A 288,358-nucleotide genomic window follows, 5' to 3' on the forward strand; every position below is an offset into this window, starting at 1 on the left:
TATCTTTTTTTCTTGCTTCTGACTCTTGAGTTGCTGTAACATGTAAATTTCCCTGATGTGGGATTATTAACCTCTTATTGTTGAATGTCCCCTGAAAGACTCCAGAAACAGATCACATGACCCACCAGAGGCAGGGCGAATAAACCCAACACACCTGTCTGGAAAGGCTCCACCTCCCTCAGGTGCAATCATTTGGTTAATTAGAGACTATTCCTCCCTTTGTTTAACCTTTGTACTGCGGCCATCATGTGTGCGTCATGTAAGTTAATTTCCTTATTATTGCACAATTTATTAATTATTTGCATTATTGTTGATACATTTGTTTTATCATTACATGGTTAAAGCCACACACACACACTCACACACACACACGACTATAAAGTCAATATCCAGTGCTTCTCACAATGCTTGGTTTACTATAATGATTATGTTCATTATCTGCTAAATATTTTATGAAGCCGTCTTGAACCTAAACTTCTCAAGGTTGATCTTACTTAAATATAAAAAGAATCTTGGAAACCAATTGCCATAAAAAAGTAAAGTAACTATCACTAAATCTTAATGTATGTTTACTTTATATTAAGTTTACTTGAAATTTAGTTGTATTCACTTATTTTTGTGAAGTTTTGCAACTTAAAAACAACAAATGAAAATAGCCTTGTTCTTTCTAATTGTTTAGCAACTTCAGTAAACCAAATTAGTCCAGCTTAACTTGATCATGACAAAGAGGATTTTGCCAGTTAGTAGAAGTTAGTAGAGCTGCAAGTTCTGTTTTCCTAACGTCTTTAAGAAAAGCATACAGATGAATAGTACAGTAAACTTGATTTACTTAAGTTGCTAAAACTTAAAAAGATTGATTTAATTAAGCTTGTCATTCTTAAACTGCAACACCTTCACAAAGTCATGTAAATATAACTACATTTGCCATGTCTAACAATTAGATAGTAAACATAAATTAAGACTAGTAGATATATTTACTAACATTTTTCAAGACAATCAGTATTACAGTTTTATTTCAGTAAATTCGACCCGCCAGATTTTACAATGTGTGAAGCTGAAATTAGAGAACTTTTCGTCTTATTCCTTGAAAATAGCAAATGATTATTTCTGACAGATACCGATTAACCTTCGGTAGTCTAGAAATATTTAAGGGGCACTTCACTTTTTTTTTTTTTTTTTAATCAAACGAAGAGCAGTTTACTTGTCAATGAAAGTGCCACTGTAAGCTTTTGCGAAAACGACCCCAGTGATGTCATCAGGGATTAGCACAGCTTGTGACTTTTAACAGACGTCCTGTCACAAACTGTAAGTCCTCCATGTTAAATGACAAAATGTGTACTTTCTCCTTGCCCTCTAAGACGACGCATAACATTTTTCCTCTCATTCGACGCCACAATAGATGGACGACATATTCCTTTATATCAAAAGTGTTACAAATCACTGTTGAAAATTATTTAAGTTTTATGAATTGACAATGTTGTGGTTCACATACACTGATGCTAAACATATGAGGTGTTTTCTGCTACTCAGTCTATTTTAAAGCAGTTTGGGTCTCAGTATCTCTCCATGCTTCTTGGAATGTTATCAGGAAGAAGTCACATAACATCACTCATTAGAGACGCAGTCATCTCGCAATTGTGTTTTATCGACATTTTGAAAATATTGGGGAGTTTTTTGTGCACATCTGTGATGGAAACCTAAACGCACTGATTAGCAGTTTGGCTCAGAGAAATGGAAGTGAGGATATCTTCCAAAAAAATCAAGAGAGAGCTTTTGAAACAAACTTGGCGGGTACGATTGTGTTGGGTGTTTTTTTTTATATTAAACAGAAATGGTTTGTAGTTGTTTGCTACTGTTCGCTAGATGTCTTTCAACATCAGGTCGTGTTATTAATGTGCTAATGGACTAACTTGCGTCTTGAATCTGTCTGCCTTCCAGTTTCCCTCTTTAAATGACGAATTATAGACTACTGCTGCCGTGGAAAGTTACTTCCTCTCGGGTAGGTGCAGGATGTAGTAAGTATTTTTTTGCTGTTAGTTGTGGACTTTGCAGTGTGTTAAGTGCAAGTTTTTGGCGAGACGCAGGCGAACTGAGGTGACAGTTGGCCTTTGATGCCGGTTCGATGAATCTGGGCCTTAAAATGCACTAATCGATACTTTATATCTCGTTTGGTTAATCAATACCAAAATCGAGGGAAGACACTGTGCGGATTAAACAAACACACTTTGATGACAAAAAAATACAAATTGCCAAAACTGTCCGATACCATGTGATGCCTTTTGTCAAAGCACTCTGAAGCCAGAGAGAACATGTTTGTGGATGTGTGAGTGGTGTTTTTGTTCTTTTTTTTTTTTTTGAGGTTGGGGGGTGATTGATGTGTGTGTGTTACACCTGGAGAGGCTGTTGTTCAGTCAATGTTCAAGGTTGTTCTGATGCCACCTGAGAGTCTGAACGACCACTTTTACAGGGTACAAGCCCACTGCACGTTATGCCATGTCACAAGTCATGGCATGACAGGGAGACGGATATCCAAGAGGTGGTTTTAATGACGGTAAACCCATCAACTAATTTCTGAGCTGATATCAGCAGCCAATGTTGGTTGACCAACTTGGCAAGAAATGTTCCACAAATTTAAGAAAAATTTAGAAAAAAGTGACAAGAAAATTACTTCAAAATTAGTTGGGGAAAAAAGGGAAAAGGGTTAGAAAAATATCAAAACCTAGGGAAAATGTCAACAAAACTATATTTATATTTACTATAATTTTATTTTTAAAATTATGTTACAGAAAAAAATATACATTTAAACAATAATGATTTTTGGCACTTTTCTGGCATCGTTTTCTTGTTTGTTTGGGGTTTTTTTACTTTTTCTTTTTTGCTTATTTTCAGGTTATTTTCTTGTAACTTTTTCAACAAGCTTTTTGTTATTTTTTGAGTCATGTCTTGTCAAGATGCTTGCTGCCTTCTCCCCATATTTTTGAAACCAATCAAACCAATTTGCTTAGGTTTTAACGGGTTAAATTAAGGGTTATGTATCAAATGAAGCTTTAGAAAAATATTATATTCTTTTTCTGCTTGCTTTGTGTTACGTGCACTTATGGGGGGGGGGGGGGGGGGCACAGTATGCAAAATCCAAACTGGACTTTAACATTAAAGATCTTATGGAAAGATCTGGAAATCTTTGAATTGAATGAGATGATGTAAACCAAAACGAACTTATCAGATAATAACTGTCGAAAAAATTATATATGTACAATTATAATAAAGACTTAAAAAAGACAATTGCACCCAAAATGCCCAGTTAACCCCCCACCCTTCCACAAAGAACACACACTGCAAAACACAAACAAAGCAAACACACACGCGCGCACAACCTGCAATCTGTTAAATATTTGCCCACGGTGCAGAAGTGTGGCAGTAGTATTTGCTCTGCCAAAGTTTCGGTTCTTTCAATCGCTCTGAAACACGGTTCAAGCGAACCGCGTCACCTCCGATGTGGCCTGTGTGTTTATTTATAAAGTGAGGGGGGTGAGGGCATTTCCTCGGTCTATCTGGGGTCATACGACCCTCCCAACGTGGATAAATGAATGGTGGGCTCGACGGCCACACCATGCAGGACCGGCCCCTGATTGGCTCAGTGCACAGCAGGAATAAACACTCTCAGGGTATATATATTGCAGCAAGGTGTGACACTTCTAAGAAATCAGAAACCCCTAAGATAACAAAGAACAGCTGCTGTTTAGATTTTTTTTAACCAGCAAATCTAAAAGTTTGAGGATGAGGGCGCAGATCCAAAAGGTCCCTCAGATTGTTGAGTTGCTGAAGAAGAAGTCTGTCGGGCTGCAGCACTTCAAACCAACATCCTCAGTGTGCGTCTTGGAGGAGAAGGATGCTGTGGAGGCTGCGCGCTGCCCTCACGCTGCCTCCAGTGCGCACGGCCTGGACGCGATTCCCGGACCCACCAACTGGCCGCTCATCGGCAGTCTGGCTCAGCTGATCTGGAAAGGAGGTCTGATGAGACAACACGAGGCACTGGTAAAGTAAAAAATTAATGTCTTATTCTGCAGTTTTCTTCTTTTACATGAAAACGTAACTTGTTTTGTTTTTTTCAAGCACTGCTGCTGCTGCAAAAAAACATTTTTAAACGAAAAATATTGAATTTAAATTACGTGTTTTTCTGACAGAGTAATGACACCTTGAATTTCTTTTAGGTTGATTATCACAAGAAATTCGGCAAGATTTTCCGGATGAAGCTGGGCTCTTTTGAGTCGGTGCACATCGGCGCACCTTGCCTGGTGGAGTCGCTCTACAGGACGGAGGGAACTTACCCTCAGAGGCTGGAGATCAAACCCTGGACTGCATACAGAGACATGAGAGACGAAGCGTACGGACTCCTCATTCTGTAAGTCTCGTTCATTCTCATAGAAACTGTCTAAAACTGTTAAACTTGAAGTGCAATGGCAGGTTAAAGCGTGTTTATGTCTGCAGGGAGGGGGAAGACTGGCAGAGAGTGAGGAGCGCTTTCCAGCAGAAGCTCATGAAGCCGACAGAGGTGGTGAAGCTTGATCGCAAAATAAACGAGGTAAGACACTTAAAAATAAGAGTCTTTGTCTCGTGTGGTGTTTGGTGATCGATGACTGACAGCTCGTGTCTGTGAATGCAGGTGTTGATGGACTTCGTTGGCAGAATTGGAAAGACGAACGTCAATGGAGAGATTTCAGATTTGTACTTCGAGCTCAATAAATGGTCGTTTGAGAGTAAGTTTAATTTTATTTGTTCATGTCGGTTGCAAGGAATGATTATTTTCATTATTAGTTCATCTGCTAATTAGGTTCTCCATCTCCAAACGGCGTAGGTATTCTTTCAGCATTAAGGGGGCACATAAAGAAGGGGGGTGGGGATTTTAAGCACTTCATTGTGTTTTTATAAGTATTCATTTATGGGGAGAATGTTTTCGTTAATGTAAAGAAAACACAAAATTCGGGCGCTTGGTGGGAATTCAAAAATATAGAAATATAATGCTGGGAGGCTCTTGGTCTCTTGGTAAATTGCTTTCAAATATTTATACTACTGTGAATAAAATTTTCTCATTTAAATTTAGCTCTGCTGAGTCAACACACTTAAGTTTATAAAAAAAAACAACCTATAAATGTGTTTAAAATGGATGAAAAAGTCATCTTTAAACATCTAAAGATCTTTAGTTTGCTGTCACATGTTGTACTTTAAATGTCTCTTATGACTTTTTTTAATTGATCCTCTTTCTTTATTTTGCTCTTGCTTTCAATTGTGCAAGTCTTTTTAGTCCTCCCTGCTCTCTATTACTGTTTCATTGTGTTATTTCATGTATTACTTCATTTTATGCACCTTTTACTTCTTTAATCATATAAACCTGTGTTCAGACTGATCCTAACCCATCTGCCTCGACTAGAAAGCACTTTGGTTCAACTTCTTTGGTTTTGAAATGTGCCCCTTAAATAAAAGTGACTTAAAATAAGACAAATAGCCTAAAAGCTGTGGGGCCTCTTAACAAAAACAAAATAGTGTAAAAAATGTAATTTCTAAACCAATTTGCACCTTTCTGCATTAAATTTTAGTGTAAATGTCTTCAATTTTGTCAAAATAAAAGTCTGCTTCTGTTATGTTTTTATTTAAGGGGAAAATAATTTCACATGTATACATGCGCATTATTTCTTTCAGTCAGTCAGTTAATCTGCTTTGCAGTTAATTATTTTGTTTTTATTTTTGTGACCTCTTTCTTAGATTTTTTTTTACCATCAGTAGTAGATATCCACATGGAGAATCAAAAAGTCTGATTGTGCAGCTCAGGCTCTGAATGTCAATCATATATTTTCTGCATCATTCAGCCATCTGCCTCGTCCTCTACGACAAGAGATTTGGTCTCCTGCAGGAGAAAGTCAACGAGGAAGCCATGAACTTCATCACCGCAGTGAAAACAGTGAGTACGCCTGTTGTTTGTTCCACTGGTAGCAGCGGTGTGTACCGAAGCAGAGAGGACACCTGGGATGATCTGTGATTCTGAAAAAGTTCATCAGGTTCATCCTGAGATCAGCTGGTGATGCAGCAGCTCAGTGTCTCACTGACACTCTCACTGTATTTACTGGGATCTTACTGGGATTTACTGGGGCAAACCAATACCATTTAGTCAGGAGGTGATAAGGGAAGGCTCACAAAGGTCTCACAGGTCAGAGGGTGTAAGAAACAACAGAAGATAAAGATTGCATCAAAGTTTTTCAGTGTGAGTGGATGGCAATTAGATTTAACCCTTTGAAACCTGATCAACTTGGCTTGATTTCTTTTAAAAACATGGACAGAAGGCAATGAGCAAAGAAAGAAGAAATTACCCCCAAATTAGCACGAAATTAGTAAAATAAATAAAATAATTAATCAAAAAGGACAAAAAATAAAGTAAAAAAAGGACAATTCTTCTAAAAATCTGAAACCTAATTTCAGATATGTAACTATGAAAGTAATGAGCATAGCTTTTTTTTTCTTTTTTTTCCTCAACATTTTCTCCCAGCTTTTCTTAAAAATAATTTTCTAAATCTACCAGTGTCTTGCAATTTGTGATTATCTCTTACCAAATTGCTCAGTGCACCCTTTCCCCCCATATATTGAAAAAAAATTACACCAGCTTGCTTTTTTCCCTAATTTTTGAAAAAAATCAAACCAATTTGCTGAACTCTCAAAGGTTTAAATACTTGTGAAAAGTGTTTGAGAGCAGCACAAGAAAAGTGATGGCTCTCCAAGTTACAAAGGGTTAACAGTTTTTGTCTTTCTCTGTAGATGATGAGCACATTTGGCATGATGATGGTCACACCGGTGGAGCTCCACAAGAAACTCAACACCAATCCATGGCGGAAACACACAGAAGCATGGGACCGCATCTTCAGCACAGGTACAAGCGCACACAAATACTACACTTCACAAAGCTGTGATGCAGTTTTTCTTCACTCCTCAGTGATGTACAAACCAGTTTGAGCTCAGTTCTAGTCAGGGGACAGATAGAGAGGAACAGAGGGAGGAGGAGGGGTTGAACTGAGTGCCTCTGTGTTTTTTGTGTACTTGGCACTCTGGGTAAACGACAGCCAGAGTCGTAGTAAACTGCATGACCTAAGAGGGAGAAATCTGCCAAATATTTGTAGTAGCAGATGGTGGGAGGGAGGGCAGAGAGGCAGGAAGATGATGATGCTGGTTGTGCTGTAGCTCGTTACCTCGTACTCACAAACACACACATAAACACACAATTTTCCGTCATTTGGTGGCAAGAAAACAGCACTTGTAGGCTGCTTGAGAGCAACTGACGTCATCATTTTAGGAGCAGGGAGTGTCAGTCAGACATAGTTTGTTTTTGTGTTGTGTGATTTTTTTTTTTAACGCTGCTCAGCCTTTATAAGCTTGTGACTCACAACAACAGTCAGGGCTCAAATAAGGACAGAAAGTAGAGACACATCGGTGGTCCTCCTTATGATTCAGATCATATGGATGCGATGTTATGTGAGGACAAAACCAGACCTGCACATATAAAAGTGGGAATTTGATCACACACTTCACACATGTTGCAACTTGATCTCACAGTCTAATGCAAAAGTCATACAGTGATACAGGGATCATACAGGCAGCCCAAAGAAAATGACCTTAATTCTGATATAACTTAATCCAGATTACAAACACTGTAACACAGGTGGGACATGTTACTGCTATCATATTTGTCGATTGATAAAATAGTTAAAAAATGTCCTCAAACCCAAGATGAAGGCTTAAAATGTTATTTTCCTGTTTGACCAACAGGCAAACATAGTCTTTAAAATTATGTAAAGCAAAGAAAAGATGCGAATTGTCATGTTGAAGAAACTGAAGTTTTTGGATTTTTTTCTTGATAGCTCAACAGGAACACGAGACAGATACACAGCAAATACACTAAAATTATTATGAGACAACCATGAGATTTAATGTAGTGTATAATGGTGTGATTGCATATTTGCTGCTTTGTGTTTCCTCAGCTAAAGTCTACATTGACAAGAAGCTGAAAAGAAACGCCAACAGAGCTCCTGATGACTTAATCGGTGACATCTTACACCAGAGCTGTCTCTCCAAGAAGGAGCTGTATGCAGCCATCACAGAGCTGCAAATAGGAGGTGTTGAGACGGTGAGCAACTTTTTACACTTCGAAAAAACATGTTTCATTTAAAGGAGTGGTTTGATATTTTTGGGAAATACTCATTGCTTTCTTGCTGAGATGAGTGGATATGATACCCCTTCATATCAGATCAGTCTTATCTCATTTCTCTTGGGATGAAATCTCATTTGACTCTCAGGATGAAAGCTATTAAAGGGATAGCTTGGATGTTTTAAAGTGGGGTTGTGCGAAATATTTATTCATAGTCAGTAAACGTCATTCAGCTGGCTACAACTTTGGAGAAGCAGGTTAGAGTCCCATATGGATCAGTTGACAGCAATAAAATGTATTTTAGCCACCCAAAAAAACATCTATATCAATTTAAGTGTATGCTCTATTTAGAATATTTTCATTGCTTTACCTTAATATTAGTCAGCAGTTTCCAATGGGAAAAGGAAGCTGTTGTATCACTCTCTTTAAAGCCAAACACCATTGAGAAAAACGGTGTTTCAACATCACTGAACACAGGAGCTGCTGGTCTACCGTTGCCTTGAGCAGTTATATTGTTGTATTGCATTGTGTTATTGTGTGACTTTGGCATTTAAAGGGGTTAGTTTGGACTCGCCAAAGTCACACAATAATGCAAACTAACTGATGGAGACAGCAGCAGACTAGCAGCTCCTGTGTTCAGGGAAGCAAATATGACTGTTTTGTCAAACAAGTCTGGTGGTTTTCAGGTGAGCAGATGGGGAACTGAGTCTGTTCACGGCTTTCTTGTTGGGACGCGCTGTCTGAAGGAAAGTTAAAGCGGTGAAAATGATCTCAACATAGAGTACACTTTCACTGATTTTGATTTTTTTTTTGTGGCTAAAATTCATTCTTGCTGCTGCCTACGTCTACAGCAGCACACTGCTTTGCTCCATGTTGGTATTCTTGCCGCTTCTCCAAATTGGGGACGTGCCGACTGACATCTACTGTATGTAATACACTGAGTTTGATAACCTCATATAACCCCACTTCAAAAAGTCTGAACTATCCCTTTTAAAATGTTTCCCCAAATGTTAAAGGTATTGCTTTAAAGCTATTTCCATCTATTCCTGCTTTTTTTTTTTTGTTTGTTTATTTACTGTTCATGCTCTCAGGTTTGATCATCACATTGCTTCGGCACAGCATGTTATAGTTATGACTGCAGGTTAGCCCTTTAAATGTTTCACCTTTCGCCTTTTTTCCTTTGAGTTGGGAAGAAAAAAACTGCTGCAGTTACAGTGCTTCAAAAGTGGGAAATGAATGTGGTGGATGTAACTGAGGAGCCTTTGAGGGACCCCAAACATTCCTCAGCTCCCTTCAGGACCCCACAAAGGAATGCACTTAGAGTAGCTGCCTCACTACACTAAGTGACACCTCGTCTCTCTGTCTCTCTCTCTCGCTGTTTTTACGTTTCTCAGACTGCCAACAGTATGCTGTGGGCTATTTTCAACCTGTCACGTAACCCCGATGCCCAGAGGAAGTTGCTTGAGGAGATTAGAGCAGTGGTGGCTCCTGACGAGGACCCGTGTGGAGAGCACCTTAAGAGCATGCCCTACCTCAAGGCCTGCCTCAAGGAGTCTATGAGGTACAGTACAACAGGGCGCAGAAAATAGAACAGCTACACGAAGCGTCCAGCAACTACCACAGTTACAGTGTGAGAAATGATAAGCCAGCAATAAACTGCAGTTAGTTTCCAAATGAAGTGTACCTCCAACTGTTAAAGCTCGCAGTCAAGCTAAAAATGCGTGTAGCCACACATGCTACCAGTACTGCAATTTACTCTGTTTAGTCCATTTACTCAAGTACTGTACTTAAACCCTGAAACCTGCAGCAACATCACTGCCCTCAAACACCAGTAAACTGGTTTGATTTCTTTTAAAAACTTGAGGAAAAAGAAGCCAACAAGCAGCTTGGCAAGGAAAGCTCTACAAATTAGTAGATTTGAAAAGCTATTTTTAAAGAAACTACAGAAAAATGTCCCAAACACTATATTTATAATGATCATAATTATACATTTACAGTTGTTTTGCAGAATTATTATTATGTTTAAGTACTATTTTCAAGTCATTTACTTGTTTTTTTTTCCCATTAACTTTATTTTTCTTTGGTTTTATTTTCTAATTTTCATAATTTTCTTGTACTTTTTACAAATTCTTCACTAATTTTTGGGTCATTTAATCTTAAGTTACTCATTCCCTTCTTCCCATGTTTTTGAAAGACATCAAATCAATTTGCTCATGTCTCAAAGGTTTAAGTTCAATTTTGATGTACTGGAGAATTTCCTTTTCAAGCTACTTTATACTTTAACGCCACTATATTTCAGAGAGATATATTTGACTTTTTACTCCACAACACTTTTTACATGTAAAACACATATGCTTTTATGATATATCTTCCACACTTACAACATGAAAATATTCTTACATGTATTTGTTAGCCATGAAACAGATTCATATAATATTCTATAATGATATGATACTTTGAAAGGATCCGCTCTGCGTAATTTGATACCTTAAGTGCATTTTTCTGATAATAATTAACCTTTACTTAAGTAAAATTTTATTTCAGGATTTTTACTTGTAAAGATGTATTTTATTATGGTATTTCTATTTTTACTTAAATAGTACATAATATACCCCTCTTCAAGTTCATACTTATATTTTGGGTTTCTATTAAAACATGATTACATGACGCATTGTTGCAAAAACACCTGTATTCACCCTCTGTCTAAAACTCTGTTTTATTAGCGCCTGTCTCCTTAAGCCTTAAGTCCTTGGTCAGCATTAGCAGGTCTTCTGTATGTCGGCATCCCAGGGATCCAGCCAGGGAGTGAAAAAACATAGGGAAATGAAAATTCAGAACAGTCTGAGGCCAGTGGTTTTGCATACGTTTACCTAATTATTTGAAGGTTTGGCCACATTTATATATATGTCATATATATGATAGAAAATAAAGAAAGGGTCCACTTTAAGTAAAGGATCTGAGTACTTTCTCCACCACTGACGAGACACAACATAACATTCACCAGTAAATGAGATCCTCAGTTTTCCAATCAGTCTCACTGTCTGCATTATGCACTCACTCGGTACCACGGAGATTAAAGAGGCAAAACTCACACACATGACTGCCTCAAAAACATGAGATATGGTTACATGGCCAGCAACCACTGATCCCAGCTTAAAACCGTGTTGGTCACGTTCAAATCACTTCCTAATGCGGCCCACTTTCTCCCCTTCTTCTTGTGCGGTCACAAGTTGGCAAACATGTTATTTAAGGCTAATGCCATAAATGCATCACACAGGGAATGTGTATGATCCCTGACTGGAGATTATATCTCACATCATCTAGCACCGTGAAAAACATCGGGAGTATGTTTAGCTCCCGTTAAACAGCTTAGATATGTATGTCATGCAACACTATAACTTCAATGAGGCTGTATTCCCATGCGCTTATTTTTCCTTCAAATTCTTCCAGGTTATCGCCATCAGTCCCGTTCACCAGCAGGACCCTGGACAAAGACACTGTGTTGGGAGATTATGCCATTCCAAAAGGAGTAAGTGGCTTAGTTGTCGTTAACACACACCTGACATGAGCAGATTACATTCTTGTATTAATTTACATTTGACTGTCTGAATGTTACAAAAACGTGCTCAAATACTGTACAAAGTCTAAATGGAGCAACTTCAATGGCATGTTCAATTCGGCAAATGGCATGGCAGGATCAGATTTTTTTTGTGCAAGTTCTTTATTTACTATTTGCTCGTAATCTACAGTTTTCTGTCTCCACTGTAATCTATTATCGATTGCATTGCTTTTGAGCTAGGTCTTACAATTTTTAAATCTATAAAACTTATTGGTATTTTCATTCTTTTACAGACAGTTTTAATGATCAACAGCCACGCACTGAGCTCCAACGAGGAGTACTATGACAATGGGAAGCAGTTCAAACCTGAGCGCTGGCTGCGGGAAAACAGCACCATCAACCCCTTCGCTCACGTTCCCTTCGGCATCGGAAAGAGGATGTGCATCGGCCGACGGCTGGCAGAGCTGCAGCTACGGCTAGCCATGTGCTGGGTAAGATTAGTTTATAGACACATTATTAGTCGCATTAACCCTTTGAAACCTGAGAAAAATGGGAAAGTTGGGAAGAAGGCAATGAAAGAAGAAATGACCTCAAAATTAGCAAGAAATTAGCAAAAAAGTACAAGAACATGTAAAGTAAGTAAAGGACATGAAAACCACAACGGAATACAAACAAGCAAACAAAAAAAAAGAAAAAAAAGAAAAAAACCCAAGGCAAACAAGACTTGGAAAAGTGCTTAACAATTTATACAATTCTGTAACATAATTTTAAATATGTAATTCTAATAATTAAAAATCTAGTTTTCTACAGTTTTTTTAATTTTTTTTTTTATCTAAACATTTCCCTTTTTTAATAATCTACTTAATCAGCTAATTTCTTGTAACATTTCTTACCACGTTGATAATTGCTTTTTTCTCATGTTTTTTGGGACCAATTTGCTCTGGATTTAAAGGTTTAAATACTTGCAAAGGGCTCTGAAAGCACCACAAGAAAAGAGGTTCAAGGTTTCAAAGGGTTAAAGCCATGTACAAGAATTGTTCAATAAGACACTCGACTTTGCATAACAACAAACTAACTTATCTCTGCTTGTTTTTCCCACAGTTGGTCAGAGACTATGAGATCGTAGCAACAGATAACGAGGAGCTTGACGTGGTCCATTCAGGACTTTTGGTTCCCAACAGAGAACTTCCTGTTGCCTTCATCAAAAGAGAAAGATGAGGTGAGTAGATCTACTTGGATCTCCGGTTTTCCTTTTAATAAAGAATAGTTTGATATTTTGGGAAATATGACACAGAATGACATGAAACATAACACTCTTTGTTTTCAAGAGTTAGGTGAGAGAATTGATACCATTTTAATCTCTGTATGTTAAATATGAAACCACAGCCGGTTAGCTTAGCTTAGCACAAAGACTGAAAACTGAAAAATTTAACCTCTGTGTGTTGTATGCGGCATCTCAAAAGCTTAATAATTAGGGACGGTACTTTATTTATCAGAGAGGGGAAGTTTTTTTTGTTAAATTTTCACATCAAATGTAGGTAGTATTGGAGTTGATACAACAAGCAAACAGAGGTGAGTCAAGAGTTGTCTCCAAAACAAACAGTTAATTTCTTAAGCAAAATGCAAATCCTCCTTAAAAATGATAACTTGAAGAACCATCAGAAATTAGAAAATTCTACAATAATTGGAGATCGGATGGTATTTGAAATAAGTAAAGAATTTAACTATTTAAATACGTCCTCACCCTTAAATAAAATGAAAAACACAAATCCTTCCCCAGCACTTTAAAAGTTATTTGACTTGCCCCTTATATGTAATAAACAGTCCCCTAGTGCATTATATCTTGTTTGTTTAATCAATACAAAAATTAAAATTTGCCGTGTTTGGCTTTCTTGGCTCTCTGAGCTGTTAACAGACTACCATCAGAGACTGCAGGAAGTTGAAGGTCGTAGCTACTTTAGTGTGGTATATAAAGCCCTTAAAACTGTAAATTGTTGTTTTCACACTTGCATCAGGCGATGGATGACGTGAATTCGTGAGCTTCCGTTGGAAGCGTTTAACAGAGCCAGGCTAGCTGTTTTGCCCTGTTTCCAGTCTTTGTGCTAAGCTAAGCCAACTTGTTGAAGCTCAGTTTTTCTGTGCAGGTATGAGAGTGGTCGACTACCTCATTTTACGCTCCACCAGAAAGCGAATGAGCGAATCACCCAAAATGTCCAACTCTCCCTTTAAACTAGCTTTCTCATTCACTGTAACTACAAAAGCACATAAACACTGTGGCATTGGCACTAATGAATTATTCCCTCTTTCCCTCCTCTCTCAGGCTCCATATTCATCTCTTGTGGACGTCATGACAGAAAGATGATACCTCTGTTGCCACTGCGCTGACGGTCCAGTGACTCCCTGTATTGCTGCTCTGTAAATAGAAAAAGCAGACAGAAATTTTTTCACATGTAATCATGCCATAAATACCTCAAACTTATTTAAAACTATTGCTTTTGACTGATAATGACTGACCAAAATACCAGTTGTTATGTACAAATTGAATGTTGTACCGAGGCAGCTGTGTATGTAAATATCTATTACTTTCCTTGTTTAATAACTTATATATATATAAATATAAATGTCATGTTTATTTTTCATTCTGTATATAAATTGTCATTTTAACACTGTAATATTGTACATTGTTTTGTGTAGAGACATATTTTATTCACAAAAACAAATGTGTACAAATTAAAGCTAAGCCTGTGTTTATTATAAGACTCAAATATTAAATACTTTCAAACAAAGTGGAATGGTCACAGGTGATTGGGGGGAATATTCTGATCCTGTACTTAAGTGAAAGTGCAGTATCAAACTGTAAAAATACTGTGTTACTAGTAAAAGCACTGCATTGAAAATGTTAAAAGTATGTAGGTACAATCAGGAAGATGTATTTGAGTATTAAAAGTAAAAGTACTCAATGCAGATTTTTTAAAAATTATTTAATAATAATATAATTTTCATATCAAAAGGCCAAGCAGCAATTCCTCATTGAGGAGCTGGAACCATAAAATGGTTTTAAAGGGAAAAAACTGGTTTAAAAATGTTCAAAAATAGTTGCCAATTAATTTTTTAAACACATGACTAATTTTTGCAGAAGTATTTATATACAGTATATGTATATACTCTGTGCACAAAAATATTTATTTGTAATTAACAAGTAAGTAATGGCAGCAAATCATTGTTGTGGAGTAAAAAGTTCATTTTTCCCCATGAGATTAAAATATACTCAAGTAAAGTAAAATTACCTCAAATTCAAATTTGACACAAACGTCCATTTAGACTCAACAATGAATTTATTAGAATTTGGAGGTCAAAGGTCGATGTGACCTCACAAAACATGTTTTTGGCCATAACTCAATAATTTATTTGCTAATTATGACAAAAATTTCACACAAATGTCTAATATGATAAGATGATTAAGCAATTACATTTTATATCCAAAAGGTCAAAGGTCAGCCTCACTGTGACATCAAAATGTTCTGCAAAAAACACTTTTCCCCACCGTTATCAAACATGATATCTCAGGAGCAGAAGGGGAGACATTTGGTCAGATACTGACACTAATCTTGGATGTCCACCTTGATATTTTGTTGATTGAATAAATCTTCTGTGCTGCATCCGTGTTTTTACAGAGATGTTTTTAGATGTAAACTGTGAGTGACTTTCTGTTCTGTTTCCTTCAGTAACATTCAGAGAAATCAACAATACAAATGAGAATGCAAATGTGAGAACTTAAAGGTCATACACAGGAGCTAATGAGGGTTGATCTTGTGACTGCAGGTATAAAAGACCGGTGCTCTAACCACTGAGAAAGTCAGAAATTAGTTAGTAAATATCAGGAGCATCACAACCCTATGATAAGATACGACTCTATTTGTCCTGAGTGAAATTGTTGGAATCTGTGCGGAGTACTAAGGATGTTTGCTCAGTATTTTCTGATATCAACAGTTTGGTAATAACAGCATGGAAGATTACAATTAAGAGGATATTTTATGTTTTATAATACTTGTTAATCTATTTGATCTCCTTTAGGGTGAGATTTGTAGCTATATATCAATCTCAGTTTCTTTTGAACGTTATCTAAGGTTCATAATCAGTGAGGGTCAATACGGTTTGCGTCTTTTGCCTTTCATAGTTCCAGGCGTTACTTTAACATACTGACCTAACGGTACAATCTGAAAATCATGTTACACAATATCATTGTCTATTGTTGAGAGCTATTTATGTTACGAAAGTGAGTTATGAGGTTAGGAGCTTATATGTCATGTTACTTTATTTAGAATGAGACTAAACTAAATACACTAAATAATAAATAAATAAATAAATAAATGAGGGAATTGTGAAAGCTTTCAAATATTTTTTAAATGCTCTTGGATAGTCCATATAATAAGCATTATGATAAATGAAGTACTGCATGGATGTAAGTGTTTGGAAAATTGTTTCTACAGTTTATATATAAAAAAAGAAAATATAAAAATGTTGCCCCAATTCTGAAGTCAAGACTCAGCAGCAATGGTGAAAAGTAACTAACTACATTTACTCAAGTGCTGTACTTAAGTACAATTTTAAATATTTACCTCTGTAGTTTAAATTATTTATGCTGCTTTCTATTCTTTCTACTACTATAATTCAGTGTAAAATGTATTTTTTCGTCATTTTTTCCATTTAAGGTGTTTGGTATGGTCACAAAATACTTTTTAGATTGATTTCTTTACATAAAGCAACACATATTTTGAAAAAGCATTTTAAACAACCTGTATTCCCCACTGTTTTGGTGTGCGACTGCTTACGATATTCTCCCCTAAACCTAACACATACTAATTTTTGAAACTTTAAATATGTTTTCCTGATACAATAACACTTGCTTACATGTAATTATACCTGCAGGACTTTTTTCTTGTATTTGACTAAATTTACATGGTGGTCCTGGTACTTTTACTCAAGCAGCCTTTACATTTTCCACAACTGCTTAGTTCACCTCAAGCTTAAGGACAAGTGATGCTAATTTGAGGACAGCCTGTCCTCAAAGGAGTGAGCAACACCACCCATCCATTTCTCACGTTTGTTGTCCTCAGATCCTCTCCCTGGTAATTTCACACAGCTTCACACCTTAATTCTTGTGACTCACATGACTGCCGTGAGGCTTACAGGCTCACATGCGACCTCAGGTTACATCAAAACATGAATCAGTCAGGAGAGGTTAAAAGAGGCTTCACCAATCAGGAAAAATGTTGTCACCCCTGACACAATGAGTAACATAAATGTCTTTATTTTCATCAACAAAGTGTTGAGTTATTATACATATTTTCAGTTACATAAGGAAGGAAAACTGTACTGTTGTCTGTAGTGAGTCAATCAAGAGTGCAGATATCACTCAGAATAACTCTTCTATTGATGCAAATTCAAAAGGTTGGTATTTATTTAAAGGGTTAGTTATTTAGTTAGTTTAGTTAGATAGTTACAAAACATTTTTTTTTTTAAAAGGACAACACACAATAATCTCTGTAAAATAATTTCTGTAAAAATGTATAAATCCATCAGACTAATTTTTTAACCATAGTCCTTAAATGTTTTGAAGCCTGTAAAATGATAAAATTCACATAACAATGGCAGCAGGACACTATAAACACAGCAACAGCTACAACAAACCAGAAATCCCAACATGAGCAGAACACAAACATGCAAAGCAACAGGAAACAGCAGAATAACAGTTCAACACATTAGCACAGCAGCAACATTTTAGTTTTTACACTTTTAGCACAAAACACCTAACACAAAGCAACAACCTAAAGCTTTTTAGCACAAATAGTCATGCACACAGTATGAAGCAATGACATACAGCTAAGCATAACATGCAGACATATAGACAATAGACAGAAGCAGAGATAAAATAATGCAGATCCTCAATAAAATTTTCTTAACAATGCAGTTTGCAAACGTTTTGGTTTAAAGCAACTTACAATAAGTGCATTCAACTCACAAAGAAAAGTTTTACAGTTTGAGCTTAGTTTATGGTAATGCTTTAAGTTTATTTTTTTTATTTTAATGGTTGTTTTTTTTTCACTAAAACCACTTTCTAGCAGAGAAATACTACAGATGTTTTAATTGATCGGACTGTGGATCAGATGGAGTGTCATCTTATAGCTAATGCGATCATTTTCATTTTCCTTCCGGTAATTCATAAGTGACATAGAAAAAAAACTCCACCTAATTCGCAGGCCCTAGTGAGGATCGAACTCACGACCCCTGGTTTACAAGACCAGTGCTCTAACCACTGAGCTATAGAGCCGTTGACGAGCTCCTTGGTGTACATATCACAGGTAATCAGTGTGTGAACACAGACAGGCTAGTGAGAAATTTGTTTGTGTCTTTATAACATGATGTCAGACTTTTTTTCTTCTTTCAAAATTGCACACCGATACTCAAAAACATCAACTACAGTCTGTGCATGGCTAAAAACCAGACAAAACAATCAAGTGTATGAGGTATGTGTTGTTTTGTTGAGCAACAGGACGCAGAACTCGTGTGTAGACTTCACTACTAAAAGTGTATAATACTGCCACTCAGTGGCAAAAAGCTGCTTGCGCTGACTTTATGTTACTTTACTCTTTTATGAAATTTGTTTTATTTTATCAGTTATGTCACAGAAAACAAGTTTCTTTATATTTTTATAGGCTGAAATTTATTTTTAAAAAGATTTTGTTGAGTCTGAAAATCAAGTCTCGATCCAGCACTATATCATACTGTACATGTCACACCTCCACTATTATTACAAACATATGACTGACATATATATATGTAATGTTATTGTGCAACCCCCCCATCACCACCTCTGTGTCTTTCCTATGTATCTTTTTTTTTTTGAGTTTTCTGAGGAATTTTTCCTCAGTTGCTGTGAGGGTCTGAGGATAGAGGGATGTCATATGCTGTGAAGCCCTCTGAGGCAAATTGCGATTTGTGATAATGGGCTTCATTAATAAAATTTGATAGAATTTGCAATAAATGCAAGTCAGAACCTTCAAATAACCACAGGATACAGGGATAGTACAAAATACAGGCCAAACTTTATTATTTAATAATTTGTAAAAAATAGGACAATCTTACTTAAACTATTTTTATTTGTTTATTTTTCTTAAGTATTTATCTGTAGGGTACTTAGGCTATTTATTATTATTATTATTGCTTTTTTATTTCATTATATTAAGGCTTAGTGAAAACGGCCGCAGGCTGGTGTACTCTCATCCAATCACAGCTATTTTCCTAAATTTTCAATCTTTTCGCAACCAATCTGCTTCGATCTTGTTCATGTTTGACAGATCAGCCAATGACAGAACAGTATGACTTTCATGTCCCGCCCCACCACTTCCTGGAGTCGCCTGCTTTACCGAGCTGACTTCACCGGGGATTTCAAACTTACTCCGCCGAGATAATGAGGTAATATGGCTTTAATTTCATTAGCAGGCAAGCAAAAAGTATTTTTGACGGGTCAGAAACGACTATAACACCAGGGGTATCACTCTTATAGTTTGTATTGTTCGTAGTACGTCGTAGGTGTTTCTTACCAGCACATGAGATGCCATGTTTAATTATTGTAAAAAAAAAAAAATCCCAATAAAAACACATCTACTAAGAAAATTTTCTTCATTCATTTTATTCTTGTGTGCAGGTATTTATCTTTTGTTGACATAAATGTAAGACCTACAGTAAGCACCCAGACAAGACAATCATTCATTCATTCAGACTTTAATTTTGGTCAAGCTTTTGTGCTGCCAAACTCACAAGCACTCTATCACATTTACTGCTATGTCATTTTTTTGGCTGGACTGCAACAGCCATATACGGGTTGACCAATAGGCTATTTTTTTTTTAGGGCCCATACTGATTATTAGGAGTTAATGAGAGCAATAACTGGTATTTTGGAGCAGATATACATTTACAATAAAAATGAAAATCTGTTGGAATATAGCAAACTCCAACACTAAACTTTGTGCAAGTGCCTTCAGCAAATGTTTTATAAAAACTGAAACTTTCAACATCATATACAGTAAGTCAAGTGAAAATTTAAATAAAAAAATATCTCCCTGAGGTTTTAAGAAGTAAAAGCTTCTCCCATGCTGACACTTTATTTGCACTTTTTAATTAATTTTATGGGCGGTAATGAAAATAAAATACCGAGATAATCGACAAAATGTAAATAAGTATTTTATATATTTATATCAGGCCGGAAATATGTTTATTTCTGCTGATATTGCAGCTGAATTAAATGACCAGCTAGTCATCAATCAGCTTCAAGAGTTAATAATGAGTTGATCATTTACGTCAGCTGTATCGGTGCAGAGAGAGATCTGAAACGTGCAGGACAAATAGTACACAAGGAGTGGTTTGGGAAACACTGACATACACTATGACCTCAAAGGTTAAGATTCAGCTCCATCTCAACGAAACTTAGATAAATGGCGCCATCTGCTGTTTATTTTTAGAATCAACAACCCAAAACTTTCTCACTAACAGTTTAAAAGGATGCATCAAGTGACTATTGGAAAGATAATGACGCGTTGAATAAAAAACATACAGCAACGTTAAACCTTTAGAATGGTTTTATTTCTTGCTTGTTTTTGTGAGAAGACAGTTAAATGTCATAAATCATTTATGAAATAAAATCACAGTATTTGAGGCAAGTGTTATTAAAAAAAAATCTGGAAAATCTGGAAAATTTCCAATCTGGAAAATATATTTTTTTTATATAAGCTGTAAAAAAAAAAAGGCCAGAGAACCATATTTATAATCATATTTATTTTTACAGAATTATTAGAATTTTTAAGCATTTTATCAGGTCATTTTTTTTCTACTCTCCCATTTAAAAATTATATATATATAGTTGGTTTTTTTTTTAAAAATTTCCCTTTTCCTTTTTTTCCAATTTCTTTCCATTTTTCCTTTTTCCAATGTTGGGGGTTTTTTTTTTAAAGAAATCAAGCCAATTTGTCCATCTCACAAACATACAGATAAGTTGGTCTGACATGTTTGTGAGACAAAGTTGTGTTAAATATACGGAGTAAAATAACAGGAACATCACAGAAGCAGATCAGGACTATTTCAGGACTACAGGTGCTTTTCCATTATTACAACCTTCACCCTGGTCAGCATTACCTTCCAAACACAGAGCTGCGTTTCGGTGTATGAGAGGACGTGGCTGAACCCCAGTTTCTCGTACAGCGCCACAGCAGCAGTGGCTGGAGAACTGGTCTCCAGCATCATCTTGGAGAAGCCTCGTTCCTTACAAAAGTCGACCGCAGTCTGAGCCAACCTGAAGCCCAGGCCCATCCGTCTGTATGATGGTGAGACAATCATTCTGCACAGATCCGCGTGTCTTTCTTCCCCTCTTAGTTTGGCCACTACAGCCACTGTACCCATGATCTGGGCCCTCCCATCAACCTCAGCCTCCGCCACCCAGAAACAGTCATCTGGTCGGCTCAGAAAGATCCCAGGGATGTCCTGCATGTCCTTTTGCACTATCTCCCTGACTAAGCTGGCATATAGGTCATGGCAGCAGTAGTATAGGAGGCCCACCCAGGCTCCTGGTAACACCACAGCCCCTAACACGGAGCCGAGCAGGTAGCCAGCGACACACAGAGCCAGGGAGATGGCGAGGTAGAGAGGGCTGGTCATGGCGTTGTAAAAACATGGAAGGATGTGCTCCTGCATACCATTGCTGAACAGGGTGAGCACTGCGTCCTTGTCTGAGGGACAATATCGGCGGATCACCAGCTGCATGATCAAGAGGAGCTAGAGGAAAACAAAGAATTCACATATCTCACAAAATCTCACAATAACTTAACTGAGTGTGTTAATTCAGTTTTGGGGGGAATGGGGGCAGATGATGCTGCAAAATTAGCATCTGTGTCACTGAAGCTTGTGTCTATAGCATTTGTTTGTATGCAGAAGTCCCCTGTGTCCTCAAAACCTAAAAACGCACCTGTTTGAATGCTAGACAATTTCAATCATTTACCACCTATTTTAGTCAACTATCAAGCAAAAATACCAAATATTGACTCGTTCTAGCTTCTTGTATGTGAGGATTTGCTGCAAGATTCACAAATATCTAGGCTCTAGAAAACTGGAATGGACATATTTATTTATTTTTCACTATTTCCTGTCATTTTTTCTGAATAAATATTTTAATCCATTAATCAAAAAAGTCTCACTCAAAATTTTCAAATTCATCAACAACGATTTTATATCACAATCATCTTTTAACTCTTTTACACCCATGTGCTGTAAGTTACTAGCTCGCTTATTTACTTGCAGCTTTTAACAGCATGTCGACTTACTGTCAGATTGTTTATTAATGGAGAAATCTACACAAAACAGTTTCTATTAGATACTTAACAGTGTTAGTCAGACTGCAGCGCTTTCCTGAACTGAAAACAGCCAGCAGTAAACTCACGATATGAATATTATTAGATAATTATCAGATAATTTATATAGATAATTTACTTGCTAACGTTATTTATTCCAGATAATCCGGTGAAAAACACAACAAAAAACTGTTGTTTCTACAGTCAACTAACGTTAAAGACGTGAGCTAACTTAACTTTAGAGGGCTGCAGTCCTGGTATTACGTTAGCTTTTTGTGCCAGAGACCTCCGGAGTTTTCGCAGCGGTGAAACACACTTTAATAACACTTAGCGTTACTTGATTGTTTGCCAGCTACACTGTAACATCATAAAAGCACATTATTATTAAAATGACAGTGCTGTTACATACTGTGGGCCTACCGACGCTTAGGAGTCTGTGTCAGGAAATACAGGAAGTTTATTACATCTGGAAATCATTCCTCCCCAAGCAAACTTTTTTCATTTTTTTCTTTTTTTCCCCTATTTCTTTTCTTTCTTTCTTTTTTTTTTTTTTTTGCTTTGTTTTATTTTATTAAAAACAATATCAAAACACTTTAAATAGAACACACACACACACACACACACACACACACACACAAGCAACTTGACTGCTTGAAAGAAAAAAAAAGTTAGTAAAGTTCCCGCTGGCTGGTTTATTCATTGAAATTTGTGTAAAATTGAAAGCAATGTCCTTGACAGTGGAGAAATAAAAGTGTCACGAGGGGAAAGTATGAAGAGCAAAAGGCATAAATCAGCAGGGAAAGCCAAGGTAGCTACAGGTAGAAGAGAAGGAAACTAATGAAGTTTAACAAGACTTCAATAAACTAAATCATAGCACCAACTTCAGTCAAAGATGCTCTGACAGAAGTCCTTGGAGATCACAAAAGTTGCATATAATAACACAGTCCTCAGCTTTAGAGTACTTTGAATATTTAATGGTATCAATATATTCATCAGTTAATACATTTTTGAGAACAGGAAAGCAGTGGTGTATGGTCATAAAGTAATAATACTTTGATATAAAGTAGAATTATTATATTTTTAAGGTACTTCAGTTTTTTATTAAACTATCTATGCTTTAATTGAGTTTTTATATTTCTGTCAACTTTCACATTTACTCCACTATATTTCACCAAAGCATTTTAGTTACTTTGCCTACTGCAAAAAAGTGAAGCAGGAGAGATGGACAGACCTTTAGGAACGGTTTTATTTCTTTCATGTTCTTGTGTGAAAACAGTTAAATGTGATTATTTGTGAAATTAAATCACAGTAGTTGAAGCTACTCCTGCAGTGCTATAATCAACAATCAGCGTAGTTTCAGTAAGCTTATAAGAGTTGTGTTGTGTTTGAAATATTCAGATAAGTTGGTCTGACATGTTTGTGAGATGACGCTATCAGATAATGATAAAGTAAAATAAAGGGAACATCACAGTAGCTGATCAGGATTATTTCAGGTGTTTTTCCATAAATACAACCTTCACCCTGGCCAACGTTAACTTTGGAACACAGAGCTGCGTTTTGGTGTATGAGAGGGTGTGGCTGAATCCCACTTTCTTGTACAGGCCCACGGCAGCAACCTGAGTAGAGCTGGTTTTCAACACCACCTTGGAGAAGCCTCGTTCCTTACAAAAGTCGACCACAGTCTGAACCAACCTGAAGCCCAGACCCATCCGTCTGTACGATGGTGAGATGATCATTCTGAACAGTTCAGCGTGTCTTTCTTCCCCACTTAGTCTGGCCACTACAGCCACCATACCCATGATCTGGACCCTCCCATCAACCTCAGTCTCCGCCACCCAGAAACAGTCATCTGGTCCGCTCATATAGTTCCCGGGGATGTCCTGCATGTCTGTACGCAGTCTCTCCTTGACAAAACTAGTATATAGGTCATGACAGCAGTAGTATAGGAGGCCCACCCAGGCTCCTGGTAACACCACAGCCCCTAACACGGAGCTGAGCAGATAGCCAGCGACACACAGAGCCAGGGAGATGGCGAGGTAGAGAGGGCTGGTCATGGCGTTGTAAAAACATGGACGGTTGTGCTCCTGCATACCATTGCTGAACAGGGTGAGCACTGCGTCCTTGTCTGTGGGACGATACCGGCGGATCACAAGCTGCATGACCAAGAGGAGCTAGAAGCAAACAAAATACAGAACTGTGAAATTTTTGGATCTTAAGATAAATCCTTAGACAATCATAATGTACATTGTCTACAGAAAACTAAGGCTCAAGACACTGATAAAGTGAAAAATCAGTATTTTAAATTAGGTGAACTCATAGGAATTAAGCATTAATGCATAAGATCAGCAGATGAAAACAGCTGCACAAAAGTGCATTAAAGGCTCTGTCTGTAACTATCAGTATAGTTTTTTTGACACCTCTCTCTTACCCCTTTTCCACCAACATCAAATTGTTTCTCTTTAAGTTCCTGCACCTAATTTTGCACCATTCAGAGCATTTTGACCCAAAATAAATATGTTCAGAACCCCAAAACTTGGTTCCAAAAAATGCAGGTTTTGAACTGAGGTGCGAATTGTGACAACATCAGTGGGCGTGTCAGTTTCTACAGGTTGGAAAGTGAGGATGGAGAATGCAACAATGGAGAAGTTGAATGAGAATTTTTAAGAAAAAAGATTGTGCAGTCGTTTCATTAATAGTTATTTCATTCTTGTTTTGGGGGTAAAAACTAGGGCTGTCAGTATTAACGTGTTAATTGTGACGTAATTAATATTCCTACATAACACAGTGATTTTTTAAAATTGTGTTAACTGCCGGCTGACATTCCTGTGTTTAAGAGGCTGTGCCAGGCTCAGTTTTAAAGCCAAAGTGATGACACTGGTATCATTTGACAATAGAAGACTTAAGAAATCCAGCAGTGTTAGGCTTGTCAGCAAATGAGCTGAATAATGCTCAATAGTTAGGCTAAATTTTGGCAATGGAAAACAACATGGCCATTTTACAGGGTCCCTTGACCTCTGACCTCAAGATATCTGAGTGAAATGGGCTCTATGGTACCCATGAGTCTCCCCTTTATAGACATGCCCACTTTGTGTTTTTGCTGTTACTTGGTTCCCAATCAAGACAATCTGGTCAGAATTGCTTTAACTTGTTAACACGGACTTCAAAACTGTTTTGAAATGCAACATAATGGAATTGAAAACGTGATTAAATTATTTGTGATTAACTACAGAAATTCTGTGATTAATCATGATTTAAAAGATGAATCTTTCAACAGTAAAAGTAGTAGTTATTACAGTAGAAAAAACAAATATCTGTAGTAACTAGTGCTGTTAGAGTTAACACATTAGTCAAGTGCTATTTAAGTTAACATATTAACTATTTTTAATCACAGGCAATCCTGGACAACATTCCTGTCGAGGCTGTAGTGGGCGAGAGGGATGATATTGGTAAAACTAAAAGACCTGAGGAATCCAGTGGTACCAACTATTTCATGCTAAGTTGTCAGGAATGTCAGCACACTGGGGTCCCTAAACAGTTTTGAAATTGTCACCACCTATAAGCTGAGCACACAGGTGCAGCTAATCAGACTGATGTCAGCCAGGGCAACTGAATTGCCAAAGATGGCAAAGAACTATTTTGAGTGTGCGAATCACCACAGACCTGGGGATGAAACTAAATCTAAGAAGTTAACTACAGCACTGTTAAATGAGTGTAAATTGACAGCAGACCAGCCAACGTTTGATTCCCAAATTAAGGCAATCTGGTAAGAATTGCTTTACCTTGTTAATATGCACTTACAAACTGTTTTGAAATACAAAATTATTGAATTGTAAACATACAATTTGATCAACTATTGAAATTCAGTGACTAATCGCAATTTTTAAAAAAAATCCTTTTATAGCCCTATTATTAACAAAACAAAAGTTTGCAGGTAATGCAATACACAGGTTTACCTCCACTGTTTACTTCTGTTGTGTAATGTGCAACACCCTTGTTGTTGGCACATCTTTGATTACAACAGTTGTGCTAAAAACTGGTGGAAAGCAGGCTGGTTCACTAGATAGCACCAAGGTTTTAAGAATCCTGAACAGAATCGGTTGAGGAACCAGAGCTAATTTGGTGGAAAGGACATATCTGAGGCTGTTAAGTGAACTGCAGTCAGTATCCTCTGTAGCCTCAAGCAAGCACCTGAATCGGCCACAACAGTGACTGACTGTGATTAACATGCATCCTGCTGATTGAACACTGCAAAATAAATTGCACACAGACTAACACTACTATTTGCAATATGTTCCTGTATTTTATTTGGTCCATTGGTTCCATGATACTAACTAGCTTTCCATTTGCAAATTACTTTTTCAGCTGATGTGACAAAGCAATCAACAGTAGATCCATGCAATGCAGCTTTACAACTGGCTGACTAACCTGGACTTAGGTTACAGTTCTTCTTTTATACAATCTATGCAAGAAACTAAACACTGGCTGTGTCTTGAGTACAGGCTTGTTAACTGTCTTATGTGTGCCAGAAACCTATGTACGAAGTAGTCTGAAATAGCATAATTGTCCTCTAATTACGATATCAGACTTAAATGAAAATTAAAGCTCTCTTTACTTACGTTATTTAGACAAAACATGAAACTGGTCCTTGTCGAGGAGCAGCACGGTCCAACTAATGGTTCAAACTTTGAACATGAGAAGAAGTACTATAAACCGATTTAAAAGTTAACTTTAACATAGTAACATTAACATTATCATAACACTGACATGGCGTAGAGTCATCTTGACATAACATCAAAACATTGTTGGGTCAAAATACCGTACAGTGGAAAATTAAAGATTACACCACTCACAGAATCTTTGCAAAATCATTTATAATTGTGGGAACAAAGTTCAAACCACCAAGTGATTGACCCATAAATTCATCTGTTTCACCGTTGACTTAAGTACCACTTGCTAATGTTTCCATACTGTTCTCCAGATATCCCGCCCTGCAAAGTCTATGATGTTGTCACAAATGGCTGTAATCATTCATCCACTCACATCCACTGACATACCAAACGTCCACTAGCTCACTGGTAATAATTTTCATGGGATAAGGTTAGACTTCCAGTACTGATTTATTACAGAAGCAGTCAGCAGTACATACACACACACACACACACACACACACACACACACACACACACACACGAACCACAGATTTTAATGCAAAAAGTAACAATTTCATTATAATTTTGCACAGTGGTGTCAACAGGTGGTGGGCACGAGGGGCCTTTTTTGGCTCTGTGTGCAAATGACATACACTGAATGGTAATTTAATGCAGATTTTCTTGTTTTCAATTTGTTTCAAGAAGGAATAAAATCAATATATCAATTAGCAATATTAGTATATGCTCAGTGATGGCTATTTCAGTCAGATGGAAAAATTGTCAAGCAGTCAAGCAATAAGAGCTTTGTGAACAGTGGTGGAAGAAATATGAGAGAAATTTCAGACAGGAAGTACATTCTTACAAAATGTATGTACAAACATTTTTTTTTAAGGCCACACAGCTAACCACAAAATCTATAAAAAATACAGTTTATCTAATAACACAACTGATGGAAACAAAAAAGCACAAATTGTTGCATAAAAATCCACTAGAATTCAATAAATTGTTTTTATGCTCCAAATTTTCTAGCAAAATATGCCCAAACTTTAACTTGCTTTTTTAAAACTTTGTATTAAAAAATACGTTTTTAGCTTCAAATAGTCATTAAAAACACATAAGGAAATCTTCCTTCACTCAATTTTGGCCAGACTGTTCTTGTTACTACTGAGACTGTTGTCTGTCATCTGGCTCATCTGAGATCCTTGATTGTCTTCTCCATATATACTGGTTCCAGAGCTTCAGGTACGCTGTCTTGATCTTTTGTATTTTGAACCCATACACAACTGGGTTTACAGCTGAGTTAGCATGAGAAAGCAGGATGCTGACATAGACTGCTGTTACTGGAACATCACTCGGCGCACCAAAGTAAGCCATGCAATGTGTAATGTGGATAGGTATCCAGAGCAGGGCAAACAGAGCCAAGACCAGAGACAGAGATCCTGCTAGCTGTTTCTCTTTCTTCAGGTAGTTCTGAGACTGTTTCTGGGAACTGTTGCCTGGTTTATCTCTGAGGTTTGCTCTGATGTTGCAGAAAATGTAGCCGTAGAGTGCAGTCATCACCAACAGAGGTGTGAGTTTGCAGAGGAAGAAACTGCAGTAAACCAGGTATGACATGGGGATCACATCTATGAAACTACAGACAATGGTAGAGTTGACTGACTTAGATAAGGTTTCATGCTTGTACCATCCAAGCATTGGAGCAAAACTCAGTGGAACTGCGACGAGCCAACATGCTGCTGCAACAAGCCAAGAATGTCTCTGTGTTACAGTCCTTTTGTACCTAAACAGAGAAGCAGTATTGATTGGTATCATCGACAACTGCATGTGTGTTCTGACCATAGTGACACAAAATGAACAATACACTGGCTTTTTGACATTTCTTGATTTGTTTTCTATGATCTTACCTTAGAGGGATACACACCCGCAGAAATCGGTCCACTGCAATCGCCATAAGAAAGAAAACTGAGACAAGTGTCAACAAGATGATAACACAGCTGATGAAGAGACAGCCGTAGAATGAAGTCCACACTCGTCCGTCCACCACCACAGCCAGTGGTATGGCCACGCAGCCAACCATAAAATCAGCCACAGCCAGGGAGACAATAAGGCAGAAGGTAGGCTGCTGGATGCTCTTACTGGTCCATAGTGCCAAAATAACAAACATATTACCCAAACAGCAACTAACAGCAATGAGCACCTCCAACAACATATAGCTCACCTCTCCAACATCCATTGTGCTCTCTATCTGGATAATGTTTGGTTGATGATGTCGCAGGTCTTAATGTGAGTCTCAGCCTGAATGTGCTGCGCCCTTATGAAGTATTCAAGGGAAGTCCTCAACCTTGTATAGTCTTTAATAATATGTAACCCATATTTCTACAGGTCTGAGAAAAAAATTGCAGAAGTTTATATGAAGTGCCAAAAAGCAAGCTCTCTGGCCAAAACCGAGGAAGCCACCGAGTCACCTACTTAATAAAAATATAGCCTGCCGTACATGTTTACCTCTAAACAGACCCGCTTTCCTCTGTAAGCAGCCACACGAACACCTGATGCCATAGTTGGTTTGCAAAACTGATAAACTTCTGCGCAAACTTTCAGAGGTTGCCTCAAGGAAGTTAATCTGCATACTCATTTAGCTCACCAGGCCTCGAAATGACAGCTGTTAGTCATTGTAACGAAGACACTGGTGATGGCTTAAGGTACTTAAATGAACATTAAATTCACAGGCAACAGCTCTGGTGACATTCCTGTAGTCAGCACGCCAATGGCGCAGTCCCTAAAAATTTGTAACATCTGTAGCATTGTGTTGATCAAACTGCACATTTGAGAGTGACCTTGTCTTGTGACCATCTAAAGGCAAATCTATGTGGTAATGATGCTGTTTAATCAGCATCTTGATATGTCACACCTGTGAGGTTGACAGAATATCTTGGCAAAGAAGAAACACTCACTAACATGGATTTTAACAAATTTTTGACCAAAATTTGAGAGAAACATATCTATTAAGTGCCTGCAAAAAATCTTAGAATTTCAACTTAAACCTGTGAAAAATGTGAGCAAAAACAGAAGTGTTGCGTTTCAGTTTTTTTTTTCACTATGCTATTGCTTTGCCTTGCTTTGGTGATCTGCTGACTTTTCTTCTAGTGCCACCAGCAAGTTATTGAAGAAAGAAAATTCTTTCAGATCCCATTCTGTGGCTAGTTCAGATGTGTTTTTATTCACTGCATAGTGGAGACAGAAGTTCACAACAAGGGTGTGAAACCTTATCTGAAGATCAACATTCAGAACAAGATTTTATATTATTACACTGAGGCTAGAGTCAGGTGAAATTAAGTCTTTTGCATCCAGTACAGAGAAAGCACAGTATATACAGAGAGCTTAACTTAATGACTGACAGCAGTGGAAACAGTACATATAACAGTTTCTGGCAGACTAGAGGTACATTCTTACAAAAAACAAGTACAGAACAAAATGCAAAATCAGATGAAAATATACCGATATTCAAGAGTGAAAAAAAGAATGGGCACATAGCAAACCACAAACCTCTGTTAAAAAAATTACAGGTGAGAGGCTGATGCAGGGCCTGGTCACTGTATGACACCAATAAGAAATATTTGCCACTGAGATCCAAAATTACGTTAAGTGAATTTATTAATGAAAAGGAATCAAGTTTTCGGTCTTTGCATAGTATAGATTTCAGATCTGTTTAGAACATGTGCATTTGTCCCTCTCACCCTATAAAAACAACATGAAAGCAGGTGAGAAATATTATTTTGCAAAAGATAAAGACACTTACACCATAAAGTGGTGCAGAAAATGCACAAATTGGAGAATAGAGATTAATCGGACTGCAGTAACTTAAATATTTGGTGCTCAAAAGTTTTCTGGCAGAGAATGCCCAAACATCCTGTTTCATATGTGCCTCCCTCACTCACACACACAACGTTGAAACGAAACCTTTGCCCCAGAATATTTGTATTATTCACTCAAATTTGGACACACTGTTCATGTTACTACTGAGATTGTTGTCAGTTGTCTGGCTTGTCTGAGACCCTTGATTGTCTTCTCCACATGTAAAATGCCGTCTCCAGAGATTCAAGTACGCTGTCTTGATCTTTTGTATTCTGAATGCATACACAACTGGGTTTACAGCCGAGTTAGCATGAGAAAGCAGGATGCCAACATAGAAAGCTTTTACTGGTACAACACTGGGCCCGCCAAAGTAAGCAATGCAGTTCATAATGTGGAGAGGGATCCAGGAAAGGGCAAACAGAGCCAAGACCAGAGACAAAGATCCTGCCAGCTGCTTCTCCTTCTTCAGGTAGTTCTGAGACTGTTTTTGGGCACAGTTGCCTGGTTTCTCTCTGAGGTTTCCTCTGATGTTGCAGAAAATGTAGCCGTAAAGTGCAGTCATCACCAACAGAGGTGTCAAGGTGCAGAGAAAAAAGTTAAAGTAAACCAGGTATGACATGGGGATCACATCTATGAACCTGCAGACAATGGTAGAGTTGACTGACGTAGCTAAGGTTTCATGCTTGTACCATCCAAGCATTGGAGAAAAACTCAGTGGAACTGCGAGGAGCCAACATGCTGCTGCAACAAGCCAAGAATGTCTCTGTGTTACAGTCCTTTTGTACCTAAACAAACAAAAACAGTAATTTTTGATAATAGAAATTGTGTTTGAAAGAATACACAGTACAGTTACAAATGATAAAAAAAATGTCATTAAGTTATTTTATTGATGTGCAGTGAATCAGTGCCTTTTTTAGTAAAAGCTATGCAATAGGGTCAAAAAGATGAGGTTTAGGCATACAGATGTAAAGCTGCCATGCTTAGCAGCACAAATTTACTTTTCTCTGCACAATACAAATAAAAATCTTACCTCAGAGGAATATATACCCGCAGAAATCGATCCACTGCAATAGCCGTGAGAGACAAAACTGAGACAAGTGTCAACAAGATGACAACGCAGCTGATGAAGAGACAGCCGTAGAATGAAGTCCACACTCGTCCGTCCACCAACACAGCCAGTGGTATGGCCAAGCAGCCAACCATAAAATCAGCCACAGCCAAGCAGACAATAAGGCAGAAGGTAGGCTGCTGGATGCTCTTACTGGTCCACAGCGCCAAAATAACCAACATATTACCCAAACAGCAACTAACAGCAATGAGCACCTCCAACAATGTATAAATCACCTTTTCAATATCCATTGTGCTCTCCAACTGGATGATGTTTTGTGGTTAATGGTGTCTTTTAAGTCTCAGCCTGAATGTGCTGTGCCCTTGTAAAGACTTTGAGGAAGTTCTCAGCCTTTGAACATCTCTAGTAATATATAACCCATATATCTACACCTCTGAGGAAAAAAAAAAATACCACAGTTTCAGAAGTTCATAGGTAGCAGAGAGAAGGTAGAAGGTAGAAGAGAACACTATCTGGCCCAAACAAAGGAAGCCACAGAGCCACATCCTTCCTTACTGAAAATATAGCTTAACATACATGTTTATCTCCAAACAGAAACACTATCTACTGAAAGCAGCCAGACTGGTGCCGCTTATGATGTGTTTATGTGTCTCAGGTGGTGCAGTGCAAATTCTGGTACACACTTCAGCAAGAAATTGTATTTCCGATTACTAAAGTGAGTTGTTTCCAATGTAAACTCTGTCAAGGGACGAGCACACACAGGCACCACCAAATTAACAACACATAGTTAATGATCAGTACTTTCTTATGTGGCAATCTTTTTAGAAACACTTTGTGATAATTTATAAATAAAAGTAATTATATTAGAACAATATTAGGCTTTCAGGTTGTGAAACATATCTGAGGATACACTCTGATAACTTTGGAGCTGTATGCACTTCAATGGAAAGCATGTTGACTTCACCTGTAATGAAATATATATAAATGGGATTGTTTTGTCTTACCTTTCCTCTAGCACCACCTGTGGGTCAAACTTTTCACTAGCTCTGTCTCAGCATATACCCTGCTGCATCACAGCCGAATTAAATAATCAGCTTGTTATTAAGCAGATTCAGGAGTTCGTTGCAAGTTGATCATTTAAATCAGCTGTGTTGGTGGAGGTAGAAATCTAATACATGCAGAACAGGTGGCACCAAATTTTCTTCTCTTTCAGCACCATGAGGTTCAGTGGTTTTGAATTAAATTGACATCTGTTGGACAAATTGTTATAAATTTTGGTTCAGACACTAATCTCCCCCTTAAAATGAATTGTAACTGAGGTATCTTTTCATCTAGTGCCATCATCAGGTCAGCATTTAAATTTGTCCAATTCTTTACTGTGACCAAATACTTGCAAAATTAATGATGTTCCCATTAGCCCCACCTGTACACGCTGTTCATTATATTGGCATGCTAAAATCCTCTTAGATCTGATTCAGATTTATTCATGTGTTATCAGACCGATACATCAGTTTGTTTGCAGTCTCCAGTTGTTTTAATTATGAGAGTAGAGTAGCCTATTAAAATGTTTTGACCCTTTGACCCTCAGTAATTTTGCATGAAATGTCCCACGAAAAAAAGAAAAAGATAAAAAGAAGAAGATAAAAAGAAAAAGAAAATGTGAAATGTCACCTTAAAATTATCCAAAAAAACAAGAAAAATTATAAGTATAATTTTATATTTAAAATTAGGGTACAGACAAAAGTATTTATTATCATTTATATAAGTGCTATGGATTTCAAACAATAGTTGATGAAATCAAATAAATAAATATATAAACAACCTTTGTTAACATCGTATGTCTGTACAACACATACAACAAATCTGTAGCTTTATTACTGTTCAGCAGCTACTTGGCAGGATGGAAGAATCTTACTAAAAATTGTATGAATTCACAACCAGAATTCACTTTCAGAAAAAGTTTAACTTTGGGGTAACATCAACCCAATTTTAAGTCCAAAAGTAAACTTCTGTTTCCAATACAAACACTGGATTTATTGATGTGGATTTATGGATTTTGGAAAAAAAAAAAACAAAACAAAAAAAAAAACGCTCTCTTGAAAACAAATGTAACTCAAGTAACAAGAGCCTTTGTAACGATGTAGTAGAGATAAAAGTAGGATATTGTCTTTCATATGTAGTGGAGCCAAAGTAATACATTTTCAAAATATATGATACTCAGGTTAAGTACAGATATTAAAAAAAACAGTACAGTACTTAAGTAAGTGTACTTTGCTACTGTCCACCACTGCGTATGCCACAAACTTCCTAGACAGACATCTATGTTTTCCTAAAAATAATTATTTTCTTTTCTTACATCAGTCTACAGCTGCTTCACCATCGTCCAGCTGTAAGCAGCTTCTTCATTTCCTTTGTGCATTGCATCGTCAGAGAATAGATTGCACAATCAGAAATCAACCATATTTAGTCAAGATACTGCTGGTGTGAGTACAGTTCATTTTGTCACCTAAACACGCTACACACTCAAAATGTCCTTTGAATCTTTGTGTCATAAAGATTTTGGAGATGCTGTCAGTCGTATTTGACTAAATTAGGAAGGAACTGACCCTAAAAATGTTTGTGCACATACCATACTGATATAAAATTGCAAAATATGAAGAAAAAACAACTTCGGAAGACCCACAGTACCTTATCTCCAGTTCGTTAACTGCAGTATTTACGTCAGCTTGTTTGGTGAGTAAACACAAAGTCTAACTGGAAATGCTGTCATATGGGGTTATCATTCAGTTCAGTTGCAGATGTACAAACTAAGTCAGGGGTGGGAGATTTGGCTCAAAAACAATTGGCCAGAGATATTGATATAAGAACAACCCAAGAGAGAGAGGAGAAACCAGAGGCATGATGAAGACTTTGTGTGTTGTTGTTATTGTGCTGAGTCTCGGCTCAGTGTGCCAGGCTGCGTCACTGGCCTGTGAGAAGCTGCTGAAGCCACTGGACAAAGCTCAAGATGTAAGTGTCTCTCCAAATTTACAACTAACTGTAATTTTCAAACTGCTTCGTGAAACAAAACTCAACCCTCTGAAACCTTTTATGTGAATTGTTTGTCCCACAACACACTGCAAGAAAAATAATTAACAAATGGATTCAAACTACTTTTGCCAAAAATGTACATTATCAAAATAAAGAAAGAAAACAAGATTCCCTTCTTTTGTGATTTCAGTTTTCCGGGAGTTGGTACGTCATTGCCTTTTCCACAGAAAAATGTCTGGTTGGAACGTTAATGAATGCTATTTTATGGCCGAGTGTTGCAGTGGACATTACCCCTAAGACCACGCCAAATGTTTACAGTGCCAAGGTCAAGGCTAAAGTGTAAGTAATCCAATTTTGCAACAGTTGTTCATTTGTTGGCTTGAAGCTTTAAAAGTGAAATGCATCATAATATCAGTGTATTTGTGCATCACGTCACCATTTTGTGCTTTTTTTCTCTCAGCTGTTAAATCTTGAATTCTTTCCAGATACGGATATTGTGAAACTGATTCAGAGGACTTTTTCTACAAACCCACCGACAACAAGATACTCGAAGTCGACATCAATGGTTAGAGTTCGTGCACTGGTGTTTATATGTCTCTGGTTATTCTAATTACTATTTTTAACTTTTGCATTACAAACTACTGACTCATTGTAGGATTTTAGATAATGTGTAAGACATTGAAATAGAGCTGCTGCCCTTTATGTTTTTATATTTTTTCAATCTTGTTACATTCTCTAATTTCATTTATTTTATTGTTTTAATAATGATATTTGTGTTTTTAACATTTTGATACAGATACAGTGTTGATGCGACTGTGATATTATAGTTTACATGTGTTTTTAACATACAACAGATGCTCCATTTGGTGAACCAGATGGGCTGCTGCAGAGTAGCTGTCCAGACTGCATCGTTATAAAGTCCTATGGCGATGACTTCATCAACACTTTCATGCTCTTAAGTAAGGGGAACAGAGTGACAAAATAAGAAAATATTTCTAATTATAGTGATATAGAGTGAAATATATGGCTGATGCCAGCATGCTGATGTTCAGCTGGTCTAATGTTTACTATCTCAGGTTAGCATGTTTGTATGCATATACAAGTGGTAACCTCTGACGCTGAAAAATGAAGCCGCTTATAAAAAACTGCTGTTCCACAAATGATCACTTGAGGCTGGCTCCAAAACTGAGTAAATCCCCATAGATCCCCATGTTAAAATGCTCAGCTTTACAGCAGAAATAAAAAGGTTTTGGTCTACAGAGCTAATTTTAACATTTATGACAAGTGTACGGCAGGTAAAATTTTATATAACTCATTAAGGCCCAAAGTTATGCATATTTCAGGGTGAGGCAGCTTGAATGAAAGGCTGTCTGCGAGGCGTCGCTACCATCTGTGAGTCAAATACATCTCATGCTCCTCCATAGCTTCATTTGCAACGGCCAAAATGACGGCAGCCCATCAATGGGTGATGTTGCAGTAGCTATGTCCATTATTTATACAGTCTATGGTCATAAACTGGAGAATTTGATAAAGTTCAATTGAAGATGAGGAATTACCGATGGAGCTAGAACAGCGACAATAAGATTTAGCATTGAAAATAAAATTAAGCGTTGAAAAGGAAAATATTTGCAATAAAACATTTCCACAAAAAAAAGTCATGATGGCCGTATAAACCTCCACCAACATCACAAATTTAAAAAACTACGATGTGTTTTTCAGTAACAACCTTCAGATTTTTTCTTCATGTCACTATTAAAGGGCTGTAGGTCACGAAGAATTCTTCTCTCCTTAGTATGTGGATTATTTGTAAATCTCACTCTCACTAAAAAAATGCAGAAAAAGTATCAGTGTAAAAAAATGACAAAGATAAAGGAGAGACATGCAGAAAAAAATCAGTAGGCTGTCACTGAAAAACACTTCACAATAAAAAAAATGATTTTTTTTAATGCCTGTATCTTATTTTTTTCAGTGGATTTTTTAAATGCCAAATTTTATGTTTGATTCCAAACGTTACTGTCACTGTTCTAGCTCCATAATCACCTGAGTAATTACAGTTTCATGGCTATCTACCGAATTATTGTTGCGATTATTCAGTCTGAACTAAAATGATGGTCCCACCCACCAACTGACCAACAATGACTTCCCATTATCATGGCTTACCAACCCTGAGTTATTACTGTATTTTGTTATCTACTTATCTCTATATAACAGACCTTTAATAGCATGCACTGTTCAAATATAGTGACTGATTACACTGATGTTTGCTGTCAATAGTCTAAGATACACTTTAATCACAGGTTTTCATCTAAAATATGTCTCCTCTTTCACAGGTAGGAGAGAGAATGTCAGTGATGCTGAGCAGAAGGAGTTTGAGGCCCAGGTTGAGTGCTCTGGCTGGTCCAAACCGCAGGTCTTAAACACAGATCACGGTGAGTAAGATGTCTTTGTGTATGTGTGTATGTACACTGCATGGTAACATTTATTGTGGGGAATTTCAATATATCATTTCCATGGCCTCAGAAAGTTTAATCAATACTTGTGAACATGAGTTCTCTCAAAGCCAAAAACCAGACAAGTCAGTCTCAAACTTGTGATGACATACAGTGTAAAGTCTGGAGCTGCTGCCTGCTTCCCAGCTCATCAAATAGTGCCTCTTGGTCAGTGATTTTGGTGTTAGACAGACCCAGAAAGGCACGTTCTTTGATCCCAGGTGGCGTCAATTTCAATGTAACATAAGCAGCTGGAAAGTCCCTATAGGGTGGGCAAGAGGGGAGGCGGGTGGGTTGGTAGTCTTTGCCTCCAGTTGTGCCCTCCATCTGGACACCGCATCAGTGTACACTGTAAAATCTCACATGTATATCTTATTTGAAATAATCTTGGAACATCACTGTATTGAAAAGGGAAAGTAAAAATAACTATAAATCTTAATTTTGTGAAGATGTTGCAACTTAATTCACAAGTGTTAGCAACTTTCAATAAACCAAGTTAGTCCGACTTAAGTGATCATGACAAAGAGGATTTTACCAGTGATGAAGCTGTAATCTGTTGTAAAGTGATTGTTGTAAAATGAAATCTGTGAGCTTTGAATCTGTTTTGAAGAAAATACAAACTTAACTGACTGGTGCAACCAGCAGAATACAGATATATAACACAGTATACTTGGTTTGCTGAACCTGCTAAAACTTAGAAAGATTTGGTTAAGCTTGACATTGTTAAGTTGCAACAACTTCACAAAATCAAGAACATATAACTAAATGCAGTTCCAGGCTTTAAACTCAACATCACAAATTTGAGTTTTAGCGCTCTAGTTTTTGGATTTATTAAAGAGTTGTTTTAATAGTTTTGGACTGTCTTTGACGATAGGAATAACATGTATGAATTTCAAATATGAGAGCAGTTCCCCTTGCTTAATTGCCATGTACATCAGAGTTCAATGTAAAATTGTTATTTATATTGTTAGTAGACTGATATTTTTCTAATTTTCTTTTTTGCTCCCTACACAGATTACAAAAACTGCCCTGGCACTGACAGTCTCGAAAATGATAGCGATGCTGCAAAAGTATTCGCCTTGATGCGTCAAAGACTGCAAACCAACTATCAAGAGCCCCTCACATGTCTTGTAGAGACTTTTCGTCAGTTACCCAGCGCTGCTTATACCTGGGCAAAGGAAACTTGGAATGGTTTGTGGTGAATGTGTTACAATAAACATTCACTCTCACAATCGTGTTTTTGTGAAATGTTGCTGCACTACTCAAGATGTTAAATTGTTGATTTATGTTTGATTAACTGCTTTAAAGATATCCAACAAACCCCCCTCTTCCTTTATTCAGGTTTTTTGGAGTGATCTACAGTGTTTTTTACAGGCACATATTCCATCTTTATTAAAATTCAATAGCACCACTAATAACTACCTTTTATTATCAATGTAAAAAAATGTTTATTGAAATGTAACAAACTTTTGCAATGGAAACTGGCTTGTGTACTAAGACATATATTGATTTTAAGGAGCAAAGTTAAAAGTGGAGCAACAGACTGAGCCATGATCTTAAAACAGTTTACTGCTGCAGCCCTGCAGCAACTCAGTCATTTAGACTTTTCAGTTTGGGTGAAAAAACTAAAGACTAAATGTTTCTCTGATTCACATTAAACGTGATGTTCAAGCGATAATGTGGTCATTTTAATTTGTGCTAAAGGGTTATGGATAAGAATTCAGGTTTATTATGGGTTTAACGATTAAACAAAATTTAAGTTAAAGAAGAGGTTCTGTGAAGCAACCAGAGAAAAATGTTAGATGGTGTTGTGTGGTGGTTTCGTTTTACTATTAGGTTGTTAGCAAATCTAAACCTTTTTCACGACTTTTTCACTTATTAACCAGTGTAATTAACTAATTAATGTCTGCATACTATTCAGCTTTAAGTTCCAGGGGTGCACTACTCTGCAAGATGACTCACCAACACAATTTACTGTTACTATAGTTAATGTTACACTTAAGGTTTTGCTGCTATGACAAGCCAATATGATCACACTTCAGTTAGAAAATTGAACCCCTCTCATGAAATAAATAATTGACGTACTGATGATGTCAAAATCTTAGGAACACCATTCAGTATAATGTAATAAGACAAAAAAAATTATGTTACCACTTGGATTAACCACTAGTTCTGTGAAAACACTTCTGTGGAAAACAAATCTGTACTACTGACAAATACAGTGAAATGTCTTTTCAGTATCTGAGTCTACTAAGTGACACAAAAATGTACAGAAAACTGCAAAATACAAAATGTGTGTGCGTGTGTGTGTCTATATATATATTACTGTTAATATTGATAATATTTTAAAATCTCACAGTAGGAAGGAGGAAGGAAATGGAAATCACTGAGTTGAGTTTGTATATATGTCGAATATAAATACTTAAAAAATGCAAAATAGAGAATATGATAAAATAAAAAGTTCCTGAAAAGTTGTTCTAAACTGTTATTGTCATGCACTGACTATTTTATCGAATTTCCATAAAATTTTCTCTTAGTAAGGAGTCGTCGGTTCATAATATGGGCTACAATAATGTATTTGTTGATATAGCCTATTTGCCTTGTTGTGGAGAAGAAGCAGAAAGTAGTATGGAAATACTCAAGTGAAGTATTTACATTATTGTTTATCAGGGTTTAAATTTAAACTATTTGTTAAAACCACTTCAATTGCTGCTGTTTGAGTGTCAGTTGGTCCTTAGCTTATTCTGTGGTTACCTAGCAACGCCAACTCAGAAATGTCGGTTGGCTGCTAAATACTGTTATTTAGAAAATATAAAATAGCGTTAAATAAAATTAGTCTAAACTTTTTAAATGTTATTTTTTTCATGTTCAGTATTATGAATATTGATTTTTTTTAAAAAGTGTTTCCTTAGTGGAAGTGATTTCCTTAAAACAGCGCCACAAACCGGAGCCTTCGGCTCTAGGACCCAGGTGCACAGCTGCCACCAGACACCGGTTGATGAGATGTTCCTGTCGGCATTACACATCTAATTACCGACAAAGAGCGGCTGCATGTTCGAGCCGGTTAGAGTAGTCGGAGATAAACTTACTAGACGGTGAAGGTGGACTACAACAACCAGAGAAGCGAGAGCATTTTCCACCGCCGTCTGCCTTTGTCCGTCACCCCGCACCGCGGAGAGAAGACCCCGCCGCTTGTCTCACCGGCGTCAACCATGAGCCAGAGGTTCACCGTGTCCAAGAGCGACGGCGACCGGCGCCCCTCAGACATCCAGGGGGAGGTGAACCAGCTGTTTGAGGGAGACGAGCCCCCGACCAGCAGCGGCGGCGCGGAGGGGGAGGATGCAGCCGGTACCGAGGTGGTGGTGGTGCTGAAAGGTAGGGAGACACTTCAGCCGGCTTCATTCACCCTGTTTGTTAGCTAACGTTATCGGCTGTATGCTAGCAATCTTGATGCTTGGTGACACCACATTGTCTGTGGACAGATGTGTGTGACTTGAATTTGTAATGGCCCCACAGGGCACAGTCTGGCCGACAATAGGAGCACTGCAAAGGGCACAAAATTCCCCATTTCCCCCCTGTAACATTCAAAATAGGGTTATGTTTGGCTTTGTTTTCAAATGGTCTGTGAATTCTGCATGTTTTCTCCCAGTGTTGCATACATTCAAATGTGTGTTAATTGTTTATTGCACAGGTCATCAGTGGTCACTCTGAAGGGCATCAGTTCATTTCCGTTGAAACCTCTCGGTTATTAGACAGTAGCCTATGCTTTTTCTCCATCTTTCCATCATCACTCCTTTAAGACTTAACTTTATAGGTCAGTGTACTTTTTGGTATTTGGATTTTCCTTTCAGAAACAGACATGAAACGGAAACAAAAAAATTTCACTTCAATATTCAAAAAAAGAAAAACAAGCCACTTTTAGTTTTCAGGGGCAGAAATTGAATGTACAGAATAGAAATGGACCTGCATTTGTATAGCACTTTTCTAGTCATTTCACCTGCTCAAAGCACTTTAACTCTACAAGTCACATTTAACCTTTCTTACAAACACTCATACATTGGTGGCTGAGGCTACCATACAAGGTGCCACTTGCTATGCTTGTCCATTTTTGTTTTTCCATTTTTTAAAATCGGTTGTCCTGGGTAAAAAAAAAATCCTACAACATAAATACCCATTTTCAGGGCATAGGTTCCAAAATCAAATTAGTAATTATTAAACTTTTTGTTATAACTAGCACTGTGATGGCTTTTGATCCATATTCTGACATCATTAGACTTGTCAAAACAAGGTCTGTCATCTACAGAAATCTCTGTGTTTGTTGCAATGTGTTGTTTTTTTACCCAGGACAACTTCCGGTGTCAGAAAATGAAAAAACAACTGGTGTTTCGTCTTTGTTTTCCTTTCTTTCTTTCTTTCTTTCTTTCTTTCTTTCTTTCTTTCTTTTAATCGATAGGAGAAAAAAAAAATTAAGTGGCAATTCTATGCTGCATATTCCATTTCTGCCCCCCGAAATCGAAAAATGGCTTGTTATCCACTTTTATTTTGGGATTTTTAAATGATCAATTAAATACATATTTAAGACCAAAAAGCACACTGACCTTTATATGGCCTGATTCATACTTTCTTATAGTCTTACCCCTAAGATATTGCTTTGAGATGCCACTGTATGTAAGCAGGGACTTGCCTGATGAAAAGATGTCAACATCTTGTAAAATTCAACCTTGTGGCTTGGCTGGGATATACTGTATTAGCAAACTTTTTTATAGGGTTATAGGTTATAGCTTGCATGGTGGCTGTCTCTTTTGTCGCATTTGAAGTATCCCATGTTAGTGCATACAGGACAATTTCTGTGCCCACCATCTGAGTAATTTGATCAAGGGTGAATATAAATATAGGTCAAGCTTTCATCACTACAGTAAAAGAAGTACCAATATAAAGAGGGTCTTCACATATAACTAAGCTGTCTATGCAGAAGATAGATACAAATTCTTTTGAAATTTGTGCTGCATGAGAAAAGGGACTGCAACATTTTTTTTTTTTATCAAGGGGTAGAAAACCTATAACTACCAGAATGCACTGCTCCATACCAGACCAATAAACACTCTTCTTGGTGGGTGATGTAATGTGAACTTAACCATTTGAGACTGGTAACAAATGATACTGAATTCCAGTTAAACTGTAAGATAAAACATTTTTCTGAAAACATTTGAGGCAAGAAATATGCAACTCAGTGACAGAATCTTCATTCATATTTTATCAGCGCTGTTTAGTTTTACTGTTTGTTTGATCTTAATTTTAACAAACTTGTGTCTGCAGTGGCGGAAGTACAGCCTATAGCGCAATGATGTCAAATTTGTCATCTGGAAGAGTTTCGCTAGAGGTGGGAGAAGAAGAGATATCTCGGCACTAGAAGGAGGGAAGTTTACTCATCTACACATTCTAACTATAATGTTTTGATACAAAGCTGGTTGAAAAGCAAAGTGTCCCTTCAAGTTATGGCAGTTTCTCTTAGTAGTCCCAACTCCGTCTCCTGGGACACAGAGCTATTGTGGTGCCAATGCCGTCACCAGCTCACCTGAGTGAAATAATCAAGGTCCCGTCAGTCGTTGTCTGAATTGAATGCAGCAGTGCAGAACAAATGGTGGCAGGAATTCCCATTGGGCCAGGATTGAAAGCTGTTACCATTACCAATGATTAACATTAGAAAAAGTGCAATCATTCAGGTCCAGTCAAGTGCAAATAAAGATTTTTCTGCAAATGAATCAATACATTTCATACTGTGCGTAGCCTACGATGGCTGCCACATTAGTGGCACTTCAGATTAATTGGCAAAGCTCCCTAGATTCCCATAAATGCCTTTACTGAAGCAATAGATTTACTGGTCCTTAGTTTCTGTGCTTTGCTCTGACGTGTACTACATTAAAGCCTTGGTTAACATTCTGTTGAATCCTTTATTCATCATGCAAAAGCTGTGACGAGCATCTTTATGAACAAGAGTAAACATTATAAAACATGTGAACAGTACATATTTTGTTAGAACATACATTTTCTGGAGTTTTACGACTACCTACCATCCTTTATGCTTCTATCTGGATAAATTACATGCCATCCCCTTGTCTTTCCTACTGCACAGAGGCTCAGTTGTGCTGACAGGTTTCCACCATTAAACCAGCCGGCCATCGAGATGAAGAATGAAAGCTTTTAATTACCAGTCCAGAAGCACTCCCTTTCATTGCTACAGAAAGCTTTAGAGGTTCAAAATATGCCACCATCTCCTCTTGTGCAGGTGAATTCACATAGAAATGCCTCCTCAGCATTTCTCCACTTGAATACCCCAGTGTGTATCAGTCATTTCTCTGGACATGAAGGATGGCTGTGTGCCGGGAGGAACGAACCTCACCTTTCCTTCTGTTCCTCTTAAAAGACGAGGAACACTTTATCGAAGGGCTTCCCTCATATACAGTACGCTATGCTTTTTGCTGAGCGGCAGCCCTGTGGAGACTGGCGTCTCTGCATCTGCTTTGCTGGTTACCATAGTGACGCAGTTCATTTTCACCAGAGTTGTCTCACAAAGTGGTCTTGCTACAAGGTGAAAACACTTCAGATCGAGCGAGTACCATTATGAAATCAGTCTCTTGCTGGGATGGTGTGATTATTTCTCTTTCCTGTTTTTTGTTCGTTGGCTTGAAAATTGTTGGAACAGAACAAAACGATAACCTCAAAAGACCATAGTTGTGAACTTTGAATAGAAGTGCAGACCGCATGAGTCATGGGGACTGCAACTAAGACTTATTTCCATTATTAAATCAGCTGTTTTTTTCTTTCCATATTGTTTTGTTGGTAAAATGTTTAAGACAATAGTAAAATACACATCTCAGAAGTTAAGGTGACTTATTAAAATTACTTGTTTTATGTTACCATCAGTCCAAAAAAATGCAAGATATTCAGTTTACTATCCCACAAGACTGACAAAAACTTTTGCCAAAAATTCCCTAAATTGCCTAATTTGTTGCTGAGCATAATAGTGTCATTTATAACGATAGGTGGTAGCTTGGGTGGTATCGATAATTTCATACCTTTAAACCTTCCTGAAATTTTATTGAGGTATACAGTATATGCAGTATTAGACTGACTGGTGGTGCGTTATGTGTACAGCCTCTCTCAGTTAATAGAACAATAAGTGTCAGTATTTTTTTACTGTATTAAAACTGTGGGGAATTCTGAATCCTCTGGTATGCTGTAATACTGTGAGCCTGACCAAACCTAGTATATGGCATCGAACATCCTTCCATATCACATTTGTGTGTGTGAGTTGGATCAGCTGAAATACAGGGCTTGTGCAACTATAATTTATACTTGCAGGAGCATGTGGAATAGGACTGTGACTGTGTTCAAGGCTGAATCTGTCAATGTAATTACACCATTGTTAGCATTTTCCTGCCTCGTAATAATTCTAGTGTCTACCAAAGCCTGACTCAGTCTTGTTCTTATTTTAGCTGGTGATACCAGAGCAATATTTAAATTCTGTCCCCTTCGCTTGGACCCGTGATCCTGTTTCTATTGATCCAGAGGGAGGTGTGAGCTCAGTCGGCTCAGCCAGCAAGTGCGGTTGATGATGACTGGCCGCAGCAGGAAGGAAGATCTCCGACTGGCTGCCAAGTGCCCTCTCTGCCCTTGACCTTGCAGCAGTGGAAAGGGATATATCTTCAGTAGATCAGTTGGGCTCAGTGGAATGGGCTGCAGATGGGTTCACAATGGGCTGTGTGTCTCTCATATTGCAGCTGGGAAAGAAGGGAACCTTTAAAACTTAATGTCATTCAGAGACCCTAATATTTTCAACATTATTGTTATTTAAACAAACATTCTTTTTTGTGCTAGGATTCAGCACAGCAAGCTGTAAACACAACTTTGTCATATCATTAATTTGATTTGTTTGTTTGACAGGGACAATGTGCATTGAGATGTTACATATTATCAGTTGCTTATTTATAAACCAAGTACGTAAGCAGCAACACAGAAATAGAATGAATAAAGATGGGAATTGAACTGTCTAAAAAGTTAAAAAAACTGAAACATTTTGTAAAGGTTCATCTGTTCATACTTGTATACCTTTTTATTTATTTCATTTAACCTTTACTTAACCAGGCTGGTCCCATTAAGATTAAGAATCTCTATTTCAAGAGAGACCTGGCCAAGACAGTCAGCAGTGAAAAACACAAAGTTGCAGACAGAGACATAAAAGGAGACAAAAAACAATTCACAAGCACTAAAATAAGCAATAAAATCTGATGATGGAAGTAGCTACTGAGTGAGCCTTCTTGCTTCCTTTTCGTCTCTGTTGACAGTTTTATATGTGCTGTGTTACAGATCAGCACAGATCGGGCGCTGATCTATCCTTATGATCCTGCTATGTTGATCTGAAAAGACATGTCCGTTCTACTCATACTCTATTTCTATAGAGTTGTGTGTCTGTCTGCCTGATTTGTGTAAATCCCAATTTCGCTCTACCTCTGTTTGGTCTCCATCAACTCCTGAGGGAAATATCTGGCTCTTTAGCTGCTTTAATGCCCCCCTATGTTCACCAGCTAGTGGCTAACTTTTTCTGTCTGATGTTTAGTGGTGGGCAGAAGGAATACAGTGTGATTATCAGTTTATTTGCTTAAAAGCAACAAACCAAGCTGATGAAAGTCAACATAGTTGTGAGCTGTAAAACCAACACATGACCGATGCTAAAAGGTTTGAACACACATACACTTGATAATAACCTGTGGGTTTATGAGCAGTGCAGATTATAGACAGTCATTTGATGTTTGTAGAAGAATATTGATGTAAAGCAACTTTAATTTAATAGCGTAAGCTGCTCCAATCTTACGGCTCTCTCACTTTAACTGCCTAAATGAGAAGCAGTTTTTACATCAGTGAGACCTCCATATGTCTGAACTATTTTCGGTGAATTTGGGTGGTCTCTTTATAGAACTCGGTCTATTACTGATCTACAACTCCTTGCATGCTCAGCTCTTGCAGTTGTAAGACAAGCTGTGATCATTCGAACTGTTTCTGAATTTGTGTAGAAGTGTATGTGTATGTGCATGTGGTTTAGTTTGATTAATGTATCAGTTGTAGCAGAGGGACTTGGATCTAAAAAGACAGACATTTGTCGTTGATGGCTGTAACCCAATTTGTCCCCAGTTTTTGAGCAGAGAGGCCAACTTGGCTGAGGTTTAATCTGTGTCAGGATGTTCTGCTTCCTTGTAAGCAAATACAGTCCAAGAGACAATGACACAGCATGGGAGCACAGCGACAACAACACCCATAATCACAACAACAGTACAACCTCATAACCTCATGACAGCAGCAAAAAAACGAAATAAAAAAACCCAACAGTTTTTGCCGCTTTATCTAAACGAATGTATGGCAATTTCTAAAAATGTAAAAAAGTAATTTCTAAAATGTGTTGTAAATCTATGTCTAGAATTATTGTTAGGTTTATGTATTCGTGTGTCAGACAGAGGAGTGTGCAATTCTCCATGCTCTTTCTCTCACTTTCATTTAAACAGCATATTACTCTGTTTGTTGTGGCATTGTCTGGCCTTTCTCCACGAAACCCAGAGCAGAGCTGTGCAGACCTGGTCAGGTTATTAAAGGTCGACTCCATCTACGTTCTTTTCAAGGCTTTTGTAAATGGAAAGGCCCACTCAGCCCTTTGCAAAAGCCAGTGACGTAGGTTAGAGTGCTGATAATAATAAAAACTGAAAGGACCACCTAAAAACATCTGTGTGAGTTTAAGTATATGCTATATTTAGAATATTTTTTTGCCTTCGGACAGCATGATCCAAGATGAAGCTCATGCCGTTATGTGTCGATCTTGAAACCACCAGACTCCTTTTATGAAAACAGTATTTTAAGTGGCAGAACACGAGAGTTTCTAGTTGACAGCTGCCTCGATAGGTTAGTTAGTTTGTGTTATTATGTGATTTTCAGATCCCAACTCGCATGGCGTGCACAGCTGTACGCTTAGCTTCTGTGCTGGCTAGAAGCTTAGAGGCTAATTTGTAAAATCAATAACACACAATTCTCAAAGGCTTGGCTCAGTCACAAAGAGGCACATTAGGTGGGCTAATGGGGGTCTATTTGAAGGAACCAGAGATGCACTGATTTATTGGCTGCGCGCTGGTATTGGCTGATATTCTCCTTGTTGACTGCCATCAGCCTTTTGATAATTAAGATGACATTCAGCGATGGCTATGGCTGATTTTTTCCCGTTGTGTTACACCAATTTAGCACAAACTATTTTATCATATTTTATTTCATAATGGCATATGATGTTCTCCGTCAGATGACCCTTATTTTCTCAGAATTCCAAATATATTTCCAGCTGATTGATTTCAGAGTGAATAACAGTCTCCCCATCGTCTTTTTCTCGGCTGCCTGCCGCTGTTTGATGGCGACACACAATTTCAAAAGAAAGCATATCCTAAAGCTGATGATATGGATTAATATTTTCACTTTGCATTGATCAAATTGCATCACTGATAATTAAATCGAAATATCGTTCATTGATCGATTGATGGATCGTTATGCCCCTATTTATTTGAAACATCATTGTGTCAGATCACATGGAAGCATTTTTTAGGTCTTGGGATAACAGCATTGTGACACTAAAATATACGTACATACTTACACCTTCATATTGATAGAAAAACCTTAACAACAATTAAAAAAAAGCAAAAATAATGGACTTGCCCTGTAAACAATCAGGCCAGTAATATTCTGCATTTTTATTATTTTCTGTTGTCAACAAAACCAAACATCACAATGTTGTAGTCCATGTCTGTATTTTCTGACTTACCCAGCCTATCTGTAGCTTTCAGCCCCAAGCCCACGTGTTCCTAATGAATATGTAAATCTCAAAATATAAAATAAAATTATAAAAAAATATATTGATCTATCTACACACACACACACACACTTTCATATACTTAAGAAAGGTGAAATTATTTCCTACATTAGGCACTGTAAATTTTTAGACGTTAGTCAGGAGCAAATAATATATTTGTTGGGGATTTTTTCCAGCATGTTATTATTATTATTATTATTCGAAGCCCGTATCCAGCCGTGGCTGCCAGCGATTGTGCTCCCATGATAATGGGATGTTGGCTGACTAGACGGAGGATTGTTTGTGTGTTTATTCAGGCATTTCTGCCCTGTGCTGTAATGAATGCCATGTAAATAATAGAGAACCTCTTTGATATAGAGGTGCAGTCTGATGGTGAACACAGATATTGAGTCACAAAGGGCCATTGTGGATGACTCCTATTGTAGGATTAATATAGTGGATATAGTAGTGTGGCTGTTTTTAGTCACTCCTGGGAAGAGTGTGGACACCTGATTAGGATTTTTATGGATTATTTATCAACCCACGGAAAGCCTTGTGTAATCACAGCTTTTTTTGTCGTGAAGGGATAAATGTGACACTAAAGATTGCATTTGTTGTTGTTGGCCATCTGTTCCTACGAAAAGAGATTAGGGTTGTGATGTTATTGAAATTTGTAGGGGGCTGCAAAAATAATGTTAACATTAAATGAAAAGGGACTCTAAAGTGCTACGAGATTCTTTTTTTAGTGTTAACTCCACACCAGTTTACCTGTTTTTTAGTGCAGTTTGTTTGCTGTGTTGTTGTAACAGTGATCCAGACCCCCCCCACACACACACACAGAAGAACCGAAAATATCCGCCCATGTCATTTGGACTCTTTTAGCTGACTGTGTTTCTTTGAAAATACACATATCAGCGTGCTAGTTGACAGAGCTTTTCTTTACTAACTACCAAATACTGCTTATTGGCCTTGACATTCAGTCTAATGTGAGCCACCCTTTTAACAGTGTTAGTAGTTATTGTTATGACAAAATCAAAGTCCTTTTCTATGAAGTGTTATTATATTTAGTCTGACTTCTGTTAATTTGCACATAGAGAAACAAACATACCATTCATCATTTTTGGTTGCAGGTAATCAGTCAAAATCTAAGGGCAGTTTAGGGGGATTTAAGTGATATGATGTTTTACCTGAGGTCAACAAGGGATGACCAGATGAGAATGGGTGAAATGTGGTACAAGGGAGTTGGGCATGGTCCAGTTTCCATAGTGGGCGTGGCCCTCAGTACATTTACACAAGTCGCTGTGTGTTCAAAATTGCATACTAATTATTTTTACTTTAGTAGCAACTATGGATACCCTTGTATAGTATGTACTGTTGCATGCAGTAGGCTAGGCTTACAATCGGGACATACTAGCTCTTCACAACACTGCACCCTGAACTTTGAACCTCTTGTTCAAATATCTGTTGGCATGGATATAAATCAAAATACCATTCACCGAGCTTCCCACAGATAGGTGTTAACCCTGTGAGCTCTGCTGTTGTTACTTTGCAGTGTTTAATGTTCAGGTTATAACTGCATACATAGTGGCTTCTAACATTTTATATTACAAAAATGATCCTAGATATGCATTCCTCTATCATTGTTTTGTTATTTTTTTTTCTTTGTTGGTAATCTCTGTGATTATTTTGTTAACTTCAACAATTAATATATAGTTCAATTATATTACTATTCGACTGGTCATCAGTCACTTGACTAATGCTGTCATCAGTCACTGCGGCTTCTGTCAGTTGTCAATCAGTTGTCAACGAGCTGTCATCTATTTCAGTCGATGTGACATATCTCCCGCTGCGCAGAGGATTGTGGGCCGGAAGAGCCAGACAAGCATGCTGGCTTGTATACTGCCAAATCTGACCAGATGTAGTAGATTTGTAGTAGTATTTTTGTAGTATTTTTGGCATACTGCATCTGACATACTATATATTGTGATCATCCTGACCAGGAGAGTTTAAGGTGCTCTTGGTGCTCAGCATTGCCCTGCTTGACATTCATAGTGGCACACTCTTGTCTTCAGTCTTTCCCAACCACATTTTAAAAGCCAGGATGGGAATTTGAACATGGGAGAACCTTTAACGCATGTACCATCTCTGCATATTTTATTTAACTGATGCACCTGTGTGTGTGTGTGTGTCTGTGTCTGTGTCTGTGTGTGTGTGTGTGTGTGTGTGTGTGTAATCAGTGGTGGGTGGGTGAGGGAGGTTTGGAGGTGATTGGTTTGTTTTCATAGCACCTGGTCCCACATTTTATCCAGTGTTCCAGTTGTACCATAGCTGACAAACATCTTTTGTCACAGCTTCACACTGTACATGAATTCATCTAACTTTGTGTCTATGTCATGTTTTCACATTGGAAAAGCATAATACTCCCAGTTGTCAGTTTGAGGATATTTTTACAAAATTATGATGGACACTACAATCCAATGCACAATAAAAAATGAGGGGAAAGAAAATAAAAAACATTTTTTTTTTGTTTTTGAGGGGGGGGGGGGTAAAGCATTAAATCATTTATGTTTATTTATTTACCAAATATGGCTGTGTCTGCGATTTTCTTAGCTTTCTCTTGGATGTGTGCTGCTTATAGGCGTCTAAGTCTTGAACTCACCTGTGTACTGTTATTGGCTGGAGGAATGTCCCAAACACAGCAAAATAAGGAGAAATAAGAAAATCCAGACAGATCGCAAGGTCTCTGCAGAGAAATACACTGCCAGACACTTCTAGTGGCTCATTGTGTTAAATTGGAATAAATAAATACTTGTATGAATCTATTAATTTTTTTAGGAAAATCCTGCATAGTAGACCTTTAACCTCCTGAGAAATAAACCATGAAGATAAGTCTATATTTTTTACATTATATACCTTTCTGTGGACCCAGGAAATCTCTTTAACCTTCCACTTACCTTTATTTGTCTTCTTGCCCATCTGTCCTCCTCCTGCTGTAATGCCATTAAACGGCTTAAAATTTTCCCCCTCAGAAGAGCCATTGATTTGCAATCTAGCGAGCCATTAAATGCCATGGCTTCTCCAGCATCATTCATCCTGTTTTTCCTTTTTTCTGTCAAAGAGGTGGACCATCAATATAGTGTCGATCAATACAACCCATACCCCATTACCTATGTATGTCCAGTCCCTATCTAATTTTCTGCTTAAGTCGAATCAAATGATTAGAGTCTTCTTCAGGGATGGGACAGTGTACAGTTTAACAGAGAGGTGTGGTGACATTGAACAGACAGCAGAGGGCAGACAATTTATTGTTTTAATGGTGGAGAGAGACACAAGACTGATATGTGTGGGTAAGTGCTTGAGAAATCCTTTTTCATTTTTTTTGCGTTGAGGTTTAGATTGTGACACAATACACTAATATACAACAGACATATGCAGTTTTAACAGCTGCTTCTTGCATATACAAAACGTGTTAAAGTAAATGTGAACTGGAAGGCTGAATGTGAGAAATTAATTGCTCTGCAGTGACCCAGACAAGTGTGTTTCTCTGCTGCGACAACAGGGGGCAGTGGTGTCCTAATCAACACTGCCAGCATCTACGCATATTCCCTTCAGTCAGAATCATGTGGTAGAAAAACCTGACATAAGAGAAGGGATCAGGAACCCAGCGAATTACACAACAGTCTGTGTTGTGTGTGTGACCAAAGGTGCGTGTTAAGCATATGGCAAGTGAGAAGAAAGTGTGTGTGCTCTTGTGTATGTGTGATTGAAGATGGGAGAAGATGGAAGAGAGAGCAGAGAGAAACAAGGTAACAGCGCAAGAGGGGGAGTAAACCTCCCTTAGCCCAGAAATCCTTGTGGTGTTATGTAACCATGTCTGCAAACGGGGGGAGGTATATGCATGTGTGTGAATGTGTGTGAATGTGTATGTGTGTGTGTGTGTGTGTGTGTGTGTGTGTGTGTGTGTGTGGTGGGGCGTTGGGACCAATTGATAGAAAGTGACAAAATCCTCCTCACATGCAGGCAGGCTGCGGGGCAGACCTCAGTGACACTAACATGGGACGAAGGAGGGGGGAGAGGAGGAGAGGAAACCTCAGCGGGGAGAGGTAGAACATTTCTCCTCTACCACGCAACACAACCGATGACACATCCATCACAGGTCCACGGATCCAGTAACTTAGACAACCACAGCTCACTCTGCGGCACATGGCCTAAACTGCAACCTTTACACTCGAGATTTCTTCCGTGTCTGTGTTCTCACATAGTCACTACCATTAGTATCCCACATCGATTCCGCATGTCAGGCTAGTTTACAACATCCTGTAAGAAATGGCCATGAATGTCTTTAGAAAGGTCTTTTAACGAAATGTTCTAAGGAATAAAACATGGCTAGCCCAGGTGCATTTCTGAAAAGGGGCATAGATGTTTCCAGGCATTCTTTAACAGAATAACTATGGTCTATGTACTGCATATTTATTATAGTATTTACAAGAGCTGAAAACAGTTAATCAATTTGTTGATTACGACAATTTGTAACAGTTTTCTAAAGCAAAAATGCCAAAAAATCACTGTCTCCAGCCGCTAAGATGTAAATATTTGCTGCGTTTTAGTTTGGTCTTCTGTGATGGTAAATTGATTAACTTTTTCTCTGGGACCACTGGTTACACAAAGCAATTTTAATTTGGCAGCTTGGATTTTGGGAAATTATTTTGGGCATTTTTCAAAAAATGTTTTGATTGATAAATGACAAAAATAATTTGCAGACTAATTCATAATGAAAACAACTGTTGCTAACAATGTCTAACAATAGGATTTTACCATATAAAAGCCTAAAAAATGTTGTAAAATATGTTTTGTGATACTGTATCGACCAAAGAAATGACATGAGTAGAAAGGATATTGAACTGTTTGTCAGCATCATTAAACTAGTCCAAAAGAAAATGGCGATTGGTGTTAGCTGTTATGGTGACAACTTGGGCGGTGATATGGCTTGAAAATAATATTGCAACATTTTTAGGCCATATCAAAAAACACAGTATATCTTGATATTTTGAAATCTCTTCTTAACTAATGCAGACTACCAAAATTATTATTGAACTTTAGATTCAGTAAAGTAAAATGATGTAGCTGCTGTCATAAAAAAAAGTTAAATAAAGTGCTGTTTTAAAAAAGTAAAAATTAAAGCGTTGTTAAAATTGACTCGTCAAAATATATTATATCCAAGCAGAACCGCTAGTTCTTTTATTTTGAAGCACTGTTCTTGGGCCGGAAGTGTTGATGTGTTTGCTGTAAAAGTCACCATTTAGCGGAAAGTTAAACTGTTATCATGACGTCCTAAATTGTGAAAATATATTCACTGTGAGCTGAAATTACAAATAGAATTGAATAGAAATGGAATGGGATGAAGTGATGCAGTATGTGACTCCTAAAAAGGCAGTCTATCTCAGCCCCTGTCTTTCCACCTCCTCCATCGCCTCTCAGTGACTTGTCTGTATCGTGCGTTTGATTTTTGCATTGCATGTGTCACAGTCGGTGTATCAGGGCGTTGCAGTTAGTTTCATCATTCTGAATTTATTTGTTAGCCCTGTGGGATCCGCCTTCTCTCCGCTCAACACCATCAGGATCTGCGGGCAGCTGAGTCTCTCAGGGCTCCTCTCCTCACATTTAACAGCTGAACCCGGGGGTGCAATTCACTAAACACTGTTGTATAGCAAAGTTTGCTGTTATATTTTCCACCAGAAAATCTGCTTATATCAACCTACATTTTTGGAGATGCTAAATGGAGCAATGACTGGGGACAAGATTATTTTTAATAGGTCAGTATAATAATTTACTAGACATAGTTTGCCAGAATAAATCACTGCCACCACCAGAATATATGAGCTGTAGAGCTGTGGTGTGTGTGTGTGTGTGTTTTTTTTTTTTTTTTGGTCTGATTTGGAGAGCAGAACACGCTCCATCTACTGAGGCGATGGAGGCAGAGAGCAGCGGGCCAGAGATGCAGGTCATGGATCCCCATGGGGCTGGGCTGGTATTCAGGAATTATACCAGGCCTTCCTGTCCCTCAGGACCGCTGCACTGTGTTCTTCTATTTCTCTCTCTCTCTCTGGCTCGGAAACGATTTGGAGCTGGCGTGTGGGCATATTTGGGTTTTAAAAAGGTGAACTGTAAAGGAAGATATATGATGTAAGAGTTGTGCCACAAGCTAAATGAATTTTTAATTATGTGCTTTCAGTTTAAATTTTCTGTTGTGAATTTTAGTCATGTTTTTGGGCTGGCAGGCTACAAGGCAAGGTGCCACAGTGCTGCAGCACAGAGGAGAAAGAAGGATGGTACTTGGCCCCATGTGTTCGCCTCACTGGAGTTGTTCCACAGCCCAGTTGTCTCCACAGTCCACAGGTTCTGTCAGCTCGTTGCGCTCGGTTGGGGGTACACGCTCTCCATCAACATTACCATGCATGCCACTGCTGTGGCGCAATGTCAAGAGGGTGACTGCAGAGCAGGCCAAAAAGGGCAAAGAAAAATTCCAAATACTTCTCATTTAGTGCGTTTACAAGCACAAAATAGTCCAATTTTTGCCCTTATGACAATATTTCCATTAAGGTTTTTACATGGCCAATGAAAATGAATATTTCACTAATACTCCTGTTTCCATGCAGTGATAAACGTGCCCTGACATGTTGTTTATCATGTCAAAATATGGTAAAGTAGAACAGCTGGAGCTGCTTGTCTTTTTTCTTTGTCTTTGCATCAAAATAGGATGTTTTTACAGTTTCCTACCAGTGGCAGACTTGTTGGGCTCCCTCTTTCATTCCTACACCTTCTTAAAAAGGTCAGCATTGCAGTATGTGTGCATATCCAAAAACCTGTTGATATCCAAGTGTTTCATAAAGGTTAAAAGCATTTGTGTTTCTTATTCCAATCAAAAATGGGATTTTATTTTGCATGCATCTCTACCTCACAACCTTGCAAACTGTTGATGAGTTGGTTTGTAAAACATGTGCATAACAATGCACAGAGCCCATTGCAAACAGGCGAGAGGCTGCAGACTGTTTAAAAACCCCAGTTTAGATGCATATTTCGAATTAACTGTATACATGCCCAAATAATGCTGCTAAAACCTGAATAATAAAGGCATATCTCATACGTCTTAATCGGAAAAATGCTAAATTTGGACAACGGCCTGATTAGGCGTTAGGGATAGCTCCACCCACTCGTCTAAATATGATCACTTAGAGATCACTTATGATAAATTAGAGATAGCGGATTGCCAAACTCAAGGTATCAAAATGGGAGTCCACAAACAGGTGGGTGACATATTTTAAGTACATCCATTATTTTTATAGTCTATTTTCTGGTCATGTCTAACACTTATAGGCATGGACAACTGCAGCAGCACTGTTGGACAAAAGAAGACTCTTACTTTGTGATTATTTACTTTACAATTTAGTCATATATGTAAATATGACACAAACATGGAGTTACTCTGTGGTTATTCAAACCGTGAATGCAACGTGCAATATTGAAGTTAAGTTATTAAAATTGGTTTGAATCTGCAATTTTGAAAGTTTATAGTCTTATGGATCAGTAGAGTACTTTTTTTTTCTCGCAGTATTTAAGTTAAATATACTCCACTCAACAACAGAATCTGATGGTGTTTGCTGGCATACACAGGATTTTTTTAGGGTGTAAATGAAAACATATTCACAGTTGTTTTTATATAATTAGTGATCAGTTTAATATTGAAAATGGAGGTGTATTGTGTGCTGCCTATTTGTGAATGCAGTTGCATAACACTAATGAGGTTCATACTGAATCTGCTACCTCTCCCATTACCTTAATCACTTCAAATTCTGAGTTTGATTTTAGTTATCTACTTAAGACATTATTACATGGTATTTGTTATAGTGAGTTATTATTTATTCATATATTCATTTTATTCAGATTAGGCTTCATGGTAGAGCAACAACATACAAAAAAAATGCAACACTCAATTTGTATGCAGACATGCATGTGGCAACAGATGTATGCACAAGCACACAAGCATATTTATATTTAGTGCACTAAAAACTGTTAAAAACTTGGACACATAGATTACATTGCATAAATTGTTTAGTTTAAGTCCAGTAGAATACACTTGTATAGACTGGATAAACAGTGGCTGGTACATGTCTTACTAATGCCAAAGTACTTAATCCAAAATAAAGTTTAGTTACATCCATTGTATGTTTGTACACCCACTCATCTTTAGCCATCCAAACATATGTCAGCTCTTAATAATTTCATGACCCACATTACAGTACATCCCAACTGATAAAATACCACAACATAGTGTAAGACGTTGAGGGTTTTTTTCAGTCAAACATGTTTTTTGACCTGTAAGTTTTAGTAGCTAAACAAAATTAATAGACAAATACTAATAGATAAAAAAAGATCTTTAACTGCAGGTTTTTAAAGGAACCTTAGTTGCTTTTAACACATTACGGCATCTATGACAAGCTTTTTTTTCTCACATGAAGCACTTTTCTTAAATTACTTGGCTCACAATGTCTGCTGCTTCCTTCAACTGCTCTGTAAACTTCAACATCTGAGCAAAAAAGATGTTAATGTGACTTGACATGCATTGTGCTTTTGGATAAAAATAATGTTGTTTTTCTTTTAGATTCCAGCAGCACCAAGCTACTTTATTTTGTTTCAGCAGAGTAAAGAGGACAGAGTATAACATTATGTGCTGTAATCGCTGTTTGAAATAACTTATTACAGCATATATCTGTGTCAGCTCGTGGCAATAGAAACACATAAAAACATCAAACTGTGTAGGATGCCAAGTAATGACTGGATAGGATATATGAATCATAAATAAAGCAACCATGATGATAGATCATATTCATCATCAGTTTCTGATATGGCTTCCAGCATCAAATGTCATATCTGAGCAACTAAGGATCTCAGTCTTTCCTGGTGTATTTACCTCTTTGATAGGTTGTTCATGTGTGCTCATCTTGTACTGTAATTACAATATTTCCAAGTGTATTCAAAGACAGGCCAGGTTGTCTTTTATGATGAATTTATGTGAGAGGGTGAAACGTATGGTTTCTAGTTTTAAATGTGAGCGAAGTTAGCGTACAAAGTGACTTGTTGGATCAAAGCTGTGAATGTGAAACTGTTTAAAGCTGGAAACAGATTTTAAGATGATTAAACCCTTCAAAGAATAGAAGCTGCACGCCTAGCAATTACAGCATGGATGTATTGTTAGATCCACCTATTCAGTGCATCTTATATAAATTTAGGGAAAATATGTTTAGTGTAATATTGCATGTGGCCACTGGGAAAAAGTTGGAAGCCTGGTGGTCTGGATTAGTGTCATGTTGCTAGCCAACCCCCCAAATATGTTGTGCTCCTGTTAGAGCTGAACAATCCAACGACTGATCAAAATCTGCAACAGTTTTGATAATCAATGTATTCTTTCAGTTGTTTCTTAAGCAAAACCACCCTAAAAAAATCACCAGTGACAGCTTCTCAAATGTGATTATTTACTGTTTTTCCCAGTCCTATAATAGTAAATTAAATAGGCTACCTTTAAGGTTTAAGGACTGTTGGTGTCTTTGGATGAGACATTACTCCTGCAGCTTGAATTCTACGGTCCCAATTCCAATTAGATAACAAAGCACATCCTTAAGAACCTGATGCTGATGCATCTGCTGATTATTTCTTTGATTAACCAATATGTTGTTTCGACTACAAAATATCAGTAAAAAATTGAAAAATGGCGATTACAATTTCTCAGAGATCATGGTGACAGAGTGATATAAGTTTTTTTAAAGAGAAAAGCAGCACATTACGTTTAAGAAGCTGACGTCTTTTGGCATATTTGGGCTTTTCTGCTTGAAAAGTGACAGAAATATCTATTTTAAAAAAAATTATAAAAACTGCTGATTATCTGCTGATTATTTGTTTAATTAATCAACAGGTTATTTTAGATATAAAATATCAGAAAAGAAGTGGAAAATGGAGATTGCAATTTCTCAAAGGCCAATGCAACAGAGTGATGTAAGTCAGATTAATATATAAGAAAAAAGCAGCAAATTACATTTCAGAAGCTGATGTCTTTTGGCATCTTTTGGCATTTTTGCTTGAAAAGTGACAGAAATATAAAAAATCGTTATCAAAACCAATGCTGATTAGTTTTCTCACTCATACTCGGCCCATTTATTGTACTGCATGTCCCTGCCACAATGATGTATAATCCTAATTTTTGTAATTTTTTTTGTCACAAATTGCTGAATTTGAGTAAGACCCTAATTCTGCCCTCCCTTCTATTCATCTCTTTTCTACAAGTGCAGTGAGTTTCCTTTGACACATGGCCTCTATCCACTTTGGGCATCAGCCCCACAGTTGCTCAAAGAGTGGATTGAGTCCTGACAACCCATTAATCCTCTCCCTTTCTTTCCCGCTCTGTCGTTTACTCTCTTTCTCACCTTCCCTTTTCATGTCACTGTGACCTTCCCTTTATCTGCCTGCCAAAAAACAGAGCGCTTCTGGAGTAGTTGTAACGAGGAGTATTTGAAGAATGCACATTATGATCCTCTGTCTCTCCGCAGTCATTTTTTTCCCCACCATGTGCTTGTTGTCGGCCAGGTAAACTGCAGTCATTACAGCTCTGCAGCGTGCATGATCTATCTTTATCATATGTCCACCTGATGTGTATTTACCGCCGGCACTCTATCATGATTTTCACATCTTGCACTTTTCCACCGGCATCCAAATCCTCTCTCTTTTCTACCCAAGCTCTCTCTCCCCCTCCATTCCTCTCTCTCCCCGCGCTATGTTCATTCAGCTTGGGGCCACTTTGCCTGTCTGGCCCGCTGAATGGATGGCAAAAATCACCAGTGTGTGAATGGGTGGTTGGTTGGCTTGCTTTGTTAATGGTGTGTGGAGGGGATGATAGGTAGGACTGCTCTGCCTTGCATTTTGTGAGTACGGTCAAAGAAGCATACAGATGTGTGTTGTTCGTTGCGGCAGGGATCAGGATTGTCTCTCTGAATAAGAAAAAAAAAGGTGAAAGGAAAAGTGAAATACTGGATGACTTTGATGCCCCCCCCCCATCACTTCCCACCTCCCAGCCCACTTGTCAGCAGCGTGAGCCAAAGCTAGATGGATTTCAAATAGGTTTTGTTGTGCCTCTCTCACACACACTCCGTCACACTCCAGGTTTCCTCTCCGTTCTCTGCATCCATCTCCCTGCGATCCTTCTTGTTCTCTTTCTCCCTCCTGATAAAGTCTCTTTCTGCCTCTGCCGTTACCCCCTCTCTGAATTTTTGACTCCCTCTCTTTCCTTTCCTCTCTCTGCCTTTCTTTCTCTCTCTCTCTCTCTACCCACCCCCTCACTCTTACACCCTCTCTCCCCTTGGTTTTGGTGCATTGCAGTGGCTCCACCACCACATTGGAGACACAACAGCCTTGGCAAACGAGGTCTCTCTTTCTCTCTTTTACTCTCTCTCTCCGTCTCTCTCTCTCTGTCTCTCTCTCTCTCTCTCTCTCTCTCTTACACACGTTAACACACACATGGACAAACACACACACACACTTTCTACTTCTATTCTCTTGTTTTAGCCCCAATTTCCCATCTCTTTCACTTCCGCACTCTCTCAAGGCTTATCGAGAGCGAGAGACAAAGCCTCGCGAATGAGCCGAACAGTAACCTCAACCATTTCCATATCAAAAAGCCGCACAACATTTGAAATAAAAGGCACAAACCCAATCCTTTGCCCTCATTCTAGCTAGGAAGACTTGCAGATTTCCATATGCACACACACACACACACACACACACACACACACACACACACACACAGCCTTCAGAAGCACTGTGCTTCTCAAATGGTTGCAAGGCAACCACCTCTTCAGTTTTCACATGATGGATTGCTCTCTGATTTCTGGGGAATAAAGACACTTCATAGATCTTGGAAGGACAGAGACTTTGTAAGATTTGCTGTTTGTGTCATCTATCACACCTGAATAGACAACCAGGCGAGGGGCACTGTAGGAGGTGACTGTATCTGTGTCATAGCATCAATCCAGCTCAGCTCGCTGTCGTTCCTGATCCGCCAGCACTGATTAAACATATATTTGATGAGGGATTCTTCTTCAGCATCATGTATTCTCAGCTGGATAAACCAACAAACTAACAGGCGGATTTCAGGATCACGCTCGCAGCACAATGCTCTCACATCTTTCAACACCTCTGTGTTATTTCATATGTTTTTGCTAAGGTGTCACTGACTTTATGTGCAAAAAACAGAAAATCACTGAAACACCTACAGATGATGCTACAGCAGGTTTTTACATGTCTTTCTTTAATGGTTACCTTTATCTGTAAGAAAACTTTAAGACTACAATATATTCCACATGGACAACAAACAAACAAAAAACAAGAAAAAAAACCCCCATGAAAATCAAACACTTACTTTTTCTCTCCATTAATTTAAATACTGACTCAACAGGTATAGGTAATTGTCTGTAATTTTACATCACACCTTCTTGGGCAACTTTAAGAGACTGTCCAGAAGCAACAATATGTTTTCTCTAATACCTGCAAAAAGATGGCTAACATGTGCTTGTGTTATTATTTGTAAGTCTTCTCTGTTGTTCTTGAAACAGATTGTGCATAACAGTGATGTTTTGAGTGAATTCTCCACCCACTAATTCATTTTGTCTTTCAAAAAATATTTTAGTTGATAAAACTATTAAGAAGGGCTGGAATAAATAATTTATCTGGCCACATCTTGGAAGACTCTGGTGCGTTGATGGCAAAGCAGGAGAGATCTTTTGACTAAACTCGGGCTGGACTGGACTGACATTCAAACTGAGTTTGGAACAACTTTATCATATTATTCCAGGCTGTTTAGATTAACATCAGACGGAAACTGTTTCCATTAAAATATGTCTGAGTCCTCTTCTACAAATAACATGTATTATATATATTAACAGTTTTAATCCATCATTATGTACATGTTTCCTTGCTAGCAGTCTTGGTGTTCACTGCCTTTGTTACTGCACTGCTAAATATTTTGGTGCATTACTGCCACCTGTAGATCAGTGAAATCGTGTGCATAAGAAAAAAGATATCCAGTGTACGGTTGCCCATGATTACTGTTGCAGTTGTGGCAGCAGAAAGAAATGATCTACGGTAATTCAGACTCCATACTTGAAGTGGACATAGACAGGCTTTTACCGAAATTATCTTTACAAAGTACATGTTGACTGCAAATTATACTGCAGTGTTTTCCCTACAATGCTACAATATATTTACATAATATATTGTTTTATAATATGAAAAATTTACAGCTCAATAAATAGTTACAGCTGTGCCTCTATTAACTGGACTAGATATTTTCCTGCTACAATAACCACTGGGACCACCCCTCCATTTCCATTTTCAGATCATATTCAGTCCCATCTTTTACATAGTAATGATGACTATGAATTTAATTTGATAGTTTTATCTGGTTCCATTACAAAACAAATGTACAATTTATGAAGGATATAACCAGGATCTAACAGTGAGGTATACAAATCTACTTAGACTACTACAAGATACGCAGTGAATGTATAATATGGACACGCAGTGCTGTAATGATTCAATACACTACATAGTATCATTAAATACACTAGTGCACTGGATTTTTGTATATGCGTTTCCTGTTTTGATTAGTCCTGTGAAGTCTTTACAAACGACACAGGAAGGAATGTAAATTCATGAGACCATCAGAGTCAGGCAGGAGTGCATACTGTATTTGTTGGGGATTATTTTCAGCTGTGGATTAATACACATTTGGTGCTCCAGTGAGTATTTACAGCAGCAGGACGGTGTACCGTGGGATCAGCCCAGAATAAACTACAGGGGCTGTGTTCATCATGAAGGAATATGTCAGACAGCGTAACAGTGTGGCTCACTGTTATAATGGGCATATGACTAAAAATGTTATCACAGTATACGATTTTCATATTTGATAATATCATTAATTATCTACCAAAAAAGTCAAATCATTATTACTTTTAAGTTTTAATGCTGATTTTTGTGAAAGTTGAGGAAATCATATAGTGAATTGTGGTTTAAGCTGTTATTTATTGTAAGAACATGACAAACATTTGCCACATAGCAGACATTCACAAATCTGAGGTAGATTTAAAACAATCATAATCAAAGTAATGTTAATAAATAAAACATTAACAAACAAATCAAGAAATGTTTATTCTGGTCAGCAGCATGTCAAAATGTACAGATAGTTTAAAATAGTTTCTAAGTGTTTTAGTGACAATGGAAACAAAATAATTTAATGTGATCGTGAAGTAGCATTGAAAGTCTGTCGTGACAGAGACAGGAATCATGCTCACAGACATGTGAATGTATGAATGTATAGTTACGTTAAGTCATATCATTATATTGAATAGCCGGTTCGTCAGTCACTTTAACTTTCTAATGTACTGTTCGCATTAGTTGAGTGAACTTTCCAGCTACTGTAGCAAATGTTATGAGGCAAATTTGATTATGGTGTGATGGTATCTGTGGTCAAAACAATCATACTGAAAATGACTTTGAATGTAGATTTAACAGTGGAAAGGTGGCTGGCTGGTCGGTCTCGCTGTCTTTTTCGCTACTGCTTCTTACCAGTCTTCTTCTTCTGGTTTATGGCGGGTGGTACCTGGCATTTAAGGTGCATTACTGCCCCCCTGTTTGCATGTGCGGGGTTTCAATTATATGGAAGATTTATCGAACATTATCGAGGAAAATCAAGGTTATTATTGTTGTCATTTTATCACCCACTCATACATGTTAGAGAGATCAATACATTACTGGTTTTGATCTAGGATATATCACTAGTTTTATCCTTTCAGAACGGACATTAAACGCCTACATTATATTAAGTCTTTAGGTCTGATCCAGAGTCAGTTTATATGTCACATTCTTAAGGCAGTTAGCAGCACATTAACCCACCGCTGCCACACAGGCATGCAGGACTGGACGCGGCAAACCCTGTGCAGCATCCCTCGTTATAATCCGAGCTATTTAAGGCTAACACTCCCACTTGTGAAAACCCAAAGCCGAGCCTGTGATTTAGAATTCCATGCATGTGTTATGTAATGCTTTTGTCTTTCATGCTTGAACTCCTCTCTAGGCACAGGCATAGTTTATTAATGAAACCATTGCATGATTGGGGGGTTGGTTATCTATGTGTGTGTGTATTTGCATCAGTGAACAATAGTTTGCCGTAGCTGTGTGTGCATGCCTGTGTGGGCAGCGAGTGTACTGTTACGTGCGTGCCTGTATCTGCTCACGTGTGTGCGAGTGAGTGGGAGGAGATTGTGGGGATTCCTGTGCACTTGACATGAGGAGCATGACAACATGGCCACCCACGACCATGAAATGTCAGGGTTTGTCTTCCCTGAAGACCGTATAATGGCCTGTCACAGTGTGTACGGATTACCCACTTATGCCAGCTGACATATGTGACATGTTATGTGTGCGCTGACTGGAAGGCCCACAAATTGTAACCAAGTGGAGACTAATAACCGAGAGTTGTTTTTCACTATTCTAGATGACAAAGTAAGAATTGTGCTGTTGCACACTAAGTGTTGTTGTCCTGTTTCTTCTTGTGAATTATTCAGACATCCTGTCTTGTTTTGAAGTTCAGAATTGAGTAAGTAAAATCTAAAAGTGAAATATGACATCACTTTCTGTCTTTCTGTTCTCACAGTAATCCAAGGTTGCAGAGTGAAGATGGTTGCCTTTTTATCTTCACAAGAGTTTTTTTGGAGGGTTAAATAATGTATATTGTCTCTGTGTTTGCATGCAGCTTCATGTGTGCAAGGATTAGACATGGACATAAATCTCTCCCTCTAAAATAATTTTGTACACATGTGGTTGACAAATCAACACAGACACAATATAGATACTTTTTCTATGATGCAATACACTGTAATTATAAGCCCATGAGATTTGTAGTTTTGATTAACTAAATGGGGCTAAGATACAATACAATACGATATACTTTATTGCCCTCAAAGGGAAATTTGTCTTACACTCAGAGGCTGTGTCCATAAATGCCTTTACTGTCACAATAAAACAAACCACATATGAACAGAACAGCACTAGCTGCACCAAATCACCCAATAAATTACACATAATCCGAATAGCACTTACAAAATATTGCACATACATTGCTCATAACATATTTCACACGCCCCATTGTCAAAACATCATGGAACTATTGCACAATCCCTGCAGCCTTAAGCAGAATTGTTTAAAAGTTTGATAGAGGTAGGAACAAATAAGTTTTTAAAACAGTTGAGTCCATACGTCATAGCTCGCCATAGTTGATTTAGTAAAGTGTTGCAGCACCGTTGTGTCTGTGGCTTCCTGCGTGACTTGCTTTGCAGATCTAAGCAGCGAGCCTCTCCCTTGCTGCGGCTTCAGTCTAAATAATATACTGTATATATTTGGATAAATTGTTTTGAGCGTCACACAACCATCGCCAAATGAGTCAAATCATTATTGGAGTTTAATCCATGCACTTTGGAGAGAAGCCTTACAATTATATTATTTTATCTACAGTTAAGTTAGCAGAGTGCTAACCGGTAGGCAATCTCAGGATAGTAAAGGAACGACCTGCCCTCCTCTGTGTCTGATTGGCTTTCCTAATATTCTTATCCTGAATCTGACCAATTGTTAACCATTCATGCTTCAGGTCCCCGACCTTAGTCAGTGAGCTCAGGGCAGATTTGTTTAGCTCCTGGGCTGAAGCAACCACAGGGGAGCTCCACTTGGTCTTGATAAGCAGCAGCATTTATTAACTGAAAATTGTGAATTATACTGCACATTTACTGCAAAACTGACCACTGTTACTGCTAGGTGAAGACCCATTTTTCTGCTCTGCTCCGTACACTTGGATGCATTCACTGATACTCGCATCACCCGACCCCACGCTTTCGCTCGACCACTCAAAGCTATACGCTCACACATACACACACTGCCCTGTCTGTTAAAGGAGCCACGCCAATCTCAAAATACAATCTAACCAACAAAGGCACAGAGTACGAGTCAATCAGAGGCAGAGGAAGGCGGGTCATGACTTTTACCTCCTAAAGTGGAAAAATACAGTGAACTTCGCCATCCTACGCAAACCTCGCAAACGTTTTGGCCTGCTGGGGGTCTCGTTGGCCTAGCGGTGCACCAGGCCTCGTAACATTTTAGGGGAAACACTGCAGTACAATTTGCTGTCAACATGTACTTTGTAAAGATAATTTAAGGTAAAAGCCTGTCTATATCCACTTTAAGTATGGAGTCTGAAATACCATAGATCATTTCCTCCTGCTGCCACAACAGCAACAGTAAACATGGGCAGCGATACACTGGCTATCTTTTTAGTTATGCCTAATTAGGTAATATTGTAGGTAGCTTATGTTTTTGTATTCGTTGGTGTATCTCCTTCCTAAGTGAGTAATAGTGTGTGTGTTGGCATATTTAAGAATGTATGTTTTGCAGACTATAAATGTGATAAAAACACATTTTGGGCGCCAGTCGAGAGTCTGACATTTCTTTCAGTGCCGTTTTTTTATTTCAACGAGTAGATTGCTTAAGTAGGTATGTGATTGGAGAACATAGCTAGCAAACTGAGGTGGGTCTCACACAATGCCAACTACACACTCAATAAAGCAGAGGGTTACTTGATGAGGTCATTTTTAGACTGCAGTATTGATTTTTGATGAAGAAATTGGATGTTTGGCCTTGTCTCAGACAGTTAATCAGTGTCCTGATCCATATTAGTTTGTGAAACAAAGAGTGAATTAAATAATGAGAAGGTGAGAAAGCCCATGATCACATCACAGGTCAAACACACGTTGAGTAGACGCGCGTCATATTGTTGTCTTAAAGAGGGTTAACTCGTCCTGTCTCCTGTGAGCAAATATCTACTAAAAATCCAATCAATACAAGAAAAAAAAAGCCACCCTCTCCTCTCTAGCTTGTCTTGTTACTCGAATGGATTTTTGTGTGCATTTTTACTGACTCGAGTCAGATGAAAAATTATGTGATTTTAAAAAATTAATTCAAGACAGATCTCAAAAGGTCACCCATGAGGAAATGGATTATGTAAGCTTTGATCAATGGATCGTCAAAGCTTTTACTCCACCGAGCAGGTCCAAGTGCTCGTCTGCTTCTAACTTCTGGGTCAAATTAATACATGCCCCTGCGTGCTTGTCAGCAGCTTATGTTGAAACTGTCATTCGCTATCTCCGCCCGTCTCTCAGCCCAGAAGTGGGGGCCTGTCTTGGCTGGGCTTGGGTTTTAATTGAAATTGATTTTGTCTCCAGCGAAGGAAGCTGCTGTAATAGATAGGCAATGTTGCATAGCTGCCTGCAAATCTCCCATTGCGTCCTAATGGTTTTTGAAGGCTCATAAGTCTAGAATTGTACAAAACAAAGCTTTTCTTGTTAGCCTGCTCTCAAAAAGTCTGGGCAGAAAAATACAGGCAGTTGCATGTCGGAGCACCAACATCTGTCATGACACTATTGCATTTTGTGTTCATTGCCACTCATTTCTATCATTTGTTTGCCTCACTTGCTTCGTAAACATCTAACGAAGCCATTATTTCAGCTCTAACTGTTCCTTCACTGCCCCTGTTTTATTACCTTTCTCTCCATCTCCATCTCTCCATATCCCTCCGTCTGTCTTTATAGTGTGACTGTTCACCGTCTGTGTAGGTGTGTATCAGTGGAAAATTGCCTTTTTTTCCCTCTCTCATCAAGTGGGAAATAGTGACGAGGCGTTGAAGTGCGTGGAGGCTTGTCCTTCGGCATTAGGCTTAGATCGCCTAAGTGCAATTGTCCAGGCTGTTTGTGTACACCTCTAATTGAATTGAATCGGACCAATTGAACCCCCAAAACTGCTTTCTATTGAGTCAGATGAGGAGGCCAGTGTATTTATCACTTTCTGCTGCACTGAAAGAAAAACCACATGCTCTCCCTCGTACCAGGTGTTCTGCTCCCCGAGGCAGGTCGACACAACAAATATCAGTACCATGGGTGCACGGTGTCGCCATTGATGGTTTCCAGCCTGACACCTCCGGGAGCGCAACACAAAACCGCTCTTTCTCCACAGCTAAAGGTCTTGTCAGCCCTAATCTCCTACACAACCCCTGTGCTTCGGATTGGACAGTCGAATCCCAATAGTGGTCAAACATTTTGTTTTCCTGTGAGAGACATTGGCAGAGGGGAAAAAAAATCCCTGTAACGAGAGGTTCACATTTTCTTCCTTTCTGCTTTTCTCGCCCATTATTTAGGGAAGGAAACCAGCATCAACGTCACAGTGTGCTATTAATGGATGTGCCTAGGATGCCGTGTAGTCAAGGAAACCATTTAAAATGAATGTTTATTTTTCTTTTTTCTTTTTTTTTTTTTTTTACGGAGGCAGGTTTCTCTGCTCTAAGTGGGACTGAGCTGAGTGATGCATGTAAAAGATGAAGCTGATAAACTGCGTTGTCTCTTGTATTTAAAACGCCTCAAAGAAAAAAACAGCTTGACGAGAGCTCCCTGCGATTTCATTAGCGCCCGATGGCTTAACAGGGTTCACTGGAGTTCCTCTTTCCTCTGACTTTTGTCGGCCCGATTTGGCTTCTCCTTGGCAGCGAACGAGATGTGGGAGAATTACAGAGTGATTCATCTCATTACTGTGGTATTTGGCTCAGTCATAGAGCAGCAGTACACAAACTAGCCTACTCTCATCCTGTGTGTAGGATCCCAGCTCCAGCGTCACATTCTGAGAGCTGCACCTTCAGAACAAATGAGAGATGTTTAATTCTCTCTGTGTAAAGCCAGTGGAGTTATGCCAAGCTATTGCTATGGACAAATAAAGTAGCTCAATTCCAAATTTTATGTTTTTCATTTAATTATTTTTTTATGTTTTTTTCTTTCAGTTAGATGTTTATTATTTTTTCTTTATATCTAAAATATTATCAGCCCGCTAGGGTCTGCTGTCAATTCCAATGGACAAAACTTTTTTAGGATGTGTAGATCTATGATTACCGTCATCCGACACCACCCAAATGCAAAGACTCATTTGATTTGATGTCTGTAAGCCAATCTCAGTGTTCGACATAATCTAAAGTGGACTACTTTTTAAACCGGCATGGCTGAACTTGAGGAAAGGATGAAGCGCAAGGCACATTTTGGTCTATAAATCATATTGTTGAAGTACATTATTTTTGTTTAAAATTTTTTTTTTAAGTAAATTAAGATGTAATATTAATAATGAGGCATCAACTGGTAATCGGCCTGGCTGATAATTGGAGAAAATATTGGTCATTTTGCAGATTATTTGTATCTGCATTTTATTTTAATCATCACTGATATAATAAATTAATTAAAAAGTGCCAAGAAAGTGTCAGCATGGGAGGAACTTTTACTATGTAAAACCTGAAAAGCTATTTTCCTGTATTAATTTTTTAAATTACATTTTTGATCGACTTAATTAAAAAAAAATTGCTGGGAACCTGCGCTATATGATGTTGAGCATTTAAGTTTTGATTTAACTTTTGCTAAAGGCATTTAAACAAAGTTTTGTGTTGGAGTTTGTTATGTTCCAAATTCTAAGTATTGACAGAAAGATTTTTATTTTCAGTATAGATGCATATTGGTTTCAAACGTTGGTTATCAGTCTCATAACTACTAATAAGTGGTATTGGTATCGGCCCTAAAAATCCAATATCGGTCCACCTCTATTACTAATAACTTATACATGTCAAAATATCCTATGAAAGACTTACAGCTTTTACTCAGGATTTTTTCAAAAATACTTTTCCACAGGAAAGGAAGAGAAATACTGTTTAAATAGAAATACTGATGTCATTTTCTAATGATACCATCAGCATCAGCTTGTAATGCATAATATGGGTTTTATTCACAGAATATTAATCTCACAAGGTTTTCAATGTAGTGTTTTGTGGAGATACTTCAGAAACAAAGGATATTTTCAGTCGTGATGACAAATAAAATACAAAATATAAATGCAGTTTGTTTTAAAGCATCACTTAATTGATATATATGAGCCATTCATGAATGAAAAATAAGTTATTTCAATTTCTTTGCTGGTAAAAGGCCTGTTAAGGCCATCTATTGTCATTTTTTACTATTAGGTGATTTCATGGTGAAGAGTCTTAGGAATAGACAGGAAAATAATAACACATCATGAGAATCCCGATCTTTTCCTTTTTTTTCTTTTTTTTGCTAATGATTGAGCACATTTGAATTAGAAATCCAATCACAATATTTTTTTTCTTGTTTGGGTTCTGAAGGGGTTAGAAGAAAACCAGAAAAGTGTGATTCTTTAGGTCCGTCATCATTTCCTCACTGCTTACTGTCTACATTTAGCACCCTCAGCAGTAAAAATACATTGCATGTAAAACGTAATATTCCCATACAGTCATTTGAGCCATATAGTTATAGTACAGTAAATTTCATGCCTCGGACCCTTCACCATCTCCTCCTTTGGCTGTGTTTATCACCCCTGAACAAACCCAAGTTAATTAATGAAAGGATAATTAGCCAGGCTAATTAGAGAGCTGTTAAAATCTCTGAAAGAGCTTTCGTCCAACTCGGACACTAGTCCTCACACCTCAAAATAATTTAGTTTGTCTTTCCCCCCTTGTGAATCTATAAGAGGCTTATGCATTTGCCAGACATTGATTTGATATTCTCCGCTGACACGTGCATGCTGTGATGGTCACGCTTGTAATCCTGTTGGCTAAATATGCTTAGCTGTGAAAGCAGATTAAGACATGGTTGTGTTTTCTTGGCCAGATATTCCCAGTGGCCGGGGTGATCTAAGCAAGAGCTCTGCAACATCTGTCCGGTGTTGTTGTGTATAAGCATGACCTAAGGCTGATCCTCAGTCAAGGCAGAGTGCAAGTAGCATGAGAAATATAAGCATGCTACTGTTGTTATTTTAATGGAAAAGGCACTTCTTAAATTCAGATCTTGCCTTCTAATCGTTAGATTCAGATGTTTTTCTTCAGTATCAAAATAATCCAACTAATATATTGTGTACATGGCTGCAGTGCAAAGGGAAACAGTTTGAAGATAATTCAGCATGACTTTTCACTGGGTAGATTTGCCAAAATGTAATTCTGGCTAAAAAAAACAAGACTGGATGTGTATATAAGCAAGGTCACCCCTTGATAACCTTTGAATAAATCGGTTTTCGACACTTTTTTTGTCTGCAATGCAGGATAAAGCTTGACTGATGATGCACATTCTGTTATTTTTCACTTGATGATCCACATGCATGTGATTGGTGTGCTGAGTGTGGACAGAGGGCATTACAATCAGGTGACATGTAAAATCATACATTTCAGGAGTCGTAGGTTACGTAGTATTGGTAGAGTAGTTGTTATAATAATAATAATAATAATAATAATAATAATAATAATGATGTTTTTTATTTATACAGTGCATTTCAAGGTAGGTTTCAAGGCAGCTTTACAGAGTAAGAAAACAAAAATAAACAAATAAGTAAATAAACAAATAAAATGAGAGGAAAAAAGAACAGAATTAATACTAGCAGAAATAATAAAAGCATTTTTGAGAATTCTCACTCTTCTCATTATTCTTGCCAACTGAAGATCTCTGATAACTTTTTTTTGTTTTTACAAGTATTTCTTTTTCATTTTATTTTGCATCCTCAATAGTTGTTAAGCTATGACTCAGATTCAAGATTTTAGAAAAAGAACACCACGCACTCTGATGGAAGTCTTTTAATAATTTTACCTTTAAACATAAGACATTGACATTCCTCTGAAAAGGTGACTCAGCCTCTCTGAAGTCAGCGTGCACCTGTAAACATGAAGCTCCTGGCAGCTAATTACAAATCCTTGGCAGTCATACTGTTTAATCAGGGAGAACTGCAATAGGCCTGGACAAAAAATCAGCTAAAAGTCAGACTAAAACCATAAACAAGAGCAAGTTGTTGGAACTTCTGTAGCAGACTGATATATATGTTAAGAACTTGCAAACAACAGCTGCCTCTATTGTCTTCATTTTGCCCGTTTTCTGTGTTTCCTGTGACCAGTTTTATTGGAGAGTAGACTGCCAGGGGCCTGGCAGGCAAGGTGAGAGCAGCATGCCCGGCAAAAGCTGCATACGGGGGGAGGAGGGGCGATGGACTGGAGAGGGCAAAGCTCTGGCAGTGGGCACCACAGCCTGGCACATGAGCAGCCAAGTGGAAAAGGGCAGTCTGGCGAATGTGGGACTGAACAGTGATGTATAGCAGATTGATTTGAGAAGGCACCAGCATATATATCTTAGCAACATTTGGTAAATTACATAAAGAAGGATCTTCTAGAATAAAAACAAATACAGTGGTGCTAAGCTTTATCGTTAGTGCAAATACACGAGCATCCCATTTCATTCTGTGTGTGAATACAAAATGCAGCCGGATCTTATTTGATCAATGATCCATATACATTTACCAAAAGTGCAAGTGCAGCTGAACCCACGCTGCTTCCCAGACGAAAAGCTGATCATGCTTGGTGCAAAGGACTGTCAATAGATATCCGATTACTCGCAAATCTAGCCTCGCAAATTGGGATTGAAAGTCAAATGCTAATGTCTCATCATGTCGGATCACATCAAACATGATCAGAGCCAGCAGGACTCAGTGGCATCTGACAAAAAAAAATCCCTCAACCCCCACTAACAGTAGACTAAAGACACAGTCCATAAATATGGGCTATCAGCATGAGGCCAGTCACACAACAGCCACACACAGAAAAAAGCAAACATTGCAGTAAATCCATGTTGTGGTATTTACACATGCGACACAAAGGATAAAACGGCGAGGAAGACGAGAGAAGGGAAAAAGAGAAGGAAAGAGAGATATACAGAGACTGGCAGACCCACTGCTTACTATATTGGACAGGAGTGCCGTTGCCATGGCAACCAGCAGCCCTCGATTGGTATTTGGAGCAGCGAGTGGAATTACTGCAGAGGATTTGATGTTCAGTACACATCTGGGGTCAGCTAATATGGCGCTACAAACAGCTACTCCTTTTTTGCTCGCTCCACACCGTGCTCGACAATCCCTTGTTTGGGACACAGTGGCTGGCACCCGGAGCCACCGGCGTTAAAAATCTCTCACTGAGTGCCAGATTAACCGATGGCTCTCTTCATTCTGACAGATGTTCGTGCTGCCAAGTACAGTGTCGGATTGGCAGATGTAAACGGAGCATGTGTTGTGCTAGTTTCAGAGGAGTATCCATTATTGGCCTTTTATTTAAATCTGCAGTTAGCTGTTACATACAGTACTGCGCAAAAGTCTTAAACCACCATAGATTTGTTGTTTATGCAGATTTGTAATGAGGATATTTATATGTTTATTTCTTAGTATCTTTATTAACACACAAATCTAGAATACAGAGAACCTGTACAATGCATTTAAAGACCAAAAAAAGTCAGAACAAAATGGCTTCTCCAGACTGAAGTCCATATTTCGTGTGAAATATGGCATCGTTCAGCCATAACAAAAGCTAGCTCAAATAATCAAATATAAGCTCTGGACATGTCTTGAATGCAGCCTGGTGTAAATACAGCAGATTAGTATTGTAAATCTCATATTGTCTGCCAAAGAGAGTTTAATACTTGCAACTTTTGCCTGCTGAAGTCGTTTTATTCTGAAATATTTGCGTTTTGATACTGTATACATATTTCCTCTTTTCGTAAAGAGACTACTGAGAAATAAATATGTACAATTGTTATAACTTTGCTAAAATAACAAAGTTTAAGGTGGTGAAATAATTTTGCACAATATTGTATTTGTAAATGTACTGTTTTCACTGTCATAAGACCTTGGCACTATAAATGAAAGAGGATTCATGTTTTATCGTCAGTGTGCAGGCAGCTTTCAGATGCCTCCTGTTTAGTGTCTATAATGTGATAAAATATGACAGCCACAGAGACATGACCATTAGTTTTACATATAAGAAAAGAGAGAGAACTTCTTTGTAAAAGTTGCAGTGTTGGCAATGTTTTTCTCTCCCACCATCTTTAGTGGGAAAAGAAAATTAGCTTTTTTTTCCTGTTTGAAACTGTGTGATGTGTTGTGAATTTCTGTCTTAAGTGTGTGTACCTGGGCTGGTGTTTGAGCAAGAGAAGAGATGTTTTCTTCGACAATGAACAGATGGTTGAGAGCGCCATCGCTACATGTTGTTATTTGATGTATTCGCCAGAGTGATTCCAGATGCAGAGCTGAAATCAGCCGAATCCTCAGAGCTGCAGAATCTTTGTTTGTAAGAGTCTGTTTTGCAGTATTGCCTTTTCCACTGTTTTTGTTTCTCTGAAACTGGAGCTGGGGGATTTTCATGAAATTTCAGTCAAAATGATATGATTCAAAGTTAGGGGTACTGATCACTGTAATGTCATTTAGAGTTGACTTGTCCAGTATTGATTGGTGATTGATTTCTGCTCCTTAACGTTATCCATCCATTGACTGTTGTCCTCAGAGGGTTGCAGAAGGGACTGGAGCCTATCTCAGCTGTCATTGGGTGAGATGCAGAGTGCACCCTAGACAGATCGCCTCCCAATCACAGGGCTGACAAATAGAGACAGACAACCATTAGCGCTCACATTTACACCCATGGGGAAATTTAAAGTCATCAATTAACAAAGCAGTGTTAACTGCTGCACCATGTGCCACTCTTATACATTAAACCCTGCAAAATCTTTGCTTCATCTATGTACGATATTTAAAATCTGTATACTGGGAAATCTAAAAACAGCGAAGAATCTCTTTTTTTGTCAATTAACACAATGAGAATAAATCCAACAACTGTCCTCTGTGCCTCCGAGACACACAGTTTCAGGTTCCTTCATTACCATGAACACGGGCACTGTAGTTTCTTGTAAAATCCATCTCCAGACAGTATGTAATAGTTACAGTAATAATGTTTTTTTTAATTTTGACATGGTTTTCCCACACAGTGAAAAAACTCTGTGGAGGGTCTGGAGGCAGATTTCTCCAAATTTCTTCATCACTATTCATTTGGCATGCAGTTTTGCTGTCTGCTTTTGCTTTCTTTCTTTTTTTGCTCTCCACTTTCTTCACCACTACTACCATTAGGTTGGCTGGTGACAAAGCACAAAGCAGTGCACATCAAGATGTCTATTGTTAGCGTTAGAGGAAACATCGGAGCAGGGTCCGAAAAAAACACCCGCCATGCACCAGATGAGGGTAGATTTTTCGGTTTGGCGAGTAAATCTTGGAGGACTATCCGCCACACTGGTGGGGGAATGTTTGTACCAAATAAGTCATGTGAGAGTCTCTACGCTGAGAGTCACTGCTGTGTTTTAGTGTGATTCAGAGGTGCCAAGCTCTGCAGCTCCTCCGCTGTCTATGTCCCCAACACATTTTCACTCCGAACTCGTCACATTGTGACGCTCGGTCAGTGACCTTCAGCATCAATCTATAACATTTTAGGTATCCTTGTGTGCAGCTGTTTACGCTCCGGGATGCAGCTGCGGTGATGTCAACAAATGCACGTATTGTGGGATGAAGAAGCACGGTCCCTATGTTTACACAACTGTGCAGACTGTCACGGGAAGCAAACTCCGGACTCTAACAAGAAAGTCAGTTGTTTGGGGAACCCATCCACCTCCCCACCTGCCCATCCTTTAAGTGCGCTCGCACTCCTTATATTACGTGGTTACCGGCAGCGTTATTACCTGATGCTGTCTTCAGTGTTTCAGGTGCACGTAACTGGTTTAGTCCTGCCGCATTATCATCTGCCGCGTCTGGAAAGGAAGGGGCTTCCTTCATCCTTCACCAAACATCTGTTCCTCTAGCTCCTTGCATGACTCTCTGAGCACTAAGCAGACTGAAAGATCAGATTGAAAACAGACATTTCATGGTTATGGTACTTAATGTATGTGTTAGTTAGGTCACAAATATTCTCACTTACTGACAAACATCCATTTCAGGGGAAAAAACAGTATTTTGAAACCACACACTTCCTGCTGTGCCCACAAAAGCAACTGCAGAGCTATGTAGCAGCATCTCGTAGCCTTTGCGATTTGATAAACAACCTTCATATATTTGTGTAATGATGTTTTTCTGTGCAGGGCATACTCCACTAAACAGAACTTCAAATAAATAGCTTTTTAAATTTCAAAGCAACCCCCCACCCCACCCCCACCCCCCTTTATTCAGCGGTTTAAACTTTTCACTTTGGCTCCCTTCATTCTTTCTAGTTGAGTTGATAAATCTGCTAAAAGGGTTCAATGTCACACTAGCATTGTCATTTAAATATTTGAATGTCGGTTTCACTTCCAGCAAGAAAAGAGGATGGAAAGCACTCTGAGTCCATTTTTAGCCTCTGGTTGTAGATCCGCACCACTCTTAACATCCTTCGCAGCACACTTTCCCCTCCCCCTTACTCACAAGTGTATACTATACACTAGGGCACATGCACTCACACACTTATATATATTGTAGAACTGCAGAAGAGATTTTATCCAAGCCTTTGAAGTCTATAAGCCACAAAATGTTCCAGAACGTAATTAGGAATAAAGAGGAAGAATATGATGATTTATCAACGACTGGGCACAGATTAAAGCAGCCAACCTTACCATACAAACAGGTGGTATTTATGGGAACATCCACAAAACGTTACCTACCTTTAGGCCAAGAGGGAAAACACAACATTTACTGCCATGTTGAAGAGTTGCTGTGTGGCTTTCTGTATGTCAAATCAACTAAAAAATCCAGATTCAGATTGTTATTCTAAGTGTCTGACAATATTATGGAAAGGATTCCTAGATCGATAGATTTTGTCAATGAATAAGATCCTTTTCGTTTATCCAGATTTATCCCAAAATCATTTAAATTAATAGCAATTTTGTAGTCTTAAAACACATTTCATTTCAAGTCAACAACAAAAAAAAAAATCACAGAATCCGTCTTGGTTGGTCTTTACACTGTATTAACAATCACCAACTTTGGTGTTGTTGAAATAAACCCTTAATTCATGTGAAAAAATTCTGGCTCTATACAAGCTAAAATTACTGTTTATTTAAATGGAGTCTGGTGGGTTTTGGTGATAGCGATTATGGCGCTGTTTCAGGTTAAAAAAAACACTAAGGCTATTTAAAAACATTGTTGGATTGTTTTGCAAATTGTAGAAAATAGTTGTGAGCCTACAAGGACTGGTAGTTCTGCAGCAGGGTTTTTCACAGATTAATTAATTTATTTGTTGCGTCCCGCAATGATAAAACCATCTGCTGCCATCACTGATTTTATATTTTTTAAGGTGGACTGTTCATACGGAGCACCATTGCAATATACTGTACATACTGTTTGGTCATTCATTCACCACACTCTTGGAGCAAAGAGCATACTCTGGGCACAGACGGAGTCGCGGAATCAAAGTGAAACTTACCCGTTCATTGTGCTGGGTCTAAAAGTTTGCTTTCACTCACATTTGTAGCAGATCCTGCGCTCATCCACTGATTAATTATCCACCCTGCAACTTAAACTCTTCAAACTTTTGCTGAGGAAAAAAAAAACTCATGATGAGTTCCGCTTGCACTGCGTCCACAGACCTGCAAAGGAATCTAAATTTAGTGAGGGGACACACTATGATTTTTAAAAAAAAAAGGCAGGGGTGGGGTGGGGGGTTATCTATTACATCATCATGTTAGGACTGATATGGTAAGTTTTGTTTATCATATCTATAGTAAATATGTCTTTTATGTGAAAGAATGGATTCTGTACATCTTTAGGTGCTTCATAATCTCAGTCAAGACAGTGCAAAGAGCCATTCACTCAAGAGCACCATAAGAGACCCACATACATTTATAGTAGTTTTATTAAAGACGTTACGATTACTGTGTGCCACTTTAGATACGTACATACACATAATGGTTGTAAAAGCTCTCCACCCCACAGTGTTGAATTGGCAGTTAGCAAGACATTACGGTCAAGCTGTGAGACTGTCAGTCAAACAACGGGCAGTGTATTTCGTCTACCTTTTTCACTGAGACAAACTCATCATTGTTTTGTTGTCTTATCCAGAGACAGGGTGATTAGTTTAGAACTGAGTGGCTGCAACATCTCCCCCATCATTTTTTGTAAACTGAGCAGGGTAAACAAACTCATTCAGCAACATAATGCTCGTGGCAATCAATTTTCCACAAGTAAAGCTCAAACAATGCGCCGCTCCTGCTGCTGCTGCTGCTGCTAGCATTCAATAAGGAACTATGGCTGAAAGACATTGTTGAATTTTGACATGGATTAGGTTTCCCTTTTTTTTCTGGAGTGATATTTTTTTCTGTTGTGCAATGTAGTGAGTAGAGTATGACACATTTATTTATTGAAGAAAGGTTGTCAGAAGTTTAATAATGGGCGTGAGTTTTATGGAGGAAGCGAATAAAAGGGGGCTTTACATCAAACACAGTGTTATATTTGCTCTTTTATATCATGTAATTCTGGTCAAGTAATGGTGTTTTCATTTAGGGCTGTTTAGATGGTCTGCACAATACTGAAAAAAATTGACATTACAACATTTTATGTATTTTTATTGTATTTTTTCTATAGCTGTGATATATTTTGAAATGAAAAATACAGGAATTTTAACCTGATGACTTAGAAAGCTTTGTTTGGAAAAAAAGATAAATGTAGTTATTTGTGTGATTTAGTGAATCTGCACAGAAAATAGAAATAATCATAGAAATAAAAACTGAAAAATGGGGGATATAAGGTAGTTTGATTCACTTGTTGACTCACCATGACACCACTGTATTCATATAAAACTCCTCCATCAATCCAGGCTGAAATCAGTCGATAACATGTTATATTAATAATGCATGTTGTTTACCCTAAAATAAGGGGGCTCCCTTATGTTTCTCTTCTCCCTTTCCTTGCTCATTTTCAGGGTTGGGCATGACTACCAGAAAGGCGTGCTTTGGTTGTTCATCAGAGAGACTTTTGTAGAATAATGTTAGTGTAAATCTTACCTTATCAGTAGGGATGTTGCGATCCATTGATCTGCATCGATATATTGATTAAATGAGCAACGATCCTGTGTCATAGATGCAAAGGGAAAACATCGATCCATATCATCTTCTTTCAGATGCACCTTTATTTTGAAATTTTGTGTCACTGTCACACAGCATCAGGCACATGATCAGAACTACCTTCAGTGACAGAAACCATATTTAAAAAATGTATTTGGTGTGTATTTTGACTTTTTTGTTTGGCCTGTGTCCCATTCACTAACATGGAGGGGTGGGCTTTATGACCTATACAGCAGACAGACACCAGGGGGCGCTCATGGTTTTAAAAAATTACACTTTGGGGGAACTGTCATGTTGTCCATCTTCATATACAGTATATGGTCAGTCCAAGTTTTGATTCCCACTCTTTCTCTCTCTCTTTCTCACAAACACACTGATTTCGGGGAATCATTTCTGGGCTCTGCTTCCACTGTATGAGAGGCTGACGATGGCCTACCAAAATTTCTGACATCAGAAATTCATCCAAACGTCTAACCGCTGGTCGTGAACAGTTGATCGGGTTAGGATTCGTCCTCAGTACCCCGTGTACACCACATGGCCTGTCGAAGCTAAAATTCGTTCCGACTATAAAATGAGTTGTGAAGCACAAAATCTTATCAGAGACAAATTTCCGAGTGAATGCCCAGCTTTTCTTGACATCCCATGTCCTGCAGTGACTGCTGCACATGTGTACAAACGTTATACCATGCAGCCCTGCTGTGTAGCTCGTAGACCGATGCTTTCTTCATTTATATTTCCCTGTGTGGAACATCAGTGTCTGTATTTTGACCGCCTGGTAACATTATGTAAAGCACAAAGAGGCACTGAGAGTTTTTCATTGACGGAAAATGAAATTAATGCGGGTGCCGCCTGTTGAATTTATAGAACAAATTGTACCTGTATTGAGGCACAGTACAAAGTGTCTCAGACAGATCTGCAGGGATCCATGTTATACAATGCATTTCTCCCCTGTGTGAATATTTGATAGAGAGAAAGAGCTTACTCTATATCCCCTTGTCTCTGTAGATATAGTGGGGATAAAAGCCCCACATCTCTGCGCTCACTCCTCTAAGACCGGAAAGGTTTTTTAACACTCGCTGTTCTGTGGTCTCACGAGTTATAGCATGTTATTGACTTATCAATCTTTAAAAATGGACTTTTTAAAAAAATATAAACAAGTGTAAAAAAAAAAAGACTTAATGTCATTTGTCGTTGTCACTTTAGAGACTGGATTGGTAATGAGAAAGCAGAATTCCTTTAATTAATTAAATTATTATCTAAGCGAACCAGTGCCCCTTCCTCTCCACACCCCACTCCTCCTCCCTCCTCCTCTGTGTATTATTCATCATAGAGGACTCCTGCCCTGCTTCCCGGGGCTATTTTTACCCAGCATGCCCGTCACATTAACTGAGAGCCCCAATCCCCTGCTGCTCCCAACAGCAAGCCTCCCTCCATCTGGATCATGGATTACATCCCTCGTTTTCTACCCTTTCTCCCACTCTTGGTACCTCTGAGCCCCCCTCCCTCCTCTCTTTGCATCCCTCCATCTCTCGTTTTATCCCCACTTCTGTTTCCTCACCACTCCACTAACCATCCCACTCTCCACTCCTGTCCTTTTTCTTATGTCTTTCAATCATTCATATTAGTGTTCCCAGTCCCTGGGGAATACTCACTACACATCTCTTCAGAGCACAGTCATCGCCCGCTGAGCTGGTGTTAACAGCGCGGCTGACATACCCAGCTGCACGTATCAGTCACTAACTCAGCCACACAGTTTCATTGTACGCAGCAAAATTCTGCCATGTTGACAGAAAGTTTCAAATTACCTCCAGCCAATGCAAACGGTCTCTGATGTATTCGACTATTTAGATATTTGTTTGTTGGGTGGGCATTCGGTTTTTTAAATTTTGGGACGTTTTTTGAGAGATAACAATGAAGAAATTGTATACCAACACATCTATTTGCTTACTTACTTATTTGACATTGTATTCATTTTTCAAATCTTTTTTTAAACTATTTAAAAAATGTGCAATATTACTTTATCATGAAACTGTGCACAATTTTCAACAGCCCCTTGCCTCCCCCCTTTTTATCATGAAGGCTTTGTGCCAGGGACAGTTGGTGGCAGTCTGCCCGCACATGCATTAAGTGATAGGGTTTACTGTTAGCATCACACACGTAACGTTACCTTATGTTAATGTTATTAACGAGTTTAACAATAGAGTTGAGTTGCTGAACAGCTCAATGTCAGATTTTAACCGCAGCTGCTGTGTTAGATCATGGTAAGTGTTGAACTGACCGTTTGCTGAAAGGAGCGGCTCTGCTCATTAAACGCTGCATCTAAACTGTCTAACAGAAACACTGAATCTCATTGACACATATCTCAAATGTTATGTTTTTAGGGACCTACTGCTGTTTCTACACCTTTGTTTGACAACTCACAGTCCAGTGTAGCTGATTCAGAGCTGATTCTGAGCTGAAGCTGACTTTATCCTGATAGTGCAAAAATAAAACTGTGAAAACCCTTAATGTTTTTAGACTTATGAATTTTTGGTTTTATGAAATGCTGCATTTCATTTTTAGTTTTACCATAATTTGGAGATAATGATTAATTCCTGATTGTCCAACATATAGATAAAACCCTAAATGCTCAAACTCCTTCCTCTGAATTCATTGTATCTGTTAATTTGCCATTAAAGACGAGAGTAGAAGGTGCAGTGTGTAGGCTTGAATATGATAGAAAAAATACTGTAGCTATATTTAGTACGCACGATAATAAATACACACATTGACCACGAATAAGAAAGAGATGTGGGTTAAAATGTGGGTTTTCCATTTCATAGTGTCAGTAAAGCCTCTGTTGTATCCTCTCTCCATAAACACGCTGTGCTCCCAAGCACAACTTGAAGTGAAGCTTTTGGCTTTACAGACTCTTTTTTCTCTATTCTTTTAAGGAACAATACCCAGGTTTCCAACAGGGATTTGCAGGGTACAAACTGCAGACAAACAAAAACAAACAGTCCTTGTTTTGCTCTCAGCCTGAGAGTCGTGCACAGGCTACAGAACCGAAGTAGAAAAACTGCTGCATTATGGGGAATATTTACTATATTCATTGTCAGATGAGAAGATCAATATCAGTTTTATTGGTCGATTATGTGTTTACACTAACTTTTGAAGCTTGAGAAACAAATGGGTGTCAAAACGTATAATACACATGGCTCTGCAAGATTTATGCAGATTAAATATTTATCACTAATCATTTTCAAAAGCTGTTTTGTCAAGTTTTGCAGATATCTCCCATTTGAGGTGTTTCCTTCAAACGAGGGCATGCATGTCCGTTCATCTTTCCCTCTTCTTCCTCTTGTTTACTCAGAGTTTATCGAAAAAGCTCCAATGCTCATATGCAAATGTGCACAAATATGCATGTGCGTACAACCCAATTCATAAATATTATTGCAATATATTTATTCAAAATAACACTAAAATACAATGCAAGGCTTTTTATAGTTTGCCCCTCTGGTTATTTCAGTCAGTCATTTTATTTTATTTTAATTTTTTCAATGAAACAGAGGGCACAATTCCTGAAATACTGAATTTATGCAGCCCTAGTGACAGTCCTTAAGGACATTTTTACATAAAAGCAATCCTAGGGCACGATGTCATTTAATTTCCAATGAGTTCCCTATCCCTCATCAAATAAACAGGGCCTCCTCTGAGAAGCAGGGCCTGCTCATTACTGCTGGTTATGTCTCAGTCTCAAAAAACACTTAAAGAGGCAATGAGGTGTTCCCTATGCATAATCCCAAGCTATTGCAACACTTTTCTTTATTTCCCATTCAAGCCCATTTCCCCCTCAAGGAAGCAACATCAATATTTTATAACAGCCACAAAGTGACATCATAGTGAGGTAGTGCACATCTGTAAAGGCTCAAAACAATCTCTGGAAGCTGTATTTGTGCCATTTCTGAGCCTCTCGAAAACCTGTTGTCAACTTGTTTTTCTCTACTTTGTAATTGTGTTCATTTGGATGTTCGTGCACTCCAGCACTTAAGATTAATGGAGGTATATGATGTTGTGCACACAGCTGATAAATAGCTGTGATTATTAAACAACATACTGAGGAAAGTAGTGTTTGGTTTTTAATCAGAAAAAGGCGGCATCTTGCAGAATAAAAGGCTTTTTGATTAAACATGCAGAACTGTCACCTTAGTCTGTATTGATCTTAAATTACAATTTATATTCTCTAGAAGTGAACTACCACCTTTACAAGCAGCTGACACAACCCTAATCTATTGTGTTGCCAACCAAATCTTATTGATTGATAAAAATGTTGATTGATTAAAACTCCCCAACCATTGACTATTCATCTATTTATAATTTCCAACATTTCCTGATGTGTTAAACCATATCCAAAGTACATTATTACAGTTTCTGAAAAAGTAATTGTTTTGGGGAGACTTTCTCTCCTGAAATTATTCACATAAGGCAATTTTTCCTCCAAGGATGTGTGAGAACCCCCCCAAAAAACTCTCAATATCTGACTCAAATTAAATTGCATTTTTTTTTGTTAACTACAGCACAAATGTCTGCTCTGTAAATCACATTCTGTGTTCACCTTTGCGGAACAATGAGAAACCAAAAGGAAGAAACTTATTCTTCACTTTTTTATGTTTGTTTTTATGATGGCGCCCCCTAGTTTTGCATTAGTTTAGTATGTAACTATTATTTCTCCATCTTCATGAATGGCAGAACTTCTTTCAAAACATACATATCTATCAAATCAAAGTATTTTACACTGTACAGTTGGCTCTTTAATGCATAATCCTTTGTAAATATTATAATCAGTGTAGCTGAACCGGGATTACCAGTACCATGATGCAACCGTTGAGTGTTTAAATAAATAGAATACAAATAAATACAAATAAATACAAAGCCAATCAAATTACTTCTTTTGAAAAGGAGCATTTTAGACCTTTTTCCATCCTTTTTGATAAGTAAAAAAATGATGATGCATTCTATTTTTGACTGCAAAAATAAAATAAGTCAATAAAAGGTGATTAAAGAGCAACTAAACATCCTGTTTTAGCCTGAGCACATCCCATTTGCATATTCCTCATATCTCCATTAGATGATTGCTCCAGCATCAATCCATCTTTTATGGTTGCTCAGTCAACAATGTTTAAGGCATGTTAGATAATCTGGTGGTCATCCATAATTCTTCAGACTGTTGCTTTTTATTATTTGTTCGTTTGTTTTAATGCATGTGCAGGTCACATAATGACCCAAGTTTTATTTGCATGACCCGAAGTGTCTCCCTGAGATTCCCACCTTCAGTAAAGGCTGAAATAGTGGTTGAGAACTGGACTTGTTGGATCAGCTGACAGGACGGCTTCAGCAGACTTTACTTTGCCCCAAACCCTGTGAACCTGTTAAACACTGTAAACCACAAGCTTACTAGTACTAGTATTAGTTATACTAATACTGTGGCATAATTTTATACTTTGTGGGTATGACTACAAGGAATTTTTTTGCAGATTTTTTATTTTGCTTACAGGACAATATTACATTTTTCTTTTCTTTTTTTGTAACAAAAGGCAACAGTTGCAAGTGAATTCACTATTAGAGGGACATTTCACCAATCTAGATTGATAAATATCACTTCAGAGAGGAGAAAAATATATGTTGTTGATTTTGGGGTGAACTATCCCTATACATTGCTTGTGAAGGTCAGAGGAGTTGAAGGAGGCAGGATTTGTACACAGGAGCAAAGATACCCCTGAGCTTAATTTGGGCTTCCGTTTTTTAATTACATCACACCCTTGCATGGTTCTTTGTACAAAAACACTCCTATATGTGACGGGCACTAACACAACAAGGTAACGCATCTTGGGGCTGATGGGGCTCTTAACGCTTGCATCATCTTCTGGTGCTCTTTTCTTTTTTCTGCCTCTGCTCTCTGTCACCCTTTCCTGTCCACTTGACATTAACTTTTCAGCATCCATCATTGAACAGCTACCCCTCACTTCTCTGTCTTCCCCCTCTCAATCTCCCTCCCTCTCCAGTGTCCTTTCTACCTAACACACTTCACATTTACTTACCCTCTCTTCATTCGGCTCCATCACTCGTTCTGTCACCTCGGCCCGCTCCCTCAAACCCCCCCCCCCCCCTCCCTCCGGCCCCGCCAGCTGGTTTGCGAGGTTGTACCAGTTTGCGTGTGTCAGGTGGGAACAGGTGACGCCGCAGGGTGCAGGCTGACCTCACTGTGTCACTTTCACTCCAACTCACATCAAGTTTGTCTGAGAGGCTGCCCTCTCTCCTTGAGGCTCCTTTCAAGCTTGTGTGAGCAGCATGGGAAAAGCTAGCCAGAGGCAGGAAATACGGCAACTCATAAGACTGGCTGTGCGTCTATAGCCTTTGATTATTGTGTAATGTGTAATGGTAGTATGATCTACAAATGACAGTTACCGTACAGTATTTAGGATTTCAAAAACATATTTATCTGATTAGATTAAAACCACGCCTATTTTATTGCTGTTTTCAAACCTGTTAGCAAGAGAAACACACACTGACCAGGGTTCCAGCCAATCCTTGAAAAGTCTTTAAAGGCATTAAATTCATTAAAATGTCTCCAATCAATCTTTCTAATGTCTTCAAAATCGCCAAACATGGGAAGTAGGATTTATTATGATTTTTCTTGACATTGCATTGCAAAAGCTCAAAATAATGGGCAACCTTTATGAATAGTAATAATAATAATAAAATTCTCCCTTACTTTTAGTAATGGATAGTAGTTCAAGATTACTTTTCTTCAAACCTGGCATCTGTCAAATTGGTCTTAAATTTTATTCCAAGCTGCATTAAAAAAAAGTCTTGAATCCCACTTGCGCTACGTAGTAGGAACCTTGATAGACAAACTTAGAGCAGCAATATAGACAAAAACTTCACAACTCTTCAACTGAGAGAATTTAGGAATTTTAAATTGATGGAAGGCAAAATGTCTTTGCTTTTTCTGTCTGTCTTGTCTTGACTTCTCTTGACTCTTGTACCTACTGAAGGCTCTGAGATATAGCAGCTAATAGTGCTATTCATGATGATATTTTGACATGCAACACACACACACACACACACACGCACACACACACACGTAGATAATGCAGTGTGACAGAGTAAGTGCTAACAAGCACAGCCAGGCCGAGTACTCAATCTTTCCCCTGGGTATCGGAGTCAAATGTGAAACAGAATGCCATAGCGTTCACATTAGTGTTACATTATCTTCACCTCCTCTCATGAAACATTCATCCCTCTCTAAATATTGCATATGTTGCGAAATTTTGTTGATACATCAACCTACTATGAATAATTGATCCCTGCTCAGTTATCCAGTTGTTATTTTTAGACGGATATTGGCCAATAGAGTTGAAATTAGTGGCACAACAGCTTGTAGACATGTTTAGAAATTATTTATTTTTATTTTTGCTCAGTGATCAACAGTAACCTGAAGCTATCTACAACCACCTGATATGCTGAAGCCCTGCTGGTATAGTAGGGAGCCCATTAGTGCACACAGCACACAGGAGATTTGAAGCACCAACGTGGGAGCTCTGATGAATTCCCCTAAAACAAATTCATCTTAACATTTCTTCAGCAGACACTGTATTTCCACTGTGTATCTCATTTCACTGCCCCAAAAGGATTTTTAGCACAATGGCAGTCTCATCAAACTGTTTTGACACCCCATCTAATGTAAAATGTAGTTTGACTACAGTTATTGGTAATAATGTTGAGGCTGAAGCTTTTCTGTGTCTGTGGCTTCTTTTATACATATTCTCAGTAAGATCTGATAAAAGAGGGTTCCAGTTTTTTGCAACACGTTCTCCAAATTAAACAGCAAAGTGCATTTTTTCTAGAATAGCCCTCCAGAATGACATATTAGTGTTTTCTGATCTGATGCCTCCATTGTCAATGTCAGTCTGTTGTCAATCTAAAATGGTTACAAACCACTGTTGCAGGATTAATGCTGTGTCTTGATCTCATTGCTAATGTATTTCTGTTCCTATTAGTTTAATGATATTGGTGCTGCTATGAATGTTAAGCTGAATGTCTCAAAAGAGTACCTCATCTTTTTAACACCGCACTCCTTGTTGTTGGATGCTTGATCAATAGTTTAAAAAACTATCATAATTGATAAACCTTAACCAGACACATCTCTTCTTCTTCATCGTCAAAAACCTGCCACTCACATTACCCACAATGCAAATTAATCATTGATAACTGAGTGGGAGATTTGGTGTGTTATGCTAATAGCGGCTATTGTAGCCTCAAGCCGCTAACCCTCAAGCAGAGATGAAAAGCGGGCTGCAGTTGTCTGATAGCTCACCTCTTTCTAACTCCAAATTTCTTTTTTGAAACTTGTAGTCTACGGACCAATACTGACACTGACCCAATTGACATCACTTGAGGACATGCAGCTCCTTCTGGAGTTTTGTTCACATTTATACTTCACAAAAAATGTAAGACAGGTCAGTTGCTTCAACTCGAGCCTCAGATTTGTTGCTCTTGTGTGACATTTTCACTTGTGTTTTCAGATCCAGTTGACAAATAGAAATGTGGTTGGAATCTGTACTTACATGTTCATAAATCTTCTTTTGAATATTCACATGAACTGACTTCAGCAGTACCGACACATGTAGCAATGTAGGCTAAATTACAGTTGCACTATACATACAGGGGTTGTGTTCAAGTGTGTTCTCCTGCCGAATATGCCCAACCCTCCACCCCTCCACCCCTCCACCTCACCACCTCACCCCCATTGTTAGGTCAAGACAAAAAGGCAAATTTCCAGCAGTATTCCAATACTTTACTATTCTGGAAAGTGAAGAAAGTGATGATCTTGAGTGTGAGGGACAATTCTAAAATATATGTAATAGGTGTATGTGTCAGCCTTGTAGTAACCCGACCAGTTCAGTTAGTTGGCCAGCAAAACAACATTTTCAGGCAGATGATAGCTCCCCAACACACACTGTTTTCATTTTCTTTTCTTTTTTTCCCTCATCGTTAATCCAGTAATCTTCACTCTAAATTACAAAGTCAGAGTAGTAGAACCAGGGAAACTCTTCAGTTTTGGATGTCCAATAAGTGTGTGTGTGTGTGTGCGCGCGCCAGTGAGGCTCTTCCAAAGATGCCAGAGCCAATCACCACAAGGGAATTTACTGCCTCTCTGCTTCCTGCTCCAGTGGGCAGATAAGATTATAGCATTTAGATTCAGAGGACAGACGCGCTCTCACTTCAAGCTGACTAGATATTCACTGCACCTGTGAAAACTTGAGCAGTACTACATCAGCAACATGCTGCTGTCTTTTTTCTTTTATTTGTGGATGTGATAAAGAAAGACTGCTGTGATTTCTTCAGTGTCTGACTGTAGTTCCAGTTCAGTTTGTCTTATGTGCGTGACTGGCTGCTGCTCACTTAGCAACTGTTCTCGACAGAGTTTAGTTTATTGGCTCCAGAAAATTTCACGAACCCCCAATGTGCATGTACAGCCTCGGGCTACAGAGGTGCAGAGGTACAATAGTGATGAGGGAGCAGATTTTTTCGCAGGAGTCCTAAGTTTTAATGCGAGCTATTGGGGAATTCAATCTTTGTTCGGTATTTAGTTTAACAAAGCAAAAGTACAAATTATACACAAGTTTGAAATAAAGACAGTTTCACCTGAACATCTTTGTATCACAAAGAAGAAGATGTGCTTTCCTTACCGAAGGTTTAACACAAGCAGTTTTTCAGCAGGTTTGCTGTTGTGCTACATGTCATGCCTGTCACATCTGTTCTCCTTCCAGGATGCTGGCATGCTGTCTAAAATCACACACTTGGGGGGCATTATGCCTGCATTGTTTGGTTCTGTGTGAAAAAGCAACACCGGGGGTGATGAAGGATCTTCTTTTTGGCCCTGTTGTGGGATCCCTGTGTAAAAATGGATACTGTTATATAGCATTATATGATTTTCTGTTTACTCTCTGATGTCAGGTCAACCTTAAATTTAATGAGTAAGTAATTTTTCATGCACTAGTATCAGTGTACTATTATTAGCACTGCAATTTTTATATTAAATCTAATTACAAAGTATTGATCAATACCCTACATATGCTTTATAAACTTGTAGGAAATGCAGAGTAGACACTGGTGAGCATCTCAGTGATCTTTCCATTGTTGTTTTTATATTGATTAGTCTTTATTTTTTTGGCAATAACATTGAGATAATGATTATTGATTTTCAATTTTTCAAACAATACTCCAAAATGTATATACAATAAATACATAATGAAAATGTTGATTCATATTGGCACAATGTCACTTTTCAGGGTACATGTCCAGTACTGCAAGTTGAGATGACAAGCTGTCAATGTGTGACTCTTTTTATAGTTGAATCCAGTGGCATGCTATAACCTGAAATGATCCACCTCCCTGATATAGTCTTAATTCTATCAGCCACGGGCCGAGCTGTAATCTTATTATCTGTTGTTAACAGAGTTGGGGTTGGGTGGGGGCTCTGCAGCGATGGGGATCTCCACAGGGCAGATTACCTCTACATTATCCACTCAGAAAAAGACATTATCACCTATCACAAGCCAGAGGTGTCAATTGATCCAATCAGATTGTCCCTCTAGTGATGCGGGCCACTCCCATCGCCAGTTAATTATAGAGAGGAGGAGACAGTTTACCTCAGCGGGTCGAGCTGGTGCAGCCTGCTGGTCTCTCAGTGAACTGCATGTTACTCCGCAGCTGAACGACATGCTTCATGTGAGATGTGTGACCTCCGAAAAGGTTGAGAGTCATTTCACTTTGTGCTGCTCAGTCACTTCCAGATGTAAGCAGCAGCTGCTACTCAGTTAGTGTGACTACAGAGAAATCATGAGGTTTTTATCAACAGATCATAAAGTGCTGCCTTGTTCAAAGGTCTTTGAGTATTTTTTTATCTGCATTGAACAACAAATCTTTGAGATGCCAATCAGATATTTATCTGCTTTTTCTTTAATATTTGGGCAGATTATGTTTATTGAAAATACTGTTCTGGGCCACAAGGTTTTGAACCTTGGTTATCTTATACAAGATGCACTTTAGCAAAAGCCTTTAAGGGCCATTAATGCATTTTTATCTTAACCGAGCATACGCCTGGAGGGGATCATGCTTTTGGTTGTGTGTGTGTGTGTGTGAGTGTTTGTATCTGTCTGTCTGCAACATAACTCTTTAACTGCTGGATCAAGAAACCTAATATTTTGTGTGCACATTTATGGCTGTATGCTCAAGGACCTCTTGTTGTTTGCTGTGATTTGCAATCGTTAAAATATCTGCTTTATTGACTGTTTGTACCATCACTGACTGCTGACTCCTCACTACTGTTCGGCTAAAATTCTCAGATTAAAAACAACAAGGCTTACTGTCTGTGCAGGCTAGATTCTGGCCGTTGTTGTGTCTCAAAAACTGACATCCATGAAGAAATTAAGTCTTATTTTGAACCATCTGCAGATTAATTGATCCATGAAAGGTGGGCACTATGCAGGATAAATGAGTCAATTGTCATTGTCATCTTAGTCACTATCCTGACCATAAGGGAGCCTGGAGTGACAATTTCACTGGGTACAGCTACGCCAAGATAACATTTAAATGGATTTATGTAGAATTAAAATTTAATCTGCAGTTTTGTCAAAATATCCATTTATCAATACCAAATATTGATACAGCCATACCAGCTGTGCTTTCTTGCTGTCTCTTATTCTTAATGTTCACATCAGTCATTCTACTGTTCTTTGCTCAGAAGAGTTTTGGTTGTCATGTTTAAGCCTTGCTACATTTAGCTTTTCACACAACTTTGGATTGCATGCCCTCAGTGTCAATTTTCCCTGTGGCATTGAAAACAATATTGAATACTGATATTTTTTAAGGTATTGTATCAGAGTTAAAAATTGTACTATCGTGACAGCACTGATAGAAAGGCTTGTGCTGACTGCCGCAATAAATGTTGTTTTGTCAGAGTCCATTTGCAGAATCTCTGCAACAGAGGTGGTGAGCAAAATTTACATGAATCAAAATGGAATGGCCACAATTAAAATAAAAACCATGTTGAAAATTTTTGAAAGATTTTTTCAGCCACTTGGGGCAGCAGAAACTAGTAGTGAACACAACACTGACACACAGTACCTTCAGCTTTTCAGATGATATATTGAGCTTGTTAGCAAACAGTATTTATACATACAGCAGTTACAGACCAGCATTATCCTTCATTTGGAGTCATGTTTCTAGCTTCTTGATGAATTTGAGTCCAATATTGTCTCTCTTTTAGCTCTGTTTTTGTCTCCACCAACTCCTGAGGGAAATACCTGCCTCTTTAGCTGCTAAATGCTTCACTATGTTCATCAGTTTGTTGCTAACTTTGTCTGTCTGCTACTTGGTACTAAGCAGGAAGTGTACAGTTGGTTTTTAGATCTTTTTCACTGACGCGCTGCCCGCTGTGGTTGAAAATGACACTATGAGAGTTGTGAGAGTGAACCAAAACAGTGAAAATGTCTGCCGGACAACTAAACAATGAGCTGAAACTCATTATAAAGCTCAAAAAAGCTGAAAAATAGCTACAGACTCAGACCTTAATTCCTTGTAGGTTCATTGCCACAATCCACCCCTTTTGTATCGTCATGTTGTTATAAACACTAAGGAATGGGTGTGACATAAGAGCCACCACAGGAAGTATTTCCACAAGATGTTGTGGTGAGCTTCAAATAGTGAGCAGGATCCTTTTCTTATTGATTACTCATGTCTTGCCTTCCTTCATGGCTTCCTTTTCAGCTGTGTGACCACAAAAACAAAGCACAAAATCCATTATTGATATTCATTTTGCCAACAGAAGGGATACATGTCAAAACATCCACGTGCAAAAAAACTTCCAGTTTGGTATATCAGTCAAAAAAAGGGGTGTTTAATGTCACGCTGAGATATTGTCCGAGTGGAATACACAGAAGCTAAAAACAAAACATCTATGTGCAGATATTCTCTCTATCTCTGCAACTGTTTCTCAGAGGTTTGAATGTTTCCTTTAGCACCAAATCGTAGCTGAAAACTGGAGCCCTAAACAGCTAAAAATAGCCACTCAAAAAGCAGACACACCCTTATGTTGGATGTTTTTTTTTTGTTATGCCTTATTATATAATCATTTCCTTTGCACGGGGTTGTAGACATAAGGAAAAAGTAAAGCAAAACTGCCCAAAATAATAGCAATAGGCGATATAAATGCAATTAAAGGGCACCTGACTCACCAAATGATACCTGCTCCCAGTGGCCTTCACCAACTTGATCTTTTTTGCATCTTTGCTTGAATCCAAATTGAGACAGATATGAATGCTGGATTAAAGCAACACAATTCAAAGGGATTTCTTAGTCTTATTTATTAGTTTCAGCACGTTGATGTGTTTGTTTTGGGGTGACGCATTAACACAAACACAAGACAGTGTTTTTCGTCAGCCTCATCTCATCCCATGACTAAGGGTTGTTGGGTGCTTAAGTATTTGCTCTCTGACAGTGCTGCACCCAGTGTTGAGCCATTTGCCACCCATTTATGGGAGACAATTTTCTGGAAGCAGCCTGAACAGTTGCTGAGTACCAGTCAAATAATCAACATCATGTGGTGACGTGGCCTCACTGGTCGTAAAGGTTCTGCAGAATGGGTGACAAAAAAGCTTTGTGTGACGAAAACTGCCTTAAATGCAGAACATGGTGTACTCTATTTACCTATTCACTACCTGAGTGCAGTTGAGTATTTTTGGTGGAAATGTCAGCGTAGTCGGGAGTAGCTGATAGGTGCGCTGTTGCAGAAGAGACAGAAATAGAAACAAAGGTCAATGTGGTGTAAAATTGACATCAGATTGCTTAATATAAGAACAGTAATGAGGTGACCTTTCATGAGGAATGCATATCTTTTGAGTTTGTAACACATAAAGCACATGAATGAAGGAGAAGTTTCTCAGATAAGTCAGATATCAAGTAGGACCTTTTAAAACAGGACAGTTAACACATTTTTAAGAAAGCATACTCATTTTAAATTTGCTTACAGTAAATGAGGTTAACTCATGTTTTACTCCGTCGCATGTTGTATCTGCCTTTTTCTCCATAGTTCTGGTCACAAAACATTTCCTTTTGTAATCGCTGACCTGTTTGTGCATGCCCCATAAGTTTGTACAGCTGCACAGGAGCAGAGCAGATAAATGACAGCCTGTTTTAAAAGCTCACTAGATCTGGACCTCATATCCTGTGGCTCTTTATGAGAAATAGTGCGTTACAAACCAGGCAGAGATCACACCTGGCTGCTAGATATGTACGGTTGGATACCCTCACATTTTCATTTACAGTTTTAGCACTTTTTGATCTTGTGTAACGTACTATAAATGTTCTGATGCAAAAACAACTCCACTCACAAAAACAGTGTCTTTTGTTTATGAAAGATCTTCCCCCCAGTCATTTTGTTTGGATTTAGGTCACTTATTACCTTTAAACTATACATACAACTCACTCAAATGAGCTGACTGTGTGAAGCATTTTGGTTTTTTTCATGTAAAATCTTTTGGACTTGAAAAAAAATGCTTTGCTGCATTTGCAACTAAGTGCTTAACCCACCTTCACATTTTGATGTGGCTTGATGGCCTGATATGGTAGTAGTTTTGGGGTTCTATTGAAATTGTTACTAAGTGACAGACTTTATTTAACACAAGAAAACATTACTTTGATATCACACATGGATGAAAGCAGAAAATTAACTTTCATATAACATTTTATGCTTTAATTGAATATTGGTCCCTAGGGGCCAAACAAACATCTAAAGAAGTTGCCAGATACACAGAGAACACTGCATACTTGTTTTTTGTTTTTGTCTTCTTTTTTTTTAATTTTTAAAATTTTTAGGGACAGCTTGTCAGCAAACACTATACTTACAAACGTTTATTTGGAGTTGTGTAAAGCAGGTTACCTTTTTCCCACTGCACAATGTTCATTGTCTTTGTAGCTCTAGTTTGGTCTCCACCAACACCTGAGGGAGATATCAGTTTCTTTAGCTGATAAATGCTTAACTTAACTTGGCAGCCACTTGGTACTTTTGTCTGTCTGCTTATGGTGTTTGGCAGCTAGTGTACAGATGTTTTATCAGAGATTTATAAGAGCAGCTCAGTCTCAACCAGTAAAACAGGGAACACACACAACATAGAATGAAAACAAATAAGCCAAAAGAATAAATACATTTAGAAGACTGCAGAGTAGGGCTTGGCAATATATCAATATTATATTGATGTTGTAATATAAGACTAGATATTGTCTTGTATTATATTGTAAGTGTTGCCTTTTCTTGGTTTTGAAGGCTGTATTACAGTACAGTGATGCCATTTTTTCTTGATTTACCAGGCTGTTCTAGCTGTTCTATTATTTGCCTTTACCCACTTGTTTATTCACACTATTGATGACTATTTATCGAAAATCTCATTGTGCAAATATTTTGTGAACGCACCAATAGTCAATCCTGCAATATCGTCATGATATTAAGGTATTTAGACATAAATATTGTAATATTTGCTTTTCTCCATGTCGCCCAGCCCTACTGCAGAGTTCTTGTTGATTTTGGCATCACAAGAAATTCTTCACATTAGATTTATCTTAGTTAGAATCTGGATTCTAGGATTTAACCTCACCAACAGTGTTTTTAACTTGTAGAAAATTCAGTCTGTTCATGATTAATGAGACGGTAGGTGAGATGTTAAAGCGAGCCAGACTGTGGGACTTTTACCTGCAAATGAAGTTTGGCAGTGCAGGTTTATGTATATAGCTCAGAAAATTAAGGTTGCTCTTAAACTTTCCTTAGAAACTCCCTTAATTGACTGTTTTCAGGGCAGACATTTTGTCTTGTCTTAGACTGAAAAACACCAGTGAAACCAAACAACATTTATGGCTTCATTCCAGTAAACTATGCCAGTGAGCCAGCATGCACATTAGCAGGGACCTGGCCCTGGCTTATCTAAATGGAACACAGTTATTATTAAGTTACACCTGTTTGACTTTCTCTGCCAACGTCTGCTGGCAGTCATTAATCTTTTTTAATGTACATTTTTCATATTTTAACAGCAGACAGTCCTGATTCAAAAGGTGATGGTTACTACTTATGAGCATTACATTTGGATTAAGGAGTAATGATGTTAGAGACTTGTTTTATCGAGACTATGACTGTCCTGTCTCGGTCTGGACGAACATAGCAGAAAACAAAGCAGCAACTCGGGCATCCCGCAGTCGTCAACTTAAAGGCACTCGCATTTCAAAATAGTAAAAATCAAGATGATAATTAGAACATTAAAAAGGTGTTTAGTCTTTTGCTACAGCAAAAACAGTCAAAGCTTTCTGCTCAGAGAGGTTTTGTGTTTGTAGGTGTGTGTGCACCAAATTAGCGGCAGCAGCAGCAGCAGCAGCAGAAAGTCTATAAAAATCTTAAAGCCCACACATTTTACAATAACCCTGTAAAACCTTCCAGCTTTAGTACTGCAGGCAGAATATTGTTAAATGTTACACAACAGATCTAAATTCATATATTATAAAACAAAAAATAGATTTCAGCCAACAACCTTGAGATCATTTCTCCTTTCAAACTTATTTGAGAAGCTAAAAATCATCAGGTATATAAGAGGTACTGTTCCAATGGTGAAAGTTTCTTTGTTATTTTTAACACAACATCCACTACATTTCATTTCCACAAATTCACCAAATAGGGTTGCCAGCTCCTCACTAAGATAATCCCTCTGATCATGTTTCTGTGAAGCCTGAACCAAACATTGATTTGTGTTATACTGGATAAATCGCCCCCTTCCTATCTCACTCAAGTGTCTCCTTTCTGACGTAAACAGATGTTCTGTGCTCTAAAGCAGCTTACATGAGCAGCCTACAAAATCCTTCAGTATGTTGCTCCAAGGAAGGAACTGCCCACAGTACCTTGGTGTTCTTGACATCATGTACCAGCTTATCAATGCACTGCTCTGCATGCTGACGTGCTTCCTATCATAAAACTGTCATTAGGCCATTTAATTGGGTCCCTGTATAGACATATACTCTTGTATTATTAGGTGTACTTGTGTGGATGGTTACAAACTCAGGACAAGTGTGTTCCAATTAACCCTTATATACCTGAGCAAACTGGCTTCATTTCTTTCAAAAACATAGAAAGGGCAACTTAACAAGAAATGAACCGGACTTTTTCACCGTTGGCAGCCGTTTATTTCTCATCTGGCATGGAAATTCAACACACAGTCAGTCCAGCTCGCCCCATACATACACATACACGGCTGCAAGAGCAAGATGAAAAGAAAGTGCAAGTTAGCTAACATGTGTAACTTTAGCCATTTGCAAACAGAAATAAAAGACAAATATCGTCAACCTTTCAAAAAAAGGCTCGACCGTACGGGAGCTTCATGATTCAAAAACAACTTAAACCACTCCTCAACATCAAAATGAAAGCAATTAATATAAAACAAAGACAGAGGTCATACTCATGCACCTACCCCGGAGGCAGCGAGGTCCGACTGTTGTTACCCCCCGGGGTGCAAAACCCCAAACCACAGGGGTGCTGCCTCCACTTACAATAGGAAACCCCAGCTCCCGTGCTCCGCAGTGTGTTCCATATGGCAAGTGGGATCACATTATCGCTTAACTCCGTTACATTGGTGCTATATAAGAGGCAAGATATGTCAGTGCATGTTACAGCCTATGAGGACAACTAACACATATTAGCCAGAGTTTATGTCCTAACTGCTCACACTCTGCCTTTTTATTTACTCTATACTTTACTCCATGGGTTTGGGTTGTTTTTTTTGTTTGTTTGTGTATTTATTTGTGGGGTTTTTCTTACACCTGATTCTGTGAATTTGTCTTAATATATCGCTGTTAATCATTTCTCTAATGACCTCAAATAATATTTATTACTTACTAGGATTTTAGGATATTTGAATAATTTTAGCAAATTCTAGAATATTAAGATGTGTCAAGGATTTGAGCATGTTTTAAGGATTTTAGGACATTTCTAGGACTTAGCTTAGTTTGGACCTCTGTCGGGGGTGCAGGGGATCCCCACTGACAATTTTTGTGATAAACAGGCCCTTTTTAAATGTTATTTTATGTACTGTGACACCTTATGTATACTACATGTGCAAAACAAATCTCAGTGCAAATCACTTTATTTTTATTGAGAATTAAAAAAACAGTTTTGGGGCCACCGGCCATTGTTAGTTAAGTATCACTACTGTAGTGAATGTAGTGAATACACAAATCACATCATCTGTCTACTATTCAGACATATTTTGTTTTCATTAAGTAGCCGATTCCTTCATTTTTGTATCTAGTAATACAATGCATATTTGATCAGAATGCGCTACATCTTCATTTAAAAAAAAGGTGCAGAAGTTTTAATAAATCTGGCCCTATGAGCTGTGCATGCAAACAGTTTTCAGAGGAGAGATTGGCTCAGTATTACTCTGGTTTTACCAAACTGGGGTGGTAATCATTGCGGGTATAAGCCAGAAGATGTAGAGCCATGTATGGAAATGAGCCCTCATTACATTCTGTTCTGATTCAGGGCGCTGCTCCCCGCTCCTCTTTTTCTTCTTCTCTCACTTCATTTTTCTCTCTCTGTTGCTCAGTCTGTTTTCTTTAGAGGAAATAAAACTGGGTCATATCTTCCTTCCTTCCTCCTCCTTCTCCTCCGCAGTGGCTTAAATGGAATAAATAGAAAAAAGGGTACATTAATGTGATGCTGGTGGATATATTGGATGTATGGAAGGCAGTATAGCTGTGGTCATGTACACACACACACACACACACCTTCCATACACACATAGATTCACACATTGTAACGCTCAATCCAGAGGCACTTGAAACATATCTCTCCTCTCTCAGTGCATCTTATCCACCAGTGTGTGCACCTCTTTCTTCCTTTCTTTCTTTCTTGTAAAGGGTGCAACTCACTGCTGCTTTTCTTCCCACTACGTCTTTATCTAACATTTCAGGGGTTTGAGCGTGGACTGCCTGCCGCCACAGCTCAATAGTTCTGTCAGGTTCACCTTTTTAATGTGGGAAGATGTCAGAGTCTCCCTCCCCTCACACACAAACACACACACACACAGATAAGCTACACACATCTTCAACAGTAGTGGAATCACAAGATAACAAATAATACAATACTATCACGATTCTCTGTGTTGCACATGATAAACAGTGATAATAGTGATAATATTATACATTAGGGCTGCACCTGACAATTACTTTTTTATTGATCTAACTTTTTTTTTATTACTCGATTAATATAACAAAAAATTTACCGAAAATAACATTTTAAAACGCTGCAGGGTATTATTCCCCAACAAAAGATAGCCCAGTCTTAACTGGTAATCTGTGTTTTACAGTCTGATATAAAGTCTCTCCAAATAAAATTAATGCAAGAGCTTGTTCCACTCAAGTAAAATGAATATAGTGCAACCTACATTTAGCAATCCAAAAGCAAAATAAATACAACAATCTAAAATTCAAGTCACTTAACAAAACAGTTACTCTTTTTTACAGAAACAAACCTCAAATCTAGCAGTCAAAACATATTAAAATACATAGTAAAATTGGTGCAGTTTGAATAACACTATAACTTTTCTCTAACATAAATAATTATAAGTAATACATTCTTTCTGCATCAGAATACTCCAGACTTAACTGTGCCTTAAGGCATATCGCTGCCTGCTGATATGAGTGCAGTATTTTCATATTTATAAGCACATATTCCACTCATTTATGAGGTTGTGCAAGCTCCTGCACAGCTGACAACCCCATCCTGTAAATGTTTCAAAATAAAATGCATTGTATCAGCAACTGATGGCATTCTGTCCACATAGACACAGTCAGATAGCTTTTGTTTTGAAAAGGAAGCAAGGAAGTTGAGGTATAACAAAAGTCTTTGTATGTCCTAATCTCTGTGACAGAGAGAGACTTTAGACCGAGGTATAAAGTGGTATAGAGTCAACAAACGCGAGCGTCACGTGTAAAAAAAAAAAAAAAAAACTCGAGCCATCGTTTCTCTAGATGTGTTGCAGCTGACACACAGCTCAGATGCGCATGACAAGCACTGCTCAGGCGAGCAGCAGTGTGACTTGATACACGAGTGCCGAAACAAAAAACAACATGCCCGGCGCTGCTGTGAAATGGTGCGATGCATCGACGCACGATACGTGAATCAATGTATTTATGTAGTCGGTTACAGCGATTACGTCACCCCAGCCCCATTATACATTAAAGCCTGACTGTTGGTGGATTTTTTAGGCTGATACAGATATTAATAAAGACAGTTTATAAAATCCAATAGTGATAAATCCATTTTGTTTACATAAAGACATACATGTAAACATTTTAACAAGGAATCCTTTTTTTTTTTTTTTTTTTTTTAATGATCGTGACCAAATATGTACTATATGGGGCATTTTAAAGTTAGAAAATAAACCTGTCTCTGTGGTAAACATTGTAATGGCAACACAGTTTCATATTGCAAGTTCCACATTTTGCATTTCTGTACTACTATTTGTTGTTGCTTAATGCAATAACTGAATATTGGCTATAATAATAAGACTAAACAGCAATTCTACAATACATGCAGTTTTGTGAAATGCATCATATTGTGCAACACATATGATTTCTCTTACATTAATGTTACTGGAGAGGAAACAAATTTCAAATACAGCATCCATAAGGGCTTGTATCTACCTAACTTACAATGGTATGGTAATAAAAGATCACTGGCCTTGGCAATGGTCTGCGCCCTGCTTTCGCTCTTTGTAATTAATCCATAGTTTTGATACAGTGTAGAGACATTTAGTTCCAGTAAAACAAGAGGACACATTGCAATGTCTTTTTCCTACATTTGAATAGACCTCTACACAAATGTGTTTATATGTGGCAACACATAAAAATACTGCATCATATTTAAAGTTGAGATGAAAGTGCCTTGAAGGAGTTAAGACCAGATTTTATGGAAGGGTATTGAGATTTCAGACTCACTTGAAGACTCTGACACCATTTAGATGATTATGTGTGCAGGATAGAGCTTTAGGGAAAAGTCTCTCTCTGCTATTTAGAATTGAGTGACAATCTGGTTTTACTTCTGTTTTGTTCACAGTTCAGGAAAGAGTCCAGTATAACTGCTAACTGTGTATGAAACTGTGTGGGCAACATAACAATCACGCACATAAAATTACATTTATTGCATTAAAGTGTTTCATTAAGGTTCAGTTTCTCACAATAAGTGTAATCACCAGCCTGGTCGCTGAAATTTAATGTCTGTGTAATGTTAATGTTAATGTTAAAATATAACCAGTTATTCATGTGCTACTTCAGTGTAATAATTATAAAGACTTTCCCTTTTTAATTAGCATCTCTTATGCATAAGGAAACGAGATTCATTAAGTAAACCACTCTGGAAATGAAAAACTCTAAATGAGCCAAATTCAAGTTAAAGGAGAAACATGAACACTTTTTTCACATGCTGCAATTAAGGTTGATTTATTTGTCTGAGGCTGCTAAATTTTATGTTTGTCTTTTAATCTAGAAGGTCAGTTGGCCAAAGTGCTTTAGGATTGTATTGTGTGACATTCAAACAATAGGACAAGGATGGAAATTCAATAGAAATACTGTTAAAAACATTACATTGAGTTTTCACTGACTGGCACGTCAAGTGATTCTTCTATACCAATTCTGTATAGAAGCAATACTACAGTAACATGTTAGTAACATCAAAATCAAAAATATTTCTGGTTAAACACACACAACACATTTTATTCCCCCTTCAATGTGAAGTAGTATGCTACACTAATTAACACTAATATCATTGAGTTTGAAACTCAAGAGACATTAAAGAGACATTAAAGAGATAGTTTGAATCTTTTGAAATGGGTTTATATGAGGTACTTATTCATTGTTACATACAGTGAATGGCAGTTGGCAAGCCTCCAGTTTGCAGAAGCAGGCTGAAGTACCACTTTGGACAGGGGCGGCAACAAAACGTATTTTAGCCATCTAAAAAATATTAATACCAGTTTAAGTGCACGCTATATTGAGACTGTTTTCACTGTTATATCTTTCTGACAGTGAACTTAAGCAGTTATATATCTTGTAAGCCATACCCCATTGAGAAAAACACTAATTTGCCCTTACAAAACATAGATCGTGGCAGCGGTAAACCAGCAGCTCCTATTAACTTGTTTGTTTTATTTTTTGACTTTTTTGTATTAAAGGGTTAGTTTGGATTGATCAAAGTCACACAATAACACCGACAAACTGACAGATGGAGGCATCAGTAGACCAGCAGCTCCGATGGTCAGCGCACTAAAATTACTGTTTTTTCAGTGAAGTCTGGTGGCTTTGACAAGGAGTTGATGGTTTCCTGTCAGAAAGGGCTGTCTGCGACAAGCGAAGAGGTGAATATATTCTCAATATAAGCTTAAAGTGATACTGTTTGTAGGTGGCTCCGTTTTGCCGTTGCCCCCTGTAGCAGTGCATTGCGAAACTTCCATGGCCGTACTCCTTACTGCTTCTCCAGACTGGGGGCGTGCCTACCGACATCTGACATCCAACACCCAACACCCATTAACTTCTTGCTTTTTATGCAATGAGAATGCGTGACATGGGCCATAACACCTGGGTCAAATGACTCTGCACTCATGGGTATTTATTGCCTGCAGCTTCGTTCAGCATTGATGGGAACACAACAGGTGAACGTGCTAATTTCAGCTCCTTTAACTGGTGAGATGCAGTGATGCACTGCACCTAATTACCCTCCATCTCTTCCTAAGTAGTGCTAAAACACTGATCCAAAAAACGTAGCACTGAGTTTGAAAAAGAGACTGCGCAAGTGAGAAATATATAAAGAGAACCAACCACAGTAAAGATTACACAGACCTCTGTCCATACTGCTTTCTACCTGTTTTTGGTTTGTCCATGATGTTGCACGGACACACCAACCACCCCACCCCACCCCCTTATGGACACACACACACACACACACACACACACACACACACACACACACACACACACACACACACACACACACACACACACACACAAAAGGCACACTTTTCAGCTACGAAGCTGTGTACAAGTTCTGTGGTACTGGTGATGGGAAAGCAGTCTATAACCTATTTCTAACAGGTTACCAGTGTTTAAAAAAAGTGCGTGCACATGCAGATTTTGATGGGAAAGGGGTAAGGCGGGGTTCCCACGGTCATGAAAAACCTGTTGGCAAAAAACATATTGACATTTTGTCCATGAAAATGCATGGGAACCCCGTGTATGCAATATACTTTATATGAATAAGAACATCATGTAACCCCACTGAGAAAGATCTGAACTATTTCTTTTAAGGCGCATTTGTTTAATTGCATCGTACCCTCTGTTGTTTTTCATATAACTGTCTTATTTCAGTGCAGCCTACTCTGTCCTTTGCATTTTAAGTCAAATTTTAATAACCATCAGCTTTGTCAATGTGCCACTTTTGCTTTCACCTTATTCTTTGGCAATAATAGCAACTGTCCTCGACATGTACTCCTCTGTCTACACCTACACAGTACACTACCTTTAACACACTCAGCACGTAGAGAGAGTAGATGACCTCAGTGTTTGTCAGTTTTTTTTCTAAGAGGCAGGGGCTGCTGTGGAAGGATTAGGCGATTAGAAAGACAACGCTCTGAGATTGGCCAGCAGGCCTCATCAGATAAAACATGTTTAGAGCAAAACAAAAGCTCGACTCTGCCGTGTCGGAACATTGCCGGACCACTTTGATCTCCTCGCTCTTTCCTGCCGAGGCGACGAGAATCTCCCCCTCACATCTCTTTAGATGCCTGTCTCCCAATCAAAGCCCTGTCAGATGTCGGGGCTCAATTCTCAGGACTGCCCTGGCTATTCTCAGATTAATTACTTGACAACCCCTCTGAGGGCCAAGAGGTTCTGCCAGCCCTGCAGGTTTTAACACTTAACAAATCTCCGAAAACCATACACATGTAGTCGACTCTCTGCTCTGATGAAGAATATGTTGTTGGCCTGATAACAAGAATGGGGGACACATTTAGAGCTCTCGGAAAAGTTTTACACAATTGTGCTGATTTAATTTCTGTTCCCTTTGTCCCTCAATCATGTTTCTCACGCGTGTTTGTTAATGGCGGTCAGAGAACATTCTTTCATATTGCCAAATCAGTCTATCACAAGGGAGAAAGCTTAGATTTGTTTGTGAAGGACAAATTTTTTTAAAAAAGCGGGCCGATTCAATAAAGAGAATTCACAGAGAGGGTGTAAACTTGTTATTCAATCTGGCCGCAGCATGTAAACTGATGGACAGCAGTAGATGGAATCCACCCAGCCTCTCCTGAATAACATCCATTATCTTCTCCCAGCCCACTGTAAATTACCTATCAGGAGACCAGGGCTAAATTCAAACAGTTACCATGTAATCTTCTCGAACCATACTAACACAATTTCATACAAATAAACCGATAACTGTGTCCTTTAGTGTTTGCGCGTGCGTGTTTGTGTGTGTGTTTGTCCTCAGGCTCACTATAGGCGGGTTATGAGGCAGTTCTTTGAGCAGAGCCTGATCAGATTTACAGTCGAGAGAGAGAATAAGACACATGGGAAATACAATCGAGCTGAACTCATCAACAGAAGTGCTCGGGTATTGTGCTAACAAACTGCATTCTCAAATTGTTTCACTATGGCTCTGCAGAAACACCCTCTGCACATCAGCTCCTCTTTATGTTTATGGAAGTCATTTTAATGTTTGCATATTTCACTCCCAAAATGGCTCAGACAGAAAACCAAAATACATTATTTATCACAATCGCAGCTTCAATTAGATTCATTGCAGCCATCATCAAGAAAAGATTAGACTTACGAGGGCTATTTTGGGCTGATAAACACATTTAGTGTGATTGTTAAAATGTCCAAATCAACCTAATGTTGTGTTTGTGTGAAGCAAACACAAACCTGTCATCATTTTTTTGGATCAAATTATCAGCTTAGATGTGTCTAATGCTGACTGAGCCTTTTCTGCCCGAGATGTTTTTGACAGATCAAGAAAGACTGTATTGCATTATTTAAGTGTAAGTGCCTCCTCTCACTCAAAATATTTTTTGATTTCACACACAGAGGGAATTCAGTGAGAATATTATGGATGCTGTTTCATTTCAAAACTTTTGACGCCCCTCACGTCCCACACTCGGAGATGAGTCGCAAACAGCCGTCTTTTAAAGCTTCCTGAGATGTCTCTTGTTTAGTTTTGTCTTTTGTGTCCAGTTGCAGTTTAACTCTGTGTCCAGGACTTTATAGTTTTTTGTGGCTGCTGGATGCTGTAAAATGCTGCATGCCCTTCTCAACATTTGGAGGTGCTCAGACAGACCATAATGATCTGGCAGGAGTCCAAGACACTACAAAACATAAGGAGACGAGGCTCTGCAACTGATACTGTAGGTTGGAAGTGGTTGTCCTCTCACTATCTCATCGTATAACAACCAAAGCTCCTTGAGCTGCTCACCATTGAGCAGTGAGAAATGTGTAGCAGTTTAACCTCTGGATGTACTAGAATGTGGTACTGAAAAAAAAAACCTGGAACTGGTCCCACATGTATAAAACATGGGGATTTATTAAGAAATTATTTATTTATTTTTTAAATTACAGTAATGGGTACCTGAAAACTGCCACTTATGTCTTGTTAGCATGTGCACATCAATCACTTGTTCTAGTACTCAAATTGTGACAAAACATATTATCAGAATAAAAATTAAAAACAGTAAATGCATCATGTTGAATAAATAAAAAAACACTTTAAAAACTCCTACAAAAGAAAAATGACCAAGTTTAAAATGAAAAGAAGTCTCTGGGTCAATAAGAGAGCAAAGATTGGACTTGTTGTCACCGGCAACCAGTGGAAACTTCAGGAAATAATATTTGGAAGAAATATGAGCCTGTCATTTTTACAGTTTGATTTTGTACAGCTTAAAAAACAAGACGTGGTTATGCCAGACAGGGCGTCCATTTTCAGGAATTAGTGGACAATGGCGGTGGACAGTTGCCTCCAGAGAGGCAGAGAATTCCCAATTATAGAAACCTTAAAAGGCATTATCCTGCTTATACCATGGTCACTTGCCAAAAAAAAGACCTTTCATGTATATTTCTTTGCATTTTAAAATCAAAAGCCATAGCTCTTTCCCTGGTTACACCTGAGGGCTTGACTAATACAATTATCATTACCACCCCATAAAGCAAGGCAAATATATTTATATAGCATATTTCATACCCAAAGGCAACCCAGAGTGCTTTACAGATTAATCAAGTCAAAGTCTATTGTAGCCCAATCACAAACATATTCCAAAGAGCTGTACAAATACTAATTTCAATTTAAATTCAATTTCAATTTTTATCTTTAAAGTCCAATGTCAAAAATCATAATTAGCCTTGGAGGGCTTCACAACATACAACATCCCATTTTCCTTGGACCCTCACAGCAAGGAATAAAGTATAATACAGTTCTTATGCAATGGAAATCTTGTCCACTACTCCAGTAAAAAGGACAACCTTTGGATACAAAAAGCAAAATAAGTGTTTCCCAAAATTGTGAACTACTCCTTTTGGTACAAATAATCTTTTGTATTTACCATACAGTGCTTTGGCAAGTTAGATTTAGTGGAGGATGCAGTCTAGTTTAGCATCATCTTAGATGAATTGTCTTATGCACCATTGCACTCAAAATGCTTCTCACTGCTTGATTGAGTCAGTTAAAGAACTCACAGTTTTTGCTAAAAATCCTACGTGACCTCTCTCCTCCTCTCTTTGTTTTATGACTCAGCTCACATCATTTATTCCTTGTATGTCTTGAAGTCCATCACCCTCTCTGCCATCCCTGCTCCTTTTAATGACACAAGGTCACAGGAGATCAGCAAGCCCTGCTCAAAAACATAATTGAGTTTCTTTTGACCATGGCCTGTCATCATTAAAAGTATTTGGAGTGTGTGAACTTCATTAGTAGGCTCTTGAGTAGAGCTGACCAGGTCAATATGACCTTAGCATGGCCCTGTTTAGTAAAACATTACTCAACAAAGATTGCCCCGTTCCGTTTGCTGTTTAGAAGCCCGGTTCTGTGTTCATGACATTTAAATGAGCTAGCAATCAAACCCCTTGAAAATGTAAATTTAGCCTTTCTGTTTCAAAAACCCTTTTGAAAACTGGTCTCACAAAGGTGATTAATTGGTAGGAGTACTCCTCTGAGGGAAACGTGACGTACAAACGAAATTGCACACAAGTATGTTCACACATGAATGCCAGCTCGCACACATGTAATCAGGCACAGATAACAAGTACAACTTCAGGAAAATGTGTGACTCATGCATCTGTATTCAGACATAAAATCCTGTTATTTGTGAATACACCCCTCTCGACTTCTGTCTCTCTGTCGGCCTCTCTCTCTGTCTGTCTTTCTCACACACTACCAAACCCACAACCTTGTAGTAGTTACACCCCTTAGCTGTAGTGCATGCATTTTTTGGCTGTCTCTCACACATACAGACACTTATAAAATGTCTTAGTATAAGTGTGTGGTATTTCATGCATCTACTATTATAGTAGTTCTCACTGCCTCTACCTCCCATACAGTAGCCAAAGAGTTGCTTTTGGCAGTGCCTGAGTGTTGTAAGGGTTTGGGCTAATCCAATAACAGGGCCCTGTTTGTAGACAAGACACTGTTAAGTTGTCAGCAAGCCATGCTGCTTAAGAAATAAGAAAGCCTTCAGATGCATGGGTGAGTCAGCAGTACACGCACAGAATAGTGCCCACAGAAAATTTGAATTGCATTCATTAGACTCTCTGATAGCTTCAATTGCATAAGGAAAAATAATAAGAATAAGGAAAAAATGAATTGTAGTATTTGAATTTGCCTCCAGAAACCCTTTTGTTCACAAGGATGAGTGAAATTGACCATTCTTGCAACACCGTTCAGCACAAGATGATCATCTTGTTCCACTGATAAATGAAGTTCTTTATTTGGATAATAAAGTTAAATTCTGATTTTATTTGAAGCACCTTTGCTAAGCTAGCCACATTCACCTCAAATCTGCTTGACTGAATTGGTTCCTGTTTGTAAATCCCAAGACATAAAACAAAATTTGAAATGGCGTTGTGTTGCAGTATTAACTCAAACTACTGTAGCTTGAAATAACTTTGTAAAAGCTTTTTCTAACAGAAATGCATTCCATTTACTTTTGTTAGTTCTCTTTAAGTCTTATCAATACATTTTCTTTGATTTTAAAAAGTATAACTGAGCCTCCTTTTTGTTGGAAAACAGCTGCTGCCAGCAGGTTCCTCTGCTCCAGTGCATTCAGTGTTCATCCGCCGTCCACCTCACACATTCTTCCTTGTCATTGCAGTAGTGCACATTATATCCTTTTCCTCCTACGTATGAACATATGATCAGCGGCTCTGATGTCTAATTAACACAGTATTTGTAATGTTTTTACTAGAGTTGGGTCAATTTCTGGTTTTGACGATCTGCTCCAGTGTAAGAGCTTAAACCTGTTTAATTCATGCAGACCGGCCGAACTGGCATTTGTCCTTTTGTCACATTCTGGCAATTTTCAAAAGTCACAGCACCAAATGCAACTCAAAATGCCTTAGTAATGAGCAATATTGCAGTGTCATTATTATATTATCATGTTTGTAAACTTACTAATGGAGCAACTAGTGCCTCACAGGTTCAAGCGGTATGTTGCCGTATTTACTTCAGAACCAAGGGATCTGAGGCAGCTGGTATCAAATTTCAGCACAGACTAAAACTGCACCAATACAGCATTTTTTTTCTATTTAAAGCCAATGAAAGAGCTCTCTCTACCGGAAGCAGGTGCTTATGAGAGCTGAACTTTTGTAGGACTCTGTTTTTATTTATATCTGATGCTCGTTTTGAAAGCGCTGCATTGGATGAGAAACGGCTGATTCAGGAAGTTGAAATGAGGAATTATTTACCACAAAAACCCAAACACAGTGTCAGCTGGCTGGAGGGAGATCGAGGGAAGCTGAAAGTTTCTGATCTCGAGTTCACAGCTGATAGCTCCGTGATTTGTGTATGAAGTAACAGTGATGCATATTTAATGGATTCAGCATGGATGGAGAGCTCCAGTGTCTAGTGATGCTATGTGATAGTTAGACACTCGCTTTCTTTTGGGACATTACGACATTATGTTCCTCTGGATTGACAGCTGAATTATGTAGGACACTTGGTATAATTTGGCAAACCACTCTGGTCAGGTGTTTGGCTTAATATCAAACCGGTTTGAAAATATTCACACTGGCCCAACCCTAGTGTTAATTGTTCTGGGTGTTTCTTACCTTGTGAGGATATATAGGATGAATCAGGTCCCTTTTTTAACATTGGGCAGACTGGTGTAAAAGTGGTGGTGACTGGCAGATGCATGCAATAGACCACTTCTTTAAAATGGTCAGCAGACATCCTCCTGATGTAAACGCAAATGTCTTTGCCATCATCGACGTGACAGGGACATGTTCTCACCTGTCCCTTGTTCTATTTGGGCGATGTATCGACCACCTTCTCCCTGTCCTTTTACTTCTTCTTCTCCACAAAGCTCAGCACAGGGACCATTTTAATAGCTGATCATACAATAGATGTTTTATTCAGTGCTCCAACCTTATGTGATGGCTTTTTGAGTAAGGTATTGAGTAACGGGGGTGGCATGCAGCAGCCATTGAAGTGTGTTTGATTTAGAAAATGCTAATTCATGCATTGTGCTATAAAGCAGCCCTATTTCAAGGTCGGTGTTGTCAAACAAGACGTTACATTGCTCAACAATGTAATACAGGAAATTACTCAAATTTACTGTCGGCTCTTTGCCCGCCATGTTTCCCCCTTAATCAAAATATTGCACAGATTTGGCAGTGTGTTAGCTAACGTCTGCTGGTTTGGTTGTAAGCAAAAATAAGTTTTCAATTCATTCAGCTGGCTCACATAGAAAGGTTATAATAATTTGTGATTTCAGAGTTTGCACATGGTGTGGTGTCCAGACTGTGACATTTAAACTCAGAAATAAAATTCAGAGAGGTATAGGCAATGATGATAACCTCTCTCTCTCTCACCTCTCTTTGGGGGGAATTTGAGTCTACAGGTGCTGGAGAGGATTTGGGCTGATTAGATGCGCTATGTAAGCAGATGCAGTGATGATGCAGTGTTGTGGTGAAGTAGCAGCACCAGTGGAGTAACCTGTTCACTGAGAGCTTAAAGTGATCATCTTATTTGTGTTGCATATGTTACTAGAGAGCAAAGTTCGTCACATGTGAATGTATTTTTAGCACTACTTGTGTTGCCTATCATAACTAGAATTTGCTCACTTTCTTCAGATCAAGTGGCTTTTTCATCATTTGTTCAAAAGATGTCAGTGACACTGGAATTATTGTCTGATATGGAGGGCATTAACTTGCTGTTTAAAAAGCCCCCCTTTTTCTAAAATTGATAAAGCTAAATTTAGGGCTGTAAACTAATGGTCAAATGGTCGATTGGTTGTTCATATGCTTTTGTCCGACCAAATTGTCATAGGTGGGACAAATGCTGGTGTTACTTTAATTAGGTTGTGTGTCCACCGATTTCTTTCTTGCCCCAGCTGGAAACGACAGCGCTGCATTCAGCGCTGGACTTATCACTATAGATTTATTGTACTAAGTGTGCAAACAGACGGTGGAATGGCTAACATTAGCTTCTGTGCTCTCTCTCGTATGCAGTATTACAGAGATATTTAACATAAGTAATATTTTTTTGATAATATTGCAGAGGAGATCACATTTATTTTTCACTCTAGGCATTTCGCTTGCTTGAGCAGACTTTACTTGCCCGAGACAAGTATTCCTTTTGAGCCCTGTGACAGGAAAAAAAAAGCTTTGGTGAACACACAAGGCACTCTAGGGTTGCCTCTTGAAAGTCATAGATCATCAGTCAGAGACCCTTCAGTTGAATGAGATTGCTTTGCAAATGTGATTCGACCAGCATGCTTCTGAATTGGGCACAGCCCTAAGGCACTCAGTCGTGATTTAGTTAATCTAGAGATAACATGCAGATATTATTCTCCTATCAACCAATCAATTGGTTGCAGAGTGGGTAGAATTTCAGTTGACCAAGATTTTCTTTGGTTCAGAACAGCCCTAGCTAAATTCAAGGTACACTAATATTAATTTAGGAGGCATGGTTTAAGTTTTAAATACTGTAATTAATGAGCATAAACCTGTTTACAGACCTATGTTACCAATTAACATTTTAGCAGGACCGCGTGGTCCAAAATTGAGACAAATTTCAATTTAAGGGAAACATAATGGTGCACATCCATTTCACCCCAGCATTTATTTTATATTTAATTTTTATATAGCATGGACCAGTGTCATATCCTACAGCATTTATGGCGTTAGCTAGTTTCCAAGGCTCATCCTGAGATGGACATTTATATGAATACCTTGATACTCTGAGTACACATTAAACTGGGTTATTGTCCTTTAGGCAACTGAACAGAAGCCTGGTAATGACAGCACAAAATTAAGTTAACCATTTACTAGCCTTCCATCCATCCGAATGACAGCAGTAATGACCACAATCGTTGTGGAGTCAGTGACTAGCTGAGTGACTGTTGCAGGGCAGGACTCTCATTTACAGTAAATGTCTAGTATGGATCCACATGCATCAGTCAGTGTTTTAAAGCAGAGCAGCCTGAAATGGAGCGTTTTACCATTATTGTGGGTACAGCACCATCAGGGTTCAGTGTTTTAGGCACTTGCTTGTACCCACATTAGCAAAGTACCCATTGTTACAGTGAATAATGCACTTGTGTTGTTTAAAATGCACAGGTCCCTTTTTTCTTGTTGTTGTTGTTTCCCCACTCATTTAAAAAACAAGACAAATCCTCCACTATAAGCAGTTAACCAGTAGACTTTTTTTAACCTGAAAATAATAGCTGCACTATTATTGAAATGGTACCCTGACTGTCCATGCTGAATCCTGGAGAGCACGTAGAATCATTCAGGAAAGGTGTGTTTGTGGTGTACTGCATAAGGTAGCTGGGCTGTTAAGCTCTGTGTTACATTTTGTTTCCTCAATGCTGTGTGTGCGTGATTCTGATGTTTTCCTTTGATAATATGTATGATGAGAGTTTTCAATACAGAAACTATCTCTGTTCTTAGTCCAGACATGGCAGAAGCAAATAAATAATAAAATAAGATAAAAGAGGACGTTGAATTAGGAAGCAAATAAGAGAAAAACAGAGTATGACCAAGACTGCAAACAGTACATAATGTTACTCAGGATTCCCACAGTCATGAAATTCTTGGAAAAGTTATGAAATTAGAAAACATATTTTCCAGGCCTGGAAGTGTTGTGCAATTAACACAATGTTTTGGGAAAAAATGTTTTAGCCATTGTTTAAATTATGCTAAAAAAATCCCAAAACATATCTAACATTATGAAAAATATAGTGTTATTATAATCTAGTGCATCATTGCTTAAATGGTGATCGGATATTTGGTTTTCTATCCTTCAAAAAGAAGTGCAGCATTTTTTTTGCAATATTTGCCAGTCTGGCCTGTTGGGCTATGCAGCTAGTTGCTGGCAGGAATTTCTAACTTGTGAGCAAAGATAGCATATTCCTTTATGGCTGGTAAGTGCACGTTTAAAGGCTTACCAATTTTAAACAACTTAAATTAACTCATGGAAATGGGGTAGAATGTTATGGAGAAGTTTTTTAAAAGTTTTTAAAATTAATTGGTTAAAAATGTGTGGGAAACCTGGTTGCGGTCCTGATGTAAGCTCATGGCTTACAGGGGAATCTGACAGCAGGTTGTACATACCTGCCAATTTTTTTGTGCGATTGTGACGTAAGTCTGGTATCGGTGTCATCCCTTCTGATGGATTTTTGTAGATTTTCCAGAAAACAAATGTCACATTCTCAGACTAAGCAAACTATGTCCATGAACTGAAAATGCCAGTAGTATTTAAACAAAACTTAAACTTTATATAATAATATTTTTGTGATTCTTTTTGTTACGATGGTATTCATCTCCAAAACAGTGCCGACTCATATTTGTGTAAAATCCTGTAATATTACTCTACCTTGTCAGTCAACGTAGATTTTGGCCTCTAAGGTCATATCCCCCCGTATACAACTGTCCATGACACTCTGGATTGGACCAGAACTCATAACAGCGGCCTACATTGCAATTAGGGGTGTAACATCAAAATATTGATTCATGATCAATGCACCTGTCCATCCAAGAAATGAGGGTCAACAGGCAGAGCACGCCATATGTAAACAATAACGTTATGGGATTAACAACAACGTACCTGCCTGGACAGATGTCTCACTTGGTGAACTTCTTGCAATGACAATGCAACATTAGCTGCTCTATTTCAACAATGTTTGGCCAAAAACGAGTATGCAGACTGAAATTCAATCATGCTTTTCTGTCAGAGATACCATGAATTTAACCAGCAGTAAGTAAATGAAAGCACTAATAATACATGTGAATTGTTACGCTAAACTTCACCTAGCCACTAGGCTAATTTATGCAATGTGAAAGTGCCTAAGCTAATACTGTGTGACTAGCAAAATAACAGCTATTTTGACCTTGACAATTAATGATGAGCCAAATTTTATACTTTTATTAAATGACGTCATTTTTAATCCATATTTTATGTCTGGGAAGTTTGCCTTCAGGGCTTTAAGCCAGATAGACCTGAAGTTTTAGGGAAAAGATCATTTAGTTCAATTAAAAGTATTTCTTCTAGAAAGTGCTCTGTGTGTGTAAGTGGAGTTAATTTAAAGAAAACTGTCTTAATCGGTTACAGTACTTAACATGATGTAATGTTTTTTGTGTTTTATAGCCAAAAGCAAAAAAGAAAGGGGTGGCAGCATCTTCTGTAACAGTTTGTGTTTAATGATCAGATGATATCATCTCATATCGATCGCAGGCCCCTGAGTTGAATCAAAATCGTATCATGGCAGACTGTGTGATATTTGCAAATGTCGTATGGTTGTCCAAAGAATCGATATAATATCGAACAGTTACAAAACTGATGATTAACAACCCTTGCAATCTAACATTAGCAGTAATGTACACTCTGCTGTTGAATTTTCACTGTATTCCTGTTAGCCATAACAGATCGCTGCAGCTTACGTCAGGACAGAATATACAGTTGCAACCCTGCAGACACAGTTTGTATTTACAACAGTGGTGTAGCTCTCTGAAATTGCAGGGATGCCACATCACAAAAATGTCAATTCTTGCATAATGTTGCTTTAGCTATTTAGATTACTTACTTATTTACTTCTACGGACAAAAGGGACATAAGGCTTCAATGAGCTCTTTCCATTGCATTCGGTCCTTAGCAGCATTTTGCACATCTCCCCATGACAGGTTTATCTTTTACAGCTCCTGTAGCCAATGAAATTACGTGCCTGAAATTATACGTACAATATAATCCACACTAAGTAATGACGAGGATGTTTTTCAGCACAATTGAACTGAATGTTTTATCTTACTTTAAATGCAAAGGCTCCCCCCTCGTGGATATTTTGATCAAATTTGTTAGTGTCTTCTGTAGTTACAAACTGCTGGCTGTGGTGCGAGTGATAATGAACAAAGAGAGAGAAATGTATCTCTACACACAGCTCAGTAGAGAAATTTATCGCCAAGCTTCAAGGTATTGGTTCTTTGTCAAGGTAATTGTAGCTTGACAAAACCAGTTTTGTTTGAGACATCGGTAATAAATTCATTCACTGATGCCAAGCGTGCAGTTATATTTTTCCTCCTTCTCTTTTTGTTGAAATCTATTCTGTGCATCAGCGCTACCATGACTAAAACCAAGATTAATTGCTTTCATATCTCTGGTGTGGGATCACAACCACTGGGACACACATAGAAACACACACATACGCCGAGTGTCTTCATATTACACACTTTTTTTCTTTTTTGCACATGGTACACAGTGTACCAGATCAAAATGAATCTGCATGCATCAAAATGAGACCGGCTAATTGACAGCAAGGTTTCATTGCTGTATGCTGACGCCATACAACATTTTAGTTGGAGCCAAGCATCTCTCCGCTCTGAGGGGTGGATGAGAAGAGAAAATGTAAAAGATAAAGAACCATGTCCTTTCAGTTAGCAGCATATGCACAGAGAGCAGAGAGGCAGGTGTGTGTATGCATCAATACTAAACCAAATTGTATTGCTGATACGGTGTGTCTTTCCGTGTGTGTGGGTCTGAGTACACGGCTCTCCATGTTTATCATAACTGCATACAGATGATGCTGATAGGACTTGTTCACCCCTTGAAGGAAACAGAGGCTCTATTTGCATCTGACATTAAAGTAGGGAGTGAGCGTGGCGGCTTATTACAAAGCTGACAGGAGAAAAAGCTGATGCATAATGCACCTCTGTGGACAGAAAACATCAGAGCGGCGAGGCTACCGCCGGCTCTCTCTTTAACAGCATCAATTCCACTTCCCCAATCACCTCTCTGTCTGACAGCTTCGATGAGCAGAGGAAGGCGGGGAGGGAGTGGAGAAATAGAAATAGAAAAAATCACACTACTGCTTAAATATGTAATCAGTTTGGCAACATTGACTGAGCAACATCATCTGAGCAGGGGAGAGTGTTGTGTTGAGTGTGTTTTTTTTGTATCTGTGAGTGGGAGAGATCAGGAGTGAGAAAGGGAAAAAAAATAGAGAGAAGGAAGGAGGGAGAGAGCAAGTGTGCAGCTTTGAGGCGTTCCATCATCCACCAAACTCCTGCAGCTTCCCTCTTCCCTCCTCCTCCTCCTGTAGAGAGAGAGAGCAACAGAGAGAGAGAGGGAGCAACAGAGAGAGAGCGAGAGAGTCACGCTTACAAGCCAGCGGAGAAGAGACGTCAAGAGGAGGATCTACAGAGGGAGGAAGAAAAAAAATCCTTCTCTCTCTTCTGCTGCCTCTCTTCGTGCATCCTACGGGCAGTGAGGAGCGAAGAGGAGCGAGGAGGATCCGGCTTGCATATTTTTCTACGCTGCTTCCCCGCGATTTCTGTGGCTGTATCACAGTGGGTGGAGCGCAGGGAGAGCCGCCGAGAGCTCGATCGGTGACACCGCTCCGCAGCAGAAGAAGAGTACCGTAGAGGAGCCGGGATGCTTAACAACCTGACCGACACAGAGGAGGGGGACGGGGGAGCGCAGAGCCAGGGTGAGTGATGGGATGTGTCATGCAGTTGCGCACACACATACACACGAGCAGATATGCATCAACAGGGACGTTCATATTGCAATGAAAGACATAGATACTGTACATCTGCCCACATAAACACACAGAGAATAGAACAATGCCTGGTAAAGCACACAATATGCACAATTTAGGGTTACACTGAGCAGTCATGGGAAGAGGAGGTGTGTGTGTGTGCGTGTGTATGTGAGTACAGCACTGTACGGTGGTCGGCCTGCTTGCCTCCTCTGCTGCTGCTCTTACTGCAAGGCTGTTGTGACAGGAATAGTAATGGGCTCACTCCATACGATGGATGGTGAGTGTAAGGGCATTACAGCTTCGTCCAGCACACACTTGCATACAATACATACACAATACACACAAAAACACACACACACACAAACATACAATCAAACATGCAAAAGTGCACAGGAGAAAACGTTTTTCTGCTGTAGCCGTCCAACGGGTCATTCATTCTTCATGGCAAACGTAAATGCTCCCATCACATATGGCACTCTGTAGACAGGCAGTATGGGTATTTGAACACACACACACACACACACACACACACAGAAACACACATGCACACATACAACCACTCACAATTACAGATACCAAGCCACCATCTCTGCTAATCCCATCGCCCCCAGCTGTCAAAATCAGCCCTCCATCCAATCCCCACCGCTCAGCCCAGTCCTCACTCTCTGCAGGCTTTCTGGAGAGAACCTGTAGGTTGCTGGTTTGTGCAGAGCTGTGTTGTGAGTGCTCTCGTACCGGCTGTTCACCAGAGAGCGCACACCAGCTCAGGCCTAGACAGACATTGAACCTATTCTTCGAAGTGCGACTAACTTCGGCTACCGTTTTCAAACCCATCAGCTCATTCGAACTGAGGATAATCCTGCAGAAGCTGCACATCGGCTGTATTTCTTGTTCCTCTCTGCTATATGTTGAGGATTGAAGCTATGCACACATCCCTCTCTCTCAGGGCCCAGCTCTCTCCTTCAATGCCCTCTTTTTTTGCCTTTGCTCTCTACATTCGTCTCAGCTTTTTTTCTCACTGTTTCATGTTGGCGTTACGGTACAAATCCCCCAGTTGTTGTCAGGACTCTCAGGGATGCACTGGAGAGACAGGTTGCGGATGAGAGAACAGTCACTATGCTGCTTCTCCTACCTGTGAGGGCTTAATGATAAAAATAGACCAGCGCTGGGAACATGAATATTTAACTTAATGCGGGCATCTTTTTTTTTTTTTTTTTTTTTTAGTGATGGGGGGAGATTACAATGGTGTGCTAAGAGCACGGACAGCAGTTGTAGAAGGTTGGTGACAGGGTTGAAGCATGACCCCATTTATATGTGCGGCGAATTGGAACCATCAAGGGCAGGTTAGCAAGCATGACATAAAGCCACATAACAGTGCAAGCAGAAGTGTTAAGCTAACATGATTACCTGCGCGTCGCTGACTGTGTATGTGCTGCTATCTTCGAGCACTGTCGAATTTACCGTCTGATTGACATGCAGGCATAATGCATCAGTGTGTGCAGAATGGAGTTTTAAAGTTCATGTTCATACTGAGTGTGTGAGACGTGTGGTTGTAGCCCATCACCTCTCCTGCTCTATGTAGATGTCAGACTCATTTGTCAGGCTGTCTGGTTTTATCTGCTCCAGGTAATGCATCGATGTTAGGCCTGCAACCAATTATTACTTTCATTGTTGATATTTTTTGATTAACCCTTTGAAACCTGGATTGACATCACTTTTCTTGTGCTGCATTCAGAGGCCTTTTTTAAAATTTCTCCCAAAAACTTGGAGCAAAAAAAGGCAATCAGCAACTTGGCAAAGAATGTCCTGCAAATTGCAAATTGCAAATTGCAAAAAAAAAAAAAGTTGTAGATTTCTTTTCAAAAAGCTAGGGGAAAAATTCTATATCAGAGAGCTATACCAATAATTATCATAATTATAGATTTAAAACTATTTTTTACAGAATTTTTCAAAAGTAATTTTTAAGCAATTTTTTTTTCTTTACCCCTGTTTTTTTTTCTCGTTTGCCTGTTTGTTTTTAAGAAATTAAGCAAATTTGCCCTTGTGTCAAGGGGATCAGTTGTTTGGTGTCTAAAATGTCAGACAACTGAGAAAAATGTCAATCAGTGTCTTCCAAAGTCTAAGATGATGTCCTCAAATTTCTTGTTTTGTCCACAACCCAAACATATTTCAGTTTCCTCTCATGGAGGAGTAAATCACAAAACATTCATATTTCAGAAGCTAGAATCAGATAATTTTACCTTTTTTTTACTACTAAAATGGATTCATCGATTATCAAATTAGTTAGTGATTAATGTAAATAGTTAAATAGTTGACAACAAATTAATTAATAATCAATAACAGCTCTAATGCATGTAATGTGCACAGAGCTGTGTTGGGACCCTCATTAAGGTGGATAAGTGCCTGCCAACACCTCCTCCCTCCAACACGTCTCTGTTTCTCGGCCTGTGTCACTCTCTCCCTCTCTTTTTGTCACTCTGCAGTAGCAGCATCTCTCAGGATAGGACCTCATTCACACAAGCACGCACACACACACACACACACACACACACACACACACACACACACACACACACACCCCCCCCTCCCCCCTCTCATCTGAATCACATCCCTGCTAAGCTAGCTGTGCAACAACCTGAATAACTCTGTTTAGTCATCAGTACTATGCAGGGCAGCTCCAGATAGGGAGGGCTTTTCGCCTCTTTACAGTAGGAATGTCAAAGGCTGTCGCTGTCCGCTCTCCCCCGGTGCTGAAAGCAGCTCACCCCCCTCTTCTCCCTTCCTGACTCCAGTAGTATGTACATCCAGGAGCTCAGGGCTGCCTAGCACTGTCCAAGGTGCTGATTTATAGCCTTCATTACACGGCTGGGTCACAGCCCGGGAGAGGACAGCACAGAGAGTTACACACAGCATCAGGGTGGTGGTGTTTGTGTTTGTGTTTCTGTGTGTGTGTGTGTTTGTGTTTCTGTGTGTGTGTGTGTGTGTGTGTGTGTGTGTATTCGCACTGCGCACCTTTTTTTATTATAACTACAGAAAGATGAAAGGCATAATTCTCAGGGAAATTTAAAAAAAGGTTGTAAGAAGTGGATGCAGGTTGAGTCAAGGCCAGATTTACATATTCATAAGTTGTCATGTTACTCTCCCGCCGTATTTTTAATTATCTGCAGATTTTTTTTCCCTTTGGAGCAAGTCGAGCATCAGTGGTGTAAGGAAGTGGGGTGCAATCACAATTTGAAGGGAAGGTGAAGTGTTAGTGATCTATTTGAAGCACAGAAGGGGTTTAATGACAGAGCATTCCCTGTTTTTTAAACACAAGAGAGGAAGCAGTTACTGTCTGAAAGACAGTGATACATGATGATGGACACCTGAAGTGAAGTGTTGTTTCTTCAACAGGTGTGGAATGATGAAGGTTTCAGGTTTTTTTACATCTCACATTGACTTGAGAGTCATTTCTTGCTTCCTCAATGTGTCAGGGACTATTTAATATATTTCCATTTTGTAAAAAATCACGACATTCACTGAATCATATTAAGTTTTGATATTGTCATGATTACAGTGATAAGATACAGTGCAAAGGGTGTTCACAGGGACAGTCCGATAACTCGTTGTTTATGGTGCAGCATTAAAAGGAACTGCTCTGGCCTCTTGTTAGCAAGCAAAAGTGATTTCATGCTACTTCTCCAAATGTTTGTTGCTATCTGCAATTTTTCATTTATGTATTCAGTCGCTCATTAATGTGTCAGTTCAATTCTTCGCTTCGGTTTAATGAGCGAGTAGTTTTTGTAACGTGTGTATAATTGAATATTACTCATGAGTTTCTGGCCAGGCAGCCTTTGGCTCAGCAGGTCAGCTGACTGCTGATAGCCGGCTCACTCCACACAGATCACACTCTAGAGGGTTTTGTTTTTTAATTTTTTAAAATATGCATTATGAGCATATTCTCTACACATATGAAGCATGGAACAACTGAAAGAAATAGTACTAAATACTGTGTATATACAGTAGCATAAATTGAGTATTGAGACAAATAAATTCACATTTACTGTAAGTGCGGAGACATGGAAGTTGCAACAAAATGTCCTGGTTTATATGGTGACACCTGTTACTGCTGTACCCTCAAGTTCTGGTTATTATTACAGCAAACACTCATTGCATGACAGCTTAGTAGGAAATACAACAGAAGAGTAACCGCAGTGTGTGTTTACAGTGCAGCCAAACAAACTGGGGTAGTTTTAATAAAGAAGTCAGTCAAAAAAAATGCAACAATATTTAGATTTTGTGCTGCACATAAAGCAAGTACGTACTCCAACAACAGAGCACAGCCAAGTTGGCTACCTGTCTCGTGTTGTTAAAAAACTGGCATTTTTAACTTTAATATAGTACCTTGAAAAATACTGATATTCGATGCCATTTTTTGATACCATGAAGAAAAATTGACATTAAGGGCAAAAAATTATTGAAAGATAAATTTAACAAGGCAATAGCATGACAACAATGATAACAGAATGACTGTAGTCAACATTTACAAGAGATAGAGAAAGCACAGTTGGTTCAAATGTCTCAGTACTGCAGAAAATGTGTATTGAAACAAGTACTAATATCAGTATGTTTTGGTAAGACAATATTTTTGACAACACAGTAGCTCAGAAGCTCTTTATATAGCAGTTTACATTAGCTGCTACCTACAATAAAGCATATTTGCTGATAAAACACTTAAAAAAATGTCCCAAATCTGGTTATGTGTACTCATTTTTTATAATTGATACGACTGATATCAGTCAGATAAAATTACAAATAGTAAATCTGGATTATATATCCTCACATCCATTAAAGGCAATTTGAATACCACACCGGGATGGTGGACTAAGTCACTAACAATGAAAAATAATAAAGAGCAACACTGCACTGGATTTCATGAGAATCTTGAGGATTATAACTTTAAGTGCAAAAAAATGCACTTGAAAGCTTGACTGTGATTTGATGTTTATGCCTTGCTGTTTCCCTTCACCTGTCGTCAGATTTATGTTAAATCAGTATCCACCCATTTGGAGCTTTACTTTGCTTGTTTATTGTATTTATGACAGTATTTCATACAGGAGGAAGTATCCTGAAGGTGAGGGCTTTAGTGTTGCTGTACTGCAGGTGTATGCAGTGAAGGGTGACGTCTGTAACATGCATGATGCAGAATCAAATTGAATTTAGAGATATTGGTATTCAATACATTAAACTATTTGAATGCTATTATAATGGTATTCTATCTATGGCATCACCCATCCACCTATCTGGAGCTGCAGTGACTGAAAAATAATCTGTAACTACTTTGATCATTGATTTCCTGTTTTAGATACATTATAATTAACTGATGCGTTTCTTTGTTGTATATGGTAAACCGAATCGCTTTGGGTTTTGAACTGTTGGTGAAAGAAGCAAGGAACGACTTGAACAACAGCAAGCACTATTAACTGTTTACAGTGTAGGAGTTAATGGGTTAATGGAGAAAACAGCCAGCAGAATTATTTAACAATAAAAATAATCATTAGCTGCAGTCTTCCATCCATCTATCCGTCCATCCATCCATCCTTCCATCCAGTCTCTCTCTCCAGCCAGTCCATACTTTTGGTCAGGCCTGTGAATAGGGTTGTAATGATGTTTTAGTTATGGCTGACTGCATAATACTGCAAAATGCTCCCCGGGGCCCTCTCCTAGGGAGGCAGTTGTTGTGCATGCTCAATGTCATTATTCTCTGTCTACCCGCTCTGCGACTTATCTACTGTGAATGGAGAGAGAGAGAGCAGAAATGCACTGTAAGTGAGAGAGATTGCTGGCTAATACAGAACCACAGGCACTTGTTACTTGGGAAGGTAACTGTCTGGCTGCACACACACACACACACACACACACACAAAATGAATTTTCAGTAGCTTAGCGCTAAAGTGTATCATCTCCACATGAGTAGACAGACACATAGGCCTGTTGTAGCCTGCAGTATAGTGCTGTATAGGTCAATTTCAATACTTTATTGCTGTGTCAACCAAGTTAATTGCATAGCAGGACAATGCTATATACTGCATTTCTTATTACACACACTTATGTGTTGATAAGAATGATAAACTCCATATTGTGCAAAAATACTGACCAGCTTAGTATTGCAAGTCACAGTTTTGTCTGCATTGGCTATTTTTTGCTCTTTTGCTAACCATACTTCCATCTTCTTTTGAGTCAGAGCTGATTTTCATTAGTGTACCAACGGCCATTGTACAAATGGCTCCTGAAGACCAAATTTAGCTTATAATTATGCATCACTTAATTGAATTTGATAAAGGTAGGTATTAATGAATGATGGATATAATGGTTTACGTAACAACGGGGCAGATGAATGGGTTTTCTGGCTAATTAGAGTATGGTAACCATCAGTAGTGGGTGTCCATATGTAATGGACGGGTATTCATTCATTGGTGTGTCAATTTATAAGCAGGAGAGAGTATAATTAGTGGTGAAGGGTGCTGCTTCCCCAAAGCTCGCTGTTGACTCATACTGTTCTGATGAAAGCACGCACAAAAGCATGTGCAAACAGGGGGCTCATGCACAAACGCGCATGTTTAAGAGACCGCCATTAGTCATTTACGATTTGTTTTACTACTTTTTGTCCTTTTCTTGTTCAAAACAAATATTTATTCAGCATTTCACTGCCATCAGCTTTAATCTTGTCCATGTCAAATTTCATTAAATAATGTATGGAAGTCTTTTGTTTAATTGTATTTTAGACTCAATAATCACTCCACAGCAACAAAGACAGTGGTAGGAAGATACAGGCGCCAAAGGGTTTTCTGAGAAGGATCTCAAATGGATGGATGGTCTCAGAGAGAAATGGACGGCCAGTTTTATGGAGGGAAAGAGGAGGTCAGGGGAAGTGAAGGAAAGAGATGAATCATGCCAGAAGAAGCTCAACCAAGCTGAACACAGGAACCTTCGTCATCCCTCTCACCACTTTCATAACAATGTACTGAAAAAGTGTGGCTTCTGTGGTTGTCTCTGCATTATTAGCACTGTATGAAATAACTACAAGTCAGATATTTTTAATGATTAAAAGACATGATTTGATTCTGTGTAGTTCCACCTTCTCTTTTTGCATCCTTAATATGGGACAGAAATAACATTCAGCATGCTGCTTAAAGGTCCATAGGTGTATGGTAGAAGTTTGACTGATTTGTCTGGCATTCTGACATGAAACAGTGTTTTCTTGGATAAAATAAAAATCAATCCAATATATGCCGCAGGGACTAATGATTAGCCAATCAGTGCCACAGGCTGGACTGATGCTGTTGTCGAACTGTTGTTGAAATGTTGTCAAGCTGTTGTGAAGCAGTGCACTGGAACCAATGTGGAGTAATGACAAACCCTAACCCTATGGCAGGCTCTATAGACGGAATAAATGCTGCTGTCGAGGCTGGTCAAAGACTTCTCAATATCCTCTCACATCATAGTTGGTTCTACTTCACTCTGCTCCTCTCTTAAAACGCCGGCAAAAACATCACGTTGGCATGGCTACTCATCAACGTAGACTTAAAGTGAAGTCAGATTTAGGAGGCTAATTTGATCTCTAGTGATAGGCTGGGGAAAATCAAATCCTCCTCTCCCATGGATATCTATTACAGTGGACACAATGTCAGACTAAAGATGGAAACTAAGTGTATTAAGTTGACAATTCTGTCTGATATCAGGCAAGTACAAATCTGCATTTTTTAGCAATTTAGGAAAGCAACAACAATACAACCCAACTCAATCACAAAATACAAAAATGTGGCAGCATGTCATCAACATAAATAACTGCTGACATAAAACGGCATGTACAGTATATTATTATTATTATACTTCTAGGAGAATATCACGAATAAAAGCAGCTTTAAAATGATTTTCTTGTATCACCAAAATATTGTAATATTTATAAATGTATATTTCATATATAGCCAATATTAAAATAGCTTTAAATTATTGTGAATTATTGTAAGTAACACAAGATGGCTACTGTATCTACATCTGATAACCAGTACTAACAAAAGTTAGTCGATTGCTTACACGGCTAATAGATTTTTAAAAAATGGCAGTTGCTTGTGCTGCATCGGCTCATGTGTTCGACCAGCCACCATACACTTACGCCACCTAAGGTAACTCTTGTACTCAAAGAGTACTACTCTGAAGAATGTGACTTTTGATAATCATACAGTCAGAATCCATGAAAGAAAAGGGCAGAAATGTTTCAGTGAGAGGCATGATGTTTTTGTCTGGAGTGAGACAACTGCTCATCATTATTGCTCTCTCCAACTAAACTTAATGAAGAAATGTATTTAGACATGCTCTGTTGATTGTCAAAAGCCAGATCAAAACAGCGAAAGTAGATTATAACATCAAATGCAGATTTTTGGAATGCATTACATACATTACAGTTTTATAAACTGGAAGGATTTTCCCTTAGAGAGCTTTTTTTTAATGTTTGCAGCTTTCTTATCAAAAGGAATCCATTCGGTTCAGGTGCAGCACTGTGTGCAAATCTGCAAACAGCAGATAAAGTAAATCAAAACAATTCCAGTGGAGCCGACGGCTCGCGCTCCTCACCGGTGACACATCCTTGTTTTCCTGCGGCTCGTCATTGAAGAGACCAAAGTCCTTGATGAGTCTCTCAATTTCCACTGTATCTGACATTACTGTGAACCGACCTGCGCCAGGAGATAGAACCATAATGAAAAGCCACGTATTGATTTGCTCTCACTCATATACCTATTTGTGCTGATTTAGCTGGTGTGTGGTTGAGACCAGCCTCAGAACCATGATACCCACTCTGCCCAGTAGCACAACACTGGTCTGTCACTTAAGAAAAAATGAAAGCCAAAGAACCTCTGTTACTACGTTTCTGTGTGTGTGTGTGTCAGAGCCTGGCTTCATCCCATTATATCAAGCTGTTTTCCTTTTGGCTCAGGAGAGAAAAATATCCAAGTAGGTAATGTGGATTGCCATGGTTACAGTCTGGGCTGTTGGAAATGTTCCATAGATTTGCTTAATATGAACCCTTTACACCGAAGTTAAACATGACAAACAAAATGCTGCACGTACTGCTTCTCTCCTGCCGTTCATTGGTTTCTTCTGCTAAATAGCAGCTGTGTTAGATTCACTTTAATTGGGAATCTACAGTATTTAAGTCAGGGAATTTCCCTGATGGATTAGTAATTTGCATTTCACAAAGCGCAAAAAGAAGTCAAATTTCTCTCTTTTTAAGCTCGCACGCTACCTCTGCGTCACAGCACACTCTCTTCATCTCTTCGAGGAAGGCTAAATAATCCTCTCAGCTCTGTCTCTAATTGCCTAGGTAACCACGAGCCAGCTGAAAAATAGTTCTTTTCTTTCATCTTTTGGAGTAGTTGCATACAGTATGCATTTGCCATCACGTGTGTACTTGGTCCTGAGCATGTGTGTGTGCACTGTGACTCGCATACGTATCCCCTTTAATGTATGTGCATGCTAATATTTGGCACAACAAATAAAAGCGGCTGGAGTCGCTGGAAAAAAAACCTGCCAGCAGCAGTGGAGTAAGTCATTATTGGGTGTGTGGGGTGGGGAATTGTGGATGTACAGTTTGTGGAAACCCCAGTGTGTGCGTGTGTGTGTGGGAGGATCTCTATGTTGTACAGCATGGCATTATGGGATTGCTGTGTCTTTTAAACTAGAAAGTGGCATAATTGGTGGGTATGAGTGGGCAGAGGGACTGCAAGGCGACCGCGCGGCCAGGGGTGGAGGCTTTTGTAGAAGCGAGAAACAGTGCCTGGCCGCCTTGGATGGAAATCAAACACACAGTCTTGTAATTGGGCAGGGGAGGGTGGTGGGGGAGGGGCACAGAGGGGGATCAATCCCTCACAGTCTGCTTCGTCGTCAGGACTCTAATTCTGGCCTGCAGTGGGCTTGCTGCACGCCCACACACACACACACACACACACACACACATATAATGCTCGGGCTGGACTGGAATTGCTAATGAGGCAGATGGGCAACATGCTTTTGCATAAGAACTTCAGTGCACAGATTGAAGTTCAGATCATGCAAATGATGCAGCTTAGATGATGAGAAAAGTTACCACTGATTAATTACTGACACAGTGTAGTGAACAAGTTAAAGTAATGAGGCAACTCTTAAAAGCCGCAGGAACACACGGAGAGGCGGGGACACATTGGAGAAGGAAAAAAGAAAAAAGAAAGCAAATTCAAATGATTTTCTCCTCCCTTCATCAGGGATTCAGACATTAGTGCAAAACATAAAGGTTTTTCTTCACCAGCAAAGAAAATAACTCTGCAGCATGGTGATTTTGTTCTTATCTTTGGTATGTCCACCTGAGTCTCCTATCCTTTCTGGATCTTAGACTGGAAAAAGATTCGACTGAAATCATCATAATTCTGCACAAAGAAAAAAAAACATTTTTCTTTAAACCAATCACAATCTGATTTGGTGGCACTAAGCCCAGGGTACAGCAAAAGTGCCCTTGCAAAATAATATCAGGAGGCTGCTTTTTTTCGTGAAGAGGCAAGTGCTGGGATTAAAATCCCCGCAAAATAAAAAGCTACATAAGACATTCACTGATGTTAAATGTGTTAAATGTGTTAAAGTTCTTGTTTTACGTACAGAACTTAAACAAACTGTGGAGACAGTTTATAGACTTTTAATGCTTTTAAACTAGCAAGCAGATGTGGGAGTTACATCATCAAGGCTGCAACTAATGATAATCTTTTAATTGATTAAAAATAATTGAGAAATTAATCAATTAGTCATTTAGAGAATAAAAAATACCATCAAAGGGGTCCAGAGATGCCTTAAAATGTTTTATTTTGTCCAACCAATAGTCCAAAAATCAAATACATACAACTCAGAAAATACAAAAAAAAGCCCAAACAAACAGAAAAGCAGTATATCCTCAGATTTGAGCAGAAGTCTTGTGACATTTTAGCTTGATTTTAAAAATTAAACAATTGACAGAAATTTAATTTTCTTTCTTTTTTTCGTGTTTTTTTTAAGCCAAGACTTTTCAATTTATAGCAGCCTATATTTTGGTGACTGTACCTTTAGTATCTCTATCAAGTATGTAAAGTATTGGAAGTCAACACCCAAACCGTTTTATGGCTATATTCAATATGCACATGATTCTTGCATCAATTTGATGAAATATTTAGATGGTTTTGCTTTTTTGTATAAACTTTGACATAGACATGTCAAGGGTTACTTTATTCATCAATTATTTCTTCATTAGTTCCAGAAAATATATTATGTTATTATCAATATTGATATTTGGATGGTAAATTACATATACGATGATAGCTCAGCTGTACCCTCAGTGAACTCTATCTTGCTGTATTGTGAAACGGGGACAGGATTTACTAATTGGGGCAATATTAATATATATATCACATTAGGGGTGTAAAATGCAGTTTAATATCACAGTTGAGTTGGTCCTAATGTTTTGCATGTCCGGCAGTATACTGTGATTTATCTGTTTTACTTTACTGCTGTTAACCACAGTAATCAATATTGATAGGGATGTTTCCACTGATAAAAACTGATATGTTCCCAGCATTTTACCTCTCATTCATTGCCACAACCCGCTGTCCAGATGCCACCGACCTATAAAGGCCCGCACCGATTATAAATCTCCTCATTTGCGTTATTGACCACATTAAAGCCCAATGGCCCATCTGTAATTTTGGCTTTAACAATGAAAATGGCCAGAACTGGTGATGAAGTTTTAGCTTGTTCTGTCTTTCCAGTTTTCCTGTTAGTTCCTGGCCATTAGGATACCCAGAGCGTCATTAGAGGATATTAAGGTTTTTTTTCTAGTGGAAATGGTTTGGCAGGGGTTTGGGAGGGGTGTGTGTGTGGGTGGAAGCATAATGAAATGTCTCTTTCCAAAGCTTATAATGCAGAGAACAGTGGGGAGCCGCAGTTTGTTGTTAACTTCATTTTAATCATTGACGGGGAGATTTACAGCCTGCATTTTCAACAGAAACCATTCTTTTCTTTTTTTTCCAAACCAAATAATAAAATTATTTATCATAAATATGGTGATAAACAGATAGATCCCAATTTCACACTATATCTATAGTCAGATAAACTGTTGTTGTACTTAATAGTGTTCCTTTTTATCCTCTTTCCCCTTCACACATTGCTTGAAGTGACAGATAAATGTACAAGGACATTACTGGATTAGGGCCATTATGACCGGGACACAAAGAGCAACACTGTAATTTGAACATTTTCAATGGTGGGGCTATCAGTGGAGCTGTTTGGGAAAATAGTCATTCATTGCAGAAAGGACACTTTTTACCCCCTTTTTGTCAGAACAAACTGTAGTCAGCTAATTCTATAAAACACACACAACAGACAGATTACTTATAATCAACTAAATGGTCCACTTTGTTTTACAGTCCATGGCGAGTATACAGCTGTTTGATGTCTTTACATCTGTTTCATGTCATAGTGCCATTTGATAACAGTTTCTTTTGTAAGAGATCATACAAAGGTGACAGAAAAAAATAGAAGAGACGAGCCGAGTCAGACAGGCTGATTGATTCTGTTGTTATTGGCTAATAGCCTTGGATTATTTAAAGAAGTATTTCACTGCTGGAAAGATGATTCGTTCATGAAACCGGGCTGTCTTTGCAGCATGAAGATGCAAATACTTTTGAAGTTAGTGCTACATTATCAGAGAAAACTGAGAAAAAGGGCTGTGACTTTTGCTTGGATCAAGAGGTAGAAAACCTGCAACTACCAGAATGCATTGCCCCTCATCAGACCAATAATAGTGCATTCCATTCACATTGGGAAGTCTGAATTTCCACATTCCCAGTTTGAAATGTTAACTGGAACACCTCCTGAAGTCAGATTTTCAATTTGGAAAGTCAGAGGGCTTCTCAGCACATCAACAGTGGTGAAAGCTGTAGTGTTTGTTAGCACTTTTGCCTCATTTGTGTCTCATGGGTTTTTATCAATTAATATTTTTAACAATTTCAAACTTGGTTAGAACTGGTTTTGTTTGCAATGTATTGGTTTGCCGACTTGTTGAACTGAAACTGAAACACAGTCAACTCTATACTGACGCCATTCCCATCTTGCATCTTGTTTGTGCATGTCCCTTTTTTTGTCATTCTCTGTCGTCTTTAAATTTGGATGTCTTTGCGGGTGTGTGAACGCAGCACGGGAACTCTTCATGAGTCCTTTTTATCACTGAGAGTTTGAGTCACAGAGTGCAGAACTGATCTGTCGATCTGACCAGAGATGATCAGATCAGATCCAAGAATGAGAGGGGGAGCTGCTGCAGAGGCGAGGAAATGTGAACTTTTAGACCCAGCACAATTAACAATTAAGTTTCACTTTCACTGCGCCTGGTGTTCTTCTGCTCCATCTGTGCTCAGAGTACGCTCTGTGCTCTGAGAGTCTATAACCAAATGGTATATATTCCAATAGCTCTCCTAATGAACAGTCCAGCTCCAAAATATATAATCAATGCATGGCGGCAGATATTGTGATCGTGGCAGGCCACAATGAGTGTGTGGGAAACCATGCTGTAGTTCAAGCAACAGCCCTAGAGCCAACAAAAATCACGTCATCTGAGACGAGAGAGGAACAGAGAGATCTGGGCATTGGTGAGAGGGAGGGAAGTATACCACAGTTCATTTACACATTCTACCCACATTGATATGATATAAGGCTGGTTGAAAATCAGCAAAGTATCATCATAACACACACAAACACACACTGCTTTATGTCTTGCACCAGCACAAATATTTCAGTGTGGTACATATAATTTCAATTCATTTAATAATTGACTATACTTACAACCACTTACATTCATATTTCAGGTGCGTCTCTCGTGGAAAGCAATCAAATGCCACTAACACACCGAGCAGCAGCTACTCTATACCATCTGATTCAATCATTGGCTTTCAGCCCACCACTTAAACACAGGCCAGCTAAGTCGACATATAGATGTAAAGTGTGATCTCACAATCAAATATTTATGTGTCTAGGTATGAATTTCATGCACTGTTCCCCTGAGTACAGTGTCGCCTTTGGCTAGGCTGATCACTTAGCTCACCGTCTCTCTCTCTCTCTCCTGTCTATCTGTGTCTCTCTTTCCTTTTGACGACAGCTTAGTTGACATGTCTGCATAACTCTCAGTCGGCAGAGTGTCTGGGGCTGATATGCCTGTGTGAATAGTATTTCCCATTTTGCCACGGCCCAGAGAGCCTATCAGCATCCTCAGCAAATGGAAATAAACCATCTGTCAGCCGGGCCCCTCCACAGGCGGTGGAGAGCCGTGCCACTTGCCCCGTGTCCCATCTCGGCCCTCAATAGGAACCCATTTAGCCATTGTCACACAGGAAATGGAGCAACTTAACTGGAGAGCTCTGGGATTGGTGTGGTGTGTGCCGCAGCGTAAATACAGAGGATTTCTCCAGGCGCTCTAAGCGTTTGATGTTTTATGTTCAACAAGCAGGATTAGAGGATATTCTGTCTCTATGGATTCCCATTTTACATAAGTTTTATTAATTTTGGGGGACTTGACATGATGAATTTTGACTGTTTGGCACATTTGTACCTCTGATTTGCTTTACTAATTGACACTTCAGGCTGTCCGTTGATGTTATACTTGAAGATAACGTTTTCCTGAAGCATAATTATTAACAATGGGACAAATGACTATGTGTAATGTCAATGGGCTTATTCATAGTGGTGAACCTATATAGATTTATAACCTGGCTCTGCAGTTCCCAGCTCTACAGAGCATTTTATCATCTTTCAGCTTATCGTTTTGGCTTTACTGCCCAGAACTTTGCTGTTCAGGGGCCCTAATGAGAAAAAATATCCTACCTGCTTGTCCAATTTGAAGGTAGGAAACATTTTGTCTTCCTACTAAAGAAGCAAATCCTATACTCATGTCTGTCTCTGATCCTGTCTCAAACCTCCTGTCTCATTTTACTTAAAAAAAATCCTAACTACAACTTTAAATTCATTTCTTCAATCTGCACTCATCCTGTTATGCCTTTATCTATGTTAAGAGCGTACTCGTAGCTACTTGAGATGGTGAAGCCATAATATCAATGTCTCTCACTTGTCACTGGGTAGCTAGCTTGCTATAATGGACAAAAAATGGACATTTACAGTAATTTTAGCTACGAGGAGTCAGAGGCACTAATCACGTCGGTGGAGGAGAGGAAACCCAGCCTTTTTGGGAAGTTTGTCATTAATTACAATATTTTTTCTCTTTTTATTGACTGTTGATATGCAAGGGAAACATCTGGCTCTCTAGTTGTCAAATGCTGTATCGTTTTTTATTCAAAAATATTTTTATTATCCTTTGCCTGTAAGGCACTGAAAATAACCTTTTTGTTTGATAAGGCACTACAAGATAGAAATGCCTTGACTCTATTTAAATGATTAAAAAATTGCTGTTGCTGTTCTTCCCCATCTTCCTTTTCACTGCCATACAGAACTACCACATTTTCAATGACGGACAGGGTCTCTGTTAGCTGTAATTACTAAATTCCTAAGTTTAGGATTTTTTTTAATGCCAAGATGCAAGCAGGAAACATGCCTCTGTAATACCAAACATCGGAAATGCCATACTTGACTAAGATAAGATGGTATTTCAGAGTTTCTGTAAAAAAGGCCCCAGGTTCACTCTCACCGCTCTCATCAACCTGGTTTTCAGCTCTTACGTCTCCCTCTGTGCGAGCTGCCCAGCATCAAACAGCAGACAGATGAAGTTGGCAACTACTCGGTGAACACAGAGGAGCATTTGGCAGCTGGAGAGCCAGATATTTCCCTTGGTGGATATCAAAAAATATAAATAAAAAGAGAGTAAATACTCTTCTTATATTTCGCCAGGTGAACGGAAACACAACTCCAAATGAACGCTAATGTTTCTGTGTTCACTGACGTGTAAATTGGAGGCTATTTAGAAACACGATCGTCATAACAGCTTTACAAGGTGAAAAAATGCCAATGTTGTGTTTGCAGCTTGTCCTGCTGCCCGCAAGCCACTAAAGAAAATCAATTAAGGCTGCTGTAATAAAATGTTTTGTAACACTCCGTCACATCCGCCCCAAAAGTCCCAAGAAGTACTTACTAATAAAAACATGTTAAATCCAGACAAATTAAACTCCCAAGTGCTTTAATTTACTATGATCATTGTTTCAAGAGCAGTAGAAAAGAGCAGTAGAAAACATCGTCAACATCAGCACAAAAATCTGAAAATGTCTATTGGATAATTGTATCTCAGGAAGATATTTTGTAGAATTTGGAGCTAAATTGATCCTAACATGGCAAGATAACCTAAGTTGTCTGTCATTGTCCATCTGTCTATCTTGAATGGGAACAAATAAGTTGGGAAACATCAGATGAGTCCCAGATTCCATCACTGAGTTTTGTTCTTTGCAACTTATTTTTAACGCCATTGAAATATTACAACAGATCTCTCAAATGACAGAGCTTCAGTGCTATTCTCATCCGTTCTGCAAGACTGATTTGAATAGCTGCTGTCTTTTCTCGTCCATGTTCATGCTGCACTGTTCAGATGATGGTAGTGACACTTTCCACCACTGTGACTCCCCTAATGAATGCATTTATTCTGGTCTTATGGTCTTTATTATTCAGTAATGCAGCTTTAGACTTCTGCTGAGGGACATAAAAGCCCCCAGCTTCTTAAAATAGAAGCCCTTATGTTCTCCTATTTTGCCTTATAATTCATGATCCATCAGCCCCATATATTCTATGAATGCTTAAACCGGAGAGCCATCACCAGCGGCGCTTCACAATTTATAATTTTTTCATTTTTCAAGAGCTGTCAAGTGAAGTCTTTGCCCTCGGATCTCGGTCCATTTGCTCCATGTCCGTCTCCAAGAAAGAGATTTCTACATGTATGCTCTCGTCTGGGAGATCGAGAGCGCTCCGTGACCTCCATCCAGTAATCCCTGGACCTCTACTTACACACTGCTGATCCCTCCTCATTTGCTATCCATCGTCTTCCTTCTTTCCCACCCTGTCATCTTCGTCCAGGATGTCTAGAATATTAAACCCAACACGTTCTAATCCTCTCATCCTCCTACTTCGCAGCTGCTTCCCAGATTGGTCATCAGACCGCTACTTTTTTAGCTTAAGACCTTGGCTCAGCAGCTCTTCATCACAGCTGGGCCTAGCCTCAAGACCTCTCTGCTGCTCAGTCAGCTGAGAGTAATCGTAGTTTTAGATCTTTTGAGTTGCAAATGATTGTGCTGTTTTAACCCAAAAAAACAAAACAAACATTTTCATCTTGTGAAATCGGTTTGTGCTTCTCTTACACTTAAAGCTTTTGCACACTGAGTCTACTTTTTTAGATGTGTGTCTTTAATCAGTCAAAAAAAACCATAAAAACATGACACACACTGTAAAAAAATTAAAAAACAAAAGTTTAATTTTCCTAAAGAATAAATAAATCTTTAGGAAAACAATTACCTTGAAAAATGTGAGTAAATATAACTATAAATTTTAGTTTATGTTAACTTCTTATATAATTGTTAAGTTAATCAAATGAAATTACGCTTGTCGTTTTTAAGTTGCAACAATTTCACAAAATTAAGAAAATACAGCTAAATTTCAAGTAAACTTAACACTTAGGTCCAAAGTAAACATAAATTAAGATTATTAGTTGTATTTACTTTTTCAAGGCAATCAGTTTTCATGATTATTTGAAGTAAGATCAACTTGTCAGATTTCACAATGCAGAAACTTTAAGCAGAGTCCAGCGAGTTTTTTGTTCCATTCATTCAAAAGTTGCAATACCAGATACATTTGTTCCCGTGCTTGTCTCCGCTGTAGGTACCTCAACGGCATTCGCCACATCAAAGGATGCAGCTGCATGAAGAGACTGAGTCATGATCCAATCTGTCCTCTTATTTTCACTTTCTCTGTTTGTTTGCGGTCCTCTTTCTCTTCCTCCTCCTCCTCCTCCTCCTCTTCCTCTTCATCTTTCCAAGGTGCAGATTGCGTGACCTCAGTGTCATGACCAAAAATGAGCCATCTGAGTTATGAAAAGATACTGTGCGCTCTGCTCGTCTATCTTGTCACTAATGTGCCAAATTTTCTTCACTGTTTCTTGGTCAAACAACTCTCTAAAAGCTTTTGACGGATGCAAAAACTGAAAAAATGGAACCTTTTTGAAAACTTTAATGACATGCCAAGTTTCAGAGTCAGCGTGCTAACATGATTGACACCACTTGAGGTCATACTTATTTTTAGACAAGCGACAATTGCAGACGAAAAGAAAAACAGACTCTGTGAGCAAAGGCCTTTATGCTTGGAACAAACTCTTTGATTTTGAAATTATCCATCATCCCCATTTTCAAAACTCGTTCTAATCGTCTCTTCTCATTCTCTATCCTCCTCCTCTCCGTGTCCCAGACGTGGTGCGGACTCCTCTTGGACGTGATTGCTGCAGCTCGTCACACATTCTCTTAATTTTATTACGGTTGATGGTGCAGAGGGAGGGAGCGAAGGAGCCTTTGATATTTAGGAGGCACAATGTGCAGGGAGAAAGAAACAGAGGGGCTCATGGGATGGGGGGGCTGCCATCACTGCTCCGCCACATCAAAGGATTCCTCAGCAGATGTCTCTAAACAAGATGGCTGCCAGGTCAGCTTAGTCAATTACCTCAGTATTAAGAACAGGCTGGTGTTTGTGCGGCATGCTTGGGTATATGCGCTGCTTTGTGTTTTTTTATGTGGCAGGCAGTTGTTTTTCCCCGATCTTTGAACTCGCTTTGAGCTTTTTAAATCAGAGGGATTTTATTTGAATAGATTGAAGTGTCTTTTGATCACACGGAGGGAAGTGAGGAGCATTTGTTGTGAGGGGGCGATGAATTAGTGACTGCCCCTTGCATTCACTCCCCACACAGACAGATATAGAAAAAAAGTTAAAAAGTATGCCCATGGCTTTGTTTTTTGCCTCTATGGCAGCTGTCAGCCTCTGTTTCAGAGGAGGAACCAACAGGGAATAATCATCTGTGCTTGGTATGTTTTGGGCCTGAAGGCCTGACAGGCCTAATGGTACATGGGTGGCCAAACCATGTCTGACTGAATGAGGCCATCAGATTCATATTTGGGATTGTAGTTCAGGAGGCTATAGATCAACACGTTGGTGCTGAGGTGACAGTCAGTTAAGTGTTGTGTCTATGGACGTGTATTTGTTTATTAAGAAGTCCACGGCCGCGGTCATTACTGCAGCCTCGCTGCTTATGCGGCTGCTCCTCTTTCACATCATAAATTTGGACACAGATGGCATCAAACAAAATGTTACGCAAACATCTCTGCAGCCTCCAGGGTTACTAAATCTAAATGTTTGACTTCTGGGAGGTCTCAAAATCTTTCAAGGCTCATTTACTGAGAAAAAGCCGCACCTTCCATGTTCATCCAAAGTCTATTATATCCAATCCAAAGAACAAACTACTGTTAAAAATTTCATTACTGTAAGTATTAGTATAAGTATTATCCATCCAACAGGTACGTATTGCCGCAGTGAGAATATTTTTTCTGAGCTTCACTGCTTCTGTAGCAACCAGCTGTCTCTCTGGCTCCATTATTCAACAACGCAGGCACTTGCCTCTAGAAATGATATAGGCAGAAACTCTGTCTCATGCATACAAATGGGAAGGTTATCATGTGATCCATCCTGGAATGGATTGCACTCTCTGGCTTCGGCAACAAGAAAAACATTGTAGCGGGATTAAAAGTGCCCCCACAACCCCGTCCCTCGTGAGTAAATATGAAATGACACAGTCAGATGGACAGTTTGACGTGTTATCTGTTCACCGAGAGCATAAGGAAGCTGCTCAGATGGTCAGGCAGAGCTCTGCTCATATTTCTGGGATGAGAGAGAGAGAGAGAGAAAGGGACTGCATGCAACTCCAGCCTTTATCCTCGGCTGCATGGCTAGTTGCCATAGCAACATGACTTCGCATTCCTTTTCACCTGCCGTTTTTGATCAGTTCTCACTCTTGCCTCTGCCTCTCCAACCTTCCTTTGTCCTGAAATGCCTCGCCACTGCGGCTGACTTACCTCTGCTGTTTCAGAGGACTGCTGCCACGTTTCCTCTTACACCTGTAATATCAGCTCCCCTATTGGCAATTCATCGTCTGATGGCAATCACGGCGTTCTCCATCCTCCTTCTCATACATACCAGTGTTAACCCTTTAATTCCTGGACAAATTTGTTTTACTTCTCTTGCAGGATGGATGGATGGAAAGCAATAAGCAACTTAACAAGACACGACCCAAAACCTAGCAGGAAATTAGTAAAAAAAAAAAAAAAAAAAAAGGAGAAAAAATACATATATTTTTTTCTGTAAACTAGTTTTAAATATATGGTTAAAATAATTATACATGTAGTTTTCTGGATGTTTTTCCCTATAATTATTTTTAAATGATCCTCCTTTTCAGGTCATTTTCTTGCCACTTTTTACTAATTTCTTACAGTTTGCGGGACATTTCTGGCCAAGTCGCTTGTTGCCGTTTTTGTCATGTTTTCAAAAGAAATCAAACCAATATGCCAAGGTTTAAGGGTTAAATAGCTTGTGAAAAGTATCTCACAAGGAAACTGATGTTGATCCAGGTTTCAAGGGGTTAAGATACAGCATATTGAGAATGTACCAAACCAAAACCCTATGGTGAAACAGGACCCACATTGTGCTACGCCGGTCATTATCTCCCCCTTAATTTTGACTAGAATGCAGCACTACTCCTACGGAGCCAATCACGCCTCAAGCTAATGATTCATCAGAAGTCACGACTCTGGAGTGTCCCTGGACCACCTCAGCTGCAAAATAGTCCATCATGACCTCATAGACAAATTACAGAGTTGTTTGACAGAACCTAACCAGACCTTCATTAGAGCCAGAGGGCATCCTTTCCTCTCTGGAGACATCGAGGAAGACTAAAAAAACTGTGTAGCTGTAGGTTAGTTGTTAGAAATGACATGCCATACACCATTTATAATGTAAAGTGTAAAATACGACAAGTTTATATTACTTAAAATAATCTTGGACACCAATTGCCTTGAAAATAGAAAGTAAATATAATTATTCATCTTAATTTATGTTTATTTTATATCAAAATTGCTGCATTGATTCAACCTAAAAATGAAAAGTGTAATGTCCTTGTTTTTGTTTTTTTAAGAATTCGCAACTTTAGTAAACCAAGTTAGTCTGATGGTTTTGCCAGTGATGAAGGGAGGAGTTCGGCCAGTTCTGTTCTCATAACACGTTTAAGAAAGATACAAATATGACTGGTTTGCAATCAGCAGAGTACAGATATATCGCACTTTTAACTAGGTTTACTGAAGCTGCTAAAAGTAAGAAAGACCAATATAATTCAATTTGTAATTTTTAAGATGCAACAACTTCTCAAATTAAGTGAATATAACTAAATTTAAATAAACTTAAATATTAGCTGTAAAGTAAACAACAATTAAGTCTAATAGTTATATTTTATGTAGTAGTTATAAGTTACATTTTCCGTTTCCTAGATTTTTTAAAGAAAGATCAACTTGTCAGATTTTACAGTGTTATTTGAACTATCGGTCGCAGCTTCCATAATTTGAACCACGTTTTTTCCGGGAATGGTATTGTGCTAATTAGCCTGTTTTTAATCAAGCAAGTGAAAAGAGGAGCTCTGTGCCGGGTCTTGCGTAATGGCTGTATAGATGGATAGTGACAGTCAGTCCTGCGTGAGGAAAGCGGGCATGCAGGGAGTAAAGCCAGAGCTGGAGGCACTGAGGCATGAGTACTCAGCTTGCACGTAAAAGTGCATTTCTACTCAGTGATATCTGGTTATAGTTCTGTTCATATATATATATATATATATATATATATATATATATATATATATATATATGTATATATATGTATATATATATATATATATATATATATATATATATATATATATATATATATATATATATATATATATATATATATACACATATACAGTACATAGTAAAAATCTACACAGAGTGACTCATGTTCATGTGCATTCACAGGCACCTCTGGGCGTAGAGGTACACACAGCAGCATGTCCACATTGATTTATATGTGTTTTCGATTTCTCTGATGAAAACATACATGAGAATATACTCTCTATTCTGCTCTTATTCCATACACTTGCAGAGAAACACACATGCAAATGTGTGAAATGAAATGCGCTCATTCTTGTCTTCCTCCAGCCTATTGCTTGTGTTTGCTGCAATCATGCAAGTGCCTCTACATATCTTATGCACATATAAATGTTGGTCGAATAGTTGATCATTATAATGACGTATTATGGAGGAACGATCTGCGGTTGTTTTCATAAAATGTCTCTTATGACTTGGCTTTGGACAGATAATTTGATCGTCTTATATATTCCCTTTCACTGGATTGCAGCGCACGATAGAGGTGATTTCACCGAGCATCTGCAGAGGTAGAGAATGCAGAAATTTAAAAAAAAAAAAAAAAAAAAAAAAATATATTGCCTCCACAGATGTTGAAAAGCAAAGGGGGAGAATTAGAGTGCGGCGTCATAAACATTCTGTGCTTACAGGGAAGAAAAACAAACACAAAAAAAACTTTGTTATTCTAAATTAATGTACATGGTATGACAAGGTGGCACTAATCTCCCGGCTCATTAGCACAACATCTGGAGTAGGTCACACAATCTTGCCAGAAAGCAAACAGAGGAAGATACAGGGAAATGCACTCTAGCCTAACACACGGGAGCTGTATTTGTCACCACTTAAATATGCATGCATGCATGCATGCATAGTCTTAAACAATCATGTCCACACACACGCATGAACGCAGACACCCGGCAAACATCATCCTGTGAAACTACACTGTCTGCAGTTTCCTCTGGGTTTCCAATGAAACAAATAGATTTGCACCTTGGTTGCTGAGGCATTTTCGACTGTGACTGACAGGTAGAGTGCAGGAATGACTTTGGTGAGGCAGAGTCATGCAGTGTGTTCGTGTTTATAGTTGAGGGTTATTTAGTATTCTCCCTCTGGGTTTAACGGGTGTTTTTGTGAAGGCAGAATGCATATATGCATGTCTGGAGATATGAATGAGATAAGTTATACAAGGAAACAACTAAACAGTGGAAGAGTTACTTGTTTTTTCCCTTCCTGATGAACACTCACTTCTTTGTGTTGCTGGTGCTGTCTGAGAGAAATAAACAGGCCCAGGTCAAAAAGTGGCCAATTTCTTTAAAAAAAAAAACCATTCGGAGCCCAACGGGAACAAACACTGAGTTCCAGAAAGTTACCAGAAAGTTCTTCAAATTAAGGTCTGAATATTGGGCCAATGTGATTAACAACTTGCTCAGCTCTGACTGAACTGTCCTCATTGATCTGGTTCTTCAAGTAGGCCAGAGAAAACATCAGTAACGTAAAGGATTTCAGTCCAAAATCATGGCATGACGATTAACAAATCAGCTTGTCTGCACCCTCAATTTGTTCAACAGGTTAGGTTGTTGGTGTTGCCTTAGTTCAGACCTTAATCTGTCCACTCCAGCAAGTTGACTAATTGGTCCAGCATCATGACATGAAGCTGCGGTGTCTCGGTTGAACTAAAAAGATGATCCAATCAGTGCCATGGGCAGAAATAACGCCATTGTCAAGCTGTTGTCAAGTAGAACCAATCAACAGGTTAGACGCCGCTTTCAAGGCTGTCCTAAATCGACATGCCTTCTCAATATTGTCTGACATCATAGTTTGTTTTACTGTGCTTCACTCCACTTTTGAATACCCAGAAAGATCAATATGTTGACATGGTTATGCATCAGTGCGAACTTAAAATGACATTACACATTAGGTCTACTTACAGACATAGCAAAACATCATTCATTGTGTTTCTGAAAGCTTTGACATTTTCTGTTCCAAGCAAGCTGATTCTGATAAACTGTTTTCTTGGGAAAAAGTCCTCCATTTCAGAGGCAACAGTTTGTCAGCACCAAGGCTTTGTTTGGGATGAATAAAAGACAGTTAGCATTAGCAGTGATAGCCCGGCTGATTGAACAGACAATGACAATCGCTACCTACAGATGGACGTACAAATGGGTCTTGCAGATTGCCATTTTCAGTCCAAAGAATCTAATATGTGGAGCTAAATGAACCAATCAGTGAATGCCTTGCCTTATTAGAAAAACTGGGGGACACATAATGAGTCTTGAATTACACAGGGAAACAAACAAAATAGATAAATGCACCTGCAGTGAAGCATCATAGACTGTGCACACAGTATTATCTTGTTACATGCAATAATTTAACATCAGTGATGGATATGAAATATTGGAGCTAAAGCCAGGTCAGGAGACACACAGATGCAGGGTGAGATCTCGGACACCTGCGTTTTTTCTGCCTCTTGATGCTTAGTGAGTTTCTGTTGGCAGTGCTCATCACGGGAGCCTCTCCGGTGCCTACATCACTATGCCAACTCTCAACCATGCCAGTCAGCAGCAGCAGCAGCAGCAGCAGCTAAGTAGGTCACACTGCAGTCACACTGGCTCCCCAGCTAGAGAAGGAAGCAAGAGATAGACAGCGAGAGAAAGAAAAAAGATACAAAAGAGAAATGGAGAGGGAGAGTTAAAGAAATAGGATACAGAAGATAAAGGAATGAGGAAGAGGAGGGAGGAGCAAGAAGATGAGGAGCGATAACTGATAGGAGTGACTGAGGAGAGATGGCAGCTAACCGGAAATGAGGCAAAGAGTCACGAAAGGAAAGCAGCTGATTTATAGATGTGGATTTTTTTTTTTTTAAGGCAATGATGATTCAAGATTGCAGCACAGAACATCATTCAAAGGGAACGAAGGTTGAGGGTTGATGAGCGCAGTGTACGCAGAAGGTGATGGTGAGGCAGATGAAAAATAATCTCACATATGCACACCCGATCTGCACCGACACAACAGTCACATCATGCAGATGCTCTCATCCAAAAAGGCTGTATTGTTGTTCCACTTGTATTTATTCAGCAAACAGAAGAGCATGCAATCTTAGAGAGTGTTTCTTTTGTGCAGCAGAGACATTAGATGAGAACGCACAGCCACATCAGGAGACTGTGGTGCAATCTCTTCTGCACCGTTCATTACAAAAACATTTTTTTTTTCTTCTAATGAAGTTCATCACTTAAATATTGTATCATATGCAGGATTTTACCTTAAAAATGTTTTGCTCACAGTTATATTTTTGTAGACGTGAAGTTTGAGGGATTCATTTTGTGCTTTACTTTCTGCTGTGAGCTTACAAATTATTTTTTTCTCGCCTCTGCATTAGTTTATTTTGAGGTCACTTGCAAATAAGCTACATGATGCAATTTTGGAAACAAGGATTACCGTGATTTTCCATGCCAGCTCAGACTGCGTCAAAAGCACACAGCAGAAGTCAGTCAGTCATCTGTTTTAACTCTGTGGCTATACCAAGCAATGCACACTTAAAATAGAGCCTCAATCAGTAACTATAACCTGTGCACTCATTTAAAAAATGTTCTTTTAACCCTTTTTACCTTGAAGTGGAAACAGACAACTTGTGAACTTTTCCCATCTAGTGTTGTTACTGTTGTTGCCACTGTCACAAGGACAACCGGATTCCTTTCAATTTTCCCCGGGAAGCCTAGAAACAGGGCTCATTTTCTTTTTCGGTTGTTCCAGCGTTTCTTTTACAAGGGATAGTAACTGCAAAATAAGTTAAACCGATACTCAAGCAATAGGTACCATAGACAACAAAAGTGCTGTCCTCTTGCTGTTTTGGTTATTCAATGGTTGACACATCCTTTGTGCCAGTAATCAAACCTTCATTTTCCCGGGGGATTGTACCAAGCGGCAGACATAATTTCATGGTGAAAGCTAGACCTATAAGGAACCAATCAAAGTGCAGACGGTGTCAATATTCTGTAGCCAAAACATTACATTGTGCAAACAATGTTTACTTGGCTATCTGCACTTTTAGCTAAAGTTTTTAATGTGAAAACTGTAATCCCAATATTTGAATTTGAGCTCTTTAAACACTACAAAAAATGTCAAAGTTTGTAGTTGCATTTATAATTTTCTTCTCAGTGTTTTTAGAGTTGAATCTATTTATAATGGATTCAACTGCTGATTTATTTTTCAATCAGTTAGCTGATTGGTCTATGTTGTGTTAGAAAATCACAAAAAATGTGCATTAAAATTTCCAAGTGCTTACATATAGTACCTGTTAATGTATTTAAATGGCTTGTTTTCTCCTACCAATTAGTTTACTGTTTCAGACTTGAAAAGCCAGTGTATATTCACATTTGACTAGAACAAGTGAAAAAAAAAACTCACTTAAATGATCAACCTTACCAAGCAACCCTTTTTATGCACAAACGGAGAATAAACTAGTTACTTAAGTGCTACAGCTGTTGAAAATCCAATTTTCTCTTTAACAAGAACTCTATTTAAAAAGTCTGAATTCGGTGTGTCTTGTGAACTTGGAAAAAAACAAAACTAGCTTTTTGTTTTAACATGCCCCCATTGCAAGACAAATAATTGTTGTTGTAGTGATGATCTCATCTATTTCAGCTTTATGATTTCAAATGATGTAGAGTTTGTTGCACTTTTGCAACAGATGCATTCCAAGTGTGGTAACAATCGACCCTCTCGGCCCATTTTCCAGCTGATGCATGTTAATTGATAATCAGAACTGTTGCAGATTAATTTCTGGTTGATTGACTAATGGCTTTAGCTCTTTAGTGTTGTTGGTTCGCAGTAAAAATGTCTAACCAACAAATATGTGAATATATGATTTTTGTGAGATGATATTAAATGGCGTTAAAAAAATCCATCATAGATCTCAGCTTTTAAACTAATAACCAGTTTGACATCTATTTACATGTAAAGATGGACAGACTGCCAGTTCTCAGACGTTGGCACAGACACACATCTGTAACAGTGACTTCACTGCAGCTCAGCTAACAGCTGTGAGCGCCGATAAGAAGACAGATTTTTTTCGTGATGAACGTCCTCTACCTCCGATCCATTAACACCATAAAACATCACTTCTCTCCGTCCTGCACCATCTCTGTTCAGAGAGTCTTCATCGGGTCTTCCACAGGACAGAGCACACACACATATGATTCACACACTTGGACACACACACCATGTTAACCAAGCACACTGTGACAGTTTAACACCCTCATTATGTTATTAATACCTGTGGCCGTGTCAATAGCCTCTAATGCCAGTGTCAACGCCCTTTAATGGAATCACTCACATCAGTGCTGCGTCTCACCTCCTCCCTCTCCTTGAACTGTTTGCCATGCAGAGGGCGTGCAGTCCTCCAGCCGCCCTGCTCAGCTAACAGCAGGGGGAGGATGAAGAGAGGGTGATGAGGGCAGGAGGAGAGGAACAGAGAAAAAGAGCTCCATCACGTCTCACAGATGTAGTATGGATTGGATAGGTTTCCATGTAAAAGGGACTGAGGTTTTGTTGTGACGGGTGTGCAGCTTTCTGACCTTTTTCCTTTATAAAAGATGCCGTTAAACATCCCCTTTCTCTTTATTACCATCATTCAAATATCTCTCATAATGCATCTTAACTGCATTATGTCCTCTGCTTCACGTACTGCACCAGAATTAAAACTGGTATACCAATGCCGCAACAGAACTTACTAATCGATGATCTGTCAGTGGGTTGAAAATGTCGTGACAGCAGCTGCTCCGTCTTCTTGACGTTCCTCCTCTTCTGTCTATAGTTCACCTGATTAATCTCTGGCCTTGAGCCTGTTGAATCTCAGCTAAAGATGACGACAAGTGAAGGACTTTTTACTTCCACATCACAGCAGTGGAACAACTTTTCTCTCCACGATGCTTATTACCACTGCGATACCAATCAAGGACAAGGCTGGCAACAAATCATATGAGAAAAACAGACTTCACTGATTGCCCTAACCATCTGGATTAACAGCCGTGTGAGAGATCATGACTTACAAAAGGGGCTGAATGATCCTGATAGTCCAGCATTCAGAGGTTAACCACCATCTTTGTTGTTTTCATGATCTCACCTTCTCACTTTTAGGGCTTCATTGTGTGCAGATGGATTCAGCCAAGGCATTGTCTGACAGGCTGGCACCCTCCTCTTGCATTCATTTTTTTAAATTCATACTGCAACTCTAGCATCTTGGCTGCCCCCATGCAATGCTCTGAACTTGCTCTGTTCCTTTTAATTGACAAACCGGGCCTTCTGAGATATTAAAGAAATTCTTCAAACCCCAAATGACCATTTGTATATCAATTACTCATCCAGTGTTACATTGAATTTGTGAAATTACTATGCTTACTTGCATGCCTCCAGTGATAAAGAATTCAAACCCAGGGAGAATTCTTGATGAATTTAAGACATAGGCAAGTAGAAAAACTACTCGTGCAATGTATTCCAAGTTTCATTTATCCAGTTGGGTGCCTAGTGCTTGCTAAACAGATAGGGGAACTGAACTAAAAGGGAAAGTTATCTTTTATGGCTGCCCTCTGAAAGTCAGAGAATCAGATCACCAGAGACCCCTAAGTCAACTGAGATTGCTTTAAGTTGAGCAGTCTTTTTTTTATCAGGGTGCTGTGCAGTGTACCTCTGGGGATGTTTTAATCCCCAGATTAATGAGAGCTCTTGACTTTCATACTACTCTTGGTACAAACAGCTGCGGACATGCAAGCAGCAGCATCAAGGGAGAGAGAGACTGTGCTGTAACGTCAAGAAGTAGGGAATTTACAGCTCACTGCAAATTAATATGCTAAAGTCTTTTGTTTGATATTTGGTGTCAGCAAAAAAATGTTGCACGTGCAGTATGTTGTTAGCGCCGTTAGCTATAGTAAATGAGCACTGCTGCCACACTGAACATCCCACTTAGCACCGTTCAAACTTTAAAAGTTTATATGGAAAAAGAAATGAATCAAAGAATATTCATATTGGATCTGATTTGACTGGCATAATTCTGAGTCAGGTATAGCCCTGTTATCTATGCTCTCTTCAAAGCTGGGCTCCACTGACAAAGAGAGATTTTAACCCAGCTGAATTGGGAGTTACTGGTCTATTACTGCCTTGATCAGTTTGTTTATGTTATTTTGTGACTTTGGTGAATCTGAACTAACCCTTTAAGAAACCACAATAACACACATTACAAACAAACAACCGGCATGGCAGCTATAGACCAGCAGCTCCCATGTTCAGTGAGGTAAAATTATTATTTGTGTCAATGGAGTCTGGCTTTGAAGAGAGCATATATAAAGTTTCATTTTCTGCTCAGTTTCTTGTCTGAAAGGACTGTCTGTTTGAGAAGTACTGAGCATAAGACAGAATAAAAGAGACTTGTGTTATGCTACATTATTTTGTACGCCTATAACTTAAGTTAAAGTTTTCTGTAAATTCAGCAATACACGGGGTGACTAAAATACAAAAATGGCAGTGAAGTATTCCTTTAAGCAGCTTTATACCTCACCCCTCAACCTGATCAACCCGAATCCAGCACACCAGTTTGTTGAAGTTGACACTTCGGATTTGGGAGTAGCAGTTGTCTTGTCTCAAAGATCAGGGGCTAGATGAAGTTGGGCAGCTGGACCAACCACATAAATCTGGAATATTTAAACATCCAAATGTCCAAGTACGCTCTATTTTTCTGCGCATTCTCCTTTTACATAAGACGATGGACCGGTGGGAAGGATAAATTAACAGACAATGCCAGCCCTGTTCATCACTGCTGGTCTTCTGCTCAATTTTCATTACGTTAGAAGCAGGATGACAGTGTCCCATCTGTCCAGGCCTACATTCTGTGATGCAGAGGTCGATAAAGACACATTTCAACATTTTTTGTAATGGGACAAAACAAAAACAGGCTGTAAATGTTATTGTTTTTAATCTTGGAGATAGTTTAATGGTGAGCCATTACATGTTTCCTCAGACAGTCAAACTGAAGGACAGACAGGAGTAATTTGCTTGGCATGAACTGGCTTGGCTCCAGCCTGGTCAGAGGCAGCCGAGTGTGAAGGGGGTTGTAGACCCAGATGTGGGGGAACATTGTGAAAACAAATACAATACTCAGAGTTCCTTAACATGGCAGGCCTCCTGCTGTTTCTGAGCTCCTGCAGTCTGTTCTTATACAACGAGAAACTTTCAGAGTCACAATGTTCCTTTCTAGTTTTGGAAATGTAAGTAGGGATGACATGTTGATGCATTTCTTTTTAATTAGAGAGTGGTCGTTGACACAGGTATCTAAAAAATGTAAAACGATGAAATATTAATTCAGACCTCTGTTGAGGACAGAGCCTGTCTGCTGGATGGGACGAAGCACAGAGATGAAACTAGAAATGATGTCTCATCATCCCGGCATCACTTATTGCTTCAGTCACAGACACCAAACCAGGACAGAGACTCAGCCCAAAAATAGAGCAGTCAAGTCGTTTTTACCAAACTTAGAAGTTTTACTCATGTGTCTTTTTGGCCTTTTTGGACATATTGGTTTCTGCAGGCACACTGCAAGTGTGTGTGTATGGTCATGTTTGCTTGTTGGGTCTTTGCTTGATGAATCATGGAGATGGCTGCAGGTAAAAGACAGTAATTATCGAAGTAGGGACGCTCCTATTGTGAAAGTCTGGACAGACATCGATGTTTGTTCATTGTTGTTGTTGTTGTTGTTGTTTATTTTGCTTTTATTGTTTTTTTTTTCTTCACCCTTTTCTACCAGGAAAACTAATTAAACTTGTTTATAAGAAATGCAATTAACTGTTTTGAAGACATGTAGTCATTTATCAGACTCTTTGAATGAGCACAAATTCAATCATACAAATTTATGGAACAACCTATTATATAGCCTTTCACATAAAAAGGGTATAATAGTGATATCATAATATCACTATATATATATATATATATAAAAGTCCCTCTCTAATATCTTTTGTTGTCTTTTTTATATTGCTGTGAAAACATCAACACATTTCTCCTTCCGTCATCTGTATTTATTTAAGTTTCTTGCGAAAATCTTGATGTTAAAAAATTACATTTACACATCACAATAACACTGTAATAAATTTACCTTTGTCCAGTAATTATATTTACTGAATTGAGCTTGAACACATCATAATGTAACTCAGTGCAACCTCTGTTAGCTGTTACTTCCGGCCACCACCTGCTAACACCTTAGGCTACTAGTTCTCCTCCTGCCGATCATGGATTTGTTCCTCACAATGTAGCTTCATCAGGGAAACAGTGAAAAAATCAGTGTGTGTCCTCTGACGCATTGATCATGAGTTTACTGTGTTCTTTCATCCCAAAGGTGTCCCAAGCCGATCTCTGCTTGTCCCAAAAATGTTTTCTATTGTCCCTAGTGCAACGGGAAGCTGTTATTTTTGAGCCCTGCTATTAGCATACGCACATTTGATGTGACACAACAGAAAGCATCGGTCTCTATCATCAGTGAATGTCACCTTATCCGCTGGCAGTCCGATAGCTGTTACCAGGGCCAATATCAGCCAGTACTTAAGTCCGGCCTATAAATCTGTGCATCTCTAAATGTAATCATGAACGTACTTTATTAATGATGAAGCCAACATTTTTTTTTTTTGACTGTGACTGTGTGTGTGCGTGTGTGTGTGTACATTCTTGTGTGTTTGTGACTTTCCTAAACGATTACAGACAGTAAACTGTCAGTAGAAGCTAACTGGTGCAATTATTCTCCGACACTGATTGATGACACAGCAAGCTCCATCTAATGATGAGAGTCCCCTGTACTACATGCCCTTATGTTATGTGCACACACACACGCGCACACATTTTGTCAAGAGCAATGAAAATGCATCCAGCAGTAACTTGTTGGAACCGGGCATTCGAGGGTGATACATCAAAATCCTCCTCAAATGCAAACACTTGCAAAGCCGACACATTTCATAAATCACCTGAAGAGGCAGAGCTGGTGTGAGTGTGTGCGTATGTGCGGGCTTGCGTGCGTGCGTGCGTGCGTGCGTGCGTGCGTGCGTGCGTGTGTGTGTGTGTGTGCTTGTGTGTGTGTGTGCGTGCGTGCATGTGTGTTTGAGTACAGTGTATACAGTATGTTGCTTGTGTCCTCCTCCTCTCATATCCTCCTTCAAGAAATGACCTCTATTTACCTGTCATACACTGTTACCTCCCCCAGCACGTGCACGCGCACACACACACACACACACACACACACACACACACAGTCACTGCAGTGTAATGCAGCATGAAGTCATGGCTATTCATTCCAGTTTAGCACACAGCTCAAAACCAGAGGGACTGCTCCAATACAACAACTAAGACAAGCTCTAGGAAGAGATTGATGAGGGCAGAAAAATACAATTTGAAAATTCAGAAAAAAAGACAAACCTTCAGCTGGAAAATCTGGAAGTGAATGATTGTGGGAGATAATGCTCCAAGGACACCACGTCCAGACAGACAGTGAGAGAAAAGAGTGTAGCTTTCGATCTTCAGCATTATGGAGATTTATCTGCCAATACACGGTCACTAACGACAAGAGCATCTCATTTTACTATCCTTACAAAAGCATATGCACACAGTGCCAAGGCCCACACACATGCACCCACACCCACATGCTCTGAAGGTTGTGTAATGCCTGTAGTGAAAGGGGTAGAGAGGGTGTCTCCGGCGAGGCATCGGCCTTCGGTAGATGAAGAGCCTCCGAGCGGAACAGATTCAGCCCGGCGCTTTGAGGTCCGGCTGCACCAGGCCCAGCCTTTGAACTGCGCACGCGTCCGGCCTCGTGGCCTGGGTTAATTAGCATTTCACCGGCATCCATCTTCAAAGGCAGCAGAGAAAAGCAAGGAGCATCGCACACACACGTTCATATCAAAAGGGTTCCTGTCCTCTTCGGCGAGGTCTGATGTCACAGTTTGAAAAGCTACTGCGGTTTAAACGTTCAGTGTGTTTGGGTCATTTAACAAAAGAGATTCTGCGATACAGCATGTAGGTATTAATATTATTAATCAAGAACTGAACTGATGACATGTAATTACTTGATGGAAAATTAAATCACCAACAATGTAGATGATTAATGGTTTATTTTTTCCACTTTTCTTCATCTAACATTTTGTTACTATTTTCTTCACATTTTATAGAACAAACAATTTATCCATTAATTGCAAAAATAATCAAATTAAGCAATAATGACCATATTTGTTTGTTGCAGCCCTTACATACAGGGTCAGTATATAATTTTGCTCAGTTTAAAAATAGATCAAGGAGTCCAGGCTGGCAATATTATTTTATTTATATTATTTATTCTCAATAAATCCAACTGGAGACAAACCCCAATAATTTAACTGACAAATGCTGTCTGTGTAGACAAACCTAAACAAAACACGTTGTATGACTTGTTTCAAAAAGCTTTGATGAACAGTGTACTTGGGATGTGTTTCATGTTTTGGGTTTACATCTTTAGCTATGTTGGAACCAACTGGGGGTTCCAGTTTAGCCAGTGGATGTCCAGGCCAAGGCTTTCTCGTTCATGCGTTGCTAATTTTGGCTAATTTCTATAAACAGAGTTCCTAATATGAATACAGATAGATTTTAAAATGGTCATATAAAGCTAAATCTTCATTAAATGATAGCTGATGATTTCCCAGATTGCATTTTAGTCAACGCATTCCACCTCTCCACTGTTTACCTGCTGCTCAGATGTGATTGGTCAGTGTCTACTCGGACTACAAACGAAAATTAGAACGCCTCCAATACCAAAATCTCTTACTGTTGCCCACAGATTGTGCATACATATGCAAATGTCTGTTTATAGAGATAACATCTTAAGTCATGGATGGGCTAAAGTCACAGACAAAGAGGGATAGTTGGAAAGTATTGAGATACTGACCAACACATTGTTTGTTTGGAAATGTTTTGTTTTTTTTATTTTTATTTTTATGGGATTTGTTGATGGTAAGGAAAATGTAGTATAATACTTGGTTCATCTTCTTACAGCTCTTCAATCAGGCTTAAATAAAACAAAACTAAACAAAATGAAATATCTTTAAAACAGTATGATAATAAAATAAATCATGTTCCTTTTTGCCTTTTTCATTACTGTAAGAACAAATTTTTGATCACTTGATTAAAGTTGTCTTCTTGCATCTTATTTTGGTTGAGGAGCCCGTCAGATCTGGAGTCAGTGCCCCCGCAGTAATCAGTTGGCCCGGTTAACCTGTGCTTTCAAGGCTTCAGATGTCAGATCTGTACTTAAGTGAAGCTGAAGTGTACTTAGGCGGGGTGTACTTAACACCAGCAGCACATCTGCCAAGCCCCAGTAAGAGCCAGAGTCTGATCAGTGGGAATCCACCGACAGGGGCTAACGGTCGACCACCAGCTGTTTGTGAAAGACAAGAAGGGGGATGATGGGAAGTGAGACAGAGTGAATATGAAAACGGGCCAGGGGTGAGGATGCGACGAGGCGGCAGGAGAATTAAAGAAGTCCAGGATCAGGTCAGAGGGAACAGAGGAGATTAGACTCTGAAACATATTGGCGAGATGATGTTTTCTTGTGGATGTGACAAGGTTAAGCTGAGCGAGGCTGAGAGACAGAACACCGTGTACAACACGTTAGTCATAAATGACTCAGCTGTGCCTGATGTTTACCTCTGTGCCACACTGACGAGTTCGTGGGTTTATATATTGTTTTGTTTGGCTGCATATGCATTTCCCCGCCCTGAGGTGGTTCAGTTGCGGAAAGAATTGAATTAAGTCAGCCTTGATGTTCCGCATAAAGATATGTACAATTCTTTCCCAGTGTGCCTTATTAAATGCACTCATCATTAGTTTCACTTTGAGAATATTCCTCAAGTATTCAAAAAATCCAAAGTATTATCAGATGAAGAAAATGGAGCAAATTTTCACATGAAAAGCTTTAAACAAACAAGCAACTTTTTTTTTTTTTGCTTTAGCACAAACTGTTAAATGATGAATGTTTCGATGTAAAGTTATGAAGGAGCTGTTCTTGTCTCATGCTCATGCACATCTGTCTTATCATCCGGCGGAGGCTTGTGTCTGCTGACAGCGTGTCTGAATTCATGTTTTATTCAGCGGGAGTGTGTCTCCCTCCCGTCACTCAGACAGGCTAAGAAGATGTGCCGTGGATAGCCAAGCATGGACATGCCATCAGTCACCACCTAACTTAATCCACACGCAACAGCTTCGCATGCACGCAGAATCAAACTCAAGTACACAGAGGCAGAGCTCAGCTGTCAACACTCACGTACACATTCACGCCAGTACAGTTTGTGCAACACTCAGTATTCAAAACACAAGCACAGACGCGTGCACACACACAGTTGGATGCTCAGTATTCATAAGGCACGCAGCAGAGGGATGCGAAAGAACTCAGCAGTTACGACAAATCACTGACAAGCTAAATTCATCACACTGCCCCCGCCGCCGTACAGATGGGAGAGAGAGTGGCAAAATGGAGACATGACTGACATCTAAAACACAATGATCACACCCAAGGTTACCCCCATTAAACATTACGATCGTTAAGAGCAGAATCGCAGCTTTTCAACGTTTTTGTCTGACCGACGAGCAGATGAGTCGCTCACTCACAGCTGCTTGGATACTTCAAAAAGTCCCATTGCAAATTCAGAGGACAAAACGGCCCCAATTAAATATTAAGGAACTCTGAATGCTTGGGTTGAAGTTGTCCGCAGGAGCAGGCAGTGACACAGAGGGAAATAGACTTATTCCAGCTTAAGATGTTTATGATTTTACCTGTGACAAAAACTCACAAAATAAGCTGCAAGATCTTGAAAGCTTCCTTCTTCTGTCTGCTATAGACTTCAGTCAAGCTGTTTCATCATAACAAAAACATTGATTGTTGGAAGAGTCAGTGACCTGTAAGTGATTCCCAGAAAACAACAAGGACTTCCCAAAATGGCGGCCTGGTAAACTATCTCTCGGTTGGAGTCCATTAAATCTCTCTGAGGGAGGCTCGCAGGCGACTGTGCCAGTCCTGTGGCTGGAGGCTGGAGGCTGGCAGAGGTGGCTTGTCAAACACTAGACAATACACACAAGCAGGGAGGACGAGAAGAGATTAGCAGCCCGCTGGCTGGTTTGTGATGAACGCTGCTGCTGCTGCAGCAGCCGGAGGAACATCAGTCACTTTGGCAGCCAAAAAGAAATGACTTTGATCGTGATTTTGTCTTTTCTTGTTGTGGCTTTTTTATATCTTTACATTACAATATAATAGCAACAGCAATGTCAACCAAAAATCAAACTGTACAGCACATTGTTTAGTTTTTTTGTTGCCTTCAATCAGTAGTTTGAATATCTTTAATGTGCAGTCGTGTTCTGTTGTTTTCTCAGTTTTGGACTGGTTGTGTTGAGGCTGTAGGGGAGAACAGGGTCGGCTGGTCCACCTCTTATAATTAGGCATTATACAGAGTTTCCCAAAGTATGTTAAGTTAAACAGATGTAGAATATTTGTGTCATGTCTTTAACAACTGATGATGATTTGTAAAATTATTCTTGCATTTGAATAGAAGTCGATGCAGTTCAGGCTGCAGGGTTTCTGACATATTTATGTATTTGTCACGGTTCACCAAAAACATTGCCCGCCACATATTGATTTTCTTCTTTTGGAGCTCGGTGCCCAACTTTAGCTCTTTCTCTTCCTCACAAACACATTGGGTGCATTTGTGAGTAGCCACTCTGGCACAAACTGGACTGTTCACTAATGTGGAGTGCTGATGGAATATATATGTATATATACAGTTAGTTTGTTGTGTTACAGCAGCAGAACCTACACTGGGAACTCTGTCTGCAGAGACAGATAAGCAGAGTGCTGCCCATTTTAAGTTTGTTAATTCAAATAGTGTAGAAATAGAATGATCCATTTCTTCAAACTACAGCATTTGTTTTAGTGTAGAGCATCACATTGGATTTACAAATGTATTTGTTAACAACAAACTCCTCTGCATCTGCTGTTTTCCAAACCTACTTTATATGAAACTGACTGCATTACGAAACCAGGCTGGGTCTTATCTGTATAACAGCAGCAACTGAAGGTTTGCTGATCTGTCAGCTACCGCCACACCATAGAATCTAATTTTGTGAGAAACACTGGGCTGTATTTTACTGTTATTGAGTTAAATAATGACCAGCACTGTATGTGAGGCTGCTGTGTTTGTGAGGATATAAGCTCTAGGAATACATGCACCAGTAGCCCCAAGGCAATTTAAATTATAATACCTAATTTCTTGGCCATGTGAAGGCAGCTGAAACAAGCTGCGAACACAGCATTGACATATAACCTCCCTAGTTGACATGGTGAACTTGTAACAGTAACTCCAGCTGTTGTAGAGCATTATCATTCATTCATTTTGAGTGTCTCTGTCCAACTAATAAATGTTAGTCCATTATTTATTCTCTTAACAATCCATTATCATCAATAAAAAGTGAAAATGGCATTTGGCAGTTTGTGTCACCATTTTCTATCAAGTGCACCTCCTTCCCAAACGTTCAAACAGTGCTAGTGACCAAGCGATAATGATCACATCTGAGAAAAAAACAATGAGGATATTGACTGATATCATCTCTTATTGATCACAGGCTCCTGAATTTAACCAAATCAAAATCTTATCACGGCAGACTGTGATATCAGCAAATATCAAATCTTTGCCCAAAGAATTATTTTTCTCCGCCATTTGAGGGTTTGGGGGGAGGTTCCTTTGTCTCTGTTCGGGTCTAAGAATAGAGGGATATCATATGTTGTAAAGCCCTCTGAGGCTATTTGTGTTTTGTGACAATGGACTTTATAAATAGATTTGAATTGAATTGAATCAAGCTCTGTAAAGCGGAGGTGAGTTGCAGATTCTGGTGATAATTCTCTGTAGGTTCATTACTGCGAGTGACCTCTTTCACATTGTTCAATTGTTTTCACATTATTATTTAATATCAATTTATAGCTGCTTGAAGCATCTGGACAGTTTACCCTGAAATAAAATTAACTCAAGGTCAAGTAGCCTCTTCAGAAGCTTTCAGCAACCTGAACAAAATCCCTCTGCTGATAAAGACTTTGAAATGAAGTTGAAAGCTCTGGGAAAAAAAAACTTTTACCTGGGCCTTCAGTTTAGATTATTCTTTTTAAGTACTTTTTCCAAGGTGAAGAATGAACTTCATAGTACTCATAGATTCTGTATGATTGCATCAGGGGATTTATCAGGGCTTTGTCCCTCCGGAGGATCCACAAAAGCAGCCAAAGACGAGTCCTGAGGTCAATCTGATAAACAGAAAATAGACAGAAAAAAGACAAATGACTGTAGTGATGCTATTAGAAAATCAACAGCCAAGATTTACCAAGCACAGGTGCCCACAGACATATCAAGGCAAGGCAGTGCAAATGTATTTATTTTGCACATTTCATACCAAAGGCAATCCAAAGTGCTTTATAGATTAATCAAGTCAAAGTTCAGTGTAGCCCAACCACAAAGCATTCCCCAAAGGGCTTCATAAATAGTAATTTCAATTCAGTTTCAATTTAAATTGATCTATAAAGTCTAACATCACAAATCATAATTAGCCTCAAAGGGCTTTTCATCATGCTATATCTCTCTATCCCTTGACCGTCACAGCAGATAAGGAAATCTCCCTCCCAAAAAACCCTTTAACAGGAGTTCGTATCACATACATTTTTAGCTCGAAGGTGAGCTAAACTTTGCAGTTTTTAACCTTACACCATAAAACCATGATTGTATTTTGAAAATACACCATTTTTTGCAAGAGACTGCTTTGAGTGTGCATGTTTGGAAGGTTCAAATAAAGGACATATAGTTTTTAAGTTATGCAACATATAACCCTCAAAGGATTCGGCTTGTCTTGTCCCTACTCTGAGCTTCAGCCAGATGTATGGTTTCTGTAACCGTGCAAATATTGCGGTGTTCCAGAAGAGAGCGTTGGCTTGCATTTTTATGGACAAACAGCAGCGAAGTCGCGTTGACTGAGCTCATTGAATGTCTTCTGCCTCGCTGCTTATGATAACCACATATGTGGCCCTGCTTGTGCCTCATTTATTTCTGCCTGTGTGTTTGTAAATACTGAGAAATTGTGTTTTTTATAGGTTTGTTTATTTTCTTACCCGTGCCATATGGTAAACTGAGCTAAAAGAGCAATGTTATCTTTAAAAAACCATCTAGAGTAAGAGGTTTAAGTGCAATAAATCCAGCTTTATTTGCAATATACGCAGAAACTGGGCAGCAAAAAGTTTCAGGTTGCTTATCTTACCTTGTTCTCCCTCCCAATGGGACTGGAAAATGTGAACCATGGGAGATGGCGAGAATGAGGACAGGTGCGAGGAGAATGTTCAAACCCATAACAGAGTAAGAGGCTCGACATTGTGTGTGCCGTCCCCCCCTGCTGAGCTGCTGGGACGCCTCCCAGCTCTATATCTTAAAGACTGTATCTTTTATTCGGTGTAAATGTGGTGTGGGCTGAAGAGACTGGCGCATTGTGTTTGAGATGGATGGATCTCGATAGCAGCACAATGTCAGTGCGAACGCCAATGTCTGGACTGAATGGATTCCCTTTGTTGATCTCTTCCTCAATTTCTATCTCTGTTCTGGCTTCCCCTCCGTGAGCTCGTATCTGACACTCCATCTCTCTCTCGACTGCAGCCATTTTTCCTCCACAGCTGTAACAACACGGCAGTCACCCCTCCAACCTTTCTCTCTTTTTCTGTATCCCCAATATTCCTATTTTGTACGTCTTTTCCTCTTACTCCCTTGCTGAAAATCCTGCCATGGGCACCGAGATACTGTAGCAAAAGAAGGCAGAGAGTCAGATTACAATGAGGAAAAACACAGCTGTCTGAATGCATCACCTGCTATATTGTCGGTAAAAGGGATGACTGTGCAACAATAGTGTAAACCGCTGCATATTTCAAAACACCCAGTCTTCCCCATTTGTCTATATGCACATGCAGTCTTGAGGGATTTCCTCAGCTATGAGTCAGGGGTTGTTCTTGACTCTCGCTGATGTCCTGTTCAGCAGAGGAGGACTCCGCTGGGCCCAAGAGAGGAAATATGAGATGGGTGGATGTGGTGATATAACTATGACAACACAAGGTCACTCTATGAGATGTTATGATCAGAAGTGGCGCAGTTACACTGTATTTGAAGTTTGCACCTGGTCTGCCATCATGTGGTTTCTGAGAATCCTGTGAATGAAAGAAAATCTTTGGCACTTAGCTCGATGTTTGTGTTTTCCCCACAGAACAGCTACTAATGGCAATTAGTGCCACTCAGTGTGTGACACACAGAGGTTTTAATAAATGAAAACTCTCACAGTGCTGATAGAGCCTAGAGGAGGTTGGCATGCAAGCACTTTATTGAAGCGAGAAAACAAGGGCTGTGACGACAACTGCATCACCCTAATACTACAGGCATGTCACACTACCAGGGTAATGAGGTTATCGTGGCATTTTTCTTTTTTTTTTTTTTTTGAGCTAATATAATAAATCCATAAAAAATGTGCTACTTTGGCTCTAATGCAGCCCTTCTGTCTGCAGTCACCACTAGTGGTGAGGGATAAAATTAATACAACATAGCATCACAATATTTTTTTGTGGCAGTATTATAAAGATTCATGAATGCTAGAAATACATTTTTTAATTATAAAAAAATATTAGTATTCCAGGTAAAACATTTGATTTTTGTAGCCCCTAGGGAAAATGATTGAAATGAGATGAATCCATTCAAAAAGTATCTAAATTTCAACAGCGCTCCTAATGAACAGTCCAGCTCTAAATAAATTAAAATCTATTTGTGGCGACAGATGTTTTAATGGTGACAGGCTGCCACAAATAAATTGATAAGGCTGGGAAACCCAGATACATTATCACAATACTCAGCACATCACAAAGTGTTTAAAATCTTAATATTGTATGGTGATTTATTGTGATAAGATGATATAGAGGGCCTCGGGTAATTCCCTCCTCTAGTTTATACTTTCCACAGGAATTTGCAGTAAACCTGTGGTAAGAAAATATCCATGCCATTACAGCCCTACAGAAAACTTAGTTTTTTAAATAAAAATAACATGTTCTGTCTCTTTCAAATGTAAAGTTGAATTCATTAGCCATAAAACAGACCTTTGCTCACTTTAGTATACTGAGATGTTTTACTGCTACAGCCTGACTCAGTCTACTGTGACCAGTAGTTTAGAGTGTCTAATGTAAGTTAGCAAACTGTAGATACGTGTTGATGTGTTACGAATGTTAGTAAGTTTGCCACATTTCAGAACACACAGTACTTAAAAAGTTTATATAACCTACAACATAATGCAGTATCTCTCAGTATCATGTAACTGTCTTGTTTCAATGGTTCCATCATACAAACCGATCTAAGAACAGAAACAAGCATCACACATACCTCAAATATGTTGCCTCCAGTAGTGGATGTGTCAAACCTCATTTGAGTGTTGTGTTTTGGTTTACAGTGTTTTTATTAAGCAGCTCAATTTGCTGCTCCGTTTCTGTCTAACAAGCTGGCAGCTCACTGAGATTATTTCCGACCGCAGCATCTGTAGACCAAAGTGTCTGTATATCGATATCCCCTCTGGACTCCAACCATCTTATGTAAAAACTAGTGCAGAAGCGCTTTAATCCATTTGTCAACTGACAAAAAAATTCAACAAATATCTCTTATTTTAGCTACTGAAATAAATGGGAAAAATTTGCTGTGCTTTTTTTTATATCAGTGAAATTTGAATATCATTAGATTTTTTAGGATTAATTTAAAGTTTCATGCCACACCCTGCTTGACTTAATTAATGTGAGACAGCTCTGTTAACATTGCACACAGTTTTTGACCTTCACAGCGTTCAGAAATTCGGGCCTCAGATCTCTGACGGCCAGCGTTGAGAGATGAGGGAGTTAAGGGGAGACAAGGACGAATATCAGTCACTCTAACTGAGTTTTCATGTGTGTATAAATGTGTTAGTGTGTGTCTGCGTGAGCATGCATGATTTCCTGTGTGTGTGTGTGTGTGTGTTTGTGTGTGTGTGTGTGTGTGTGTGTGTGTGTGTGTGTGTGTGTGTGTGTGTGTGTGTGTGTGTGTGTGTGGGCTCGTAAGGGAGAGAGAGTCTGAGAAGGGCAAAGCGGTATCAGTCACTGTCACTGAACACTGCAGTCGCTGGCTTGCTTCCACACACACACATACACACACACACACACACACACACACACACTCAAAGACACACATGGACACACAAACAGAGAGGTGCAGGATGCATAATTCATAGGAGTAATCAAAGGGAGACAAAAAGCCACAGTCTTTGAGTCTGTGGGCCCACCAGGATGGAGTCTGAAACACACGCGTACACACACACATACACACACACACACTATTCGAGTGAGCAGTGCTTCCTAGCAGCCAGGCAGTAGTCTACAGAGGGTAACAGAGAGAGAAGAGGAGGTGAATAAGAGGAAAAAGCAGATGATTTTTCAAACAGCCCCTTCACTTCCCTCCTCTGCCTGGAGGCTCTCTCTCACAACTTCCTCTCCCCCTTTTTTTTCCAACTTGAAAAATAGTTCTGTTTTTACCAAAAGAGACAGTAAAGTGGAAACAAACTCCCTGAGCTTGCTGGCTATAACTTCCTGTTTCATTTGCCCCCTCTATTTCCTCTGTACATTTTCTCCAGAGTGCATCCAAAGACAGAGGAGAGTTTTAAAAAAAAGTAATTTGGGGGCTGCATTAATATTTTATAAAATGCAGATGACTAGCACGCATTTTATTTATTTATTTTTTTTAAAGAGCCATATTTATCTTTGATATTATGATGTAAAATGATTTGAGGTACACTGAAAAATCTGACAAGTTGGTTTTACTTTCAAGGAAATTAATTGCCTTGAAAAATGTAAGTAAATAAAATTATTAATCTTATTTTATGTTTGCATCATTATTATTATTCATTGTTGAAATTTAGCTGTATTTTTTTAATTTTAGTTAGTAAATTTAAGTTGTTGCGACATAAGAATGACAAGTGAAATTACCTTGTTCTTTCTTAGTGTTGTACTAGAAAGCCGATTGCCTTGAAAAATGTAAATGAATATAACTAGTAATCTCTATGGTAACTTTATATCTAATTGTTTAGTTTACTTAAAATGTACTTAATTTTGTGAAGTTGTTGTGATTTAAAAATGACTTAAATAAATCTTTCTATAGGGCTGCTAACACTTAGAAAGAACAAGGTAATTTCATTTTTAAGTTGCAACAACTTCACAAATTTGAGTAGATACAACTAAATTTCAAATATAACACTTGGATATAAAGTAAACAGAAATTAATATTTATAGTTATATTTACTTTCCTTTTTCAAGGCAGTCAGTCTCCAAGATTATTTTAAAGCCTTAAGAGATAATGTTTTTGATCCTGCATTAAGTAAGATCAGCTTGTCAGATTTTACAGTGTTTGCACTTTAAAGAGACAGACCCTGTTTCTGGGGTGATGGGACATGGTTGGATGTGTGCTTGTGCATATTTGCATGGTGCCATGTTTTCTGTCTGTCTGTCTGTCTGTCTCTCTCTCTTTCTCTGTCTCTCAGGGCACAGCTGTAAAAAGCTCAGCTCTTAAAGCTTTCATCTCTGTCTAAATCCAAACCAGTGTTCCATTATTTATTTATCTGCCAGAGACCAGAAATATCCGCTAAGATCTGCCGGGCTTTGACAAGATGAGCCTCGGCCTTGCGGTGGGTCTCTGGGCAGAGCGGTCACACACACACAAACACACACACAAAATAAATGGGCAAACAAGCACACAAGTGTTAGAAACTGAGATTCACACACACATATACTGTGTGGCGCATATACTGTACACTATCAGTAAACGACTAGGACTGCGCTCAGCCGTCCAGGTAATGCACCTGTACTGAGGCACCTGATAAATCCCTGAATGCTGTAGTCTTATCTGCCCGGGCCAGATTGAAGAACAAGGCTCTAATCTTTTTGTGTGCGGCTCTGTCTGTCCGTCCGTCTGTTTGTCTGTCTCTCTGCCCGCCTGCTGCAGTGCCTCAGTCTGCAGTCTGCAGTCTGCCTTTCCTGACTCCATGACTTTCTCTGTTGAAGCTGATAGGCTATAAACTCTTCTCATTATAGGTGATCCCTAGCTCCCCGGCTTTCCCTCGTTTTTCAAGGTTTTTCAAAATGTCAGGTCTTTGGTGCTGATTCAGCCTCACATATTGAAGTTAAACTTAAAGCTGCAGCACTAATCAATATTTTTACATTAATAATAGGTGTGATATTGAAGGCATCACATGTTGTGACAACCCCACAGGGGACTATCGTTGGACTCTGCAGTTCACTTCAGCTTTATGGAGTGTTTTGGGATCTTTCAGCTGGTTGTTTTGGCTTTACCAGCCGTAACTATTTTGTTTTAGTCCCCTGATCCAGGACCAGCAGTGTAGTAGCTATCTGGCATACCAGGACAAATCCTGGTGGGCTGTTGCATTGATGGGCCACCACATCAATGGGCCATCAAGAAAATCCAAACGTTTTTATTGTCTGGCCAGCCCTGTCTGTCATTTTACTGGCCCTCTGAGTTGCCATTCAACACCAAGTTAGTTAAACTTGTGCTTACATCATAGGCCATAGCCTACTTTGTAGTACTTAAGCAGCTGTAACTTTTATAATTTCACTTTTATAATTTGATCATTTAAGTCTAAAGAGCTGTACATTTGTATTATTTTATCACCAATCAAGGAAGCATTGGGCTAAACTGGAAGTTAACTGGCTTGGCCAGTGGAAGTTTCTGGTCGCCTGCTCAAAAATTTACAATGATAATGTCCTCAAGTAAAAACAAGTGTTAAATTTAACTATAACTGCCTTGTTTAGAGATAATAAGGATCTGCTGATTTGGCTTGTTTAACAAAACATAATAATACCTTGATACCTGTTATTATATTAGTTCATATGTAGGCAATATTATGTTTTTATTTCAGGATATCTTTTCATTTGTTTTCGCTCAGTCAGAATGAGTAAGAATTTACATTTGTGCTGTTTTATTTTCTATGAATAGGCTAATGCGATGAGTTGGAAAGTTAAAGGTCCAGTGTGTAGGATTTGTGCATCGTCTAGCAGAAATGGTTATCTCATATTAATAGCTATGTTTTCATTAGTGTATAATCACTTACAAATAGGAATCGTTGGATTTTTTTCCTTAAAATGAGTCATTTATATCTACATCTGGAGCAGGTCCTCTTCTACAGAGTTGTCTATGATGTCAGTAGCAAGAAAACAAACAAAACACTGGTTCTTGAGGGCCATCCACATTTTTGTATCAGCCACCATACATGCTTGACACACATGAGAAGTTTCACTTTGCAACCGCTCTACTAGATGCCTTTATATCCTTCACACTGGACCTTAATTCCTGTAAAACATTATCCAAAGATGATAAGTTCAGGGTCGAATCCTTTCCCACGGCAACCACCACACCCCGTATCAGAGGGATTCAGTCATTTTCATTAATGAAATTCATTACATAGGACAAATATTGAAAACACAAACTCAGTACATGAAAAAGGCAATCTTCTTGGCAACTTTTACTGTGTCAAAAGAGTAATGTTGGGTAGTTATAAAGTAGCAAACATCTGTTCACCCGGGACTGTGTTATATGGTGTGACAGTCCTGGATAAGTGCAAGTTGAAACTGTTGTTCATCACACGCCTGAACAGAACTGAGATTGAGTTGGTTGCATGAGTTTTATGACCCTCTCTGCTCACTGATGTTGTTGCCTTGCAAATCAGCTGAATTTATGCTCTTAGTTCTTTTGCAAATTAGTCTGATGTAGATTTATCCCCCTCGGCCTTTCGCCCCACCACGCCAGCTTGCCTTGACTTTCAGCGATGATGGTGAAATGTTTCATTGAAGTTATTTTTGGCCATGTTACATAATAAGTCTCCCTTTCTGTCTCCTCACATGAAGTGGTATGATGCTGCTCACTTGGCAGACAAGTCAGCACTGAAGTACTAATTGTGGTGCATCACAGAGATATTTCAGGATGTTTGAGCTCCGACCAGCAGCTGTCGGTCAAGAATATTACTAAACTAGAGATGTCTACCATACAAGAACTGCGTGCCTTATTGATGCTTAGCTTAATTTTTGAGCAGTTGGAAAAGATTTACCAGGCCAGGAGAGGCAGACAAACCATCTGGGGTTGTGGAAGTTTTCCCAGTTGACTCACCGACCTGTGAATCAGAAGTGGGTCCAGTAACTGTAAAAAAAAAAAAGAAAAAAAAAAGAAAAAAATGTTATGCTGTCTGTTGGATTTGCATTAGATAAACTAGAGAGCTTGATAATTATGTTCTGCATGTATTAAGACAGCATAGACCCAACAAATTAGTGTTAGGCTGCTTTTAAGAAACCTCCAAAATTGGAACTTTACCTCACCTGAACTAAATGTAAGTTGATGCTGTATGAAATGAAAATTCCTTTTAAATGTTACTAAAATGTGACATATTTTTTTTAATTAATCGATTATTTGTTTGGTTAATGAAATGTGAGAAAACTGAAAAATGCTGTCAAACAACAGTCCAAAATGTAAAGAAATTAACAAGAATACTGTCAGCATATGATGCCATTTATCTTGTGTTTCTACAGTTATGTGTTAGTGCGGACACATATCCAGTTGTTAATATGTCATATTTCTTAAAGGGAGTTTGGCATGATATTTTCCACCAGATGCAGGATGGGAAATAATCTCAAAAGGAATTTAGTTGTAGTCTTGCAAATAGTAACCCTGCAGCATCCCCAGTCTTTGCAAAATCTTACAGTATGTGAGCAAAACCTCACCTTGTCTTTAGATGTGAGGGGGCGTCAGACTTTAGTCTTTAAAACGTGATTTAAAAGTCTTGTAGTTTATTGTAGGCATGACTATCATTTAAGACAAAGACAAGCAGCAAATCCTCACAATAAACTAGAGAGTGGTTGCAGATTTTCATGAATTATATGTTTAATTTATTTATACATTTCTATGTCACCATCAGCCATTAATTCATTCATTTTCTTTAATTTTATAATTTTTTTTAGTTTTAGCATTATACCTTTTGGTGCATTTCATTCTATGTCTTAGTTTAACATTGTCTCACGTCAGTGGGGATGTGTGGTTTTCTGCGTCCGTGGCCCTGCCTGTTGACTTTATTTTTTTTGAAGAAGAGAGGACTGGAGGGGTGAGAGTAAGGGCAGAGAGAAAAGAGGTGGGAAGAGATGTGGGAGAGAGGAGACCACAGAGACGTGATATCACACCTTAGAGGAGAAGTCCAGAGAATGAAATAAATGAGGGAAGGGGCTGAGAGAGAGAGAGAGAGAGAGAGAGAGGAAGAGGAAGAGGAAGAGAGAGGGGGATGAAGAGAGGGAGACGGGGTTAGAGGATCCAATCGCCTGCAGCCAACCTCCGACTTGGAAGCTGAGGTGGAGTGTCTGGCCACAGCCTGAGGGAGGGGGTGGAGGGTTGGTCAGCAGAGAAGACACCCAGGTGTTAATTTGCACCTCGATTCACACCTCCAGCATTCCATCAGAGAGCCAGAAAGCTGCAGACCCGGCGAGATGATAGCCCTGTCACCTTCGATCAGACCTGGCGATCGCATAAACCGGTTTATGCGATCTATAAGAGTTGGCTGCAGGCGATTGGATCCTCTAACCCCGTCTCCCTCTCTTCATCCCCCTCTCTCTTCCTCTTCCTCTTCCTCTCTCTCTCTCTCTCTCTCTCTCGTATTCTAACTCAGCCAAGATACCTTTCTCTTGTCCTGTTACAGGCTGCTGAGCCCTCTTATAGGAGCCCCTTGTCCAAAAATGTGCCAAATGTAATAAAAGTGTGATAGCGCTTGGCTCCGCGTCCGTACCTGGCACCAGGACACCGTGAAGGAAATTATGTTTCCGAGTTAAATTGGTTTCCTGGCATGTGATAAGTTGAAGTGAATTTTTAATCCATGACCTCATGAAAATATGTCAATCTCCCCAGCTATCGTTTCTCCCATCCTGTCACCTCCCTCTCTCTCCCCCTGCCTCCACCTGCCTCTTGCCCCAGTGTCTTTCTTCTGCTGTTCTTAAAGTAAAGTAAAGTAAAAGATAGCAGGTGTGGGACACCTTTGCTCTCTACCAATTACCTCACCAGTGTATAATCCGAGCCAACCTCACCTCTCTTCCCACTCGATCCTTCCTTCCCTCCCTGCTGCTCTCGCTCCCTCACCTCCACCCACGCCATTCTCTTTATTTATTTTTTTCATCTCTTCCCTTCATCCCTGCAGCCCTGTTAGGCTCTGTGGCTCAGCAATTACAGCAGCAGTAGGCAGTGAGCTACAGCTTCTCCCACAGGCAGTCTCCATGCATGCAGGAGGCATGCAGCTGACTGACATGACGCAGGGTGTTCTCCCATAGCCAGCCCACCACCTGAGGGAGGCTGATAGCCAGGCTCCACCGCCGCTCGCTGTTGCAGGCTTGACATGGCTAGCCATTCGCTGCACCTCATACCAGGCGGCCTCCTGCCTGCCTGACACTTTTCTTTTCAAGTGAACATGCTGAAAGGCTTGTGGACAGGCGAACAAGCCGAGGTATGTCTGCGGAGAGTCTAAGGGGTTTTGGTTTAAAAGTTTAAACGCTGATGTGCCGCGTGTAAGGCAATTTGGGTGTGAAATGGAGTAATGTGAGCTTTAGAGAGCAGAGCGCTCAGGTGTGTAGTAGTTATTTTCCCTGAATAAAAGCATGTTTGCTTTGGTTTGGTTTGAGAGAGCTTTATTGATTATACAGGTGATAACTATTTTGATAATCAGTTGATAATTTTGAAGGCCAAACATTTCCCTGATGCAGCTTCTCCAATGTGAGGATTTTCTGCTTTTCTCTGTTTAATACAATAGTTAACTGAGTATATTTCAAGGTTAATTTATTGTCATTGTAAAACACAGGGTTGCACAACAAAATGCAGTTGTAGTCTATTTATGCTGAACAAGAAAAGTAAAAAAAATATCTTTTTTTATGGTGAATTGCGGAGGATGAAATTAAGGAGAACAATTTCAGAACATGGACAGTACAAGAAAAATGATAAGAGATCATTTAAAGAAACAAAACAAAACCGTAAAAGTGGGAATGGGGTAAAAAGTATGATTTTGGAAGTGCAAATTACACTCCGATGAAAGATACTAAAGTTTATCTTAAGGGTAATGTTAAAGGCCACAGTTCTATTATCTAAAATGATTTTTTACACTGTAGCAGTGACTGTCTGTATGCCTGCCAGCTCTCTATTTCTTCTTATCTGATGTATAGAAATTCACGACACTTTAACAAGGGTACTAATGTGTTTTGTAATCTGTTTTGCTGTCAAATCGAAGAAGATTTTTATCTATCAAATATTAGCGCGAGAGATTATTGAACGGTATTCTGTGATAATGTGAAAACAGAAGCAGCGGAATAAATTGAATTCTGTCAAAGAACGATAAGAGTTTATGGGGGAAAAAGTGTCCTTTTGATATACAGGGAATAAAATTCTCAATCTGCCTTTCTCTGCATCATGTCATAGCTGAGTCTCTTCCTCTGGCGAGATATTCCTTCGGTCAGCTGGTAGTCGCAGAGATTAACAAATAAAGAGCGGAGGGATGGCTTAGTTTTATTTGCCTGTCATTCTCCTCCTGCGTACAGTCACCTGATGTCAGATAGAGAGGGTGCTGCTGGGAAGGCATTGCAGGGGCCTGCCATTAAACAAAGATGAATCCTGACGTTCTCAGCTAGAGGCGAGGCAGAGGCGGTAAGGGGAAATTGGACCAAACCTACACATTCATCATCAGACAGTCACATGTGTGGAGGCTAGATCAACATGTTAAAATGCTGCTGTACGTTTCCATGTGCATGCACAGGCATCCTCCTGCCTCCCTCTGCTCTCAGCCAATCAGCTGCAGCCATATCAGGGGCCAATCAGGAGCGAGGAATCTCTGCTGGAGATGTTTGAGGGGCTGAAGAGAAGGGACTGTGCCAAAGTCGTACCCTGTGAGACGAGGCTGCATTAAAATTCATACTGAGCTGAAGCAGCAGCCTGAATACTGATCAGGACACAGGTCCTGTCCTGCAGCAACACCGAGGACGGGAGGTAGCCACCGTCGCGTGTTTTCCCCACATAAATAGAATCATAAAAACACATCATGTGAGAGCAGCAGTGGAGTAGAAGAATAAAGAGAGTTAGATAGGGGAGAGTGGGAGAACAGGAGAGAAAACACAGAGAGTGAGTTCCCGTTACAGAAGGCTGTTGTGTCTCTGATGTGGTGCTGGAGCCATGATAGGAGGAGAGTGAGCAAATATCTATTTATGACACTGTGCGGGGGCAGATGTGGGCATCTAACCATATGCTGTAGCTATTTTTTCCTCTGTACATTATATTTTCTGTTTTTGAAAGCAAGTAAATCATTTGCAAATGAAGTATTTGAAAACAAATATATTCTCACTTCTTCTCGCCTTCGTACCTCGTTATAAATAGATAGTATAATGGTCTACAGCAGAGAGAACATAGTTAGTGCTCATGTCACAACCTGCAAATGTAGTATTTGCAAATATTTGTTTGTGAGGACTTTGAATAAATTGTCTGACTTTGTGCTGATGGAGGCAGTAAATTTGGTTTTATTCAACTGGAAAGGTTAAACCAATTTTATTGGTGTATGGCTGGGCAATAGTTTAATATGATCATTCATCATCTTTGACCTTTTTCAGATTGTGATGATCTGATCAGATCCTGTTGTCCTTTTACAATTTTTCAGTCCATAAAAAAATTAGAAAAATGTAATTACCATTAATAAAATTATCTAACGATGAGTCAGTTAATTGATTAGTCGATCAACAAAAATAATCATCAGCAACTGTTTGGTTAACCACTTAAGTTTTTTCATTCACATATAAAAATTGCAACAAAGCCAAGAATAGCTTCTGTCTTCTTCATTTTTTATCCTCATGAATGTTTTTGAGATTTAGCTGACGGTCAGACAAAACAAGAGATTTAAGGTGTTATCGCTGGCTTTTGAGATTTGCAAGAAGGTATTTTTAAATCATTTTCTGTCACACAAAATGAATTAAGGAAATAATTGTCAAATTAATCAATAACGAATAAAATAATCATCAGCTGCCAGCCCTCTCCATGACCTCAGTTATGGCAGCCTGGGCAGTGGCACCACATCTGTAAACTCATCCGCTGCAATGATGAAGTTTAAAGAGAGGAGGAGACTGCTGTTCATGTCCTGTGTGAAACACTGAGTTTTTGTGAACTTTAAAAAATTTTTTACTAAGCCAAAGATATATTAACTCTTAAACTGCCTTGAGACAAAAACACACAAATAAAAGTGACAAAACAAGGAAGCTACAATAAAAAAAGGTTGATGTTGATCAAAAAATGTTTACATGATCTTGTTAATAGATTTCAAAGATATTGCCCGGCCCTACATCGTTATATATAACATTTATTTTCACATGGTTTTGTGTAAAGTTCAACATGTATCCCTCCGCCCGTCTGTGACCTGTAAAATATTAAACTACCTGAAAGCTCCCACATGTAGGTCAGTTTTAGGCAAACCTAATTTTTTTTCCAGAATTGCACATGGATATGTTTGGGTTCATGTTAAATCACTGTAAATCCTGATTTGACTGGAATTTAGATTAAAGTGACCTTAATCCTTCACCTAACTCCACCCAGCATCCCCCTGCTCCATCAGCAGCCTGAGAGACAGAGAGAGAGATACAGAGAGGGAGAGAGACCTCCGCCATTGATTGCCGTACGTGAATTAATGTGTAACTGCAGTGACGTTTCAGAGGAGAAAAGAGAATAACTGAGTGAACTCATGACCTGTTTGGATTTGGCAATGCACCAAGTAACAATGGCGGGGCACGCAGCCAGAAAATCCAACTCTCCTTTTTCTTAATTGTTTGTTTCCGTCCCACTAATTCTATTTAAATTCTTCACTCTTCCACCTGATAAAGCATTCCTCTCTGGATACACATTAAATGCGAACACATGCGCTCACCATTTACTCCACTGTGCAGTTGATGAACAGCCAAAAAGAGTGTCTATGTTTACTTTCATACATGAAGTAGCTGTGAATACATTTTGGATGTGTATTTTTTATAAAAAAGGCCCCATTTTTTCCAGTGATCATTTTTCATGTGTCTCTGTTTTCACATGAAATGGCTGAAATCCAGCCTTCTCTGCGCAGACTAAGATTAATTGGCCACATCCGTTTTTCTGCTGCTGTACAACACCATCATTGGGGTCTGAGCCAAGCATATGCACCATCACATATATTCACACACACACTCACACACACGCAAAGCAACAAGTGGTCCCTGAGCCTCTGTTGAGTCAGCTTCTCAAGAATCAACATCTAGCGCTTTGGCTTTTCCCCTTGAAACTGGTCCGCAGAGAGAAAGAGCAGTATGGCAATGTGACAAAGATCAGGAGGAGAGAGAGAGAGAGAGAGGAAAACCTGTGACTGTCACCACCACACCATCGTATAAGAAGGATCAATAAAACAAAGTCAAATAGTTCTCACCATCTAATCCTTTGTGGCTCTGTTCAAAGATCTGCTGGAAAACTGTGACTTGTCCGTGCGAAAGCAGTGGACCAGACCTCCACTCATTTGTGGTAAAAGTTATATTTACTCTCAAACACTGGAAGTGTCCCGACTCCTGGTTGTAGCTCATAGTCAGACAATAGAGAACTTCTGTGGGCTACAGAACATGTGAGAAATACACTATTGCACATCTGACAGTGCACCAAATATAGTTTTTATGATCATACTTGTGTCATCCATTTCTGAAATACGATTCTTGCACGCAGGTTCTTTTTCATATATAAACTCTATCACTGTTTTCACACCAAATGAGTTTTTACATTTTAAGGTCCAGTGTACAGGATTTAGGGGCATCAGTTGGCAGAGGTGGAATATAGTATTCATGTTATCATATTTAAAGCTCAAAGCTGAATGTAGTGACTTTTCTGCAAAACCTGACAGAAAATCAGGTCAGTGTGTGCTGCTGCAGCTCGTACAGCAACACAGAACATCACATTGACAGCACTGAAAAAAGTGGCCTGCGTACATTTTGCTACAAACAAGGCATCTTTGCAATTAATTAATACAGCGAGCCCACGTTGCATCAGAAATTAATCCATACAGTGAAACGTGTCCTTTTATTTTCTCCCTCGCCATGACTCTAACTATGTTACAAACCACAGTGCATCAAGTTTCACTATCTTCACAATTAACTATGAAAAGTCGAGGACAAGAAGAAGAGAGAAGAGTGTAGATTCAGTGTTTTTGTTTTGTCGAGGATTTGGGAGACGATCGCATGCTCAGTGAACAGTAAAGCTCTGGATTTTGACCATAGATAGGGAGAGGCTTTGATAGCGAGAGCCATTGTTGGACGGATCCCATCAGATTGAGGGAGGATAAGCTGCTTGGGGGATGCGGTCAGAGCAAAAAACTCTTTCAGGCACTGTCATTTTTCCAAAAGGGGGGTATCCATCAGTCCCTTGATGGTGGAGTTTTAATTATTAGGCGATGACGAGAAATGGGCCGTGGAGACAGAAGTGATCGGGGAGAGAAGATGTCTTTGGGCATTAGCCCTTCGGTTACACAACTCTGTGCTTATGTGTACTCTGTGTTTGAATTACCACTAAAATCACTTGTCCCTTTTGATCCTTTAAGAAGTGTGTCTATGTTCTCTCACTTATTCACTATTCAGAGGATAATCTATAGTAAATAGTAAGTGTTGTTAACCCTTTGAAATGTGGATTATTTTCTTATGCTGCATTCTTATGCAGTAGAAGTAGTAGCAATAGTAGTAGTATTTCAGCACTTTTTTTCCAGTCATTTCCTTTTTTGTTGTTTGTTTTGTTTGTCTTTTACTTTTATCTAGGTTTTTTTTCTAATTTCCAGGTCATTTTCTTTTACTTTTTTTTTTTTTTTTTACAAATGTTTTGCTAATTATTTTGTCATATATTCATAACGTGCTCATTGCATTGCCTTTTACCTATGTGTTTGAAAGACATGGAGCCAATATGCTCAGGCCTCAAAGGGTCAACAGAGGCTGGTATGTTAAACAGTGAAGCATAGTTTTATTTCAGGCAGAGCACTCAGGTCGTAGGTACATTAGCTGATGAGCATCAGCTGTTTCATTTATGCTTTACCACATTCATCAGCTGCGGTCTATCAGCTGACCAGTGACGTCCAATCAGGTCCATGCAGGTGTACAGTCTGCCGTAGTAACTTGTCACATTTTACTGTTAGTCTGCTGATTCATGCCAACATACTTTGCTGTCACAGCTCCCTCCACCAGCCCTTATTAACTGTATAACCATTTCATGTAAATGATAAATTCCTTGATGCACGCTTATCTGACCTGTATGTAAACTAGGCTGTTTTTTGAGTAATAATCTGCCTCTCTTTAATTGACGCAGTTGTCTACCTTTGCATTACTGTCCTGTCCTATATTTTTGCACTCCATATTGAGATTTCCAGCCTCGAGTATATATATCTAAATCTGAATTAGATATTTTTATTCCATTGTTATGTAGTTCAGCTTCATTTATTTAAAAAGTGTCATTGTGATGAATAAAATCATTTTTGCAAGACCCAAGACAAGTCTGTCATGCAAAACAATCAAAAGACACCAGCCACACTGTTCAAAACATTCACAAATATTGAAAATATCAGTATGAGGGATTTTAAATCCCCTTGGACCAATTATTGTCTCTTACTTCAGTAGTGTTTTGCAGTTTATTCCAGTCACACGGAGCATTGTACCAGAAGCCAGTCTTCTGGTATGAGTTGAGTTTGAAACGTCCTGTGATCTGGTGTAATGATTGTTCACTTTGAACTAGGGTGTGCTGCATACATTACAGGCTTCAACAAACAATTACTTTGATTATGGATTCATCTGTGGATTACATTATAGATGCCTGATTTATCATTTTGTCTCCAAAATGTCTGTGATGTAGAGGTTATACCTTGAAATTGCTTGTATCGTCGGATCAACAGTCCAAAACAACTTGAGTACAACATGAGTACAGTCTTTGAAATGGTAGCCAATTCATTTTTCTAAATAAAAAAGGAAAAGGAATACACTTCTGTGCATTATGCTTCTGATTACGTCTCCCTCTGTTCATGTGTTCATCTGTGCTCATGGATCTTTATCTCATCTACCTGCACAGCAAGCCTGAGCATGAACAAAGGCATTAAAAGCAATCAACAAGCATACAAATAATAGTTAAAATATAACTAAAATCATCCAAAACAACAAACAATAATAGTGATGTAAATAGCTAAAAAATAAATGGTGGAGGAGTGTCCAAGTTTAAGTTCCTTTGCAGATTATTCCATGAATAAGGTGCACTGTTTGTGGTCCATTTTTTCAGTTCTTATTTGGGAGATGTGGAGCAACAAGTTAGTCTGCGACCAAATACCGAGATTACGTGAGTTTAGAGTTAAAAGGGATGAAATATGGGGAGGAAGCATCTGTTTCAAAGCTTTATAAGTGAATAAAAATCAATGCTGATCCCGCCTCACTGCCAAATGCTGCCAGCCGACCTTTAGATGAAGATGGCAGTGGTGGGTGCCGTAAGGATCACCAGCTATGAACCTTAGGGGCTGAATGGTTTACAGCATCCAGTGACATTAATGAAGGGGCAGCAGCTTTTCCGTATATCACTGAGGCGTATCGTTCTCACCTGGTCTAAAGACTCAAAAGCAGTTTTAAACAAACAACTTAATAATACACGTGTTCTGGAAACCCTCTGCAGGTTGCTCTGGCTTCCCTTTTTACCGCCTGTGTCTGTTTTAACCTGCAGGTCAAAGTGAGTTGAACATTAAGTGCAGCAGAAGCTTTTACATTTTACAGCCGTAGACAAAAGTGTGTGCGTCTCTCTCCCCTCTCTCCCTCTGCAGGTTCCCATTTCAGGTCTGGTTCCCTCGTCTTTGTCTGTCTGAGCCCATATCTCTCTGCTTGTCACTATTCGCTCTCACCCCATCTATCTGTGTCTCTCTACATCTTCTCATCTGCACCCTCATTCTCTCGCTTTCCATCTCTTTGTATTAATCTCTCCTCTGATTGCTTTTTTTCTCTTTTCTTCTGCTCTTTTTGCCCCAAATCTCCATGCCCCTTTTTTTTTTCCACGTCCCCGTCTGAGTGGCCCTATTGCTGTGTCTCTGTAGAACAGCGTGCTGGCTGTTAGCGGTGCCCCGACGTCATGGCACATGGCTGCAGCATCCTGGCTATAAATAACTTGGTCTCGTGGTGCTCAGTCCAAGACAGAACCGAGAGCCAGAGGGAGAGCAATCTGCTGTCTCCCTCAAGAGACGCTCGAAGGGGAAGACAGCTTACTCTGTGTAGCCTTTCGCCACCAAGACCTTCATTGTACTTGGTGAACAAAGTGATTCTGAATTCAGTTATTTTTCTAGACAAGAGCAAAATGTCTGGTCAGGCAGCAGTTCAAGTATGAAGGCTAATCAAAGCTTGAGGCTCAAAAGAGTGAGGGGTAAAAAAACCCCACAGTATTTTCACCAGATCCACGCGAGGCTGTGGTGCTCCAGCATCTGCTGCCATTTGTGCTGACTGCAGATGTTGAACCATTGTCCTCCATATATGTTGTCATCGTGTTTTTATTGTTTACATGTTAGGATTGATTTACAGTATTCTGCATAGCGCTGCTTTAGCACTATGTTAATGAAGAGTCATTATTATGCGTTCATTATGATGATGATTGCATGAGTACTTGTGGTACATATTCATGTTTACATGATCCAGAGTTCCTGCAGATCCTTAGAAAGTCTTAAAAAACCTTCAATTAATTTATCTGTATTTAAGGCCTTAATTGGTATTTAAATGTCTTAAATTTGTAAGTGCTAAGTGGAAAATAGGAGAATTAGATTTCTGACATTGTATCATAAAATTGAGAAATAATATAATATAAATAATATACATAAAATATATAAATAATATTTTTTTTTTTTTTTTTTTTTTTTTTTTAAATAATTTCACACAGATCAGGATAGAGGAACCAACAGCACTCATATTCATTTACAACATCCAATCAAATGAAAAATGAACGATGAACGAAAGATATTTTTTAAGGAATAAATGCTTATATAATAAAAATATGTTCATTGTTTTTCATGAATTACATTTTGAAAAAAAAAATAATCATAAATTTTTAACTTGACAAAAAACTCATGTTTAAAGTTAAAATCCAGGCAATATTGTCTCCAACCCAAAGTGATTGATTGATGCTGATGATTGATTGGTGTTTAAAAGGTCTTAAAAAGTCTCGAATTTAACTTTCCTTAAGCTGTAGGAGCCCTGTGTTCTTTTTCAGATTAAAACACTTTAAGTAATTGCTAAATTGCTGTTCAGTAAATCCACCAATTTTAATAATCAATAAATTTGGGAAAACAAATCCCCACCATCTACCGTTTCCATATTTGAGGATTAGTTGTTTTCTTGGTTTTGTATTATTTAACATTTGATAAGTTAACTGCTGGTCTGACAAAACAAAACATTTGTCTGACATTTTTTAGTGTAAACGATCAGTGGACAAATAAGATTGTTACAAAACAAGTGATTAATAATGAAAATAATCATTAGTTGCGGTAGATTTGCAGTGCAGATGGAATTTGAGCTGATAATTGCTTTTCTAAAGTTCAAAGTCCTAATTCAGGGCCTGTTAACAGTTAACCTCACAATGTGTACAGCAATAAAGCACAACAATGACCGGCAGCATTCAGTCTCAGGTTGATCCGCTCCCACAAATGTGCTTGTTTGTCTTTGTTGTGACAGAAGACTGGCTAAAGAAGCAGCAGCAACGTCACCAGTGCTTTTCTGGAAAGTTCAGATAATATCAACTGGAAGCACTTGGGACAGTCACGCCCAATAGTTCTTATAAAAGACGCTGGGCACTGGCTTTCTCTCTAGACGGCTGCATTTGAACAGATGTGCTCTCTTCTCGTTGGGAACAATTGGAAAAAAAAACTTCAGTGGACATCCACAAACTGATTGCAGAGCCTGCTCCAAAATCTCTTGACCAATAAACACATTTGCTCACAGAATATCTAGCAGAAAAACCAACCAATTACAGTTTCTGCAACCTCTATGTTACCATGAAAGTAGCTCTCTTAATTGCACTCACATCCCTTTATTTACCCACAGAGCCGCCACAGGTATCTGATGTAGAGGTACAATTAAGCAGTTGTAATTCCAGCAGCAGTGCAGGCAAAGACATTTCTCTCTTCAGTTATGTGTTTCACAGGAGCACCTGCAGTTCTAACCTATTAGCTGGTTCTAAGCTAAACAAATACCTGTTTAAACATGTCCAAACGTCCAAAGGTTTGAAACTCCCAGCCTCTATTAACATTAACAAATGATGCTAGAAATACGTGTGAATTCCTTGTGAGGTTGCTTTGCTGGAGGGCCGTTATTATAAAAACAGAAGGGGCTTCAGAAAGTGTCGAGTTTGCATTATCAGCATGTTAGCTTCGGACGGGTCAGTTCAGTTAATCATTTCTCTTCTTTAAAATAAACAAAAAAAAAAAAAACTCAGTGAAAAGACCCAGGGAGAGGAATGAGGAGAGTTGTTATGTTTTGAGTGGAACAGTCACACTGAGAAATGCTGTTTGTGGTCCATTTTCAAACCTCAATTGGAAATCAATGAGCTTGTCAATTGTCTCTCCCAAGAGTTGGATGCTGACCTTCCCGTGTTGTTTTTTTTCGAGATTTGCCTCATGCCTTTAGACTGTATGGAGCCCTGAGAGGCAAGTGGGGTAAATAAATTGTTGATCCATTTTCTAAGTCTGATCTATGTTGTTTTCTGTTCTGGGTTTATGTCTTAAGAACAAGTGAAAAAGGTTTTGCCAGCAAAATTAAGTTCCTTAGCTTCTCTTCTATGAAACAGGGTTATTTTTATTTATTATAATTATTATTATCATTACATGCAAGAATCCTTTTTTGGCAGTTTTGGCCGGTGATTTTTTTTTCTGCAAGCATAGTTTTTACTTAATTACATATTTTCCACCTGTAAAAAGACATTTTTGTAGGTGTTTTTTTGTTGTTGCTTTTTTGCAAGAACTTTATTTTAAGTTTTCTCACTAGAAAACAGGTGAGAGATAAAGTTTTGGCATGTGATTTTTTTTTTTGTAAACTCATTTTTGCCTTGTTTTTACCTGTTTTTTTGTCACGTGTTCTTATGTTGTAAACGCAGAAGAAAAAAATCTTTAGACTTACAAAATGGATCACCAGAATCTTTTCTGGCCTCTCAGGGCCTCCGTAAGCCTTTGAACATGTGGACAGATGCTTCTCGATGGAGTCATGATGCCTTCAGCAAGCTGTCACCTAAATAACATCACAGCGTGCCTGCCATTCTGTGTTTTGAGGGTAAAAAGCTGCAAACAGTCCTCATTATTTCTCTGCATTAATGTTCAAAATTGTGATCTCCTTGTTTGTCAGTGTAGTGAATAAACTGATTGAGATGTTCCAGTTTGCGTTCCTCCTCTGGCCATATGGAATATATAGCACCGCACATATTGTGAATGCACACTCCATTAGTTATGGTTCTGTTCCTCTGCGTTTCTGACTGTGGGCGCTTTTATGGAGACGACAAGCCTCCCCTCCTCTCCTGGCTGACGTCCTCCAGTTTGAGCTTTCTGTCTGTGTCTTTCTTTGCTCAAACAATAAATAAATAAATATCAGTCTGTCTGTTCTTGAAAGTTGTTGTTTTGCACACCAAAGGGTTATTTTGACATGGAGAAGCTCATGTTGTGCATTACGCTCTCTGCTCGTCTCCTTTATTTCAGTCCAGTCTAATTGTGAATATGTGTGTCCGTTTCTTCCAGGTGACAGTAACCCCAAGGAGAGCAGCCCCTTCATCAACAGCAGTGATGCTGCTGCAGAGAAGAGCCAGCAGTATGACGGCAAGAACATGGCCTTGTTTGAGGTACAGTCCAATAATCTGCGCACACACACACTGATACAAAATCGGGCACGATCACAGGAGCAGCATACACTCAGCCTCACAATTCAGTGATTGAATAGGGGCCCTGACATCTATTAATGAGGGTAATTACTGTATGAAGGGCATGTTGGAACCTCAGGTTAATGCAAGCAAATATCACACTGCTACAGGAGAGAACTTTAGCAAGGCAATTTGCCACAGCTCTGCACAAATATATTTACATTGTGCTCTCAGTGGGGTTTCTGGATTAAACAAGAGAAAAGAAAAGAAATTCAGAGAAAGAACATTTTATCGTGTAAGCACTTTTTTCTCCCCCGGATGGGTTGGACTTTGCAAAATCAGTGTAGCACAGCACCTAAAATAGTAACTTATCTACAGTTACAGTACACTATTAATGAACTTGGTTCACCTGGCTGGCTGAGAGGGTTAAAATGCACCGTTGTACCAAAGATGTGGGTTCACATTCTTTGAAGTTTTGCATCCCTCTGACTCCAGCCCTCCTGTTTGTGTTTCTGTCTCTGCAGGAGGAGATGGACACCAGCCCCATGGTGTCATCTCTTCTCAGCAGCCTGGCCAACTACTCCAATCTGCCCCAAGGTAGCAAGGAGCACGAGGAGGCCGAAAATAACGAGGCAGAGTCATCGCGCAAGAAACCTGTCAAGGTATTTGACAAATGTCACTTATTAACACATACGCACGATACAGTGCACACAACAGAAGAAACAGTACATGTTTGCTTATATACACTGTTAACAGGCATCTCCTATGTTGTGGAGATACAGAGATGGATATTAAATTTGAATATAGTAGTCCCCAAAACAGTAAACCATAGGAATAATGATTGGATAACTAAACAATGTGTCTCTGTTTTTAAAAAATTATATTTCTTGTTTTAATTTTCCAATGTATCTTTTTTTATATAACTGACAATACAAAATTGTCAAAAACACTCACTAGTTTAATTTTCTTTTCCCCGTGTGTACTGTAGAGCATGGTCAGCAGCACATTTGCATTTCCTCCCTATCTTTATCCTCTCCATCTATCATACAAATTATATTTTGAGCCGTGCTCACCACAAGAGGACCTGATTTACTGTAAACCACAGTGATCTGTGTCTTTTATAGCAGCAAATACAACAAATTCTCAGTGTACAATCAGGTGAAACTGGCCTGCTCCTTTTAATAAATCTTTGTATTTCTACTGGAAATCAATAAGAACTGCAAGAGATTAGCTTTTAATGGTGCTGCAGTAAACACTAAAGCACTAATGGCTTTTTCTCTGTGTATAATAACGAGATGTAATGTTTTCTATGACGCACTGTAGTGCTTGTAACTGCAAAGGTGTTTATCAGCTATTTGTAAAAACATTTAAATATACCTAAAATGCAGCCCTGTGCCCAAGACACTACGTTTATATACAACTAATTTGATACAATCAATACGTTTTAAACGAAACATAATACTAAGGGAATTTCGTAATCTATTAACATAATGAGGACATATTGCTAGTTAACATATCTGGCAAGTCGAAAAAACGTTGATGCTAAATGTATCAGTAAACACTTTATTGATAACTGAAACATGTGTCAATAAACTTTTTTTTACAAAATATCTCAGTTGTGTTCAGACAAAATAGGAAAACTTGTAATACAGTAGCCACACATGGTGACAAGCATTATTGGTTTTTTTTACCTTTTTTATTAATATTTTTTAAAAATCATGACTTAAGGATGTTAAAAAAAATGTACTCTTGATCAGTCTTCATTTTGATGAATAATAGAATAAACTTGATGAGTCACAGTTGATCTCACATGAATGTATAGGTTTAACGACACAAATCGAATCCAAGATGCTCTTGGTGCAGCAAGTACATGGACACAGCTATACCAAAAACATCAAGTAACAGAGCAATGATTCAGCCTTTTATAGCGTGTTTCAAACATTATATAAATGTGTCTAACAGTGACCTTTAAAAGTCCATAAGATCTTCATCTCACAGTATGTTAACCTTCAGACACCCAGGAGCCTTCTTACATGCCTGCGTGCAGGAGGTCTCCGAAAAACACCAAACCATGAGTATGAATAAATCATACATTCATACAATTACTATTAGAACACAAAATGAGAGTCCGGGCACAAACACAAAGTTCTCGTGTCACGTCCTGCACGTTGTACGCCCATCATGCTCCACAACAACCCTCCTGCAAAGCCTAAATGGTGTATGAATGTAATGTTTTTTTACCTGAAAGAAGCATTATCTCTGAACTTAAGCAGTGATAAAGTTGCCGCCATAAAGTCATAAGAACGTGGTTTGGTAACATACAAACATCATTTTTAAGAGACAGGGTTGTAAAATGTGCTTAAAACAGCAGGAGTTTTCGTGTTGCTGCAGTACCAGTGTGACACAGCACAGACTCATTATTCGACTGACTAATATTAAAAAGATCATTTAAGCTGTCTGCACAAAAAGCAGGTTTTTAGTTATCAAGTTCCAGACACATCTCGAGGATAATTAAAGCAAACAGGATGCACCTGAGTGCCACCAAAGGGTCTGAATGCTTATGCAAATGAGATATTTCAGATTTTGATTTTTAATACATTTGCAAAAATGTCTAAAAGCATGTTTTTACATAGTCATTATTGGTTAAGTCCAGATTGATGGGCAAAAATGGCAATTTTAACCACTAGCAATTAAATCTACAACACAATAAGGTGTAGTGCTGTAGTGCTGCACATATTGTGAATGCACTCCATTAGTTATGTTTCTAAAAAAATGTTCCCTCACAAAAACAAATGACTAAAATCACCTCAGAGCAGTGTGCGTCCTTCCTCAGTGTGATGCACAGATATATCACTTTGCTGTCAATGCACCTTTGCTGTAGTATTGCTTTTTGTGCACCTTGGACAACTCGTGCGCCAGAGGAAAAGGGTTGGTAATGCTTGTTGCCAGGAGATGGTCATTAAGTGTTACCAAATATAGATTTGTGCTTTCTGTTACATCATGAATCCCTGATAGCAAAGTTTATGGTTGTTTTGTTAAGACACTCACTGGAGAGAAAGAAAAACAGCAGCGGTTTAGAACTTGTCAGTCATCCTCTGTTGATATTATAAATCCCCTGTTCGTGTTACTGGATTGCATCTTAAATGCCACTCACTAATGAGTTCCTTCCACATCATCCCCTGGTATTTTTTGCTGTTGGGTGTTGAGATGCCAGCAGGAAGGAGTTTACATCACGCCACTTGATAGACAGACAGCCAGCTACGTTATTAATCCTGTGGGAAATGGTGGTTTTAGCAGCAAGGCAAGAAGTGACATTGCAAAGCTTAAATAAGAAGAGACAAATGATAATGATGACGATAATGCAAATAATGAAAGAAGTTATCCCAAATGACAGGCTGGTGAGGAATGGATCTTAACATATTTCACATAAAACTCCAGAGTGTGTGGGGTAAAACACAGTTTAGACAGCGCGGGTGGCCTCAGCAGTGACAGGTTGACAGCTTTTCTATGACAGCTGACCCAGTCTTTCTTCCCAGGTGCCCAATCAGCCCGATATTTTTTCTCACTGATATATTTGCTTTTCTCCTCAATACGTCAGTTTCTTTTCCATTCTTTATCTTTCATTTAGTGAGGTTTCCCTCCTTGCTTTTCACCTTTTCACATGCGTGATGACCTTGGATACTCTTTCTGATACGCTGTCTATTTTTCCCACTGTGAATCCAAATGAGTGCTGTAGATACACAGTAGATCCTCAGTGAAAAACATTGCAAACTAGAGATAGGGATTATGGGTACATTACAAGTTATGTAATAAAGTTGTGTGGTTAGGTTTAGGCAAGTAAAGTACCTGTAGTTAGATTGCAGAAAAGAGACATGGTGAAGAAGTACCTTAAAATGCCTCAAATCACTCAAAGTTCGGGGAAAATCTTTGGTTTTGTGAGAACATACGCCTGTCAGAGCATCGGTCATATGATCGCAGCCTTCCAAAATATTACATGGAATATGTTCGAATTTGCGTGCATCACTTTTCATAGGAAAACACCCAAGAGTTTATGAGAACAGTCTGAACCGGGTCCTAATTTCTGGAAGGAGCTCTCCAGTCAAATGTGGTTTTTTTTACGTTTTGAGCACCACAAGCCGAGTGCCATCTAGTTCCATTATACTCTAGAGGAGCCAGACATCTGTACTACCAATAATGCCAACACTTGGTAACTCATATTAAAGCAAAATAGATTGATAAATAGCACTGCAGGATCTGGGGTTGACCTGTCCCTTTAAGCATACGAATAGAAAAGGGTAGAACATCTTCATGGCTCTGTAGCATTTGACAGATGGCAGTGAAGTGCTGATCCCTTTGGATGACAATTAGACATCAGTCCATTTGAGCACAAAACATGCTTAAACCACAGTAAAAATTTCATATTTAGAAGATCAGTTTACCCAAATGAGCAAAAATAATAATAATTCTAATGATGTGTTTTGAATCGCTTCTAGTGGTAACTAGCTGTGAAGATATTTTTGGTTTTATTCGCACAGGTGTTAAGATATCTGTCTTTCAGATTTCGCCTCCAGCTGAACACAATTCAAATTACAAATGAAAACATCAACAGCAACCTTGCTTTCCAAAAAACAATTTCTCAGTTCATCAAGATAAGCTGTGAGCAGTTTCCTCTGGAGCGCCTTACTACAGAAGAAATAGTCTGCATGAAAACAGTTGACAGTGAGACGGGGACTCTGTTTCTAGAGAGCGATGTAATTTGGCTGACTTAACCTTTAAACAGGTTCTGATTGTACAAATACTGCAGGTAGCTACTTCAGATAACAACCGTGTCCAGTTTAACATTGATTGAAATGTCTTCCCTGTTTGCTCGTGGTATATTCACCCATTATCCCAGATGTCCCAGTTGTAAGGTGTACTTGTCTGGTTCCCCTCGGCTCGGCTAACCCTGGGAGCAGGTCTAATCTTCCCCCTGTCACCCCCACCCCTTCAATACTTTAATTAGTCCGCACGCTACACCAAGCTGCTGCTTCTTCAATCAGCAGCCCATTCCACAGGCAATCTCTCCATCGCCACGAGAGGCTTTTCATTAAGGCAGCCTGTGGCGTTTTATCGCTCACACAGCGACCTCTCTCTTTCTCTCTCTCTATTTCTCACCCCACTCCCTCCCTCCCTCCACCTCCCTCTCTCTTCCTCGCTCTCCGTCTCCTTCATCATCGGGTCCCTCGAGTGATGGAGTGAGTGAGTTGTGAGGGAGGGAGAGTGAGGCAGCGGGCTTTCTTCGTCGCAGTGTGAAAGCCAAGATTAGAGATTTGTTTGGCATGTGACATGAGGGAGCAGTCTGGAGGTCGCGCAGGTTAAAATGGAAACCAGTCATAGCTGATCTGCCTGCGATTTTTCTCTCTGCTGACATCACGCATTTGAAATCTAACATGACACGTTTATTTGAATAGCAGCTTTAAAACACACGTATTTTAAGGCAAAATGCACTGGAATCCAATTTAAAGAAGATAGTATCAATATTCGTGACATTAAGAGTGCATCAAATTAATTGCAAAATACCCCGCAGAAAATTATCACCGTACTCTATGAAGCATTTAGCATCTTTCGGCTCAATATTTTGGTTTCTTGACCACAACTTTACAGTTTTGCTTCACTGCTTTGCTGTTTTAAGCAAAAACCACAAAAGAAAACCTCTATGCTATACCTGCAAGGCATCAAACAGCAGGCAGACAAAATTAGAAACTAGCTGGGGAACAAAGTGAAACATTTAGCAGCTCAAGAACCAGATATTTCCCTCTGGAATGAATCGGGACCAAAGCGGAGCTAAAAAGAGATTCAATTGTGAACTTTTATTCACCAGACGACGAGAAACACAACTCCAAATAGATGTTGCCCTTTATCTGCTGGACGAGCAAATAGGCAGACACAGCATAACAACCTTATAAAGTAACAACATGTCAGTGTTGATTTTTAGGCTTGTAGCACTGCCCCCAAGTGCATAGACATAGATTTCAAGTGGGATGCAGGGGACATGTCTCCCTTAATATCTAGGACAATTGCATATGTCCCACCTAATAAAACATTAAAGTAGAAGAGGTCTTTTATTTTGGCATTTTCAGCTTAAATTGATGCAGACGATTCCCTTAAACCCCACATTTCATATGTGTGTCCTCCAGTGTTGAAACAAACCTACACCCCTGTCTAAGTGGCCAGAACGAAACAAAAAAGCTAATTTTGGAATCTTTTGAAATAAAACACAAATACACAAAAATTATGCTTAAGCTTAAGTTATACAGTTTCAGTGCAGCTACAGCAAGTTTAACTGTAATGAAATTAGGGCTGTCAGCGTTAATTTGTTAATCGCAATAAGATTAAGGTCCATACATAACACTTTTTTTTCTGTGTTTGTCTGTTTTTTGCCGGCTGACAGTACTGCCTTTAAGAGAAGACCGCGCTGAGTTTAAAAGCTACAGTGATGATACTGGTGTCATGTAAAACTAGAGGACCTGAGGAATCCAGTGGTACTGTGTCATGCCAGCCTCTCAGGAAGGGGACTAAATAAAGCCCCAAAGTTAGGCAGTTTCACAGGGTCCCTTGACCTCTGACCTCAAGATATTAAAAGAAAATTGGTTCTGGGTACCAATGAGTCTCCGCTTTACAGACATGCCCACTTTATGCTTGTCCCATGCAGTTTTTCATTAGATTTGGATTTAGACAATCTGGAATTGTTTCACTTTGTCAAATTTTGTTTCACTTTAGCTTTTTCAAAACAGTTTTAAAATGCAAAATAATGGAATTGAAAACACGTAATTAAGAAATGTGATTAAGTGTGATGAACTATTGAAATTCTGAAAATAATTGCAATTTTTAAAAAATTATTGCTTGACAGCCCGAAATAAAATACATAAAGAAGATGCGGAATAGTAGATTCAAGAAACCTTGCTAGGGTTATTTTCTTAGTTATCAGATAGTGATTTGTAAAGAGGACAGCACTTAAAAATCTTTACCCTAACTAAATGGAAGCCAGTAAGAAGGATTTATACATAGTGTTAATGTGTTTAGTTGTGCTGGTTCTTATTAGAAATCTGGCAGCATCGTCTTGAATGTGTTGCCACTGTCTAATGATCTTTATGTGGAGACAAGAACAGGGACCTTTTCAGCAGCGCGTCTGGCTGGAGATGAAAATGAGCTTTTCTAAACCTTGTCTGGACTTGAGACCTCTAATTTCTGCTGTTTGTTTTAGATGATAAAAGGCTGACTTAGTTATCGCCTTGACACAGCTGCTGAACTTAAAATCTGTGTGTTTGATAATACCAAGATTTCTAACTTGGCCTTTAGTCCCGATAGTTTAAAAATCAAGTTGAGAGTGTGTCCATCTTGTTGTCAAATACAGTGATCCATGTCTTGTTTTTAGTCTTTGTATTCATTATTTTAAATTTAATTGCATCCAGCAACAGTGTGGCACATGACAAAACATGAAAACTTTTGGTTAGTGTCCAGTAGCTTCTTATATTCTGTTTAATATAAAACATAACATTCAAAGTAGTATTTTCTCTAATAAGTTTTGTGTGCCAACCTAACTTAACACATCAAAAACAAAAAACCTATTTACAGTTATTCAAGTAGTTTAAAAGTCGAGTGCTCTTCTAAAGATTAACAGGAACATTATTCAACACACTCTTTTTTACAGCGTAATGTTCCCTCATATAAACGTTGTTTCTCTTGCAGGTGTTTTATGACCCCTGCTCTTATCTTTGCCCTCCCCTCGTTCCCTCCCTCCCTCTCTCATTAGACTGATGCATCAGATCAGTATTCGCACACAGTAGGCAGGCTCCCCTCTGAAGGATGTATCATTATTAATGTCATGTTATATATTACAGCAGCGTGCACACGAGTTCACAGCAGAGCTAAACTGAGATTTCACACCTCTCGTTTTTTTTCCATTTAGCGAAGACACCAGAGCTAACGAGCTAAATGGAGGTTTTTGCTCTGCAGAATACAGCTACAGTTAACCATTATGATGATGTCTTTACATGTCTGTTTTTGGACTTTTGCTCAGACAAAACTAATGATATTCAATTTACAGTCATACAGTCCCATTCAAGAAGGAAACAGCAAATGTTTGACATTTCTGCTTCAAAAATACCTGCAACTTATTTTTCTTAAATTGCTTGATTCAAGAAAGACATATATCTTATGTCAGGCTATTTAATCTTGTTTTTTCTTATCCAAGATAAAAAACAAGCTTTATTTGCATCATATTATTACCTTTGAATGAGCTGAATAAAAGAAAATGATCCAGCTTTAGGAACTTTATGACCTACATTTCCAAGGGATGCCTCCACTCCAGCGATAACTGTGACCAGAGGCATTAGGTTTTTCATACTGTATGTCCATCTGTCCATCCCATTTTCATGAATCCTATAAATCAAGAACGCCTTTAGGGAACTTCTTCAAATTTGGCACTAATGTTCACTTGTATTTAATGATTAGTGAATTAAAATTTGGTGGTCAAAGTTTCACTGTGACCTTGAGTCCATCTCATGCTTGTGAACACAACATTTCAAGAAAGCTTTGAGGGAGTATCCCCAAGTTCAGCACAAAAGTCCACTTGGACTCAACCATCAACTGATTGAATGTTGGTGGTCAAAGGTCAAGGTCACTGTGATGTCACAAAACGTGGTTTTGGCCGTAACTCAAGAATTTATATGCTAATTATGACAAAATGTCCCATAAATATCTGAGAATAAAATGATGAAGTGATGACATTACACATCCAACAGGTCAAAGGTCAATTTCACTGTGACATCATAATGTCCTGCAAAAACAGTTTTCTGGCCATTAAGCATGTTTAAAAGTGGTGTGATCTCCAAGAAAACTTATTGGTAGATTCTTGTTTGTAAGGCAATTTGGTTTTTTATGCAGCAAATTTTGCAACTAGGAAATTAAAGTGCTCTACACAAAACATTGCAAACATCAATGTCTTGCTTATGGGGCAAGACTAAGAAGCCTCTAAAGGGACATGGTGGATAAAAAAAAATAGATGGTTAAAAACCAATTCTTTTTATGATGGAAAAAAATAATGGTTGAAAAACCATCAATTTTTTTAATATCTAATTTGTTTTTCTACCCTCAAATTTTTTCACCATCTATTTTTTTTACCATCTAATTTTATTTCCACTGTCACTTTTTTTACACCGTCAATTTGTTTCCACCATATATTTTTTTTCCCATTATCCAACTTTTTTTCTCCCCCATGTCCTTTTAGGGGCTCCGTTCAAGACAGATGTAAAATACATGAAATTAAGTTACAGTGCAGTGCAAGAATTGGTTTTTTTTTCCAGTTTTTTTTAGATGCAACGCTGTTTTGCTTATTTGTAAGTGAGGGAGTTTTTTACAGTGTAGAATCCATTCACAGCTCACCTGTCCTGCTTTTATCGCAGCCAGGTTAATGCTGACCTGAATTTCAGTGTGTAGCGTCTGTTCTGCAGCACATGTGCATTAGCGGATAAGGAGACTTTTAGCCTTGAATGTGATAGTGTGGCTAAATAGAGGTTTCACAACTGGTGGGAACACATGAGGCTTTGTGGAGTCTTTTAACCTAGAATATTCTAGCAACACATGTACACGCTTTTTAGAGGTGGCGAGTCTTCAGCACCACAGAGTATGTTAAGCTCCAGCAGGGAGTGTTTTACAGATAACCAGAGGATAATGCCTTCACACACACATAAACACACTCTTTCACACACACACGGGGTTGACCGCTGAGTGACTGGTGCATCCTCAGTCGGTCAGGGAGGCTGATGTTTCCTGGCCTCTCCTCTCGCTGTCTGTTTAATAATTCAGCACACCTGAGCAGAAACACATTTGCCCTATCAGCTCCTGTTTGGCCAGCAGAGCGTGGAGATGGCGTTACAAGCTCCCAGTCTGCCTCCCTCACTGTCATTAGCCTCCCCCACCTCCTCCTCACCCGCCCCTCTTCATGCCTCTGTCTCTGCCTCCACAGTTATAAAACTGAGAGTGTGCATGCTCTCTTTGCTTCTCTTGTTACTTTATCTTCTAGCTCTCTTCTCCACTCCTCCCTTGTTCCCTCCTCTCCTCTCCTTGCTTCTTATTTCCTTCCTCCTCCTCTCTTTTCCGCTCTGCTCCTGCTGTTCCTCTTCTCTCATTTCCTCCCCTACTTTAGTTTTATACTCTACCGTCCTTTTCTTTTTCGCTTGACCCGCTTCTCATTTCCTTCCTCCTACTCTCCTCTTCTTCCCACTTCTTGTTTGTGTTCTCCTCTCCTTTCTTTTGTTTCCTCTTACTCTTCCTCTCCTCTCCTCTCCTCTCCTTTCCTCTCCTCTCCTCTCCTCTCCTCTCAAGTTCTTACCAAATGAGAAAGCGAAATCCCACAACAGCATTTGACTGATGAATCAATAATTATTATCTGCACATACTGATGAAATTCCATTCATCTAGAAAATGAAGACAAGAGTTGACATGAGTTGGATGATGGTGGTGCTACAGTAACCTATCAGCTGGCCTACAAAGACAGGTGCAGATCCAATGTCGTATAAAAATAACTCAATAAACACTCGACCACAGCTCCATACATTTTCCGATGTGCAGCAGATTCTGGTCCCGCTGTTGAGCATTAAAAAAATCCTGTAAGAAGCGATTTAAAAGATGACACTGGTTTTGCCAGCCTAAGCAGGTTGGTAGGGTGTCCCAGAGCCTGAGGGCCTGGACGTTTCCTTTCAGATGTATCTAGTCTCACCCCTCATTCCTCCCCCTACTCCTCTGCCCTCTCTCATTTTCTTTCCCCTGCAGCATCCAGGGATGTGAAGTTGCTTTCACTTTCCCCTTTTTAACTCTTCTCCAAACTCTAATGTCGACGAGAGAGAAGGTGCTGCCTTTGCTAGCCTCAGCAATTCATGAGATGTCCACAGGAGGGTCAAAATAATGCTCAGGGGGTTTTAGGAAAGAGAAAAATAATATTAATACAGTACATGCCAAACAATATAGTATGAATTATATAGATTTTTGCAATTATGGAAGTGTAAATGGACTATACTTGTATAGCGCTTTTCTAGTCTTATTGACCACTCAAAGCGCTTTAACACTACATGTCACATTCACCCATTCACACACACATTCACACACTGGTGGCCGAGGCTACCATACAAGGTGCCACCTGTTACTCAGTAATCATTCACACACACTCTAAAACTCATAATTTACTGTTAGGAAACCATTGACAAGTTTGAAAGAAATAGCGTCAATAGTGCTAACACAGGAAGTACTGTACTCTTAAAGTACTGGTGGGGTGTTGGCTGGGCTTGCATGCTTCATTCATCTTTATCAAGTGTTTTAGGCTACATCTACACTGATATATTTTTATTTTAAAATGTGTAACTTCGCAACATTTATGGCCACACTACTCCGGCATTTTGGAAACACTAAAAATGAGACTTTGAAAGTGCTGTTGATCCTGTTTTAGTTTGATAATTTCAGTGTTCTCTTTTAATGTGGACAGGCGGAGACAATGATGCAGTAACCCATGTCTGCTGGTCACAATGTGTCCAGTTGCCGCGCATCCTTAAAAAGTAAACATCCAAAAATGCCAGATGTTTCCCACTTATTTTGGTAAACCAAATAGATACTTTGATAATATAATATGTTCATTGTCACACGTGTTCCACTCTAAAGGGTCTTTATTTTCAATATTTGGTGTAGATAATCTAACTTTTCCGCCGGACAGAAAAGGAAAAAAAAAAACGTGTCAAGCCGAAACGTAATAGCTAGGTCTACATACCGTTTGTGATTAGGTAGGCACTTCTTTCCCTTTGTCATAGTTTTTTTGGAGGAAATGCCACCAGTTGCTTTGTGATGACCCAGTCTGTTTGCCACCATGACCACCTTACACTCGTGTTATTTCCAGTGACAGTTCCGATTCGTCATCAGTCCAAGCAATGTGCTTCTTGTTTACACTGGCACATGCATGCCTAGTGTACGTTAAATGTCATGTGATATGCATTTTCATTTGTGTTGGTATGGACTGAGGATTTTTTGTAAAATGGCGCTAAAATGCTTGTATCTGTAGAGATGTAGTGTTAGTGTTGATGTAGTTGCCTACCCTCAACCATACCATACATAACCACCATCTTTCCCTAAATGTAACTACACCACAGTTGTCATGCACCTATATTGTGGCAAACAGGACTTAGACAAGACTAAAAACATTGGCCAAGATGTCTGTTTTGGATCTTACAATCTAACCTTGATGCACTATTCAAAATTACAAAGCCAACATTTTTTGTATCTTTTTTGGAAATCATGTAGCTAATGGTATGGCAAAACCCCTTAATGCATAAGTACAGATGAGGCTTAACCCACTGAACATACTCTGGGGTTTAGCAGAATTGTCCAATATCAACGTTTTTGTCCGCGATTGCAATGGGTCTCTCATGTCACAGCCACATGCTCTATCTATCGAGCCACCCGTCCCTCACAACCTTCCTCTTATCCTTCTTTCATTCTGTGTTATCGACCCTCGTCTCTGAAATAGCCTTCCAGAGGAGGTCAGACTCTGCGATTCAGTTGACTGCTTTAAACGAAATCTTAAACCTGTCATTTTAGACTTGTATTTATGTAGCTCTTATTTAATTATAATTGGTATCAAACCGAATTTTTTTTCACGTGTGTGTCTGTGTGTGTAGATGGTTGTATACTTGGATCTTATTCATTTAATTTTATCTGTATTTTCAATTTTATTATGTGAAGCACTTTTAGTTGCACTTGCTGTATGAACTGTACTATACAAATAAATAAATAATAATAATTATTATTATTGCTATTATTATTATCATTATTATGAGGCCTCGTGACATAACGATAACGTTACATTTGCTCCCTAGAGAGGACAGGGATTATTCTCACAAACAGGTTGTCAGGAGAGCTCTAACGTTGATTTAAACGAATAATCAGTGCTGTTTTATGTTTTATGAAGTGTGGAATAAAGTAGCAAACAGAGAATTTTTTTAATGCAATAACATGGTGTTTGGTTAATGCTTCAGTGGGCTTGAGAGCTCAGTGTGAGTAAAGTGCTACTGATGGATGCAGAGGCTGCAGAGAGGCAGAGAGAGAGGAAGAGGTCCAGCCTGGTGAGAGGCTAGTGGTAAGTGGTAGGGCAGCAGGAGGCAGTGAATCTGAAGTAGGTGCCGTGGCAGATGTATTGAAAGGTCCTGTTGTGCGTCTAACACACCTGAGCCATCCATTCAGTGGGTTCACTCCACTTCCCAGGGGGTCGGTGGGCAGCTGTTCCTTCCTAGTTCGGTGGTGCCACGCTGGCCTACCTGTGGCTCTGCAGCAGTCAGCACTGCCTTCGCTCGCGGTGGCCCGCTCTCCGGGGAAATCATCACTCTGCTGGCTCCCAGCCCATTAAACAGACACTCATTGTGTTTGTGTCTGTGTGTGTGTGTCTGTGTGTATTAGAGCAGACGCTGGTCGGGACTGCAATCCCCGTCCACAAATGAACAAATGAAACGCCAATTGAATGAAAATAGAAAAGCGGCACTTTCAATAAACGTCCAGCCTTTTCTGCCCAAACAGGGTCATTGATTCAATGCATACACAAGCATTTCATCTCTTTCAGGCGGTTTCTCGATATAAAGTCATTAGAATCATCCATTACTTCACCAGATCTTTTTGTTTAGGTGGCTGTTTACCAAACCCACAGAGGTGTTTTTATCATGTTCAGGTTCTCAGACTAGTAAGCCCTCTCGCTATCTATCATCTGCGTCTGTACATCTTATGTAACACCCAGGATTTCTACCAGACACACACTGTTTTTCAAAGCCTGCCTATTGTTGAACAAGGATTATAATTTATCACTTAGCTGCCGCAGACACTCATGTAGCGGGCCAACACACAAGGTCTGCTAGATTGTGGTTCTCCATTGTGCAGGGGAGCAGGCGGGGAAAATGACATTTAGCAGTCTGGAGAGGGTTGTCGCCTATTTTGGTTGTGTTACTCTCCTGTGGAGTGTTGTGAGGCATAAACACTTTTTTGTTGTAACGCTGAATAGTATTTACATATCTTTTAGGGCAGATTAGTATAATCTGAAATCATTACTTTCAGTCGCTCTTTGCTTTTTAGCCCGCCTTCCTCTGACTCTGCAGATATGTATGAAAACCATTAGAGGGACAAGAATATCTCACTTCGTTTTTTTTCCTGTTAAAGCTTTTCTGACAAACTGTTCTGCCAAGATGTTATCTTTCTTGGATCTGCAGTCTAACCTCAATGTGCTGTTTGAATTTACAAAGCCATACTTTTTTTCTTATCTATTTTTTGATAAAAATCAACAGTCTAGGAAGTTGGTATCGTGTCTGCAACTATTCTTCAGACAACTCTTTTTCTGTTTTGATCTGTTTGAAGTGATTTTCCTATTAAAAGATTCTGTGAAATGTGGTCACCTTTTCGACTTCAAGCACCACAAAACAAAGATATTGTAGTGTCAGGGATCCTTGTAAATTAGAATCACCCACCTTGAAAGGACTTGCAGAGCCATCATCCTCTTCAGGGTGTTATGTCAGCTGTTGTATGTAAATGCTCACAGGTTTTTTCTCTAATATCGTACCTGTTATTACAAACTGACCTCAGACCACTTTCTGCAGCAGCAGCAGTTTTTGGTCTAACAACAAAGTGCTGATGGCAGGGTTACCTTCCTGCCTGCAACACCTGACTGCTAATGCACGTTACACACCAAGTCCCTGAAGAACCTGTCAATGGAAACACAGTCTTTTTAATTACAGCTTTGCTTACTGCTGGGAGAAGAGAAAAGAATTTGGAGGTGAAAAGCAGAGATGGTTTGATTGCATGTTTTTCTTCCCGATACAGGTTCTGATCCTTCAACTTTGTACCAATTGGATACCATTGCATTTTTAAAAAAAAAAAACGAAGAAACAATTACATACTACTAATACTGTGTGAAATGATTGCTATCGTTATAACACTAGTGCAAAAACTAAACCTCCCAAAACTAAAACCTTGCATACTATACTCGTTGCCTTTTACTGATGGGACTCTCCAATGTAAAATATTGCCAAATTGTGAGAGTTAACGTTACACTTTTTAGAAGGACTCAATCTACTTCGCAGCTCGAAAACAGCAGTCGCCAGTGGTTGTGTAGTGAAACTTGTTGTTTTTGAGGTAGTATTGAATCGATGCATAGACTTTTGTACTCGCCCATACCTGATCCAGTATTTTAGGTAGTATGGGAGCCATTTCTGATACTGGTATCCATATCAGAACAACTCTGGTAAAAGGATGTAACACTGTGTTTGGAAATTATTCATGTTGTTTTTTTTTTTTTATCCAAGAAGTTTATTGTTTCAAGTAAACCTTGAGGGCTCATAGTTGAAACAGAGCTGCTATGACTGTTTTTGTTTTAATAAATTACATCCTTTATTTTCAAAACATATTTAACATATTTAACTGAGGAAATACAGCCTAACAGAGAGACTGTACCATTCTGTATCTGACCAGAAACCTTCACTGCCTCTTCTCATGGCGGCTTGGGTGCATAACGCAAACACTGCTTTCGTATTACAAATGTAGTTTTAAAGGTAGCTATTGAAGGTTTCAGTATTCATGAATTTTTTTTTTTATTAAGACCCTCGACAAGCAGATGATGAAAAATCCTCTCCGCCACACACTGAAGGGCACAGTCACAGTGAGTCACAATCTGATTTGCATTAGCTTAGACAACAGACAAACTGTGCGAATCATTATCATATAGTGGGGGAGGTGACAGAGATGGACGAGGTTTGCTCTCCGCCGCTCCCTGCAGCAACCTGTGGAGGCCACGATGTGGATCTTTGATTAAAGCACAATGAGGCTGAAGGTTGAGAGATTCCCCACTGAGCGAGGATTAAGTTGTAGGAGAGGGAGGGGTTGGAGGTTACATTTGAGCTCTACAGGGGAGACACTATACACACACGTGACAAACGCAAGGAATATGAAGCTGTATAGAAGAACTGAAATATGTAAAATTGATAGAATATTAGAAAAACAGAACAGCTCACTTCATATGTTTTATTGTTCCAATGATAAGGAGATTGGCTAACCATTGTAACTACAATTTTGGTCAAACCTGAGATATGACTGAAATTAAGCCTGGATATCTGATCTATCTTGTGAGAAAATTCCTCGGTTTAATCTTCATCTATTAGAGAAAATAGGGTGTAAACATTTCGGTAACTACAAAATCAAACCAATATCCGGCAACACTTTTGTTCTACCTGTATGTCAAATGTTAAGTGCAATACATTAAATTAGGCTTAATAGAGGATGCCAAATTCCTTAAAAATAAGTTTTTAAGTGTGTTTTGGTTTAGGCTTTTTGTGTGATTTGTCAACTGAAATTGTCTTAAATTGATTTTACTAGCATTTTGACAATGTTGCCAGGTTCAAACTTGTTTTTGCACATTCAAATTTCCATACCAACAAATAAGATCATCACAAATGATTTCATGATAAATTTGTAAAATAAAACACCTATTTTTTAGTCGACATTGAAAACATTGAACTTATACAGAAAATATAGTCTTTGTTACTGTTTCTTGCATACCGCCTCAGTATTCACATCAAAGCTCAGTTTCTTGTTAAAGGTTTCCTGTGGAGTTTTTGACCATTAGTAGCAATGTGGAGAAATGTTCTTACGTGTCCCAGTTTTATTTGACCTTGTGCACGCGTACGAGGATGCACATACACATACACACAGGTGACACTGAATGTACACAGAAACTTTGTTTACATAAATGCTCCACAGGGCACCATTAACTACCACAGTACACTGCACACTATAACATCTCTAACAATTTCCATTGCTCGTACTTTAACAATGGTCTGAGAAGGTGCAAGTAATATTTTCAATAACAATTTCTTACAATAGTTTGTTTAACAGTCCAGATTTTGTTTTGATACTGACTGTACATCACATTGTGTTAATGTAATGTCACATAATTATATAGTGCCATATATGTGCACATAAAATACATGATCTGATGTATGATATGATCTGATATGACACATGATGTGATAGGATTCAACATGCTCATAAGCCATTTGCATCTCTTCACAACCAATTCAAGGGTTTCCAGTGCGATAAGCTTGCTAATTACAGTTCTGAGTGTGAGCTCTTGCACTGTTGTTTATCTGAAGGAAATTAGAAGATAATTATATTTGCGAGACCTGTTTGGACGTGCTCTCTCTCCCTCTCTCTCTGCTCCTCTCTCCTGCTCTCCTCCCTGCAAACAGGACATTATTAATGCTGGAAAGCGAGCCTCTCCAAACAAATCACATACTGTAGCATCAGACACAATATTATTCATTTGATGTCAGCCACTTGTCAGGATGATTTGATTAAAAGTCTGGTTTATGAATTCAGCATCTGCTGTCTCTTCCTGGTGCAGGGCTCTTATTTTTAAATCCTCCATCTTGTATAGTGTCCATCCTGTTACAGAATATTTAATAAGCACTTCTGGAGAAATGTATTAGAGGCTATCATTGACAACCACGCAGTGTTCAAGGTAATTTCAGAAAATACATCACTATTTCATGATGCATTTTGCAGCTGAAGACAAAAGATAAAAGATTACAGTCGAACCAGTGCTGGAATTTGAGGTTGATGTTGACAAAGTTTTGTGACTGTAAGGGTGTACCAAGCAGGAATTGGCTGTTTGAGTTTGTGAACAGAATCATCAGTGAACGTGAAAGTCAACCCCAGATTCACTCTCATTTTTGAGTGAGCTTTTTCTACTTAGTTATTCACCTATTTGCCTTTTTCTAGCTCTGTATGTGCAATTTTTGTTGCCTCCTCTTGGATGCGTGCTGCTTATACGGTCTGGTACCTGGTTGCTACCATTTTATGAAGTACCCACCTTACCTGAGCACTGTGTACACTAGTGTTCCTGTTTTTGGATATTTTGCTTCAATAACATCATGTGTTCTTGTTTGATGAGAATTTATTTGATTAAGGGAGAGCCCCAGGGTTTTACATTGAACCCTTTTATCTGAAATTTGCATTGTCTGTTGGATTTTTATTGTATCAATTTAAAAACACATCTCAAACTATCTAACCATATATGATTAAGTAGTTCAGCAGTATGTATGATTTTTTTTTTTTAAGTGAACTAAGACAATCTAAGAAACAACTCTAGTCAATAACAGACATTCAATAAGCACTCCAGTGTTCGCCCAATCACTATAATGAATGTTGGCATTGTATATTTCTGCAAACCACAGATATGTAACATTTGCACATTATTATGTAGTGGATTCTTTAAAACTTAATGTTTCAGCAACACTATGGTTAATGTGTGGTTAGGTTAAGGCACAAAACACTTGGTCGTGGTTAGGAAAAGATTATGTTTTGGCTTAAAATACCCAGTTTTGTTGACATTATCACAGCTTGAGATGCCACAGATATCTTGCAGATTGGCAGCCATCTGATTCGTATGAAACCTATGTAAAAGCTTCTTGGTTTTCAGAAATGTACTATTCCAACATTTTCTCTTGGCTGCAAGTGTGTGCAGTCTAATAAAGGTTGTAATTTGCTGAAATTGCTCATGTGAGAGGAATTATCATCACTCGGTTTAATTCTGCTTCCAATCTGAGGAGTATGCACCTTTTTGCAACAAACCCGCGTGTGTAATAACAACTTAACAACTTAACTGACACAAACCACAGTTAATCAGCCCTCAATTCATCCTGTTTTTCTGCATTTAAGCATAGAGACAACGCAGCAGGGAAGGCTTGTCCATGTGTTATCCGCGATGTAATGATGTGACAGTTAAGGTCTGTGCTCTCACTCGGTAAAATGGGTCATGGCTGGATATCGGCATAATTACCCTTCATTGGCCAAGCTGTCCTTGAGCAGGAAATGAATATTTCTCTATTATGTACAGGGTCAGCTGATGTGTCCTTCAGATTTAATACATGCCATCGCGTTGGTGCAGACACACACACACACACACAGGACACACAAACAAATATAGCTGTACACAAACACACACACGCTTTAAACCTCAGGAAACCTTCAGGAAAAAATAATCTCCTATTAATCAATCTGACGTGCAACAAAATACATCTTCAGTCTGTGTGTGTCAGTAATTGCCTTCAATAAAACGGCCTTGAAGCTGATTCTGGTGCTGTGTGAGGAAGCATGGAGCAGCTCTCTCTTTGTCCGCTGATCCACGCCAGGGACAGCACTGCAGCAAAACCAACCAGAACAAATCCACTGCCAAAAATAAGGAGCCTGTAAAGAAATAAAATAATAATCCATCCATTGAACAGACCGGTCCCCTGGCTGCCTCCTGATCTCAAAGTTTTCTTTGTTTCCTGGACTCAAAGTAATTACTGTTCTGGAAATCAACAAAGGCTTTACAGTAAGCAATGCGGGAAATCCTTAAATTAAAAAACGACAACTAAAAGGTGCAATTTGGTGGATGATGCAGATGGAAGAACTGAGCCTTTTAACTTTTAAATACTTAAATAACTACAGTTTTAAATGCATGTTAAGCTGCAACAAGGACAAGGAAAGAAAAGAAAGAAATAATCCATTAAAACTGGCATAATGGGAAACACATGTTTACAATAAATCAAAATAAACAAAGTCAGTAATGTCACAACAGCAGCTATTAGCTACCAAAAGCACCATATTACAATCACAAATTGGGCCTTTGAGAGTAATAATCTGTGAAGTCCTACAAGTAAATGTCTGCTGTGCCTTAATGGCAGTATGACCATCTGTAGTGTGTTTGTGTGCACGTGACTCTCAGAGAAAAATAAAGAGCAAATTTGCACACTGTGACTCCCAGCATGCACGGCTGGTGTGTTGACTTTCATTGATTCACACAGACGCCCAAAGTGAAGCAGGAGTCACTCAGAGAGTGCTGCACATCTGGTGTCAGCCTTATAGCAAATAAGGGCGAAATACTTCATTAAACTTTTACCTTTTGTAGTCTGAGACTAAAGAGTGGAGTGATGTGGACAAATCAAATATCACAATATTTTTGACCAAATGTTCTGATATCAGTATTGTAGTTTTGTCTGTTAGTGTTTTCACAAAATATTGAAACAATGAGATTTTTAATGAATAATCAAGAGTAATGTGGATATACTGTCTAAGTGTATAAAGGCAGATCTTAGATGATATTCAAAATCTTAGATGATAGTGAGTCTCATACCATGATATATTTATATCATATGACTTTTAACAGATGAAATCACATCCTCCATAATTCTGTCTTCTCTCCACTGGCTCCCTGTTCATTTTAGAATTGATTTCAAGATTTTACTGAATCTTTAAAGCTTGTCTGGGTCCGGCCCTAAACTATATAACAGAAATGTTGACCCCATATGAGTTAGTTCGCAGCCTTAGATCCACCAGTGGGGCTCTTCTGTCCGTTCCAAAGTTAAGGTTTGAAACTAAAGGTGACTGTGCCATCAGGACCCTTCGACTTTGAACGACCTGCCTGAGAAGATAAGGCACTCAGAATCAGTGACTTCCTTTAAATCACTTCTTAAAACCCATTTTTAATGTCCTTCTATTTGTGGTTTTATAGCTTTTATTCCTTGTAGTATTTTTGGTCTACTTGTTTGTTATTTTATATTGAAATTATGCATCCTGCATCTTGCAGTATTGGTCCGCTTGGTTTAATTTTATCCTAACTGTACCCTAGTTTCTTCTCTCTTCTATGTAGTAGAACTGTTTGGCTTTTTGTTATTGTATTGCCTGCTATGTATTCAATTTCTGCCTTTGATTTGTTTGTTGAAACACTTTGTGAACTCTGTTTCTAAAATAGCTATATAAATGAAGTAATTAATATTTATTATTATTGTATCGCCCACCCGTAATTCTACATTAAACAATATATAGTACAAATACAGTCTCTCTGGAACTTCATATCATCAATAAACTCATAAAAATTACCAAAAAAAGTGTCACAAAACACAACACCCATGACCACATATCAGTCATGTTGCAAATAGCGCTTATGAATGTACATTATTTGTTTTCATAATAATTTCTTCCCTCTTCCTCCCCCAGGCCCCCCAGCTCGGCACTCTGATGGGCGTCTACCTGCCGTGCATCCAGAACATCTTCGGAGTGATCCTCTTCCTCAGAATGACCTGGTTGGTGGGAATCGGAGGTGTCATTGGGACTTTCATCATCGTCTTCATGTGCTGTACCACAGTGAGTGTGTTACCTACTTTTGGTTTAGCCCTTCTGTTGCAGTACACTGAGGGGCAGCGAGTTGACCTGGTTTATCCCGAAAGCTTAAGTTCACACATTTTAAATTCCCATTAAAGAGTGACCTTAAACTGGAGAGCAGCGTGTCATAGCACACATGGCAGCAGATAGTGAACAGCTAATGAGCTGTGCAGTAGTAAAAGATAACAGATGTTCACTATTAGTACCTTCACAGCGAACAGCGGCAATTAAAGGAATCATAGCAGCTACGATATCAGACAATATTAATTTTTTGATATCATAAGAAATTTAGTTTGCCATGTGGCTGGTTCAGGCCACTGTGGGCACTGCAGCAATTTCATAACTTTTGCATGAATGTGATGAAGTACCAAATTGTCAGGAATTTGTCTGGACACGCTTCTTAAAGGTATATTTTGCTGATGGGGGTAGTATGTATCTGGGAAGCACTTTATGTTTAAGCTTGAAAGGTGCTATATAGATAAAGAATATTATTATTATCTTATTATTATTATTATTATCATTACTATTATTAATATTGTGTATAAATGAACTGTGATAAACTTCCCTCCATCTAACCAGTGCCTAGATATTACTCCTTACTGAGTTTTGTTGGCTCCTTGGCTGTTGATCGAACTGCAGGCTGTACTTCCGGATTTTCATATTTCCTGCCACCCATGCTGCCACTGCGGGCACAAAGTATAGAGCTGGATTAAGCGACTTACCTGCCCCTCTTGCTCTTTCTCTATTCATCAAACTCAGACTAAAATATGATCAAACAGTAAAACCAGGCAGCAGAGATCAAATATAAATCAAGAATATGTTACTGCACTGCCTATTTCTCCCCTAAAATGTTTTCAGAAACATATTTTAACGGCCCTTTTAGCCATAATAGTGAGAGTTTGTGAACAGGAAGAGGGCACCACACTGCTTCCTGCACAGGAAAACAGAGGCTGAAAAAACTAAGATCACACAGTTAAACTAAGCAGTGCTGATCAAATATAAACCAATATTCTGTGTGTTTTCAGAAACATGTTTTAGCTAACTGTTTAACTGTGATATAAGATTGCCAGCCACCATTGTTTTACTCGGACCAGTCCAAATTACATCACCCACCAGCGGGACTATTTATTGGTCTGGTATAGCATGTTGCATTCTGGTAGTTGTAGGTTTTCTATCTATTGAGCAAAAGTGTCCCTGTTCAATGTTTTCTTTGGTCATGCGCCAAAAGTATTTGAATCGTTCTGCTGCAGAGACAGCCTAGTTTTATTTGCTTTTATGTTTTATGTTTATATCTTTATATCGCTGAAATACTTTTTAAACATGGAGGAGGCTAAGCTGGCAGCTAAAGGTGCTCCAACAACAGCGCTTAACAGTGGCAACAGTGCTGACAGAGCTAACTGTTAACCAGGAGAACTGAAGGGTGGACATTACGGTTCCGCAACAACACTGTCCAGATATCAGCTATAACCGCTTCATAAACAGAGTGCAGAGCAGCTGTGATGAGTGAGCTTGTGGAATACACACATGCACTAACATGCACACGGCTGGAGCAGTTTACCACAACAAAGTAGAGAGAAGCTCAGATTACAACACGGAGTGTGACTTCATTGTCTGCTGAGGACGCTGTTACTCCACCGCATCTTTACATAGCAAATAGTGGTTTGCTGCTATATCAATGCTCTGAATAGTGCGTATACCGGCTTTAAGTTACTGGATTAGCCAAAAGCATATATTACCATCTCATTATTTTATCCATAAATGGTTCCTCAATTGTTTGCAATAAAATTTGCTCTATCATGAAATATACTATGGTCAATATCTTGGCCACTAATCTCTCTCCACCACAGCATAAAGCTGGCCTTCCTTATTAGCTTGTCAAGCACCTTTCTGTCCAAAGCTGCGATTTAACTGCCTTACAGACAACCACAAGGTGTCATAAATTGTCCTTCAGAGTCTCTAAATGCTGACTCTATATACCATTAGTATCCCCAAGGTGTGGTCATTTAAGCACCTCTATAAAGTCTTTGTTAGATTGGTTAGAATTCATATTGACCATGCATTCCCACTCCCTCTGAAGACTTACATCCTGAAAAATTTGTCCCGATTGTGTACTTTAATTAGTTTTATACAGAAAAGGCAGAGTAATTCTCTAAAACAGCTGGGCACTGTAGTTTTCAGCAGCTCAATAGGAGTAAATGGTGCATTTTGTTTGGGGACTATATTCAGCTGCTAGTAAGTATTTACAACAGCAGGGTGGTGTATGTGGGATTGGCTCGAAATAAACTTCAGAGCCTATTTTCATGGTAATAAAGGAACATGTCAATCAGTGCAACAACGTGACTCAGTGATGTGTTTTTAGTAGTTTTTGGAGGCAGTACTGACAATACTTGTTAGTAGGATCAATTCAGTTTGGTCTTTTTGATGTGACTTGATATGAAGAACAAATAGAACATCAGCAGATGTATCCTTTAAAATAAATCAAACTCACACACATATCATACAAATCATATCTGAAACAGGTTTAAATACTTGTCCACCACATCTGAAATACAAATGCTTGGCCAGTGGTCCTGAGTGTCAGGTGCCAACGCACTGAGGACCACTGACGACCAGGTGGTGCCATTTCTGGACGCTTTGAGCAACTGCCTTAGTATAAAGACTGAGAAAGTCTGCATGGGTGGGCTGGTCAATCAGACGGACTTTCAGCCCGGAGCCTGCTGTAACTTAATTTATTTTATTATCAACACAGCAAAATACTCTGCTATGTCTAGTATACTATGCACACGTATGTGACATATGTCATGTTAGTGTTTTAAGCCAAACCATGATGTTTTTTCCTGAACTTAACCATGTATTTTTGTTGCCTAAATCTAAGTAAACCTAAAAGGGAAGTAAACCAACATTGGATGTGTATTTTGAAAAGATATATGCTTTTAACAGTGGTCCATTTTGCATGAGAATGGGCGTTGGTTTTGAAAAGACACCACATGTAACAGGCCTAAATTATCACACCATCCACAAGCATCTAATTCTGACACTGAAGGGAAACCCAGAGCGTCAAAGTTTAACATGTAGGGCCACTCACCAAACGTCGGTACAAATTGGGAGCAAGAATGTGTTGCACGTGCATACACACGATGGAAAAACAAGCATCTATTCTAAATTGCTCACCATGCTCAGTGGGTCACCACTCTCTGAAGTACAACACGTGCAGCTTTAAGTAGAATCCACCGAAAACATCAGTCGTCCTGTTTTCTGACTTGTAGTCTACCTGGAAGTAATGTCTCTAGTCACTGCATGATGTGCACCAACATGTGAGTGGCACTCTAGCTTCCTGACAGACACAATAACAAACTCACAAGGAGGAGTTTTAGAGTTGTATTCCCTTTGGGAAATAATAACTATTTTTACTTCACTAAGAGGTAACATTGACCCTCCTTCAAACCCAGTGAAGCCTTATTAAGGCTGCATTTCAAGGGAGAAGTTTTAACTTTTATCTAATTTTAGCCAGTTTGATCATTACTGTCCACTGGTGCAGCACAATGTTGCTGTAATGGCAGTCACATAACAGCAGCTTTGTCCCAAACAAGGTTCCTTTTAAAGTAGCTGCCTCTCTTTCATCGCTCCAGTTGTATTTTAAAGACTCTGCTGCACATTCGATCTGTAAAAAGCACAAAATGGATGATGACATGCTGTGACGTTCCCTGGTTCCCATTAATGTCAGTGGCACAGAGCTGTCATGTGTCAGAGTGACTTTGGTGTAGGCTTGACACCCAGTCGTGGCCTTGAGACTCAAATTACAAAACACACTGTCCCACAGGATCGACAGCGCTGGTGTCAGTGATCTGAGTGGCTGTTAACAGCCTGATAGTGTTTGACGTCGATGCATTTGATTGTCAGGGAACATATAATGTTCCTCCTCACCAAACATCCTATCTGTTCAGGGGAGAGGAGGCGGATGCATTTTACAACATCCTGTGCCAATGAAACGTTACGGATTTGAATTTAGTTTTAAAGCATAGTGCAACAAAACCTGTATTATGTTGTCGAACATCATAGGCTGTTTAATTCAAACTGTGCGGTCTATCAGCTGTCAGTGTTGTGTGGCGTTTGGTTTTCAGCGTGCGTTGTGGCAGCACTGTATGTTGGCATGTCTGTGTGTTTCTGCAGCCTAGATTTTCCTCCAGCACAGAGTGTATTTATAGAACAACCCCCTCAAATCCCGACCATAGCAAAGTTGCCTGCACAGACACACAGGCAATATGCTTCCCAATCATGTTTCTCTGACAGTGGAGAGGGCTTTGAAACACAGTTCTGAGGGAGAGCAATATCTTTTCTATTTTTCACTGTTTCACATTGATACATTGATTGGTATGCTCATTTGAAAGCTGGTATAATATGTAAACGTTGGAGAAAATACATTTATTGTTACCTCTGAATGCATTTACACTGGACAGTATATCATTTTGAAATGGGGTTCCATTGGTGATAAACAGCACAATATTGAAAATTAAAAAAGGTTGGTTTTTGCAACAAAACTGACAAATTTAAAGACAATAAAATTAATCAACCACACTAGCTTCTGGTCATCTGAGCAGCAGAGTATTTCAGGGTTTAGTCAAGCCATTTCATGGAACATTAACTCTCTTAAGTCATCGTATTTTGTGCGATTCTTGTATAAAAGAAAATGTGACTCACTTTCCACTTCACCCAAATCACACAACTCATCATTCTGTTATTCTCCTAAACATCGTTGAATTGCCAGGCTTCTAGATAAACTTTCCAATTCATTAAATACCACTGCTTTGTCACTTGACCTACACATCAAAATATGACATGCTAGGTGCCTTTCTGTGTGAGTTTTAGATGTTCAGGTAAAACGTGTCAATTTACAACTTGCATTGTGTCTTTGCAAAATACACTCTGTTTTCACAGGAAATCTACAGCTTCTGCTCATTACGTGCATCAGTCTTTTTCAAGATAAACTTACACAACATAGGTAAAACACTTCATTTTTTAGTTTACGTCCATAGGTGTAGGCAACAAAAGCACATGGTTAGGTTTAGAGAAAAACATTATGGCTTGACTTAAAATAAGCACGTTTATTATTATTTAACACCATGAATTGGTTTCACAGGCTCCCGGGTGAAAGTCTCGTGTTTGTCTGACCCATCCACCTCCTCTTCCACCCATCTTGTAAGGACTCTTGTTTTTTATACTTTGGTAGTTACCGGCAACGTGTCTGACACCGAGATCCACTGAAAGAGCAGCAGTATTTGATGGGTTTGGCTGTTGCACACTGTGTCAGAAATAGTGGCCGCCTGGTACATATCATACCGCTGTGAAAGGTGCCTTTCAGCATTGGTTTCTGATGCTGACACCACTGACAAAGCACAAGTATTTGATGAATTGGGAGCAAGAAAGAGCTGGATAAACAAGATGTTAAATAGTTCAGGAACAATCTTCTGTTTCATAAGCACGTCTCCTTAATTTTGGTATTGACAGACTGTTTTCTAACCACTTTTCTTCTTTTAATAACAGCTCATTTTTGACAGTTAACATTACATTATAAAAGGTGCAGATTTCATTGCAGTTTAATTGTAGGAGGAGATATTCTCTGGAAGCTTCTTAAGAAAAAAAATATGGAGCTCAGTTTTATACTAAAAATAGCATCAAAAAGTAAAAAAAAAAAGCCTCCAAGATCAAAGCTGGTTCAGTTTGACAGGAAGTCATGCAAACACACACAGACACGCACACACAGTGCTAAATATGTCATGCTTTCCCACACAAACATTTCTTTACATGTCATATACAGGGGAATACTTTACTTTAATTTTGTTCCCTCTTCTTTCACTCTCATTTTTTTCTCACCATTTCTATCTTTTTCTCACACACTCATGCACACATACACACTCATTTCTTATCAGTCACACCAAGCTCAATGCAGAGCCCCGGGGCGATAAGCCTGAGCATGAATGGTGTGTGAGAAACCCCCACCTCTCTCCTCCTGAGCTCCTTACATAACACATAACCACCGAGCCCTCCAGGGGTTTGCCAGCGACACACCGCAGGAGAGTGTGTGTGTGTGTGTGTGTGTGTGTGTGTGTGTGTGTGTGTGTAAATACATGTATGCAGCGATCTCCACCTTTCGTGAAATCCACAGGACCTGAAGTGGGGAGGAATCACGCGCCTGCTGTAAAGCCTGATAATATACAGCATGTTTTATTCACACGAGTGCATGATGGGATATCACTGACAGAGCACTTACCATTAGACGCTCAATCACAGTGGGACATATCTGCGACTGTCCAACACCGTTATTTTTCCGTCACGCAACGTTTTGACAGAACATTAACGAGTATGCACGCATTCTCACAGTCATTATTGTATGAGCGATGTGCGTCTGTGTGGAGCAGCTCTGACATATTACATACCATTAACTGCAGAATTATACACACAACCATTTTAAAAAGCCAGTACGTGGATGTTGAAGGCGTTCTCAGAGCCGATAAGTTCAAATATTTGCGCTGCGTGTGTGTATTTTTAGCCCCGATAATGAATGCAGGCTTGTCACCAAGATAAAATGAGGTTTAATATTCTAGATGGAAAGTCATCTGTTGTTTGGCCTTCCTCATTACTTCCAGGTCTTGAATCCAAATGCTGCAAGGGGAAGGGTGGCCTGCCCTCTGTCGTGACTCATTTAAATGCTAAGGATGCTTTTCTTCCCTTCGTCCCTTTCATTTTTTTGCTCATCTCATCTCAATTTCACCAACGCCATTTTTTCCTTTCATTTTACTGTCTCATTATTTCCTCTCTTTCTTCTCACACTCCCTTTTGCTTCCTCTCCCTCTCTTTCCAGTTTTTGTACTGCTTCGCCACCTCTCTCCTCCTCCTCCTCATTCACACAGCTGCATCTCATCCCTTCCCTGCGATGTCAGTTTGAAAGTAAAAATCACCTCCAGCTCCTTCACCTGACACTTTTGCCTTCTGCAGCGCACCATCCACAGGGACTTCAAGTGATAAACAGCACACTGAAAATAGACTTCTACTGTGCCATTGTATGTGAATTGATGAAGTTGTACTTGACAAAACTATTCTGCATTTGTGTAATGAAGCGCGCTAATGAAGCACGCTCTCAGGGCAGCGCGGAAACTCCGTTCCTGTCAAAACCAATTTCCTCTCAAGCCCGAGGTCGACTAAAGGCCAAATCCGAGTTTGACTGTAGCTTTGGGAAGAAACAGACCTAAAGTGTCCTTTGCAGTCAGCGTCTCGGGTATATTAGCAGACTTTCTTAAAAATGGGAAAATAGCTTCTTCGCCACATTCCTCAGGCTCAGACATAATCACGACATCTTCGCAATTATTCAAGTTTCGCTAACATTTCCCACTGCCTCAGAAGGAAATTGTCCCTTTCTGATATGTAAACTGTCTGCTGTTGGACCTCATATAGACAAGACAGATGGCGCGGCGGCATAATCTGACGTTTTTCTACTTGCACTCTTGGAGGCCAGAGGGCGTGTGTGAAAGTTTGGAGGTACAGGCGCTGAGTCCAGGCTTCATAGAGAGAGACAGTGTTAACAAACCAGAGTACAACGTATACTGTATCAGAGAAACTCTCAAGCTATCACAGTATTAGGTTACCTGCACTGCCTGAAAGTGGGACAATAAAAGAGGCCACAGGCTCTGGGTCAGTGGGAAAAAAGATGCTGCATATCCTGCCAACTACAGCAGAGCACGGCTGCCTCCAGTGCCTGTCCACCAATCAGGTGGTGATTCAGACATGAGGTCATCAGTGAAAGAAGTCAGGCTCTCTGGCAGACTGAAAGCTAAAAATGTTTGTCTTAAAGGTCTCATTTTGTAAAAAAGTCTGATTTTCAATATTTTTCTAATTGTAAAGCAGGTATAGGTGGTATGTCAATTATGTGAAAGTATCAAAATGATCAATCCACAGAGAAATGCACACAGTTCATATTAAGAAACTGTGCTTTTATGTGAGCTGCCGAAATTTAGGTGAAGTTGTGATGTCACAACTCTACTACACTGCTGTTTCATCGTCTCTACAGCTGCAATGACACTGAGAGCGTATATGAGTAAGACCTACACTGTAAAATCTGACAAATTTATCTTACTTAAAATAATCTTGATTGCCATGAAAAGGAAAGTAGATGTAACTATCACTCTCTAATTTTTAAGTGTATTGAAAATCTAGCTATATTTACAAGTGAAATAACCTTGCTCTTTCTAAGTGTTGAGCAACTTCTGTTAACCAAGTTAGTATGACTTAACTTACGCATCAAAGAGGATTTTGCCATTAAAGAAGTTAGGAAATCTTCAAGTGCTGTTTTGTTAAAATGTTTAAGAAAATACAAATATACAACTGACTGGTTTAAAAACCAGGAGAATACAGATATCTAGCACAGTGAACTTGGTTTACTGAAGTTGCTAAAGCTTGGAAAGATTCATTTAATTAAACTTAGATATAAAGTAAACATAAATTAAGTATAATAATTGTATTTACATACATTTTTTAAGGCATTTGGTTTCCTATATTTCTTAATCAACTTATCAGATTTTGCAGTGTAGTAATGCTGACAAATCGGAGCAGATTGAGCTTTCTTTGGAGGGGGCTTAAAGAGACAGGTGCTAAAACGGAGCGTTTCAGACAGATGGTGAATACAGATACATTTAGGGCGACATGAGCAAAATAATGTGTTTTTTGAACATAAAAGCATATAAACATGTTCTAGTAGAAACCCCCGAATACAAAATGGGCAGAATATTGGACCTTTTAAGGAATACTTCACCCACAAAATGATTTTTATCTCAGTTATTCATCCTGTCTTATGGTGAATTCTTGAATAAAACGTTGCTTTTCTCACCTGCTTCCATAGTGAATGAAGAATCCAAAATTGAAGAAAATTCTTGATGAACTGAAGTAAAAAGGGTCCTTATTTAACAACCGGAAAACTATATCAAAAACATCAGTTAATTAACTGTCTTCCATCTCATGCAGTATAATCCAACTCTTACTCAAACCCGTTTGACTTCAATTCATCAAGTTTTGTCTGTTTGGTTCACATGGTGACATGCTAGAAAAAGATTCTCCACAAATTAAAGGTAACACAGGGAGAGTAATTGATATACAAATGGTCATTTGACATTTAATCTGCACATCATGTCAATGCACATTTGCATCCAGATTCATTTACATTTGCAGCAAATCGAAGTGTGACCTTCTGAGATGAGTGCAAACTTTGCAGGACGGTCAAAATGATCCTCTGTGTTTGTGACAGCAGCTGATTGATGACATTTGTTAATGTCTCTGTCTGCAGTGACGCCCAGAGGGGCAGTGAGGAATAAAAGTAGGCCACTGCTAAAAGTAAAAGTGACAAAATAGGATTTCATAAAAATAAAAATAAATTTCACCTGCTAGCTATATGTCAGGAAAATGACAGACCATCAGGGAATTAACCAGAAGACAGATGTTAAATAACCAGTCTCGCCAGAGACAAAATGCTTGAGTGAGTTTTGAAAGGTCACAGTTGCTGCTGTGTCCTGTCTGGAGCTTGTCGCAGCCCAGACAAAAACATACGTCTTACTGAATCTGAGAGAAAAAGATAAATCAACAATTTCAATAAAGTCCATTCAAATCCAAAGAAAAGGATAAAATGACTTAACTGAATTTACAAAAGCTCTCCCTGCCTGTTACAGGTTTTTCTCTCACACACATATGCAATAAGAGATTTACCACTGTTACACCAAACTTATGTACAATCACTATTCAGGGGTTTTATTGACTTATTAATTACTGTTAAACATGTTTTTAAAGACAAAATCAAGGCTTTTCTGAAAAAGAATGTATGTCTCCTTCCACACTGTTGTCATGAATCTGTTTTTTTGTTTATAGTGTTATAGTTTATATTTGTTTGGAGGATTTCTGTTTTTCCTTGTTTTATGTATTTATCCATCTTTACTCTGTTTCCTGATTTATTTTGTAAATTATCTCCTCATGTGTCATGTCAAACTTTACTTCCTGTCTTTGTCTGTTTTCTGTAACAGCCTCCTTGTATCACTCTCATTAGTCCTTCCCTGCACACCTGTTCTGTATTATCCACGTTTGCTGCACCTTAGTGTTACCTACCACACCCTCGTTGTCAGCCTGTGTCTCCCTCCTTTTGTCTGTGCCCGCCTGCTCCAGCTGTGTCTTATTCTTGTTATTAGCTCTCTGCGTGCCCAGTTCCTTTGTTCTTTGTCAGTTCATCTTCACTTTTTGGTTTGAAGTTCTGCTTCGTACTTTCACGGGTGGATTTTACTCTTTGTAATACTTCTCTGAATTAATCCAGCTGCCTTTTTCATTCTGTGCATTTGGGTCCAGGCCTGCTACCTGCTCTCCAACACCATGGCATGCATATGTAAGCCAAGCATTACCTTTAATGTATACAAGCTGCTTTTTGATTTATTAGTATGTCTAAATGGTAAAATTCCTTTGGTGGCTGTCCTGTACAGTTATGTGGCGCTTCAGTGACTCAGTATGCGACAGACTACCTCTGTGTGGCTGCTGCCCACATCAGATAAAACACTTAAACAATTACTGTCTTATCTGCTGTGGTGGGAGAAGAGCTTGTGGCCTCATTATGACCAGATTAGAGCGAGGAACAGTCCCACTCATTCTTCACTCCTGATCATCAGTCCACCGGGCCCTCAGGTGACACTAACCACATTACAGTCTTCTCACAGACAGACGTGATGACAGTCCAACACAACCGGCTGGGACTCACCATACCTCTCCTTTATTATAAGTCTCACACCTGCTGGTTCAAGATACCCAAATAAAACTAATTTTATTAATGTAGGAAATGTGATTTCAGTGCAAAAACACCAAAACAATGACCACTGAATGACATACAGTATCAAGAAAAAAAGAAGTCACTGTTATTTGCAAAAGTATAAGTTTAATGTATTATTATTAAATGTATTGGCGAAGTATTTTAGCATTAAGGATATCAAAAGTAAACCCCATTAAATAATTGAAGTCATAATACAGTCAGAGCAGAACAGGGTTAATGAGGTCGATAGCATCCATGTTTGAGAGTTTAGAAAAATGTGATGGCACTTTATCAGCTAACATTTGGATTTAAAATCAAACATTTGGGTGATTAAATAATTGTAAAAAATAAAATAAAAATACAATAAAATGTATCGAAACAAAAACCTTTAAACAATGTTAACGATAAAAGAAAAGTTTATTGAATTTTAATTTAAAAAATCAAATATATGAATTCAATTTATACAACTTTTTAAAAATCTGTAATGTACTTGATTTAAAGTCCCACTCTCACTGCAGAGAGATGTACAGTACATGCAGAGCTTAACATTTTTAGACTCGTGCTAAACTTCTTAAGTCAATCATTAGACCAGTCAAAATGCATCTTACACAAGAAGTGATGTGGAAGCTTGAAACCTGTAAAACTTGTGGGAAAAAAAAGAATTGCTAATTTGTAGATTCTGGATTTTTTAATGAAAGTTTATCATTTTTTTATTTGAAAAAAAAACCATACATTTTTTTTACATGTTTGAAAACATTTCAAGGGATTGTTAAACGTATCAAATTACAGTTTGTAGTTTAAACAAGATATAATAATAATAATAATAATAATTATTATTATTATTATTATTATTATTATTATTATTATTATTATTATTAATATATTATATATTTATTATTATTATTATATATTATTGTTATTATCAATATTATTGTTATTGTTGTTGTTACCTCAAAGGTATATTTGGCATTATGTGCTGCTTGTTATTTAGGCCATAACATTATATTAGGAATAAGCTCAAATCATTGTTTTTATCAATCAGGCTTTCATTTATAACCAGTAACATTACAAATAAATAAAGTTTCTGTAGATAACAGTAGCTGGCTATCATAGCGGAAATGTTTAATTAGCCAGTTTGTTTTTTCTACCGCTGCTGCTGAAAATGTAAACAAGTTACTAAGAATTATATCCAGGACAGACCAGCCTAAAACTAATTGCAAACATCAAAAACGTCAGCAAATGTGAAAAGCTCAACCCATAACAGCTGTCTAAAAATACTGTGGAATAAATAAGTCATATTTTAAAACATTGAAGAAGTGACTCAAACAATAAAAGCAATGATCAGCAGTGAAAAGTCAAAAAGAGCAGCAGTGTGAGTAGGAGCTGTTTGAGGAGATGGCACTGATTTTTGCAGTCTGCTCTCACATCTCCTCCTCATGCTTCTCTTTCTGTCTCCGTCGCTCTCTTTCATGTGCAGACAATGTAAAAAGACACTCAGAAATTCAACAATAGCGTTTGAAAGAATGATGAAATCTTAATGCTGTCTTTGTACTGTCACACACACTATCTCTCCCTCCATTTCTCACTTTGTCATTTTGTATTTTTCTGGCCCATTCTTCCACTCGCTGCCTGCATCTCTCTCTTCCTCTGCAGGGCAATGAAGGCTGTTTGTGTTGTGATCTCCATTCTAGCATGCACATACATTTCTTCCGGTGTTTTTTATTCCACTCAGTACCGCAGTTAGATTAGAGTTGTCATTGACTGTTTGAATGTGCTCTGACAGCTCCTGACAGGTCCGGTGGCATTATGATTTATCTAATCAGCAACCAGTCAGCTTTAGCATTTGGCATCACTGTAATTTGGTGTTGTCCTCATGTAAACTCCATCGCAGGGTATACTGATATTATGTACCAAAAAGGCTGACACTGCTATGATCACTGAGAGGAAATTAAAATGTAGAGAGTTAACTTCCAAAAGTGGCTATCTGGCAAAAAAGTGGAAATGACTTTTATTAAATGACATATGACATAAAATTAAAACAATGTGTGGTTTTCTACAGCTGGTCAGTTCCCCACTGTCTAAAATGTCTCAACAACTATTGTTGCATTACAGTTGGGTACTTAAATAATACAGCTGTACTTTAAAGTTATAAAATCAGTTCAGTGCATGTGCTTGACAGTTTAATCCAAACAGTTCCTAACAGGTTTTTATTTTATTTTTACAAAAATAACAATGCAAAAAAACCTAGAAATATTTTTATATGGCTCTTATAACAGTTCTACTCAGTGCAGCATTTGTTTTTTTCAACAGAATAAACAAACTAAAATGTGTCTTCAGAAACTGAAAAATAATAATAAAAGTATAAAAGAACTACCAATGTATAATATAATCATGTCAAAGTAGCAAAACTGGTCACAATTTCACTTATTAGCCTACAGCATTTCAGTAAAAGTAGTTCACCAAAAATGAACAACAAAAATTTCAGTTCAACTTTTCTACTTATTGGAGGGGCATTATTACAATAAAACCTGAATATCTGCCACAATTCGTGCTCTCTGTTTACGACACCTGTTTGATGGCGGATCTGAACACAGGATCGGGCGGGGCACATGCTCAGTATAACTGATCTCAGTCAATAAAAAAATGCATTGATTGGGGCCTTGCTACAGTTTGTAACCTTTTTTTTTTTTAAAGGAGTCTTTAATACAGCTGTCAATCACAACTTGGGATCTGTGGTCAAATGTTTAAACAAGGCAGCGCTGATCAGATATTAATCAAGCTTTTGTTACTATATTGTCTATTTCTTTCCTCAAATGTTTTCGAAAACATATTTTAGTGTCCTGTTCAGCTGTAAAATGAGACTTTTACTCCAGCGGGTGATCTGTGCTTGTTTTTTGTCTTGTTTTTGACTGTTTTCAACATGGTGGCCAGGTCACAAACTTTCTCATTTTACAGTAAAATAGCAGCCGTGCATTTTTGCAAATGCCATCTGATTATCTGTGTCATTTAGTATTGTGTGGACATAGTGACAGTTTCATCAAATGTGACATAAACAAGTTACCACCTGCAGCTTTGGAGGCTGAGAAACTCAACTCTTCATGTTCACAGTTTATGTAGAATTTGGTAAACATGATTTAACTCTCTTCTTCCTCCTCCTCTGTCATTTCCCTTCCCTCTCTGTGCAGACCATGCTGACTGCCATCTCGATGAGTGCCATCGCTACCAATGGAGTAGTGCCAGGTGGGTGAGCAGACGCTGGCACCACACAGTCATCACTGTTTGAGTCTGTCCGCTTCTAAAATTCTCTTTTCACTGATTGCTTTTGGCACATTACACCCAGCGCAGCTTGATATCCCCAGAAACATTAAAAGCTTTAGTCTGGGATCTGGTGCACTCTTACTCGTCGTCACACAACATTATTTACACAAAATAAAACAGCCACCAAATGCCTGAAATATGAAACTGTATGTTTTTGTATCTGTATGCAGACACACTGGTGTACGCAGTATATTTTATAATGTAGAGTTTAAATAGTAATGATGGCCTGTGTCTTACTAGTTGGAGTGCATGCAGCAGGGGTCAGAGCAAATTACAGGCTTGTGGAGAAGTGGAAGTGTACGCCAATTATAACTGTCTGTGTTATAACTGGTACCAGCCTTTATGCTGCTGCAAAGTGCTGATTAACTTCTATTTATTTATGTTCTGTTAATTTATTTGCAGGCTGTTTGGAAATTCAAGCACTGTGATAAAACACAAAGACAAAACAATTAGTCACAGGAGCAACAAAAGCAAAATTACAACTATTGGAAAGTAATGTGAAAAAATATAATAATGTTCTTTATTATATCAATCAGTTCATCATTATCAATCATTATCTTAAGTAAGTGTTTAGGTAACATTATTATAGCTTCACAAATGTTGAGTTTTTGACTCAACATTGTTGAGTTCTTAGAAAATAAATACTTTGGGTTTTTGGCTGATTGCGCAAATTCAACAACTGTCAGGCATTATTTTGAGTTTGGTAACATGATGATAATTTTTCAGCACTTTTTTCAGTTTACAGAGAAGATAAATTAAAAATGTACAACTTAACATTGCTGGGGATGTTTCGGTTTGCCGCCCAAAAATTGTGGATTTTCGAGCTAAAAACTATCAGTTATTAAACTTGAATTTAAGTGGTTCCTGTGTGTCTCTTAACTTAATTCATTTAACCTTTATTTTAACTCAGTAATAATGTGGAGATTAATGTAGAGACCTCAGAACTACGAAGGCCCAAAGGTCCAGAAAGGTAATATTTTTTAGATCGTGCATAATGATGTTGTGGGAATTAATTTTTTTCTTTTTTGTTGGAATAAATAATAGAAGCCAAACTGTAATGCCCTACCAAGGCCGGACAGAAATTAAAGTAAAAATAAACAAGAGATAAGATGCAAGAAGACATTAGAAAGGATACAGATAAAAATTATAAATTAAAACAAGAATAGCTGGAAGTTGGAGTAAATAATAACAGGTGGTAAATAATGGACAGTCATGTACAGAGAAGATGTAACTGAATGTAATCCCAATTCGCCAAATAAAACTACTAATTTACTGAGCATGTATGTATAGATGCACATTGAAAGAGTTTATTAAATGCATTTAAATCATATGCATACTTACATAAAAAAAAATTCTGTTAACACTTGTGTTTGTGTGCAGCTGGAGGCTCCTACTACATGATATCCCGTTCGCTGGGCCCCGAGTTTGGGGGAGCAGTGGGGATCTGTTTCTATCTGGGGACCACCTTCGCTGGAGCCATGTACATCCTGGGGGCCATCGAGCTCCTGTTGGTGAGAAGCATCCTCTCTCTCATGCTTTACTGACACTATCAAGGTGTCTGCTTCATCATATCAGTTTTTTAAGGGTTACATTTTAGTGCCATTGACAATATTAACAGCTTGAGCTCACCAGGTGTGGTGACTCAGTGATTCTGAGGCAAACAAACAGTTGAGATGTCGCTTGAAAGAGAGGTGACGTCGACAGGAATGTGCTATGAGTGTGTGTGTGGCTCAGTGCAGCGTTGATTCAGCCCAATATGTCGGCTCAGTCAGCAAATGTTTACATGATCAGGGGGCTAAACCTTGATGACAAATGTTCAAATTAGGCATCATAGATATAAAACTGTGCATTTCTCTGCAGCTTCATGGCCTATTTCTCACCTCAGATTTATTCTGAGAGTCTGGTTAATAATTGATTCGTTTCCAGAACAGCTGCCATGTTTTCTCAAACCAGAAATTAGAAGCAAAGACCACTGACAGCTCAGCGAGTGGGTTGATGTTGATGCGAGTAAAGGAGACCCTCTTTTGTACAGCCCACTTGAAAACGACATCCATTTCAAGCCAATTCATCCACGGTGTTGCCAGACCACAATGAGCGAGAGGGAAAATGATGGGATAGCTTTGCCAGGTTAGTCAAGGATGACCACTCGATTCACAGCTTTTCCTCCTGCGCAGTAAACTCTGCAACATCATGCTTTGACGGTTTGTCATAGTGATATCACTCTCAAGAGGAAGGTGATGTCACTGAGCATCAAGTGCAGGGCTGCCGTGATTGAATATGACCCCTTAGATTAAATTATGTTGGTAAAACATAAAAGATTTGGTTCCACGTCGCTCCAGTCCAAAACTGGTGCCAGTATTGGAAATGGTTCAATGATATGAGGCAAGGAGCCAGACAAAACCAGCAGCACAGAGGCATTCAAAAACCAATCACTGATGTCTGCTGAGGATATGAGTAATCTTTCTTTCCTTTTCTGTAGCCAGGCAAAAGTATCATTGATATTAAATTGTCAGATTGAATAATGAAGCCCAAATGAAAATGGTAATTAAGTTTGATTATCAGAATATATCCGGCTTCCTTTGAAGAAGACAGTCTGTTCATGCAAGCCATTGTCCGACTGACATATCAGATCCATTGATCTCGGTTTCAGTCGACAAGTAAGCTGCGGTAGTAGTTTGTTAGAGTTAACAAATAGACATTTTTCACCAGGTGAGATGAGAAGATCGAGACCCGCACTCACATGTACATACGTTCAATAGCTTGTTAGTAGGTTGAAAAATCCATTATAGCTCAGAACAAACAAGATGTTACATAGTTGTTAGTGGGGCTGGGCAGTATGGGGAAAAAATATGCAAATATCACATAATTTTTTACCCCAAAACTTTAAATTCATATAGCAGTGATGTTGTAGTGCTGACTATTGTCAAAATATTTACAGAATGAGATTTTTGATAAATAATCATCAGTAATGTGGATATAATGACTTAGATGGTAAAGGAAAATAATAAAACAGCTAAAACAGGAAGCTCAGAGAGCCACATCACTTTACTGCAATGCAGCCTCTAAAACCAGAAAAAAAACTAACGATATACAAAATGTAAGACAATATCTAGTCTCTGTTATATCCATAAAATATCAACATATTGCTCAGCCCAAGTAATAAATGAGTTTTAGGGCTGTACAGAGGCAGGTTCTGATGCCTACAGACAGAGCTCAGCTCTCTGTTTCTCCATGTTTTCAGTGTTTATGCTAAGCTAAAATAATGTGTGTGGTCTTGCATAGTCAGACCTTTCTTGTACCGTGCCAGCGTCAGAGTAAGTCCTGGCTGAACTCATCATAATTTCACTCTTGTGGGTAAAAAAAAAGGTCTGGGTTGTTTGTGTTTCATTTAATTCAATTTGATTTTATTTATAAACCCCATTATCACAAATCACAATTTGCCTCAGAGGATTTTACAACTACAACATCCCTCTGTCTTTATACCCTCACAGTGACTAAGGAAACAGTTCCCAATGGAGAGGAGAGAGGGTCATCCCTTTGCTAACCCAAATTTAGCAAATTTTGTAAGGCAGACTATGTTTTGGCTATCTTAAGTTATGCACAAACATGACAGTGTTATCAGTCTTCTCATCTAACTCTCAACAAATGAAGCAAATAAGTGCATTTCCCAAAATGCTAAGCTTATCCTTTAACGTTTGTCATGGCCGTAAATATACAGTATGTATGTCTTATCAATTTGACATAAAATATATATTTTTTAAATCTCTCTTTTGATATTTAAATCAAGAGATAACTGAACTTTCTTTTAAGGTTTTTATCAAAGTCTAATTGAACAAAATGTAATCCAGTAAGACTTTTTGACATCACTGTAATCTTTGACAGCACAATGCAGTGCAGCTAGATTGCTGTGGACTCTGACTCTGTCAGCGCAGTAAAGTTAATGAATTGGCAAATGTGAATAAAAAACCTTTGCTCCCAATAAAAATGAAACCTAGCAGTGCATCACTGTGTGCCACATGCCTCTCCTTCAGTTTATTTTCCTCCTCAAAGCTCTTTGAAGCTATTTTTTTCTGGAGCTGTGTGCTTCAACGTGAATTCTGATCGGTTGATGAAATGCAGAGATCTTTCATCTCGATCTTCATTCCTCTCCTCCTCCTCCTCTTCTTCCTCCTCCTCCTCATCTGCCTTTTATTCTACACTCCTTCCACTGCAGTCCCCCTTGCTGCACGGACTATTGGGTAATTATGCAAATACTGCATTAGCGAGCGATCAAGACACTGGCGGAGTAACAAGACAATTCCTTGAAACAGCTCTCATCACTTTGGTCCAGTGTTATCAACATACCAGAGTGTGTTTTTTATTTATTTTATTTTTTTAATTCTTCCATCTCTCTCCTTGTGGATGCCTCTAATGGATATGCAGAGTTTGATCATGCCTGGAGGTTAATTCTGTCTTCTGGGTCAAAGCTGGCTTATTTTCCATTGTAAAATAACAATCCCTGCAGAATTGTAAGGAGCGGATCTGGAGAAGGCTGATTTGAATATGTTTCATCCTTCCACCCAAGCCAAGAACACAAACTGATGCTGCTATTTTAGGAAGCATGAACAGTTCACAGTGAAGCAGGAGATTTGTTTGCCTAGTGATAATGCTGTTCTTAGCATCAGATCACTCTCTCCAGCCAAATGACCAAAGTGAGCCCCGACTCTGTGCTCGTTTCAGTTTTATTTCAACTCCGTGCTCAGTTTTATCTCCTCTTTAGTGGTGATTCAACTGTTTTGGGTGAAAACCAGATCATTTTTTTTAGAGAGAAATTCCCATGCTTATGTAACAGCTTTGACATGAATCATCTAAAGCTGATGACAGATACTGACGGGCTAATTAGGGGTTTACCGTTTTATATATGATGGGACTATTCTTAGATTGACCCGTAGTAAAAATGTAATAATGGCAGTTAATTTTGAATATTAATACCATGCTTGAGTTCTTTAATTAAGCCAAATTAAAACAGCAGAGCGGTATTATGTGTGCTGCTTCAAGCTCCAGTGGAGGGCTGTTAATGTGAGCATCACATGTTTTCACACTTCACAGAGTTGTCCTCCTCACTCACCTCATGCTTTTCTCACCTCTCTTTTATTATATTTCATCTTTTTTTTTTTACCCAGAGTGCAATTTATTAAATCCAGCAGTAAACAGTGAGCTTGAGGAGCAGGCTTATGACCCAAAATGTGCTGGTTTAAATCCCCAGACACGCTGGGGAAAAGTGAGGCGGGAAAGTGGATGAGTAACACTCCCTAAACACCTACCACCAAGATGCCCTTGAGCAACTATGAGATTGTATAGAACTTTTATGAGAAAATTGAAGGTGTGATGTCCCTGGATATATACAGAGGCGAAAAATGATAACATAATCCCTTTATTTCAGATCTACATAGCACCCAAAGCGGCCATCTTTCCCCTGGAGGGCCTGGAGGGTGCCGAGGCAGAGGCCGCTCTGCTGAACAACATGCGCGTCTATGGGACCATCCTGCTCACCTCCATGGCCACGGTGGTGTTTGTCGGCGTGAAGTACGTCAACAAACTGGCCCTGGTATTTCTGGCCTGCGTCATTCTCTCCATTCTGGCCGTCTACGCCGGGGTCATCAAGACTGGCATCGAACCTCCTGTTTTCCCGTAAGCAGTGAATACCATCGCAGTCCAGCAGAATATGAGCTGGGCCACAAAACACAACCAAAACTCTGAGAGCCAGGCAGAGAAACACCCATGGTCATAAAAAAACTGGAAAAGTCATGAAACCCCATTTCACAAGGCCTTGGAAAGTCATGGAATTAGCAGAAATCTTTTAAAGTGTTGGAAAAGACAACAAATTTTGTTGTGTGTAATTAAATTGTTACACTCATCTTCTGTGGTAATCTTTCACATGTAACATGCAACAGCGCAAGGCAGTTTTTGAGATGTTTTGACTTCATTTGTGTACATTGGGATAATATGGAGATGCGTCATTTACCTTTAAATACCCCTATTAGTTAAAATTGAGCTGAACCTGCAACACAGTAAAAAATATGGTCAATAAATTGCTTATGAATCAGGCACAATATGTAACCTAGATGTCTGATTTTCAACCCACTTTAGCCCTTGTGTGGCCGAGACGTCTAGACATGTCTTGACCTGCAAAAATCACTAAATCAATCCCCTTTGGGGAGAAAATTGTTGTTTGAGACAAAAGCTTGACATTCAAAACAAATGTCATCCTTTGACTAAGAGCACTGACATTCATTTTTTTTGCTAAATAATTTTTTTCTCTTTACTGCAGTATTTTCATCTGTAAAGTTGTTGCAACATAAGCTGCCAAATTAATTAAATTGAGTGGATTCAGATCAAATTGTGTGAGGCGGAGCAAGTCATCAAATTATAGTTTCAATTACAATTTATGAAAACGAGATAACTGAGATAAAACAATTGTGCTGCAGTCCCTTTCAGAATGATGCTTTCGTTTGGCCTTGTGATATAAATCCAGCACATCCCTTTACTTTCCAGAGTTAACTCATTCTCAGCCCGTCTGTGGCATGTTAAGTTTACCCAGAGCCTGTTTTTCAGCTGTATTATATTTAAGTTAAAAAAATCCACTGTTAAAAATTTGTTGTTGTTTTTTTAGAAAGTTAAATAAATGTGTGACATTTTCAGATTCAATGAGTAATTTTCGTAAATAATCATGATCTCAATACTGACCAAAATGATCACGAGTACGATTTTTGCCATAATTGAGCAGCCCTAAAAATGTGGGCAGAAGGTGGAATTTTGTGATTCAATATATTATCAATAGATCATAAATTCAAAGCTAATTCTGTGTTTTTCCTCTCTCCAGTGTGTGTATCCTGGGTAACCGCACTCTGGTGTGGAAGTCCTTCGATGTGTGTGCCAAGACCATTGAGACAGCTAACGGGACAGTCACCACCCAGCTGTGGCGCATGTTCTGTGACTCACCTTTTCTCAACGCTACCTGCGACAAGTACTTTGTAGCCAACAATGTCTCGGAGATCCAGGGCATCCCAGGAGTCACCAGTGGAATCCTGACAGGTTGGTTCACATGTTTTGGATAAGTTGCGTAAAGTACACAAATATGTTTGTCTCTTTTGTCTTTTTTTTTAATATGTTGCGGAGTCACTGATAATTATCAGGTGGTGTGTACTGTTATGCAAAGGTAGTCTTTAAGTAAGTTCTGAATATGTGCTTTGTATTTCTGAGCAATTTTCTGTTATTAAAGCATGTGTAGTCAGAAAGGGAAACATAACAATGTCGTCAGCATGAGCAGCTGCAGGGCTACGTGAAACCTGAGGCGACAGAAAGCCCAGGGCTAGCTTCACCTCATTTCTCTTTAGTAGTTTTCACAGGGTGAACAGGAAGCCCTGGGTTAAAAATCAGAGAAAAAAATAATTCACTCCATTTGAAAGTGTTAATTTTTAATTATTTTAAGAGATAGACCCTTTAATTTCACAGTCAAAGACCTCTAACACCAGTTGGCTTCACCAGTAATGATGTGTCCTATTAAATGGGAGTGAATGCCTATGCAAATATGTGTTCTTTAATTAATGTAGATCACTACAGAGATCTGTTTCAACTGAGGGTCTTTTGCCGTTAATTAGTGTCAAAAACATTAATTATGCTTTCATTTATTGATTGAACTTTTCAGAAATAAATCCTGTTTCTCACTTCAGTCAAGGAAACACTTGATTTCGGGGACATTTTTAACTTTGTTGGACTACGGTGATCTGCTTTATGAATGCACCTGATCATTGCCTAAAGCATTGGACACTGTTTACCATTGTGCTTTACAACTTATTACTGGCTGTGGATACTGCGTCCACCACTGCACACTGTACACTGCTGCTTAATGGCCTTCTCTGTCCATCCGCAGACTCTCACACCATTTGGTTTTTATATATATAAGAGTCTTATTTGGCTGGGTCCCTCTTATTTGTGTACATAAATGTGTAAAAACCAGAATCAGTACGACCTGCGCGGTTACACGGTCCCCAAGGTTTGCACAGAACGTTGCTAAAAAGCTTTTAAATATGTCGCCTCTTCTACTTGGAATAACTTGCAGAAGGACTTAAAATTGTCTGAGCTGATGACTGTGGGGGAATTTAAGTCACTTTTAAAACATCAAGAAAATAGCACTTTCGATCAATGTGACTTCTACTCAGATGTGAAGTGAAACTGATTATTGCACATATTAATGTATTTGATTGTTTTGTGTTGCATTTTACCTGGAGAGTGTGCTCGCTCTTTGTATTGTGTGATAGTTGTATTTGTCTGTCTTTGTCTATTTTAAGCTGCCACCTTGGCCAGGTCACTCTTGGAAAAGATTTTAAATCTTAATTAGTCTTTTAATGGTTAAATAAAGGATATATATAAACTTGACTGTTTAGGAGGTGAGACCTTTTCATAGGCGTTGTATGTTTGAAAGACGTTGCTTTATGACGACAATATTTGTGCCATGCTTTTGTTTTTCGGTGCTAGCCCTGAAGAGTCACAGTTCAAGCACTTGGTTGGAATAGGAGACAGCAGGAGACTATATTTGAGCCCAGGCCTTTTGGAGCCTATACAAAGCCATGTCTGGTGTACAGTTTTGTTTTGTTGTAGCACAAATGTAAGAGCAATAGTGTAACTATGCAAAGGTAGAAATTACAGATGAATTCGATAGCTAAAGTGAAACAGGTACTTTTAGATTTAGTTTAGTCACAATTTATATGTAAACCGGTTGGCAAATTGGAGTTGGAGCATGTTAACGTCCTTTTTTGTCTACAGGAAACCTTCGCTCAACTCTATTATTTCCTATCATCCTTCCAGAGAACCTGTTTGGGAACTACTACGAGAAGGGGGATCTGATTGCCAGAAAGAACATGGAGTCAGTGGAAGACCAGGACGACCCTCTGACCAACTCAAACCGCTACGTGTTGGCCGACATCACCAGCTTCTTTACGCTGCTGGTCGGCATCTACTTTCCCTCCGTGACAGGTGAAAATCTTTACTCCATTTCTTTTTCTAGTATGATTGTGGGGATTTGTATTTAATTGATTATAATTTATTTGAGAGGCAAATGGTTGTATTGTTGAATTTCAGAAGTTTGTGTGTCACACATGTAGGTACCTTATTTGCCCTTGTAATCTGAGGTTGCTGGCTCGCCCCGTTTGTATGTGTGTAAATCTCCTTGACCTTGTTTGCTTCTTGACTACCTTCTCAGGGATCATGGCCGGCTCCAACCGCTCCGGAGACCTGCGTGATGCCCAGAAGTCAATCCCCATTGGGACCATTGCAGCCATCACCACCACCTCCTTAGTCTGTATCCTTTCACTGCTGCCCCCTGCAGGATAAAAAGGGTCACTGCAAAGAAAAATCACAATAATTTTTTTTTTGTTTCACACAATTTTAACATTTAAAGGAATGCCAGTTTTGAGTTATATCAATGAAAGAATAACCCACTGATCAGTTCCTGAAGGAAACTTTAATTTAGATATACTCCTCATATATATATTTTTTTTATATCAGGCATCTAAAATTGCTACAAGGATTCCAGACAGATATCCATATAAACCGTATTAAATCAAGATTCCCATGCTCATGAAAAACCTTGAAATTTCACAGTCATGTTTTCCAGGCCTGGAAAAGTCCTGGAATTGATTTTTTAAAATATTGAAGGTTTTAGAAAAGCCATGGAATTTTCTTTGTGTAATAAAATTAATTGTTACAGTGATCTTCTTGTTAATTGTTGAGACTATATGTTGTTTCCACACCGACTGTGCAATAGTTGCACCACAAGATGTTCGATATCAAGTAAGGCTAACTAACTCCAAGAACTTATTTGCTGCTTGATGTAAAAGGAAAACTTGCGTGGCTTTCATTTTTCATGACTAATACTGGCTAAACCTTCCCCTTTATGACAGGTTACATGTATGTGTGACATAATGTGGCAGCGTTTGTTATGGGAAGTGAGACTCCCCTGCGTGTGTATAGAAAGGTATCGTAACAAGACCCACAAGTGCTATATACACAGTAAAGAAGTGGAAATTGTATCATGGGTTCTTGAAAAGTCATAGAAATGTTTTGAAATGTTTTCCATGAAAATGTGTGGGAACCTTGTTATATGCTCCATAATGTGTCAGACATCAGTGGTCTGATGTTGACAGGACTTGCGGCAAGGATAGTGCTTAGCTCTGCTGCTGTAACAAAAACACTCTGACCTGCAGGGAGCACCATTATTAAAGGTCAGCGTTAAATTGTGAAAGGCCATAACTGTTAGCCTGTCATCGCCAGACCAAATCACAAATGAAAATTACTGTGCAACCTGATTTTCGATTTTTTAAGGGGTGGTATTAACAGCCACAACCAGAAAAAGCAAAGAAAGGTGAGGCAGCGCTGAGCAATGGATAAATATAAACAGACTACAGCGTGCAGGTGAGCTGTGATGGTGCAGCATCAATATGTCTGAGAACAAATTGGTGCAGAGTTCCCGTTTGTGGCCGACTGAAAATCTGTCTGAACAGGAGGGGGATCATCTACTGGAGCAAATAATATTTTTTTACAGATTTGTTTGCTCCCCAGGTTACATTACTGCTACAATACCAGTCTTATTTTGACTTGAGCTATTGTGTTATTTCCTGATTGGCCGAAAGTATGTTTGTATCAAAGGGAAGACATAGCGTGGCCCAGGGATGACGTTTTTCTGTAGGCCAGCCTGGAAGCTAACATCACCCTGGTTCCCTTGTCAAAAAGCCTACGAGATTTTTCCATTGTATTATGGATCATTGACGAAAATAAACTCTGTCGTAAGCAAATATTTACTTACATGTTTTGCTCAGCAAGATCATTTTCACAAATAAACACCACCTTTAGGATTTTTGACGCCTAAATGCAGTCACCAGAAGTCAAAAGCTTTTGCTGGGCTAATGAGAAGTACAGTATGGTTGTGTCACCATCGCTAAGACGCTGTGCGGCTTTGTTCGGCACTGTAGTCTCATTAAGTCACTTGTTAGCAACCGCCTTTTTAAAGACACGTGAAGGCTTCAATGTTTGCTAGTGGGGTATTTACTGATTTATGTTAGGTCGCAGAACAAAACGTGAAAGCTTGTGTTAACCACAGACCTTATTTCAGGCTTCTAACCAAAAACCCATTCAAAAAAACCCACTGACTTTGAGACGAGGGAACCTGAGGTACTGAAATGTTAATGAATGTCAGGGGTTTAGGATGCAATGCTGGGGTTCCCTTTTAACTGTCTTTTCTTAAATCATGGTGGTATGGCTGCTGAATCAGTTCGATATGTTCACAGACTTTTGCGTCTCCCTGAATTTTCTGCTGTAAATTATTGTAAATGATGCAGCACATTATAACATAGAATAATGAAAACAAAAGATTACATAGCATTGTAAATAGTGGAGTTTGACACATTACTCAGCTGCTACACGTGTACAGATGTGATTACAGGCCTCTAACTCTGCAGCAGCCATCTTGAATGTCTTCCATGCATCTCAAAGTAATCGGCTTGGGGTCCAAACAAATGTGATTAGGGCGTCTAATCGCATCAGTGGGCCGCCTATGCAATCGCAAGTTAATAAAGCAGAAGGATATTAGTTACAATGTCATTGATCTCTGGGATATTAGCCCAAACAATATTGATTGATATGTTTCTCAGCAAATACAGCTGGTTTATCAGATCATGAAGTGCATCTTGAGAGGGAAAGATTTGTCATAATCAAGTACCATTAATCACTAGACAGGTCTCTTCTAAGGAACATTCATACCTGATATATCAAAATATTGACCAGTTTAAAAACATGTCACTTGTCTAAGAAAACGTTTACTTTCCTGACGTGAGCCGATCAGACATGTCCAGTGTGGTTCTGTTCGGTGCCTGCATCGAGGGTGTGGTCCTCCAAGACAAGTAAGTCAATCTTTATTTTGCAGATGACAAACGACCCTGAAAATAACTCATTCCAGTCATAAAATTATTGCTGTGAAAAGGATATTTTGCTGATTTTCAGCCAGCTTTGTATCAAAGCAATGTGGTTAGTATGTGTAGATGAACTGTGGTTTTCCACCATCTAACCAGTGCCCAGATATCTCCTCTCACCCCCCGGCGAAACTCCTCCAGATGATATAATTATTGTCATTTGGTGGTGTTTTGCCAGCTCTTGGGGCTGTTGCTCGAACTATTGGCTGTACTTTGGTATTTGCTTATTGCCCGCTGCCAGCCACCACCTCTCTCTCTCTCTTTCTCTCGCTCTCTCCTTCTCTCAAACTCAGACTAAAATCATATCAAACAATAAAACTAGGCAGTGCTGATCGAGTATAAATTTAGGGGTTACATTATATTGCAATGCCTATTTTTTGCCTCAAGTGTTTTCAGAAATGTATTTCAACGCCCCATTTCGCCGTAATGGCGAGAGTTAGTAAATAGGAAGTGGGTGCCACACTGCTTTCTACCCAATAAAATCTAAGGCTGAAAAAACTAAGATCAGACATAAAACTAAAAAAATGACAATCACATATAAACTGCTTCTTTTAACAATGAGATTCTGTTACCAAATTGCATATTTTCGACTTAAATGTTTTCAGAAAAATGTTTTCAGAAAAAAGATCCAGCCAACCGCCATTGTTTTACACGGATTATTGCACGTTACTACACCCATCAGCAGGAGCACAGCATTCTGGTAGTTGTAGGTTTTCTCTCTCTTGAGCAAAAGCACTCTTTTTCTCTGTTTGCTCTGGTCATGTAGCACCAGTTTGAGACAGAGATGACCTAGTTTTATGTGAGGGCCTTCTTTATATTTATGAAATGCTTCTTTGATATGATTTTATTTATTTTTGTTTTTTTTCAACTGTTACCTTTAAAAATGACAAGCAACCTTTTCCCATCTTGTTAAGGTTCGGAGAAGGAGTCCACGGGAATTTGGTGATTGGCACATTGGCTTGGCCGTCACCATGGGTGATCGTGATTGGCTCCTTCTTTTCCACCTGTGGGGCGGGGCTTCAGAGTCTGACAGGAGCTCCTCGTCTCATGCAGGCCATCGCCAAGGATGGCATTGTGCCCGCCCTACGGGTCAGTCTACCCACTTGTTCACACCATCCTAATTTTCCCTTCAGTTCTGATGCTTTCATGTTGAGTGAGTACTGGTAAAGTGGAACAATTAAGCTTTATCATTTCTAAATGTACCTGTTTATACTTACATTTATAAAAATCAACCCTGAGTTCATCAATGGCAAGTATGTGATTAAAATATTTAGGTTGTGTGGCCATGACATCACTTTCGGAGAGGTTACAAACCATATTGAACAACTTTGCGGTGAAATGAATGATTTTATTATTGTGTATTTAATTTATCAGGCCCAGAATTAAATAACAACAAAATGTGTTTGAAGTGTCCAAGTTTGTCAATAAAGGCTTCCCATTTTGATAGTAGCGCCAGCTAAAATGTGGTTTGCGTTAAGGTGTGTTTGAGAAAGAATTATATATCTTTCTTATTCTTTCATGATTATTTCTTTTTTCATTTGTATAGTATAGAAGAGTTCATAAACTATTTAGAATAGTATCACACGAAGGGCTAAAACATTCAGATCATAATTTGATAATGAAGCAGAAGGTAAATTGTCAGAAAGTGTCCCACATTACCAGTATACACTCTAACAGGAAAAACAGTGCTTCAAGCAGACAAAAACAGTGGTGTTAATATGTTTCTGTGTCGTCCCTACAGATCTTTGGCCATGGAAAGGCCAACGGAGAACCCACATGGTCCCTCCTGCTGACAGCCTGTATCTGCGAGAGTGGCATCCTCATCGCTTCCCTGGATGCGGTGGCTCCCATCCTCTCTATGTGAGAACTGAACTCTCTAATTTATTGCCATATTTGAAGAACCAACAGTGGGAGATTTCAGAGCAGCCAGTCCCCTGCTATTCCTTAAACGAAGTAAATGCCAAATTTTATGGGCTCAGGATTTAGCTCATCGCACAAAAGGGCAGGCCGCTTTTCTGCTCTAGTAAAACATATAAATACCCGTAACTGTGACAGACGCTAAGATAACACATTCAATGGACTGCACTCAGCGTGAAATCACTTTACTCTGTCATAGGACATAAGAAAAGCTGTGTTTTAATGAGTTTCTGTGTGTCCTCCAGGTTTTTCCTGATGTGCTACATGTTTGTGAACTTGGCCTGCGCTCTGCAGACGCTGCTGAGGACTCCAAACTGGAGACCTCGCTTCAAGTTCTACCACTGGTCAGTTCAGTGAGACAAAAAGCAGCTGAAGTGTTGTACTTTAAGTCCATTTTCAATGTGTGTCTCTATCCATCTCTGCAGGACGCTGTCCTTCCTGGGGATGAGCTTGTGTCTCACTCTCATGTTCCTCTGCTCCTGGTACTACGCCATCGTCGCCATGGTTATTGCTGGCTCTATCTACAAGTATATCGAGTTTGCAGGGTGAGTGGAGCGTAACCCCAGGAGAGATTGGATTCGCTTGCTGCCTCTGAATTTTGCTGGAAAGTGTGTGTGTGTGTGTGTGTGTGTGTGTGTGTGTGTGTGTGTGTGTCTGTCCATTGTGTGTGTGTGTGGTGTGAGTGCGTGCACGCTTGCTGTGTTTTCTGCTCCTAAATCTGCACCATTGATATTTTTTTTTTGTTTAAAAGTTTAAATGAATGTTGCTGCTCTTGGTTTTAGTTTCACTGTTTGTTGGGGCTCCTGTCACACTTTGCGTTGTAGCAAACCACTTACAGGAAACACATATATTGTCACCTCAGAATTAGATGGTTCTATCTACAGTTTAAAAAATGAAATGATGTGGAGACAAAAGGTGCTTAAAAATAATAATTCTGAAACAAAATTCTAAATAAATTAGTTTTTCTGACATTTTTCCTGACCTTTTTTGAAATATTTTTTTTAATCTACAAATTTCTTGCAAGTTGCTGGTTATTTTTTGTCAAGTTGCTCATTGCCTTGCTTAAGTTTATTGCCTTTTCCCCCATGTTTTCAAAAAGAATCAAATAAAATTGGGGTCAGAGTTCAAAGTATTACATACTTTTGAAAGGTGTTTGAATGCAGCACAAAAAAATTAATTAATTAATGTAGATCCAGGTGTTAAAGGGTTAAAAGGAGGCAAATTTCCCCCTTTAAAAAACTGTTCCGTCACTTCAAACAGTGGCTCTGACCTCTCAGGCCCCCTTTGGCCCCTGTGCGGCCCCCTCAGTAATCCGTCCATGCTTATAATGGAGTAGCGCTGAGCCGTGCACACTGAGTATTTAAGTGCTGTGATTCCCTGTGGTGAGTGACATCATTTCAACTTGACATTTACCAGTGATGCCTAATCCTTAACCACACTGCATTATGTCAAACTGTCGTCTAAAAGTAGATTTGTTTCAGTGTGCTGGCTGTATCAATATCACTTTTTAAATTTTTTTTAATGAAGCTGCAGAAGTATTATTCATGTTGTGATTGATGAATATTTATTGGTGTCCGTCTGTGTCACAGTGCGGAGAAAGAGTGGGGTGATGGGATACGAGGTCTGTCCCTGAGCGCTGCACGCTACGCTCTCATGCGGCTGGAGGAAGGTCCGCCGCACACCAAGAACTGGAGGTATGACACACAGGTCACACAGTGTTGTTTTATCGAATAAAGAAAGAAATAAACATCATGTCTGTACACGCTGAGCGTTTTCTCTCTGTTAATGTGATTCTCCTCATCACAGCTGTCAAACAACAAGTGTTTGTGAATTCATATTAACACATCGACCTTTCATGCTGTTTTTTTTCTTTCCCCCTCCCGACTAGGACTTTAACATTTCTTTCATCACACCTTCATGTGATTCCTCAGCGCTCTCCCTGCCCTGCATCTCTCTCCCTCGACTTTTTTCTGCCCTGTGTTTTCACTTTCTCTCCCCTCTGCTCTCCCCTGTCTTCAGGCCCCAGCTGCTGACGCTGGTCAGCACAGACGCAGAGCAAAACATAGAGCAGCCTCGTCTGCTCTCTCTGACCAACCAGCTGAAGGCAGGCAAAGGTCTCACCATCGTTGGAACAGCGCTGGAGGGAACCTACCTGGAGAACTATGACCAAACGCAGCGTGCAGAGCAGGTAGGGATCTTTCATGGTTCGATAAAAGGATGCTATATTCACTTCCTCTCTGCAGCTTGGTAACATTAATATCTGTGTGGTCTTTCTAGGCGCTGCGTAAACTGATGGAGACCGAGAAGGTGAAGGGTTTCTGTCAAGTGACCGTGTCCTCGAACCTGCGTGATGCCACCTCCCACCTCATCCAGGCCAGTGGACTTGGAGGCCTGAAACATAATGCTGTGCTGGTGTCCTGGCCGCGCAACTGGAGGCAGGGAGACGAGCATCAGACCTGGAGGAACTTTGTTGGTGGGTCACTGGGAAAACAAAAAAAAAATAGCTTTTTGGGGTAGTAGTGTGTTGAAGTGTTGAACTCATGTCCTAAACTAAGAACTGCAGATTTCAAGCACTCCAGTGCTCTGCACACCGGTATCTGTGCTGCTGAAGCATCTCAGCAAGACAAAAACTCTACCAGCTCCAGCTTTAAGCAGCTCATCCTGTTATTTAACCTCTCTGCTGACGGGGGAAGTGAAAAGAAAATCCAACTAATAAGAGTACGGCATGAAAGAAAATAGGAAATATTTGATGGATGCAATGCCAAAAGATGCAGTAACAAAAACATACCAGTTCAGACAACCCAATGATGCCAGCCACAGCCAATTAAAGACAGCTTTGCAAAACAAAATCCAAAACACTTTTAACGTGTAAACACATCCTGTATCTGCGTAACATCTGTGTGTCTCTGTGTATTTGTTGTGCAGAGTTGGTCAGAGAAACCACCGCTGCTCACCTGGCTTTGCTTGTCCCGAAGAACATCTCAGCCTTCCCGTCTAACGGAGAGCGCTTCACTGAGGGTCACATTGATGTTTGGTGGATTGTCCATGATGGAGGCATGCTGATGCTGCTGCCCTTCCTTCTCCGCCAGCACAAGGTGTGTGTGCAACACTGCAAAAAAGATGGTTAAAAGTGAACTTTCAAGTACAGTACAGACAGAATGAACGCTTCACAGAAAAGGTTTTATGTCCGATGTATGTCACATCCTGTCACAACATTTTCTGCAATGTTCTATCAAGTTTTTTGTTTTTTTTATTGATTATTTTGCAAGGGCTGAGGTTAGTATACACATATTTCTTGTGTCTGTTAATGGTTTAATTCAATAAAAATGAAAAAAACATTTAATACTTTGAGATGAAGCTCAGAAATAGTTTGTGTTGTAAACGGGTGCAAAAGATCATATAAAATAAGATTTACAAATGATAAAAAAACAACATAAAGTAGTCACAGAACAATATTTTAAGGATATATCAGCTGTGTTATTTTTGCTGCACAGGTTTGGAGGAAGTGCAAGATGCGCATCTTCACCGTGGCCCAGTTGGACGACAACAGCATCCAGATGAAAAAAGACCTGACCACATTCCTCTATCACCTCCGTATCGACGCCATGGTGGAAGTTGTAGAAATGGTGAGTTTTCTCGAGACTAGAACTACTTTTTGAAGTATCTGTAACCACTTACTATATCAGAAAAAAATACATGAAAATACCTCTAAGAGCTTTAAACTCAGTGGCACTTAGCTGGTTACATAACTGGGGAACCCAGCGAGGCCTCAGGCTTGGCCAGTTGCTCCAGTGAGCACAACTAGTGCTGTGCACAGGTAGAAAGAGTATGAGTGCTCTGGGAACTGCGCTGTATGAACCAGCTGATTGGTGCAAGCTACGGCATGAAATACAGCGTGTGTTCAGGCTCAGTGTGCTCGATTTAAGTGCATGCTAGATGGTTGAACAGAGTGTGGAAAAATGTCCTCCCCTCTCATCTTATAGACATTCAAATTCGAGTGAATGAGTCTGACAATTTTTGTAACTTTTGAAAACCAAAATCCAGACACACTCAGCCACTTTGTCAAGCAATGATCGGGTATGCAGAGGAGGAATTCATTTTCTCTGTCAAGCTCTTTTTTCTTTTTTCATTCTTCAAACAATGACTTGTGTCACTTTTTGTGTTCATAACTAAGTGCAACACCATGAATGCCTGTGGGGAAAGATTGTCCAAAAGTGTGCGCCTTTATATCCCCGTTTGTACGATTCATTGCGTGTCACCCCTCTCTCTAAAGGCACGCTTTTTCACCCTGCCTTCTGGTGCAACCATTCAGAATAGATATAAACACATTTGCTTTGAGACGTGGTCTGTACAACAACACGTCATTTGATGCTTGTGATTCAAGCATTTCTCATCCAGGATTCAGCAGAGAAAGAGACAGCATTACATGAGATTTCACAATAAAAAAAGCACTTAAATAATTGTAAAAAAAAAAAAAAAAAAAAAACATACAAAAAACAATTGGAATAATAGAAAACAATTAACTATTTTTATCTCAGCACGACAGCGACATCTCAGCCTACACTTATGAGAAGACCCTGGTGATGGAACAACGGTCGCAGATGCTTAAACAGATCAACCTGACCAAGACTGAGCGTGAGCGAGAGGTAAGAAAGTTTGTTTATGTCAAAGTTTTGTTGTTCGTACTCCGAGATGCACACATAAATTTGACGTGACTTGACGGGGCGACTTGGCATGGCTGGGCCTGATTTGACTTGACATGACACATAAGCCCCTTCGGACAAAAGCATGTCTACGGTTAAAGCGGAGCAGTGGGACACCATATTTACCCTCTCTGTCAGCGCTGGCTGCAGCCACAGCAGCAACTGCTTTGCTTTTGTGAATCACAGCATGATGTTGTTTTGACAGATGTGAGAAAATAAAAGATATCGATCTCAGTGTTGTGCTATTATTAGCTCTTTGTTGAACTTTAAGATCGCCTGGTTCTCCACGTCAATAGCTTTAATAAGTGGAGGTGAATTATCCTCCCTTTACCAAACTTTTTCTGTGAGTCATTGTGGTGATAAACAGTAAATGACAGATTATTAGAAAGATATTCCTGACCTGCCTTGCTTCAAATAAATATTGAGCATCTCCACTCATATCTTTTCTCTCCTGCTTTGCTTCATCTGTATCTTCACAGATTCAGAGTATCACCGATTCATCCCGCGGGTCAATCCGCCGCAAGAACCCAGCCGCTGTGACCACCCAGCTGAGTGTGACTGAGGACCCGCCAGCAGCCAACAAGGAGGAGAAGCCTGAGGAAGAGGTAGAGCACAGCTGACCTCAGTTTGATGTGAAAAGTTTATTTGTTTGCTCAACACAGAACGAGCAAGAAAGGGGGAAAAAAGTGACAACCTGACTGGAAAGATAAAAACTGTGCACCCACTGGCATTGCAATTTTTTTTTTGTTTTTTATTATTTTCCTCTTACCTGTGCTGCTATTTATTGATCTAGATTGTTTTGGTGGGAGCCAAGTGATTGGAGATATCTGTAGAGATGTCTGCCTTTTCTCAAATATAATGGAACTAGACGGCATTCAGCTTGTAAAAAAAAATACATTACACAAGAGAGTTCATGACATGCTGTAATCGTCGCCTTTCTGGTAATAAATTCACAGTTTAAAATTTCTGTTAAACTGGTTGCATCATGTGATCTAACTGCAGATTAAATTTAAGGTAATGGGATACAGATAAATATTTTTCTTGCCTAAGTCACAGCCCATTTTACTGTAGTAGAAACCACATACTATGCATACTAAACAGCATAAGGCTTCTTAATCACGCTTGTCTTCCCTCTCCCTCTCTCAAACACTGTGGCTCTCTGTGACTTTGACCTGCATTCCTACATTTCCACCTCAACTGTGACTCTTTCAACCTTCCATGTAATGTACATGTAAATCCACATCCGTCCTCTCTTCCTCTCGTCTCATAGTCAAAGTCGGCCTCTTCCCCTGTCTCCCCCCCTGCTCAGGTTCAGCTCATCCACGACAACACTACTCCAGCCAGCCCCGCAACCCCGGCCACCCCGCTGACCCCTGGAGAGGGGGCTCAGAGCCCCGGAGAGCAGGTCCAGATGACCTGGACTGAGAAGTGTGATGGCGAGCCGGCCAAGCCGCCCGGCGCAGCCACACCAGAGGGCATCAAAGACATCTTCAACATGAAGCCGTGAGTTCTTTGAAATGCTCGCTGAACCTTTACCTGTTGTGAAAGGCGAATTACCTTTTTGTTCCGTACAAAAAGAGCCTTGAGTCTTTTTTCAGTACCACAGAGGTCTGCTGAGTGCTGTTAAAGGATTTATGAGGCTTTTTTAGCAGAACTTGGAATAGGTAGACTAGCTTAGTACTGATGATGTGTTTCTCTTCTTGCCATGCTGCAGCGAGTGGGAGAACCTGTAAGTATTGAAGTCCCTGTAAACCTCATTCAGTCCATTCACATCTCATACCAAATTAGCCACATGAGCAGATGAATATACCTGTGTGTGAATGAGCATCTGTCACCCTGCCCAGCTCAGCATCACAAAATAATTTGTAACGTGTTCTAAAACAATGGTTCCCAACTGATCCAGCCGCATGGTCCAGATTTCTCCTCAGTCATTGGTTCAGCATCGGCACATAGGAGAAATTACCACACGTTCAATTTGACAAAATGCAAATAACGTGGACTTAATACACAATAAAATATAAGATATATTGTGAGAATGCAGTGCAATTAGTTAAAACCAGGGGCGTTTCTAGAGTTGGAAGTCATTGGGGGCTCCGTCCAGACCTTTGAAGAGAAAAGAATCGTCAAAATGTGTTGAAAGTAAACAGGCATGTTTTCTTTTTTTTTTAAAACTTTGGCAATTTTTATTTGCTTTTTTTTTCCTTTAAAAATTTGGGTAATTTTTAAAAACTTTTGACAAATTCTTTTTTTCTTAAAAAATTGTTGCCATTTTTTAAATTTTTTTCTTTTTTTTTTGGTGCTGATTTTCTTTTTCTCTAATTTTTTTTAGCAATTTTCTTTCCTTGAACATTTTGGAAAATTTTTAAAGAAAACAATCCTTCCAACCGCAGGCCCACCAAAATAAAAATCACCAAAGTCACACAATTTATCCCAGCCAGAATCTTTAAAATAAGAAATTATCATTGGATTTTCAAATTTCTAACAGTGCTTGAACACATCTTGTGGGACCAACACAACATGCATTTTCCCCGCAACAATCAGGGACGCTCAAGGAAAAATATTTCCTCAAGCATAAAAAACACCCCAGACAGCCAGTTTTTCACAAACTTGACAAGTCACTTGCAGTCCATAGACCTGTGACTCACTTTTGGACCGGGACTCACCAGTTGGGAACCACTGCTCTAAAATATCACTTAATCACAGTTTGACCTCATTTCCTGCTGCTCTGTCTTCACTCAGGAACCAGTCCAATGTGCGACGTATGCACACAGCACTCCGGCTGAATGAAGTCATCATCAAAAAGTCCTCAGAGGCCAAGCTCGTCCTCCTCAACATGCCCGGGCCGCCCAAGAACCGGACAGGTGACGAGAACTGTATCCTTCAGCAGGACAGAAGTAGGTTTACTGTGAGGAGTTCAGACAGCACTCCCTTTCAAAACACAGCCACCAAGCTCAGACACTGTTGAGTCATTTGCTCTGTCACAGTTTTTTGTGTCCCAGGAATTAACTTTCAAATATCACAATGACACATATGCAGCTCTAGATGCCTCCAACTTTAAGGGGCTCAAAACAATTAATGCAAATAAGACAAGAGGCTTAAAATGCGGTTGAATGAATCTTTATTAGTGGATGATTTTATCTGAGAACTATTCTGAGGACTTACAAGAAATGAGGGAAGCTCAAACATATCGGGAAGAAAAACTATCACCACGAGACTAAGGCAGATGCCACTAATATGCAGGATCCAAATATAAGATGATTAAATCACGGGTGTTTCCATATTTATACACCCAGAACATCAGTTTCAAATGAATGTCCGGTCCATGTGCCATCGGTAAACTGACCTACAAAAGTATAAATATAACGAACAGATTTGCCCCTAAATTGACATTCAGGTGGTGTGAAAAACGGTGAAACTTTTCATGGCACTCTACCGATACAATCAAAACCAGTTTAAGCCTCGAGGCACTTTCCTCCGCCAGGGAATAAACTTGTGTTTTGTGTTTCAAGAAATAACTTTTAAGTTAATTGACTTCAGAAATAAAAATAGCTGTGATTTGTTATCAGGAAATATGTTCGAGATGGCAACGGAGGCAAATAACTAATTAGGATTTAGGAGCAGACAGTGCCACCGCAGGAGGAAGATAGACCTTCTAAATAACATTTGCCGGTAATATTTTAGTTTTATTCTTTTTAATTACTCTTTTGGCACACCGCATTTTGATTCAAATTGGATTTTTGTCATGGTTAAGACAAACAAATCAGGAAATATGTTTCTGAGCCGTCCACATTTTGCAACACTGATCTCCTCTCATCGGGCAATGATAAGAGTTTCTGTTTTTCACAACAAGAAATTTAAAGCTGCGAAATTTATTTCTCTAAATGCAAACAGTGTTTTCAAAGCAATAGTTTGACATGTTGCACAAATGAATGGAAATGGTTGCTCCTGGTCCAGAAATAACCTCCTTTAAAGTCACATTATTTATTTTTTTTTACACTCAAATTTTCATAAAGATTAAACAAATAAGGTATAACAAGATAGTGTTTTTTGTTATTTTCGGACAGTCAGGCTGGCTGTTTCCATGATGCCGGTCTTTATGCTGAGCTAACGGTCTCTTGGCTCCAAAGTTCATATTTACTGTACAAACGTGACGTCTTCTCATCTAACTGTAAGTAAGTGGATTATCTTGAGTAAATTTATTCCAGCTGAGTTTTCAAATGTTTTTTTTTTTTTTTTGGAGTTAAGAGCACCACCGAAGTGCCCTCTGGTTTCATTATATTAGAGAGAAGGCAGACATCTCTACCTCCAACATTCGGCAACTCACATGAAAACAATACAGATTAATAAATAGCGCTACAGATAAGAGGAGAAATGTGTATTTTTGATTTTGGGGTCTCTTTAAGTTTTCGTTCTGTGGACTCTGTATCAGGACTCGCTGTGTTGTGTATATTTTGCTTCCTCTTGTTTCCTTAACACTTCTCTCCCAGACATGGAGTTCCTGGAGGTCCTCACTGACGGTCTTAACCGGGTCCTCCTGGTCCGCGGAGGCGGCCGCGAGGTTATCACCATCTACTCCTGAAAGAGCAGCCCCCCTCCCCCGCTACCCCCCCCCCCACACCCCTCCCTCAGCCCTGCTCCTGTGTCACCTTTTCTCCCACACTCTCATCAACGCTGCCTCATCATTGTGTCGCTCTTACTGTTTCTTTGTGTGAGATAGTCCTCTCACACCCAGCCGATGGCCCAGCTCAGCCTCAGCACCTCTCCCTCAGCTCCCCCAGCAGCAGCATCACACGCTCAGCTGCTGCACCCTTCATTCCAGTCCGGTAAGCTACTATAACTATCGTCGGCTTTAGACTAATTTAGATGCTGTCTAGATTTGCTCTTAAAGAGACTCTTTCTTTTTCTTGCTAGTGTGTAATCTACTGTAGTAACTCACTCGATAAGGAGGAGGTGGCGGTGTTGGGTTGTGGGTTGTTAGCTGAGGTGTGAGCGCACATGCATGTATGTGTCCGTCTTTGTTTAAATCTCTGCGGATTCTATTTTGTTGATTTCTTTTAAATTACGAGTGTGGCATAGCAGCGGCCTCTGCTCAGAAAGAACAAGAGCCAGCCGAAATGAGCTCAGTGTAGGACTGTCTGTTTAGCTCCCTCGTGGTGATCGGACACCTCCCACAGCTCCAGCCTGTCGTCTTCGATGTGATTTATCTTTTCAAGGCAAAAAGACACTGCTACCCACGGTCAGGACCACCAGCTGGACGGAGAATAGCGTCGTTGAGTATGAACTGTGAAATTCACATTTGAAGAAGACTGAAAAGGCACGTGGATCGAAACCTGCAGTGTTATCTTTAACCTGATCACTCCTTCGCATGGCGTCCTTATAACTGTGTGTGTGTTTTTACTCCACTTGGTTCTGTTCCCGCCATCGCTGTCTTTCTACCCGCCCTCCTTTCAACTCATCTCTTAGTGGCTGTTCATCCCCGTGGCCACTGTTAGTGCCAAAAAAAATACAACAAGGCTAGCTTAGTTTGTAGAGATTGACACATAATTTAAAACTGTGAATAGTGCGTTTCCTACCAGAAGGCTGGTGTAACAGCGGAGTGGGGAGACAGTACAAACACCCCGAGGAGATTACCATTGCCAGCACCCCTCGACCCCTCGTGTGGATCACTGTAAATAATGTACAAGCTCTGACGCGTTGTTCAGTATGAGTGTAGTATTTTTGTGACATACTAAAAAGCTTCTAGTGGAGAGAAAACGTTCCTTCGCTGAGAGGGACAGCTCAAAAAACGCTGTTTTTAAAAATTTATTTATCTAATTTATTTATTTATTTATTGGATGGCATAGGCTCCTGTCACTATGGTAACTGTCATTGCAACCTCGACAAGCACTGCACCTGCACTGTCCGCCACTGTGCAACAAGTGAAAAAAAAAGTACTAAATGTTATTTTTTCATCTAGAGAACAAATATGTATTTATGTTTATAGACAGAAGTTATCACATATTGATGAAATAGTTGTATGTCATTTTGATTGTCACTCAAAGATATATTGTTGTTTTTGCCTAATTTAGATACATTAAACGTGCCATATTAAAGTATTTTTCAAAGAGAAATAGTGAACAAAAATCCTATTGACTGAATTAGAGAGAACAAAAAAGAAGGAAAAGTGAGGTGTCTGCATGAAACTAGTGCGGTAACGACTCTGTAGTTGGAAAGTCGGCCTATAGATGATGAAAGAATAAATGTTCAGATGCTCAACGTTTATCAGCTCATACGGAGAGATTCTGAACATCTTTCGACTGATCGTTTATAGGGTCAAGTCTAAATAAATAGAGAGGACAATGGCTTCTGTAGCTAGGAAACTCACGTTGTCCACAAGGCTGAACTCTATGCAGTAGACTCTCCAGTGAGATTTTATATCCTCTAGATTGGTTAAGATTTGAGCCACACACGTCCCTGACTGAATGACTTGTGAGCAAATCATATTTAGGTTTTAAAAAAAAAAAGTGCATCTTGGAAGGAATGTGCAATAGTTGAAATCCGGACTCATGTGACCATGTTATTTATTTTTTTACACATATATTTTGTATATGTAGATTTCGTAAGTCTTTAAAAAAGAAAAAAATCCAGAATCATCTCACTCTGACCAAGGACAGCTGTCACTTTACTTTGAGTATTTCTTTTCTTGAAGAAACTGTTTTTGGTCATTTGCACTTGTAGTAGAAATATAAATAAATACGTATATATATAAATATACAGTATATACAATATAGGGAAGCAAAACAGATTAGTTTCTAGAACTATTTACAAACAGTATTAAATGTTTTTAGTGTTGCTTGAATGTCGGACCATATGTTGTGAATGCTGCTAGTATCAATAGATTTATTTGTACTGTAAATAGAGATGACTAAAGCAACATTAAAGATGAAAAAGGGTATAGACATACATATCAGTGGTGGTGGTGGTTGTTTAACAAGACAAGGCTGTACCTGTAAACATTTGGCCTGAGATCTCTGGACAGGGTTAGCTTTCTGTTTTATTAGAAAAAAAACAAACAACTGAATACCTTGATGCAATATTCCAACCGAGGGCAAATCCTCCACCCTTTTATTCCCTTTTTAAAGAAAAAAAGCTCTCTTGATTGTTACCATCTTTAATCCCATGAGTAACGTGAACCAATTTTAACAGAGTATTAATTTACGTTAAAGAAATTTAAAGGATTCACCAAAATATATCTTTAAATATATAAAATATTTATCTGCTAAACGTTTGCAAATTTTTAACACACCTACCTTTGACACCTATGATGTTTAAGAAGCAGCCACTCCTAGTTTTCAAAAAGATTTTAGGGTGCCAAGTCACGGAGATTTTCTTTACTATGCTTGTCACACTTAGCTCTGACAAAAGGGGGTCGTTTAACGCTCACATCAGTTTTCGAAGACTATTTTTGGGATTGTCTCCACAACATTGCCTGCATCAACTGAGCCTTTTAAATTTATTCAAAAGAAAAAAAAGATATCTGATGTTTATTGGAGAAGTTTATTGGAAATGAATTTATTTATTGAATTATAAATGTTTTATAATTGCTGTTTGCATGGTACTACGTGGCAATATTTGTTTTAGTGGTTTCTATAGTGATGACTTACATGTTCAAGGTGCAGAGCGGGGTCAAAAGGTTGCCAAAACGTTCTCATTGAGTTACAGGTTTTTTGAGAACTCCGGAGCAGTACGGCTAGACCTTGAAAACAAGTCTTTTGCAAAAAATAAGAAAAAGTATGAGTTCACTATATTGTTACTTGTTATATTTCAATCTTGCTCAAATAGTCTTATGTAACGTAATAGGAGATTTTGAGTTTGCGAATGGATGGGCCTTGGAAACAGTCATTTCACCTTTGTAAATATAATACTTAAAGTCAGAGACACTGTAACCTACTAGTGTTGTCTTTTGTTGTACACTGTTCTATCACTGTGGACAAAGTCTTAGAGTTTTGTAAGATTATGTGCAATATTGTTCTCGCACTTTCATTTTGTCACAGTTTTGTTATTTATTTTCCGGAGGTGTAACTTATTCCATCCGAATGTTTGTCACCAGGTCTTACAGACGATAAAGATCTAAAGTGTTCATCCCAAATGTGGCTGAGACAGCAAAGCACTTTACACTGAGGGGGTACTCTGTGACAGGATCGGTCTGCAGGAGCAGGCGGGTCGAACTATGCCCGGCCCGCTCTGTGCAGACTCAATCCCACAGTGATCTCTGGTGGCACACGAGTGTATTACAGCCAGCCGTGACGGTCTGACAGCTCGGACTATAAAAAATATGATTAATTCCTATCATCTTGCAGCAGTTTTGAACTGCATTAATCCAGAGACCTACCTGCTGATTTTGTTTACATCTTATCATTTCAGCATTTCTGGGACATTTTTTAGCATGCATCACATCCTTTCCTTTCTTGCCAAACTTATTTAACAACAAAAAAAAAGAAGAATAGTAACTGTTAAATTTATAGTGCTTGTCACTCAATCTGTGAGGTGAGCCTTCCCAGAATCCCTCCTCTGACCCCCCTCCCCCCTCTCCTCACCCCATCTGCCCCAATTCCCCGCCCTCCCCCATCCCAGCCACTGAATCCACCCCAGCTCTGTATTTTAAATGTGATTGCAGTATAATTCTGAAAAATGATCAAAGAATATAAAACTCGCGCTTCCAATTCTGGCACTGGCTTCGCTTGGACTGCTCAAAAATAGCCGACTTAGAAACCAGCACGTCCCCTCTCCCCACAGCTGATCCATGATTTAGATCAGATCCTTTCGCCTGCACAACTGTAGCATGAGACAAACTTGCTGGTGATCATTACTCAGTCTCCATCCTTAAATGGATATTAAGGGCTCTGAAACACATCTGTTACCGGGTTGAGGAGGCTGTCCTGTTTTAATACACCAACAGAGAAAATACAAAACAAATCCCAGATTTTGGCAGAGAGGGGCACAGTCTGTAGCTGATTGTACCCTTTGGTTTATTTTTACATAAGCATCAGACAGACGTGCCTGATGCTGGAGGTAAAGCTGCACTTACATTTCACACAGTTGATCTCTCTGGGAGTTTAAGACAAGAAGTCAAGTGGCTATCGGAGCGGTGCAAGCAGAGCCAGATCCCAGTCATGTTGTGTATCTCAGTGCATGCATGCAATTACCCTGAACAAGGTGTATTGAAAATATATTGGGTGTTTGTGATATAAAAGTATTTTGTTTATATCAGTTAGAAACTTCTTTCTTTTCTTTCTAGTAGTATGATTTATCTTTCCTTAGGACTGGCCAATCATTGTATCCGAGATGAATATTATTATCATTATTATTATTATAGTACAAGATTCTATTTTTTATGGTAGATTTGTTGACAAGGTCCTCTCATTGTGTCAAATATCTGCAGAAACTGATTACCAAAGTATGTTTCAGTTAACTACATAGGTGGTGTGCAAATGTGTGCTCCAGTGAATTAGATGCAGACATGTTTACTTTATTACAAAAAGTTATAGAATTATTATAAGTTAAAATATACATATATATATATATATATATATTGTTTCAATAGGGTGAAACTATAAAAGTGCCAAAGTATCAGATCCTGCAAATCCACAATTTGATGGAAGTTACATGACTTACTGAGTTATAACTGTAGACTTGCCCACTGTTCAGCATATAAATGTGATTTTATTTAATATGTGAGGGGGGAAAAGTACCAGTTACCAAAACTGGTTTGTTTTGTCAGCTTTCAGACAATCTTTGAAGAAAAAGTTTGACATTTTGCTTACGGAGAGTTAGCATTAGCACCAAGATGAGCAACAGGGGTTAACAGCCAGGGCTGGCTCTGTCGATGAGTAACAAAACCTCCAAACAGCATCGCAGAAGCTCAATAACTAATAATAATTAATCAGAAATGGTTTATTATAGATAGTGTTTGGTTTAATCCGTACAAAAACCCAAAAGTGTAAAAATTAGGCCTATTTACAGACTAGCTTTTACCTTGACTACTAATGTTAGCTGTTGCCAGGCAACGGTTACCCATTAAGACTCCAGGAGGTAAACTTCGCTTTTTGTATGACTTTAACAAATTGTGTTGCTTTTGAGCTTTACAGGTGCTGGTAGTGGGTTTGTTACCGTTGGACAGAGCTGGGCGAGCTGTTTCCAGTCTTTGTGCTAAGCTAAAGTTTTCGGCTGCAGGTGTTGTGTCAAACTGTTTCCCGTTAATGTGAGTCTCTCTCGTAACCTGACCCAAACCCTCACAGGGACTGTACTTTATTTATCAGAGGAGGGCGGGGTTAATCTTTTTTATTTATTTTACTTGACCCTCCCCAAAGCTTCAAATGTTTTACTAATGCATCATCAAATAACTTTTTTTAAAAAAATACTTACAACAAATGTAGGTAGTTTAGAGGCCAAATTTCATGAGCAAAATGCAAATCCTCCACAAAAAATGTGTGAAAGGACTGCCTGATTTTTTTTGTTTGTTTTTTTTTTGTTTTGTTTTGACAGTTCCTGACTATAATAAATGGTGTGATTTTTACAGAAAACATGCCTTTCAAACCCGATAGTGGAATTTAGGATCAAGAGGGTGTTTAAAGTCCCTAACCACCGAGGCTGCTTTAACAGGTGGGGAACACATTTCGATACAACACCTGTAGCTTCTTATTCAACTGAACAAACTAGTACTCTCTTTTAACTGTTAGGAATTCATGCACTTCCCAAAAACTCTTTAATTGCCTTTTTAAAAAAGTTCCTAATTTAGTCCCCAGTAACTGCCTCCAGGGGGACTCTTGTCCCTGTCCAGGTTTGTTTTTAATTCACTGGAGTTTTGGGAAACATTTTGTATGGATGCTTGACAAATGTAATGGATGTAGATATAGATGATATATATACAGCAAACACACAAAGACACACCTCTATCAAATTTCAGTAATATGAAAGTTATTTTTTTTCCATTCAGAACCGTTCATTACTCTTCCTTGATACTGTACCTAGTCTTATGGTAAAGCCGTAGTGTGTTCCTTTCAGTTCTGTGGGAGTGTGTATGTGTGTACATGTGCACTTGTAACTGCTGGGGGCGGGGGTGGGAGGGGGCTACGTGTAAATAAATCAAATACAGTTAGTGTGGAGGTGTTTTTTTTGTGTCAGTGTAAGTTAAATATTCTAAAATTGAAAAAAAACATGTATTATTCTCTATTGTGTTTCATGGTACATTAAAAAAAGAGGAAAAAGTAGTTTTATCTTACATTTCAAATGCTTATATCTCTATGGCTTCTGGCGATACCCGTTCCATTTTATAGATTTGTCAGCACAAAATGCAATAAACCAATACCATTTTATTACAGCAATCGTGTCTTGGGTTTTTAATCATGTCTTGTTTTGACAATGCAATTGTTACAAATTGAAAAGACACTATGCTATAAAACACAATAGATCATGGTTGGGAAAGAACTAAAGGAGTCCGTCATAAACCAAAATATACTGTACTTTACACATGCAACTTTTCCTCAATGATGATCCAACAATAGAAAATGCAGACCACTCGTTAGTCTGGACAAATTATTTAAGTAAATTTAATCAACTGAGCACAACACTCGGAATAAAAAATAAAATAAAAAGATTAAAAGCTTTTACAAAACATCCAACCGAACAATCTACCTATACACAGCTGGTAAACTCACGGCACAGAGTGTCTACTGATGTCACAGGGCGAGGCGGACCTCACATTGGGAGAAGAAATGAATTCACTACAACCCTTTAGTAATGTCGGGGATACATGGACATTGGCGGCGGGACCTGGGACATGTTGGGTGCGGGCCTGGGGGGCGGCTGTTGAGCTGAAGTAGTGCCCACCAGGTGGTTGAGAGCCGGTCCGCTCTGGATCAGCGTGTCCAGAGCTTTCTGTACGCTCGGGTTATCAAAGTTGATACCTGAAGCGGCACTGGGGGGTCTTTGAGCCACTGCTGCACCTGGCATGCGGCTCTGCTGGGTGCCATAACCCTGTGCTAAGACTGGAGAGGGCCCGGGTATGGGTTGGCGGGTTGGGTTTTGAGAGGTGGGTGGAACAAGAGAGGGGTAGCCCTGCGGCTGGGCGGCGGAGGGAGGGATACCAGTACCTGCTGCCGCCCCGGTGCCGCTGTTGAACAGGCTGAGGATTTTAGCCTGCAGCTCCTGCTGATGGTTGGGGTTAGCGGAGGCGCTCGCTGCAGCTGATAGGCCGAGGTGGCTGGTCTGTGGGGATGTGAGTGTAGCATGGGAGGGAGGAGGAAGTCCTGCAGCTGAAGGAGGAACGTCGTGGTGGACTGCTGCAGGAGCGACGGTGTGGACCGCAGCTGTAGGATGAGAGGTTTAGTTAGAATTTGCTGCTCTGTAAACGACAATATTCAACAAACAAAAGAAAAGTAACAATAATTCTATCATACCAGAGACCGCTGATAAACTGAGACAGCCCACTTTAGATTTATTTCCTCTATCTATGTCACGAGGGTTACGCCACTGCCCCGCCCCTTTAGGAGAGTAGTGGCAGCCCTTCGTCTTTACACTCCAATGGGAAAAGTGAAGAGTAAAGATTATGACCATTCCCTCAGTACCCATTCAACTGTATCCAGAAAAGTACTATATAAGTCCAATGTATTATTATGATGATTATTATTATTATTATTATGATTATTATGATTATTATTATTAGTATTGTTTTAGTAGTAGCAGTAGTCCCAGGCCCCAGCTCTTCTAAACATTCTGAAACTGAAATCAAGCGAATCAGGAGAAAATTAAATTTGTACTGTATTTGGTCTTGTATTGTTCAACTCTGAAAGAGGTTGTGGTCGTTGTAAAAGTTATTCCTCCCTAACATGATACCACATGAACAAACTGTAAATGCGAGTATGCCTGGAAACTCTCAGTTCATTTTTGATCTCAAGGGCCACAGATCAAAATGCCTTTTATAACCCAGGTAAAAAAATAAGTCACTCAGGAATAGTTTTGGTTGTCCACCTATCCACTCTGTGTGCATGGCGTCCATCCTATTGGACACAGAACCTGTCAGTCAAACAGGTAATAGGAAGCAGCGAGCAAACAGGAAGGAGTCTCTCTGACTTTGGTTCTGGCAGCTTTCCTTTGTGTAAACCATCTCCCACCTGTGGGAGCGAGACGCTAATTTTTGTGTTGAACAAGCTTGCAAACCAAATGAACTGGAAACCTGGATTACTCTCATGCATCAGGGGAACTGGTGAGTGAATCACACTTCACTGAAAGACAGACAAGATATGCTAATGCTAACAAGCCACATGGCTTCAGTCTGTGTACGATGCGAACTGTAACCGAGCGTCCAACTACTCAACAGTCGGCGCTGCGACAACTCGTGATGTGCTGCTGCGGTGGAGTGTGACTGCTGAACAACGGTGAGCCCTGTCAGCTTTGACACTTGTGTGAAAAATGGGATGGAAAGAAGTTTAGGAAATGTTTGATGTTGATGTTTTTCTACCTGTTTTCCTGAACAGGTCAGGTTTTATTGCTGCAGCAATAAAGGAAAGAACCAGTGAAGCTCAGTGCTGGAACGAGTCATCCACCTGCATGCAGGACTCAAGCCGGGCTCCTCTCGGCCCCCTCGGCCCCCCCGCTGTGGTAGGACTGCATAGTGTGCCGATTTATACTAACAAGCAGGGGTCGACAGATTATCAGCGTGGCCGATTGTTGGGGCCGATATTTGGCATTTTGCTGATTATCGGTATTGGTATTATATTTTAATGATCAAATTAATCAATTAAAAGTGCAACGAAAGTGTCAGCACGGGAGGAACTTTTACTTTGTAAAACCTCAGGGAGATATTTTTTTTATTCATTTTTCATTTAAATTCCACTTGAGCTTATAAATGATGTTGAACGTTTTAGTTTTGATGAAACATTTGCTCAAGACATTTAAACAAATTTTAATGTTAGAGTTTGTTCGAGTCCAAAAATTCTAAGGATTGATAGAAAGATTCTCATTTTTATTGTAAATGCATATCGTTTCCAAATACCGGTTATCTATCTCGTTAATTACTAAGTATCAGCCTCAGTAAAATAATTGTCGGTCGACCCCTACTAACAAGCTTTTCGTCATGCTTCACTTTGCCGTGAAATACTTTGAATGGATTTTTTAAAATCACTGATGTTTTTGACGTAGTACTCAATCATCAGATTTAAAGGTGCACTGACGTCACACGAATGTAATTTAATAGACCTACAACCAATCAGAGCAATGAAACGTGGCGTAGCGCTGACAAACGGATAAACTTAAACAGAGATCAGCTGGGATGTTTTCGCCGTTTCTGTCATCAGAATTTGAAAACTGTACTTCAATAAGGAAGTTCAGTTGTAGCCATCTTGGTTGTTTTGAGAAAATGCTTCACTCTTCTTTACTAAGCTCTAAATTTATGCTTGCGGTAATAATCCTGGTCGAGGGTGAGCTTGCAAAAAATGAAATGATGTATTTTTTCCGTGAGAATGAAGGCTGTGTAAGTTGTCAGTCGTCATCGCAAACACTCCCCGTGTGACTGGCCTATGTATTTTCTCTGGTCACGTAGCACAGATTTTAAAGTATTTACATCTTTCTACTGCAGAGACAGCCTAGTTTTATGAGAGGGCCTTTCTTTATATCAGTGAAATACTTCTTACGTAAGAGACTTAAACAAACTTGAACCCATCCTTCAAAATATGACTCTTTTTTCCTCTTACCTGAAAGAGGGTCTGCAGTCGTTCGTAGCATCCGGGCTCTTTTGTCCTTCAGATACGCAATGAGGCTATCCACTTCCTCTGGGGTTACAAATCTACCCCGCAAACACAAAGAAAACAATCATTACTCTGAGTGTGGGGGGTTTAAAACAGTGCGTGTAAACTGTATTTTGCATCAAATGCTACATTCTCCACAGCTCCAGTTTTTAACTGTTTATTCAAGAGGTAACAACACTTTCAGTCTGATGCCGTAATCACACCGAACATGGTAAAAAACATGCGTCATGTTATGTGTGTATGGTAGTATATGGAGTATTTTTGGAGCATTTTGCAACTCGCAAAAATTCGCCCTTAACAGCTATGGGGGTACTTGCGTTAGTTTTGGAGAGGCAGCTAACGGCTAACATGGTTTGCAGTGAAATACGACAGAAAGCTGGATGGAAACAGAGAGGCTCTGAGCCCTGAAGCAGAGGGAACCAAGACACACACTCTAGTATTTATCAGACTGTCACGGCAGCACATTATACGCCCTCTGTGGTTTACTTTCCACAATAAAAGACCAACTTATTACTCAGAGCATTTTGCTATGAAGCAAATCAACAAAAACAGCTTACACAAGACACGGGTGTATTTTCAGAGCTTAACATGTAACTTTATAGCTTTGCTCTCTGATCTCTGAACCCTTCAGGTTATTTGTTCTGACTGCACTAAAGTTGAGTGTAGCTCCGTGTGTCCACAGACAGAGACTTCGTTTGTCCTTCATTTCTGGATCTCAGTAACGTCAGGAGAGTCTCAACTAGATCTTAAAGTGAATTCAGAGATTTGTTTCAAAACACAGAAAATTTGTTGGAAACTAATTGTTGAAAACATGTTACAAAGACACTTTACTATATAGCACTGAATTGTGGAGTTACACGGTTGACTGTTTTTTCACCATTTTCCTGTTTTAAGATTTTTTGGGCGGGCCTAAAACCATAGCTTGATGACGCTAAACTCAGCGTAACCCCGCCCCTGACAATGTAGCAGTATAAAAACAAGTAGCGTCATTAGCACAGTCCCACGATTGGGCGTGGCCTCAGCTCCTCCAGCGGACACGCCCCCAGCGTTTGAGATCACAGAATACTGTGCATTTTTTCATGATTTTGAGACCTTCTTTTACACACTAAATTTGGTCAGGTGTTTAGTGACGCGTCTTTCTGTGATGACACAAACTCAGAACACTTTTTAATTATGACTTTACGCAGACTTTAACGCTGAGAGGCTATCGCAACACAGCGTCACACTAAGAACTCACTCAAGTAAAAAAATTTCAACTTGCGCAAATTGAAATATTTCATCCCAACACGTCCACCGCGTCCATCGCGCTGCCCCGCATGAATTCGCATCTATTTGCATCTTTGCGTTGACTTTGTAAGTAAACTTGCTGCGTGAAGCGCTCGCATTGCGCTCGGTGTGAACACACCATAAACACATTAAAGCAGATACCTGTTTTCAGCCAGCAGTGTGATGGTGGTGAGCAGAGAAATCGGGTGGCTCTCTCTGTCCGACTCCCTCAGTAATACATCGTCCGCCATCTTGGCAGCCTTTCTCGCGATCTCCTCGCGCTCTTTTTCACGGTTTTCAACTTTGTATGCGTCATAATTGTGGGCAACCAGCATCATGGCGTCCTGCATCGGCATGTTTCGATGCTCTACAGCAATAAAGATACAACAAATATTAGTATGTAAAACAACAATTTGGAGTGACCCCGCCCACAAACAGCTGCATGCAGCTAACTTTCGTTACCTTGCGGTGTGCCAAACAAGATGTTGACAGTGCAGGACCGGTGGACCTGGTGCTGCTGGGTAATGATGATGGCGAAGGGAGTGCGGGCTCGGCCCACATCCTCCAGAGCCTGGGTTAGTGACACTTCTGTGTTGAGGAAGATCAGATCCACCACCATGCCCAAATCACGGACTTTCCGCCCAACTGTCTCAGCATACTCCCTACAGTTGTTTTGAAGCACAAGTACACATGGGCGCGTGCGCACACGCACACGCGCACACACACACACACACACACACACACACACACACACACACGAGCGATATGAAATGAAAACATTCGATGTACTGGTCGAATATTTACTGACAGGTTTCTGGTCCAGGATCTGTGTTTCCTGTAAATGACAGACAGTGGACATACTTCTGCGCCTTGTTGACAACAATCACAGAGCAGTCGACGGGACGGTCCGTGTCGTAGCGCCGCTGGAGTTCTTCATAGTACTGTCGATACAATTCGTTACGCCGACGCTCTTCTGGTCGAGCACGATCGTCTGCTGCTGTGGAGAGGTTAGAGAGGATTGGAGACTTCGGTGTCAGTGAAATTTTCAACAGTTGAAAAAAAAAAAACTTCTTGTTCAACTCATATTTTAAAATGTAGTTATGCAAACATTTTACAGCAGGTGCATTTAGACGGACCCTAATATTCAACTAATAATCAGAATAACAGTCCAATCAGAAAAAAATGTCACGTGCAGGGTTGCTACAGCGTAAATCAAATTTAATGCTTTTAAATTCCACTTTTCCACCAATTTTACAATAACCAAAACTGAAATAAATTCATGATAATAATAAAAAAACATGATCTATGAACCAATGTTTTTTACAGAATTAAGACCAATTTTGCCCTATATTTATTGCAACATAAAATATTACATTTTTGGAGCAGTGAAAAAGTGATATCTGGTTGGAATTGGAAAATACCAAGCATTTATTGCTTATTTTTATCACTGATTTTGTGTGTCTCACTCTGTATGTGGAGTTATTTCACTGCTTTAATATCCATCATGAAGAGTTTAAGAGGGATTTGGTAAATGATATTAAACAAAAAAGAGCTGCAAATTATTTTGAGTTTTTGCAATGCAACATCAGAAAAAAACAATAAAACCCTACTGAATAAATAATATCCATGTAACCGCAACTACTGAAATTAATGTAAACCTTCATTTTCAATTCTAAATTCATATATTTTAAACGTGGTTAAAATGGAAAATAATTAAGGTTTGGTGGTTGAAGGCCCTCTGTTGAGTCTGCTCACATCAGGAAATCTGGGCTCGATAGCAGAATGCAGTAAAAATAATACCAAAGGCTACAGAAGATAAATAAATAATTTCAGTTTTTATATTCAAAATATGAGGATAATCCACTCCACTCCACAAAATATTCATTTAAAGTATTTACATGCTCACACCAACTAAGAGAATAATCAGTCAAATCAGGCATGTATGTACATTATGAAGTTTACGTACCTTCTGGCTCACGGCGTCCATTCCAGGGATCTCTGTAAGCGTCCCTGTAGGGTTCGTCCTTCCTCCGGTAGTACTCTTCCGCCGCGCTGCCACTGCGGTAATATCGGTCATAGTCTTCTCTGCTGCATTGAAACATTCGAGGCTCAGATAAAAATGCAGTTGTTTAATGCTGAACCTCCTATTAATGGGCTGAGTGTCAGTACCCACCTGTATGCAGGTTCCCGGGGGTCCGGGCCTCTGGGCTCTTTGTCTCTGCTCTCTGAGCTTCGGTAACGGTAATCATTGTCACGACTCCTCGACTCTCTACCCGAGTCCCTCCCATCACGGCTGTCCCGAGACTCGCGTCCGTCACGTCCCTCGCGTCCCTCACGGCTTTCCCGAGACTCACGACCATCACGGCTGTCCCGAGACTCACGGCCATAAACAGGTGAGCGTGACCGAGGTCGAGGCTCTTTGCTGTCCCCGTAACTTCCATACGGGGCCCTGAGAGAAAAGAGATCAATTAGTGCAAGGACGGTCAGAGGTCAGGCTGCCTATGAAACAGTACAAAGGGTGAAGGGAACTTCTGTCCACGACCGGCGATGACAGGCCCACAGGTGGTGTAGTAAATTTAATAAAAGCAATCTTTATTGAATCAGTATAAAAAGATGAAATATTTTTTTTCGCACAACTGAAGCAGAGCAACAGAAAGCAGCTATTGTGTTTGCAGAGCGAAAGAGCACAAAGTCAGCGCAGGACTTGATTCAAATAAGCGTCCTTTCAGCAACGATCTTTTAAAAACGTTAACTGTACGCAACAAGATTGATTCGTCGACCATTTGAGGCTCTTTGACCATAAATCCCGCTCTAAAAAAGTACTCCGGCTTTTAACCTTTTTTAACAGGGTAGTTTGCTAAAAGCATTTTATTGAAATTTAAAAAAAACAAACTAAAATAGAAAAGTAGAGGTCATGCGCAAAGTATTGATCTCACTGTTAAAAATGTTCAATACATTTCTAGAAGTAAAATATTGAAATTTTCAAAGAAAATCCAACACTCTACAATCAAGCTGTCTTTAAACATTTCCAAGCTAACTGTAGTAGAGGAACACTTGAGACTTTTACTAGTGTTTCTAAAAGCATGTTATAAAGTTATGTTCAGGGCCGATAAAACTTCTCATATTGAGAAACAGTGGATGGTGGTCACTTTTCTGATAAGGTTGGATACACAGGGCCTTCATTTACTAAGGGCCCTGACACACCAGGCCGACAGTTGACGTCTGCAGCCCTAGTTTCTGTAGTGTGTCCCACATCGTTGGCCCTCATCAACCTTTGTCAGCAATACTTCGGCTGATTCAGCATGTAGAAATGGCGTTGGACCTGTCGGGAGAGAGAAATCCCTCGGATTGGCAGTTCGGCTCAGTGCACGAGAAGAGAAGCGGAGGTGAGGAAAGCAAGTAAATAACTAAAGTGAAGATGGAGTGAGATCAGACACACTTGTTACATTAGGTACTTTTTTGTTAGCTATTGAGCTCTTTAGCAGAAGCGGTTTGGAATTGTTAGTGATATTGTTTGCTGGCGCACGGTAAATATCGTTTGTTGTTTCAGCAAAGGGTTGAGTTGTTAATGTGCTAACTGGCTAGCTTGCATTTTGAATCCGTCCCGTCGGTCTTCCGGTTTCCCTTTTTCAATGACAGATACAGCGTTACTGAGAGTTATTTCCTGTCACGCAGGCGCAGAACTTTGTGGCCGAGACACAGGCGGCGTGAGGTGACACAACAGTCGACCTTTGTCGCCACGAGTTCTTTGATGTCAGTTTGGAGTGTCTGGGCCTTAAAAGGTGGCTTTTCCCAAATATTTTGCGGGTCGGGTGGTTCTCCCGGAAGTGTGTCTTTTCCTAAATCCTCATAATTTGTCTTCATGTCTTTCAGTCTTCCAACATGAAATCGCTTCTTGTCCATGATGCTCGACTACAAAGTGAGGCACAGTTCTAAGTTTCAAAGTGAAAAGAAAAAAAAATGGTATCCCATTTTCTGTGAGAATATTGTGACATTTTAAATGTACAATATGCAACTTGGTTATATCCGAATAGGCATCACTTGCCCCGGGATGTGATCCAGTGTGCGTGAATGCCTGACCCCATATCCAAATCTCTCATAAACCTCTCAGTATGTGTTGTTTTGTGGCATATACTGATCGTCTGTTGTAATCTAGTGTGGTGTTGTCCCACACAACAAATAAAGTTCTCTTGGTCAAACCTTATTAGTTTAAGGCCATGTACCTGCTTCAAAGATATGGGGCAGGGTGGGACGAGCACAATGTTTCCTTAAACTGGAAAGTTTCATTTTCTAGCTATAAGATGAAATCTGGGGAAAAAAACCACGCTGAGAACATGAACGTAAAAAGCCATAAGGCAAGAATCTTTGAGACAAAGACACTTTAAATTACAGCATATGGCCATTTTCTTTATTTCAACACACCTAGAAATTTTAATTTAGAGTCAAGTATTAATACAATAAACGCATTTACTGGTACGGCAGCCTCCATTTGAACTTCCCCACTGGTGAAAATGACAGTTATACGCTTTTGTTTTTGTTTAGCGGCACCTCAGATGTGATGGTAGTTCTTCATACCCATTTCACGTTACTTTACCTTCGTGGAGGGCTCTGCTGGGATTGAGGTTTAGCTTGCCGGCGCTCCACTGCCATATTTACATCTGAAAATAAATCAATCCAAACGTTGAACACAACAGTGACATGTAAATCAGCTTATGCTTTCACGCAGAACGGAGTGGCCGCGTCAACACTTCCACGATCCAAATGAAACTCAGCTCCAATATCCAAGCTTGAAAATCCAAACTTGACGAGTCAAATTGCAGAAAAATCAAGTCGAATTGAGTTAAAGATGAACCGGAAATGAAGGGAGTCCTTTTTCTAACCTCTAAAATTGGCTAAACACAAGCAAATCTTAAACTTGTAAATTAGATTTTTAACTTGAAATTTGGCCGTCATAAACCGCAACTGCTCAATCTTAGTGAGATTTAAATCCACGCTGAGGAAAATTCAGACAGTGTTGCAAATAAAACAAGAGATTTCAGAGATTCAGGCTTTGCCAGAATTTAATAATGCACTTGTTTATTTGCTTCATATGTCAATAATGTAACATGTCTACAAAAAGAAAGGTTTAAGTAGAAAAAACAGCAAATCTGCTAAATCTTTATTTTGAAGAGTCGGAGTTCAAATCATACAAACTACACTTTGAGAGGTTAGCTGTGGGCAAGCCGAAGGCTAAGTTTTTATAATTGTTATTATATTGTATCCGGTGAATGAAATGCCCAAATCATTTTACTGAAATGGCGTTTAAAAGAACAAAATCATTTTAGGCTTTAAATTATTCTTAAATAATAAATATATGAAATATATCTCTAGCCTTCATTCACAAACTTTTACCACAGAAAACCATTCATAAGTGTTAATCCTTAAGATTTCATATTTGCTTCTTTGTCTTTGATGGCATTTCTAATAGCTGCAACCAGCAAATCTACAGTTTATTCGGTTGTTTGGTCATTCGGTCCACAAAATTTTGGCCATAGTTTTCCCCCCTAGGAGGCTGAAATTGTGTTTGAAGGTGTGCGTTCGTGTTCATGCCAATTGGCTAAAAGCTGATGTGGCAATCGGGATGTGCATCTGCGTACGTGGTCGCAGGTGTTGTTTTGTTAATCACCAAATCCACAAATGCAGATTATCTTCAGGATTAACGATTAAACTGTCATGCCTAATCTTCAAAGGTTTTCACACAAAAACAAAACACTAACTAACTTGGGTTTGTTGCTCGCTGTGCACTATTAAAAACTCCTCTTTAGCCAGACAATCATAGCCACTGCAGTCAAGGCTTACCTATTTTATAACCTTTATATATTCGACCCTTTTGGGCCGCCTTTGCAGCTTCGGCTTCCTCAACACGTTCAAATTGTACAAATCCAAACCCACGAAACATGGACACCCCTGGAAGAGGAACATTTTAAGTAGTACAAATTTAGGATTAGATTGAAGAACATTTTGGATACCTACCCATTTAACTACTAACTATTAAAAAAATGACGAATAGAAACACCATTACGAATTTTACATGCTTGCATTTCATGAATAAACACGACTCATGATGCTAAATGCTACTAGACATTTCAAATTATTGTCATGAACTGAATTTATTGTTTGCATTGTGTTTTACTGACCAAGTATCTTCCCATACGGGCTGAACAACTCTTCCAGATCCTTCTTTTCCATGTCGGAGGTCGGCAAATTCCCAACAAAAATGCGCCTCTCCAAATCTCTCGGATCGCTACTGCTGCAGGAGCGTGAAAACCGCCCTGGTGATGGGCTGCGGCTTCTTCTGCGAGACATGACTCGATCCAGAGGATTCACTGGCTTTTTTCTTCTTGCGTCTCAAATGCTTGAAAAAGTTCGGTTCGCTCGCTAATGACCGTCTTAAAATTGTTGTCCGCAATCCTGAAACATGTCAGGGAGTTAAGAGAAGAGATGAAATTCCTTGGGAAGGATGAAAAGTTTTAGCAGAGCAAAAAGTTGCAGATCAAGATCAAAGTTCAGACAATGGAAATGCTGTTGTAAATTCATTCTCAAATGAGGAAAATATTCAAATTCGACACAAATCGTGCGGGTTAAATCGCAAATTCATCCCAAACCTTGTGTTAAAAAATAACACCTTTTGAATGTGTCCTGATTTTCTCTGGTGCTCACTTGCACAGCGGTATATTATTAGATCTGGTCCTTTATGAGCTTGCCTTGAGTTATGGCACAAAGGACAGCGGTGGGACATCAGTGTATGATCGATGCAGATTATAACAAATGCAAATCCGCCATGCCAAATCGGTGATAAAATGGACTTCCGTCTTGCTTGTCCCTTGTGCAGGGATGTGAAAACCTTGCATACCTAGCCCACAATTTCACTTCACTCATTGTGGTTTGGCGAGGTATTTTGCTTTACGCAGACGTCAGTTCATGTAGTAACGCAGAACTTTTTCCCCAGGGAAGGCGGTATATCCTGTAAAAATGCCACGGGGGTAGAGATGGTGCCATGACATACTGGCTACTATGATACTGCATGAAAAGCACCATGACTCTCTCTACCACCATGTCATTTTGTGCTAAAATGAGCCATGTTCAGACATGCCGTCTGTTGATACCGTTAAAGAATGGCTTTAAGTTTGTGGTGAAAATGCAACACGAAGCTGCAAACATTTCATGCAAAACATAATTGCAATGTTATCCTGCAGTTGTGATAGGAAGTGGCGCAAATGGCACAGATACCCAGAGAGCGTCAATGTGCAGTGTGATGAAACTCTGCCTCGCAACTCTAAAATGGACTCCTGGCAGTAAATTCTCACAGTCCCAGAGTAAGATGTTCAAAATATCCCATGATATGAGTTTAGGGTCGCATCGCTCATCCCAGCTTCGTCTCTCTGTAAAATTGTTAAGCAGCGCATGTTGCAGCGTTTAAATTAATTTCTGGCAAGGAAAGTTTCCACAAATTAGGTCTGCGTGATTTCACTAAACGGCAGTGCAGACAAGTCTTGTTTCCGACAAATCAAAATGCAGCATTTGTTCAAATCATCCTCTTCTCTTGAAATGGTAAAAGCATCTTGAGGAAAATCGCATTGATGAAATGAAACCGCGGGCTTATGATCCGGTTGAAAATGCCAAAATATTAATGTGTGCCCTTGTTCAAAGAAAGCATCATTCTTAAAAGTCCGGAAAATAAGCTGATGTCTTTATGTGGCCAACATGGCACGGGATAACATGATTTCAGCAAGAGAATATCAGTGTTACTTTTCAGTCCCAACACACATATATTACAAAGTGATATTAGAAAGTGAAGGTATTTGTGTTACATTACATTTATGGCTGGAGATCATTCAAATTATGCATTTTAGGGAGCAACCCTTTACCTACCTTAACTTGAACCTGGATGCACTGGAGTCTGTATCCACATAATTTAGAAACCCCAAGCGTCTGGAAAGGAGAAAAACAATCATTAACCAGTTCACAGTTACATAAATAAATCACTTCAAACGCGCCAAGATGTCTGTCGTAGCGTCACACTACACTGATTACAGCCTCCTGATGATAGTGTGATTCAGAGTATTATTAAACCAGAACAGTATTCATATAAAACTAAAAACAATGCTCCAGTTTTCAGCATAATACATTCATGCACGTATCAGTTCAAAATGTATGTACAGCTTTCATTTTATGTTAAGTGCAATGGTTTAAATGTAGCCCAAAAATGCATGCCGATCTAGTGATTATCTATCTATTTATCCATTATACAGTGGAAAACAGTGTATGGTTTCAACTTGAAGATAAAATACTTTGTAGATTTGGGATCTTCTGTATGTGCCATGGGCTGACAGATTATTGGCCTGGTCAATTATTGGGGCTAATATTTGGCATTTTATCAATTATCTGTATCTGCATTTTATTTGAATAATCACAAAAAAAATTAACTGAAAAGTGCAAAGAAAGTGTCAGCATCGGAGAAACTTTCACTTTCTAAAACCTTTTTTATTTAAATTTTCACTTGCTGTTTTTGATGTTGGAAGTTTCGGTTTTGAGTAAACATTTGCTAAAAACCTTTGACAGAAAGATCTTCATTTTTATTGTAAATGCATATCAGTTCCAAATATTGGTTATCAGTCTAATTAACTACTAATAATTGGTATCGGCCCTGAAAAACCAATATCAGTTGACCCCTAGTATGTGCAAAGGTCTTGCACATACTAGGGGTCATGAAATTGTCCGCTGAACAACACAGAACTGAAAAGAATATTCACATCAACTGTGTTTATCAGTAAGTAACTCTAGTTTCTTTGGCTTGACAGTGTGAATATAAATAACTTCAAGTGATTTTGAAATTGTTTTTAGGAGATTTAAGTTGCTAACTTTATGTTTACTTATTGACCTTGCTTGTTTGTTTGTTTACTTTTCTTGATTGTGTTGCAGCCCCTGTTGTTATCCAGCAGTGTCTGTAGTGAGCTGGTTTGAGTGTGGGATGGGCCAGTAATCAGGGCTATCTGGTGGCACCTGGACCCGGTGCTGCTACAGTATAAATTGATGCTTTGTCTCATTCTGGCTCTCTTTCTCCTCCCAGCAGGCACCCTCCCGTTTGGTGATGTATCAGCTTTGTGTTCATGCTTAAGTTCTTTTTGCTTGTTTTGTGCACTATACAACACTCCCACACCACAATGACCACACATGCATTCACTACATTACTGATCCCACTGACATCCCACCTTTTAGATTTTGCTCATTATTTTTGCACATTGACATATTTGTTAAATAAAATCACCTTGATTTAGCTTTTAACATGGTCTGTCTCCAATATTTGCCATGGCTCAAGAGCCAGGTCATAACAATTATATGACTTTTAAATTTGTCTTTAATCCTTACTGAAGTGAGAGTCCTTATGAGCCCCTAAGGGTTTCATAATTACAGCTGCACAACCTGTCTTTTCAGTTTTTTTCCTTTCAGTTTTGTGCAAATAAAATCTTAAACTTTCATCTGATAAAAGGATGGGATGCAATTTTCGGCAGGTAATTAATAATACATCTGCCGAATAATGCATCAGGACTAACTCTTTTTCCTGGTCATCTATGAATCATGAATTGAATTCACGATCACGTTTGATAAACAGTTCTTTGGCCCATTTTTAACGCTCCTATCGAGGTGCGTGTAGTTCTCGGCGGTCAGGCCGGCGTTATCCAGACACCGGTCGCGCTAAAAACGGCGTGTCGCACGATTGAACACCGGGATGTAAAACCAGATGATACCAAGAAGCGATCTGGGCTGTTTTTCTTCTTGAAAATAAGATTAAAAGCCGTGTATTTGTGCACCGCCATACCTCGGTGTGTTAGCGACAGACGTGTTTACGATCGCTGCGTCTAGGTAACAGTTGGCTACTTAGCTAGCATACCTGCTATCTTCAAACGTAGACTAGCTTCGCAGTTTCACAGCCAGCTACACTGAAGTGTAAAATTTCACTGCGCTTGTTGTATTATAGACAACAGATGAACTATTTACTCACCTTCAACGTGATTATTTATCTGTTTTCAGCCCCTAAAGGCCACAAACGGCTCCCGGTGATAACGTTTGTTTCTCACAAAGCCGCTCCTCTTCTTCTCCGACTTAATTTACGGTAGCTGGCTTCTTCTTCTGTTACTGCTTTTTCTACGGCCCAAGCGACTGTTGAACGTGGGTATCGCCCCCCACTTGTTATCTGTAAAATCTACTGCTTGCATGAGTAATGCTTAACCCTTTGAAAACCGTGGAAGAGGGGAATAAGCAATTTAACAGGAAATTATCTAAAAAATAAGCAACAAATTAGTAAAAAAAAAAAAAAAACTTCAAGAAAACGGACTAAAAATTAGTAAAATACAGTCAAGTAAAAACAAAACAAACAAATGAACTGAGAAAGTTAAAATTATATATATACATATATATATATATATATATATATATATATATATATATATATATATATATATATATATATATATATATATATATATATATATATATATATATATATATATATATATATATATATATATATATATATATATAATATATATTGAATAATCATAAATATAGTTTCATAAATATAGTTTCGGGACATTTCCCTAGAAAATTGCTCAAAAATTAGTAAAATACAGGAGAGTAAAAACATCCAGGTTTCAAGGGGTTTATTTGTCCAAATTTCTTTATTCATGCTTTTTTTTTTTTTTTTAAAAAAAAAAAAAAAAAAAAAAAAAGGGAAAAAAAGCCATGTTGTGGTTTCTTACAACATGGCTATTATTAGTATTAGTCTTTCCAACTGTCAGTATTTATGGATATTCTGTTTGCATAAATGGCACGAGTAACTTCTGCATCGCCACAGGGAGCATTTAAGCCAACGTTGGCCTTGTAAACAATCTGTCCATACAGTGGTGCTCTGTTCCAGTGCAGTAGCGTGCTGCTCAAGTATTTTGTTTCTTGTTTGAAGGTCCTCAGAAAGAAGTCTTAATGATGGCATTGCTGATTCTGTGCTCTTGTGTGTCATTTAACTCCACATGTGGCCAGCAGCTACCTTGTCTTGCATGATCTCACCATCTGATTGATTCTGAAAACTTTCTCAGTGTCACAGTAAGATTTTGTTTATTTTGTCTTTACACAGCAATCACTTTAAGTGTATGTCAAGTTTCAATACATTTTAGAAATATTTGTAAGGATCCTTGGCAGTTTTTCCTACCATCTGATTAATAAATTAATGGCTAGGTTGCCAAATAAACTAATTATTTATTATTAAGAGAAAAAAAAGTATTTAAAAAAAAAACAATTTTTTGCATTAGATGATCTCAGATACACTATGGTATTGAAAAAAGTTTGCTTATCCCAATGAAATAAAACCTGCGGTAGCAGCCTAATACATGTAGTATTTTTGTGTTGTCCAGGGATCTGACCTGATTTAAAGACAAATGAGCTCATTACTTCTATGCAATGAGTGGAGATTTTCTTGTAAACAATAACATTAAAAGTAAGTGTTAATAGCAATTCAGATTTTTTTTTTAAAAAAATGTATATATGCTGTAAAGCCCTATGAGGCTGTCATTTGTAATATTGGGATTTATAGATAAAATTGTGCATTGAAAATGAATTAAAAGTATTATTAGTACAACTTTTTGACTAGTCTGTGAAGCACCTTGGGCTGCATTTGGGTAATGAAATGTGCTAGGCTATAGACTATAAATAAATCTCCCTTACCTGTAATTGATGATTGTGTCAATTTTATTAAAGCTTCATATTGATTACAAAATAGACGCGTCAGCTGCAAAGCAGTCTGATGAGGTCTCCATGTGCATGAATGATGACGCATTCATGTTACTTGAAAGTTATCGTAATTGGGAGTTTCATTGTGTAAAAGGTGTTCACGTCAACACGTTGATAAGCAGTTTTTATAATCATCAATATATCAACTTCAACGTTAATGTGCAACTTTTTTGAATTGTCCAATGATGTGAACACTCGCAAGTTGTAAAACATAAGACATTTTAACGTCCTTTTGTCCACAAGATAATTTAAATTAGTGCATATAGATACTTAGAAGGACAAAGCAAAACAAAAAATATGAAAAAATAAAAAGACAAACTAAAAAGTAATGTAAAAATAATTGCATTCACGTTTCATAATGCCAGGGTATTAGCCATATTTGCGTTTGTCCCATCCATCCTAAAAGGACGTGAACTCATCGGGGTTGCCAGGTTGGGTGCCTCAGCCTTAGTTTGTATGTTAAACGAATTTTAATTCTGTAAATATGTATAAATTATGCATTTATTTGTGAATAAAATGTTTTATTATGCAACGCATACAATTTAAAATATCAGACACACACATCTACTGTAAAAAAAAACAACAACCAAAAAACAAAAAAACAATATTAAAAGTAATATTTTTCTTCGTCGTCCAGTTTTTCGAAAACGTGTCAAAAATCTGACTTTTTCGCATTTTATTAAATGCATATACTGTATGCTCAGGACAACACGGACATGTCTCTCCCCCACCGCAGGAGACAGTTTTCCTGGTTGGGGTCGTGATTTTACTGGGAGGAGTCACACATACCTGGCAACCTCGAGACCGTCGCTTTGTTAACACTTCATTGAGCCAAGATGGCAGATTTCGAGGAGATCAACGACAAAGAGAAGGTATTACTTTATAAATTCATACTGTCGTTATTCTGTAACCACTAAGATTTGTATTAAAAATAACAATGCCGTATGAAACTTTAACTTTGAAGCATTAGTCGTTAAACGGTCGCGTTAGCTGTCTGCGGAGCTAGCTAAACCAGGCACTGTTGTATTTGACAGCTGAGAGTTGTAGCTCGCATGTTGTCCCCGTGCACAAACATATAATGCAAGTTAGCTAAGTTTTGTGAGCGTGTGATTAAAAGTTACACTGAGCTGAGCTTGAGGTTTAATATCTTGCACGAGTTTATAATAATGACAAGCTAATGCTAAATGAAAGGAAGTCGAGCTACTTCCTGCATTTACAGTAAGGATAATGACAGTGCATCGGCAGCATAACACCACCCACACCCAGCTCACTATAACTTACTGTAGCTGCTTAGAGGTTGAATATCAGAAGTTAAAGTTAGGACGCATGTTAGTTGAGTCTGCAGGTATTTAGTGTTTTGCTGTTTTTGTAAGTTTTTTTGTACTAAATTCACGGAGCAGATGCCGTCTTCCTGCAGTGTCAGTGGGGCTTGCAGTGACTGGTTTTGGCCCCCTTGCTTCATGCTGCTACATGTTGTAAAATAAGGCTTTGCATTCCTAAAATTGATGGTGTGACAGGAGCCTACACCACCCAGCATTACTGCAGCGAAGCTTTAAAATAAATGCAAACAAGCCAGGGTAATGAAGGGATTTATTAGGTATCTTTTTTTGATGTGTGATTTACTCTTGAGATTGAAAGTCTCTTTTCAGGGTTCCTGCAGATCCTTAAAGGGTCTTAAAAGCAATTTAATTCATTAATCTAAGAATTAGGCCTTAATTGGTATTAAATTGACTATATTAATTTTTTTTAAAAGTCTTAAAAATGCTCAGACATGGGAAGTATAGTTTTCTTAGTCGTTTTTTTCTGACATTGCATTGCAACATTTCAAAATATTTGCTAACATCTATTTCTTTGTTAAATAACTAATATTCCCTTTCTTAAACTTGTCATGTTGGGAATGCAAGCGGTGGAATCTCACATGCAGATTGAAAAAACACAAAATTGTCCAGAAAAGGGGCCAGAAATACCAGATATTTTCCACTTCTTTGTCTTTCGTATGTTCCACTCTATAAAGGGTTGTTCTTTACCAGCTTTTTAAAAATTGTCTTTTATCAATTTTAGTTATTAGAAAATTGATCTCAAACTTAACTTCAGGTGGCATTTAAAAACTCCCCCTGACAGACATATAGAAGATGACATACAAAAGTCATGCAACAGTGTTTTGCAATAGGCTAGAGGAACCAATGAGGGCAGCTTTAAGTCCCTCTGCAGTATCTTCATAAGCTCACATTGTTGAACTGCATAGTGGAAAGTCAGAGTCTAAGCCTGGGAAGGCTTTCTGTGCTCTGAATGCAGCAAGTATTTGAGAATGACGTTAAACTAGGTTACTCATTGTTATGCCCCTCTGCCCTTTCAGCTGGACAGCCCATTTGTAGGTCAGTGCCAGCTGCAGCCTGCAGGCTAAATAACCCTGTCTGCCTGACAGACGGCATCGCTGGCACAGCCACACTATAATGCTGCAGTGACAAGTAGGACTGATTAAAGCTGTGAAGGTCATAAATGACAGATGAAAAATGAATGAGAGGTTATTACAACTTCTCCTTTGACAGTAAACTTTGCTTCCCCCTTTTTAATAGCCACCACCTCCCCAACACCCAACACTCCTCTCAGAGTATTACCTTATGAGAGCACAAGTACCTGCCACAACCTCTTCACCCTGTGGCTCTGACACCACATGCTTACACTTGCATACTGTCGGCTAAGAAAAGCCCCCCGGCGACAAAACCCTGCTTGCCATCTAAGGCGTGTCCAAAATAGAGCTAACAAGTCTGCAGCCAAGAAAGTTAGCAGTCTGCTCTCTGCTTCACTCTAGTGGATACTTGCAGGTTTTTCCACCATTATCCCTTGTCTCAGTAATGCTCCAACCATTGCAGTTTTTAAATCCAAACGTAAGTCCTTATTCCAAAAAACCTGTGGCAGATTTAAGTTATTAAGGAAACTGTTGTTTTTCTGCTCCACCACAGTTTCTTTCATCAAAAAAAGAAACTGAACCCATGAGTTTCACACTGCAGTGTTAATGTGATGCTGCTGGCTGTATTTTAAGTTTTATGACAAAACATTTCATTCATTTCTAGGTCCGTATTTCAGCTAATTTTGTGCTGCACGCTCCTCCAGGAGAGTTCAATGAAGTCTTTAATGGTGAGCTGAATTTGGGATTGATATAAGTAGGACTTCCTGCATTTTAACATGCATGAAAACAGTGTGTTTAAGGTTTCTTCTGTGTTAATTCTTCTTTTCAGATGTGCGAATACTGCTCAACAATGATAATCTTCTCAGAGAGGGCGCGGCTCAGTGAGTTTTATTTTATTTTTTTATTTTTATTTTTGTAATGTAGTAAAATAATGATATTTTAGATATAAATGCATCTTGTTGTTGTATTCTTTTTTTTTCTACACAGTGCCTTTGCCCAGTACAACATGGATCAGTTCACCCTTGCCAAAATCGATGGATATGATGATCAGGCAAGCTTTTTCTCAGTGAACCCATCAAGATGTCATCATTATTGTACATTATTCAGACAATGTCTGAGTAAATCGTAATTTTAACAGCCGGTTTCTTCTTCCATCTTTTTTCCCTGTAGGTCCTGATTACGGAGCATGGAGACCTGGGAAATGGCCGCTTCTTTGACCCTCACAACAAGATCTCCTTCAAGTTTGACCACCTGAGAAAGGAAGCCAGCGACCCCCAGCCCCACGAGGGCGAGGCAGCCCTCAGGCCATGGAGAGATGCATGTGATACGGCCCTGAGGGCCTACATCAAGCAGCACTACCCCAGAGGAGTTTGCACCGTAAGATCGCGCTCAGAGTCTGCAGCTGCCACGTACAGCTCTGCTCACAGTAAATCACACTCTCATCCTGTTTATCCGTTTCAGGTTTATGGGAAAACGATCGATGGCCAGCAGACTATTATCGCTTGTATCGAGGGTCATCAATTTGAGCCTAAGAACTTCTGGTAAGTTGATAGGGACAAAGATGTCATTTTAAACTTCCTTATCAAATTCTGTTACACAATTACATTTGTGCAGCATAGAAGCAATGATGTGTTACTGTGTTACGTGTGTTTGGGATCGGTTTTCAAATATTCTCTCTTACATTTTTTTCCCCAGGAACGGTCGCTGCCGGTCTGAATGGAAGTTCAGTGTCTCACAATCGACGGCACAAGTGGTCGGAGTCTTGAAAATTCAGGTATGTCGAGTCATTAACGGGTGTCTTTTTAGCTCAGCTGTGAAGTTAGTTTTGTTTATTCTCCTCTGTCTTCATTTTTAGGTGCATTATTATGAGGATGGAAATGTGCAGCTGGTCAGCCATAAAGACATAAAGGAAGCACTGACTGTGTCTGTAAGTACTTTCACTTATTAATAGTTTTTATACTAAAAACAAACAACAAACTTTTGAGTGTTTTATAAGAAAGCTGAAGATTCTTGTTTGACCGCGGTCTGTGTTTGCACCATAAACTGATGCCGGACTTAAACTCTTGAGCAATTTTACTGCCGCAGACAAATTTCAAATGTCAGAGTAAAATCATGAGTTTTACCTCAGTTGGTGCGTGCTCTTGTGATCTCAGTCTTTTGGAGTAAGGTGGTCATAAAACTGAGACTGTGCTGTCTTTTTTTCATCTTGTTTTTCTGACAAAAGCGTAATTTGGAGTTATTTAGTTTTGGCCCGTGCAAATAATGAAGCTGAATGATGTGAGCATTGTAAACATGGAGGAAACTCTGTCTCGTGTCTGTTGCACTGTGGAAATGGAGGAGAAACTGGTGGAGCTGTGGAGTGAGCACTGGTCTGTGTTTAATTCGGCGTGTATCTGATCCACCAACCATTTTACTGGGAAATCCTAATTTTTGAAACGGCTCTCATTCCAACTATCTCCTCCCTATAAAATAGCGCAGCTAACCATCGGAGGCTGGTCGCACACTGAGGCTACAAAATCCAAAATGTTAAGTTTGTACACAAATACAGTTTATCTTTATGGATCACATTGAGGCTAAATTGACGAGAATACTGTCCACATGTGGCATCTTTTATCTTGTGTTTCTAGAGTTATGTGTTCTTGCAGACACGTAAGGAACTGTTTATGTTATATTTCTCAAAGAGCTCTCAAAAATCTCAAAAGGAATCTAGTTGTAGTCTTGTAAATAGTGACTGTGCGAAATCTTACAGTGTGTGACCAAAAAACTCACTTTTTATTTTTTTTAGATTTGAAAGGGTGCCAGACTTTATTTTTTTCAGTCTGTTTTTAAAGTCTTGTCGTATATGGTAGGCATAAGTGGCATTGATAGTAAAGAAGTAAGTAGAGATAATTAAATGAACTTATTGGATTATGTCGTATTTAATTTTTGTTGATATGTGTTTTTTAATTGACCCACAAGTGTATGTTTTTTGCAGAATGAGATCGAGACTGCGAAGGCGCTTGTGAAAATTATTGAGGATGCAGAGAACGAATATCAGGTATGTGCGAGTTAAGAATAACAAGGCTTGCCTCTATATAGGAATGAAACATTTTTGTTACTGTGCCATGCATACTGTACCAAACAGATTTATGTAAGCCAGATCCAGAACTGCTTTTTAGATAATATCAGAAAAAATGTTACAAAACTACATAAAAAATCTATTTGTCCACAATAAACCTCACTGATCACTTACCGTATAAGCATAGATAAATCAGAATGAATAGTCATTAAATTATTGCCTTCTTTTCTGCGTCAAATTTAGCAAACTATTCCATCAAAACTGAAAAACTAGTCCAATTTTTGATCATCTACACACCAGGACATCAAGACATTTCATGGAAAATTGAACCCCTTAAATCAAGTACAGTACTTAAGTATGAATTTTAGGTACTTGCACTTCACTTAAGTCTGTTCTTTTCATGCCACTTTATACCTCTACTCCATAATTAAGAGGGTAATATTTCATTTTCTGCCTCACTTCATTTATCTGCAAGCTTTAGTTACTTTACTAAGATTTTTGCGTACAAAACATAAAATGGCTTTATAAAATCTGATTTTTTTTTGTAAATTATACTACCCAACAGTAGCACCTGAAACGATCGACTGATTAATCGGTTAGCCAATGAATGAAGCATTGAATACTTTAATTTTTAATCCTTTAATTAAATGTCACTGATTAGACTTACTCATTTTTACAAAGGAGGAATGCGCCCAAGGTATTGGTACTTTTACTTAATTAGAGGATTTGTATACTGCTTCACTGCTGCGTATGATTAAAATGTAAATTTTTTTCCACGTCTCCCCCAGCTCACACATTCAATTATCCCTTTAAAAAAAATGTACCATTGACTTGCACTGACAGATGATGTCGGGTTCTAATGTTTATAGCTAGAAAGCTAAATGACTGACGCACGTATTATTTTCAGTTGGCCATCAGTGAGAACTATCAGACCATGTCGGACACCACGTTCAAAGCCTTACGCAGGCAGCTCCCAGTCACCCGCAGCAAAATCGACTGGAACAAGATCATCAGCTACAAGATTGGCAAGGAGATGCAGAGCGCTTAGAGGACTGAGGCTGCCCGGGTTACGACAAATGTGGTAGAGGCTGATGCTCGCGCAAAACACGTGTGACGCAATGTTACGTACTGTATGTCCTTCTAAAAGAGACATTTCGTTTTGGGTTTTTACAGAGGATGACAGCTTCCATTATGCACTACGAGGGAACGCCTTCATTTTACAGTGACATTGAGTGGCGTAAGTGTCGCTCATTGCAAGCATATATTATTTTTTCACAGACAATGCCTTCAGCAACACTGTGAGAGCTTGGGTCACTCCCTGCTGCTCGAATTCTCCGTCACGTATTAAACTCACACAGTTCTGATCCCTCAGTGCTTCAAAATGGACCCCCATCCTCTAAAACCCCTCAACTTTCATGTAGCAACTAATGTACACTCTCTATAAAACATAACTGATATTCTTTACGAGCTTCCAATATCTCCTATAGTTTTTTATTAACAGAGGGCAAATACTGTATGCAATTTGATTTATTAACTGAGAGAGACTTGACAGACCTAATTATACGGCTTAAGCCTAAAGATCTGTATGCATCCCTGTGGACGCAGGGTTGTAGCCAAAGTATAAACGTTTTTCTTTTCCCATTCACTGACCTTATTTTGTTTTCCTCTTTTTGTTGTTGAGACGTTTTCGGGTTATAACCCCTCTGCACCCCCCCGACTGATAAAGTATTGGTGTCCTTCTGCTCGCTGTTTGCCTTTAGCTTTTGCTATATTTTTTATACAAACTGTAAATTTATTATTCATGAAATAAAAATATGATCTTGAAGCAATGACGATCATTTGTGTTTTATATCATGTATGGAGTTTGTTTTGGAAAGCCTGATGTTTTCTGCTAAGCTCTGTTAATGTGAGGGAGTTACTGACCTGTGGAGAAGCTTTTCTTTATTTCAATTAAATTTGCTTTTTAGCAAAATACAAAGTGTATTTAATGAAATAAAATGCATTTTCCACTGGAATTACCTAATATGAGACTGTAATGTTGTGAGATACAGTTTGCAGAATATATGACTAGAATTTAGACTACTAAATTATATTTAATAAATAAATAATATTGTTTAATAGAAAATCTTGAGTCTGAGTTTGGATGGCAGCTTGTCAGAATTTTCTGAGATGGATGAGAGTGTGCTGGAGGAATTCATACCAATGTTGTTGTATTCTTGAAGTTCAATAGAATATATTTTTTGTTATTGTAAATGTACGACAAAATTGGATGCAATCCTATCAAGTCCTGGATGTACAAATATATTTTGCAAAAGTATCATTTTTGGCGGTGGTATCAGTGTTATCAAAATATGTAAGTTCAGCTGTCTGCTGCAAACCAAATGTCACTGGGGTTTGCTTCATAATGATGAAAAAAGTACCTATTGTGAACTTGGAATAATGGAAATTCTATCTCTATGTAAAATTAATGCAATAATTATTTCATATTCATAATTAATAATTATAGTTTATAATTTATTATATTATAAATATTATAATTATAAGTATAAAAAATAATATCAATAACTGGACTAACAGAAAATGTACCAGCACCTATTTTGATAATTAGTCATTCAAGTAATTTTAAGCAAAAATATCATTCATTTGTGTTTCCAGCCTCTAAAATGTAAGACTTTACCAGCTTTCCTTACATCAGAATCAACTCAACATGTTTCGGTACTGGACCGATAATCAGAAGCAGTCCCCCTTAGCTCTGAAAATTGTGATGGATATTTTTGTATATTTTCTGATGATTATAGAGCTGACAATTGTTTGATTGAAAAATGAATTATGCAGATAACGAAAAATAATCATAGGTTGCAGCTTTAATTTTGGTTATCATTTATAAAAGTTTTCAAAAAATTTCAAATGTGAAAAATATAATTGCTTTCAATGTCACAACAAATAAGTGTAAATGAATGTATTAATTGTGGACTTGAATAATAATAATAAATAAAAAAATGATAAATAATATGAAATAATAACTTTGCTTATATAGCACCTTTAAAAACAGAGTCTACAAAGTCATCAGTGGTGACACATTAACAGAAAGCCCAACCAGAAAACCAGAGGACAAATAATACAAGATACAGGTCGCTTAATGTCAATATAAAATAATACAAAGAAATAGACCAAAATCGACAACAGAAACAATGAACAGAGTAAAACCACAAATAAAAGGAAATAAAACAGATAAACATTAATTAAAAAGGTAAAAATACATTAAAAAATAGAATTAATAAAAAGACTACATAAAATTATTACCATCGTCATCATATCATTATTATTATCATTATTATTATTATTATTATTATTATTATTATTATTATTATTATTATTATTATTATTATACGTTGTTCATTCATTCATTATTATTATTATTGTTTGTTCTCGTGCACTAGAAACGCCCATTCCACATGACTCCACACTGCAGCCCAGGGAGTGTCAACAACTGAAAGTCTGAAAAAGCGTGCACGCCATTAAATGCGTTTTGAGACATTTAATCTTGTGGGAAAAAATGTAAACGTATAAACACGCGATTTTCACAGGGAGGTTGTTCATATCGACGTCGTATTTTGTTTTGTCGCTGTGTTTTCGCCTTCTTTGTGTAAAATAAATTGCGGGCGCTCCCTTACGGTAGCCGTTGGAGACTGTTCACCAGCTCGACTTTTGCGCTAAACTGCGCCAAATAGTTGATTCATATAGCATATAATTGATATTTTAACCCAAAAAATGATGAGAAATCGATGCTGGTGATGAACTGTAACTTCCGCGTGCTGCGAACACGCACAAAAGTCGCGCTAAAATGCGTAACGTGGAAATGATTCAACAGCTAAATTAATACTTGAGGAAATTGGGGTGGTGATAGTTTGTCAGCCGCTGAACTTCCTCGTTTGACTCAGTAAGTTAGTCAGCGGCCTGTTTGTCAACATGCCGTCGGTTCAGGAGTCGCTTGAATCCGGACTGGACTTCATTGAATTTTTGGGAGACAGAATATCCATCACCAACCTAGCGGAACTTCGGGAGATCTACAAATCTGAATTTAGGGGCAGGTAGGCTGCAAAAACAAGCGCGTTCAAATGCATTTGTTGGCTGTTTATAACAACACCACCCTCTCTCTGTGTGTCTGTGTCCACAGACAAGGAATTAAAGACCCTACCTTTTACAAAGTTCTCCATGTCCTGCTGAAATTCAACAAAGCCCACATAAAAAATAGGAAAATCTACATCAATGTCAGACCTCAGGTGAGCTGCCAGTCCCTTTGTGCTGTGAGGAACACGTCCAGACATATTCTGTGGAAATGCATGAAAATACAGACACAAAATGAGAAAGCATAAAAGTAGTCGACAGATTATTGACCTGGCTGATTGTTGGATCAGATATTTGGTATTTTGCCGATTATCTGCATCGGCGTGTTATTGTAATGATCTCCGATCGCATTAATTAATGAAAAAGTGCAAAGAAAGTGTCAGCATGGGATGCAATTCTACTTTGTAAAACCCCAGGGAGCTATTTTTATTTATTCTTTGAAAATGTATTTAAATATTTTTTTAAATTTCACTTCACTTTATAAAAATAGTTGATGGGAACTTTCTGTGTATGATGTTAAAGTTTGTTATTTTCCAAATTCTAAATATTTACAGAAAGATTTACATTTTTATTGTAAATGCATATTGGTTCCAAATATTGGATTTTAGTCTCATTAACTACTAATAATTGGTTTGGGTATCAGCCCTGAAAAAACAATATTGGTTGACTCTTAAAGCATAATGTTCTGCTGTAGGTTAGAGTGTACTGTGACCAGTGGAGGAGGCCCCGGGCCCCTGCTCAGCCACCACAGAGTCCCAGCTCTGGCCCTCAGAAAACAGCTGAGACACCTTCACCCCCCACTGGCCCCTCCAAACCTGGGACCCCTGTGCTTACCCCCAAGAAAAAGCTGGCTACAGAAATCCTTCACAAGTTAAAGGTGAACAGGTAGGTTTGTTTTGGTATGTACGCTGTGTAATGCTGTAAAATGTTTCACAAAAGGTTTGTTTTTGTGAGAGTGACGCCTCTCAATTTATTTTTTAAGCACGGGGGAGGTACTTATTGATTTTGGCTTCGGAAATGGGGTTATTGCATTTAAATTACAGCGAATTTTTAAAGAAAACTTGCCTTCCAAATGCCCACAGCGCCCTAAATTACACCATCTATCACAGAGAGAAACTGTAAAAACAGAAAATATGAGTAGTAGATCAAATACCTAAGTGTCATGTTTGAGTAACAGTACTGATATATTATCAGAAAATGACTTAGGTTGAAGTTAAAGTCACCTATTACAATATTACTTGAGTAAAAGTCTTTAAGTATCTGATATTAACTGTGCTCAAGTATCAAAAGTAATTTTATCGTTATTATTATATTAAATGCACTTAAGTATTGAAAGTAAAAGTATGAGTAAATGGATAAATCACAAGGATAAAGGATAAAATCCAGTTTTTCCTTCCCTCCCAATCCGTCATTCATCCGTCCCTTCCTAATTCCTTCCCTATTTTAATTTGTTGCATTACACCACCAGAAATTAGATTATCAAATTTCCAACGGTCCTTGAACACATTAAGAGGGACTAAGCATCTGTCAGAAAAAAAAAACATAACCACATGTAAGCATAAAATAGTGCTATTTTATTAAAACCACCTCTTTTCACATCTCATATAAGATTTTGGCAAAAAAACCCAAACATTTGCATTAACTAACCAGCATGCACAAGTGAAAATTAGGCTTTTTTAAACTCTAGGATTTTGTCTTTAACTTTTCACTTTCAAACATAAAGGTTACGTTTTAAAAATCTAACAAGTAATTTATGGTGAAGGGAGCATTTTCCCTAGGTCACTCAGGGAGGCTCAAGGAAAAATATTTGTAGCTTCGGGGAGGGTGATGAAACAAACAAACAAAGAAAAAAAAAAACAATCCAACAACAAAAAGTCAAAGTCACACCCCCTCCTCTGATAAATAAAGAACAGTCCCTAAGTCATGTGTGGCCATTACATTTTGATAGTTTTTTTACATCAAGTGTGAAACTTGAGACAAACTGGGTGTTAAGAAGTCGTATCAGCAGAGGGGTGAAGAGTCCACAAGTGGTGTGTGACGGACTCTTACAACATGCTGGTTGCCTCTCAAGGTTCAAGGTTCATAAATGAAGTATATTTAATAAATCCAGCACACACAGACCCAAATACACACATGCACAAACAGGAGCTTTTATACTTTAATTTTTTGTTCAAATTTTCATTTGACTTTATAAAAAACATTTGCTAAAGGCATTCAAATAAAGTTTTGTTTTGGAGTTTGTTAAATTCCAAATTCTAAATATTGACAGAAAGATTTTCATTTTTTTCGTAAATGCATATCCGTTCCAAATATCTGTTATCGGTCTCATTAACTACGAATAATTGGTATTGGTATCGGCCCTGAAAAACCAATATTGGTCGACCCCCTAAGTAGTATGGTTGATAGTGTGCACAAGAAGACCAACAGGAGAGTAGCTCCATGTAAAATCCACAGATGCAGTGAAACTGAACAGCTGATGTCCAGGAGAAGAGTCATTAATTTCAGGTGGAGTTTCACAGCCTGAGGACAGAAGCTGCTCTCTAGTCTGCTGATACGGCAGTATCTCTATCACTTGTCAGACAGCAGCAGGGTGAACAGGCTGTGGCTCGGGTCGGTATCATCTTTTAAGTATCCTTGGGGACTCTGTGCAGGCAGCTCATCTCTCTGATATCACTGATGCTGGGTGGATGGTACCCATGATGTTCTGGGGGGTTTTAATAACCTGCTTTAGGCCCTCTGGTCCTGGGCGGTGCACATTCAAAGCTAGTTTGTTATGTTTCCAGTCAGGATGCTTTCCATTGCTCCTCTATTTGCAGACAAACTCACACACACACTGTCTAACTTGCAAAAATGTTGGTAGCTTTACCTTCGTCAGGCAAACTTCTTTTTGTTTATTGCTCCTCTATAAAAGTGAAGAACTTGACACAGGAAATGTTCAATCCTGCACATGTTCTCCACGTGTTCCCATGTGGGTTTCCTCATAGACACGCAGACTAAATTGCTCTTGGAGTGACTGAGAGAGTTTATGATAGTTATAAGTGTCAGCTCGAGAGACTCGTGACCTGTCAGGGGAGCGTTGGTGGCTTTGGGGTAAAGGCGTCGATTAATGAACTGCTGTGTACCCAGTTTGCATCTTGCCAGAGATCTTTGCAACATGTCATCCCGACTCTCTCTCCTCCTTCATTTCATTTCCTGTCATATCTCTGATGCCAGTTATCAAATAGAGCTTTAAAAGAAGCGAGGCAGATTACAATCAAAAAATGAGATAAGACCCTTGAAGAGGAATAATGGGATCAAAATCGTTTCAAGCCAGTGATCTTTTTTTACCTAGAAAAACAGGTTTTGAAGATGCTCAATTAAATGCTTGTCAACAGTCGACAGAAACAGTTTATAGAGACAACAGACATGAGAGAGAAAGACATGCAGAGGTTCATGACCAGAATAAGACTGGGGAAGTTACAAGATGTACTCAGTCACTCTGCAGTACTTGTACAAGGCCTCGTGCGGGAAACTATATACAAATACAAACAAATTTTCTCTAATTTTTGCTCGTACCCAGGATTTGCCTCTGTCTTGTTAATACCCATTGATTTTTGGGATTCACCAATGTTTTCTTAATTTTGCATTTAAAAATGCATTAATATAATTTAATCAAATTTAAATACTGTTTAAGGGAGATAATATAAAGACTAGATTATTAAATTTCAGGTATAAAGGGATACTACTTTACTCGGTGCATTGATCCCAATTACTGTAATTCCAGTTACTGTGTTTCCCTCTGCTGACCAGAGCAGAACTGTAATTGAGTACATTTACTCAAATACTGTACTTATGTACAAATCTGGGGTTACTTTACATTATTTGAGTATTTTAATCCACTTCAAAGGTAAATATTGTACTTTTTACTCCATTACAATTATTAGATAACTACTTCACAAATTATTATTTTTCACACAAACCAAAAATGTGAAAATACACAAGTGCAGCTGAGACGATTAGTCAATTAATTAGAAAAATGAACTGGCAACAATTTGTTTGTGCAAGTCATTTTTAATGTAAAAAACAGCCTCTCGTGTGTACTGTATGTATGATGCCTTGCTGCTTTATCTTTTAATTATGCTAATTATTTTGATTTATTGCATTTATTTAAACCTTTTTGCACGTGTACATTTACTTTTAATACTTAAATGCATCCTCCTGAAATCACATTTACTTTGTTAAAGTTTATGTAACTGTCAGCCTACACCAATTTGACTACTGCAAGAGTTCTTCTTCTTTCAGCCTTTTTTGGTTTCATCCCTCCAGTCTTGTTCATGTGCCAGTCTTTGCACACGGCTCAAAACCTGCCCTTATATGGTGTTTAGAGGGCGTTACCTGTGCTAACAGGTGACTTATGATCAAGTGGGGTTCATTACTGAACACACCTCAGAGCAGATTTGGGTGGTTAAGAGCGTTTGGTGCATCTGGAGTTGACTTCTCTTATATTTTCTGTTATCAGAAAATTAAAAGAAAATATAAGAGAAATTTAAGAAAAAGTTGCTGCATGAGGCCCTTAGAGTTACAAGCCTTACGTTTCTAAACTCTGCAGCCTGATCTCTCTCTCTCTCTCTCTCAAAGGAAGCAGTTGACGGCTGACAAGGGCGGCATTGAGATCACTTCAACCCCTGCGTCCACCGGGGGAAAGGTACAGTTCACTTTAGAAAGTCTGAAGATGCAGTTCGTCGTCAGCTTCCACATTGTAAACAAGGGCACAAACTGCATCCACTTCACCTACTACACTGCCCTGCACAAGATCCGCTGTTTCACTCTGGAGGATGAGAGGAGGGTGACCAGAGCCTGTCCGCTCTTCCTCTGTCCTGGTGAGAACACTCTGTTTTTACTGACAGGAAACACACTGACGAGGTAATTAAAGCTCACAGCTGCTCCTCTGCCTCCGTCCTTCGTTCACAGGAGAGAGCTATGACGTTGTGGTTCGGTACACGCTGAACCACTATGGGCATTTCCCTGCCACCATGTACTTTGAGTTCTGCCCAGATCAGCCAGCATCGGTGCCCTTTTGCATTGTGAGGGAGATGGAAGCGGTGGCCAGGACCCCACTGGCTGTGGAGCTGGGGCCCGTGGCTCCGTACAAACCATTTAAGGTGTCCACATACAAGCCTGTGGACACTGTGGTAGTGGAGGGAGTTCCACCTGAGCGGTACGTTATAAAAACTGACAGTAAAACCAGTTTAAGATACAAAATAAAAAAGCACTTTTATGGCTAGTTTTTGAAGGGGAAGTGTTTTGTAGGTCCAGAGGGGGCTGCATCAAGGCTGGTAATTGCAGACTTTTGTCAAGTTCATTTTTTTGAAATAGTGCCAATTTACAACACAAAGTTCATAACCCTTTTTATATGTAGCAGGTGAAAACCAAGCTCTTTACACAGATGGGACATTCTCCCATAAGCAATTTTGGGCTGTCTGAGACAAAAGATAACCATCATGGCAGAAACGTGGCGATGTCTTTGGTTGTGGCTCTAAAATGATGTTCCTACGTCGCACAGTGAGAGAGGTTCAAGGATGGCCGTTGTCAGATCATGTGATCAGCAACAGTTTGGAATAAAATTCTGACAGTGTCAGAAATTTGGGATGACATTCTCACTGTGTGACTGCTGTTATGACCCACATCTACTAACCAACCAACAGAAACGCAGCATGAAATGATGCACTAACCAGCGTGACTCGGCTAGTGAATGCTCAACGCTAGTAGATGCTAAAACTTACTCCAAACTCTTGTCACAAAATTGTCATTTCAAGCTGGCCTCTTTTCCCCGGCCACAACTGCGTCCACATTCTCCTCCTCTTCTTCAGACTTTTTCTGACACACATAAATGGCTCTTACCAGTACAGCGGCGTAGATAGATGATGCTCACCGATTAGCCTGCGTTTCAGTAGGTGATTTCATCATACAGTCTGCATACATCAAACTTGATGTGGTACCCGACAGTGTAGCTCACACTAAATTAATAAGGTTGCAAAAATCTCACAGTCTGCAGGAGGCTTTACAGAAAGAAACCTCGAGCAGAACCAGGCTCCATGTGGACCGCCATCTGTCATGAAACTTGTAGACTGCAAGTTTATCTGGGAGCAGGAAGTCCAATTGTCATTGTCCCTCTTCAATTTTGGTTATTAGAAAATTAGTCTTAAGATTAATTCCAAGTGGCATTAAAAAGTCTTTAAAAGGCTTAAGTCGAACTTGCCTTAAGCTGCAGGAACCCTGTGTACAGACCGTTACAGATAACAGAGATTTCATCAGGTGTAATTGAAATGGATCAACAAATGGACCTAGAACGATAACTGAAACTGTGTTTTATTCATGATGTGTTTGTTCCTCTCTGCAGTTCTGTCGTCCAGCCTCTACAAATAGCAGTGAAATTAGGCGACTATAAGTACCCTCTTTACCTAAAGGAACTGGCTAAACGCGGGATGGAGGATTCTGGTGACCTCTCTGCAGCTGCCAAGCAGAAACTGGCATCAGTGAAGTGAGAGAACGACGTGATTATTTATAGCCAACGCAGTTTTTTTTCTGGGTTTAACTCCCTCATCATCACAGTGATTGTGTGTGTGCTTTTTGTCCAGAGGTGTCCTCAACTCCCCCTTAAAGATGAAGACGTACGCTCATCGATTTCACCTCCTGCTACACCTGGAGGAGATACAGATGGAGGTGGACATCAGGAAGTATGACCTCCACAATCAAACCATGACTCAAGACCAAAGCAACAAAAAACTGCTTAAACTCAGAGTAAGGGTTTCTCCCAGTTTATCACTGCTGGTTTACAGAGCAGCATCGAGAAGTCGGTATCTTGTGAGTTTAGCGCAGGTGTTTCTTTGATCTTAAGGATGCTGTCTTTTCTGTGTGCTTCCTGTTTTATTTTTTCTACTGTATATTTTGTTGTTGCCATGTGAAAGCTTGTCGATCTACTGTAAACTCAGTGTTTGAAATGAATAGCAGAGAGAAGGCCAACATCTATATTCTCCAACAGGTTCCTGGTGTTGCAGAGAATCGACCATCTGTACTACGAGGAGATATTCTGAGAGTGTCCAAATCTGCAGACACGGTCCAGCCGATCGTGGTGTACACCGGATATGTTCACAGAGTAGAGCTTGAGAGTGTGAAGCTGGGCTTCTCCAAGAGGTGAGAGCTGGACTATGGATGCTTCTTGAAATCTGGTGTTTGTCTCAGATCAAGCACCTAGCCCTTTTTTTTTATTCAAATTTTTATTTATTTTGACTGTTAGACTTAATACATGGATACATAGTCTTTAAATATAAAATGATCCACAGTCAGTCCAAATCAAATCAAACCAAATTAGACAAACTAAACTAGGACACAACAATAATAACAACAAAATAACATCCAACTTAACAGGTAGCCACTCAGAACCCACCCCAGCACTGCGACCCCTCTTTAACATACATATACATACATAATACAGTATACACATGTATACATAAACTCCTCATCCCCTAGTATCCTCCACCACCTCTAAGGTGTGACTCCTCTGATGTGAGCCATAAAGATTTACCATATTTGACTGGTCTTGCTCGGGGCATTATTCACTCTGGCTACTTTCAAAGGCAGCAGTCTGTCTTCCAATTATGCAGAATGAACCGGGCTGTCGCGATAAAACCCGTTACTGTCAATCCAAACTTTGTCTAGTAAGACCTGGCAGTACATGAGATTTGTCTCTGATAGACATAGTTGTTGGGATTCTGGTAAAGGTAGTTGGAGCCACCCTTTATAATAATACCAAGGGACAATCCCATATTGCATGAAGAACATTAATGTCCGGGGTTAAGCCCATTTTGAACAGTTTCAGAGGTGTATAATAATACCTGTGTACAATTTTATAGTGAATGAACTTATTTCTCACATCCTGCCATACATCCTCCTCAATCTCACACCCAAGATCTTTTTGTTGTATATTTCTCAGGCTCTCACACATTTCATGTTTCAGGTTGCTGCAGATTTTTCTCAGCAATATGAAGTTTGAGGTGGAGTTTACTATCAACCGGTACTCCCTGAAGCTGCAGCATCGCGCTGTGGAGTTGGCAGTGAAACATCAGCTCGAAGAGGTGCTGTTCCCATCTGGTGCAGCAGTGGCTAATCTCCCCATGCCTAAACTCAGGTCCGGTGCCTTTACACTTAAAGCTCATGCAAACACAAAAAACACACTTAAACTTAACCGACTTAAAGGAGTACTTCACTCACTAAATGTCCATTTGTATGTCAAATCAGTTTACCTTTGAGTCATGTTGCTTTCGTGAAGAACTTTCTTGTATTTGTCCATGGTTAATGAAGAACCCAACAACTAAAAGTGTGTGTTTGGGAAGTACTGAGTATACAGCTGGATGAATGAGGCATGGATTATTCTGCACAGGTTTTTTTTAAAGGTTTCTAAACAGATGTTTAGTTTTGCTGTTATAAAACGTGGACCCCCTTTTACTTCAGTTCATCTGTAATTTTCTCAGTGTTTGGATTCTTTGTTCATCATGGAGGCATGCGAGAAAACCACCTCTTTCTTCATGAATTAACGTAAAATGGGTTGAGTAACAGATGTACAAATATTTTTTTTATTGGTGGCGTATTCCTTTAAAGTGCTGTATCTCCTGTACTTGTCGTGCAGAGAAGCTTAAACTGTCTGGGGATGGTGATAAGAGCATATGAACTCCTAATGATGAGTGAGTGCGCTCAGCAGCCTCCGCCTCAGTTCTGTCTGGGCATTCATCCACCATATCGAAATAACAAGCTGTTCTTTGGTTTAATGCCATAAACTTGCCTCAAGTGGATATGGGTAAAATATGGAGGATTATGTTGGCTGAAGACACCTACCAGACAAAGTTCACTGTTATCTGCTTAGACTTGATTATAACAAACTTGTATCACTTTAGCGTTCTGAGAGAAATTACGTTTTCATCTGTACATTTGAATGCTTTTGTTAATTCAACCCAGTTTTTAGTTTCTGCTTCACATTTTTTACTTTAAAGTGTTTCACCTATGTGCAGGATGTAGAAATAAATTGTCACGTTACACTCCAGGATGTTCAACCGTCAGCTGGAGAACAACCCGGAGCAACACGCTGCGGTCCAGCGCATTGTGGCCGGATCATCAAAACCTGCTCCTCATCTTGTGTTTGGGCCTCCTGGAACAGGAAAGACAATCACTCTGGTTGAAGCAATGCACCAGGTATTAAGTGTTCAGGACGTGCTCTTATTAGTTTGTAGCTATACCCCCGAAAACCTCAGTCATTTAATCTGCCTCCTACTATATACAGTGTGGTCTTATATGAACCAGATCAATCATTTCTTTGTCTTTTTTCATGAGAAACGTCTCTGGTTTTGGGTTCTTCACTGTGAGGATTTGCTGTTTTTTATTGTCTTGCGTCACAGTAAACAGTAACAGTATTTTTAGGTCTTGAAGTGTTTCTGGACAAAACAAGAAAATTTGATGATGCAACTTTTTTTTTTACGATAATCATTAGCTGCAGCCCTAATATGAACACAAAATTATCTGCCAGAGATTTGTCTGTTTTGTCTCTTCATACTTGGCTGAAGTGGACAAGTTGGAAAAAAAGGTGATGTCATTGTATTTCCAACAGCAAGTCACAGTTAAACAACATAGGAATCAGAATCAGTTGTTGGGTTGTTTGGTTGTCACGACAACGCCACTGTCAAGTCAAATCTGATCAAACCACACCCACACAGTCCTGCAGAACTTTTTTTTTTTCAAAATTAAAGCTCATTTAATTATACATATTTAAGTTATACATATTTTAGAGAAAAAAAGTCTTCAGGAGCTTCACCATTTTTGTTTGCAGTCTTCGACTGTGGACATGAAATACAAACTCTGATATTTATAATTTTTTGGTGTAAAAGGGAGAGCTGTTTATCAGCAAAAGAGGAGGAAGCCACGAAAAGGCCAGGCTAAATAATAAGTCAAACATTTAACTTTGCTTTCTCTGACAGGTCAGCAGGGCCGACCCGTCAGCCCACATGCTCGCCTGTGCACCCTCAAACAGTGCCTCTGACCTCCTCTGTGAGAGACTGATGGAGCACATGGATCCTCATCGGATTTACCGCGTGTACGCCAGCAGCCGAGACCCGAGAACTGTCCCCAAGAACCTGCTGGTGAGCATCAGCTGGCTTTTTTTTAATATTTCACAGGATAATGTGGTTATCAGACATAAACCAGCTCTTACGGGGGTAAATTGATATCCTGTGATTTAGTGCACTTGTGGTGAGACATGATCTAATCAGCTAAATGTGTGACCAGATTTATGAAGGACCCATCATACTTAGTTTCAGAATAAATCAGAAATTAAAAAGATATTTACATTAAGACTGTGTCGAATTTTATTTTTTAAAAATTCAAAGCTTTTATTGAAGTTTTTGAGTGAAACTTTGAATGTCTGCCATCAATTTTTATGACATCATCACTCTAAAAACAATATAAGTCCTCATATTCCTACATTTGAACAAAATGATTAAATAATGAGTCATTTTTTGTTTTATTTCTTTTTTTTATTAAATCAGCAGTTTAATGAGTAGCCTTGTTAATATGGGTGCCTGCCTTCCTTTGTGTGCTGGAAAACCATCTTTGACCACAGTGGAAACGTGTTTTTTTTTTTTTTTAAGACTGAATGCCAGCAAATATGAATTGAAGCAAAAATATTTAGTTACATAGAGATGTTAATTTCAGAAATTACACTTTTGAAGTCATAGACAGGTGTAGATCATTTTTCTTACATGTTTTCTCATCTTTTGGCTCTTTCAGAAATATTGTAACTGGGACCAGCAGCAAGATAGTTTTGTGTTTCCAGAGAAAACAACTCTGATGAAGTACACAATCATAGTTACAACTATGGTCACAGCTGGCAGGTAGGTTTTTTACATATACAATATTTATTCAGTATTTGCTACTTTGTGACTCTTTGGCATCATTCTTAAGTGTGAACGACCAAGAGTCCTATTACACTTTTATTTTACTATTGTAAAATCTGCTTTCCGCTTTTAGACTAGTGTCTGGAGGAATCCCAGCTGGTCATTTTACGCATGTGTTTATGGATGAAGCAGGCCAGGCAGTGGAGCCGGAGTGCGTCATTGCCATCGCAGGTAGATGCTGAATATCCAAATGATTAGTATACTACAATAACTATTTTGTTTTGGTTAAACCTTGATGAAAGAGTGCAAACAAAGACAAGTTCTAAGATGCATACACATGAAAATCATAAGTCAAGCAGATTTCTTGGATGTTGTCTTAGATACTGTTGGTCTAATTTTGATAAAAGGTAAAGGTAAGGTCTGAAGGTAAATTCACCTTTGCGTCTTATTCTAGTGTAAAGGTGAGGGTTGATATTTTGCACTTTCTTGGTGTCTTATGTTGTCTCAAACTATTTTTTTTCTAATTATTCTGGAGATGATACTAGAAATAAATGTCATTATTTCTGTCACACTGTAAAGGACAGAGTATACGCGTTAAAATGAAGCTATGATGGAGAAGAGATGAACAGATTTCTCTTCAGTCATTTTACACAACTTGATCCAGATTTTAGTTGGACTCCTCCTGTCTCTTCTCTGAGAGCTTGCATCCTCTTTATCACTGCCAACCACAGGCGATCGGCACAGTGCATCAGTCCAGTGACAGAAGTAAGAATGTAGAGGACAGAATTTTTTATGCATTTGTAGTTCTGTTTATGTTTAAACTTTGCAAATCCAGACAGTGGCTGCAGAAGCTGTGCATGTATTGACAATTTAAAAAAGGGTGAAAATTGGGGAATGCTTTGCAAAAAAATCAGCAAGAAGCTTTTCACTGCTTCCATGGTCCATGTGATGCTTCTCAGAGAGTGTATCAGCCTTAAGAAAGACTATATTTATTTAGCTGTCATTGTACAAAGGAGTCTTGGCTGACAAGACAGCATTAAAAGTTTCACCTCAAAGAACATTGTTAAGAAAAAACAGCAAAAAAAAGTTTTTAAACAGTGTAAAAATTCACAGAAAAGAAACAAGCAACTGACTTAAAAAACAAAGCAAATCCATCACATTAAACGATGAATTGGCAGTGTTCAGTAACAATAAACGCACTCAGTGGTCAAATTAGCCTTCTTTTATTATCTTCCGTTCTTATTAAATAATTTAAAGTTGACTCTTGGTTCAGAAAACTTTGAAAGCACTTTCACCAAAGATGGGTTCTGGTTTAAGGAATGATGTACATAACTTGTTCGAGTCACAGAGGGTTATTTGGAATAAGAGAACATAGAGATTGAGGCAGTTGATGTAAAATGTCCTTTGTAGGACTGCCTGTCCTTACACATTACACTGTTTCAGGGAAGGTGGCCTCATGAGTAAAAGTCAAATGCACACAATTATTTTCAGTGGTTAAACTGATGCATGTTGTCCCTGTTTGGCTGGACTTTGTTTCACAGGGCTGCTCAGTGCAGGGGCGGGTCAGCTGGTGCTGGCAGGAGATCCGAAGCAGCTGGGACCGATTCTTCGATCTCCCATTGCACTGCAGCACGGGCTCGGTGAGATGAGAGGAGATTACATAATTTTGTCTTTTATTGTAATAGTAGTTATTGTGTTTAAACTGTTTTAAATGTAGGAAGGAATAACATATACTTTTTTTTTTATTTGTGTATCAACCTAACCACATGATTCAAGGATATAAATGTATTGCTGTAACACTGATGTTCTTCAGAGCTTTCCCTGCTTGAGAGGCTGATGAAACACAACACTTTATATCAGAAAACTACTGACTCCGGCCACTTTGACACCCGCTTTGTCACCAAACTGCTGCGAAACTACAGGTACGCCTTTCAGTTTTTCCCTCTATTTGGCTTGTTATAGTTTTGATTGAAGCCCTTCAGCTTATTTTCTTTTCCTCTCTTCTCTCAGGTCTCATGCTGCCATTCTGAAAATCCCCAATGAGCTGTTCTATGACAATGAACTGCAGGTGTTTGCCGACCAGTGGGAGCGTGACACCTACTGCAACTGGCAACACCTTCCCAGAAAGGTGTGGCCGCAAGGACATTTTGTTTTTAAAGGGGACTTTTTGTGCTTTTCCTTCATTTTCTGTAAAAAATAAATAAATAAATAAATAAGAAAATAATAATAATAATAATAATAATAATAATAATAACAATTTTATTTATATCGCACCCTCTAAAACAGAGTTTACAGGGTGCCTAGACAAACAAAACAAATATCATGGAAGTGTGATACAAAATTTCATCACTTTAATTATAGTCAGTATATGGCATCCACACCAATATTATCAAAATTAATTGAGCACAGAAACTCATATTAGACTATCACAGTAAAACAAGACAAAAATCATTGCAATAAATTAGGTCTTATCATGGAGAAAAAAACTAATTGGGGGGCAAAAATCAAAAATTAAATAAAATGCTATTTAAAGAGGAATGCTTCTGTTCAGATAGTTGAGCAAGAAAAGGCAAAAGTGAGCAGGAATTAAACAACAAATATTAAATTGGACATAGTCCCTAAATAAAGTGCAAAGATCACTCTAAACACTTAAAACATGTAAACCACTGCTCACTCTGACATCACTTCAGGGTTTCCCAGTGATCTTCCACGGGGTGATGGGGAAAGACGAGCGAGAGGCAAACAGTCCGTCCTTCTTCAACGTGTCTGAGATTGAAGTCCTGGTCGACTACCTCACCAAGCTGATGGAAACACAAGGAAAGAAGGGGCTCCCCAAACTCTCCGCAAAAGACATCGGCATCATCGCCCCCTACAGAAAACAGGTGAGCATTCATTAGTTTATTTTTAAAGATGCGGATAAACAGTTTTAACATGCCTACTTTTCTAACAGGTGGAGAAAATCCAAAAGGCCCTGAAGTCTGTCTCAGCTCTGAGCCGATGGAACGATCTCAAAGAGCTCAAGGTTAGTGATGTTGCCGGAAACACGTCACTCTGTGTCAGTTTATCTTGTTTAGGTGCTCAGAGGATGCTCATTAAAAGTCTCCGCTGCACAGAATCAATACAGGGGCATTAAAAGATTGTTTCCATCTGTTTTCTTCCATGCACAACTGTATTTGGCTGTTTGTCCTCACGATATCAGGTGGGATCAGTAGAGGAGTTTCAGGGACAAGAGAGAAAGATCATCATGGTCTCTACCGTCCGCAGCAGCATCAGCTACATCAAGATGGACAAAGACTTCAACATTGGATTCCTGTCAAATGAGAAGGTCTGTTATATTACTTCTTTGCCATATAAAGTGATTTTTTTTTAACCAGTATCTTTATTGAAGCTTCAAAGGCACATCAGATCATGCACATCAATATACAAATATCCCCTCACACAGTCACACACTCCCACAGACAAAGAAAATGAAATGAACAAAGACAAAAACTATATTTGTAATAATAATACCAGATTACAAATTAACCAAAATACATACAGTAGTTAATAAGATTTAAATAAAAATAGTATAGTAAGTAATATAACAAAAATCAAAGTAATAATAAAATAAAAGGCAGATTCAATACTTTTCATGTTATCCATATAACATATATCTCCTTTCAGTCAGTGATATATGCCTCACTGGCCAAGAAGGACATAAATGAGTCCCAAACACAAACAAACTTCTTCTGTGTACCTTCAACAATAAATATCAGTCTCTCCAGCCCAAGACATGTAATTAACTCCTTTTTCCACGACGTTCCAAGTGACGGTGCTTCTACATTTTTCCAACTTAGAACAATCATTCTTGCATGGGGCCATGTAAAGTGGTAATGAAACCAACAGGATCTTCAATATGTTTTTCTCATGTATTTATCTATTCTGCAGAGATTCAACGTGGCTTTGACCAGAGCCAGATCCCTGCTGATAGTTGTGGGAAACCCTGTGATCCTCAACAAGGACCCCACTTGGGAAAAGTAAGGCAAAACAGGCCACAGGAGTGTTATTGGGAGGCAGAAAGTTGTCCGAAAATGCAACAAGAGCATTCTTGTATTTACAGACATTCAGTTAAGGAAATATTTCACTGTTAAAAAATTGATGTTTTCAAAAAACTGGGCTGTCTTTGCAATATAGTGACTCAGATACTTCAAAAGGGTCTTTTTGCTTTTGCTCAAGAGATAGAAAGCTTAAATCCACCAAAATGCACTGTGCTGCACCAGACCAATAAATGTAAAATAAATTGTATTACAGTTAAACTTAAAGCTAAATATGTTACTGAGGACATTTAAGGTGAGATATAGCTAATACAGTAATTGAATCTTGGTTTATATTTGATTAGCACTGCATAGTTTCAATCTGTAGTTTGAGCAACAGTCCCAGAGCCACTGACAATGCGTAATTCAGCAGATTTGAACTGATTGAGCTTATTCAGAGGTGCACTCTTGACCTTGTAAACAGTGGTTGACAGAATAATCTCATCACAAGGCCTATTCATAACTGTTCTGGAGCTCATCAGATTTAGGAGGTCTTTTGTTCCTGCAGCAATCAGATTTTTATTAAGGACTGCACACTAACACTGCTGTACTGTCTCTGACTGGACAGTTGGTGTTGATTTTACTGTCACTGTTATGGTATTGTAGTTGTTTCATTGTAATATTGTATTTGTTGCTCATATTTGTATTCATTGCTGTAGCAATATGGCACATTGCCAAGGGTGGTATAGCTAATTTTGCACATTGCATAATAGCACAACCTTAATAGTATTTAATTCTTATTAATTCTTCTTCTTATTATTTTTATTTTTATTTAGAAAAAAAAAAATTTATATTTTTTTTTGAGGCAGTTTTATGGATACTTTTGAGCATTTTACCATTGTCGTTTTGGTGGACTATTGCGCTATTTCAGTGACTATGCCTGGTGCTGTATATATTGTTGTATGTAGACCGCGGTGGCAAATGAGTTTCCCCTTTGGGGATTTATTAGCGTAATCCTATTGTATCCTATCACACAATTTCCCTCAGCACATGAAATTTACCCAGTTGCCATGGAGTTTTAGACATCCATATTTCCTTTTCTTTTTGGTATTTCTTGGGACTTCTCATCCACTTTTGCATAATCTATATTTTTTCAACTGCAGGTTCATCAGCTACTGTGTGAATGAAAAGGGTTACACTGGATTTGACTTCAAAGACGCAGAGGGAGAGGATGAGATTGTGTCGAGACTGGCAACCTTGAAAATCAACGTGGATTCTGACAGTCAGTTCAGCTACTATAACCTCTATGAAAACTTTGTAAACGAAGCGATGCTTTACAGAATCATCACCAGCTAAAATATCATTCATTTAAGCTAATATCACTTGCACAAAGCAGTCACAAAATGTTCTGCTTGTGAGGAACTAAAGTCTTGTGTCTTCCTGCATTTACCCTAGATCATGTGGAAGAGGAGAGTGCCCTCCAGCAGCATCTGGACCCTGAGTGGAAACATGAGCACTGACTTCTCTCAGATAAGCAACATAAAAGAAAGAAACACTTGCAGTGACAGATTATTAGATTTAAGTACATAGAGATGAGTATCAAGGATCAGTATTTCATTTTCCTTTTAATGAGCTTTAAACACAATATTGGCATCAATTAGGAAAAATAGACAACTGGTTACTCAAATTTATATCCGTGTGTCAGGTGCTCTTGGAAAAAAGAAGAAAAACAGGATATACTGGAAGGCTATTTGGGCACTCCAAAATATAAGAAAAAATAAACCAACGATGTAGGAAATATTAAAAAGCCTTTATTGTAGTGGCTAAATTGTCAGAATTGAAAAATCCAACATGTTTCAGCCACTGTAGGTCTTGTTAGAGGCTTTTATAGGTGTAATAATTCCTATTTGATCATTACTGTTAAAAAAAATTGAAGTATATTTATCTGCAGAGACTCTGCTCTCTGCCTGTATTTTCTTGTTTTCCTCTTTTTTTGTGTTCAGGATGTTCCTGGGCACAGGGCACAGGTGAGGTTGGCAGGTAACAACCAGGTGCCAGATTGTAAGCAGTTCGCATCCAAGGGGAAGCTATGAAAATTGGCAAAAAATTGACACAGAGCCACAAAAGTGCAAACATACTGAACAAGAGTGAATCTTGGCTTTCACTTACGCTGGCAATATTATTTATTAACAGTAAATGACTAATACTACATCGTTAACCTATTTAAAAATGATTTAGCCACTACATTAGTGGCTTTTTAATATTTACTTCCTTGTTAATATATATGTTTTCTTATATTTTAGAGTGCCTGGATTTCATTCCTGTTTATCATATTTGCATCAGTTATATAAGGATATATCCTTTTTATCAACTTTTCTAAGGGCAGTTTGTTCACTGAACCAGTGAATCTTTTGTTCTTGACTTTTTCACTCCTCAGTGGATTTTTAAATTAAGCTGCCACCTCAACATCATGTTGAGTTAGCATGAACATTGCTTCACACAAGCAATGAGTTTACTGATTGAGAAAATGAGGAGCAGACTATTCTATTTCTCAGGAATTCATCACCGTATGTCTTACTGCTGTTTGCACTTCTTAAGTTAGTCTCTGTAACCCACATATTCCTTTCGGATAGTAGTTAAATAAAATCATTGTAAAACCACATTGTACCGAACATTATGTCGAAACTAGGCTTTAATCCTGGGAGACAAGTTTCTCCGGGATACACATCCAAACAATTTCCCATGTTTCAGGGGAAATATGATAACGACAAAACAGGAAAATAATTGTGAAATTTAAGAACATTCACCAAATAAGTTCCTTTTGCACAACAGATTAATCTATTTTGGTCTTAAGTGAATCAACCATTTAAAGCGGACCTACAAACTGCCACCTTACTGCATTAATTACCAGAACTGCAAATTTATGCTCAACATTTGATATTTATATGGATACAGATGGGGCCTTCTATTCATACTGCATTTCATCAGTATTTGTGCCTGTTTTCGAAAAGCTTATGGAAACAAACAAAACAGAACAGTACCAACCGAAATCGTTGGTTCAGTGTAGCACTTTTCAGTCGAGATACGACCATTGGTAATATAATGTTAATGGTATAAGTCTTCGCAGTCTGCCACTGTCTACATTGCTACCCCCATTAAAAGCTACGTCATTATGACCTCCTCCCCCTTCAACATCTGTCCTCTAGTACCATCTATCAGCTGTATCTATGCCATCAGAAGAGACAAATGGAAGAATGAGGGCAGTGACATTTACAACATTTGAAAGGGATGTATCTATATTCTGTTTAATGAGCATATTAACAAGCCTTAAATGAGACCCAGGACTAAGCGTCTCTGCGCTCTCCAAAGTGTATGTGCGTGTTTGAAAGAGAGTGACACAGAGAGAAGAAGCGAAGGTGGAAGGTGGACTATTACATGCAATTTTTCCCAGAAGCTATTAAGTTACTCAGACCACTTTTTGACCTGCCCGCTCGAAACTAGTATTTTCTAGTAAGCTAACTCGAATCTGCCTGACCAAGGTCCCATGGGTTGTGGGTCAACCCGCGCATCATTAGTTGATTTAACATAAATAGCGTTCCACCTTAATACTCTAAAGTCGGTAGGTTTGGAACCCATAGATTTATGCATATTTCTCCATGATGCATTTAGTGTCGCTTTAAATATAACCAATGCATTCTGACCATTTGACTGTAGCTGAAGTTATATCTTTAAAACTAGTCAATTTCGCAGGACTCCCAGTATAATGTGCTTCTTCTCCCGTGATAGAAAACCGACCGATATTGATTTTTCAGGGATGATACCAATACTGATTATTAGTTCTTAATGAGACAGATAACTGATATTGGGAACCGACATGAATTACAAAAAAAATTAAAATATTTCTGTCAAAATTTTGAATTTGGAATATAACAAACTCCAACTCAAAACTTTGTTAAAATGCCTTTAGCAAATTTTTAATCAAAACTGAAACTTTTGGTTTTACAAAGCTGTCGACCCATAGTCATAACCTTCTGTTAAATTAATCATCACCTTTGGTCACATGCAGTAAACCATGAGAAGAACTGACGAAGGAGGGCAAGTCGGTCTTGTCTCAAAAATAGTTTATTAACAATGTTTATGTTCACTTCAGATCAAACATTCACTACAACACTTTCTGTTTACAAAGCATTATTACAATGAGCTTTTATATAAATCTGTATCCTTTATCATTTCAAATACTTCCAGAAAAAGAAAGAAAAAAGTTACACAACACCGAGCAGAAGCTGTTCCCAAAGACGTGTACATGTAGTACTTGTGTGTGTGTGTGTGTGTGTGTGTGTGTGCACGCTCACTGTAAAGACCCATGGTTTTCTCATGCAGGCATTGACATCATAAGGACAACTTTTGATAAAACGCGACATTATCTGCATACACATAGACAGCAGTATTGTACATGCTCTTCGCGATATGTTCAAACACTAGACCCTCCGCTGCTCTAAGAGAATGGTTTCATCATCATGCTGTGCTTCCAGCTGTGAGTTTTCTGACTATCTCTGCTGTCCTAATACCCAAGAATTCCTTGGTGTTAAGCTTGTTGAGACCCGTGAACATCATGCCACAACTATGAAAATGCGTAACTAAAGACCCGTGTTTTCATTGATAAAAACCTGTAGTCCTAAGGATCTGCATCTGTTATGGTGTGCTTGTTGTTGTTCACAAAAATGCACAAAGTCTAGCGTTAAAACATCAGACCCATCTTAGAAAGATATGAGGTAACGACATTAATTCAGTATGGTGCTTGTGTGTGTGATTGTAATCAGAGTGCCAGCTCTCCTCAAAAAACTGCCATCGATGCCTCAGTTGAGCTGTAGAAAATACAACTAGTTTCTTAGGTTGTTAAAGCATAAATGTGCTTGGCCAGTAGAGGGTATAAAGTTGCATTGCAGTATAACAGATACAGATCCTTCCAACTGGGAAGGTTTGTTGCCTTTACTGGAATTGCAAAAAGATTGCATGCAACATCAAAGATATTACACATTTCAAAACCCACCCTCCTCCTAAGACCAACAGCAACACGCAACCGAAGGACATGTACAGTACATGAATGAGCAACAGAGGCAGAGCGAAGGTGTGCCTGAGGACAATTGCAGGGCGTTTCAAGCGTTGTGTACCAAGCTGTTTTTTTCAGATCAAGTTCATAAAAAGAAACTGCCGAGAGGATGAGTGAACGGTCATTGACGCGTCTCCAAAAGCTGCTTTAAAGGTTCAGTGTGTCAGATTTAGGGGGATTTAGTGGCAACTAGTGAGGATTGCACATTGCCAACAGCTGAAACTTCTACTAGTTAATATTTTTTTATTTTCCATTGTTTCAGAGGTTTTTATCAGGAGCTGAATTATCCGCAGAGGTCTCTTCCTCTCCAAAACAAACAAACCGGCTGATAAAAACCAGAAAAAATACTGTTCTGGGCTACTGTTAAAACATTTTGGTGCAACATGGTGATCTCTGCAGACGAGGACTTGATCCCTTTGGAGACATAAACATCTCATTCTAAGGGTTCATTTATGCTCAACGTGAGAGACATAACGGACACAGATGGTCCTCCTGCATGTTCTCTGCGTTCATTCTGTCCGTATTTGTGCATGTCTTTGGAAAGCTTATCGATACAGACAAAATGAGAGATCTGAGAGGTGTTCAAGTAGATACGAGCGTCAGAGACAACAAAGACATTTAGGAAATGTCTGAGTGGAATGAAACAGTTATATAGTGAGTTGAATTCTCCATCCACTTTTTGTGATGTATTTAATGGCCTCATAAGGTACTTTATTACAACCTCCTCTACAGTTACTTCATTTGTTGTCTGAAACGTTTTTTTGATCTATTAGTTGTCTTTATGCCATCATGATGGATACATGGAAGTATGAGGCCAGTGGCTCTGACAATGTTTGAAAAGGACGGATCTATTTTCTATTTTATTATGCAACAAACAAAACATACTTGGTATATTATATCCCATTTCTGCCGATATATCCCCCCAAATCCTACACACTGAACCTTTAAATAAAATTCACTGTGGACCCTTGTTGATATTCTGCTCTTTTGACAAGAGTCATAAAATATCGAATAATTCTTGCCAAGAAGCGGGCGATCAAGACCGACATAGATCAGGATAAAGACAGATGAATACACCCAGTTTTCATTTTTCCACAGTTGTACTAACTTATTTTTGGCAGTGACACACAACTCTAAAACATCAAAGACAATCTTTATGGCTGCCGACAGATGTTTTCCAGTGACGCTGAAGAAATATGTTACAAAAGTTATGTAATTTTCCCAGACGCAAAAGTACATGACGCAAATTGTTGCAACCTATCTTTACTGCCAAGATAATAGAGATGAGACTGCATTTATGGATAGACTCGTATGAGGATTGAAAGTGTAGGCCTGTATCTGAAGTAATTCAAAGAACCAAGCTTTGTGAAACATGTCAGATGGGTCAGTCTTGACCTTGTTGGTCAGTATCAGGATTGGCAGCTGGTCTATCTGGTCTGGTAGAGAACAACCAAAAGGCACACTGCAACAGAGAAGGCACCGGGGAAAAACAAACTCCTCACACAGACAGCTCCTTTCAAACATGTAAAGAATGTCGTCCGACTGGAAACATTCACACGCGAAGGCCAACAGCTCTAACAATACATGATTTCCACGACTGGGCTAACCCGTCCGACATGCAGATTCCTACAGCGGGCGTGATCGTCTCACTTCAACCATAGCGGAAGAAGAACTTGGTCGCCCTGCAATAGGCAAACAAGGGAGGTTTCTCCAGGCTTTGGCCTTTATTTTTTCTATTTCTGTCAGCTGTGTCATCTCCCTGTTGGTCCTAACAGCCATTGTGCATAGTTGAGTCATATTGGCTTGTGTCTCGATTGGCTGGTTCTCATCCCCCCATCTAGGTCCACTGCGCATAGTTTTGAAGGATGCATGCAATTAATCAGATCTTAAACAGAATCTCTCATTTTTTAACATGAGGCAGCTACTTCTTTTTTCCTTAATGGGAAATGACAGACAATAATGACACCATTTGTTGTGCTTGATGAGTCAACAGCACTGAAAGCCTTCATTATGGCTTTGCTCTGGTTTCACAATGACAACACTCGCTACAGTACAATGGAGAGCCCCGCAGCTGAAATTTTAGCTCACTGACAAATATGAGAAACAGACGGTGGCATACAAACTTTAAAAAAAAAAAAAAAAAAGGCACTAGCTCTTATGGTTAAAAGGTCAGG

General features: G+C 38.9%; 12 protein-coding genes and 1 non-coding gene across 23 annotated transcripts in view; 6 read left to right on the top strand and 7 right to left on the bottom strand.

Annotated features, from left to right (window-relative positions):
* Positions 1-212: 212 nt before the first annotated feature.
* LOC121959102 (1,25-dihydroxyvitamin D(3) 24-hydroxylase, mitochondrial) lies at positions 213-14,416 on the top strand. Of its 2 annotated transcripts, XM_042508297.1 has the most exons (14): positions 213-259; positions 1,939-1,999; positions 3,847-4,035; positions 4,212-4,402; positions 4,489-4,582; positions 4,664-4,757; positions 5,865-5,956; positions 6,805-6,916; positions 8,022-8,167; positions 9,583-9,749; positions 11,639-11,717; positions 12,041-12,238; positions 12,849-12,966; positions 14,068-14,416. In XM_042508297.1, the coding sequence occupies exons 2-13, from the start codon at positions 1,952-1,954 to the stop codon at positions 12,963-12,965; spliced, it is 1,527 nt and encodes a 508-aa protein (XP_042364231.1). In that variant the 5' UTR covers positions 213-259; positions 1,939-1,951; the 3' UTR covers position 12,966; positions 14,068-14,416. The 2 variants fall into 2 exon arrangements, with proteins under 2 accessions (XP_042364231.1, XP_042364221.1); XM_042508287.1 differs by lacking the exons at positions 213-259; positions 1,939-1,999 and having other exon boundaries at positions 3,504-4,035.
* Positions 14,417-18,005: 3,589 nt separating this feature from the next.
* On the bottom strand, positions 18,006-18,078 carry trnat-ugu. The gene has a single exon. It is a non-coding gene; the product is annotated as a tRNA-Thr (tRNA).
* Positions 18,079-20,755: 2,677 nt separating this feature from the next.
* Positions 20,756-21,670, bottom strand: LOC121955213 (probable N-acetyltransferase camello). Its single transcript, XM_042503064.1, has one exon. The coding sequence runs from the start codon at positions 21,561-21,563 to the stop codon at positions 20,892-20,894; it is 672 nt and encodes a 223-aa protein (XP_042358998.1). The 5' UTR covers positions 21,564-21,670; the 3' UTR covers positions 20,756-20,891.
* A 1,508-nt stretch (positions 21,671-23,178) lies between these two features.
* Positions 23,179-26,821, bottom strand: LOC121955196 (putative N-acetyltransferase 8B). Of its 2 annotated transcripts, none has more exons than XM_042503046.1 (2): positions 26,764-26,821; positions 23,179-24,318 (listed from the first exon to the last, which is right to left on the bottom strand). In XM_042503046.1, the coding sequence occupies exons 1-2, from the start codon at positions 26,779-26,781 to the stop codon at positions 23,632-23,634; spliced, it is 705 nt and encodes a 234-aa protein (XP_042358980.1). In that variant the 5' UTR covers positions 26,782-26,821; the 3' UTR covers positions 23,179-23,631. The 2 variants fall into 2 exon arrangements, with proteins under 2 accessions (XP_042358980.1, XP_042358989.1); XM_042503055.1 differs by lacking the exon at positions 26,764-26,821 and adding an exon at positions 25,609-25,656.
* Positions 26,822-27,957: 1,136 nt separating this feature from the next.
* LOC121949137 (adenosine receptor A1-like) lies at positions 27,958-29,029 on the bottom strand. The gene is made up of 2 exons (XM_042494756.1): positions 28,701-29,029; positions 27,958-28,576 (listed from the first exon to the last, which is right to left on the bottom strand). The coding sequence occupies exons 1-2, from the start codon at positions 29,027-29,029 to the stop codon at positions 27,958-27,960; spliced, it is 948 nt and encodes a 315-aa protein (XP_042350690.1).
* Positions 29,030-29,997: 968 nt separating this feature from the next.
* On the bottom strand, positions 29,998-32,228 carry LOC121954275 (adenosine receptor A1-like). Its single transcript, XM_042501660.1, has 2 exons — positions 31,679-32,228; positions 29,998-31,433 (listed from the first exon to the last, which is right to left on the bottom strand). Exons 1-2 carry the CDS (start codon positions 32,005-32,007, stop codon positions 30,779-30,781), a joined length of 984 nt encoding a protein of 327 aa, XP_042357594.1. The 5' UTR covers positions 32,008-32,228; the 3' UTR covers positions 29,998-30,778.
* A 2,354-nt stretch (positions 32,229-34,582) lies between these two features.
* Positions 34,583-38,622, top strand: LOC121956694. The gene is made up of 6 exons (XM_042505059.1): positions 34,583-34,726; positions 34,938-35,086; positions 35,233-35,312; positions 35,602-35,706; positions 37,078-37,176; positions 38,251-38,622. The coding sequence occupies exons 1-6, from the start codon at positions 34,616-34,618 to the stop codon at positions 38,436-38,438; spliced, it is 732 nt and encodes a 243-aa protein (XP_042360993.1). The 5' UTR covers positions 34,583-34,615; the 3' UTR covers positions 38,439-38,622.
* Positions 38,623-114,215: 75,593 nt separating this feature from the next.
* slc12a5a (solute carrier family 12 member 5a) lies at positions 114,216-235,221 on the top strand. Of its 3 annotated transcripts, none has more exons than XM_042508305.1 (26): positions 114,216-114,533; positions 174,530-174,630; positions 175,173-175,310; positions 195,742-195,888; positions 209,917-209,971; positions 211,430-211,560; positions 215,472-215,719; positions 216,912-217,123; positions 218,897-219,064; positions 219,291-219,389; positions 221,928-221,985; positions 222,969-223,143; positions 223,796-223,914; positions 224,217-224,315; positions 224,397-224,516; positions 225,561-225,665; positions 225,991-226,159; positions 226,249-226,444; positions 226,897-227,066; positions 227,466-227,597; positions 228,510-228,617; positions 229,154-229,279; positions 229,945-230,177; positions 230,389-230,403; positions 231,414-231,547; positions 233,162-235,221. In XM_042508305.1, the coding sequence occupies exons 1-26, from the start codon at positions 114,479-114,481 to the stop codon at positions 233,251-233,253; spliced, it is 3,405 nt and encodes a 1,134-aa protein (XP_042364239.1). In that variant the 5' UTR covers positions 114,216-114,478; the 3' UTR covers positions 233,254-235,221. The 3 variants fall into 3 exon arrangements, with proteins under 3 accessions (XP_042364239.1, XP_042364243.1, XP_042364251.1); XM_042508309.1 differs by having other exon boundaries at positions 229,984-230,177; XM_042508317.1 differs by lacking the exons at positions 114,216-114,533; positions 174,530-174,630; positions 175,173-175,310; positions 195,742-195,888 and adding an exon at positions 206,113-206,317.
* A 4,802-nt stretch (positions 235,222-240,023) lies between these two features.
* ncoa5 (nuclear receptor coactivator 5) lies at positions 240,024-254,880 on the bottom strand. 6 transcript variants are annotated; one of them, XM_042508366.1, is made up of 12 exons: positions 254,766-254,880; positions 252,635-252,694; positions 250,900-251,173; positions 250,562-250,669; positions 249,318-249,381; positions 246,897-247,172; positions 246,690-246,808; positions 245,585-245,720; positions 245,186-245,388; positions 244,886-245,090; positions 243,404-243,495; positions 240,024-241,021 (listed from the first exon to the last, which is right to left on the bottom strand). In XM_042508366.1, the coding sequence occupies exons 3-12, from the start codon at positions 251,066-251,068 to the stop codon at positions 240,447-240,449; spliced, it is 1,947 nt and encodes a 648-aa protein (XP_042364300.1). In that variant the 5' UTR covers positions 251,069-251,173; positions 252,635-252,694; positions 254,766-254,880; the 3' UTR covers positions 240,024-240,446. The 6 variants fall into 6 exon arrangements, with proteins under 6 accessions (XP_042364300.1, XP_042364292.1, XP_042364284.1 ...); XM_042508358.1 differs by having other exon boundaries at positions 245,585-245,717; positions 246,690-246,811; XM_042508350.1 differs by having other exon boundaries at positions 245,186-245,385; positions 246,690-246,811.
* Positions 241,386-253,966, top strand: LOC121959179. 2 transcript variants are annotated; one of them, XM_042508400.1, is made up of 4 exons: positions 241,386-241,917; positions 242,032-242,089; positions 242,189-242,312; positions 253,833-253,966. In XM_042508400.1, the coding sequence occupies exons 1-4, from the start codon at positions 241,566-241,568 to the stop codon at positions 253,878-253,880; spliced, it is 582 nt and encodes a 193-aa protein (XP_042364334.1). In that variant the 5' UTR covers positions 241,386-241,565; the 3' UTR covers positions 253,881-253,966. The 2 variants fall into 2 exon arrangements, with proteins under 2 accessions (XP_042364334.1, XP_042364328.1); XM_042508394.1 differs by lacking the exon at positions 253,833-253,966 and having other exon boundaries at positions 242,189-242,584.
* Positions 254,881-257,337: 2,457 nt separating the features above from the next.
* Positions 257,338-264,139, top strand: capza1a (capping actin protein of muscle Z-line subunit alpha 1a). Its single transcript, XM_042508415.1, has 10 exons — positions 257,338-257,418; positions 259,621-259,684; positions 259,786-259,837; positions 259,944-260,007; positions 260,127-260,333; positions 260,418-260,497; positions 260,652-260,730; positions 260,812-260,883; positions 261,931-261,993; positions 262,922-264,139. Exons 1-10 carry the CDS (start codon positions 257,383-257,385, stop codon positions 263,060-263,062), a joined length of 858 nt encoding a protein of 285 aa, XP_042364349.1. The 5' UTR covers positions 257,338-257,382; the 3' UTR covers positions 263,063-264,139.
* Positions 264,140-265,861: 1,722 nt separating this feature from the next.
* mov10a (Mov10 RISC complex RNA helicase a) lies at positions 265,862-283,734 on the top strand. The gene is made up of 22 exons (XM_042511214.1): positions 265,862-266,105; positions 266,192-266,297; positions 266,837-267,027; positions 270,760-271,001; positions 271,093-271,339; positions 272,522-272,662; positions 272,760-272,922; positions 273,164-273,315; positions 274,139-274,309; positions 275,220-275,367; positions 276,147-276,308; positions 276,955-277,058; positions 277,195-277,292; positions 278,603-278,701; positions 278,875-278,983; positions 279,072-279,189; positions 279,752-279,943; positions 280,012-280,083; positions 280,261-280,386; positions 280,989-281,077; positions 282,238-282,356; positions 282,530-283,734. Exons 1-22 carry the CDS (start codon positions 265,984-265,986, stop codon positions 282,592-282,594), a joined length of 3,036 nt encoding a protein of 1,011 aa, XP_042367148.1. The 5' UTR covers positions 265,862-265,983; the 3' UTR covers positions 282,595-283,734.
* Positions 283,735-287,918: 4,184 nt separating this feature from the next.
* LOC121959201 (rho-related GTP-binding protein RhoA-D-like) overlaps positions 287,919-288,358 on the bottom strand; it is a 21,187-nt gene continuing 20,747 nt past the window's right edge. Inside the window, exon 5 of the mRNA XM_042508426.1 lies at positions 287,919-288,358. This exon is cut by the window's right edge and continues 589 nt beyond it. The gene's annotated coding sequence lies outside the window, so the exon portion shown is untranslated.

This window comes from Plectropomus leopardus, chromosome 2 (genome assembly GCF_008729295.1).
Source record: "Plectropomus leopardus isolate mb chromosome 2, YSFRI_Pleo_2.0, whole genome shotgun sequence".
NCBI lineage: Eukaryota > Metazoa > Chordata > Actinopteri > Perciformes > Serranidae > Plectropomus > Plectropomus leopardus.

Excerpts from the sequence above, each read along its gene's own strand:
- mov10a (XM_042511214.1), top strand. The coding sequence starts at position 265,984 with ATGCCGTCGGTTCAGGAGTCGCTTGAATCCGGACTGGACTTCATTGAA. Across the intron at positions 273,316-274,138 it reads AAGCTGGGCTTCTCCAAGAG|GTTGCTGCAGATTTTTCTCA; the intron begins GTGAGAGCTGGA and ends TTCATGTTTCAG. Across the intron at positions 277,293-278,602 it reads GTGCGTCATTGCCATCGCAG|GGCTGCTCAGTGCAGGGGCG; the intron begins GTAGATGCTGAA and ends TTTGTTTCACAG.
- slc12a5a (XM_042508305.1), top strand. The coding sequence starts at position 114,479 with ATGCTTAACAACCTGACCGACACAGAGGAGGGGGACGGGGGAGCGCAG. Across the intron at positions 215,720-216,911 it reads ATCGAACCTCCTGTTTTCCC|TGTGTGTATCCTGGGTAACC; the intron begins GTAAGCAGTGAA and ends TCCTCTCTCCAG. Across the intron at positions 223,144-223,795 it reads GCATTGTGCCCGCCCTACGG|ATCTTTGGCCATGGAAAGGC; the intron begins GTCAGTCTACCC and ends TCGTCCCTACAG.
- LOC121955213 (XM_042503064.1), bottom strand. The coding sequence starts at position 21,563 with ATGCAGCTGGTGATCCGCCGATATTGTCCCTCAGACAAGGACGCAGTG.
- LOC121959179 (XM_042508394.1), top strand. The coding sequence starts at position 241,566 with ATGCGAGTATGCCTGGAAACTCTCAGTTCATTTTTGATCTCAAGGGCC. Across the intron at positions 241,918-242,031 it reads CTCATGCATCAGGGGAACTG|TCGGCGCTGCGACAACTCGT; the intron begins GTGAGTGAATCA and ends ACTACTCAACAG. Across the intron at positions 242,090-242,188 it reads AGTGTGACTGCTGAACAACG|GTCAGGTTTTATTGCTGCAG; the intron begins GTGAGCCCTGTC and ends TTTCCTGAACAG.
- LOC121956694 (XM_042505059.1), top strand. The coding sequence starts at position 34,616 with ATGATGAAGACTTTGTGTGTTGTTGTTATTGTGCTGAGTCTCGGCTCA. Across the intron at positions 35,087-35,232 it reads GCCAAGGTCAAGGCTAAAGT|ATACGGATATTGTGAAACTG; the intron begins GTAAGTAATCCA and ends AATTCTTTCCAG. Across the intron at positions 35,313-35,601 it reads ACTCGAAGTCGACATCAATG|ATGCTCCATTTGGTGAACCA; the intron begins GTTAGAGTTCGT and ends AACATACAACAG.
- LOC121949137 (XM_042494756.1), bottom strand. The coding sequence starts at position 29,029 with ATGGATGTTGGAGAGGTGAGCTATATGTTGTTGGAGGTGCTCATTGCT. Across the intron at positions 28,577-28,700 it reads CGGGTGTGTATCCCTCTAAG|GTACAAAAGGACTGTAACAC; the intron begins GTAAGATCATAG and ends TTCTCTGTTTAG.
- capza1a (XM_042508415.1), top strand. The coding sequence starts at position 257,383 with ATGGCAGATTTCGAGGAGATCAACGACAAAGAGAAG. Across the intron at positions 257,419-259,620 it reads AGATCAACGACAAAGAGAAG|GTCCGTATTTCAGCTAATTT; the intron begins GTATTACTTTAT and ends ATTCATTTCTAG. Across the intron at positions 260,498-260,651 it reads TTTGAGCCTAAGAACTTCTG|GAACGGTCGCTGCCGGTCTG; the intron begins GTAAGTTGATAG and ends TTTTTTCCCCAG.
- LOC121954275 (XM_042501660.1), bottom strand. The coding sequence starts at position 32,007 with ATGGATATTGAAAAGGTGATTTATACATTGTTGGAGGTGCTCATTGCT. Across the intron at positions 31,434-31,678 it reads CGGGTATATATTCCTCTGAG|GTACAAAAGGACTGTAACAC; the intron begins GTAAGATTTTTA and ends TTGTTTGTTTAG.
- ncoa5 (XM_042508342.1), bottom strand. The coding sequence starts at position 251,068 with ATGTCTCGCAGAAGAAGCCGCAGCCCATCACCAGGGCGGTTTTCACGC. Across the intron at positions 247,173-249,317 it reads CAGCAGAGCCCTCCACGAAG|GGCCCCGTATGGAAGTTACG; the intron begins GTAAAGTAACGT and ends CTTTTCTCTCAG. Across the intron at positions 241,022-243,403 it reads GACTGCAGACCCTCTTTCAG|CTGCGGTCCACACCGTCGCT; the intron begins GTAAGAGGAAAA and ends CTCATCCTACAG.
- LOC121959102 (XM_042508287.1), top strand. The coding sequence starts at position 3,778 with ATGAGGGCGCAGATCCAAAAGGTCCCTCAGATTGTTGAGTTGCTGAAG. Across the intron at positions 6,917-8,021 it reads GGACCGCATCTTCAGCACAG|CTAAAGTCTACATTGACAAG; the intron begins GTACAAGCGCAC and ends GTGTTTCCTCAG. Across the intron at positions 8,168-9,582 it reads AAATAGGAGGTGTTGAGACG|ACTGCCAACAGTATGCTGTG; the intron begins GTGAGCAACTTT and ends TACGTTTCTCAG.